Source organism: Macaca nemestrina, chromosome 10, assembly GCF_043159975.1.
Source record: "Macaca nemestrina isolate mMacNem1 chromosome 10, mMacNem.hap1, whole genome shotgun sequence".
NCBI lineage: Eukaryota > Metazoa > Chordata > Mammalia > Primates > Cercopithecidae > Macaca > Macaca nemestrina.
Genome location: NC_092134.1, coordinates 12,192,318 through 12,453,054, shown reverse-complemented (window position 1 = coordinate 12,453,054; position 260,737 = coordinate 12,192,318). Strand labels below are relative to the sequence as shown.

General features: G+C 44.8%; 3 protein-coding genes, 1 long non-coding RNA gene and 1 pseudogene across 10 annotated transcripts; 3 read left to right on the top strand and 2 right to left on the bottom strand.

Moving 5' to 3' along the window:
• Positions 1-6,617: 6,617 nt before the first annotated feature.
• LOC105494671 (uncharacterized) lies at positions 6,618-9,034 on the bottom strand. 2 transcript variants are annotated; one of them, XR_011608745.1, is made up of 4 exons: positions 8,897-9,034; positions 8,531-8,608; positions 7,916-8,093; positions 6,618-6,781 (listed from the first exon to the last, which is right to left on the bottom strand). It is a non-coding gene; the product is annotated as an uncharacterized lncRNA (long non-coding RNA). The 2 variants fall into 2 exon arrangements; XR_011608744.1 differs by lacking the exon at positions 8,897-9,034 and having other exon boundaries at positions 6,622-6,781; positions 8,531-8,841.
• LOC105494675 (unc-119 lipid binding chaperone B) lies at positions 8,906-22,394 on the top strand. The gene is made up of 5 exons (XM_011763336.2): positions 8,906-9,178; positions 11,743-11,856; positions 15,120-15,231; positions 15,362-15,534; positions 18,651-22,394. Exons 1-5 carry the CDS (start codon positions 8,935-8,937, stop codon positions 18,761-18,763), a joined length of 756 nt encoding a protein of 251 aa, XP_011761638.1. The 5' UTR covers positions 8,906-8,934; the 3' UTR covers positions 18,764-22,394.
• Positions 22,395-24,458: 2,064 nt separating this feature from the next.
• Positions 24,459-38,074, top strand: LOC105494664 (acyl-CoA dehydrogenase short chain). Of its 4 annotated transcripts, none has more exons than XM_011763315.2 (10): positions 24,459-24,605; positions 25,719-25,882; positions 35,048-35,197; positions 35,420-35,531; positions 36,116-36,255; positions 36,346-36,516; positions 36,599-36,736; positions 36,882-36,977; positions 37,201-37,257; positions 37,357-38,074. In XM_011763315.2, the coding sequence occupies exons 1-10, from the start codon at positions 24,560-24,562 to the stop codon at positions 37,507-37,509; spliced, it is 1,227 nt and encodes a 408-aa protein (XP_011761617.2). In that variant the 5' UTR covers positions 24,459-24,559; the 3' UTR covers positions 37,510-38,074. The 4 variants fall into 4 exon arrangements, with proteins under 4 accessions (XP_011761617.2, XP_011761608.2, XP_024652672.2 ...); XM_011763306.2 differs by lacking the exon at positions 36,116-36,255 and adding an exon at positions 35,905-36,056; XM_071070959.1 differs by lacking the exons at positions 24,459-24,605; positions 36,116-36,255 and adding exons at positions 24,802-25,042; positions 35,905-36,056.
• A 29,208-nt stretch (positions 38,075-67,282) lies between these two features.
• LOC105494651 (signal peptide peptidase like 3) lies at positions 67,283-210,702 on the bottom strand. Of its 3 annotated transcripts, none has more exons than XM_011763288.3 (11): positions 210,191-210,702; positions 113,826-113,903; positions 95,457-95,545; positions 88,654-88,773; positions 87,834-87,912; positions 86,808-86,920; positions 71,712-71,818; positions 71,089-71,252; positions 70,165-70,364; positions 69,039-69,148; positions 67,283-67,892 (listed from the first exon to the last, which is right to left on the bottom strand). In XM_011763288.3, exons 1-11 carry the CDS (start codon positions 210,211-210,213, stop codon positions 67,821-67,823), a joined length of 1,155 nt encoding a protein of 384 aa, XP_011761590.1. In that variant the 5' UTR covers positions 210,214-210,702; the 3' UTR covers positions 67,283-67,820. The 3 variants fall into 3 exon arrangements, with proteins under 3 accessions (XP_011761590.1, XP_011761581.1, XP_011761600.1); XM_011763279.3 differs by lacking the exon at positions 210,191-210,702 and adding an exon at positions 209,924-209,981; XM_011763298.3 differs by lacking the exon at positions 210,191-210,702 and adding an exon at positions 129,616-129,671.
• An 8,781-nt stretch (positions 210,703-219,483) lies between these two features.
• On the top strand, positions 219,484-220,095 carry LOC105494645 (chloride intracellular channel protein 1 pseudogene; annotated as a pseudogene).
• The last annotated feature ends 40,642 nt before the right edge of the window (positions 220,096-260,737 follow it).

The window sequence follows — 260,737 nt, the reverse complement described above, 5'->3', positions numbered from 1 at the left end:
AGGACAAAAAATTTGTTTTCATTTTCATTGGAACAACTAGGCACGGACTGCCCCACTCTGAAGGCACACTGGGCCCGCTGCTGCCTCTCCTCTCCATTCCCTTAGCCTCTGTGATAACCCACGGACAAGCTAGCTCACCTAAGCCATAGGAGATTTTTCTCTGCTTCCTCCTTTTCTGGTGTTTTGTCATTGTTGACTACACATTAGGAAGAGCAGAATGGAGGAGGGATTTTTTTTCCTATAATTTATAAGCCACGTTTTACAGGTGAGGAATGTTAAGCCATGCGTGGTGGCTTACGCCTGTTATCCTAGCACTTTGGGAGGCTGAGGACGGCAGATTGCTTGAGCCCAGGAGTTCAAGACCAGCCTGGGCAACATGGCGAAACCCTGTCTCTACTAAAAATACAAAAATTAGCTGAGCATGGTGGTGCATGCGTGTGGTCCCAGCTACTCAGGAGGCTGAGGTGGGAGGATCACTTGAGCCCAGGAGGTCAGTGCTGCAGTGAGCTGAGATTTCGCCACTGCACTCCAGCCTGGGTGACAGAGAGCCTCTCTCACACACACAAAAGGAAACACTGAAGCTCAGAAAAGTTCAGTAACATACCCCAGACTAATTTAGTAAATGGTCAAGCCTGGGTTCAAGTCCAGTCTGTCTGCCATCAAAGCCCAAGCTCTTTAAAGCTGTGAAGATAATTACAGCTGTCCATTATTGAGTTCTTGGAATGGGCTGGGCACAATGCCCAGCATTTGTTACAGATGTTGTCTCTTATCTTCAGCAAACCAGTTGGTACTCCCCTTTAAGAGACGAAGTGACTTGCACGAGGTAGCACAACCAACAAAAGGTGGAGCTGGGGTTTTAAACCAGGACTCCTGCCCTTAATCATTACCCTCTGCTGCCATCCATTTCTTCATGGTACTGGGTGGCATGGCTCCAGAGCCTACTTGTGGGATTTCTCCGAGTGGGAATGGAGACTGCTGGCTTGCAGGGCTGGGGAGGCGTGGAGGTGGAGGGACAGGAGTTTGGCCTACTTCTGTCGGTTATCCCGTGAAGGGCAGAATTCAGTGTACAGCTCCAAGAGTGAGGCCAGTGTTGATGGAGTCTGTTCTCAGGGCCCAAACAAGCCAGGAGGCCCACAGAGCCTCTTTCTTAGGCTGAGCGCCCCCATAACTGGAGTTCTTTCCTAATTCAGATTTCATTGTTACTATTTCAAGTAGCTTTGCATGAGCTGCCAAATGGGGAAGAGACCTGAAGAATTCCCGCTCTAGGGAGTTGCAGGGAGGGAAATTGTCTGACAGAAGATCTTGGGCCAAGTACCGGGGTTGGGTTGGACCACTCTGTGGGTCCAGATCTTAATCTTACTAAGGAAATCAGGCTCCCGGTTGGCTGGAGCCGGTGAGACCTTTCTCCGTACTTAGTACCCCCCATCCCCCATAAAGGAAGAGAGATGAGTTTTTCCAGTACTTACTGGAAAGCTCATTGCTATCACAGTGGTGAGGGGTCAAGGCAGAAAGGAGGCGGAGCATGGAGGTCCTGGAGCGCACTTGCCTCTGCTCTCCAACAGCCTAAGGCCACAGGCATCTCGCTGCAGCGCTCTGGCCCAAGAGTCTCAGTTTTGTTTGTTCCTCACCACTTAACATTAGTATGAAATAACTCCACTTGCTTTCTCACTACACTCTTCCACCTGGCTCCACGGGCTTCTCCCTGCCCCGTGCGCCTGCCCTGCGTGCCTGCCCTCAACAGAGGGGGCCTGGAGAAAGAGGCCACTTGTATATATTGCTATAGCGACCATTCATGGGACACTCTTCCTGGCACCAGCATAGTGCTTTTTGGTGCCATTTTGTGTCTCCTCTTCATAACAATGCTAGGAAAGACCTGTGACTAGCCTGACTTGTAAATGAAGACACAAAGGCCTCAGGAGAGAAACGACCTGGCCAGAGTCACATAGCTGGTAAGTGGTAGAGCAAAGACTGGAACCCAATGCTGTTTGACCCCAAAATCTGTGCTTTTAGTGCCATGATGTATTAGTTTTAAAGAGGAACCTTTTGAGTATTGATAACTGATGAATCTATGTTTACATGGAGGTTTCATTATTTCTCCGAAAAAGTAACTTTTAAGACTTGGTGATATAAAGATCTATAAATATATACAGAAATAAATTTTTAAAAAAAGTGGAGTGTAAAACGTGAAAAATCATTTTCTTTTCTTTCTTTTTTTTTTTTTTTGAGGCAGGGTTTTGCTCTGTCTCCCAGGCTGGTGTGCAGTGGCAAGATCTTGGCTCACTACAGCCTTGACCTCCCAGGCTCAAGCAATCCTCCCACCTCAGCCTCCTGAGCAGCTGGAACTAGTACAGGTGTATAGCCACCACACCCAGCTAATTTTTATATTTTTGGTAAAGACAGGGTTTTGCCATGTTGCCCAGGCTGGTCTCAAACTCTTGGGCTCAAGTGGTCCGCCCACCTCGGCCTCCCGGAGTGCTGGGATCAGAGGTGTGAGCCACCGTACCAGGCCTGAAAAATCATTTTCTTCCCTATCCTCTAATCCCTAAAGGATAATACAGAGGACAGTCTGGTGTGTATCTTTTATTTTAAATATATTTACATATATATATACGTATATACACACACACACAGTCTTTTTAAAGAAGTGGGAGTATACTATACATACCATTCAGTGCCTTTTTTTTACTTAATATGTCTTAGTTCATATAGATGGGTCAGTACATAGAGATTTTTCTCACTCTCAAGGGCTGTACAGTATCTTATGGTTATATTGTGATTGATTTTACCAGTCCCCTGTAGATGAACATTAAGATACTGCCCATTTTTTGCCAGTACAAACTGCTGCAGTGAACATGCTTATGCATACATCTTTGTGCATATGTGCAGGTGTTTCTTTAGGGAATTCCTTTAAGCAATTACTGGATCAAACAATGTATGCATTTAAAATTTTGAAGGTACTGCCCTCCATGAGGCTATATGAATTTTTACTCACCAATCTTATGCTGTGACTTTGGAATATGCCAGCAATCTCTTGTGGAAAGAGGTAGGATATAAATAATAAATAATGCTTTTTAAAAACAGCCCCCTGGCTGGGCGCAGCAGCTCACACCTATAATCCCAGCACTTTGGAAGGCTGAGGCAAGCGGATCACGTGAGGTCAGGAGTTTGAGATCAGCCTGGCCAACGTAGTGAAACCTCATCCCTACTAAAAATATAAAATTAGCCAGGTGTGGTAGTGCACACCTGTAATCCTAGCTATTCAGGAGGCTGAGGCTGGAGAATCACTTGAACCTGGGAGGCAGAGGTTGCAGTGAGCCAAGATCATGCCATTGCACTCCACCCTGGCAACAGAGCAAGACTCCATCTTTAAAAAAAAAACAGCCCTCATCCAGATAGTGGAGTCACTTGGTACTAAAGAAATTACTAGTTCTTAGTCCCAGACCACAAGGCATACCTGCAATCCCAGCCATGACTTGCTAATTCAATGCATGCCATCTCTAGGGAGGCAGCAGAAAGCAGGACTGAACTTTCAGTCTTGGCAGAAAAATGCCAGCTGATGATGTCTTGCTTACCTTGGTTACACCAGCTCTGGGCCCCACCTGCCTGGCCTGATTTGAAGGCAAACTGCCTGGCTACTCTGGGACTGCCCTGGAAAACAGCCACTGTCACACCTCTTACGGGGAGGAAAACAGCCAGCTGGAGGGAGTCAGCTCTGAGCTGGGGGGAAAGGAAGGCTGGCCCTTCTGCTTTTGGTGTCGGGATTACTATTTAATGCTGTAGTCCTCTGTTTTCCTTCTTCCCCCAAATAAAGTGTGAGTATATGTAATTTTCAAAAGACATTTTACAAGAGCCTTTCCCCACACCTCAAAAAATTTGATGTGGAAAGACAGATTGGAGGTTACACCCCTAATTTTTCCTACCCCTTTAAAAAAATGAAATTATAGGCCGGGCGCGGTGGCTCAAGCCTGTAATCCCAGCACTTTGGGAGGCCGAGGCGGGCAGATCACGAGGTCAGGAGATCGAGACCATCCTGGCTAACACGGTGAAACTCCGTCTCTACTAAAAATACAAAAAATTAGCCGGGCGAGGTGGCGGGTGCCTGTAGTCCCAGCTACTCGGGAGGCTGAGGCAGGAGAATGGCGTAAACCTGGGAGGTGGAGCTTGCAGTGAGCCGAGATCGCACCACTGCACTCCAGCCTGGGAGACTGAGCGAGACTCCGTCTCAAAAAAAAAAAAAAAAAATTATATATATTTCCTTCCCTTTACCTTTCCTTTCTTTATTTCCTTCTTCTCTTGTTTCTTTCCTTTCCCCGCACCGCCCCTCCCCCTTCCCCCCACCCCCCGCCCCCACCCCCCCGCTTTCTTCCAGTCTCACTCTGTCACCCCTCGAACTCCTGGCCTCAAGCGATCCTCTGACCTTGGCCTCCCAAAGTGTTGGTATTACAGGTATGAGCCACTGTGCCCAGCCCATCTATTCCTTTTAACCAAAATTCATAGGTAGCACCCAGAGAGAGTACAAGTTCTGACTCATGTGGCAGTATTTAATTTAAAAAAAAAAAAAAAAAGCCAGGCGTGGTAGTTCACGCCTGTAATCCCAGCACTTTGGGAGGCTGAGGCAGGTGGATCACCTGAGGTCAGGAGTTCGAGGCAAGCCTGACCAACATGGTGAAACCCCGTCTCTGCTAAAAATACAAAAATTAGCTAGGTGTGCTGGCAGGCACCTGTAATCCCAGCTACTCGGGAGGCTGAGGCAGGAGAATCGCTTAAACCTGGGAGGTGGAGGTTGCTGTGAGCCAAGATTGTGCCACTGTACTCCAGCCTGGGTGACAGAGTGAGACTCTGTCTCAAATAAATAAATAAATAAATAAATAAATAAATAATAAAATTAAATTAAAAAAAAAAAAAAGGCCAAGTGCGGCCAACACTTTGGGAGGCCAAGGCAGGTGGATCACAAGGTCAGAAGATTGAGACCAGCCTGTCCAACATGGTGAAACCCTGTCTCTACTAAAAATACAAAAATGAGCTGGGTATAGTGGCACATGCCTGTAATCCCAGCTACTTGGGATGAAGAGGCAGGAGAATCGCTTGAACCCAGGAGGTGGAGGTTGCAGTAAGCTAAGATTGCGCCACCGCACTCCAGTGCGGGCGACAGAGTGAGACCCGTCAGAAAAAAAAAAAAAAAAAAAATTTGATTAAGTTTGAGGTTGCTTTTAAATTTTAAAAGGAAGTAAGACAACTTTGGCATAGAGTTTGCCTTCCAGACACAGATCCAAAGGTATTTTCTTTTTTCTTTCTTTCTTTTTTGTTCTTTTTGAGACAGAGTCTTGCTCTGTTGCCAGGCTGGAGTGCAGTGGCGTGATCTCAGCTTACTGCAACCTCCGTCTCCCAGGTTCAAGCAATTCTCCTGCCTCAGCCTCCCGAGTAGCCAGGACTACAGGCGTGTGCCACCACGCCTGGCTAATTTTTGTATTTTTAGTAGAGGCGGGGTTTCACCATATTGGTCAGGCTGGTATCGAACTACTGATCTTGTGATCTGCCCGCCTCGGCCTCCCAAAGTGCTGGGATTACAGCCGTGAGCCACTGCACCTGGCCGGTATTTTCTTTTTAAAAAAGTATACAAGGCCAGGCGCGGTGGTTCATGCCTGTAATCCTAGCACTTTGGGAGGCCTAGGCAGGTGGATCACGAGGTCAGGAGATCGAGACCATCCTGGCTAACACGGTGAAACCCCGTCTCTACTAAAAATAGAAAAAATGAGCCGGGCATGGTGGCGGGTGCCTATAGTCCTGGCTACTTGGGAGGCTGAGGCAGGAGAATGGTGTGAACCTGGGAGGTGGAGCTTGCAGTGAGCCGATTGCGCCACTGCACTCTAGCCTAGGCGACAGAGTGAGACTCCGTCTCAAAAAAAAAAAAGAAAAAGTATACAAGCAGCCCATGATTATATGCTTGAGATAAAACAGTACAGAAAAAAACAGTACAGAAGTAGTTCTAAAATGTCAAAAGTGAATATATTTCCTTTAGCCTCTTCTGATACTCTCCTCCCCAGAGGTAATCAAGGTTATTGTTTTAATGTATATCCAGACCTCTTCCTTTACAATTACAAATACATATTTATATCTATATTTATGTCTGTCTGTCTAGTTTTTTTTTTTTTTTAGATGGTCTCACTCCCATGGCCCAGGCTAAAGTACAGTGGTATGATCACAGCTCACACAGCCTTGACTTCCTGGGCTCTGGTGATTCTCCCACCTCAGCCTCCTGAGTAGCTGGGACTACTGGCATGCACCACCACGCCCAGCTAATTTTTGTATTTTTAGTAGTGACGGGGTTTTGCCATGTTGCCCAGGCTGGTCTCGAACTCCTGGGCTCAAGCAATCTGCTCACCTTGGCCTCCCAAAGTGCTGGGATTACAGGCATGAGCCACCACACTCAGCCCACATCTAAATATTTATATACTTTCCATGTTAAATAAATGGGATTCTCATCTGGATGCGGTGAGCTGTGATTGTGCCACTGCACTCCAGCCTGGGTGACAAGAGTGAGACCCTGTCTTAAATAAATAAATAAATAAATAGGATTCTGTGCCTTGCTTTTTGCCCCACTTAGTATATGTTTGAGATCTTTCCATATATATCTCATTTTAAAAAAACAGTTCTATGTAACATGAATGGATACAAATGTAATATATTGAAATTTTTCAATATTATAAATCTCTGTGCATACATGTAGGGTATATTCCTGGATGTGGAATTGCAGGTGAGGAGGTTACATTTGCCATCATCCCTAGAAAGAGAAAAGCCAGGGTCCAAGTAACTAATCTTGGTGCTATGAGAACAAAGTTTCCGTAAACAAGTATATGAGAAATGGCCACATGCTAAACCACCCTCTTGGCCATTCACAATCAAGTAGCATATTAAAAGTTCTGGAAATTCTTCAGTAACCACTCTGTTGAGTGGTTTAACAAGAGTTGTTTGCAAAAGGAAAGACTTTAATTCTTTGTACACATTTATTAAAGTCTCCCTGAACAGTTAGTTAAATGCCACCATATGCTAATCTCTCAAAGACAGTACAGCATTTGGGTAGGAACTTGGCCACACACTGTACCACCCAGTTGGGCAGCTGGGGTGGGGTCAAGTGTGGACTTTGTCCAGGAACAAAGAGATGCCTGTCTTGGTGGCTTTGGTGAGAGGGACTCAGCAAGGAAGGCCTGGCAAGAATGTCAGGAGGCTCTAGGGGAGGGTTGCAATTTTACTCTAGCCTGGCTGAGAGGTGACGTCAGACCTAGCAGACATACTGCATCAATCAGGCCCAGGCCTCCAACACAGAGCAGCACAGATCTAGAATCCCTAGAGAAGGAGCCCCTTGGGATGGAAAAGGGTAGACCATATCCCCCTGTTGACCCACTTCTGGCCAACTGGTGAGGTCATGGCTAACTTTCAAAACTCAGTGTGGATGTTGCCTCTGTGAAATCTTCCCAAGCCCTCAGGCTGTTACAGCCCGGTCAGTATAAACCACTCCTGTGTGTTCTCCTAGCACCTTTGCTGCATCTCTTAGTGCAGTCAGTGAGTCTAGTTTGTCTTCCAGTTCATACTAACCTGCCTTGTGAAGAGGAAGGGTCACATAATGAATTGTGTGCTTCACAGTCTTCTCTAACAAAAGTGGGAGCTCCTCCACAGTGGGATACTGTCCAGGCTCTCATTCAGTCATTACTGAGCACCTACCACTTGTCAGGCATTAGCTGAACTGCTGGGAATTCAGGGGTGAGGCAGACCCAATCCCTGCCCTCACTCTTACATCTCCTGTAGCCTAGCCCAATGTCTAGCCTAGGGCCTGGCACAGTGGGGCTTACAGATGGCAATCTCATTGGAAAGTTTGTTTTGAAACTGCCTTTGCAAAACAAGCAGTGCTTTAACTTACCTTCTATGCTAAATGTATTTAGAAACATTTTCTCAAGATGCATTGTCCACTAATAGTTTAGTGTTGAAGAACAGGCCTTGGGTCAGATGGACCTGGATTCAAATCCTTGTTCCCTGCTCTTACTGCTTGAGGGACTCTGGACATATTACTTGACTTCTCTGAACTTGAGCTTCCTGATCTGTAAAATGGAGACAGTAACACTTCACAGAGTTGTTGTGAGGGGAGGAGCCTGCCCTATAGCAAGTGTCCTGCCACATAGCAAGTGAGCAGTAAACACTGGCCATTCTTCTTGTTGGTGTGATTACTGGGAATTGGTTGCCATTGTGATGTTGGGACTGGTGATGGAACTCTTGGATTGAGAATGCCGAGACGGTGCACTGAAGATTCTGTGTGCTCTTTCAGACCAGGAGGAGGATGAGGAGGAGGAAAGTTTATATGACGTAAATTCATTTGACCGTAACATATATATTTAAACATCGTGGACGACCTTGGGGGCCTGATGGGGAGTGGGGATGCTAAGGCTCCAGCCACCCCTAGGCCCTCCACCTGGCAGGACCAAAGTTGGGGCAGTACCCGCAGCACCGCCCCCCGGGCCCCGCAGGAGCGTGCAGTCACCTTGTTAGGCCTATGTTGGCTGGCCCATCACTCCTGGCCTGCAGTCTCCCAACCCTGTGGCGGCAGCAGCAGCATTCCCTGAATGGAAAGGCTGCCTTGGTGTCGTCTGCTGAGTTGCTATAGGAGTCAGCCCAGGGCTGCTCACGTGCACCTCAGGTTGCTGATGGCAGCTCTAGTTATTTGGCGATGGAAGTTTGGGAGGCGTGGGCCTTGGTCCATTCTGTGCGAAAGGGAATTCCACCGCCCACCGGGCCCCCGCTCCCGCCCCCGGCCCCGCCCCGCTCAGCCCCGGGCCCCGCCCCCTCCCCGCCCGGCCCCGGGCCCCGGGCCCCGGCCCCGGGCCCCGCCCCCGCTCTCCATAGTTACCGCGCTGTGGAGGCGGCGGCCATCTTGGCTGCGGAGCGATGAGCGGGTCTAACCCGAAGGCTGCGGCCGCGGCTTCGGCGGCTGGACCCGGGGGGCTGGTGGCTGGCAAGGAGGAGAAGAAGAAGGCGGGCGGCGGCGTCCTGAACCGTCTGAAGGCGCGGCGGCAGGCGCCCCACCACGCGGCCGACGACGGCGTCGGGGCAGCGGTCACGGAGCAGGAGCTGCTGGCGCTGGACACCATCCGGCCCGAGCACGTCCTGCGCCTCAGCCGAGTCACCGAGAGTGAGTGCCGCGCGGGCCGCGCCCTCCCCTCGCGCCGTGCCCCGGCTCCCGGAGCCTTCAGCGGACCCGGCCACTCGACCAGCTCGCGGGTCCCCCCAGACCCCCTCGGCCGGCCGGGCTGCACTTCCCGCTGCCCCGCCGGCCGGGCTCTGCCCCCGCCACGCTCACGTTGCTCTGGTGGGGAAGGACTCTCCTGGGCTTGACCTCATTCCTGTGAGTCCGGCCACGCTAGGATGCCCCTCGGCCGGTCGGCTCCCTAGTTCTGCCGGACCTGTTTGCGTAGAGGGCCCCGTTCAGCTGAACTGAACCCTCCTGAGCCGGCCGGGGGCCGAGGTCCCCTCATAAATGGGCCCTTGGACCCTCAGCCTGGAACCCCCGGCCATCCGTGAAGTTAGCGCTCAGCCAGGCGCCCCAGCCCTCTGGCAGGCCAGAAGCCTTACCTGCTTCCTCCGCCGGCCCCATTGCAGCCCTCCCCCATTGCAGCCTGCCGGGCCTCCCTCCCGCTCTGGGTCCGGAGCGTTGCCCCTTAGTGTGCAGGTGGGTTCTTCCTCAGACACATAGCCGTGGCATTTCCTGCTCATTTAAAACTGTGCCACATTAAAACAAAAATAAAGTTTCAGTTTGTGTACAAACTCCGACGTGTGAATCCTGCTTTTGACATTCTCGTGAATTAAGAATGATTTCAGGGTTTCAGAAATGCGTTTCCTGCACAAAAGGCAACCATCCTAAGCTTTTTCGTTGATAGGAGGATGGGTGGGAAGAAAAATGTTGCCCAGTCCCTGCCCTGGGTGATCTGGTGATCTCCCTTTTTCTGTTCTCTGCCAAGCCAGTCCCCGAGTTGACGTCTTTTCTCTTGCTGCTGTTTTCCCTGCAGGAGTGTGCACTCACCTGGTTAGGCCCATCTTGGCCTGCCCATCACTCCTGGCTTGCAGTCTCCTAACCCTGTGGCAGCAGCAGCATTCCCTGGATGGATCGAAGGCTGCCATGGTGTCTGCTGAACTGCTATAGCAGGCAGCCCAGGGCTGTTCAGGTTCACCTCAGATTGCCGATGGCAGCTCTAGTAATTTGGGAATGGAAGTTTGTGGGGAGTGGGCCTTGGTCCACCCAGCGAAAGGGAATTCCCATCTCCTAAAAGAGTTTTAATTTGATTCTAGATATTTGGATGCCCCCATTTCCCAACACTGTTTGGGTTGGGACTGTCTTTAGCAGGCCTGAGCATATCTTTAGACATTCTTGCTATTTAGACATTCTTGCTAGTTTTATTGAAACAGTGAGTGTGAAAAAGCTTTTTTTCTGAACCAGTTTTCATTTGGGGCTCTGAAAGTACACACATGCTCAGCACCTGGTCTTGGTAACCTCATGCCCTCTCTTGTCACCCAAGTGAATTAGGGTTTTCTGTGCCTGGCCCTAAGCAGGATTCTCAGTGGGCACTCAGATCCTATCTGGGGGCTTGGGATTGTTGCTCATTGTCCAAACCCACCTGTGCAGCTTCTTAGAGAGAGCCTGGCAACCTCTTTGTTACTCTTCTTAACGTCTTGTTCATTCTATCCAGCAGATATTTGAGTACCCTCTAAGGGTCCAAAGCCGATGTTAGCCTTTTTAGCAGTTACAGAATAATCAGTAGTTGTCAAGTTTGCCATCTTACTAAAGAGACAACTTGTAAAACACGAAAACAACTAACTCAAGCAATAAAAGATCAAGTATCGAAATGAGTTGTGGAGAAGGTGCTATCCGGAATAATCCTAGAAAGAAATCAATGAAATTTGCTGTGATTAGAATTATTTGAATTTGCTGCTCAGGTTATAGTCGTTTGGGCCTAATGCCTTCACCGGCAGATGTATCCTCTTGCCTGGATATGTATAATATGTATGGTCTACTGTATGATTTTGTGTAACCCACAAACTAAGAATGGTTTGTACATTTTTAAATGGTTGAAAAAAACTTTAAAATCTTGAGACACGTGGTTATGTAAAATTCATATTTCAGTGTCCATAAATACAGTTTTACTGGAATATAGCCACATTCATTCATTTGCGTATTGTCTGGATGCTTTTGTGGCTACAATGATAGAGTTGAGTGGTTGTGACAGAGACCATGTGGCGGCAAAGCCTAAATTATTTCAAATCTGGCTCTTTACAGAAAAGTTTGCTGATCTCGGCTTTCTTACACTGACAGTTGGCAAACTAGCGTTGTATTATCCGCTAAGTCGGTTTAAATGTCTTAGATTGGAATTCTATAAAAAGTTCTCTGCCCTGTTGTGACATCCAACTTGATAGATAATGAAAGATTTTTAGGTGTTTCCAAAGAAATCCACCTTTTCTATCCTAGTTTCTAAGTTTTGTAATTTTTCATCCAAAGCAAGTCCTTGTTCTTTTTTTTCTTTGTTAGATCCCCTATTTCTGTCCATACAACTTCTGCTGGTGATAACACATGACAAAATTTTTGGGAGTATTTTAAGTGTATTGTGTAAGAAAAAAATCTGAGTTTGCTTCAAAACTTGAGAATTAAATAAATGGTAGTTTTGGAGGATTATTTAACAGTGTTGGTTTCTCTCTTGTTTTCAGATTATTTATGTAAACCCGAAGACAACATCTACAGTATTGATTTTACCCGCTTCAAAATTCGAGATTTGGAGACAGGGACAGTACTTTTTGAGATTGCCAAACCTTGCGTTTCAGGTAGGCCTCAATGTTGTAGTGACCAGTAGACAGTTTTGAGCCAAAGGTCTTTGAAACTCAAATCTTGGTGTGCCACTGCATCCTGTTTCTTGGACTCCAGTGTGTCCCTCTTCTGTGACTTCTTCCCGTAGCCTGGCCTGCCAGGCATGGTGGTTTGAAGCTGCGTTCAGAGGCTGATGTTTGTTGGATGTCTATTCTATGCTGGTCACTGTGTTCCACATCTTTATGCACATCAGTGTATGTAATCCTCACACCTCTGTGAGGAATTACTGTTATCTTCATTTTACAGTGAAGGATCTGAGGCCTAGAATTCCCAAGCGACACTTTCCTAAGGCCCTGTGCTGGTTCATCTTATGTTGCTTCCAGTTGGGAAAGGAATCCTTGAAATTAAACTATGATGAGGAAAACTCACCTGAGCTTGGAGCCCTCTTGGAGGATGATAGGGAGGATTCTGGTCCAGACATGAGGCAGTTTGAGCCATCTTCTCACTCTCCTTTACGTAGTGCCTTGGATTTCCCAGACCTGGTTTAGATTTTAATCTCAACCATTTTCTGGAAGAACAGACCCAGGAGCTCAACTGCTTGGGGTTCCTTAAATTAGCCTCTGATAACTGCTTCCTGTGCTTGTGATAAAAAGTGCAGGGGTTATTCATTCCGACCAGGAGACCACAGAAGCCTTTGGAGCACCTCACTGGAGGTTTAGCGCCCCCTGGAGTTAGTCATTTGTTAGAATACTGGTACAGATACTCATAGTATCAGTGTGGTTTCTAAACTTACTTTGCAGTGTTTCTCATCTGATTTGCTACTTAGAGCCTGCAAATTTGATAAGGCCCCGATTTCACCCCTACCTGGTGGTATTTATGCTATCATAATCTAATACCAAGGCACCTAAATGCTCAAGTTCATGGGTAGTTTTTGTTGTTGTTGTTGTTGTTGTTTTGTGGGTTCTTTTGTTGTTGTTGTTTGTTTTGAGACAGATTCTTTCTCTATCACCCAGGCTGGAGTGCAGTGGCATGATCTCGGCTCACTGCAACCTCCACCTCCTGGGTTCAAAAGATTCTCCTGCCTCACCCTTCCAAGTAGCTGAGATTACAGGTGCCTGCCACCACGCCTAGCTACTTTTTGTATTTTTAGTAGAGACAAGATTTCACCATGTTGGTCAGGCTGGTATCGAACCCCTGACCTTGTGATTCACCTGCTTTGGTCTCCCAAAGTGCTGGGATTATAGGCTTGAGCCACTGCGCCTGGTTGCTCATGGGTGGTTTTTTATTGGGATGGTCACATCAAGACTAGCTAGCTTCCTGGGTCTATGGTGTTCTTATCCCTAAGCCACATATCACAGTACCTGGGACATTTCAAGGACTCCAGGCCTACTACAGGTATGTGGTTTTGGATTAGACTCAGAGTTGTCATTTCAGTATAAGACAGAACTGTTTCAAGAAGGTCAGCTAAAGATACTGTAAAGTATCTTGGTTTTCAGTCTTTCTAGTTTTTACATTTAAGGATCTTGATTCACTTGGAATATTTCCCACATTGAGGCTGGGTGTGGTGGATCACACCTGTAATCCCAGCACTTCAGCAGGCTGAGGCAGGCGGATCACTTGAGCCCCAGGAGTTTGAGACCAGCCTGGGCAACATGGTGAAACCCCATCTGTACAAAGTACAAAAGAATTAGCCAGGTGTGGTGGCACATGCCTGTGGTCCCAGCTACTCAGGAGGCTGAGGTGGAAGGATGGCTTGAGCCTGGGAGATCAAGGCTGCAGTGAGCTGTGATCACTCCATTGCACTCCAGCGAAGGTGACAGAGTGAGACCCTGTCTCAAAATAAAGCAGTAAATATAAACAATAGAATATCCTCACACTGAATCAGTACCTTTCTGCAGCACTTGTTCTGATGAATTTGAATCCCCAAGATTTGCTCTAACTCTCTCTGAATCACATTGTTGGAGCCAGGGTTTTAGAGTCTCTGGGGTTGAACCCCTACTCAGCCTGGTTGCCCAGTCGCTCTTGGGCTTGTCAAAGGCAGAGATGTTTGATGCTGAAAAAGACTTCTCTTATGTTGTACCCATGTACGGCTTAGACCTGGAGAAAATGTCCTCACTGGACACTGGGGGGTACTAACTCCTGTTCACATTAGAATTAGAATGCTTATTCTCTGATTCTTTTTTTTTTTGAGACGCAGTTTCACTCTTGTTGCCCAGGTTAGGGTGCAATGGCGCAATCTCGGCTCACTGCAACCTCTGTCTCACGGATTCAAGCGATTCTCCTGCCTCAGCCTTCCGAGTAGCTGGGATTACAGGCATGCGCCACCACGCCCGGCTAATTTTGTATTTTTAGTAGAGACAGGGTTTCTCCTTGTTGGTCAGGCTGGTCTCAAACTTCTGACCTCAGGGGATCCACCCGCCTTGGCCTCTGAAAGTGCTGGGATTACAGGTGTGAGCCACTGCGCCCAGCCCTCTGATTAATTTTACAAATCTTTCATCTCCTGGGTTCAGGAGTGGACTAGACCGGAGACCAGCATTAACCATGTAGAGTCAGAGGCCCCCACATCTGCTTCACCCTTTCCCAGGTGGTCAAAGGGTTAGGCCTGGTATGACCTAGAAACAGACATCAATTAAGGAACTATAGTATCCCAAGGCTGTAGGTCAATGTCTCCTATTTAAATAACAAAAGTATTTTTAGTGGTTTATCTTTGCAGCCTGTCAGAAATTTTTGTATTCATTGAAATAACTTTCTTGATAAGTGTCAACTTTTGTAGCCTCATTCTTTTAGGTTGGTGCTAGCGCTTCAACTTGATTAGCTGCAGACCTAGGCTGTATCATATAGACCGTGTCAGGGGCCCATTTCCCAGCTTGTGTTTCAGGCTTCACCCTTAGGATATGGCGTAAGCTCTCAAACTATTAAAAAAGGCTAATCGCTTAGTGTTGAAGAATAGGCCTTGAGTCAGAGGGACCTGGATTCAAATCCCTGTCCCCCCCTCTTACTGTTGGAGGGACTTTGGACATGTTACCTGACTTCTCTGAGCTTGAGCTTCCTGATCTGTAAAATGGAGACAGTAACACCTCACAGGGTTGTTGTGAGGGGAGGAGCCTGCCCTATAGCAAGTGTCCTGCCATATATAGCAAGTGAGCAGTAAACACTGGCCATTCTTCTTGTTGGTATGATTACTGGGAATTGGTTGCCATTGTGATGTTGGGATTGGTGATGGAACTCTTGGATTGAGAATGCCGAGATGGTGCACTGAAGATTTTGTGTGCTCTTTCAGACCAGGAGGAGGATGAGGAGGAGGGAGGTGGAGACGTGGACATCAGCGCAGGACGTTTTGTCCGCTATCAGTTCACACCGGCATTTCTCCGCCTCCGGACAGTCGGGGCTACGTGAGTACCATTACTACTTGAGGGGAGAACGTTCTGTTTGTTCACAGAGAAGAGTGTTTTCTGTTGGGTTTTGGGGTGGCTTTAGAGGAGGGAGGAGGCAAAGTCAGGCTTACAGAGATTTATTTTCCAGGGTGGAGTTCACAGTGGGAGACAAACCTGTGTCAAACTTCCGGATGATCGAACGGCACTATTTCCGGGAACACTTGCTGAAAAACTTTGACTTTGATTTTGGCTTCTGCATCCCCAGCAGTAGGAACACTTGTGAACATATCTATGAGTTTCCCCAGCTTTCGGAGGATGTCAGTATGTATCCCCTGACTCTTACAGCACTCTAGATTCTGAGGGCTACGAGGAACAAACCTTGAAACCCATCTGGTTCAGCGCCCTGGCTTTGTCTCATGGCAGTGCTGACATGATGCGTATCTAGTCATTTGACCTCAGGCTTCTCATTTCCTATTGCTCCTGGCTCCTGTTCCAAACTCTGACTCGGCCCCATATGGGAGCAGTGAAAGGTTTGTTCGTTTTTGTTTTTTTCTTCCCCCGAGACAGAGTCTTGCTCTGTCTGTCGCCCAGGCTGGAGTACAGTGGCATAATCTCGGCTCACTGCAACCTCCGTCTCCCGGGTTCAAGCGATTCTCCTGCCTCAGCCTCCTGAGTAGCTGGGATTACACCACGCCTGGCTAGTTTTTGTATTTTCAGTAGAGACGGGTTTTCACCATGTTGGCCAGGCTGGTCTCAAACTCTTTTTTTTTTTTTTTTTTTTTGAGACGGAGTCTCGCTCTGTCACCCAGGCTGGAGTGCGGTGGCCGGATCTCAGCTCACTGCAAGCTCCGCCTCCCGGGTTCACGCCATTCTCCTGCCTCAGCCTCCTGAGTAGCTGGGACTATAGGCGCCCGCCACCTCGCCCGGCTAGTTTTTTGTATTTTTTAGTAGAGACGGGGTTTCACCGTGTTAGCCAGGATGGTCTCGATCTCCTGACCTCGTGATCCGCCCGTCTCGGCCTCCCAAAGTGCTGGGATTACAGGCGTGAGCCACCGCGCCCGGCCTGGTCTCAAACTCTTGACCTCGTGATCCACCCGCCTCGGCCTCCCAAAATGCTGGGATTACAGGTATGAGCCACCGCCCCCTTGCCCTATCGCCCAGGCTGGAGTGCAGTGGTGCGGTCTTGGCTCACTACATCCTCTGCCTCCTGGGTTCAGGTGATTTTCTTGCTTCAGCCTCTCGAGTAGCTGAGATTACAGGTGCCTGCCACCATGCCCGGCTAATTTTTTGTAGAGACGGGGTTTCACCATGTTAGCCAGGCTGGTCTCGAACTCCTGACCTCGTGATCCGCCTGCCTCGGCCTCCCAAAGTTCTGGGGATTACAGGCGTGAGCCACTGTGCTAGGCCTGAAGGTTTTTCTTTTTTTTTTTTTTTTGAAATGGAGTCTTGATCTTGACGCCCAGGCTGGAGTGCAGTGGCGCAATCTCGGCTCACTGTAAGCTCTGCGTCCTGGGTTCATGCCATTCTCCTGCCTCAGCCTCCTGAGTAGCTGGGACTACAGGTGCCCACCACCATGCCCAGCTAATTTTTTGTATTTTTAGTAGAGACGGGGTTTCACCGTGTTAGCCAGGATGGTCCCAATCTCCTGACCTCGTGATCCACCCGCCTTGGCCTCCCAAAGTGCTGGGATTACAGGCTTGAGCCACTGCCTGCGCCTGGCCAGCCTGAAGGTTTTAATAATACAGGCCATCCTTTTAGATGCCTCCTGTGGGAAGACAGTGCCTAAGGGAGATAAAAGGAGGCCTGTGACCATCCCTGGGACTCTGATCAGATAAAGCACCTCTCCTGTGCACTGTTAGTCATGGTTTTCCATTGTTTTAGTCATTGGCCCTTTACTTTTTTCTTAATCACAGCTAGATGTGAAACTGCAGGCTAAATAGAATCAAGGCCCGAGGACTTCTTTTCCATTCCCTGCAGGATAGACAGTTGATTGGATAAAGTTTTGAGATAGATCCAGCAGGAAGGAATGGGGCTATTGCAGATTTTGGGGCAGGAGTGAGGTGGTGGAAGTACTGTCTGAGGAAGAGTGGCCTAGACCTGGGGAGAGCACCAGAGGGAGAAGGCTGCTGCCATGTAGCCTCGGCAAGGGAAGATGGGGACCAAACGAGAGAAAGAACAGGCCTTGTCAGTTTCTGTGACTTTGGCCTACCCACCTCAGGATCACATCCTTTGTGAACACATAGGGAAAATTCAAGGCATTTATGAGGGTGTGAATGGAATCCCGTGACTAATGATGCCTTAAGTTGCTTTGTCGGCATCACTGATTGTTCCTCTCAGAATCCCAGGTCATTAGGAATTGTCATATTCTGAAAATCAGATACCCTTTACTCGTGTGGCAGTGCAGTTCCCAGGTAAAATGAGGATTGCTGAGATGTGGGGCAGGGTGTTGACGACAGCATCTGATTCAGACTTGAACCCCTCCTCCCAAGCTGGCTGGAATATGTAGATACTTGCAAGAAAAGATGATGTATAGTGATTTTTTACCCATGAAGCCAAATCAGCCTGGAGGGCAATATTCTGCATATAAACCGAGTAGTTTTGGCATTGGTGGGTTCAAAGAACTTTAAAAAATCAGTTTCGCTTTTTGAGAACTGTGGTGAGCAACAGCACTTCCTCCAGGGGACTCCGAATGGCATGTAATCATTAACTCACAACTGATCAGAGGTAGTATTATCTTTACTCTCCAGTATGGTTATGGCATGTAATCATTAACTCACAACTGGTCAGAGGTAGTGACTGTTAATTATCTTTCCAGTATGGTTAAAGAGGTCTGGGCAGTTGCTTGAACAAACAAGACTTTAGATCCCAAGACAAGCAGACCTATTGCTGGATCATTTGCAAGTTAATACCCAAAAGGTGTACGGAGAAGGCTCCCTGCCCTGTGTTCCTTGCACTCATTCCCACGTAGGATTCCTTGGGGTGTCAGGGGTGTGTGTGGAGGTGGGCACAGTGAGGCTCAGATTTCTGAATTTGGACTGGAATGTCTAGAGGTGGTCCACTGACCAGAGGCCAGGGCTGACTTTGGTCAGCTGAGAGCACTGAGTAAATAGGTTGGTGGGGTCCATGTTGGGAAGAGGGTGAACACATTTCCCTGGTATCTTGGCTGAAGAACTAGGCTGGAGATGACAGACGAGGCCATGGGGGAGAGTTGATTGCATCCTTACGCTGAAATGGAGATCATGTTCAGTTTGGGGGCCTCTGTGGTCTCCCCAGCTGTCAAGGACTGCCTCCTTGTGTTCTGATCTCATTATTTTGGCAGAGTATACTCTGAAGCGCTGGCTTATTTTGGAGGGGATACAAAGTTTTCTCCCACCTACCCTGTGGGGCAGACTCAAACATAATTCTTTGCTTTTTTTCCCCCTTTGCCTGACTTGCAGTTCGTCTGATGATTGAAAATCCTTACGAGACCCGCTCTGACAGCTTCTACTTTGTTGACAACAAGCTGATAATGCACAACAAGGCTGATTATGCCTATAATGGAGGCCAGTAAGTGCTGCAGTAGTAGATAGGGGAGGTGCTTTGCCGCGGCCACAAGATCTGGCACATGGAGGCGATTGAAGCTGCAATTTGTCAACACACATCTGGAACCTGGCCCCAGGAAGCCAAGGCTGGGGTGGCAGTTTCCTGTGCGCCAAAGGAGCTGCCAAACTGTGCTGTGTTTTCTTCCCCAGTATTTTTTCTTCCCTTTTTTTTTTTTCCTGCCCCTTAGGTTGCAGAGGTACTATAGTAAAGTAAAAGGTTAGGATAAGGCTCCTGGAATCCAGACAAAAAAGTTTATTTTCCTGTGGTCTGGCTGCCTGTTGGTTGTCTTGACAAGCCTTTGTGTCTCCAGGCATAGCTGTGCCTGGTGAGAAGGCTCCGGCCAGGCCCACCAGCAGTTCAGCAGCTTTTAAGGTTCCTGGGTGCTCTGGGAAGTGGAAAGGTAGGCCTCTTCCAGGTAGCTCCTCCTCTCACCTCTGGCATTGCCATCAGTGCAGTCTGCCCTCGGTCTGTGTGAAGTCTTAAACCAACTGGAAGAAACTTGAAAGGGTGGGGAGGGAGGGAAGGTGCCAAGAGTGGAGGCACCAAGGAATGGGTGATGCTCCCAAGCTGAAGGGTCTACTTTGTGGAGACGCTGCTGCTCTGTCTGACTTCCAGGGTCTCAGCCAGCCCCTCTGGGAATAGACCAAGGTTTCAGCCTGGCAGTACCTTCTATTCTCATTTTGGAGGACGGACAAGCTTGCTCTGCCTCTCCTGGCTCCTCCCTTCTGAGTCTCATGAAATAGAATGTGTCAGCTCTGCTCACGCAGCAGTAGTATCTCTTGAGGCCAGAGCAGGTCTTGTATTTTGGTTTTTTATTTCCAGACTTCTTTTAGGGAGGTTTTATAAAATGACAGTGGTGTTCCCAGCATATGTGATACGCGGTTAGACTTCTGATAGTATTAATCAGCTTCCTGGGGCTAATCTGGCTTACGTTGGGAGGATATGCTTACGAATCAGCAGCAGCTTTCTAAGGAAGAGATGTGACTTTTCTCTGCACTGTGCAGCCTGGAGGATCGGCTTTTGATGGGGATTTGACTCCGAAGCTCTTTGTAGATTTCTTTTTTAGGAGGGTTTTCCTATCTACCTTTCTACTGAAGTAGTTTCTGGAATTATCCTGATGGATCAGAGTTAAGTAATGCAGTCTGATCCTTCAAACTGCTAGTTCGAATTGTTTTAGGTGTTCAGGAAGGGTAAAATAGGCTGAGGTGGCCTGTCAGAGTGATGTGTTCTCAAAAAAGTTTACCTGCCTATCTGTGGGCTGCTTTTGTGCTCAGACTAGCTTAGTGGACAGACTCCACAAACCCTCTGATGAGATGATTGATGTGGCCAGGGTCCGGTAAGCATCAGTAGAAGGATGTCACTAGGAAGGGACCAGGTATCTGGTAAGTGACTGTGAGGTGTCACAGTACCTGTGACAGGAGAGTGTCCCGAAGTGCTTGGGAGAAAGGCTGTATGGGGGCCAGGGACAGAAAAGACAGTATGTGGCCACAGAAGTTCCTGTGCATCCACCACCAGTGCTGCCCCCTGTGTGGGCTCTAGAGAAAGTGGCCCCGAACCTTGGCCCAGTGCTTTGTACCAGGCCAGAGTCTTGGTGATGCCATGTGCTGGCAGCTTTCTCACTGAGAAGGTCCTAGCTTACCCCTGTGTGCTGGCCTTGGATTCAGCCCTGAGGGAGGGAAGAGACCATGCCTCCTGTGGAGTGGGTTCCTTATCACCAGACTGGCCACTCTCAGAACTGGCGTCCACTGTAAATCCAGGTGCCTTACGTGTGGCTCTGTCCCTTATGCTGCTGGGGAAAGCTGCATTGCCATTGTTCCCACCTCCTCATTGGCAGATAGATGCCAGCACTGTTAGCACTGTCTCCTCACCTTTTGTTTCTCATTGTGGCTCCTCAAATGGGATTTGCATGTTCCTGTCAAGCTTAACAACAATCCCTTCTCTCTTTGACAGAGGCCCACGTGGGAGAGTTTCTACTATTTGATATTTGAGTATTATCTGGGATGTGGTTCTAGAGCTGCCCAGAGCTGTGCTCAGTAGAGCGTGTCTTGGAACGTGCGCCTGGGCAGACTGTATCTAGTACACTGGTGGGCTATCTATTATCTGCGGTGTTTGCTTTTGCTAGGAAGAGGATGTGGAGGAAGGAGGAGGTGGGCAGTCTGGCTTGAGTTGTGCTGTATCCTCTACCTTGTTAGCTTGCCTTAGTCTCACTGGAGACCATTTGCGGATAGCGCTTGGTCCATGCCCAGCAGGACAGGGCTTTGCTGCTTTTGAAAGTCTGGTGTTCTGTATCTGGGGCTGTGGATTCCTGTGTCTAGCTGCTCAGGAAATCTTGAGAAGCATTCCACTCTGGGGTGTTAACCCGTATGAGTTTGAAATTCAAGCCTTTGTACCTGAGTTGGGGAGAGAATTGCAAGGTATACTTTCTCTGAAAGTAACAGAACCAGTCAGGCTGCCATGTTATTAAGGAATCTGAACTGTTTATAGCAGTTACCTTGTGGGTGATACAATGGGAGGGGGCAAAAAAACTACCTGCATAGGGGACCCTGCCCTCTATCAAGAGCTGGGAGCACATTTCATCAGAGTAGCAGGCCCACCTGGTGCCACAGGGCCTGCCCTTCCTGCTTCTATTCCTTTGCCTTGCAATCTCCTGGAGAGAGCCTCTCTTCCTGTACAGCCTTTGGGCCAAAATGCCCTTCTAGCTTCTCCAAAGAAGATCCTAGTTTATTTCATTCTATGTTTTAAAAGGTAAACAGGACATAACAAGTAAAAGAAGTTTTGGGCTAAAGTAGGGTATGTCTCCTTATGTATTAGCCCAATACTGTTTTGCAGAGAAAACATTTTTCAAGCATGTGCTTCCTGAAGACACGTCAGTCTTTGGGCCATTTGATTTCCAATACATAGGGTGGAAGAATGTGATTTGGGGCTGACCATAAACTGGAAATTTGTGAAATGGCAGTGATTGGGCAATCTTCAGTTTAGTTTTTCAGTTGAACTGGAACTCATTTCTGGAATGGATTTAATAGGCCATGTCTAATGTACAAACTGGGTGAGTCCTGCCTTAGTGTGTCCTGCCCCACCAGTACGTGTCCAGGATACTCTTTTTTTCCCCTCTGTAAAGTCACTTTCTTCTGATGGCCATTGTCACTATGATGTCAGGTTTGGGGATGAGGACAGTGTGTCCTGAAATTCACAGGACTGACTCCTCACCCCAGTGCACGAGGATTCCTGTGGCATAAGGTGCTGCTGTACCTAATGTAGGAGCCTAATCATTGAACCATTGTGTTACATTCCATGTCACAGAACATCTCAGCCTCAAGAAGGATTTGGTGGAGGTGGATTTACCCCTTGTTTTACAAAGGACCGTGTAAAGTCATTGAAGTTGTGAAAGTCTATTTTTTTTTTCTGTAAATCTATTTTTTACAGAATATAAGAAACATCAGTGACCTGATCTGTCCTTCCTCCTCCTTCCCGCTTCCCCCAAAATCACATTCCAGTTTTTATTGTCTTTGTGTCCAAAGTAAACTAGGTGACTTATTTGTATAAAATGTTATTTTGCCACAAGAGACAGTAATAAAGATTTTCACAGTACGTCTCCCTCATCCTGTCTCCTGATTGTTGGGGCACTTGTGTTGCTGAGGGGGAGCAGGGGCGGGTGGGGCCTCCAGGTTTCTCTTACTTTGGCTATTATGTGGCCCTTCTGTAAGTAGTTTAACTAGAGTATAGCTGGCTTCTAGGGTGATTGAGGAATTGTACTGGACTTTAGGCTTAATATTTTTGCTTTGTATTTTTCCAGGGTGAGTGGCTTTGTAAAATGAAAGTTTACATGCACATTTTAAAGGTAGGCTTTTTTTTTTTTTTTTTTTGAGATGGTATTTCACTCTTTTTGCCCAGGCTGGAGTGCGATGGCACGATGGTGGCATCGCACTCCAGCCTGGGCAAAAAGAGTGCAGTGGTGGCTTACTGCACCCTTTGCCTCCCGGATTCAAGTTATTCTCCTGCCTCAGCATCCCAAGTAGCTGGGATTACAGGCATGTGCCACCACACCCGGCTAATTCTGTATTTTTGGTAGTGACAGGGTTTCCCCATGTTGGCCAGGCTGGTTTTGAACTCCTGACCTCAGGTGACCAACCTGCCTCGGCCTCCCAAAGTGCTGGGATTACAGGTGTGAGCCACTGTACCTGGCCGTAAAAGTAGGCTTATAAGGAATACTTTACAGTAAAATTTACCTCACTTAAGAGTACCAATGCATTTTGACAAATGAATAGTCTTATTACCCATCACAATCATGATATAGGACATTTCCATTGTGCCCACTTAGAAAGTTGCTGAGTTCCTTGTGTTTGCGGCCAGGTGCCTTCTCCCACCTTAGCCTCTTGCAACCACTATCTGATTCTGTCTCTATTGGAAAACTTGGATGCTTTTAAAATGAAATTTCACATTCATATTTACAGTCACAATTCTCAAGAGTCTCATTTAGATGCTCTGTGGCAACTGAAGCAATTATTGGCCTCTGCTCACAAACACAACTCACTCATTTCTCCCTTTTCTCCTGCTTTTTCATAGTTTCTTCCACCCAGGGCTGGTGCCCAGGTGGGATGACTGAAAGGTGAGGAAGCCCTTAGAGCATTTGCCAATGGGAGCCATTCATTTGACTTTAAAGTACTGAGAATTTAGAGGCGTTCTTTTAAATGCATTATTTAAAAAGAAAGGTAACACATTAAGGACTTTGCTGCATCTTTTGATTGGCTTTCCTCTAGGAAGTAGTGACCGAGGTTTCCACTTTCCTCCAAGAGGAAGAGACAGAATTTTTGGCAAATAGGTCAATGCTGGGAATATCCTGACTGGCTGAGTGCTGGGAAAGAAAGGCAGTTGGAGGGATATTTGGGTTCCTGGGAAGGCGTGGGTGGTGCCCAGGAGGCTATGGGAGTCAGAATCACACTTGCACAGGAGAAGACCCTTATGGGACAAGTAAAATCAGTGTAGTTTCTTGGGCGGGGCAAAGGCGTCCTGATGAGGATACTAGGGGTCAAATGTGTGGCTGGGCTCTGCCCCAATCAGGAGTGAGACAGGACTAAAGTGGAAACAGAGGGGTAGCAGCAAGACACAGGACAAGGTCCTTGAGCTTCTTGGAGCGAGTGGGGGAAGCAGATAATTTCAGATGCAAAGTGCCTTGAGTAAACAGAACGAAAGATAGCCAGTGGGGGAGAAATGGCCTGGTGTGTTCAGGACAGGCCTCCATGAGACCTGAATGAAGAGGGGGGCATTCCAGACAAAGGGAACGGTGATCACAGAGGCCCTGAGTCAGGAACCAGCTAAGGGTCTTAGAGAAGAGCTGCCTCGTAAAGCTGAGCAACAATAACCAGGGAACAGTGGGCATGGGCCCTGATAGCCAAGGCAGGTCTTGGCTTTTTAAGCCATAGAATTGGATTTTAGGAGGGATGGGCCCGCCGACAAAGCCAACAAAGTTTTAAGCCGAAGATCGCTATCTTATTTATGCTTTAAAAAGACCTCTGGCCTTTCTGCGAAGCTCTATCCTTAGCTTTGTCTTGTTCGCATTTTGATTAACAAATGAGGGCACGAACAGCCAGCTGACCAACCACGCGCGCAGTCGAGCGTCGGTTCATTGCCTTGGGAGGGACCCACTGGAGGCCCCGCCCCCGAGGCCCTACTGGCGTGGCCTCTGCCGCGGGTCCCGCCCCCCAGCCGTCCGGAACAGCGCGCACGCCGCGGGAGGTCGTGAAGCCTGAGGCCGTGTTTGCCGCCCATGGCCGCCGCGCTGCTCGCCCGGGCCTCTGGCCCTGTCCGCAGAGGTGAGTGCGCTCGGACTCCGTACGGCGGGGCTGCGGCCCGCGCCTGGCCCAGCGGGCGGAGGTCCTGGTGGCCGGCTCTATCCGAGCCGCTGGCAGGCGGAGCCCCGCTCCGGGAGCGTTCACGGCCTTTGCCCCAGTTCTGCTGCTCCTCGCGCCGGACCAGCCCGGCCCTTTAGGCGTCCCCGGTTCCTGCGCAGACCCCTAGCCCCCTGATTGACCCCAGCCGCCAGCCCAGTTCTCAGGGCTGCATCCATATCTCCCTCCCCTCATTTCACCCCCACTAGAGGTTCAGGGTGCGCCCTTCCGGAGCCAGGCCCGGGATTGAACCAGACCTGCATCTGTGACCTTGGGCAAGACAGCCCCTCTCAGCCTCAGTTGGCCCTTGTGTAAAATGCCCACAGAGAATATCAGAGTTGTTGGGAGGATTAAATCACAGGGTATGTAAAGTACTTCATGCCTGGCGTCTAACAGGTGCTCCACAAATGCTCGTTCTTGCTGGTTAATACAGTACCTTTCCCATCTTACACGTCTCCAGCTGTAGCAGCCGTGACACATATAGCCAGAGCTTCCTTTGCCTGGCGTGAATTACAAGACGAACGCTACTGAGAACTGTATTAAGTGCTAGTTAGGCTTTCTTTAATCTTTGCACTCCCAGGAGCGGAATACTATTTTCCTCCACTTGTTATAGAAACGAAGGCTCAGTGACGTTTAAAACCCTTGCCTAAGGTCACAGAGCTGAGGTCTTATTACTATTGGTGTTATACTGAGGACTGAAGGATGTCGTGTATGGAAATGTCTAGTGAGTATACTAAGCATTCAGTTAGTAGGGGGTTTTCAGTGGCAGCCATGGACATTTTGGGCTGACAGTTCTTTGTTGTGGGGGCTGTCCTCTGCCTTGTAGGATGTTCAGCAGGGATCCCAGGCCCCTATCCACTGGGTCCCAATAGCATTCCCCTCCTCTAGGTGAGACTACTAAAACTGGCTCCAGACATTGCCAGATGTCCCTTGGAGGGCACAACCCTCCCTGGTGGAGAACCACTGAGTTAGTGGGTCACTAGGATTCTTTGAGACCTCCTGCCTCCTCCTTCCACTCACTTCTGCCCTTGCTGGCAGCTCTGTGTCCTAGGGCCTGGCGGCAGTTACACACCATCTACCAGTCTGTGGAACTGCCTGAGACACACCAGATGTTGCTCCAGACATGCCGGGACTTTGCAGAGAAGGAGTTGTTTCCCATTGCAGCCCAGGTGGATAAGGAACAGCTCTTCCCAGCCGCTCAGGTGAAAATGCAACCTCAGCAGCCTATCATGGCGGTCTGCCTCTGTTCCTGGATGAGTGGTGGCAGTGGCAGTGACAGCGGCACTTGGACTCCGGTAGAGGAACCCCAAAGCAGGGCCTGGAACCCAGAAAATGCTCTGGAAGTTTCCCTTGTCCAGCCTGTGGCCAGTAGCCAGTACTTAACTTCTGGAACAACAGTCATATGTGGTGGATGGTCAGTTGCTTGCCGTGTGCCAGCCACTGTGCTCATTCTAATAGTGCTTTTAGGGTGCTTGGCATGCGCTAGGCCCTGTTCTTGAGATGGGTTATCCCATCTGTTCCTCACAACAGTCCTGTGAGGTGAAGGTACTATTCTTATTTATTTATTTTTTTGAGATGGAGTTTCACTCTTGTGGCTCAGGCTGGAGTGCAATGGTGCGACCTCGCCTCACTGCAGCCTCCGCCTCCCGAGTTCAGTGATTCTTCTGCCTCAGCCTCCAAGTAGCTGGGATGTACCACTATGCCCAGCTAATTTTGTATTTTTAGTAGAGACGGGATTTCACCATGTTGGCCAGGCTCCTGACCTCAGGTGGTCTGCCTGCCTCGGCCTCCCAAGGTGCTGGGATTACAGGTGTGAGACACCATGCCCGGCCAAAGGTACTATTATTATATACCCCATGGACTCAGATTGGTGAACAAGGTAAATAATGTACCCAAGGTCATGGAGCTCATCAGCTGCAGTCTGCTTGATTTATTTTCTTTTTTATTTACTTATTATTTATTTATTTATTTTGAGACGGACTCTTACTCTGTTGCCCAGGCTGGAGGTCAGTGACGCAATCTCGGCTCACTGCACCCTCTGCCAGGATCTTGAGTTCAAGTGATTCCCCTGCCTCAGCCCCCAGTAGCTGGGATTAGGCGGCTGCACCACACCCAGCTAGTTTTTGTACTTTTATTAGAGATGGGGTTTCTCCATGTTGGCCAGGCTGGTCTTGAACTCCTGACCTTAGGTGATCTGCCTGCCTTGGCTTCCCGAAGTGCTGGGATTACAGGCGTGAGCCACCGCGCCAAGGCTGCTTGAACTGTTTTTTGCCCTGAGCGCACTCCCTCCCGTGCCATTGTGTTCTTCCATTTGCATTCAGTCTGTCTGCAGCTACGCATTGAAGATGTTACTGCCGTACACTCTGGCCTAGTAAGATATCCAGCACCTGGTGTAAACCTCAGTAGTAGATAGCTGTTTAGTTAATGTTTTGTGAAAAGTCAGACCTCTCTGGCCTCTTCTCCTTGTCTTTTTTTTTTTTTTTTTAATTTTAATTTTAATTTATTTTTTATTTAAACTTTTTTTTTTTTTGAGACGGAGTCTCGCTCTGCCGCCCAGGCTGGAGTGCAGTGGCCGGATCTCAGCTCACTGCAAGCTCCGCCTCCCGGGTTCACGCCATTCTCCTGCCTCAGCCTCCCGAGTAGCTGGGACTACAGGCGCCCGCCACCTCGCCCGGCTAGTTTTTTTGTAGTTTTTAGTAGAGACGGGGTTTCACCGTGTTAGCCAGGATGGTCTCGATCTCCTGACCTCGTGATCCGCCCGTCTCGGCCTCCAAAGTGCTGGGATTACAGGCTTGAGCCACCGCGCCCGGCCTATTTAAACATTTTTTTGAGACACAGTCTTGCTCTGTTGCCAGATTGGAGTGCAGTGGCGCGATCTTGGCTCACCGCAGACTCCACCTCCTGGGTTCAAGCAATTCTCCTGCCTCAGCCTCCTGAGTAGCATGCTGCCACGCCCGGCTAATTTTTGTATTTCGGTAGAGATGGGGTTTCACCATGTTGCCCAGGCTAGTCTCAAACTCCTGAGCTCAGGCAATCTGCCCGCCTCGGCCTCCCAAAGTGCTGGGATTACAGGTGTGAGCTACCGCGCCCGGCCTTGAAAATGAGTTTTAAAAGGGACTTAAAACATTGTTTTTATATGAGGAACCCACTAACTGTTTCCCAGATACGAAGGCAGCAGGTGCTGCAGGCTTGCTTTGTCTGTCACTGCTGGGAAAGGGGTCTTATACCCTTTCTTACGGTTTCTCTTGGGAGTCTGGAGACCACCAGGCTCAGCCTCGTCAGTGCTGCTGCCTCTTCTCAGGGTGCAGGTCTGGGTTGCTGGGTCACAGACACTAGGAACCAAGAGTGACCATTGCAGGGGGCTCTAGGAGGCCACCCCTTGATATAGCTCTGAAAGTCAGGCCTCCCTCTGTAGAAAATACTAAAATATTGGGACTGGGGTGAGCCTGGCTGCTGTTAGTCAATTACTATCAATTTACATAGGTCAGAAATGACGGACAAACTTGAACCCATTTTTTTTTTTCCCTGGGCTGCTTTTCCTCCCCTCCCCTCCCCTCCCCTCCCCTCCCCTCCCCTCCCCTCCCCTCCCCTCCCCTCCCCTCCCCTCCCCTCCCCTCCCCTCCCCTCCCCTCCCTCCCCTCCCCTCCCCTCCCCTCCCCTCCCCTCCCCTCCCCTCCCCTCCCCTCCCCTCCCCTCCCCTCCCCTCCCCTCCCCTCCCCTCCCCTCCCCTCCCCTCCCCTCCCCTCCCCTCCCCTCCCCTCCCCTCCCCTCCCCTCCCCTCCCCTCCCCTCCCCTCCCCTCCCCTCTCCTCTCCTTGTCTCACTCTGTTCCCCAGGCTGGAGTGCAGTGGTGTAATCTTGCCTCACTGCAGCCTCTGTCTCCTAGGTTCAAGCTCTTCTCCTGCCTCAACCTGTCAGGTAGCTGGGACTATAGGCGCCCGCCACCACGCCCCGCTAATTTTTGTATTTTTAGTAGAGGCTGGGTTCCACCATGTTGGCCAGGCTGGTCTTGAACTCCTGACCTCAGGTGACCTGGCTGCCTTGGCCTCCCAAAGTGCTGGGATTACAGGCGTGAGCCACCGCTTAATTATATTTTGGGTTTCTTCTTTTTGCCTATCTCGTCTCTTCCATCTCCTGCCACCGCTTTTTCCTTCCCTCAGTGCTGGTCTCCCTGTCTCTTTTTCAGGAGGCCCTTTAACGAGTGCACATTACCACAGTTATTGATTTGTCCCCAGTTTTTTTTCTAGAATGTTGCTGTGACTGGCCACAGTATGTTGCCTGAAATCTAGAGATGAATTTCATAGTGAGAAAGCCTGGGAAACAGCCCCTGTCACCGCTGATAAAATGGGGTGAGGTGACTGTGTCCAGGCTCTGGGATGGGGTAGAGAAGGCTGTGCTCTCATGTGCTGCCCCAGAGTGGCGCTCCTCTCTTTTGAAATTTGCTGTCTCAACACCAGAGTGGGAGTGAGCAGAACTGCCATGTCTTTCACAGACAGAGGTAGATGCTTTATTTTTTTAATTATTTTTTTGTGTGTGTGACGGAGTCTCGCTCTGTCCCCAGGCTGGAGTACAGTGGAGTACAGTGGTGTTCACTGCAGCCTCCTCTGCCTCCCGGGTTCAAGCAATTCTCCTGCCTCAGCGTCCCAAGTAGCTGGGATTACAGGCACACACCACCATACCCAACTAATTTTTGTATTTTTAGTAGAGACGGGGTTTCACCATGTTGGCCAGGCTGGTCTCGAACTCTTGACTTTGTGATTCGCGCGCCTGGGCCTCCCAAAGTTCTGGGATTATAGGTGTGAGCCACCAGTCCCAGCTGGTAGATGCTGTAAAAGAAAATGCTGATGGTGAGAAAGGAGGGAGGACAGGAGCTGGGTGAAAATTGAGGGTGACAGTATACGCTAGTGAGGTCCTTTGGGGGCGGGAATTATGAATTCTTACAACTTTTGATTCTAGCTCGTTGAGAAGTGTTGCATTAGCCAGAGGGAGGCGGTGCTGTGTAGAAAGGAGGAGGCTGGGGTTCTGTCTTGCCTCCTGGTGGCCTAGACCTGGCCACTGATGCCACACACCCTTTCTGTGTGAATTCCCTCATTTGTAAGAGGAATATGGGGTCATCCTCACTTTGCTACCTGTCAGGATGTGTGACCAAGCATTTTAGGTGAGTATGAGGAACTGAACGCACCTAGGAGAGTTTCATCCTTTTACTCTCTTTCTGGGAATTTGGGTTCCCACTGTGTTTCTGGGGATGAGATGGAGTTACGAAGCTATTGGCTCATGCACCATTTATTCCAGGGTTTTATACCAACAAGCTCTGGGGTGAAAAGGAGGGCGTGTCTCTGTGTCCGGGGAGATCTGAAGGTTCTTGGAGGGTGGGGCGGCTTGAGCTCGTTTAGCCTCATTCTGTCTCGCTGGCGGGCTAGAGAAAGAGGCTTTCGGTAAGGTTCATGCGCAGGCCTGACCGTGAGTCTTGGACACCTGCATATTCATTTTGGTTTTTTTTTTTTTTTTTTTTTTGAGACGGAGTCTCGCTCTGTCGCCCAGGCTGGAGTGCAGTGGCGCGATCTCGGCTCACTGCAAGCTCCGCCTCCCGGGTTCACGCCATTCTCCTGCCTCAGCCTCCCGAGTAGCTGGGACTATAGGCGCCCACAACCGCGCCCGGCTAATTTTTTGTATTTTTAGTAGAGACGGGGTTTCACCGTGGTCTCGATCTCCTGACCTTGTGATCCGCCCGCCTCGGCTCCCAAAGTGCTGGGATTACAGGCGTGAGCCACCGCGCCCGGCCTTGTTTTTGTTTTTTTTGAGACAGGGCCTCACTGTCACCCAGGCTGGAGTGCAGTGACACAAACACGGCTCACTGCAACCTCGACCTCCTGGGCTCAAGCGATCCTCATGCCTCAGCTCCTGCAGTAGCTGGGACCACAGGTGTCCACCACCATGCCTGGCTCATTTATTTTTATTTTTATTAACTTTTTGTGGAGATGGGGTCTTGCCATGTTGGTGAGGCTGGTCTCAAACGCCCGGACTCAGGTGATCCTCCTACCTCTGTCTCCCAAAGTGCTGGGATTACAGGCCTGAGCTACCACACCCTTTAAAAAATTTTTTTTAATTAAAAAATTTTCTTTTAGAAACAGGTGTATCACCATGTTGGCCAGGCTGGATTTGAACGCCTGGGCTCAAGTGATTCTCCTGCCCCATCCGCCTCCTGAGTCACTGGAGACCTGCGTATTTCTAGCACTTAGAGTATTGTCCGGCAGCAGAGTTGTTCCTTAATAAAATAGTTGTTTTTTTTGGGTTTTTTTTTTGTTTTTTTTTTTTGAGGCGGAGTCTTGCTCTGTTGCCCAGGCTGGAGTACAGTGGCATGATCTCGGCTCACTGCAATCTCTGCCTTCTGGGTTCAAACGATTCTCCTACCTCAGCCTCCCAAGTAGCTGGGATTACAGGCGCCCACCACCACGCCTGGCTAATTTTTGTATTTTTAGTAGAGATGGGGTTTTACCATGTTGGCCAGGCTGGTCTCGAACTTCTGACCTCGTGATCTGCTCGCCTTGGCCTCCCAAAGTGCTGGGATTAAAGGCATGAGCCACTGCACCCAGCCTTTTTTTTTTTTTTTTTGAGACAGTCTCCCTCTGTTGCCCAGGCTGGAGTGCACTGTGCGATCTCAGCTCACTGCAACGTCTGCCTCCCAGATTCAAGTGATTCCCCTGCCTTAGCCTCCCAAGTAGCTGGGATTATAGGCATCCACCACTACGCTGAGCTAATGTTTTGTATTTTTAGTAGAGACGGGGTTTTGCCATGTTGGCCAGGCTGGTCTCGAACTCCTGACCTCAGGTGATCCACCCGCCTCAGCTCCCAAAGTGCTGGGAATACAACCATGAGCCACCGCGCCTGGCAAAGTACTCTGAAGTGTGGGCTAGAAAAGTGTTCTGTTCAGAGGCCACGTTTGTGCTGCCGCAGGTCTGCGTCTCCAGGTCCTCTTCCCAGTGAAATGCAGCAGAAAGCACTCTCTCCCTTGGACTTCCCCCTTCCCTAGTTGTTTCCTGCCTGCTGAAATGGTGCCTATTCTGAGCAGCGCCCCCCCTCCCCAGGTGTGTGGTGGCCACAGAATGATCTTCTTTTTAGTAATTCTCAAAATGATACCTCCCTGGAAGCTCTGAGTTCCCGTTTGTCACTGTGGATGAGTTTCCTATTGCTGCTGTAACAAATGACCACAAACCCTGTGGCTTAAAGCAATACAGATATATTCTCTGACAGTTCAAGACCAGCCTGGGCAACATAGCAAGACCCCATCTCTATCAAAAATAAAATGGAAAAAACAAACAAAATCATGGCAGCCACTTGATGATAAATGCCGTTCACCAGTTACTCAACCTGAGTCAGGAATCCAGTGTGGGTCCCACAGTGCTAAATCAAGGCATTGGCAGGACTGAGTTCCTTCTGGAGGCTCTGGGGTAATCCGCTCCTGTCTTTTCCAGTTCTAGAGGCTGCCTGCATTCCTTCCTGCCAGAGTTCCTGGCTCTGCTTCCGTCGTCACCTCTCCTTCTCTGAGTCTGTGTCTGTCTTTCCCTTACAAAGACCCTGTGATGACACTGGGCTACTCTGATCATCCAGAATAACCCTCACATCTCCAGATGCTTCACTTACGTGTGGAAAGTCCTTGTTGCCACAGAAGGGAACGTACTCACGGGGCCTGGGATTGGGATGGGGACATCTTGGGGGGTTGCTGTCCTGCTGCCTTCCACACACTGGCCTCCTTCCCAGCTTCTCTGCCCTCTGACTGCAGCACAGCATCTACCTGGGGGCCACAGAGCTTGATGTGCACTTGCGGGGGTCATAGCTCAAGCCTCTCAGCATACACGTTTATGCCCCACATGGGGTATGCGTGGGAGACTCAGAGATGAGGACGGCCTGCCCCGTGCTTAGAGTCTCACAAGCGAGTTTCCCTTGGGGACAGTTCAAGGAGGAATCAAGCAGTTTTACAGAGGGACACACGGATTGTCACGGAAGTGCTGCAGGCTCCTAGGTGCCCCCTCTTTTCCATATGTTATTATCAAAGTAAGAACCAGGCTTGGTGTGGTGGTTCGTGCCTCTAATAGCATGAGGGAGGCTGAGGCAGGAGGATCACTTGAGCCAGGATTTCGATACCAGCTTGGGCAACATAGTGAGACCCTGTCTCTAAAAAACAATAATTTTTTTTTTTTTTTTGAGACGGTCTCGCTGTGTCACCTAGGCTGGAGTGCAGTGGCTGCTATCAGCTCACTGCAACCTCTTCCTCCCAGGTTCAAGCAATTCTCCTGCCTCAGCCTCCTGAGTAGCTGGGATTACAGGCGCCTGCCACGATGCCTGGCTAATTTTTATATTTTTTGTAGAGACATGGTTTTCACCACGTTGGCCAGGCTGTTCTCGAACTCCTGGCTTCAAATGATCTACCCATCTTGGCTTTCCAAAGTGCTGAGATTCTTTGGGAGGCTGAGGCAGGTGAATCACCTGAGGTCAGGAGTTCGAGAACAGCCTGGCTAACGTGGTGAAACCCAGTCTCTACCAAAAATATAAAAACTAGCCGGGCATGGTGGCGGGTGCCTGTAATCCCAGCTACTTGGGAGGCTGAGGCAGGAGAATTGCTTGAACCCAGGAGGTGGAGGTTGCAGTGAGCTGAGATCGCGCCACTGCACTCCAGCCTGGGTGACAAAGCGAGACCGTCTCAAAAAAAAAAAAAAAAAAACAAAACAAGGTGCTGGGATTACAGGTGTAATCTACCGCGCTCAGTCCTAAAAAAAAAAAAAAAAAAAAAGGAACTTGGCAGCCACTTGATGCTAAATGCTGTCCACCAATAACTCAGCCTGGGCCAGGTATATTATCTACATTTCATGTATATTATCTCAATCAGGCCTCAGAACAGTCCTTTGAGGTAAGTACCGTTTTGGGGAAGGAGAAGGTAAAACTTTTATATTCACAGGAGTAACATTTATTATAGAAAAACAAGAACATATTAGCAAACATTCTGATTTATGTAAGTCACTGTAGTACAAGAACATGGTTGAGGCCAGGTGTGGTGGCTCAAGCCTGTAATCCCAGCACTTTGGGAGGCCGAGGTGGGTGGATCACGAGGTCAGGAGTTCAAGACCAGACTACCCAAGATAGTGAAAACCTGTCTCTACTAAAAATACAAAAATTAGCTGGGCGTGGTGCTGGGCATCTGTAATCCCAGCTACTCGGGAGGCTGAGGCAGAGAATTGCTTGAACCTGGGAGGAAGAGGTTGCAGTGAGCTGAGATCACACCATTGCACTCCAGCCTGGGCAACAGAGCGAGACTCTGTCACAAAAATAAAATAAAATATAAAATAAAATAAAATGAAATAACATGGTTGCAGGAGTAAAATTGTATAAAAGGGCTGGTGAAAAGCAACGGTTCCCCTCCCTGTCCCCGTCCCTCTCCCTGCTCTCCCAGAGGTAAGTGGTTTTCCTTGTTCCTTTTTGAAGTTAGGTAGATTCTGTTATGGTCCACATTTCCCATATTACTCACCTGAGAGTAATAATACTATTTTGTTTTTGGTAGAGATGGGGTCTTGCTATGTTGCCCAGACTGGTCTTGAACTCCTGGCCTCAAGCAATCCCCTCACCTTGGCCTCCCAAAGTGCTGGGATTACAGGTGTGATCACTGCTCCTGGCCCGCTCTTAATATTATTATTCCTCAGAATTCAGAGTCCCAAGCTCTTAGCCTCCATTCATTCTCTCACTGGCCTTGGGCATGTAGCAGTGAGCCAGAGTGTACACAGTCTCTGCCCTCGTGGTGAGGGCAAAAGACCTTAATCCAGAGAAGCACGTTCATCCCTGAGAAATTCCAGCCACAGAGGTGCTGTGGGAGAGGGACTGAAGGATTTGACTCAGCGAGGCTGGGGGTGGCAGCCCAAAGCAATGAGGCCTGAGCTGCGATCAGGAGAGGAGGGGCGATGGCCAGCTGATGGATAGGAGGCGGCATGTGCAGAGGCCCTGTGGTGGGGAGGGTGTGTGTGTGTGGATGTGCAGAGGGGGCTGGATGAAGGTCAGTGTGGCTTACACTGTCCTGCTCCTTACCTCTGAGTTCCCTGAAAGCATCCTGTGCCTTCTGCCTGCTTGCTGCCATGGCTGTGGACGGAGCGGGGAACAGGCGTGGAGGCAGGGGCAGGACAGCTCGAATGAGTAGTGCCGTCATACAGACCTCAGTGGGAATGGGTCTTCAGCGTCTGGACTTGGCGATCCCCTGTGGATGGCTGGGGTCACATGGCCTGAATTTCTGCAGGCACTGCCTGGGGGGCAGGAGGATTTGGGCTTGGGGAGGGTGGACTCACCCCCAGCAGCTGCCCATGCCGTGCTGTCCTTCCCTGTGCCCAGGTGAAGAAGATGGGCGGGCTCGGGCTTCTGGCCATGGATGTGCCCGAGGAGCTTGGCGGTGCCGGCCTTGATTACCTGGCCTACGCCATCGCCATGGAGGAGATCAGCCGCGGCTGCGCCTCCACTGGAGTCATCATGAGTGTCAACAATGTGAGCCCCCCCGCCCCAGGCCCCTGGGACACATGGGTGGAGGGAGGCTCCTGTGAGCGGGCAGACTCTGGCCTCGGCTCCCAGGCCTGATCTCTCTGGAGACGTCACAGGCCTTGGTCCTACTGGATAGGCCCTGGAGAGAACAGGCCCTGAGTGCAGCCCGCAGGTGGGCAGGATGCATCTGGGCCTGGGGCCTCCAACCGCTCCCCGCTCTCCCCCTAGTCTCTCTACCTGGGGCCCATCTTGAAGTTTGGCTCCAAGGAGCAGAAGCAGAAGTGGGTCACGCCTTTCACCAGTGGTGATAAAATTGGCTGCTTTGCCCTCAGCGAACCAGGTACCTGCCCTGTCCTCTCACTCTGTCCTTAGGGTGACAGGACCAGAGGGGGAGGAGAGGAAGGTGCTGGGCCAACTGCCCACTGCTTCAGAGGCCAGAGGGGAGGCTCCCCGTGTGGTTGGTGGGGTGAGCACTTTTTTTGCCACCACGGCGCTGGGAGGAAAATTGCCTTCGGGTCCCCTGGTTTAAGATGCCCAATTCCTGCACACCCCCTTTGCCCTCTGGGCCCGTCACTGAGAGCTTTGGGACCCTCATCTTTGGAGCCCGAGTCATAGGGTTTCATGCCCACCAGCAGAGGGTGTGGAGCGAGTGAGGCTGGTGCCCTCAGGTTGTGTGGGGTGGGGCCTGCGCTGAGCCCTGAGTCTGTGGGCAGGAAACGGTAGCGATGCAGGAGCCGCGTCCACCACCGCCCGGGCCGAGGGCGACTCGTGGGTCCTGAATGGCACCAAAGCCTGGATCACCAATGCCTGGGAGGCCTCGGCTGCCGTGGTCTTTGCCAGCACAGACAGAGCCCTGCAAAACAAGGTGGGCATCCCAGAGAGGGGTTCAGCCAGATCCTGGGCTGCTGTCATTTCAGTTTCTAGAGCCTTCTCTCCGTGGCCCGACTGGGCCTATTTTTGCTCTAGGGCAAGTGGGCTGTCCCTGTCCCTCCCCAGCTGCCACTGAAGTCTACACCTTCCCCAGAAGCTGGCAGAGGGTGTCAGGGCTTGAGCTTCCGAGGGAGGTTGGGAGGGGACCGGGTTGGTGTTGGATGTGCTGGTGCAAGGCTGTGGCTGAGGGGCAGCTCTGAGAAAACCACCGCCTCTCCATTCAGGGCATCAGTGCCTTCCTGGTCCCCATGCCAACGCCTGGGCTCACGTTGGGGAAGAAGGAAGACAAGCTGGGCATCCGGGGCTCATCCACGGCCAACCTCATCTTTGAGGACTGTCGCATCCCCAAGGACAGCATCCTGGGGGAGCCGGGGATGGGCTTCAAGATAGCCATGGTGAGCCCGGCGGTGGGGGTGGCACCTTGGGGCCAGGCCTGCCCCCCGGCTGGCGGACCACTGACCAGGGCAGTCCCCACAGCAAACCCTGGACATGGGCCGCATCGGCATCGCCTCCCAGGCCCTGGGCATTGCCCAGACCGCCCTCGATTGTGCTGCGAACTATGCTGAGAATCGCATGGCCTTCGGGGCACCCCTCACCAAGCTCCAGGTCATCCAGGTAATGGCAGTTTTAGGAACTGGGCCTGGAGGCTGGGCAGTGGGCGGGAAGTGTGGCCTCCTGACTGCTCTCTGTCCTCCTTCCCCTCCCTCCTGTCCCTGGAGGGGCAGCTGCTGACCTGTGGTGTGGGGTGGGGCTGTTGCAGTTCAAGTTGGCAGACATGGCCCTGGCCCTGGAGAGTGCCCGGCTGCTGACCTGGCGCGCTGCCATGCTGAAGGATAACAAGAAGCCTTTCATCAAGGTGCCCACAGGGGTCCCCGAGCCATGGCCCAGAATGTGGTGGGCCCAGGGACAGGGGAGAGGTTGGGGCGGATCTCTGCCCCTCGGCCCTGTGGGTTAGAGGTGTGGGCCTGGGGTTTACTGCCCCATGGGGAGGCTCTACAGGCCTCCCGTGCTGAGGTGCTGTGAGCAGGGGTTGGGGGGGTCCCCTCAAGGGAAGGCTCTGACTGTACCCCCATGTTTAGGAGGCAGCCATGGCCAAGCTGGCCGCCTCGGAGGCTGCGACCGCCATCAGCCACCAGGTGAGTGTCTGCGGTGAGCCCTGAGGGGGCCGGCTGCCCCTTCTCCAGCTTTCCCCAAGCCGGGTTCTTCTCCCTCCTGAGCCCCTGTTCTTGTCTCAGGCCATCCAGATCCTGGGCGGCATGGGCTATGTGACAGAGATGCCAGCAGAACGGCACTACCGCGATGCCCGTATCACTGAGATCTACGAGGGCACCAGCGAAATCCAGCGGCTGGTGATTGCCGGGCACCTGCTCAGGAGCTACCGGAGCTGAGCCCGTGGCGGGCTGCCCGAGGACTGCGGGAAGGGGTGGGAGCCGGGGCCTCCACCCTGACCCCGGCTCAGAGACTGGGCGGCCCGGCGGGGGCTCCCTGGGGCCCCGGCCCCCTGGACTGGCCGGACGGGCTCAGTGCTGCCACCTGGATCAGACCGCAAGGGAGTGAGGCCCTCCGACCACTGGCAGCTCCGCCTCTGGGCCTTTCTGCCTCCTCACCACTGTGCCTCATGTTCCTCACCTGAGTGGCCCTGGCCTCCTGGGGGCGGGGTTGTGGGGGGAGCTGAGTGACACTCAGGGACACCTCAGTTGTGCTCCCGGGGGCCCTGGTGCCCCGGCATGAAGACCCAGTGGGACAGGCCCTTGGTGGGGTCTGGCTTTTCCTTGAGGTCAGAGGTCAGGAGCAGGGCTGGGGTCAGAATGACGAGGCCCAGGGTCCTGGCGTTGGGCAGGCGGTGGGGCTGGGCCACGGAGGCCCCTCAGCCCTTCGTAAAGTCTGCTGAAGGCAGGGGTGGTGATTCATGTCGTGTGACTGACTGTGGGTAATAAACACACCTGTCCCCCAGTCTGTGTCCTCACCTTCTTCTGGGTGCTCCGGGGAGGCATGGTGGTCTCTCGTCTGCACAGAGGCCCACTCTGACAGCCTCACCCTATGAGTGTTGGGGGTCTTGGGGAGGGGCCTGGCCACCTGGGAGGTTCCCGAGTTCCAGCAGGAGGCCAGGTTGGCCAAGGAGGCAGTTCAGGAATAGGAACTGGGTCCTGCAGGCCTCAGGGAGTGACCCCTGGGCAGGGAGGGTGGGCCAGGCAGGGCCAGCAGGCTAGAAGGGGTTCTCTAGGCAGGACGGCCTCCAGGCAGGAGGAAGGAAGGCCCCAGATTGCCAGAGTCGGGGGGCAAAGCTGTGGAGACCCCGAGCCCCAGGCAGGAGAACATAGAACCTTGAAGAGCAGCCATTTTGCTCACTAGCGCGCCGAGGGTGGCCCTGGCCAGCCAGTGCGGGGGCTTGCCCTGGTCCTGGGGCCTGCGGGGCTGGTTCTGGGCAGAGGTGCCCCTGAAGCCGAGGTCCAAGCTCTTAACCCTTTGGGCCAGTGTCGATCTAAGCAGCTGGAAGAGAAAACAGTGAGCAAAGAAAGATTTCAAAGGAGGTGGGGACAGCCCTCCGCCGGGCAGGCAGGGCAGAGAGTCAAACTGGCATTGCTAGGAGGTCTCTGGAGGGAAACGGGAGGGAGACAGGTGACTTTAGGAGCTGTCATCAAAGGGGCACCCAGGAAACCAGAGCCCCTGCTGCGGGTGGAATTTTTTTTTTTTTTTTTTTTTAAGAGAATCTCACTCTGTCACCCAGGCGGGAGTGCAGTGGCACGACCACAGCTCATCAAAACCTCAACCTCCCAGGCTCAAGTGATCCTCCTGTCTCAGCCTCCCAGGTAACTGGGACTACAGGTGCACACCACCATGGCCAGCTAATTTTTAAGTTTTTTTGTAGAGCTGGGGTCTTGCTTTGTTGCCCAGGCTGGTCTTGAACTCCTGGGCTCAAGTGATCCTTCCAGCTCGGCCTCCCAAGTGGGGTTTCTGTGCCAGGCACTGATGCCCCACAGCCGAAGGATGCCTCGCTCTGCAGGGCAGCTCTGCCCTTGACCCTGCCCTGACCTGGGTCTGGTCCAGGGCCCTGGTGAATGGGAGTGCGCTTCCTTGACCGAATTTAGGTCCTGATTTACCCCATGGGCGGGGCGTGCGCAGGGCCCACGGGTACTGTGTTTCTGCTAACGAGGCACACCTGTGGCTTCTGGGAAGCACGTGCTCCCGGGCTCCCGAGGTCAGCGGCGTCCTGCGCAGCCCGCAGAAGTTTGGGTCCCCTGGGCTTTCCTCCTGGCTCCAGGTAAGTGCCGCAGGGGCTTGGCTCCTGGCTCGCACTCTCGGGGTCTCCTGGGTCTGCTCCTGTGCCTGCCCTGGGCTCAGGGGTAAGCCAAAGGTATCAGAGCAGAGGGGACCCAGGACGCCTCCAGAAGCAGCGCGTTTGAGCCCTTCCACCTGGGGGCAGATGAAGGCCTGTCATTGCCTGTCCCCACGAGCCGGGGAACAGTGGGGAGGGGGTGTTTGGAGGTTCTGTGCTCCCCCCCAGCGAGGCAGCCCTGCTCCTGGCACAGATGTGGCGCGGGGTTGAGCTTGTCTTTGGGCCCTTCCTCTAGCTGATGGGAGAGAGGAACGCAAACAGCATTCATCCCAGGCTGCGGACCCGGCGTCTTGGCTGAGGACTTTGTCCCCACCCAGCTTGGAGTTCAGGCCCCTCAGATCCCCTGCCCTACCCGCTGAGAAGGGTCTGGGCCCTGGAGGGTCAAAGGCTGCCGACTGGAGTCACACTGCTCCCAGCAGGGCGGAGGGCTGGAGTCAGCACAGGCCAAGAAACCGGCCTGCGCACGAGGAGCCTTTCCAGGCAGCGCAGCCTCGGAGGCCTGGGGTCCTCCCTGTCAGATGAAGCAATCCAGGCTCTGAACCAAGAGCCAGTCTGTGCACTCGCGGGCTTCGAGGTGCCGTCGTGGGTCTGGGGTCTTCCCTTCAGTGAGGGAGAGTCGGCACAAACCCTTGGCTTTGACACGGTGCTGCCCGTTCGTGGAAGCTCCTCCTAGCCTGGAACTGAATTTGGACTCTGCCCCCAGGAGCACCGGAGCCTGAACTGTCCTAGAGCCCATGCCCCTTTGGATATGAATTTCTCCGTGTGGATTTCCTAAGGTCAAGGACGTTCACTTACATAACGACAGGACCGTTTCCCAGTTGGGACACTGAACCCTAGTCAACTTTCACATCTCCACACTCCACTCGGATTGTGCCGGCCGTCTCCGTGTCTGCGAGATCAGCTCTTCTCGAGGCGCAGGGGCCTGCGTTGCATGTAGCTGAGAGGCCACGTGTTCCTTCCCGCTAGCCCTCTGGGACACGTTCTCCTTCCTTTGGTTCTTTTTTTTTTTTTTTTTTTTTTTTTGGAGATGGAGTCTCGCTCTGTTGCCAGGCTGGAGTGCAGTGGCACAACCTCGGCTCACTGCAACCTCCACATCCCGGTTTCAAGCCATCAAGCGATTCTCCTGCCTCAGTCTCCCAAGTAGCTGAGATGACAGGTATGTGCCACCATGCCTGGCTAATTTTTGTATTTTTAGTAGAGGCAGGCTTTCACCCTGTTAGCCAGACTGGTCTTGAACTCCTGACCTCAGGTGATCCGCCCACCTCACCCTCCCAAAGTGCTGGGATTCCAGGCATGGGCCACCGCGCCTGGCCTGAAATCATACATTTCTAAGTGTGGCTTTTGCTTCATCTGATACATTTTAATGTCATATTTTCCTTATTAGTCAGTTTTCTGAAGCCCATTGTGCTTTCTATTTTGATTTATCAATTATTTAGAAGAGTAGTAGTATTTTTTGAAATAGGGTCTCATCGCTTGGGCTGGAGTGTAGTGGTATAATCACAGCTCACCACAGCTTTGACCTCCCAGGCTCAGGTGATCCTCCTACCTCAGCCTCCCAAGTAGATGGGACTACAGGCGCCACCACACCTAGCCATTTTTTGTATTTTTCGTAGAGATGGGGTTTCCCCATCTCTACTAAAGATGTGACCAGCCCAGGCTGGTCTCAAACTCTTGGGGTCAAGTGATCTGCCCACCTCGGCCTCCCAGAGTGCTGGGATTACAGGTGTGAGTCACAGTGCCTGGCCAGAGAGTATTATTTTATTAATACGGGGTTTTCTGAAGTATTTTTTGTTAATGATTTTTAATAACTGTGATGCAGTTTACAGTTTTAGCCATTTTAAAGTGTACACTCAGTGGCATTTAGGACATTCATAATGTTATGCAACCATCACCACCATCTAGTTCCAGAACATTCTCGTCACCCCATCAACAGGGAGCTCCATACCTACTGTTGTTGGTTTATACCTTAATTGCATTGTGGTCTCAGCACATTTTCTGCATTATTTAAATTTTTTGAAATCTGTTGAGATGTGCTTTACGGCACTAAGTTACTTTTTATAAAGATTGAATATGAGCAATTTGGTTTTTCCATGTTCATTAGTGAAGTTCTAGCTCATTTATTTGGATTGCTGCTGCGTGGTGTCCTGTGGGATAAACTATACTGGGGTAGTTTCCTGCTTTTTACTCTTATAAACCATGATGCAGCGGACATTCTGGCACGTGTGTCCTTGTTCTAGTGTGAGAACTTGTGAGCATTTAAATCGAAGTGGGCTTGCTCGGCCTTAAGGCTGTTTATTTCTTCAGCTCCACTAGATATTGCCAAATGGCCCTCCAGCCGTGGGATCAGTGGTCGGATCCCCCTCTGTGCGTACGCGAGGGTCGATGACGCGCATTCTTCCTGTTCCTTGGCACCCACAGATTTTACAAATGTTCTTCAATATGGTTGTGATTTTAACTTGCATCTCCCTGGTTGCCTGAGAAACTGCACATCTTTTCACACGGCGCTTGGTCGTTCTGGTTTCCGCTGTGAATCGCCATTGTCTGTTTCTTCTGGGTTGTAATTGATTTGTAATTATCCCATGTGTTTATTCTTGCTACTAATCATTTGTCAGATATCTGGTTGCAAAAGGACTCATACAGTGTGCGGTTTTCCCTCTATTTAGTTATTTACTATTTATTTATTTATTTTTTGAGACAGAGTCTCGCTCTGTCGCCCAGGCTGGAGTGCAGTGGGGCAATCTCAGCTCACTGCAAGCTCCGCCTCCTGGGTTCACGCCATTCTCCTGCCTCAGCCTCCCCAGCAGCTGGGACTATAGGCGCCCGCCACCTCGCCCGGCTAATTTTTTGTATTTTTAATAGAGACGGGGTCTCACCATGTTAGCCAGGATGGTCTCCATCTCCTGACCTTGTGATTCGCCCGCCTCAGCCTCCCAAAGTGCTGGGGTTACAGGCGTGAACCACCGCGCCCAGCCCTCCCTTTTTAAAAATGGGTGCAGCCAAGTGTGGTGGCTCACGCTTATAATCCCAGCTCCCACTTTGGGAGGCTGAGGCGGGTGGATCACCTGAGGTCAGAAGTTCGAGAACAGCCTGGCCAACATGGCAAAAACCCATCTCTACTAAAAAATACAAAAATTAGCCAGACGTGGTGGCGTGTGCCTGTGGTCCTAGCTGCTTGGGAGGCTGAGGCAGAGGAACTTGAATCTGGGAGGCAGAGGTTGCAGTGAGCCGAGATTGCGCCATTGCACTCCATCCTGGGCAACAGAGCAAGACTCCATCTCAAAAAAAAAAAAAAAAAAAAAAAAAGGCTGCAACTTGGATATGCAGTATCTCGTTGACTTTGGGCACTTTCCTGGGACATGGAATTTAACAGCCAAACCGCAAACCCAGGAGATGGAGCAAACTTACTGCTCAGTTAGCTGTTAGAAGCTTGGAAAAGGCCCGGTGTGGTGGCTCAGGCCCGTAATCCCAGCACTTAGGGAGGCCAAGGCGGGCGGATCACTTGAGGCTAGGAGTTTGAGACCAGCCTGGCCAACATGATGAAATCCCATCTCTTCTAAAAATACAAAAAAAAAAAAATGAGCCAGGTGTGGTGGCAGGTGCCTGTAATCCCAGCTACTCAGGAGGCTAAGGCAGGAGAATGGCTTGAACCTGGGAGGTGGAGGTTGCAGTGAGACGAGATCACGCCCCCTGCACTCCAGCCTGGGCGACAGAAGGAGACTCCATCTCAAGAAAAAGTCTGGAAAAAGTAATACCCACTTATCAGTGGAGTTGAAATGATTGAGTTGAAGACTAAAGACAGTAAGTGAAGGGGGCACGCTGGAATGAACGTGCTGTGTGAGGTAGAAGGCCCATCAGAGGAGTCCCCCTCCACTGGCGCCATCAGCAAGGCCGGTGAGAGAGGCAAGCCTTGCTAAGCAGGTCGGTGGTGACTCCCCTCTGCAGGCCAGAGCTGACAACAGGGGAGGCAGTCACAGAGCTGGATTCATTACCAGTCATGTATTCCAAGTGACAGCACTTCATTGCAAGAAGCCAGGAGACCACAATTACTGGAAAGACCAACGAGGCTGGAGGGAGGCTCCCAGGGAGCTTGAGGGTTGTAGAGATGGTTAAGGAATGTGATCGATTGTTTTTCTACTTCTGCTACAACAAACCACCACAAATGTAGTGGCACTAAAAAGTACAAATGGGCCGGGTGCAGTGGCTCATGCCTATAATCCCAGCACTTTGGGAGGCTGAAGTGGGCAGATCACTTGAAGTTGGGAGTTGGAGACCAGCCTGACCCACGTGGTGAAACCCCGTCTCTACTAAAAATACAAAACTTAGCCAGGCATGGTGGTTCATGTTTGTAATCCCAGCTACTTGGGAGGCTTGAGGCAGAAGAATCGCTTGAACTTGGGAGATGGAGGCTGTAGTGAACTGAGATGGCACCACTGTACTCCAGCCTGGGCAACAAAGTGAGACTCCATCTCAGCAAATAAATAAAAAGTACAAATGTATGATCTCACGGTCCTGCAGTTCAGAAGTGGGACACTGGTCTCACTGGCTCAAAGCTTGGGGTCGGGAGGCCTGCATTCCTTTCCAGAGCTCTTGGGGAGAAGCCATTTCCTCACTTCTTCTAAGTTCTAGAGGCTGCTCACATTCCTTGGCTCATGGCTCCCTCCTCCAGTTTCAAAGCCATCAGTGTTGCAACTCTGACCATTCTCCCATGGGCACCTTTCTCTCTCTGACTACAGCCTGGAAAGGTCCTCTACTTTTATTTTTTTTGAGACAGTGTCTTATTCTGTCATCCAGGCTGGGGTACAGTGGTGTGATCATGGCTCACAGCTGCCTCAGCCTCCTGGGCTCAAGCAATCCTCCTGCTTCAGCCTTCTGAATAGTTGGGACTACAGGCACATGCCACCATCCAGCTAATGTTTTGTAAAGATGGGATTTTGCCATGTTGCCCAAGTTGGTGTCCAACTCCTGGCCTCAAGCAATCCACCTGCCTCGGCCTCCCAAAGTGCTGAGATTACAAGCATGAGCCACCGTGCCCGGCCAAGACACATGACTTTTGATTGAAACAAGGGGTGAAAACAGGAGTGGCCCCGCTTGCCATCTTGTGCTTCCTGTGCCACAGCTCTGGGCTCCACACGGTTGGATGTCCTGGTCACCAAAGGGGATCTGCAAGAATCCTACTGAACTACAATTCCAGCTGCTGCCAGGCCAGCAGGAGGAAAAAGGAATCAGCACGTTGGCAGAGGTCACTGATGAGCAGAAGGTGGGGCTGCTTTTCCCACAGTGGGGACGGGAGCAGCATCTCCAGCCCTGCGTGATCACTGGGATGCCTTCGGGAACTCCCCTCCCCCACTGTATCTGTGCACAGGCATCTGCAGCAACCCCAGACTGAGAAGGGGGTGCCCATCTGTAAGTGCTCAGACCCTTCAGAAACGAAGGTGTGGGTCACTCCACCAGGCAGCCTGATGACACCTGCCAGGAATTGCTGGGGGAGAGGAATTTAGAATGGATGCTGGAGGAGGGGGAAGATGAGTACAGTCTGCGATCACAAGGGTTTTGGTTTCTGTTTTGAGACAGGGTCTCACTCTGTCGCCCAGGCTGGAGTGCAGTGACATGATCATGGCTCACTGCAGCCTTGACCTCCCAGGCTCAAGACATCCTCCGTCCTCATCCTCCAGAGTAACTGGGAACACAGGTGCCTCATTTTTTTTTTTTTTTTGAGACGGAGTCTCTCTCTGTCGCCCAGGCTGGAGTGCAGTGGCCGGATCTCAGCTCACTGCAAGCTCCGCCTCCCGGGTTTACGCCATTCTCCTGCCTCAGCCTCCCGAGTAGCTGGGACTACAGGCGCCCGCCACCTCGCCCGGCTAGTTTTTTTGTATTTTTAGTAGAGACGGGGTTTCACCATGTTAGCCAGGATGGTCTCGATCTCCTGACCTTGTGATCCGCCCGTCTCGGCCTCCCAAAGTGCTGGGATTACAGGCTTGAGCCACCGCGCCTGGCTTTTTTTTTTTTTTAATAGAGATGGGAGTCTCGATATGTTGCCCAGCCTGGTCTTGAACTCCCGACCTCCAACCAACCTCCTGCCTTGGCCTCCCCAAATGCTGGGATTACAGGTTTGAGCCACTGCACCCGGCCTAATCCCAGGGTCAACACCGGCGAAGGAGGCTGCATTTCACCTCACTGCCTCCTCCCTCCCAGTTCCCCGAGGAAGCAAGACCCGCGGAAATCCCAGAATTGCTGTTTCCGCAATAGGTGTGGAGAAATAGGTGTGACGATGTCTCTCGCAGACCTCCAATGGCAAGGAGCATGACTGACCAGGTGTCCACGCTGCTGAGCTTTGAAATCCACCTTGCAGGCCGGGTGTGGTGGCTCATGCTTATAATCCTAGCACTTTGGGAGGCCGAGGCAGGCGGATCACCTGAGGTCAGGAGTTCGAGACCAGCCCGACCAACGTGGAGAAGAAACCCCATCTCTACTAAAAAAAAAAAAACACAAAAATGAGCCAGGCGTGGTGGCACGTGCCTGTAATCCCAGCTACTCAGGAGGCTGAGGCAGGAGAATTGCTTGAACCCGGAGGCAGAGGTTGTGGTGAGCCAAGTTCACGCCATTGCACTCCAGCCTGGGCAGCAAGAGCAAAACTCCATCTCAAAAAAAAAGAAAAAAAGAGAAATCCACCTTGCGTTTGTGCTGAGGCCACACCTCCAGCAGGGCCCTCCCCACCAAGGAGGCAGCACAGCAAAAACAGGAAGGCAGGTCTCATAGCCAGTGCTGGCCGGGGGGTTCCCTGACAGCTCTGTGTTTTTTTTTTTGGTTTTGTTTTTGTTTTTGAGACAGAGTCTCACTCTGTCCCCCAGACTGGAGTGCAGTGGCGTGATCTCGGCTCGCTGCCTCCCAGGTTTAAGTGACTCGGCCTCAGCCTCCTGAGTAGCTGGGATTACAGGCGCCCACCACCATGCCTGGCTAAGTTTTATATTTTTAGTAGAGACAGTTTCACTATGTTAGCCAGGCTGGTCTTGAACTCCTGACCTCAAGCGATCTGCCTGCCTTGGCTTCCCAAAGTGCTGGGATTACAGACATAAGCCATATTTATATATATTTTTTGAGATGGAGTTTCGCTCCTGTTGCCCAGGCTGGAGTGCAATGTCGTGATCTCGGCTCACTGCAACCTCCGCCTCCCGGGTTCAATCAATCCTCCTGCCTCAGCATTCCGAATAGCTGGGATTACAGGCATGCACCACCACACCCGGCTAATTTTGTACTTTTAGTAGAGACAGGGTTTCTCCATGTTGGTCAGGCTTGTCTCGAACTCCTGACCTCAGGCGATCTGCCAGCCTTGACCTCCCAAAGTGCTGGGATTACAGGTGTGAGCCACTGCGCCCTGCCTCAAATTCATGTATTTTAAAAAAGCATAAATGGGCTAGGCATGGTGGCTCACACCTGTAATCCTAGCACTTTGGGAGGTTGAGGTCAGTGTATCACTTGAGGCCAGGAGTTCACCAGCCTGCGCAACATAGCAAGACCCCATCTTAAAAAAATAAAAATAAACATATAAATACTTGTTATTTATAACAAGTGAGTCACCCTGACAAGGGAGTCAAGGGACTCATGTTTTTGGTACAAGATTTTAATACAATTTGATTTTTGTGTATTTTATATTTAATACACAAAATGAAAACATGGCATATCAAATCCTATCACACCCGGCCAGGCGTGGGGCTCATGTCTGTAGTTCCAGCACTTTGAGAGGCTGAGGTGGGAGGATCACAAGGTCAAGAGATTGAGAGCATCCTGGCCAACATGGTGAAACACCATCTCTACTAAAAACACAAAAATTAGCCGGGCGTGGTGGTGTGCACCTGTAGGCTCAGCTACTCAGGAGGCTGAGGCAGGAGAATCTCTTGAACCCGGGAGGCAGAGGTGGCAGTGAGCCGAGATCATACCACTCCACTCCAGCCTGTGTGACAGAGCAAGACTCCATCTCAAAAACAACAACAAAACTATCATACTCGTGCTGATGAAATTTAAAATCTACGTAAATGATTTATCTTCCAGGAAAACAAATATACAGAATTGATTCTAGAGAAGGCAGAAAAACAAAACAAAGCAAAAAAACAAAAAACAAACAAAAAAACAAACAAAAAAACCCAGAAGAGACCAGTAAAACTAGAACAAATTGAAAAGGAGTTAAAAGTTTGCCCTCCCAAAAGGCATCTCCTAACAGTGTCAGTGGAAATGTAACTAAGCTGGAATTGCCTCTCAGAGCAGGCGGAAGGGTAAATCGGTACAATTATTGAGGAGAAACACTGTACTCCAACAATGAGTATACATACAACTCTAAAAAAGAATGAACTACTGACCATAAATTGCTAACATGGCTGAATCTTACAAATGTAACATTAAGCAAAAAAGGTTAGGCTCAAAGCTGGGCACAGTGGCATGCACCTATAACCCTAGCTACTTGGAGGCTGAGGTAGGAGGATCACTTGAGGATGCTCTAGCAGTTGGAGACCAACCTGGGAAACATAAGGAGACCCCCATCTCAAAACAAGCAAAAAAAGTTAAATTTAAAAATAGGTAGGCCAGATGCAGTGGCTCACGCCTGTAATCCCGGCACTTTGGGAGGCCGAGGCAGGTAGATCATGAGGTCAGGAGATCGAGACCATCCTGGCGAACACAGTGAAACCCTGTCTCTACTAAAAATACAAAAATTAGCTGGGTGTGGTGGCACGTGCCTGTAATCCCAGCTACTCAGGAGGCTGAGTCAGAAGAATCGCTTGAACCCGGGAGGCAGAGGTTGCAGTAAGCTGAGATTGCGCCACTGCACTCCAGCCTGGGTGACAGAGTGAGACTGTTTCAAAAAAAAAAAAAAAAAAAAAAAGGGAAAAAAAGGTAATACTCAGGGTGGGGAATACAGGCTCATGCTTGTAATGCAGCGCTTTGGGAGGCCGAGGCAGGTGAATCACTTGAGGCTAGGAGTTTGAGACCAGCCTGGCCAAACTGGTGAAACCCCATCTCTACTAAAAATACAAAAATCAGCTGGGCGTGGTGGCGTGTGCGTGTAATCCCAGCTACTCAGGAGGAGACTCACTTGAACCCAGGAGGTGGAGGTTGCAGTGGGCCGAGATTGCACCACTGCACTCCAGCCTGGGGGACAGAGTGAGACTCTGTCTCAAAAAAGTTTATACTCAAGACTTCATAATGTATTCAGTGTATTACATGAATTTCAAATGCAAGCAAAACTAATCTGTGGTGATTGAAATTAGAACAGTGATTACCTTGGGGGCCACTGACAAGAGGCACAAGAGAAGCTTGCTGGGTGCTGGAAAGGTTTGATACTCTGATCCGGGTGGTGGTGGTTCAGGCATAGTCATATGGAAAGATTCACGAAGGCTGTACACTTAAAATAGGTGAACATTACTGGTTCTAGCTCAGTATTTTTTTTTTTTTAAATGAAAAAACAACAACAACAACAAAAACACCACAGTATCTGGTCCAGATGGCTTTATTGAGAGTTCTAAAAGAGGCAAGAGGAAAGGCCCCGGGTTTCCACAGTCTGCGTTTCTGTTGCGAGCAGGCCTGGCTTACTCAGTCTTTGCTGGTCTCTGGGAGTGCCTGGAGCTATGGCACTGACCTGGGACGAGCTGAAACTCTTGGAATGTGCATGTAGTTACTGACGAATGTTAATCTGTAGTCCTGGGGCACTGAGGCAGGATGAGCAGCCTGTCAGATGTCAGAATGTTTAACATCAAGACTTAGGATGTGCGTCTGGCATCTGTTTTGGAGTGCTGTGTTTTGGTTACTCTGGCTGGTCATGTGGCAGGAAAGTGCCTATGTGACCATCTTCTTAGAACAGTGGATTTCGAGAGCTGGGTGAGCTTCCCTGGGCAGAGACATCTCACATCTCTGTGGTTCACGCCTGGAAAGAAAATACACCGTGCAACCTGCTCTTGGCCTCCCTGGACTTCGTCTATGTGTATCTTTCTCTCTGGTCCCGTGTTGTATCCTTTGCTTAGTCAGCCTTAGCTGTGGTATAACCTCATCAGGTCATGTGAATCCTTCTAGTTAATAAGTGAAGTAGGCAAGGGGTCCTGATTCATCCGCCATAGCCCCCAGCTCTGCCCCACTCTGGACTGCTGCGCTCCCCTCTACATTTACTCACAACCGCCTTCTCTCCCTAGAATTTTCTTCTGATCTTTAGTTCCTTGAATCGATATGCTTTCCTTTAATCTCTTTAGCACTCAGGGTTTGGCTAAGGAAGGAAGCCAACAACCTGTATGCTAGCTCACCATCCTAGGGCAAACCAGAAGTCACCCACTATTAAGAAAAATTGTTTATTTCTGACATATTTTGTTTTTATTTCTGTGTTTATCTGGTTATGTTGAAGAATTTCATTAGTTCTTTCAACAGATTATCCACTCAGGCCGGGCGCAGTGGCTCACGCCTGTAATCCCAGCACTTTGGGAGGCCCAGGTGGGTAGATTATCTGAGGTCAGGAGTTCAAGACCAGTCTGGCCAACATGGTGAAACGCTGTCTCTACTAAAAATACAAAAATTAGCCAGGCACAGTGACTCATGCCTGTAATCCCAGCACTTTGGGAGGCCAAGGCGGGTGGATCACCTGAGGTCGGGAATTTGAGACCAGCCTGACCAACATGGAGAAACCCTGTCTCTACTAAAAATACAAAATTAGCCGGGCGTGGTGGTGCATGCCTGTGATCCCAGCTACTCGGGAAGCTGAGGCAGGAGAATCGCTTGAACTTGGGAGGCGAAGGTTGCAGTGAGTCGAGATCGCGCCATTGCACTCCAGCCTGGGCAACAAGAGTGAAACTCCGTCTCAAAAAAAAGTTCACTTGGAAAAACAAAAACAATTGTCCCTGCACATAACCCTTAGGCATTGCTCTTCGCTCTCCACCACATTGTTCTAGGTGGATGGTGAGCTGCCCGTTACCACTGAAGGACAGAGAAATAAAGGACACAACTGATCGGTTTTCCTTGGAGTGAAGTTAACAGGGAGATCATAGACCAGGTGAAGACGCCTCCAATGTCTAAAACCAACAGGAATTATCAAAATGTAGACTATAAGAATCTTCTGCTAGCCAACAAGACAGGAAACTCAGGTGGGTGCGGTGGCTCATGCCTGTTATCCCAGCCCTTTGGGAGGCCAAGGCAGGTGGATCACTTGAGGTCAGGAGTTTGAGACCAGCCTGGCCAACATGGTGAAACCCTGACTCTACTAAAACTACAAAAATTAGCCAGGCGTGGTGGTGGGCGCCTGTAATCCCAGCTACTTGGGAGTCTGAGGCTGGAGAATCGCTTGAACCTGGGAGGTGGAGGTTGCAGTGGAATGGTGCGACGCCACTGCACTCCAGCCTGGGCGACAGCAAGACTCTGTCTCAAAAAAAAAAAAAAAAAAAAAAAAAAATCCTTTTTTTACACTCTGCAATACCAAGGCTCTCTGGCGCTCACACTTAGCCGTGAACTGCTTGTTCACAGTTCTTAGTTTCTCACTTGCTGCAGACAGAGCATCAGGACAATTTAGCAGTGAGAAGCCAGCTCGGCAGTTTCCCTGGCATTGTCCCACCTCCACCCTGGATGGTCTTCAAATTCTGCATCATCACAGCTGCCGCAGCATTCCCTCCTCCAGGACATTCCCCAGGTCACCACTGATCAGGTCTTTAGCAATGGAGCCACCACGTTGGACTGGGATCTATTTATGCCACCTACTGACCAGGACTGTGTCCTCTTCCCACATTGGGCAGTCGGTGAGACCATTCCAATCCCTATCTTACCCCCCATTTCCTCAGACCACTCCTGGTTCCACTTGCAGTAGTCCGGGTCTTTGGAGAGACAGACACCAAGATGAAATGAACACATAAGAATGTAGGAGACATGCTTCTGGGAGAAACCACAGGGAGGAGCTAGAGGAGGCCTGGGGAGCATCAGACCCCAAGTGAAGGAGAGAGGGTTGGGTGGAACATCCTGGACTGACAGTGTGAGGAGGGTCCAGCAAAGGCATGGAGAGTCTCCAGCCAAATTCAGCCATCAGAGGAGTCCCAGGCACGGCTCTCCCTTAGGATCCTTGTTGTACTTGGTCACTAACCCAGAGCAACTTGTGGGAGGGATGTCCTTGGTTCAAACTTGAGCATGGGTTTTAGAGGATAGCAGCTGAGGTCCTTGGCCAAGTATGGTTCCCTCTGCTTGGAGATCTGAGATCTGAGAGGTGCATTTTCATGGCTACTATACTTACATCTTTTTTTGTTTTGTTTTGTTTTGAGAGGGAGTCTCACTGTTGCCCAGGCTGGAGTTCAGTGGGGCGATCTCAGTTCACTGCAACCTCCACCTCCCAGGTTTAAGCGATTCTCCTGCGTCAGCCTCCTGAGTAGCTGGGATTACAGGCGCCCACCACCATGCCCAGCTAATTTTTGTATTTTTAGTAGAGACAGGGTTTTGCCATGTTGGCCAGGCTGGTCTCGAACTCTTGACCTCAAGTGATCCACCTGCCTTGGCCTCCCAAAGTGTGGGGATTACAGGTGTGAGCCACTGCACCTGGCCCATACTTAATCTTCATACCAATCTGGACTCACTACACTGGCTTAGACCCAGTGTCATTCTGGACCTTTCCATCTTTCCCGTGTTATAGTCCTTGAATCAATCCTGGATCTTTTTTGTCTTATTACCTAGTTTTGGTGGAGTATTTCGTTTAGTGGCTTTCTGAGAAAAGGTGCATGGAAGGCAATTTAAAAAAGATACTGCATATCTTAAATATTTTTAGTCTAATTTTTATCAGGTCCTTAATAGTCTGTCACAGTGAAGAATTCTAGTTTGGAAATTCTATTTCTTCAGAGTTTTGAAGGCATCAATTGTCTTTTAGTGTCCAGTGTTGCTCTTTAGAAGTCTAAAGCTATTCTGATTCTTGAGTCTTTGCAGGTGATCTGAATTTTCTCTCTGAAGGTGGTAGCATCCTCTCCTTGTCTCTGGTGTTCTGAGGTTTCAAGGTTATGTGCCTTGATATGGGTCATGTTTCATTCATTTAGCTGGGCACCTGGTGGGTCTCTCCATCTAGAGTCATGTTTTTTCCTCCATGTTCTTTAGTTCTTGGAAATATCACATTATTTCTTTGATAATTTGATTCACTTTTTTTTTTTTTTTTTTTTTGAGATGGGGTCTCGCTCTGTTGTGGTACAATTATGGCTCACTGCAGCCTCAGGCTCCTGGGCTCAAGCAATCCTCCCACCTCAGCCTCCTGAGTAGCTGGGATTACAGGCATTTGCCACCAGACCTGGCTAATTTTTTTATTTTTAGTAGAAACGGGGTCTTGCTATGTTGCCAGGCTGGTCTCAAACTCCTGGGCTCAAGTGATCCTCCCATCTTGGCCTCCTAAAGTGCAGGGATTGTGGGTGTGAGCCACTGTACCCAGCTTGATTCACTCTTTTTTTGGTTTGCTTTCTAAATTCCTAGAAGTCTAATGTTGTACCTTCTTGGTAGAACCTCTGATTTTCTTTTCTCTCCTATTTTCCTTCTTTGTCACTCCTATGTTTGAGCAGGTCATCAATTTTATTTTTCTGTTCCTATTTGTTTGTTCAAAAATGTGTATTGAGCACCTATTGTAGGTGCTGGAGATATACCAGAGAAAAAGACAAAGCCCTTGTTTTTTTTTTTTTTTTTTTGAGATGAGGCCTTGCTCTGTCACCCAGGCTGGAGTGCAGTGGCATGATCATAGCTCGCTGAAGCCTCAAAGTGCTGGACTCAAGGGATCCTCTGCCTCAGCCTCCCACATAGCTGGGACTACAGGTGCACACCACCACAGCCAGCTAATTTTGTTTTAATTTAATTTTTTTTTAAGATGGAGGTTTTTGTTGTTGTTGTTGTTGTTTTGTTTTTGAGATCGAGTCTCACTCTGCTGCCTAGAGTGCAGTGGCATGATCTTGGCTCACTGCAAGCTCCACCTCCCAGGTTCACGCCATTCTCCTGCCTCAGCCTCCCGAGTAGCTGGGACTACAGGCATCTGCTACCATGCCCAGCTAATTTTTTGTATTTTTAGTAGATATGGGGTTTCACTATGTTGGCCAGGTTGGTCTCAAACTCCTGACCTCAGACAATCCACCCGCCTCAGCCTCCCAAAGTGCTGGGATTACAGGCGTGAGTCACTGTGCCTGGCCTTTTAAAAAATTTTAGTAGAGATGAAGGTCTTTACTATGTTGCCCAGGCTGATCTCAAACTCCTGAGCTCAAGTGATCCTCCTGTAATCCCGAAGTGTTGGGGTTATAGGGATGAGCCACTATGCCTGAACCCTTGTTGATTTTGGATTCCAGGTTTTTTTGTTTGTTTTTTCTTCTTCTTTAAGCAATGGGGTCTCACTCTATCATCGAGGCTGGAGTGTAGTGACGTGACCGTTGCTCACTGTAGCCTCCAGTTCCTGGGCTCAAGATCCTCCTGCCTCAGCCTCTCTGTAGCTACAGGTGGTGCCATCGTGACCCGCTTATTTATTTTGTAGAGACAGGGTCTTTCTATGTTGCCCAAGCTGGTCTCAAACTCCTAGCCTCAAGAGATCCTCCCCACTTGGCCTCCCAGATACTGAGATGATAGGCGTGGGCCACTGCACCTGGCGGTTCCTTGTTTTCATAATTCTTTCCAGTCACGTTGTGTGGTAGTGAGAGAAGGTGGTCAGTTGTTTTCGCTTTTCTGAATACGAGGCCTTGTGAGAATCGAATACATGGTCCATTTCCATCAAGAGTCTATGAGAACTGAAAAGGTTATGTTTTGTATGATGGTAGAGATTAGTAAAACTGAACTAATGCTGATAATTTGATTCTGATTCATTCATTCATATCATATTGCAGCAGCTACTGTATCTAAGATACTGTGCAAGCCATTGGCAGAAATAGTGGATAAGCAGAAACAATTCCTTTTTTCACAGTCCTTGCAGGCAAGCTAGTGGTGGTGGTGCTAGTGGCAGACACTAATCCCATCGCAGTCTCAGTGGGATGCGTGCAACGCAGGAGAGGAGCAGAGTTCTAGGAGAGACTGAAATAGAGGAACCTGAGCCGGAATGCTGGGTCACAAAAGGCTTCCCTGGCCAGGTGACAGCTGAGCTGAGATCTGAGGGATGAGTTGGCATGAATGAGACAAAGAGCCTAGAGATGGACAGCCCAGGCCTGGGAAATGGCTTGTGCAGATGCCCTGTGGTGGGAGAGAGCATGGTCTTTAAGGAACGGAAGAATGGCTAGAGGACAGAGTGGGAACATGGAACACGGCTTGAGATGAGCTGGGGAGGTGGACAGCCGTATCGGGCACAGTCCCATGGGTCACATAGATTTCTGCCTTGCCCTGGAAGTGACAGAAAGCCTTCGGCCCACTTGACTCAGAGAGATGGTGTACAAATGTTTTTGTTTGTTTTTACAGAGTCTTGCTCTGTCACCCAAGCTAGAATGTAGTGGCACAATCATAGCTCTCCACAACCTCAAACTCCTGGCCTCAAGTAATCCTCCCGTCTCAGCCTCCCAAAGCACTGGGATTACAGGCACGAGCCACCATACCTGGTCTGAAAATGTTTTGAGGCCAGGTGCAGTGGCCTGTAATCCCAGCACTTTAGGAGGCCAAGGCGGGTGGGTCATCTGAGGTCAGGAGTTTGAGACCAGCCTGGCCAATGTGGTGAAAACATGGCCTCTACTAAAATACAAAAAATTAGCCGGGTGTGGTGGCACATGCCTGTAGTCCCAGCTACTCGGGAGGTTGAGGCAGGAAAATCACTTGAACTCGGGAGGCGGAGGTTGCAGTGAGCTGAGACTGCACCATTGCACTCCAGCCTGGGCGACAAGTGAAACTCCATCTCAAAAAAAAAAAAAAAAGTTTTGAAAAGATCCCTCTGGCTGTGGTGTGCAGAGCAGTGAGGAGGTGTGGAAAGAGGTTGGTCAGAGTGGTGAGTTAGGAGGCTCCTGTAATGATCCAAGAGGGAGATGATGATACCTTGGATCTCTGGATGGAGACAGAGGAGATGGACAGAAATGGATGGATCCCTGGAATGGCAGGCAGGTTAAACGGACAAGAGTCAGTGACGCATTTCCTGGTCATGGGGATGGAGGGAGAAGGGCTCTGACCTGTCCAGCTGGATGGCTGGTGGTATCACTCCGGAAGAAAAGGGAGAACTTCATTAGTGGTGCTGGTGCTGGGGAGAACAGATGATCGATCTGTCTTAGGCACTATGAGCTTTTTCTCTCTATACACATTCTTTTTCTCCTTGCATTGTAAGAGACTGAAAGGAATTGTGTTATTCTTCAATTACTTTTTTATTTCTATTGATTTCTTGTGTTGCAGTTTTGCTTATGTAGTTTGATATGTTTGACGGTAAGGGTTTATAACAATGTTACATTTTGAAGATTTTAATTTTTAATTATTGAATGAAAATATTGTTACGCATTCAAAATTATAGGCAGCCTCTATGACTCCCAATTCCCTCTCCAAAGGTAACCCTGGTTTCTAGCTTAGGATGGATAAGAAAATATGCAGTATGGGCTATGGTCCTCATCTTTATTCATTTTATTCCTGAATAATATTCTATATACATACACATTTTGTTCATCAGTTAATGACAATTTTGGTTGTTTCTTCTTTTTGATTATTAATACTGCTATGCACATGTATGTATAAATTTTTAATAGATATAGATTTTTTTTTTTTTTTTTTTTTGAGATGGAGTCTCGCTCTGTGGCCCAGGCTGGAGTGCTGTGGCCGGATTTCAGCTCACTGCAAGCTCCGCCTCCCGGGTTTATGCCATTCTCCTGCCTCAGCCTCCCGAGTAGCTGGGACTACAGGCGCCCACCATCTCGCCCGGCTAGTTTTTTGTATTTTTTTTTTTAGTAGAGACGGGGTTTCACCGGGTTAGCCAGGATCGTCTCGATCTCCTGACCTCGTGATCCGCCCGTCTCGGCCTCCCAAAGTGCTGGGATTACAGGCTTGAGCCACCGCGCCCGGCCAATAGATTTTCAATTCTTGTAAACTATATGAATGAAACTGCTAGATCATACGGTAACTATGGTACCTTTGGTGGAACTGTGGAGCCATTTTCCAAAGCAGCTGCATCATTTTGTAATCCCACCAGCAACGGTGTTTTTTTTTTTTTTTTGAGACGGAGTCTGGCTCTGTCACCCAGGCTGGAGTGTGGTGGCGCGATCTTGGCTCACTGCAACTTCCACTTCCCCGGTTCAAGCGAGTCTCATGCCTCAGCCTCCCTAGAAGCTGGGATTACAGGTGCCCGCCACCACTCCTGGCTAATGTTTGTATTTTTAGTAGAGATGGGGTTTCACCATGTTGGCCAGGCTGCTCTCGAACTCCTGGTCTCAAGTGATCTGCCCAGCTGGCTTCCCAAAGTGCTGGGATTACAGGTGTGAGCCACCCTGCCTGACCCCAATGATGTTATGAGGGATCCGTTTTCTGTACATCTTTGCTAACTCTTGTTACTGTCTTTAAAAAGTTGTTGTCATCCTAGTGGGTGTGAAGTGATAGCTCACTGTGGTTTTGATTTGTATTTCTCTGACTAATGGTGCTGAGCATCCATTTCATGTGCTTATTGGTCATTTGTGTGTGTGTGTGTGTGCGTGTATAAATATATATATATATAAAATATATATATATAAAATATATATATATATAAAATATATATATATATGAAATATATATATATATATATATATTTGAGATGCATTCTGGCTCTGTTGCCAGGCTGGCGTGCTGTGACGCCATCTCAGCTTAGTGCAACCTCTGACTCCCTGGTTCAAGCGATTCTCCTGCCTCAGCCTCCCGAGTAGCTGGGATTACAGGCACGCACCACTTCGTCCAGCTAATTTTTGTATTTTTAGTAGAGACTGGGTTTCACCAGGTTGGCCAGGATGGTCTCGATCTCCTGACCTCGTGATCTCCCTGCCTCAGCTTCCCAAAGTGCTGGGATCACAGGCATGAGCCACCGTGCCAGGCCCATTTGTATATCTTTTTTGGATAAATTTCTATTCATATCTTTTGCCCACTTAAATAATTGGATTGTCTTTTTTATTGTTGAGCTGTAAGAATTCTTGATATATTCTGAATACTAAATCCTTAGCAGATATTATTTACAAATACTTCCTCCCATTTTTGGGCTTTTTTTTTTTTTTTAGACAGTCTTGCTGTCGCCTAGCCTGGATTGCAGTGGTGACTGTAGTTCACTGCACTCTCAAACCCCTGGGCTCAAGCCATCCTCCCACCTCAGCCTCTCAAGTAGCTAGGACTACAGGTGCATGCCTCCATACTTGGCTTTTTTGTAGTTTTTGTAGAGATCGGTTCTCACTATGTTGCCCAGGCTGGTCTTAAACTCCTGAGCTCAAGCAATCCTCCTGCCCTGGTCTCCCAAAGTGTTGGGATTACAGCCATGAGCCACTGCACCTGGCCTTCACTTTCTTTTTTTTTTTTTTTTTTTTTTTTTTTGAGACGGAGTCTCACTCTGTCACCCAGGCTGGAGTGCAGGGGCGCGATCTCGGCTCACTGCAAGCTCCGCCTCCCGGGTTCACGCCATTCTCCTGCCTCAGCCTCCGAGTAGCTGGGACTACAGGCGCCCGTCACCGCGCCCGGCTAGTTTTTTGTATTTTTAGTAGAGACAGGGTTTCACCATGTTAGCCAGGATGGTCTCGTTCTCCTGACCTCGTGATCCACCCGCCTCGGCCTCCCAAAGTGCTGGGATTACAGGCTTGAGCCACCGCGCCCGGCCCACTTTCATTCTTGAGGATATTGTCACTGGATATAGAATTCTGGGTTGACACATTGTACTTTTTATGTTTTTAAAGGTGTCATTCCATTGTCCTATAGTCTCCACGATTTCTGATGAGAATTTTGCTGAAATTCATGTAAATCTATTGTTGTTCCCCTATGCAGTATGTCATTTTATTTCTCGTTGCTTTCAAGACTTTCTATATTTAGTTTTAGATTATAAAGTCCCGGGTGTGATGTTCCTTTATTTTGCTTGGGATTTGCCATGTTTCTTGACTCTTTCCCCAAATTTGGCCATTTTTTTTTTTTTTTAAAAAAACCTTTCTGACTCATTCTCTCTTCCCTCATTCTGTGACTCCAACATATATATGTTAGACTGCTTGACACTGTTCACAGATAACTGAGGCTCTGACCATTTTTTCTGTATCTTTTCTGTTTTTTAGATCGGATATTTCAGGGTTTGGGAAACTGGTCACAGGTGGAATGTTTATTCTCATGTACAGTGGCTGCTTGTTTTCACACTATGATGGCAGAAATGAGTAGTTATAAAGGTGATTTTTGACCCACAAAGCTAAAAATATTATCTGACCCTTCACAGAAGAGGTTTACTAATCATGGTTCTATTGCAAGTTTGATTCTTTAATCTGTCAATGTGCCGTTAATCCTATCTAGTGAATTTACTTCATATGTTGTATTTTAAGTTCTAGAATTTTTATTTGGTTCTTTTTGTCACGGTTTATCTGCTGACAATTTCTGTTTGCTCATTCTGAGCATATTTTCCTTTACGTCCTGGAGCATGGTTATAATTACTTTAAACATCTTGAATGTTAATTCCAACATGTCAGTCATATCAGTCAGTTTCTGTCAATTGCTTCTTGAGCATGGCTCACATTTTCTTGTTCATGTGTATAGCAGTTTTGAATTATATAATTGCAGAAATTCTGTTGAAGAATTTTTTTTTTTTAAAGCAGGCAATTAACGGTTGAATTCAAGATTTAAAACTTTGATTCCAGTCAGGGACAGTGGCTCATGCCTGTAATCCTAGCACTTTGGGAGGCCAAGGCGAGAGGATGGCTTGAGGCCAGTCTGGGCAACATAGCAAGACCCCATCTCTACAAATAAAAACCTCCCAAGTAGTTGGTGTGTGCCTGTAGTCTCAGCTATTAATACTTGGGACGCTGAGTTGAGGATTGCTTGAGCTTAGGAGAGCAAGGCTGCAGTGAGCTATGATTGTACCACTGCACTGCAGCATGGGAGACGGACACAGACCTTGTCTCAAATTTAAGAAAAAGGAAGGCAAAACACAAGCAAAAAAACTCTTTGATCGTCCCCTGGTGGGCAGTAGCTGAAATTTGTCTTTCTTTCTTTTGGCCTTAGCTGGGCTGTTTAGAGTCTGCCCTCTATGTATTTCAGAAATCAGATTTAGGCAGGGCTTGTACATGGTCTTTTCTGGATTTCATGTGTGTAGTTTAAAGTTGTTTGTAGCCAGAGGATTGGTTTGAATAACCGCCCAGTATTACTGGGGATCAGAACAGCAGCTGACAGTTGTTTTTATGTTTTTATGGCTTGTTTTAATGTCAGCAATGGGTTGGGTGTGGTGGCTCTTGCCTGTAATCTCAGCACTTTGGGAGGCAATAGGATTGCTTGAGCTCGAGTTGGAGGTTGCAGTAAGCTATGGCTGCACAAGTGCATTCCAGCCTAGGCAACACAGTAAGACCCTGCCTGAAACAAAACAAAACAATCTGCAATATGGCAGTCCTAATTTTAACAGTGAAATTCAGTTGCTTTGAATGCCTCAAAGATTCTAGTTTGACCCTGGCTCGCTAGGAGGCGTGCATCCTGGTCCCCTCCTCCTAGGGACTCCTGGTTTGTGTGAGGTGATACCCTCTTCTGAGTAATGGTCAACACTGCTGCAGCAGTATTGGAGAGGAAGGTGTTGGCAGGCCCCCTCTGGACAGCAGCTGGGTCAGCCTGGGGCTAGGCAGCCAAAACCCCAGCTCTTTCCTGCCACCTACCAGGGTTGGTGGATCTCCATCTCCAATACAATGCTGTTTGCATGGTCCTTCCCCGTTTACAGAAACCCCCCCAGTCTAGTGTGTATGCCAAGCAAGTCGTGTCTACGAAACCTGGCTGTGATTATCTCGCCATCATCTGGGCAATGAGCTCAGTCTCTGGAAGCAGGAAAATCTGGGGCAAATTAGCTGCCTTTGAAACTTTGGGTACATAAAATGGATGATAAAATCTGCCGTTATATAATGAGACTGAAGAGCTGAGATGACCGGCCACCACTCTGGCCCGCAGTATGAACACACTCTGCAGTTAGGGAGACCCAGGCAGAGGCTGTTGCAAGAATCTTTATTTGCTACAGGCAGTGGATGGATTTAAACTTATTTGGAACTAAGAGTAGGCCCTGGAGCCATCAGTGTTTATGCCTTACCTGTATTTTCTGGTATGGAGATCGTTTCTAATCTTGGGATGAGGATGGAACATAATGGTTAGGGACAGTGTTCAGGGCTTATTCTGCCACTTACCAACTGGTGATCTTGGGGTCTTGGCGAGTTCTTTTGTGACAGTGGTGACAGTAATGGCACCTGCCTTAAAGGGCTCTTGGGAGGCAGGACTGACACCCGGTGTGTGGCCATCATTGGCTGGGGCTCTCTCTATCATCTCTCCCCAGATCTGCTTTGACACCCCAGGCCTCTGAGCTTTCTTTCGGTCATGAGTATGTCCCTTCTCCTTGCTTCATGTCCTCCTCAAATGAAGCCTGGCAACTGTGTCCCTGGCCAAATGATCAAGAGGGATGTGGGGCAGGGCTGAGGACAAAGCGCAGGCCCATCCCTTCACGGTAGCGTCAGCTCCTTCGTCAGCTCGTTTTGGGGAGGGTCATGGGTCATCCCACCAGTTATTCATCTGCTTCATCAGATGGTGCCTCAGTCCTGACTCCTTCACTGTGTCCTGGAAGACTGAGAATTTTCCAAATGCGTGGCTGGAATCTCCTCTTAAACTCTCTTTAGTCTGGCTACTGTCCCTCCCCTATTCAGTGGACTGACTTGAGCCAAGTGGCTTAGAATGACACTGTGTTTTATTTTAACACAGGATAGGAGTTTGGCCCATGAGTCTTTTTTTTTTTTTTTGAGACAGAGTCTCGCTCTGTTACCCAGGCTGGAGTGCAGTGGTGCAATCTCGGCTCACTGCAAGCTCCACCTCCCGGGTTCAAGCGATTCTCCTGCCTCAGCCTCCCGAGTAGCTGGGACTACAGCCATGCACCACCACACCCAGCTAATTTTGTATTTTTAGTAGAGACGGGGATTCTCCATGTTGGTCAGGCTGGTCTTGAACTCCCGACCTCAGGTGATCCATCTGCCCCGGCCTCCCAAAGTGCTGGGATTACAGGTGTGAGCCACCGAGCCTGGCCCTGACCCATGAGTCTTCTGTTCCAAGGGTGTTCAAGAAAAACCTAAAGATTTATGAACGACTAATGCAGGCCCACAAAAGACTGACAGAATGGGAGCGTCACAGTGTAGTAAACTTTCCCTCAAAACAAGCAGTTAAGACTTTAAAGTACACTGAAGTCAAAGAGGGCACATGTAGTGTTTATTATGGAGAAAAAACAGTATAGAAAAATAAAACGTCAACACTGGTTTGTGTGCAGAATGTGGGTAGAGGTTGATCTTCTTGGCCTTAAGAAGCGAAAATGAGGAACTGCATGGGCAGGGTCACCCACTCTCCCCCTCTGAGTATGGAGCTTTGTGCCAAGCCTTTCATTGTGCAGAAGAAAATATCGAGACCCTGGGTGGGGGATCACCCCTCAGCAGTGGGGAGAGAAGGAGTACTCCTAACAATGAACCGGGAGCTGTGGTGGTTTGAATAATGACAGCATACCGATCTAATGATTTTAACTGTATTCCAACTCCGTGAGCACTGTGTGTGCAATACATGAGAACACAGTAAACCAGAAGAGTTCCTCCTATGAAGAGCGCCTCATATTTACTCAATACTTTCTATGAGGCACCTTCATCCCCATTTCAGATGAAGCAGCTCAGACTCGGGGCTCTGTCCCTAACCACAGCCCCATGGTGGCTGTGTGGGGGATGTGCGCTGACAAACGCCTTCACACTTTGAGCTCCACGGAGTCCCCTTCCTCCTGCCTCTCACTGTCTAGGTCATCTCGCATACTCTGCAAGGCTTTACATCACTGAAGACTCTGGGGCCTTTTTTTTTTTTTTGGCTTTAGTGCTCTGCTGCCTAGAACAACCCTTCTCCAATTTCTTCTGTATCTGTTTCGGCAATTAGTTGTTCGGGTTAAGAAGTGTAGAGTCCCCACCCGCTGCATCCAATCTGGTAGCAAGTTCTGTTCTTCGCATCACCCTGGTCCAGGTCATGGCCTCTCTCACAGCGACTGCCCCAGGCAGAATGCCTGCACTCAACAGGGGAGAGCCGCAGGAAGTGCCAAGCAGGCACGAGGGAAGGAGGAAAGGTGGGGCCGGGGCTCCTGGTCGGATGGCGGTCTTAGGGAGGGTGGCACTGCAATCTACCCGCCGTCAGGCCGGCAAGGCTACGACTCATCCGTGCGATGCTTCGTTATCTTAGTTCCTCCCTGCACTACCAAGCCCTCGGCCTTTTTTTTTGAAATTGGTTTCTGCCTTCCCTAGGAAGCTGGCACAGGATGTGTTACTGTCTACCTGGGGATAAAAACCCCGTCAAGGCACGACAGCAACTGAAAGTGTGAGGAAATTCAATCTCCAATGGCAAAGGCTCAAACACAAAAGCTAGAAGCTCACTTGGTGGCTACACTCCAGCAGCTCCAGGTGGGCGGAGTGAAAGGTGGCAGTGGAAGGCTGACAGGTGGCTGCCTGGAGCGGGACTCTCTGGTGAGACAGAGCAACTGGTGTCGGGATCCCGGGGCTGGATCGCTTGTCTTCCGACATTTGGTTGAATGCAGTGGCCGTCGTGCTGCCCCCCTCCATCTCTGTCCTATGGACACCCACTTCCTGTCTTCCATTCCTCACAAGCGCAGGCCTGCCGCCCACTGCCTGGCGGCTTCCCCACTCCCAGTCTCTCAAGTCTTGTCTCCTCTGCCTAACTGGTTCCCATTCCTCTGTCATCTTTGGATCTGGTGAGAATCCCAGGACTCCACTGGGGCTGGAGACAGCTCGTGGGCTCAGCTATTTTGGAACCTTCAGGGCCTCTGTTCGCCTGTAGACAGGTGGCATGTTTTACAGGTTCTACTCAACAGGAAAAAGATTTCTTGGAACTTAAGAGAAAAACTGATTAGGCAGACTCCAAATGAAAGGAACCATAAGTAAAGCGGAGTCTGCTGCATGAATTCTTAAGAACTCAGGTATCTAGGCGCTCTACAGCACACTCAAGTGCTCCTCCGTAAGTGCTGCAGAGTTAGAAACTTCACAGCCTCCCTGCAGGATGTTTGTATCAAGCGCCTGCTAACCACTGGCTCCGTGTGGTAAGACTTTCAAAACCTGTAGTGATGAAAGATCAGTGCGCTTGGGGCTGTAGAAGGCTTTCGCGTTCTTCAGACATGCGGTTGAATGCAGGCTCGTGTCCACCAGGAGCACTGGGCTTCTCCTGTGCCAATCTGCTTTTCAGTCTTCTCTTCATTGGCACATCCAGTCCAGTGATACAGGATCCCCAGCCCAAGCCTTTGCTATTTACAGCAAGGCCCAGAGTTACGGACAGAAGGCTACGGATTCTACTTTTGAATGCACTGTGGCATCCCTGTGTGACCTTGTGTGGGGATGACTGCCACACCCCCTCCCCACAAGTCAAGCTTGCTAAAGCCAGCCCTGCACAGACCGCAGGAGTAGGGGGTCAGGATGTCTGGTTTTGTTCACTGGCAGGCCCAGTGCCTCAAACTTTACTGAAGCATGACTGATTGCCTCTAATGGACAGGAAAGGGCTCTGGATTCCAAGGGAAAGGCTGAGGAGGAAACAGATGATGGCTGAAGCAGTCAAAGAAAGGAGAGGGAAGAGTTTTGTGATGGGAGAGGCTCTGCACATGAGACAGCTGGAATCTGAACTTGCAGAAATTTGAGTTTAGAGTTTTGCAGATAGAAAGCACCCTATACATTGCAGGAAATAGGAATAATTTCTGGATTAAAAAGTCTTACCTGGTTTATACCTTCCAGAAAGAGGAAGAAGCTTGAGTTGGATGACTCGATCTGCAGTGCTTCAGCTGACACGTGTTAGCAGCCATTGTTCTAGAAATGATTTCACTGTTGGAAACTGCTGAAGAAATGTGATTCGGTGAAGTGGGGCAGGCTGTCCCAGCCACTGTGCACTGAAGACCAGAAGGAAACCGAGATGGCTTCCTTCTGAGCCTGTACCGCTGACACAGCTCTGTAGAGAACGGGGTTGCACAGACGATGTCCCTAAGGCATGTACTCCAGGCACTCTGACGTAAACGCTAGGCTTTACAAAACAGAAACGTACACACAACATGGGATCTGGTGAGCAGTAATGTGAGAGCTGCTAAGCAGACACAGCAGGTTCTATTTTTAACACTTGACTGGCAAAATGGAACTCCCTTCCCCTCCGTCCTCACAGAGAACGAGTGCTTCTGTTTTTCTTGTGGGTGACCTAACTTACCTGTTTACTGAAGGCCTGTGAGCCTGCTACAAAAGTAATTCAGACAGTAGCTTAGTCCCAAGCCGCTTTGGTTGGAACCATTCCTAGGCAGGGAGCTGTCACTGTCACATTCAGAGAGGGTATGCACTGTAATGACAGCAATGGAACACACTAGGCTTTGGACAGCCTTTACTGTCATATCTTCATTAGCTCAATCTAGAAAAAAGTTATTAAAAAGTGGGAGTTCTAATAACATAGTCTCTTTGTGAGGAAAAAGGACTTCAGATCAGTGAGGAAATTTCATAAACATGCGCACCTAATGCAGCAGACTTCAGGCAGCAGGGAGCACAGGGAGGCTGGAAGGGAAGTCCAATGTGTGCTTTAACTGCAGCCCACCCAGCCAACCTCCAACAAAAGGGCACAACTTCCAGAACTGGGAGGGATTCCAGCGTGTCTACTGTGGGGAACTCAAGACAAGCAGAGCATTTGCTGTTTCTCTGCCAGAGTTTTAAGGGCTTTGAAGATTAGGAACTGGAATCCAGGGTGCATTCACAGCTCTGTGTGGGTATTTCCCCCCAAAACCTGCACAGAAGTGAGAATGACAAAATCATGATGTTCCTTCTGTCTGGAATTTAATTTTCTTATGAAAACAAAGACAGAAAAATTAAAATGACCCACTGCCAGGATAACATTTTGCACCGTCGCCCAGGCTGGAGTGCCATGGCATGATCTCTGCTCACTATAACCTCTGCCTTCCGAGTTCAAGCGATTCTCCTGGCTCAGCCTCCCAAAAAGCTGGGATTATAGGCGCCTGCCACCACACCCGGCTAATTTTTGTATTTTTAGTAGAGACGGGGTTTCACCATGTTGGCCAGGATAGTCTCGATCTCCTGACCTTGTGATTCGCCCTCCTCGGCCTCCCAAAGTGCTGGGATTACAGGCGTGAAGGATAACGTTATTTCTACCCATCACTGGCACTTGTCCTTAATGCGAGTCATTTTGGAGCCCCTCCCTGTCCCTGGGCCTGTTTAATTAGCTATTTGCATCCTTGATGGCTGTGAAGGAAGGAAGGGAGAGTCCGCGAGTGGATTTTTAGTCTTCACCCAATGCAGAGGCAGTTTTGAGTTTTGTGGACAGCAAAAGCTTCAGTTCTTTGATGTATCTATGACTGGGCCAGAGGTGCAGGTGACCGGGTCTGGGGACAGACAGGGACTTTCCATCAGTCTTCTAGAACAGGGAGATGGCTGGGAGCTCTGTTTGGTACCAACAACCAAAGTGAAGATTATGTGACAAAGGCTACAAAGGAGTCATTTATTAAAAACAAAACCCCAGAAACCCCTCAGCAGGATTTGATGACAACAACAGAGGAATCCAACACCCTGAGTGCTTCAGGCTCTGTTGACAGCAGGATGGGTGCCCCCTGTGAGCTCGATCCACAGTGACTTCAGGCCACAGTGACACAGCACACCAGTTCATTACACAGGTCAAGACAGAGGCAGCCACTGGGGCGGGGACCCCTGGGAAGAGGCTGGGACTCAGGGCCCTTCTCCAGCCTTTGTTGTCAGGCATCCTCATGCCAACTGCAGGCTGCTCTCTGCCTCCGAACAATGGGTGCCTTCTTACCAGGCAGGGGCTGCTTAGGTAAAGGCCAGCAGACCTAACACTAGTTACTCCCAGAACTCTGGGCTTGCAGCAGAGACCACAGCACAGGGCCAGGCTCTCAGGACAGAGCAGCTGGTTCTTTCCCCAGTTCCTGGAATTTAGGGCCCACCTCAGCGGGGCATTTGACATGTATCCCCAACACCCATCTGTCACCACAGATAAACCAAGACTATAATCACAACAGCAAGGACAGGATCGTGTTGCTTTTTTCCTTTTTTTTTTTTTTCTTAAAGGAGTGAGGGCATGGAAAATATACAGCACACCAATGAAACAAAATGTCAAAAAAAAAATACAAAAAAATAGAAAATAGAAAAATGTATTTACAAGTAGTACATTACTATGATGAGAAAGCACAAAGACACCTGCTGCTATAATACATGCATTGGCTCGAGAAGAAACTACGGAACACCCTGCAAGGGAGAAGCCTAGAAAAGAAAGAAAGGGCCGAAAGGTTTGAACTCTTCATCCCTAATTTGCTACACTGATCAAAACCAAGTTAGGTCTCCTAAAGTCCATGAGTCTATCAGCACAAATGCTATACTGGTTTGTAACTGCGGAGTCGGTCGTGAAGGGGAAGGACAGCAGCTTATCCATATACAAGGAAGCCACAGTAAACTGCTCGACATGCTCAAAACGACAGCAAGCCCCTGTCAGCTACACAGCGTGATCTTAGCAGGATTTCATTTGTTTATTCATATATATCTATGTGTGTGTATATATATATGTACGTATGTATAAAAACCGTGCCCTTGTTCACTGCCAACACAACATCTGGGTGGACATGAACTCATTACAACAAATTCTTATGTGGATGTTGTAAGAAGTCACTCAATGTCTGTGGATTTAATAAGTCACTTCACACCACAGAAAATATTTAATAAATCCAAAAAAAGGAAAGAAGAATATAACGACAGAAGAGCTTCTGTCTCAGTTCTCTGAAACTGAGTCCCCCATAGGAAACTGGTCCCAAAGTTCTCGAGGGGTCATTGAAGAAACTTCGGTTTGCTAATTTTTTCCATCCTTTTAGTGTTCAAAAGTTCTAGAAAGACTCCTCGCTGTTTTCAGTTTTTAAACAGTCAAATCTCCATCTCCCCCACAAGGTAACAGTCTGGTGCAGATCCATAAAAACGTGGGAGGAAGGAGCGCCGGGGAGAGGCCTGTCTCTTGGAAGGGGCCCCACCTCTACATCCGCAGGAAGAGAAGGAACCAAACAGGGCTCCAGCACCTCTCTCCTGCAAACAAGCTCCCTTTAAATGCCAAATCCAGTCACACGGCAGTTCCTTAAACACAGGTACATTTCTGAGTACCAGGCCAGCTCTAAGAGGAAACAAACCATGAGTTGAGAGAAAAGGACTATGATGGCCATCTGGTCACTTTCTACGTGATCCATCATACTTCCAGGAATCGGGAGCTGCTGGACTTGGAGTGGAAAGGCTCAGACCACATCCGCCGGAGGTCGCCCTGAGAAACAAGGGACTTTCTAAGTTACAGATTTAAACACAAGGCACACACAGCTGTCTTTTCTGATTCTTTAAAAAAAAAAAATTTTTTTTTAAAGATATGAAGTCTTCCTATATTGGCCAGGCTGGTCTCAAACTCCTGGGCTCAGGCAACTCTCCTGCCTTGACCTTCCAAAGTGCTCGGATTACAGGCATGAGCCACTGCGCTTGGCCTCGTTCTGAGTTTTTTTGGATGGGTTCTCGCTCTGTCACCTAGGCTGGAGTGCAGTGGTGAGATCTCAGCTCACTGCAATCTCCGACTCCTGGGTTCAAGCACTTCTCTTGCCTCAGCTTCCCAAGTAGTTGGGATTACAGGCGCTCACCACCATGCCTGGCTCATTTTTGTGTTTTTAGTAGAGACAGGGTTTTACCATGTTGGCCAGGCTAGTCCTGAACTCGTGACCTGCCTGCCTCAGCCTCCCAAAGTGCTGGGGTTACAGGCGTGAGCCACCGTGTGCCCTGCCCCGTTTCTGATGCTTGATCTAAGATCAGATTGCTTCTGCGGAAAATCAGAGCATTTAAATCTTACCCATTTAAAAATAACCCACTATTTTTAGGAGGACTCCCTAGAAGGGGTGCTTTTAGGCTCCTTGAGCAAGAAAAGGGCTTTTAGCAACTCTCTAGAGGTCGTGAGTCAGGTGACTTGGGCAAGTAAGTTGACCTCTGTAACCTGCTTCCTCATCTGTAAAACGGGGGACAGACACCTGGGAAGTAACACGCTCTCTAATTCTGGTTTTATCATATGCTGCCTCAACACTATTCAATTTTAATTATTCCCAAACTTTAACGTAGCGTGAAGCTGTTAGGTGGCAGGAGGGCACTGCTTTGAACAGAAGCAGAAAGTTCCCTCAGCTGGGCTCTAGGGCTTTCAATTAGTTATTCCTCGCCCAGGTGGTGTAGTGGCCTAGCTCATGAGCATTTTCTGATAGTGGCTGCATGAATCTGGAAGCGTTTGCTAATGCCAGGGTAGCGCACACACACAAAATAGCAGAGATCAAAAGCTCACTCAGGGACTTAAGCAGAATCACCTCCAGCGAGGAGAGTGCAAACCCAGGCACGGGGCCAATCCAAGTTATTGCTTTCACAGGTTTATAACTGCTGCTCTCACCTTTAGATAGGCCATCGTGAGGAGTGGCAATAAGGTAAATGGCACCAAATAGAGAAGGGCGGGCTGGGCGGCCCGGTGAATGCGAGACGCCACAGTAGCAGTGAGCAGGCCTGTGAGGAGAGAGAAGCATCTGTGAGACCGGAGAGGGAACCCGTGTCACCCGGCTGCTGCTTGGCAAAGTCCTGCGACTGTACAGATCTAATGTGCTGTCGTCCATTCTATGGGGTGTGAAATGCCCAGCTTGGGCAGCTGAAGAAATGTGGATCAGCATAGCTTTAAAAAACACCTACAACTCCAAGGACACATGACTGACCCAGGTCTAATTCCTTGCTCTGGTTCCTGGGTTCAAACCCTCCCTCGAGCCCCAAGTGTGCCTCTGTCTCCTGTGATGCTGGATTTGGGAGGCAGAAGACCTGGGTTCAAGTTTCAACTCTGCTACTCACAATAGCTAACATAACCATAGTTCAGACCTTCCACCTCTCCGAGCCTCAGCCTGCTCATCTGTCTAATGGGGATAATGCCACTTGCCTTGCCCCTCTGAGTTTGTGGTCTGAAATGAACCCATGTGAATGAACTGCTCTGGGACGAGGACAGTGCTGGGTTTGAGGAGGAGGCACGGAGTGCAAGAGACGCTCCTTTCCAGTCACTATGCAGGAGCAGTTGCATGTGCAGGCAGGTTACTACTTTTCCCAGCCCCATCACAACCATCTCCTGTCTGCCTACACGAGCTGGCTACAAAACTTAGCCTAGGTCAGAGTGGTAGAAATATAGAACTAATGAATGTAAGTATCTGTTGAATAAAGTAAGAAATAAATACAACAATCATTCAACTCTAGAGGAAGATTTAAGCACAGACTAATCCACTGCACTGTGTGCTGTGTGTCCTTGGCTTTGAAGACTGACATGCTTTTCCTACAATATTCTTCAGATACACTGCTGGAGAGGGAACTGGCCTATATCCAGTACACAGAACACTTAGCATCTCACAGGCCAGGTTGTCTATTACAGCACTCAGAATTCCCGCTCTCCTTCCATCCAGTATCTGTAGCTAGAAGACCTGATTTAATTTCAAGGGTTGGAGGTCAGCCAGAGCGAGGATCATCTGCAGTCTCTCTGGTTCTCTTACCTACAAAGTATCCGATGAGGGTGCAGTGAAAGTAGGAGACCTTCTGCATGCGCCCGGAGATGTTGGCAGGTCCAGGGGCCCCACAGGAGTCCCCACTGGCTTGTTTTTTGTAGTTGTCATAGCGAAGGACAAAGCATAGTAGGAGACCAGGCATCACGATGTCTCCGATGCCCAACATGGAGAAGTGGCTGCCAGTGGAGCTGGAATGCAGTTTCACAGGTTAGCAACATCACACTCTACACAATCCAGTTTCTATTCCTTTTGTGCAAAGTTTGTTAGCTTTTTAAGGAGTCAAAGAGCTTATCTGCAGAGTAGATGGAAATCTCTTCTGATGGAACATCAGTTTTAAGAGTGTAGAGAGAAAAAGCTGCAACAGTACTGGCACTAGAGGTCTCCACCTGGCCCCCCCGTGTTTCAGGAGAGCCCCTTGGAAGTGACTGCTGAAGTGATTTGCATAAGTGCTGCTTCCTCTAGAAATGTCAAACGATTCATCATTTGTGACACATTCACTGTTGAAACTTCAAATAAGCACTTGGCTACTATTACAGGTGGAAGATTAAAGCAGTACATTCATTCTGCCAAGATTATATTACCAGGAGCTGTATAATTCTACCATTAGAACCTATTTTTACAAATATCTTACAAATTAAAAGGATCCAGATTCTCCTAACTCCCTCTAGCCAACTCAAAACAGTGGAAACAGCAGTAAGGCATGGCTGTTTGCTGACATTAATCAATAATAAAAGGCAGCGCCTGGATCACTTAGTGGTCGTTCTTGGCAAGCCAAGAATCTCATCCTCTTCTGCAGCATGGAGATAATGACCCCAGGTTGGGATCAGAATGCTGATGACATAAGAGACTGACCAAGGCCGGGAACAGACAGGCACAGGAAGAGTGTGGTCCTGTCATAGCATGAGGTCCTACCTTGGGAAGACCAGTTTTCCAGGCAGAGACAGGCGAGGAACATCACGCCCAACATTGGGCCCCAGGTGGAGCTTCCGGGATAGAACGTCAAGGGGATTGTCAGCCGGCTGAGTGGCCACCTTCACCATGACGTTGCTATTGAAGATGTAGGCTGAGAAAAATACCTGCCGAGTTGGAGAGATGCCTTTAACAGAGGGAGCTGGAAGCAACCTGCTTTCAGCATCAGTCCTCCTTGCTCTTAAGAGCAGAGTCTCAGAATGCTGTGACTGCAATGCCTTCTTTGTATGATCTGAGAAAATCTTTACTCTTCCTGTGTACTTGCCAATTTCTGCACTCTCCACACCCCGAGATTACTCCGTGACAGGGTGGCCCTCACTGCAGCGAATCTTGTTACCTCTTCTATCCTAGGAGTCACACACACACACACTACCTACTGTACAACAACTCAGCAAACAAAAGGATCAGACTGCACACCCATGAACAACTACAGTTAAGGACTCTGGAGAGACAGTGATTGGCGGCCCGGCAAGACCAACTTTGGATACTTCTAGTTAATAGTTTTCGGGAGTGAATGCTTCACTTCAACAAAGAAAGGGAGGGGCTCCAAGGACATAAACGCTTACCCAAAATACATCATAGATTAGAAGCCCTGAGAGAAGCAAGCAGGAGACCTTGAGGCTCGGCAGGCGGACAAAGGCGATCATGGCGACACAGAGGCCCATGGCCAGTGCTGGGGAGGAGACAAGATACAGCAGATAGCAGTCAGTGTGGACTCCAGGCTCATCCTCTTTCCACAAGCTATGCCCCTTCACAGAGTTTGCAATTCCCTCAGAAATCAGGCAGCCCTAAGCTCCAGCTTCAGAAACTTACATGCAATTTATGCAAAGCACCCATTTCTTCAGCCCGTTTGGACTTGTGGAATTTGGGGTGATTGCTTTCCTCCTGCTAGACACAGTGCTTGGCTGTTGGAGACCCAGGAAACCAGTCCGAGACCTCCCAGCTGTCTTTTCCTGCCTTCCCTCCAATGTTGTGGATGTGTTGTTCTTGCTCCCTGCTTTAAAGTGAACTCACACCCTAGATAACACCCCCTCCCTTTCATTCACTTGGAGGCATCATCCCAGCAATTCATTAACTGCATTATAGAAAACCAGAGAATACAGTAAAGCAAAATAAAAAAATTACATTGCCACTTTTCAGAGATTACTACTGTTAAACATCTTCCTAGAATTTTTTTTTTTTTGAGATGGAAAAATCACCCAGGCTGGAGTGTAATGGCACAATCTCGATTCACTGCAACCTCTGCCTCCTGAGTTCATGTTTGTATTTTTAGTAGAGACAGGGTTTCACCATGTTGCCCAGGCTGGTCTCGAATTCTTTTTTGTTTTGCTTTGTTTTGTTTTTTTGAGATGGAGTCTTGCTCTGTCGCCCCAGCTGAAGTGCAGTGGTGCGATCTCGGCTCACTGCAAGCTCCGCCTCCTGGGTTCACGCCATTCTCCTGCCTCAGCCTCCCGAGTAGCTGGGACTACAGGCGCCCACGCCTGGCTAATTTTTTTGTATTTTTAGTAGAGATGGGGTTTCACCATGTTAGCCAGGATGATCTCAATCTCCTGACCTTATGATCCGCCCACCTTGGCCTCCCAAAGTGCTGGGATTACAGGCGTGAGCCACTGCGCCCGGCTTGGTCTCGAATTCTTGACCTGTGGTTACCCAGGCCACCATTTACACCATTTGCAATCATGTTTTTTTTTTTTTTTTTTTTTTGAGACAGGGTCTTGCTCTGTCGCCCAGGCTGGAGTGCAGTCATACGATCTTGGCTCACTGCAGCCTCTATTTCCTGGGCTCAAGCAATACTTAGCCTCCTGAGTAGCTGGGACCACCAGCACATGCCACCACACCCGGCAAAGTTTTGTATTTTTTGTAGAGATGAGGTCTTGCTATGTGGCCCAGGCTAATCTCAAGCAATAATCTTACCCTGGTCTCCCAAAGTGCCCAAAGTGATGACAGGGATGCCACCATGCCCAGCCTACGGTCCTTTTTTTAATGACTTGCTGAAAGTGGAGTCATCTGGAATTTTCTGGTGCTTCCCTATTGGGGTGGTTGGCTTTTCCTCTATCCCATATATTTACCATCAATTAGATGTTATCATCTGAGCTCTTGATCACTTCCAGCAGGGGTTTCATCCCTGCTACTCCACTGACACTGCTCCTGGGGGCTTGGCAAGCATCCCCTCATTGCTAGCCATAGTAATCGACTTCTGTCCTCCTCTTACCCGACCTTTGGGCAGCAACCTGCCCAGCTGATGGCTCCCTCCTCCTCCCTTGGTTCTCAGGACAATGTGCTCTCCTGCTCCTCCCCTCACTGGCCACTCCTTTTCAGGCTTCTCTGTAGCTCCTCCTCAATTCCCAGAATTCCATGGTCCTTTCCTCAGATCTTTTCCTCTCTCTGTGATCTCGTCCAATCTCAAGGCTCTTGAGACTATATGTCATCAACTCACACATTTTTATTTCCAGCCTGAATCTCTTCTTGGAGCTCAAGACTCATACATCCTATGGCCTAAGAGACATATATACTTGGCTGTCTAATTGGCTTTTCAAATCTAACATGTCCAAACTCAGCTCTTAACAGTGTAGTCTTCTGTCTCCAAGCATTTACTCTTTGCTTCCAATTGTGCAGATGGAAATCTGTGATGTTGTTTTTGACCTCTCTCTCTTTCTTTTACACCCTGCCTGGCATAAGCCGCCAGCCTCTCCTGGCGTGCATTGCTGCAATGACCTCCTGCCTGGCCTCTCTGCCTCCAACTTAACCCCTGACAAGTCTCTTCATCACAGGGCAGACAGAAGCAGCTTCTTAAACCGTAAGACAGGTTTTGTGGGTCCCCTGGCTCAAAACTCTTAACTTCCCACAGATAGAAGCCACAGCCTTCACACTGGCTGACAAGGTCCTGCTGTGACTGTGACCCTTCAGGTCACCTCCTGCTACTTCCTGTGCCAGCCACAGCAGCCTCCTCACTCTGCCCCCCATGCCGCCGCTTCAGTGCTCTGCATTTACTGTGCCCTCTGCCTGGAACAATCTCCTCCCAGAACCCAGCTGGCTCCCCTCCTCGTCTTTCCCAGTTCTTCACTCGAGTACTAGCTTCTCAATGACAGGTGGACTTTCTTACAATTATATTTAAGATTATTACACTTCCTGCCCTTGCCTTATTTTTCTTTTCATCTCTCAACATGTGATATAAAAAATTTCTTGTTTTTTTTAAACATTCTCACTCCCCTCAACTCCAGTGAAGGTTCCCCGAGAGCATGGCTCACTGCTCACCCCTGTAGTCTAGGCCGGGGCCTGGCAGGTGCAAGGTGTCTCCCTTCCTTCAGCTCTCTTCCTCCACTGTTCTGCAAACACAGGTTTGATGAGGACACAGAGCCGTCGAGGAATTCTTCATGGGGTCTTGTGGTGGGATGACTGTCAAACTCTCTGGCCAGGGAGGACACTCTCCACCGTATAGCCCAAGCCCTCAACACGCATTCCTGTGGCTCTGTTTTCTAGCCAGTTCAACACAATTCCCCCCTCTCCACACATACTGTGTTTTTTCACACTCTAGACAGAAGGTCCTGCCCTGGCTCCTTCATCTGGAAAATCCATCCTCATTCTTAAAGAGCCACGTCAGGAGCCCTTTCTCAGAGTCTTTCCTGATCCAACCAGTCAGTTGCTGCTGCTTTTTTGTTTTTTTTGAGATGGAGCTTTGCTCTTATTGCCCAGGTGCAGTACAATGGCGCAATCTCAGCTTACTGCAGCTTCCACCTCCTGGGATCAAGTGATTCTCCTGCCTCAGCTGGGATTACAGGCGTATGCCACCACGCCCAGGTAATTTTTGCATTTTTAGTAGAGATGGGGTTTTACCATGTTGGTCAGGCTGGTCTGAAACTCCTGACCTCAGGTGATCCACCTGCCCCGGCCTCCCAAAGTGCTGGAATTACAGGCATGAGCCACCATACCCGGCCCAGTTGCTTCTTCTAGGTGATGTGCCATAGAACGTTGAATGTGTCTCAACTCACTCGTCCATTCTATGACCGTGTGAATATTTATACACTGGTGAATTTATTTCCTATGCTAACTGACCACATGCTCCTCGGAAACAGAAACCATGTCTGATTCTTTCTGTGGATTCCTAGCACTTGACAGAGTAGACATTCAATAAATACTTGCTGAATGAATGCAAAACTGTTCTATTAACTTCAAATTTCCACTTATTCTAAGGAAAGTAAAAAGCCACACGAGCAGATATATTTCATTTTCATAGAACTGGTGGTAAACTGTCAATATATGTAATCAAGTGGGTAAATACAGCAGCTTGGCAGACTCTGGACACATCAACTAAATTACTATATCATGGGTTCCTACTGTGTGGACGGTGCTATCTAAACACAGAGGAGAAAAAGCTGCTTCATCCCTACAACTCAGAATCTGAGTTGGAAACACAGTAGTCAACCCAGGAAGAGCAAACTATGTATCTTCATCTCCACTGTCATCACTGTTATCAAGCCCTCACTGAGCTACAGGGTGAGCTGCAGTGTGAGCTCTGGAGAGAAGGGGTCAAGACCTAATTCCTGACTTTATAATCATATAGGATGTTTATTATACTAGGGTCTCCTTTAATTTTTAAATACATTCATAAAACAACCCGGTAAAATGTATACAAATGCATGTCATTTGAAATGAACCCAATGAAATGTATTAGTCAGTGAGGCTTGACAAAGCTCAGAGCATTCAGAGCTGCAAAGGGATGACTGAAGCATGATGTTTAGGGCACTGAGAGACGTACCCAGAGCCCCTGCTCTAATCAACTCACACGCATATCTGAAAGGACAGGCCCTCCCATGGTCATCATCTTCAGGAAACAAAGATTTGGTTGTGTCATGAGTCAATCAACAGGACATTTTCAGGGAGCAGCTCAGAAGGCTGGAGGAACAACAGCAGTCAGCAGTAGGTGGGAAGCGCATCGCGCCAGAGCACAGGTAAAACACAGGTTTGTGTATAGATACTGGCTAGGGTGATCTGTTCATGGACTTACAGGTGAATACATGGAATGCAAGGCATCAAGGGCACGAAGAAAGTAACAGAAGGCCTAGGATGGACAGATGAGAGACAGGAGTCTGTGGGGAGTGAGGGTCAGAGGACTGAATGATGCAGCTCACCAGTAACCAAAGGAGGGGCGGGCAAACAGACTGGACAGAGAAGCAAGAGGCCAGGCTCCTCGGGGTAAGTTTATTTGCCTCTGTGACACATGCAGACGACCTGTCCCTTCCTGACCTTTTCTTTTTTTGGAGATGGAGTCTTGCTCTGTCGCCCAGGCTGGACTGCAGTGGCACGATCTTGGCTCACTACAACCTGTGCCTCCCAGGTTCAAGCAATTCTGTCTCAGCCTCCCAAGTAGCTGGGAATACCGGGGCCCACCACCACGCCCAACAAATTTTTGTATTTTTAGTAGAGATGGGGTTTCATCATATTGGTCAGGCTGGTCTTGAACTACTGACTTCAGGTGATCTGCCTGCCTCAGCCTCCCAAAGTGCTGGGATTATAGGCATGGACCACTGCATCTGGCCCATCCTGGCCTTTTCTACTCAATTTACCATAGAATCACTTCATCCTAACAGCGCAGGAGCCACTTGCTGCTTTGTCATTCAACTCATGCTAATCCTCCTCTAGCTGGGTCTAAACTAAATATGGAACAGACTGCTCAGTGAGACTGCCCAGTGACTGGGTTTTCCATGACTCTAGATAGTGTCATTCTATCCTAACCTTCCAAATAAAGTCTGGGTTCATCTTCAACACATCACAGTCTCTCATCATGCACATGAAATCTGCAGCCATTCTGGCCATTCTGAGGTGTTACCCTTTACTGTTACTGCAGACCTTGCTCAACACTCCGCCTACTTCCTACTTTGCTGTGTCTCCTTACCCTCCCTCCCTCTTACTCTTTCCCATGTACTGTTCACTGCCACTGTCAAACATCTGTTCACATAATTTCCTGCCTTCAGGTCACCAGGTTCCCTTCTCTGTGACGAATCAAGTCTAATTATAAAGTGCATAAACTCAGGAGGCACAACCTCCACAGAACGGAGCTGAGCACCACGCTGGCTCTGCCTTGGCGTCTGTCTGAATGGGTTCCTCCTATTCCTCAGCCTATCCCTTCTCTCCATCTGTGTTAAGTTGAACACCCTCTTTCTAATTAGACCATCTAGGTCCTCCTCACTCTAGTCTAAGTTCTGTATATGAAGACGCAGAAGGCATCCCTTTGTCTCAGAGAAAGAAGGCTCCTAGAGGTATGTGGAATTAATACCACTCTGACCAGCGAATACTGCCACAAGTGATGTCATATTCCCAGAACATGTTCTCAATCAGTCATCTAGTTTGCCTGCCTTTCATTCTGTCATTCAAGTAACCCTTAAAAAATCTTACCTTCTCCTCAGAGCTTTTCAAGGTTAAAGTGAAGGGAGGTGCTCTCTTTCCCTTGTGGCTTTAGACACTCCCGAGACTCTCTTATAGGTTCACCAACATGCTTAACTTTTGGTTAAATGCATATTAACCAAAAGTGTTGGGGGAAGTAAATGATTAATTTTAGCCATTTAGCTACAGTTATTTTCAATTTATCACTGATATCTCTGTATCACACGGTCTTCTACAACCAGTGGGCCAGGGACAAAGACAGTGAGACCAAACGGAGCTCAAATGTTCTCTACGAGGATGACATAACCTGCAAGGTTTCTAAGCAGTGCTCCCGTTCTCGATACAGGTTCTCTAGATATCTATGCCCTGTGTGGACTCAGCGCACCAAGAGTGTACCATTTTATTTATTTATTTATTTAGAGACAGAGTCTCACTCTGTTGCCCAGGCTGGAGTGCAGTGGTGCAATCTCAGCTCACTGCAACCCCTGCCTTCCAGGTTCAAGTGATTCTCCTGCCTCAGCCTCCCGAGTAGCTGGGACTACAGGCGCATGCCACCGTGCCCTGGTAATTTTTGTATTTTTACTACAGATGGGGTTGCACTGTGTTGGCCAGGCTGGTCTCCAACTCCTGACCTCAGGTGATCTGCCTGCCTCAGCCTCCCAAAGAGCTGGGATTACAGGCGTGAGCCACCGCCTGTGTAGCATTTTAAAACAAAATATCAATTGTTAGATTTCTGGCCCTAAACATGTTCTAATCATAGGTTAGCAGCAACTGCTATAAAACGAGGGGACTGAATCAGACATCTGTCAAGACTCTGTTAGTCCCTGAACTAGGCAGCGGATAGACTGTAATTCAGGTTCTATGATCCTTGATCACTAGGGGTGCGTGCTCAATATTCATCAGCTTTTAGCTCACATGCCATCACCCATAGGTCGAACTCTTTCAAGTCTTCCCAAATCTGAAAAGTTAATTTGCCAGATGAAACTGAGAGTAGACAAAACAGCCCTGGACTTAAGTTTGGGAAAATCCTGAAGTCCATTCTTTTTTTTTTTTTTTTTTTTTGAGACAGAGTCTCGCTCTGTCGCCCAGGCTGGAGTGCAGTGGCCAGATCTCAGCTCACTGCAAGCTCCGCCTCCCGGGTTTATGCCATTCTCCTGCCTCAGCCTCCCGAGTAGCTGGGACTACAGGCGCCCGCCACCTCGCCCGGCTAGTTTTTTTTTTATTTATTTTTTTATTTTTTATTTTTATTTATTTATTTTTTTTTGAGACAGAGTCTCGCTCTGTCGCCCAGGCTGGAGTGCAGTGGCCAGATCTCAGCTCACTACAAGCTCCGCCTCCCGGGTTTACGCCATTCTCCTGCCTCAGCCTCCCGAGTAGCTGGGACTACAGGCGCCCGCCACCTCGCCCGGCTGGTTTTTTGTACTTTTTAGTAGAGACGGGGTTTCACCGGGTTAGCCAGGATGGTCTCGATCTCCTGACCTCGTGATCCGCCCGTCTCGGCCTCCCAAAGTGCTGGGATTACAGGCTTGAGCCACCGCGCCTGGCCAAGTCCATTCTTAATGTTAATACTTCTTAGTGTAGCCCTGAAAATAATTTATCATCCTGTTTTCACTCTAAATTAACTTCAAAGAACAGACTTTAATTAAGAAACACTAATTTTAAAAAACCTAGCCACCAAATATCGTATCACTGCTTACAAGATGATTTCAGATTCTGCAGAAGTCTGAAAGATAATATTCATGGCAGAGAGCAACACATTTCAGTGTATTACACAGTATAGCTAGAAAGCTAGACTACTGTGACAGCAGAAAACAAGTCAAACACAAGAAACAAATGAAAAGCTCAAAGGCTCTCTTTGAGAAAAAATTCCATCCTTGGTCACAAGGGCGTTTCAACCAGTGCAAACTGGGAGGAAGAAGAGATCCGTGGATAATATTGGGAAACTGCAGTAATGATAGAAAACATGGTAAAATTCTAATTAGGGTTTAGGGGAGCCTCACTGAACACTCAGCAAAACGTTTCAACTATGAAGTGAATTTTCCAATGGAAATGTACTTCTGATAGTGGCCACTGGAAACAAAAAGTTTGTCCTTTATGGCCAATTTTCTATCAACTGTACAGTCTAGAGGAAGAGACTCGCATAGTAAAACAGACCCTTTACTATGTCTTACAGAGGTGCTCACCCCATTCCTCCCTTAGTGAGTCTGATAAACCTGTCCCAGACCTGTCTGCAGAAGAACAATGAAGAAAATTCTCCCGACTTGCTCTAAAGTGTGTGTTTCCAATGGCTGTGAAAAGAATGTCACTTTCCACCAAGCTAAACTTTTTTTTTGGTAACATACTATTAGTAAACAGGCATTTTTTTCTGTTCTCTGCAATGCTAAGGTAGGCCAGAGCTGAGGGTAGAAAGACCACACTGCTTATTGTTTGAGAGACAGCTCATCTTTTTTGGGTCAGCAGCTTAGTAAGCACTTTAAACCCTCAGCAAAACATGTAAATAGTATCATGTGTGTCTGGACACAAGAATAAAGAGATTCAAGAAAGGAGAGCCATCAAAAAGTTAGCAGTGGGATTACCGAGAAACTCAGACCACATGGCAGACTGAGACTTCAAGGCAGTTAAAATTTCATTTGTCATAATATGGGCTTTGCGTCTGCTAGCACTGAGACTAATCATCCTGCTTAGGTGATTACTGCTTTACATTACTTTAAACCAGCAGCATCTGGTGCTTTCAGCGTCTCATTCCACATTTGTTTAGGTGGATTTAAGTGCATCGTTATGGGGGTGGTCTCTCAATCTGTCATTTAAAGACACCATCATAAAACAGTTCCTCTTGGGAATATGTGGTTCACAGTCATCCAAACAGCCAACTTACATGCACTGAAAAAATGTGGTTTAGATTCTAACCAACTAACCGGAGTTTCTAAATAGTTACTGTTCAGACGTAACAGTAAGAGAGACATCTGCCTGTTTCCTCCTCAGGAAGCCACTGGACTAGGTAAGATTTAAGGGATATAATCATAAAAGATATGAGATTGATTTGGACTAAAATTTATACTCTGTGCTCCAATAATTATCATGATCTAGACTCCTTTTTTTTTGTTTGTTTTTTTTTTGAGACGGAGTCTCGCTCTGTCGCCCAGGCTGGAGTGCAGTGGCCGGATCTCAGCTCACTGCAAGCTCCGCCTCCCGGGTTCATGCCATTCTCCTGCCTCAGCCTCCTGAGTAGCTGGGACAACAGGTGCCCGCCACCGCGCCCGGCTAGTTTTTTGTATTTTTTAGTAGAGACGGGGTTTCACTGTGTTCGCCTCGATGGTCTCGATCTCCTGACCTCGTGATCCGCCCGTCTCAGCCTCCCAAAGTGCTGGGATTACAGGCTTGAGCCACCGTGCCCGGCCAATGATCTAGATTCCTTAATATTGTATAATATATATTTTTATTTTTATTTATTTATTTATTTATTTATTTTTTTGAGACGGAGTCTTGCTCTGTCACCCAGGCTGGAGTGCAGTGGCCGGATCTCAGCTCACTGCAGCCTCCGCCTCCCGGGTTCACGCCATTCTCCTGCCTCAGCCTCCCGAGTAGCTGGGACTACAGGCGCCCGCCACCTCGCCCGGCTAGTTTTCTGTATTTTTTAGTAGAGACGGGGTTTCACCGTGTTAGCCTGGATGGTCTCGATCTCCTGACCTTGTGATCCGCCCGCCTCGGCCTCCCAAAGTGCTGGGATTACAGGCTTGAGCCACCGCGCCCGGCAATATATATTTTTAAAAGATTAGGTTTTACTAAAGTTTTTCAGAATCCCCTTCATGCTCAGTTTATACATGAATCACTTCTTCCCTACTTTAAATTAACAAATCATTGTTTGCAGAATTCAACAAGTGCTACTCTCAGGAAAAGTCTAATGCACACAGCTGTCACTTTATCACTCTTAATAATAACTAGTCCTTATAGAATCAGCACTTAGCCAGCCTTTTACCATAAGCTTGGCAAGCAACTTGTTGTATTACTTTGAATGTAATTTCATCAACTTCCAGAAGCACTGAAGTATCGTAACATAAATCACAAGCTACTGAAACCACTAATTAATACTTGATTTGGGAAATCAGGTTTGATAGCCACTTAAAAATTGTAGCCATTGCACTTCAGACTGCTTATATGCATAGTGGGTTCTCTAGTACTGAAGCAAACAATCACAGCACATGTTTATATAAGGGGATACAAGATGCTAAACAAACGACCAAACCTGTCAAAATCAGCAAAGGTGAATTACTACACAGACGGGCATGGATGATTTTGACTTTGCCTTCCCTGTCTGTGTCATCAAAGGTCTGTATAGTCTAGAGGGTAACTTGGTCTGCAAACTCAAGGAACTGTTTTAATAGCTTGGTATATGGTAGACACTCAAAAAAAAAAGCACTGAATAACTACTATGAAAATATTTACATATTTATAAAAAAACAAAAATATATTTAACATTTTATTTCTAAAATGACCGAACAGTAAATTTTTTTTTTTTTTTTTTTTTTTTTTAGACGGAGTCTTACTCCGTCGCCCAGGCTGGAGTGCAGTGGTGTGATCTCGGCTGACTGCAACCTCCACCTCCTGGGTTGAAGCGATTCTCCTGTCTCACCGTTCTGAGTAGCTGGGATTATAGGTGCACAATACCACGCCCGGCTAATTTTTGAACTTTTAGTAGAGACGAGGTTTCACCATGTTGGCCAGGCTGGTCTTGAACTCCTGACCTCAGGTGATGTGCCCACCTTGGCCTCCCAAAGTGCTGGGATTACAGGCATGAGCCACCGCACCCGGCCTGAACAGTAACATTGACAGTTTCTCTTTAGATGTAGCAGTTCTACGAAAGTTCCCACATGTGTTGACAGAGTCACCACCATGCTCAGCATAGAGAATGGTCACATCATCCACCAAAACCCATGTGTTTTTTCTTTATAGTCACCCCACTCCTCCACACAAACCCTGCCAACCACTGAGCTGTTTTCCATCACTATAATCTTGTTTTTTTTGAACAAATGTATTTTAAAATTGTAAGTATAACTTATATTTGTATGTTTTACAATTTGCAATACCATTGCTAGTTTGTTTCCACAGAATACTGTTTCTTATGGCATTTTACTAACTTGACACACAGACATTTCAAATCATTGTACTGGTCAAAGTCACTTACGAGGAAAAAAATTCCTAGGTGCAGAAGGACAAGTTTTTTGTTTTCCTTAAAGTTTAAAATTTCTTTCTGATTCTGATTCTGATTCTGGATCCAGAAAAAAAAAAGTTGACAATCCTTTTTGTCAAATTCTAGCCAAATTGACCATTAACAGAACATCCTTGGTTTTGAGTTAATTCATATATTTGATGCAAATATCTTCTAAAAAAAAAATCCAAACAATTACTTGAGCCCAGGAGCTTGAGGTCACAGTGAGTTAGGATCATGTCACCATATTGCAGCCTGGACAAAAGAGCAAGAACCTTTCTCTAAAACAAATTAAAAATAAAAACCCCAAACAATGGACCAAATACTATGCAGCAAACTTAACATCAGTCATACCAAGTATATATAGCCTATAAGATCAGTACTTAGAAACTGTTTGACTAACTTAGCTACTCCGAACTTGAGGCAGTGACAGTAAGCATCACTCTGGGTGGCTTTGGGTTCAGACAATGATGAACATCAACCCCATTATCTCTGAGCCAGCACAGCCCCAGAGCTGCAGGGAAACACTGCCTAGTGGAGTGCAGAGGAGCCTCCCAGACCTGGCACTGGTTCCGAAGAGCTTTGTCTCCAAAGTCTGGAGTAGCTTTATGGTTATTTGGAGTAGGTAACAGGAATAGATGCAATCCATACCTGTACTCCAGATTTTCAAATTCTTCCCTTAAAAATTCTTCAGAATTACGAGTAGTATAAAATTGACTGTCTTTATATTTTAACCTTCTTCCCTTTGGAACCACCAAAGGAAAGGAAAAGGGGACAGTTTACAATCCCTTTTAAAGGATTTTACTTTGTGGGGCAGAGCAGTTAGATAAAAATTTTCTGAGATTATGAAAGTGAACTGTGGAAATGTAAGGAATGTATATAAAGGAAGTGGAGGCTGGGTGCAGTGGGCTCACGCCTGTAATCCCAGCACCTTGGAAGGCTGAGGCGGGTGGATCACCTGAGCTCAGGAGTTCAAGACCAGCCTGGCCAACATGGCAAAACCTCGTCTCTACTAAAAATACCAAAAAAAAAAAAAAAAAAAAAATTAGCAAGGTGTGGTGGCGGGCACCTATAATCCCAGCTACTCAGGAGGCTGAGGCAGGAGAATCACTTGAACCTAGGAGGCAGAGGTTGCAGTAAGCCGAGATCACACCAGTGCACTCCAGCCTGGGCAACAGAGAGAGACTCCATCTCAAAAAAGAAAAAAGGTGGAAACAGAATGATACAGTTTAAAAGAAAAGTTTAAGAACATCTCAAGGGGCTGGGCCTCGGGGCTCATGCTTGTAATCCCAGTGCTTTGTAGAGATGCAGTCTCACTATATTGCCCAGGCTGGTCTTTAACTCCTGGCCTCAAGCGATCCTGCCATCTGGCCTCTCAAAGTGCGGGGATCACAGGCTTGAGCCAATGCACTGGCCCAATCCCAGCACTTTGGGAGGACTGCTTGAGGCCAGGAGTTCAAGACCAGCCTGGGTAACATAGTGAGACCCATCTTTATAAAATAATAATAAAAAAATGGGCTGGGTATGGTGGCTTGTGCCTGGAGTCTCACCTACTTGAGAGGCAGAGGTGTGAAACTGCTTGAGCTCAAGAGTTGGGTAAGCAGTGACCATGCACTGCGCTCCAGCCTGAGCAGCAGAGTAAGGTCCTGTCTCAAAACCAAACCAAACCAAACAAAAAGCTGGGGGAGGCCAGGCACAGTGGCTCATGCCTGTGTACGTTGGGAGGCCGAGGTGGGAGGATCTCCTGGGTCCAGGAGTTCAAGACCAGCCTGGGCAACATAAGACCCCATCTCTATTAAAAAAAAAAAAAAAAGGCTGGGTGTGGTGGCTCACGCCTGTAATCCCAGCACTTTGGGAGGCCGAGGCAGGTGGATCACCTGAGGTCAGGGACTTGAGACCAGCTTGACCAACACGGTGAAAACCCAACTCTACTAAAAAATACAAAAACTAAAAACTAAAAAAAAAAAAAAAAAAATTAGCTGGGCGTGGTGGCATGTGCCTGCAATCCCAGCTACTTGGGAGGCTGAGGCAGGAGAATAGCTTGAATCCAGGAGACGAAGGTTGCAGTGAGCCAAGATCACACCATTGCACTCCAGCTTGGGCAACAAAGCGAAACTCCCTGCCCAAAAAAAAGGTTTTAAGGGAAAGACTAGGAAAATTATGGGTGATTTTCAGAAACAGCCTCCATGATGGTAAGTATGAATTCTACATAACGGGTCTGTGGCTGGGATGAGCCACTTCTCTGAACCTTTGTTTACTCTTTTGAAGTGGGAACAAACAGCAGTACCTACTTCAAAGAGTTGTTCTGAGGATTAAAAGAGATAATCCATGTAAAACACCTAGCAGACTGTCTAATCCATAAAAGGCACTTAATTCATCCGAGGTCTTACTGTCATTATTATTTCATCCTTATCATCAACAAAGAGAAATTCTCATATGCTACAGGTTGGAGCATAACTACTATAGCCTATCTGAAACGCAGTATAATAATTAGGTATAGATTTTTTAAATGCAAGAATTCTGTTCCAGGAATTTCATGTCTAGGTATTCATCCTTAATACATATCTACATAATTACATAAAAGTATGATGTATATCATATACATAATGCAGATTATATATAGTATATGTAATATAACGTGATATATGTAGAGCATAATATGATACATTGTATTACAATCTAATCCCATTTCCTTACTATTACTTTTTTTTTTTTTTTGAGATGGAGTCTCGCTCTGTCGCCCAGGCTGGAGTGCAGTGGTGCGATCTTGGCTCTGCCTCCCGGGTTCATGCCATTCTCCTGCCTCAGCCTCCCAAGGAGCTGAGACTACAGGCACCCGCCACCACGCCTGGCTAATTTTTTGTATTTTTAGTAGAGACGGGGTCTCATCATGTTAACCAGGATGGTCTCGATCTCCTGACCTCATGATCCACCTGCCTCAGCCTCCCAAAGTGCTGGGATTACAGGTATGAGCCACCGGGCCCGGCCCTTACTGTTACTTTTTATATTTTTATTTTTTATTTTTTTTTTGAGACCGAGTCTCGCTCTGTGGCCCAGTCTGGAGTGCAGTGGCCGGATCTCAGCTCACTGCAAGCTCCGCCTCCTGGGTTCACGCCATTCTCCTGCCTCAGCCTCCCGAGTAGCTGGGACTACAGGCGCCCACCACCTCGCCCAGCTATTTTTTTGTATTTTTTTGGTAGAGACGGGGTTTCACCGTGTTAGCCAGGATGGTCTCGATCTCCTGACCTCGTGATCCACCCGTTTCGGCCTCCCAAAGTGCTGGGATTACAGGCTTGAGCCACCGCACCCGGCCTACTGTTACTTTTTAAAGAGACAGGGTCTCACTCTGTTGCTGAGCCCGGAGTGCAGTAGCATGATCATAGCTCACTGTAATCTTGAACTCCTGGGCTCAAGGGATCCTCCCACCTCAGCCTCCCAAGTAGCTGGGACTATAGGTGCACCATGCCCAGATGATTTTTATTTTTGTAGAAATGGGATCCTGCTATGTTGTCCAGACTGGTCTTGGTCTCAAGTGATACTCCTGCCTCAGACTCCCAATGTGCTGGGATTACAGGCATTAGCCACTGGGCCAAGCCTCCATTTATATAAGAAAGCACAGTCTGCACATTGTACATTAATATTCAAAGAGGCATCATTCATAATAGCCTAAAAAGTGGAAATAATCAGTAAATGAATAAATAAAATTAGTGTATCCATATAATGGAACAGTATTCAGCCATAAAAAGTGCTGATACAGGTTACAGCATAGATGAGCCTTGAAAACAAGCTAAGTGAAACAAGTCAGACACAAAAGGTCACATAATGTATGATTCCATTTATGGAAAATGTCCAGAATGGAGAAATCCATAGAAACAAAGTAGAGACTAGTGGATACCTGGGGCTGGGGTGGGGTGGTGGGTAAGGGGAATGACTGCTCATTGGTTTTGGCGGGGGTGGGTGTGAAAATGCTCTAAAAGTTGATTGTAGTGACAGCTGTACATATCTGTGAATATCCTCAAGTATCTATAAAACTCTATAAAGGAAAATTACAATTTGTCGCAAATTAGTCACTTACCATCCATGAGAAGCCAATGGCCAGTGAGAACCCAGATGAGGACGAGCATGACAGACAGAGAGAATGACAGCAACTCAGCAGCAGTGAAACGTCCACAGCAACCAAAGGAAATCCTGGAAAACACACAACGCTTATTGGACAGTGGGCACACTTTATTCAATAACCAAACTCTCCTTTGGTATTTCATGATCAGAGTTCATGATGGCTGGATTAGAATAGCAGACAATACCAAGACAGTTTGAAATCCAAAATACTCGATCCTTTTTTGGAGAAACTTATGGAAAACTCACAGGAATATACCTCTGCACCATCTGAAAATGTCTTTTTGGGACCAATTATCAACAGTGGCATTTAGAAGTTTGAAGTGACAATATCGACCTCTGGAAAAGCTAGTAAGTATGGAGGAAATTCTATTCTTATGAGGAAAACAAAATGAAGAAATGCCAACAATTCAACGCATTTACCAAAGATAGTATTACTCTATTTAGAAGATGGTAAATCTTTTTGTTATCACTAATTCCTGGGAACATCAGCTGCCACCAGTGACTGGTTTCCTAAGTGCGTTCAGCATCTCCATTAGCACAGAATTTTGTTTCTGCGCAGCAATGAGTTTGAGTTAAAGTGTGAATACTAGGATTAAATGCAAGTAGGTAGCATATATCCAGGCCACCTAAGACCAAAGGCAAAGAAGAATGTTTGAGTTTAACCACTATTCTCATATTTCATCAACTTACAGTAAAGGAATGAAAGCACTGTTTCAAAAAAAAAAAACTGCTCATCTTTCAAAGATCTAAGTAGGAAGCACATTCAGACTTCCTAAGTTTTGTTTGTATTTCCTCTGACATGAGAAGGTACAAAAGGAAGTACTAGCTTCTGGTTTTAAAGATCAAATGTCTCACTTCCCGGTCTTCTGGCATTTCTGTGCTCCAGCCAATACCAGAAATTGAGACTCCTAATAATGCTATCAAATATGACAGAAAAATATATACAAGTTTATAATTTAAGAGGAAAGTCCCAATTCCTTACTTGTTCTGAGGTGAGCAGGGTCTTGTTAAATACTGGCACATCGGGAGAAGAAGAAAAGCAAAAGCTATCGTTGCAAGAACTAGAGAAAGAAAAGGTATAATTTTTTTAAACAACTAGAAGAAAAATGGCATGACTTATAGAAATTTCATTCCCCAAAACACTAGACAAGTGGATACAGTTAATTGACTAGAGAAGAAAAATATCTTCCCCTTTAATACTGAACAAAAAACCTCTTCAATAAAAAAAGTACCTGATTTGAAGTAGGGGAAAGCATAGGTAAGTTTTCTAAAAGATAAACAGCAGCAGGCCATGGGATGACCTCCTAACAAGTCTTGTAGAATTTTGCTGATGATTTTTTTTTTTTAAACATTTCCATCAATGCTTAGCTTGAAAACACATCAAAGAGCTGACAGTCCAATCACTTTGATTAGCTATCCATGTTTCTACCTGCAAGAACGTGGGTAGAGGCTGACAATGACCTCTATGCCAAGCTCAACCGTCTGGTAAACTACTAGTAATCTAGAAAAGGCGCCACAGCCAAAGCAGAGCAATATTGCTCTGGTGTGATAAAATCCCTGCATTTTCACATCTCCAGCCTTTCTTTGAAATTGTGTGGGCAGGTCTCAACAGATGATGTGGATAAAGTGGTTCAAGAAGGAGTTGGGGAAGGGCGGCATGGTTGAGAGGGAAGAGATGAAGCCAAGATTTATGAAGAAAAACTTACATGACATGGTATATAAATCTTAATTTTTGAACAGTGATAAAGGTGAAAAATTTTCCTTTTAGTATGTTAAGACTAGACAGAGAAACTCATATTTACCTGCCGTACATATTGTAAAAACTACTTGAACTGAGTCAAAGAAGAAGAACATTACTAAAAGAGAGACAGATGCTCCAATCGGAAGGAACAGAGCCTGGGTAGAGTCAATTGTTTGGATGCCTGAAAGAGAAAAACAGACAGATTAATAACTTATTATGCAACAGGCACTGTGCCTATGTACTTCATATACATTAACTTGCAAAAATGCAGACAGTTCTAGGGATTATATGTAAAACATGGATTATCCAGGCCCTACGAGTCTTTCTTTCCTAATGAGATTATGAGCTCCTTGTTCTCTTCATGGTGCTTTCATTACAGTAGACGCTCAAGAATATTTGTTGAAGTGAACTACTACCTCCTGGTGTTAACCATCTGGATGACAGGATCCAAACCACCACCAAGAACAAAAAAGAGGTAGTAAAAACCCAGATTAGTCAATTTGAGTAAATCTGTGGTCTTGCACATAGGTTTGGTAAAAGAGGTGGTTTAAACCCATTGACTAAAAGGACTTCTCATCACCGGTGGGTTTAATGTACTCATTTTCACGCTTTCCAATTGTTGCTAATAGTTGAGAACTGACTTGGCTGATAGGGGGAGAGGAGGACAAGAAGCCATAGCTGAAAACAGCAAATGAGAAAAATTTTATTTGGCCAGATGTGGTAGCTTAAGCCTGTAATCCCAGGATTTTGGGAGGCTGAAGTGGAAGGATGGCTTGGGACCAGGAGTTCAAGACCAGCCTGGGCAACACAGTGAGACCCCCGTATCTATTCAATATTTACAAAAAAAAAAAATATTTTATGGGAACATTTTAAGGTACCAGAATAGGAGATGAATGGGGGAAAATAATCTCTTAGGCTAGAGTAGGATTTAGCAAAGGGGTTCTCAAATTCTTGGCTTCCCATTAGAGTTTTTAAAAAATTACAGGCCGGGCGCGATGGCTCACGCCTGTAATCCTAGCACTTTCGGAGGCCCGAGGCAGGCAGATCACGGGGTCAGGAGATTAAGACCAGCCTGTGAATGGTGAAACCCCGTCTCTACTAAAAATACAAAAAATTAGCTGGGCGTGGTGATGGGTGCCTGTAGTCCCAGCTACTTGGGAGGCTGAGGTGGGAGAATGGCGTGAACCTGGGAGATGGAGCTTGCAGTGAGCCGAGATCACGCCACTGCACTCCAGCCTAGATGACAGAGTGAGACTCTGTCTCCAGGAGAAAAAAAAAAAAAAAAAAGTCCAAACCCAGACAAATTAAATGAAATCACAGGGGTTAGGCCCAGCTAAAAACTCCTCACAAAACTGTATTTTGCATCTAGAATTGAGAACCATTAATAAAGAAAAGTGCACAAAAGGAATCAAAGAAATCTTCATATGATCTATAATAATGAAATAATAGAAGAAAAAGGCTGGGTGCAGTGGCTCATGCCTGTAATCCCAGTACTTTGAGAGGCTAAGGCAGGAGGATCACTTGAGGCCAGGAGTTCAAGACCAGCCTGGTCAAAATAAGGAGACCCTATCTCTACAGAAAATTAAAAAAAAAAAAAAAAATTAGGCATGGTATCTTGAGCCTGTAGTTCCAACTACTTGGGAGGCTGAAGTGGGAGGCTCACTTGAGCTCAGGAGTCAAAGGCAAAAAGAAAAAAAAAAAAAGTCTCTTCATTATATTAAGGCTACAAATAAAATATGTAACCAGGATAAACATAGCAAGACACAAAGGGTTGCAATGATCAACAAAATTTCTCTTAGGTATTTAAATTTGCCTGTCCCCAAAAGAGCTATTTAGGGTTTTTGATTAACTATATCTATAAAACAAAATTGCTTCTCAGGGACTAGGTAGATGAGTGAAGTAATTCACTTAGGAATAGGGCAGTTCAATTTAGGAAAAGTCAACTATGTGCCATGACAAACACAAATTATCTTGGAAGCAGTCTGTCCTGCCTCTAGCCAAATCCATCCAGTTTGGCCCATGGATCACTTTGGGAAGTGTATCCATTAGACAAAACTCTATGAAATCTCTAACTACATTTTACCTAAATAGTTTTTAAATGTAAGTGCTCTACAGTAGTTCAAAGAACTGCTTGAGGAAGATTTTCAGTGCCTTTCACTACATAAAATAATGGTTTCTCAAATAAATAACTGTTTATCATAGCAACAAAGCATCGTACAGTCTACAGATCATACTGGTTCAAAGTATGATCAGAAAATTAAATGACTAGCTACAATAAAGCCTGCAGTGGTGAGGTATCTAAGAGATGCATTTGTTTATAATAAAGCTAAATTTTAAAAGTTCAGTCTGCAATTAAATGCAAAATTGAATACAAAGGACCTTTCTGGAATATTAGAATGCACAGATTTTTTTTTTTTTTTTTAAACCACAGATTTTTGAACCAGGAGGCAATGTCACAGGGCAAGCAAAGTACCTTTAGTTCCTGACAATATGCTACCTAAAACAATGTCCATGACTTTAGTACTGCATCTCCTAAAGTTCTGGAGATAAAGGTCTTGAAGGGGAAGGAGGTAATTAATTAGAAATTTTAGCCAAACTCCAGTGACCTAAAAACAAAGCAAAACTGAGCAAAGCAAAAACAGAGTAGCCACAATTGGGAGGACATACGCAAGTGCAATTGCATTATCTTTAAGGCAAAAATCAACATAGGAAATAGGCTTGGTAATGGAATTAAAAATTTTGTACAGCAACATTATTTTTAACATTCAATGAACATGGCTACAGGCTAAATGCATGTCTGGTATGAAATAGACACTGAGCAATAAACCAGTAACTGTTAAGAAAATTACTGATTTTGCACCTCCCTGTAAGAAGGATGCTTTTGACTATTTGCTGAACACTTATTATATATATAGTAAGCAACAGGAGGGATTAAAAGTCATTTCCAGATCTCATGAAGTTTACAATCTAAGCAGGGAGATTAAAATGTGTATCTCTGCTAAAGATGAGAATCCCAACTATAAATCTCCATCAATCTCTATAACTCAAATAAATTATAACTGCAGTTTAGTAAAAGACTTGAAGATGTCAGATAATTGGGCAGGGGTGTTCATGGCTTCTTTTTAAAATTACACTTAATACTACTTAAATGAAGGACTGATGTGCCACGGGAAAATAAGCTTCTATATTGGCTTCTTGGGGGCAGATACAGAAGTCAGAACAAGGTCAGGGGAAAACAGAGGACCTGGAGGGAACTCCTGCCCTCCACCCCCATTCCTGTCACTCTCTTTCTAACCTTTTTTATTGTGAAGCATCACACACAGAAAAGCACAAAAATGTAGAGTTCAGTGAATTATTACATATTTAATACAATTCAAGTCAAGAAACAAACCAACCCTAGAAATCTTCCTTTGTGTCCCTCTCAATCACTTCTCTCTCTCTCTCTCTCTCTCTCTCATTCTCCTGAAGGGAACTGCTATCCTGAATTATGACACGTTTTCCACCCAAGCATGCAATTCCTTAAATACTATTTTGCTTGTTTCCTAAATTTTATATACACTGAGTTATGTAGTTAATTTTTTGTGTCTGGCTTCTTTCACTCAATGTTATTTGTGAGAATCATCCATGCTGTTTTATGTAGCTATAGAAGTTCACTTGTTTTCACTGTATGAATACAGTAAAATTTATTTATCCGTTCTATGGCTGACATGTGGATTGTTTCCAATTTTTTGGTTATTACAAATAATGCTGCTCTAGGCACTCTTGCACATGACTTGACGCACATGTGATTGTATTTGTTGCATATATAACTAGGAGTGACACTGCGGGGTCCAAGAGTGTTTACATTGTCACCTTTAGTAGGTAACATCAAACTGCCTTCCAAAGTGACCATACTAACGCGTGCTCTCCAATAATGCGAGAGGGTTCTTTGTTGTTGCTGTGCATCCTCATCGACACTGGGAATAGTCAAGGTTTTTAATTTTAGCTATTCTGGTGGTGGGCACGTAGTGCTCTTTCATTACTGTCTTCACTTTTTCACTTTTACTTTTCTGCTTTCTAATGAGTTGAGTGCCATAGTTCCTGGCAGGCCTGATCAACTCTTCGTCTTACTTCCATGTGTTTCCAGTTGCCCAGATAGGTGGAACATTATTATAATCCGAAGTAATAATTACCCAGTCTTTTGGTCAAATACCCTAGGGCACCCTGCAGGGAGAAACATTCAATTACAAAGAGATTTCTCCATTTTTAAGTTCTGATTTTTTGGGGCATGAGTCACATGGCCCATCTAACCCTCTGTCGAGTCTCACTTAATGCTTCTCCTTCTTCTAGCTCCTATTATAATTAAGGACAGTAGAATCATTTCTGACATATTCAAAGCATGTAATCATAGAGTAACCCTTCACCCCTATACCCCACCAATGATGCTGGCTACACCTACAACTTTTCCTACTCTCCTGTCTCTACAAATTCCTTGTTTCTTATTATTTTGGGAGTTGGCAGCTACAGTCTTTTTAAAACTTCTATCTGATTACTGTCTCCTTCTATCAGTCTGAAACACTCTTGACAAAAATCTTAACAGTAAATTTATACTTTCTTTTTCTTAAAACCTTCTCCCCAATTGTTCTACACTGTTAATCATTCAGGACTTCCATTCCCTTAGCAACTACAAACTCTCTGTTTCTCTGTCCATCTTTCTATTATTTATTTGATGCTTGATAAATGCAGCCTGTTTTCCATGCCGTCCTTTCGATCTGTAATAATATTATATTCCATAATCAAGTACTGGTCGGCCATCTTTGTAATGGCTTCTTCATTATGTTCTTCTTTGAGGAAGTGAATTTTGCATTCTATGGTAATCTGTCCTTATCCCATTGGTATCTACTGCTCAGAGCAGGCACTGAAGAAATGTTGTCAAGGATAATTTAATACAACATAGCTGGCAGAGTTAAGAAAAAGACCATTTAGGTTGGGTGCAGTGGCTCATGCCTGTAATCCCAGCACGTTGGGAGGCCAAGGTAGGCGGATCATTTGAGATCAGGAGTTCGAGACCAGTCTGGCTAACACTGCGAAACCCCATCTCTACTAAGAATACAAAAAGTAGCCAGGCATGGTGGCAGGCGCCTGTAATCCCAGCTACTCGGGGGCTGAGGCTGAAGAATTGCTTGAACCCAGGTGGCAGAGGTTGCAGTGAGCTGAGATTGCGTCGTTGCACTCCAGCCTGAATGACAGAGCAAGACTCCATCTTAAAAAAAAAAAAAAGGAGCTATATTACCAGGTAACTTCTTTCCAGTGTACAGACTGATACAACCACTTCTTGTTTTTGGGATTAAACTTAGACGTAATAATACAGGTAGATTTTCTGTGATGCAACCTACAGCAGATTTATATCTGGTTTAATAACATCACTTGCATATGTGCTATATAATACGGGACTTTTAAAAAGAGTTTCAGGAGTATAAAGTGATTTGGCTTAACACGTTGATAGAAGGTAAGCTGCTATGTAATAATTTAATCTAAAAATCAGATTTTGCACCAGGTTTTATGTGGTTCCTAGCACTGGTAATAACTACTGGTATGGAATTTTATATCATACAAGGATCCATGTCATAAATTTAAGAAAAGACTCATTATATTTAAATGATTCTACTTACCATCTTTATCATGCCCACTTTGGCACTGCCCGGGACAATGAAACACATGTGACTCGGCCTGTGCCCGGTGAAAACTGGGCAAATACAACTTGGTTGACAGTGCACTATAGTAACTACAGAAACTAAGATACATAATAAATGATCTCTTTTCAATTTAACATCCATGGTCCTCCAATCAATATTTGATCTACCTTTTTATTAGATCTCTAGCATTTCCTCTCTCTTAGGTGGCGCCCTTACCCTGTCCTACAGGTCGTGATCTCTGTGCCTGTTATTATATGCTCCTCTAACCTGAAAAGACGACTTCTCCACCTATCCACATTCACTAAGTCAAATCCACCTTCTGTTGTAAAGAAACCTTATCTGACCTGTTGCTGCTCACCTGACTTGCCCATCTCTTCATTCTCCTTCTACATGGATGTCAAAATGATTTCATCTGTAGAGCTTCCTCTGATAACAGCTGTATGTGGGGGATTCTGAGGCTATGGTAAGGGTCACTGAAAAAAGGTACTTGCCCCATATATAGGAAGTGAAGAGGTATTTGCCATCTCTATCTTGGCACTTTTTTTTTTTTTTGAGATGGAGTTTCGCTCTTGTTGCCCATGCTGGAGTGCAATGGCACAATGTCGACTCACTGCAACCTCTGCCTCCCGGGTTCAAGCAATTCTCCTGCCTCAGCCTCAGAAGTAGCTGGAATTAGAGGCATGAGCCACCACACCCGGCTGATTTTGTATTTTTGAGACGAGGTTTCTTCATGTTGGTCAGGCTGATCTTGAACTCCCAACCTCAAGTGATCCGCCTGCCTTGGCCTCCCAAAGTGCTGGGATTACAGGCGTGAAACACTGTGCCTGGATATCTTGGCACTTTTTAAAAAACATATTGGCAATAATTTCTCTTATACTTTTGCATCTTTCAAAAGATCTAACAGAATGTCAAGTACATGGCAGATCTCAATCTCAATACAAATGTATTAATATTATCAAATCAAGTCACTTCAAATTCAAATCTTTCCATAATAAACATCAAACATTTTTATTAATACTATTGAGGTACAATTACATACCATAAAATTCACTCATTTTAGGTATAATTCGATGATTTTTTTATACCAATCATAAATCCTTGAACCCAGTAAATTATTAACTGGAGGTACAGAAATAGCCAAATTAAGAAAACTACATGCACAGAAGTTAATTGACGTAAAATATCTTACTATTATTGGTGCTGTTGCCATTGAAAGACCCAGAAGAACTATTACTGTCTTTCTCCTTATCTTGATTTTCAAAGTCCATATTAAGGGACCTGTGGAAAAAAATTTTGTAGTTAAGTTGTAGTTTTGCTTACAAAAGAAGCAGGTCAGAAAAGTCATAATATGACAATATTTTTAAATGCCAAGGAATTAGGAAAGAAAAGAAGGTCTCTTTTGAACAACTCTGAAAAAGAGCTCTTGACACATTTTAAAAAACAATCTTCAGTCCTTCCAATGTGTCAGTTCAAGAGTTTTCCTGACTGCAGATGAAAGCATTCCAAGGCAGCTGAACCTTCCACTCCTATCTCTGAGCATATAATATCCTTAATTACTTACTTATGATAAAAACCTAGAAGGAGAAATGTCAAAGGGCAAGCACATTTTGAGACTTTTACATACCACACAACTGTCTGCAAAAAGGCTGCATCAATTTACTCTCTCATCAGTGTATGAGAGCCCTCATTTCCCTATACCCTGTCAGCTGCAATTCAACAACAAAACAAATTTGAGCTGTTCTAGGTACTGGAGGGACAATAAATAGCAAACACATGACTGGATCTTATATTCAAGGGGGGAGACATAATAGACCAGAAAAATAAGTTCAATACATAGTGTGTTAATGGCAGGTGCTAAGGAGGAAAAGTAGGAAATGCAGGACTTAGGGTTTGAAACTTTAGACAGGATGGACAGGAAGGCCTCAGCGACAATGACTTCAGAGTCGAGACCTGAAGGAAGTAGTCACTGTCAATCTGGGGAACTAAAAATGGCATGTCACATTGTTCCTTAACCAGTGAACAATGTTGTGTACAAAAGCTTGCTCATTTATTTCTTTTTTTGTGAACTATCTATCCAAGTCCTTAGCTAATTTTCCACTAGTGTTTTCCTGTAAAGAGGGGGTTTGTGGGCCGGGCGCAGTGGCTCATGCCTCTAATCCCACCACTTTGGGAGCCTGAGGTGGGTGGATCACAAGTTCAGAAGATAGAGACCATCCTGGCCAACATGGTCTCTACTAAAAATACATAAATTAGCTGGGCATGGTGGTGCACACCTGTAGTTCCAGCTACTTGGGAGGCTGAGGCAGGAGAATTGCTTGACCCTGGAAGGCAGAGGTTGCAGTGTGCCGAGATTGTGCCACTGCACTCTAGCCTGGCGACAGAGCGAGACTCTGTCTCAAAAAAAAAGGCGAGGGAGGGGTTGTGTTTGTTTGTCCAAAAGAACTTTCTGTTATGATGGTCTTTATCTGCACTGACAAGTGCTGTGGACATTAGCCACATTATGTGCTCACTGAAATGTGGCTGGTAGGACAGAGGAACTGACTTCTAAAACTACACAACTTTTAGATAAAAACACATGGTCAATCTTTGTGACCTTGGATTTGGAGTGGATTCTTAGATATGCCAAAAACACGAGTAAAAAACAGAGAAAAACTTAAAAACTTATGTGCTTCAAAGGATACTATCAAAAAAGTCAAAAGACAACCCATAGGATGGGAGAAAATCTTTGCAAATCATATATATGATAAAGGACTTGTGTCTAGGATATATAAAGAACTCTTACACCTCAATAATAAGAAGGACAACCTGATTTTAAAATGAACAAAGGATCTGAAGAGACATTTCTTCAAAGAAGACACACAAATAGCCAATGAGGCCATGAAAAGATGTTCAACACCGTCAGTCATCAGGGAAATACAAATCAAAACCATGAGAAACTGGCTGGGAGCAGTGTGCTCATCATGCCTGGAATCCCAGCACTTTGCGGCTGAGGCAAGAAGAGGATCACTTGAGACCCCTGTGGGCAACACAGTGAGACCTTATCTCTATAAAAAATAAAAGAATTAGCTGAGTGTGGTGGCATGTGCCTACAGTCTCAGCTACTCAGGATCCTGAGGTAGGAGATCACTCGAGCCCAGGAGGTGAAGGCTGATGGCGGCACTGCACTCCAGCCTGAGCAACAAAGTGAGACACTGTCTCCTGAAAACAAACAAAACAAAACAAAACAAAACAAAAAAACTACCATGAGAAACCACTTCCCACATAGCAAGATGGCTATAGTAAAAAAGTCAGATAACTAACTGTTGGCAAGGACACAAGGATGTAAAACTGGAACCTTCATACACTACTAGTGGGAACGTGAACTGGTGCAGATACTCTGGAAAACAGAATCTAACCACGTTGACACCCTGACCTAAGAATTCCAATCTCCAGAACTCTGAAAAAACACATTTGTTGTTTAAGCCCCAGTCTATGGGTATTTCATGGCAGCCTGGGCTAATGCAGATCAGATTTCATACTTGAATCCTTTTACATGTATTGAGATTTGTTTCAAGTCCCCATATATGGTCTGTATTAGTAAATATTCCACATACACTTGAGAACAGCATGTGTTCTGTTGTTGGATGAAATGTTCTATAAATGCCAATTAGGTCAAATTGATTAAGAGTATTGTTGAAATCCACTGTATCTTTGATTTTCTGCCTACTTATTCTATCAATTATTGAGAGTGGTACCGAAATCTTCAGCTATATTTGTGGATTTATTTCTCCTTGGAGTTCTCTCAGTTTTTGCTTCATGTATTTTGAAGATCTTTTATTAGATATATAAACATTTATGATTGTTATATTCTCTTAATTGACCTCTGTCATTACCAAATAACCTTCTTGTCTGTGGCAGTATTCTTTACTCTGAAAGCTGCTTTGTCTTATATTAATACAGCCATTCCAGCTTTCTGTAGATGAGTATAAGCAGTGTGTATCTTTTCCCAACCTTTTACTTAAAAAAATTTTTTTTAAAAAATTTTAACCACTAGACAACAGAGATTAACCTTTTTTGGCTTTATATTTATAGTGTGCTTCTTGTAAGCAGCATATATTTGGGTCTTGCTTTTTTATTCAATCTCACAATTGCTGTTTTACTTATTTTTACTTTTTTTAGACAGAGTCTCACTCTGTCACCCAGGCTGGAGTGCAATGGCATAGTCTTGGCTCACTGCAAGCTCCGCCTCCCGGGTTCAAGCAATTCTCCTGCCTCAGCCTCCCAAGTAGCTGGGACTACAGGCGCATGCCACCATACCCCACTAATTTTTATATTTTTAGTAGAGACGGGGTCTCACTATGTTCGCCAGGCTGGTCTTGAACTCCTGACCTCATGATTCGCCTGCCTTGGCCTCCCAAAGTGCTGGGATTAGAGGTGTGAGCCACCACACCTGGACAACTGCTGTTTTAAAGAGGTGTGTAGACCAATTTCATTGAATGTGATTAGTGATACAATTAGGTTTGAGACTATCATTTTCAAACCTCAAAATAGTTTGAGACTGTTTCCTACTTGTCTTATTTCCTTATTTTTTCATTAAGCTTTTTGAATCTGCAGATTATAGTTATCATCAAATTTAGAAAAAACCTGGCCATTATTTCTTCATGTATTATTCTGTCCCTCCCTTTCTTCTCCTCCTTCAGGGACTCAATAGTAGGCCACTGGAGGTTTCTCTCTAATGTTCAGTGATTTCTCCATTATGCTCTTTTCATGTTTAAAACATTATTCTTTTCTGTACTTCATTTTGGATAATTTCTACTGCTGTGCCTTCAAGTTCACTAATCTTTTCTTCTGCAATGTCTAATTGCTGTTATTCCCATCCAGTGTATTTTTCATCTCAGACATTGCTGTCTTGATTTCTGAAAGTTTGATTTGGTTCTTCTTTATAATTTCCACGTATTGGCCAGGCACAGTGGTTCATGACTGTAATCCCAGCACTTTGGGAGGCTGAGGTGGGTGGATCTCTCAAGGCCAGGAGTTCGAAACCAGCCTGGCCAACATGGTGAAACCCCATCTCTACTGAAAATACAAAAATTAGCCAGGCGTGGTGGCCCACACCCATAGTCCCAGCTACTTGGGAGGCCGGAGAATCGCTTGAACCCAGGAGGTGGAGGTTGCAGTGAGATCACGCCACTGCACTCCAGCCTGGATGACAGAGCAACTCTGTCTCAAAAAATAAAATAAAATAAAAATAACCTCCATGTATCTAACTTTTTGTATATATGGAATACCAGTATATCTGTTTTGATGTTATGCTAACATCTGTGTCAGTTCTGGGCCAGTTTTGATTGACGGATTATTTTCCTTATCCTGGGTCATGTTTTCCTTCTTTTTTGCCTGTCTGATCATCTCTGCATGCATGCTAGGCATTGTGAATTTTACCTTATCTAAATATTTTTTATTCCTATTAATTTTGAGCTTTGATCAGGGATGCTGTTAGATACCTGGCTTTAATTGATTTTTGTTTCCATGATTTGTTAGGAGGGTCTGAAGCAGTGCTCAGTCTAGGGTAATTATTCTCTATCACTGAGGCAAGATCTCAGTACTCTACCCAATGCCAAATGAATTGTAAGTTTTTCCAATCAGGCTTTTGGAAACAGGTACTCTCCCTTCTAATCCTTTCACATTATTCTTTCCTCCACCTTAGGTGATTTCCACATATGCATATACTAATTAATACTGTGATGAGGCTGAGTGCGGTGGTTCATGCCTGTAATCCCAGCACTTTGAGAGGCCGAGGCGGGCAAATCACGAGGTCAGGAGTTCGAGACCAGCCTGGCCAACATGGTGAAACCCTGTCTCTACTAAAAATACAAAAATTAGCCAGGTGTGATGGTGGGTACCTGTAATCCTAGCTACTCGGGAGGCTGAGGCAGGAGAACTGCTTGAACCTGGGAGGCGGAGGTTGCAGTGAGGCAAGATTGTGCCACTGCACTCCAGCCTGGGTGACACAGTGAGACTCCAACTCAAAACAAACAAACAAAAAAACTGTGATGAATGTTCAAGGAGTCTGTGTAGATCTCTGTGTTTTCTCATTTTGCAGCTCACTTTTCTTTTGTACTCTGTTCTATTACCTCTAGCTGCCTCTAGCCATCTCTTGGACTCTCAGTTCCCTCTCTTCAACTTAGGAAATCTTTCTCTCTGCACCATGACTGGAAACTATCTTAAGACAGTATGATAGGAAAACTATTCCTCAACTCTCAGGAATACTGTCCTTTGCTGTCTGATGAAAAATATCTTGAAAACTGCTGTGTCATGAGGTTTACATGTTTTTTATTGTTTTTAAAGTTGCTTCAGGTGGGATGGTAATTCAGTCTCTGTTCCTCTATCTTGGCTGGAAGTACAAGTGGCTCTAGGTAGTTCTTTTAAATAGGTCCTGAACTGGGCAGATTTTTAAGTGAAGGAAAAGGCCTTTTAAAATTTGTTCATGTCTTTAAAAGTCCCTGGGGGTACGAAACATTGATGAATTTTATCCCTTTCTTTAGGAAAGGAGAGGATCCTAGAATGAAGAGGTAGGTCATAATTCTTCCTGGAAGAAACTTAACCAAACGATTGGGCTCAGGTCACACTGATCACGCTCTTAACTTTGTAGTTTCCCACGTCTATGACTCAAAACTTCTTGCTGGATTCGAAAGACTTGCCCCTCTACTAACAGCCTGACTCAAGCTGCCACTCTTGTTTCCTGTACTTTCAGGCACTGTCTAAAACTCCCTTATCTGTTACTGGTACTGAGGAAGCCTCAATTAAAATGGGAGGTCTGGGTAGGATAATCTATGGAGTAGGGACTGGTTAGTTACATGTCACCCTGTGACATATAAATTTGGCCAACGAACTGTTTAACAAACTGTTCCACTGGAGGGCAGCCCCAGTGGGTGACAGTTCCCCAGCAGGACCAAAACACGATGACTTTTAGATGTGGTGGACTCCCTGAAACATGGTTAAGACTCCTTCTGAAATATGGTCAGGGGTCTGACATGTTGGCTTTCCTTTGGGTTTATTTTTAAAAAGCCTTGGATTTTAGATGATTCATATATAGTATTTGAGACATTATATTTATTAGCAGAGATTAAAACATACACTTACTGCTCATACCTCAGTCACCCTTAGAGGAATAGCTATGGCAACTGGCTCCTGAAAAACTTTTTCCTATTAATTTTAATTAGTTCCACAACAAACTAGATGTAATATTTTGCATGTATTTCCCCTGCCAAGGCACCTGTGGTAGTTTCTAGTACATGGTTTCACTTCTATGATCTTTTAAGCTTTAATTCATGTTTTCGCACAGCAGAGCTAACAATGTGCAGGGACCTAAACTCTAGGATTGGTGATGCATTTAATGGGAACGTCTCTGCAGTCAATGGAACGTGAAGACTGCTCCTTCCCTGTGGGCATGCTTTGGAAAGAATGTATTAATTTAAACTAAGTTTTTCAAATTCACTTATGAATGGAGTAACAATAACTACACTTGTTATGTTCTGTTTCACAGAATCTGGTGACAGCAGGTTAAATTTGCAGGAATTTTTATCTACATCTCTACTCTTGGGGCTATACAGACTGCCAGCTTCTCTTACTTTTTCTGTTGGCAGTATATCACTATTCTGGATTGGAAGGTTGCCAGTCATCTCTTTGGTTTAACCCTAGGCACAGCTGCTACAGAGCCTCTCCCATGAGACTGGATGAGTGAGAATAGGTGCTGAGAACCCCCCGCGGGACAGGATGAAGGGTTATAATAACTCTATTTCAATTTGTTATTAATTGAGAACTATTTATAACTCCATCCTGGATGTTTTAAGGCAAGATTTCCCCGTTTTTTCAAATACAGCTGCTCCCTGACTTACGATGGGGTTATATCCCAATGAACCCAGGCAAGCTGAAAATCTCGAGTTCAAAATGCATTTAATATTCATACATCTAACCTACTGAACATCATAGGTCAGCCCAGCCTACCTTAAACGTGCTCAGAACACATACATTAGCGTACAGTTGGGCAAAATCATCTAACACAAAGGCCTGTTTTGTAATATAGTGCTGAATATTTCCAGTTACTTACTGAATACTGTACACTGAGAGTGAAAAACAGAATGGTTGTATGTGTACTTGAAGTACGGTTTCTACTGAAATCATACTGCCTTTGTACCATCATAACGTGGAAAAATCTTAAGTCTAACCATCATTAAGTCAAACCATTGGTAAGTTGGGGACCTTCTGTAGCAGAAAGTAGTGGTCAACTTCGAACCAGTTTTAGCTGGTCCATTTTTTTAGCATCTAACTGACAAGAACTGTAGCAGGGGCAGGAAAGCCTTAGGCAGGAATGAGGTACTATCAGATGGTGGGGGAGGGTGGAGGAGTGGTAGGGAGAGCAAGCATTCTTCTTAGTTCTCTGTGTAATCAGAAAACCTTGAATTTCTTGCTGCCTCAAATAAGCTTAGCTAAAATCAAGCCTTGTTTGGTTGTTAGAAGCAGACCATGGGTCACCACTGCACAAAACAGAAATGGGGCTAAATGAATTAGTAGGGCCTTACCTATTAGCTCAAGCTGGGAAGATTAATATCTTCCAGTTTTATAAAACAAGATTAAAGGGCCTGGGCTCAGCAGATCCCATGCCACTATGACTGGGGTCTGGTAATGTTACTCACACTGCACAGCTGACAGCAAACTTAAGCTATTTAAATAAAGTCTTTGCAGAAGACTCTGCTTCCAGAGCTATCCAGGACTATTTTCAATTACAGACCTTTAACTTAGCTTATTTGGTAATTTAATAAGTGCATAGACATCAGATTGCTAGGCTGGACCGAGAACAGTTTGTTACATCTTCATAGAAGACTACTCTTCATTCTCTTCCACCCTGACCTGCCTTCACAATCTTGTTATTGCTATACAGTAACATATAATATGATGTTAATATAATGTTATAAATATACACTCCATCCAAATTGTATCCTGGATATTTGCAAGTCTAGGTACTGAAATCAACGTTTACGTCAGGTGCGGTGGCTCATGCCTGTAATCCTAGCACTTTAGAAGGCTGAGGTTGGTGGATCACCTGAGGTTAGAAGTTCGAGACCAGCCTGGCCAACATGGCGAAACCCTGTCTCTACTAAAAATACAAAAGTTAGCTGGGCCTGGTGGCGCACACCTGTAATCCCAGCTACTCAGGAGGCTGAGGCAAGAGAACTGCTTGAACCTGGGAGGTGGAGGTTGCAGTAAGCTGAGATCACACCACTTCACTCCAGCCTGGGCAAAAGAACGAAACTTGGTCTCAAAACAAAAAACAAAACAAAAAAAAGAAATCAATGATTAAATGATCAGCAGGACTTGAGCTATGGCTTTTTCATCAGAGACAACCATTTACCATCACAGAAAAAAAATCCATCTAAATTATAGCATATTATATGCTTTTTTTTTTTGTCTTTTCATCAACTATGACTCAACAGGAGGTAGTTATGGGTCAAGGTGTAGGAGGTAAACAAATGTCCAATTATTGATACTTACATAGAACCTACACTAAGAAAGACAGACTAAGAATCTGGGGAGGAAGAGACAGTCTCGGACTCAGCAGCTGACAGTCCAGAGGGTTAAAGTGATAATAGTTGAGCTTGATTGAGCTCATACCGTCAGGCATTATGTTAGGTGCTTTACAGGCAAGGTTTCTTTTGATTCATAGAAAAACTCCATGAGTGGGGTGACCACAAATCCCAACTTATGCCTGCTGCCCTGGCAAAATTATGAAGGAAACAAAAATATTTCACCCAAAAATATACTTCTTTGACATATTTCAGATGGCTTTCACAAGGGCTGGAAATACAAGAATAGCTGAGAGAAGCTGTGTGGGGCACATTTGCATCTGTAGAGAAAACATACACCGATGCGACTGAGGCATTTATCTGAGGCCCTACCTTGTCCAGACATAGGAAAGATTGAGAGTCTGACACCTTAGAAGGTCAGAAAGAAACATATTCCATCTATTCTCTCTCAGGGCTGTGACCTGTGAGGTTGCATCTAGATACATGACAGGACCACCTGTGCTTGCTGGGCCTCCTCTTCTCTCTCCCATAACCTGTCTCACCACCATAACCTGATTGACCACCATAATCTGTCTTGCCACACTCGAAGCCCTCATTCTTGCTGTAACCTCAAGGTGGTATAAAAGCATCAGCCATCTGGCCATTTTTTTGTTTTGAGATCTTACATTTTGTAAGACTTTTGTGCACATTAACAAATCTGTGTGCCTCTTCTATTAATCTGCTATTTGTCAGTTGATTTTTCAGCAAGGATTCAGAGGGCACACAGGAAGTTTTCCCTTGGCCCTGTTACACAACTAATGGGCTCACTGCTTGATGCGCTACACCTTTCCACATCAGTACATACTGCTTTTTCCATAAAAACAAACCAAAAAACCTATTTCTCCCCAAGTAAACTTGATCTGGTATCATTTTTAGATGAGCTGCACATATGCCATCTTACTACAGAGAAATATTAAGACCAAGAGCCTTTACAGGTGAATGATACGGTTTAGCCTTGAACTGGGTAAGGTCCAGATGGCCACTGACCCTGTCAGCTAATTAGTGTCAGATAGAATGACAACTCATCAACATTCTTCAACTTTCAATTGGGTGTAAGTATAAATTCCAGTTTGGTGTTTTGGTCACTTTGATGTACATTTCACATGAAGTTTATTACAGACACTTTATCAAGAAGTAGGTTAATACTCTGTGAGTGCCTTAATAAGGTTTTAGTGTGGCTGAGGTAGAGATCTGGTTATATTTGACGTAAATTTGTTTCAGGGTGGAATTCAGTTGCAAAGAACAGAACTTTAGGAAATCAGCTACTCATTTCTTTATGTCCTAGAGTGGATTAAAAAGGATTTTCTGAGGAAGATTCTAGGCCTGCCCTTGGGAACTTCTACCGCCTGCCTCAGGACAAGGGGAAACATGGGCTTCTATTTAGGTATTGTTAGGTTCCTTGGTTCTGATAAAAATATGAATGCACCATGAGTGCTGTTAAGACAACTAGGTCTGTATTTAGCTGGCAACAGAGTACATTTCTGGGCTGCTGCTGCGTGTGTGTGTGTGTGTGTGTGCGTGCGCGCGCGCGCGTGCGTGCGTGCGTGCGTGTGTGTGTGTGTGTGTATATATATATATATATATTTTGAGATGTAGTCTCACTCAGTTTGTGGCCCAGGTTGGAGTGCAGTGGCGCAATCTCGGCTCACTGCAACCTTTGCCTCCCAGTTCAAGCGATTCTCCTGCCTCAGCCTCCTGAGTAGCTGGGATTACAGGCATGCACCAACACGCCTGGCTAATTTTTGTATTTTGGGTACAGATAGAGTTTCACCATGTTGGCCAGGCTGGTCTTGAACTCCAGATCTCACATGATCCTCCCACCTTGGCCTCCAAAAGTGCTGGGATTACAGGCGTGAGCCACTGTGCCTGGTCTGCTACCAATATTTATTAACAGATCAACATTCAAGAATAATCAGTTTAAGAATTAACAGCCCATTCACTTCTCCAGAAATCCCAGAATATAACCTTAGATCACACTTAGCAATAAGCTGGTTATCCAAACCACAACATCCTGTTGCCCACTGTGCACCTTCAATTTTGGCAAAACTGCTTTTGCTAAAACACATTTTCATGCAACACCACCAATTTATATTGAAGGTACTATAATTCATTCAACATTTATTTGAATGCCTACTGTGAAATGAATGAAACTTAACGTTATATCCTCTTTACGAAGGTCTTTAGGATAAAAGTCTGTCTGATCTTAAGGCCAAGAACAGTTGCAATTCACCTGAACAACTGGGTTCTTCTGATTGAAGGAAGCTGAGAGAGTTTTACATTCTTTCTTTTTAAAGCTGGCTGCTACAAACCTTATGGTGGTCTTTGTGAACCACTAGTAACAAGGGTGCTGGCATTATGGTATGCATTTTTACATTTCTTTTTTGGCTCTATTTTGTCTCCACTCATACTTTTACTTTTCTTTGGCCCCATTTTAATTTCCCTTGAAATAACTTGCAAAAGTTAGTACATGCTCTGAAATCTTTGAAATAGGGCAGTGCAGAGCACAAATAAACAATTGTAGGAAGCAAAATGGAGGTGGGAGCATATCAGTTTATTGAAAGCTATACTTGTTCATCCATTTGCATTCCGATACCTGAGGACACCATGAATACTGGAGGAGAAAAGCAAATGGAAATTTTTACCCTTCATATTTTAGGAATATTTTTTTCTCAGCTCCAGAATAGAGTGAAAATAAGAAAAAAAAAATTTAATTTATAAAAAATTTTGAAAAGAATGTGTTTTTTGATAATCCTACTATTGGAAGTGAAGAGGGGACTCACTGATTCAAGGTAAACATTACATGGTTAAACTTAGGTTAAGTTAAATATGTGTTCCTAGAAAACTTAACAGTGGTTTTATAAATTGAACATTTAATAGTGAATTGATGAAATTCTTAAATATATAAAAAATACTTGTCTACATATGCTGCAATGGACAAAATCATTCCCTACATCATCTAAAAAGTTCAGGCTTCTGTGTATGATGGAATGACAAAAAAGGTAGCTCAAAAGATAAACACATTACACACAACTAGAACATCATGACACTTGTGAACCACAGTGACACTTGTTCTAGTGAACCAGGTCTAACTACAATTATATGCACTTAGAATGAAAGGCATCACAATCCTATCAAGTATAGTTCTTAGTAAAGAACTCAGTCAGTATCCCTGCAGGCTTATTAACCTGATGTTGTCTTCCTAGAGTACGCTTGGGTATAAGCAAAGAACTCAGTATCTCTGCAGGCTTATTAACCTGATGTTGTCTTCCTAGAGTAGGTTTGGTTATAAGTAAATGAACTGCTCTCACTACCTAAGAAAGCATTGGTAGGTGCTTGCCTTTATAAAAAAGGAAATAGTTATGCTAGAGTTATAAAACAAATGACCAAAACTAACTCAAGAAAATCTAAATAGCCTCTTTTGAACACTGTTAAGACAGAAACTGTTACTAAAGAGGAATATTTTATAAAAGTCAGTACCTCAAGAAATAGATAACAATTATAAACATACAGAAAGTGAAAAGACAAACCCAGAGGCACTTATAAAAAACCCATTTTCACAATAAAGAAAGAACTCTCAAAATTCAACAAGAAGAAAATCCAATTTAAAAATGGGCAAAAGAGTTGAAAAGACACCAAAGAAGAAGAGACATAGATGGCAAATGGGCACATGAAAAGATGCTCAACATCAGTATGCATTAAGAATTAAATGCAAACCAAAATTATAGAGAGATACCACTTCATACCCACCAGAACAGCAGAATAGCTATAATCATAAAGACAGACAATAACAAGTGTTGGTGAAGAAGTGGAGAAATTGGAACCTTCATACATTGCTAGTGGGAATGTAAAACAGCATAGCTGCGTTGGAAAACAGAAGCATTTCTTAAAATGTTAAGACTAAGAATTACCATTAGACTCAGCAATTCCGCTAGTAGGTATCTGCTTGAGGGCAATAAATATGTTATGTCCACACAAACTTGTACACAAATGTTCACAGTAACATTACTCATAAAAGCCAAAAAAGGGCAACAACCCAAATGTCCATCAACCAATGAATGGAAAAACAAAAGAGAATACTATTCAGCAATAAAAAGGAATGAAATACTGATAACATGCCACAACATGGATGAACTTCAAAAACACTATGCTAAGTGAAAGAAGCTAGTAACAAAAGGTCACATACTGTATGAATCCACTTATACGAGAGGTCCAGAATAGGCAAATCTATAGAGATAAAAGCTAGATTCATGGTTGCCTAGGGCTGGTGGGTAGGGAAAGAGGAATGGGAATGACTGCTAACTGGTACAAATTTTCTTTTGGGATAATGTGCTAAAATTGGATTACAGTGATGGCTGCATAATTTTGTAAATATACTAAAACCCACTTAATTGTATACTTTAAGTGACCAAACTTTATGGTATTTATATCTCAATAAAGCTGTTAAAACATACTATATTAACAGAATGGACAAAAACCACAGGATCATCTCAATAGAGGCATAAAAACACATGATAAAATCCAATACCCATTGATAATAAAACTCTCCACAAACTAGAAATAAAAGAAATTTCCTCAACCTGATAAAGGGCATTTACGAAAAATGTACAACTAACTACATACTTAATGGGAAATGCTTTCCCTGAAGATTAGGAAAAGGGCAAGGATGGATGTGTGCCTTTGACACTTCTATTCAACACTGTACAAGAAGGGAGAAAAAGGTAAAAAGACAAAGTCTTTCAGAATTGAAACAAGTAGCAAAACTGTCTTTATTTGCAGACCACATCATCCTATGTGCAGAAAATTCTAAGGAATCATAGACAAAAAACTACCAGCACTAATAAATGAGTTCAGCAAAGCTACAGTATTTGAGGTGAATACACATCAGTTGTAGTTCTATATACTTAGCAATGAACAATCCAAAATGAAGAAAAAAATTCATCAAAAATAACATCAAAAAGTAAAAAAATACTTACGAATAAATTTAACAAAATAGTGGAAGCCTTGCACACTGAAAATTACAAAACACTATTAATAGAAATTAAAGAATATCTAAAGTATCTAAATTAAAGAATATCAAAACGGAGACACATTCCACATCCATGGATAGGAAGTGATCATCATTAAGACAGCAATTTTCCTCAAACTGATCTACAGATTCACAATGCCTACTGAAATCCCTGCAGGCCTTTTTTTTTTGCGGGGGGGGGGGGGGGGGGGAGAAACTGACCAGCTGAACCTAAAATTTATATGGAAATGTAAAGGATCCAGAGTAGTCAGACAAATTTGTAAAAGAACAACACTTACTTTAAAGGCTACAACAATCAAGACATTGGCACTGGCATAAGAGGAGACATACAGACCAGACCTAGTAACTATCTTTACTTTTATGGTCGACTTTTTTTTTTTTTTTTTTAAAGAGACAGAGTCTTGCTATGTTACCCTGGCTTGAGTGCAGTGGTGCGATCATAGTTCACTGTAACCCCAAACACCTGGGACTCAGGTGATCCTCCCACCTGAGCACCCGAGCCGCTGGGGTTACAGGTGCATGCCACCATGTCAACAACGCATTTCTGACAATGGTGCCAAGGTAATTCAATGGGTAAGTATAGTCTTTTCAACAAATGGTACTGGGACAACTGGATAACCACATTTATAAAGATGAAATTAAATTTGTACCTCATGTCATACACAAAACTCGAAGTGAATCATAAATGTAAGAAGCAAAACTATAAAACTTCTTAAAGAAAACGGAGGAGAGCTGGGCGCGGTGGCTCACGCCTGCAATCCCAGCATTTTGGGAGGCCAAGGCGGGTGGATCACGAGGTCAGGAGATCAAGACCATCCTGGCTAACAGGGTGAAAACCCGTGTCTACTAAAAATTACAAAAAATTAGCCGGGCATGGTGGCAGGTGCCTGTAGTTCCAGCTACTTGGGAGGCCGAGGCAGGAGAATGGCGTGAACCTGGGAGGTGGAGCTCGCAGTGAGCCGAGATCACACCATCTTTAAAAAAAAAAGGAAGAAAAAAGAAAAAAAAGGAAAATGTAGGAGAAAATCCTTGTACCCATGTGCCAATTTACCAGTTTCACATTTTATGAATCATGCTTTTGGCACATCACCAAAAGCACGATCCATAAAATGTGAAATTGGTAAACTGGCTTCAACAAAATTAAAATGTTTATATTCCAACGGACACTATGAAGAAAATGAGACGGCAAGCCAGAGAACAGGAAAAATTTAAGAGTTGCAAATCATATGACTGAGAGAGAATTTTTTTTCTTTTTTTTTTTTTGAGACGGAGTCTGGCTCTGTCACCCAGGCTGGAGTGCAGTGGCCAGATCTCAGCTCACTGCAAGCTCCGCCTCCTGGGTTTATGCCATTCTCCTGCCTCAGCCTCCCGAGTAGCTGGGACTACAGGCAATCGCCACCTCGCCCGGCTAGTTTTTTGTATTTTTTAGTAGAGACGGGGTTTCACCGTGTTAGCCAGGATGGTCTCCATCTCCTGACCTCATGATCTGCCCGTCTCAGCCTCCCAAAGTGCTGGGATTACAGGCTTGAGCCACCGCGCCCGGCCGAGAGAGAATTTTTGACTAGACATTTCACCAAAGAAGATAAACAGATGGTTAATAAGCACAGGAACACATGCTCATCAACTTTTCAACACCCTAATATCAGGGAAATAATACAATCCAAACCACTATGAGATACCACTTCACGCCTTACTAGAATGGCTATAATAAAAAGACAACGTGTTTCAGAAAGCCCTTACCTGTGTACTGAAGGGTACACTAAAAATGGTTTAAATGGTACATTTTGTGTTATATATACTTTACCATAATAAAAAAATAGCCCTTACCGATTAAAAAGAAAAAGGGAGGCTGGGCTCGCTCGGTGGCTCATGCCTGGAATTCCAGCACTTTGGGAGGCCGAGGCGGGCAGATCATGAGGTCAGGAGTTCGAGACCACCCTGACCAACATGGAGAAACACCGTCTCTACTAAACACACAAAAATCAGCCGGGCATGGTGGCACATACCTGTAATCCCAACTACTCAGGAGGCTGAGGCAGAAGAATCGCTTGAATCTGGGAGGCAGAGGTTGCGCTGAGCCGAGATGGCTCCACTGCACTCCAGCCTGGGCAACAAGAGCGAAACTCCGACTCAAAAAAAAAAAAAAAAAAGGAAAAGAAAAAGGGAAAGGTGGTGAACTCAGCAGGAGAAAAAAAAAAACCCCAAAAAAATCTTCCCACAAAGAGAAGCCCAGCTTTAGATGGCTTCACTGGTGAATCCTATCAAACACTTAAAGACAAAATTACATAAATCTCTTCCATAAAACACCAACTTATTCAATGAGTTCAATTTAAATGTATAATTAAAGGCATCATGATTTACTTTTTGCAGAAATGCCTTATTAAAGTATAAAAGATAAAAGGTTCTGAGTTAGAGGTCCTGAAAACTGTTTCAATCCAGACTTGTTACCAACTGATTGTGTAATCTTTGTCAAGTTACATCAACATTTTCACTTTGGGCTTCGGTTTCTTAGTTTCTTTTGTTGTTGTTGTTGTTGTTGTTGCCAGGGTCTCACTCCGTTACCCAGGCTGGAGTGCAGTGGTATGATCACCGCTCACTGCAACCTCCGCCTCCTGGGCTCAAGCATTCCTCCCAGCCTCCTGGGTAAGTAGGATGACAGGCACGTGCCACTACGCCCAGCTAATTTTTGCATATTTAGTAGACGGGGTTTCACCATGTTACCCAGCCTGGTCTTGAACTCCTGGGCTCAGAGCATCTGCCTGCTTCAGCCTCCCAAAGTGCTGGATTACAGGTGTGAGGGACCACGCCTGGCCAGTTTCCTCATCTGTAAACAGGGAGGTTCACCAGATAAATCCGTTCTTCCTATATAATTCTACGATACACTTACTACATAAAATTTGGTTTAAAACTTGCTCAATCCTAAAATGATACAGCCCTTCAGAAAACAATAATATGTAGTAAGAGGCATTTCATGCTCTGTTGAAGTATTTCCACTTCTGGATATTTATCCTGGTGATATAATTCAATAAAAGCAAATAATTCATAAAGCTATCATCACTGTAAGAGCCCACTTGTCCAACAAGAGTGGAATAAGATGAGTAACACAAAGAAATGCCAAATTACTAAAACAGTATGAAGATAATTTGTAGAAAATATTTGTCTGGTGCAAATAATCAGAATATAAATGATTTCAACTATGAAAATGTATACAGTATATAAACATATGCCAAATGGAAGGTAGTCTGCACGACTCAAAGTAGTATTAGGGTTGTGAGTCTAAACATGGCTTCTTCTGTGTTTAATTGCAAAGTCTTTTGAAATGTTAATGCATTATGTACTCAAAGGGGAAAAAATCAGATACTTGTCCACAGGGTAGAGATGAAAAATATCAAGAGCACATTGATAAGGTTCTAAGTTTCTCTGGTTTGATTAATGCTTCCTGAGAGTGGTTATGAATCCGGAGTTCTCAGTAGACATCTCAGTGATTAAAACTTCGGTCGGTGTATACTGAAATTACCCACAATATTTTACTTGTTTTACTCAGTATTGAGGTAAAGACTGCAAGTCTGTGATTTTATAAAGTAGCTATTAAAATTCAGACACAATACTGCATAGTTCAAAATCTTTATGCCTGGGTATTTCACTTATCCCTATTACTACCTTTGAAGTTCTCAACTTATAATTCCTCAAGCAGCATTTTTTGGTAGGTTCATCAACCACTAACCTATTTGAGTTATACAACCATTAAAGCTCCTCTCGACTGAAAATAGTGGAAAAGGGGAGTGTGTATCTAGTGTCTATATTTTCCCTCCTATTCCTATGGCTGCCTGCTGGGATGAGAACCTCAGCAGGATCTAGTCTCAGCATCTCCAAGGTTATCAGAGAGAATACCTGGTAATGCTACAACACACAACCCTAATAATTGTAAGATGAACCATATGAAATTGTTTCTGTGGGCCAAAATATTAATAGTCAACCATCAGCAATTTTGTATGGCTTAACCTTGGATGTCAAGCCTTTGGATTAAGAAAAACATGATGTAAATTTCCATAAGGACATAATCTACTTACAAGCATTTTAGGACAATTTTTTTTTTTTTTTTTTTGAGACATAGTCTGGCACCGTTGCCCAGGCTGGAGTGCAGCAGTGTGATCATAACTCATTGTATCCTCAATCTCCAGAAGAAGGAGAAGTGCTGCTCCTTCTGCCGCAGGCTCCTGAGTAGCTGGGACCACAGGCACTACTACCACGCCTGATTAATTTCTTTAAAAAATATTTTTTGTAGAGACGGGTCTTGCTATGTAGCCCAGGCTAGTTTTGAACTCCTGGGCTCAAGCAATCCTCCTGTCTCAGCTTCCCAAAGTGCTGGATATAGGAATATGGCACTGTGCCCGGCCAAAGATTAAGAACTTTATTAGCATCCTGGGTATAGTTTTACTTCGGTTTCCCTGGTCTTCGTAAGCCTACCACAGGTTTGCAACTATACTTTGATTTTTGGTTAGAAAAACAAAAAAAAAAAACATGAAATGTTCTCTTTGTCATTTTATTACATGGATATTCAGTAATTTTTTTCATATTTCGTATTTCATCATCCTTCCATTTAAACTCTTTGTTCCCTTTGAGATTCTAGAATCATTGTCAAAGACTCTCTCCTTAACCTTCTCAATGAAGAGTGCATTAGGTGATTAATTTCAGAACCAGCATTTTAAGCAATTAGTTTTTACATGTTAGCATTAACATGCTAAACTCATAAGCACAACCAAGAAGTGTTTAACAGCAGCCAATTAAAAAACAAATAGCAGAACTCTCTATTCTGAGTCAATTCCTGCCGAAGTCCTGTTTTTCTTCACAAAGTTTTGGTACCAGCACTTCCAGAGCAATGGCTCCTTCTTCCACCTCCAACTTAAATCAACCCCATTTGAGAACATCTTACCTGAAACTACCATAGACTATAAGAAGAATGGAAATCAGAAATGTAGACACTTGACTGGAATCCACCAGGGAATAGGCCCTAGAGAAATAAGAGGAAAAAAATTTAAATCACATGCAGTGAGTCCTAATGGAGCTTACAGTCTAATGAGTTCTATACACCCCACTAAGCTTTGTTTTTATCTTAAGAAGGAAAAAAGGTGTAAATTAGCACTAACAAAATAACACAATTAAAATGAGATTTGCTAGTTTAACATGAAGAATAAATGGATAGGTTTACAGCTATTATTAGTTAATATTTACAGCATGTAAAATGACATCAACGTAAAAATCCCATCTCTGTATATGTTTACAATATCCACTCCCAATTTTAAAAGTATCAAAATATCTACCAAATCTGTGCCAATGGCAAAAGTCTCAATGATCAGACTTTTGTCCAATCACATTTGAATCACTAATAGTATTTTACTGGTTTTACTCAGTGATGAAGTAAAAAGCCTGCATCTCATGAATTCCCCGTTTCCATTTTTCTAACTGCTTACTGATTTTCTCCATCTAGATGGCCTACAGGAGGTTCTTCAAAGTCAACAAGTCCACCACAAATATTCTCTCCATCTTAGCTGATCCTCTCAAGGAATGGTATCACCATCCCCTCAGCTGCCAAAGTTAAAAATCTGTCGCATTCTTGACAGCCCTTTCTTTCTCTTACTTCCACATCCCCAACTACCCTACTTCTCCTAATCCCACTGCCAATTTGTTAGCTCCCTTCTATGGCTTGGCTATTGGAAATCTTGTTTTAAAGGCTGTCTCCATGAGTTCACCCTCCACATTACCCATTCTTATATGTCAGGGATTTTCCTAAAACAAATCTTTGCGGAATTTTTGTTGTTGTTGTTTAATTTCCATTCAGCAAAGTATTTAATACTGCCTACGTGCCAGGCACTCTGCTAGCCACTGGGATATACAGTAATAAATAAGAACGCCTTGATCTCTGCCTAAATGTCTTTTCTAAAGAAATGAACAATTTCACTCTAAAGAAATAAAAAAAATGAACATAACTGAATGAATATAATCATGAAGAATGTTACGAAGGAGAGAAAGTAGTACAGGGTACTATGATAATGTATATTAGGTGGATGCAGTCCAAGAACAGGGGAGCTTTCCTTAGGGAGGAAGATAATTTAGAGACATACAGGACACAATAAATAGGACCCGGTGATCGTTTATGGCAGCCAAGAGAGGGAAGAATTGCAGTGATCCCTAGGTTTCTGCTTAGCTGGGTTTGTACCATTTAGGGGGTACCACCACGACTGGCTCCCAATTTTTGTATTTTTAGTAGAGATGGGGTTTTACCATGTTGGTCAGGCTGGTCTCAAACTCCTGACTTCAAGCAATCCACCCACCTTGGCCTCCCAAAGTGTTGGGATTACAGGCGTGAGCCACTGCGCCTGGCCGGAGGAACAGATTATAAGCTAAGGTTTGAATGTACTGAGGAGACAGCTGGATACTGAAACCGTTCTGAGCCGAAGGTGTATATATACTGAGAGCTCATCACCTTCCACATGGTAACTGAAGCCATAGGTGCGTGTGAATGCCTCACAGCAGTGAAAAGAGGACCTAGGATCAAGGCCTGGGAAATCTCCAAATGTAAAGATCAGGTAGAAGAAGGAACTGCAAAGAAAACCAAGATGAAACAGAGACAGATAAGGAAAACCCAGAATAGCAGATTATTTCAGAAAGGCAGCAGAATTGAATGCGGCCTGAATTTAATCCCTTGCTCTACCACTTACTAGTAGTTAAGCCAGTTACTTAGCCTCTCTAAGCTTCAGCTTTTCATCTGTAAAATGGGGATAATGACAACTTCAAAGAGTTGTTAAAGGATTAAATGAGGAATTCATATAAAGAATATTACACATTAAATACTCAATTCATACTCACTGCATTAGGAGGGAGACGTTGCCAACCATGAATGCTGCTGAGAGGCCAAGAAAGACAACTGCAGAGACCACTGGGTAAAGTGGTGAGGATGGAGTCAGACTGAAATTGGCTGAGAAATTAAAGCTAAGGAAATGAAGACAGTATTTTGAAAAGTGCAGGGAAAAGAATGGCAGCTGGAGGGTAAATATAAGGATAAGGGAGATCTAAAACATTTTTCTTTTTTTAAGGTGAGAGATGCTCAACCTTTTCTGATGCTGACTGGAAATGAACCCAGTGAGGAGAGAAAGACTGATGCATACAGAGGAGGACGTTACATTTCCTTTAATCGTTGTAAAAAATAAGACATATAATAAACTTTCATAATACACTGCTGTGGTCTATAATGGCATGCTTTTGGTTTCTTAGTTTTCTTTTCTTTTTGGAGATGGAGTTTTACTCTTGTTGCCCAGGCTGGGGTGCAATGGCATGATCTCGGCTCACTGCAACCTCCACCTACTGGGTTCAAGCGATTCTCCTGTTTCAGCCTCCCGAGAAGCTGAGGTTACAGGCACCTGCCACCACGCCAGCTAATTTTTTTTGTATTTTTAGTAGAGATGGGGTTTCATCATGTTGGCCACACTGGTCTCAAACTCCTGACCTCAGGTGATCCACCTGCCTCGACCTCCCAAAGTGCTGGGATTACAGGCTAAAGATCCACTGCACCTGGCATGGATCCTTAGTTACTACAGATACATCCTGAAATATTTATGGGTATGTTTAAAAAAAAAAATGAACTGGGGAGTCCATTAGGCTGAAATGGCTCCAGTGTCTTGGGTTCCTAAGGAAGCCAACTGAAATCCAACTCATCCCATCAGAAACTGCCAACCAAACCTAACCAGGGGCTTTACCAATCAGAAACTGCCGATCAATCTCTACTAGAGACTTTCTCCTTTAACCAATCAAGTATTGCCTTTCTTTTGCTTCTGCAAAAGCCTTATAAAAGTTTTGCCCTCAGGCACCATCCATGGAGCTGAGATCCACTTGTGATCTGGTGCTGCCTGATTCATGACATACTGCTCAAAAAAAAAAAAAAAAAAAAAACTCTCCAAAAGTTAAACAAGTTTATCTTTTAACAGGTCAAATAACATGATTTAAGATTTGCTTTAAAATACTCTAAGAAAATAAAACATGGGAGGGATACACCAAAGAAAAGGCAAATTTTTTCAAATTATGAAGCTGGAATGATAGGTACATTGTATTCTTCTCTCTTCCCCCCACACCAGTCTTTGAGATGGTACAACAATTTGAACACAATTAAAACTACTAGAGGCAGATGAATACAAGAATTTACGTTTTGGATCATGAATTCTGTTTCACCGCACCTCACAGGGGTGCTACCTTTTCCTAAATTTCAGTCAGCCGGGGAGTGGAGAAAGGGAAGGTAGGAGACATGAGGGCCACTCGAGCCTCTCTGTTGGGTCCCATCCAGCAATGACGCAGCTGTGGCTGTCCAGGGTCCTCTTTTGAACAACCAGATTATGTAGACAAGGCTCACACATCAAGAGATATCTAAGCTATCACGTATCATGTATTAGGAAAATGAACTTCATCAATTTCTCTTTATTCTAAACTTATGTTTCTTGCTGTATGACATAATCTTTGCACACATCTTTCAAAATTCCAAAATCAAGAAGGAACATTTTCTTAAAATTAAAAAAAATTATGACTAGGTTATATAGTCATACAAAAATCAAAAGTATATTAAAAAGTACATACAGAGAGGTCTTATGCCCATCTAGCCATCCCCCAACCCCCACCCTCTCAGTCATTTTTAGATAACTTTTAAATAACCATATTTTTTCGTTTCTTATCTAGCCTTTTGGAGTAAATATACAATATAAGAACATTATTTCTCACCACTTCTTATGAAACAGGTGGAATATTAAATATACTGCTCAGTATCTCCCTCTACCCCCCTTTTACAATATAGCTTAGAAATCTTTCTGTATCAGGATGTGGAGAACTTCCTTTTTAAAATTTTCTTTTAAACAGCAGCATGGTATTCCACTGTGTAGATGCACCACAGTTTTTTTTTTTTTTTTTTTTTTTTTAGAACAAGTCCTTTACAGGTGGACACTAGGGTTGTTTCCAAAAACTCTGCTGTTAACAAGTAATTTTGTAATAACAGCCTTTGTAAATTATACCTGCATTGAACACACATGAAATGACATATTTATATAACATTCCTCAAAGTCAGATTGCTGGCTCAAAGAGGAAATGCACTTGCAATCTGACAGATGTTGCCAATGCGCCCTACAGAGAGTAAGTTATACCATTTCACACTCTCATCAGTAATGAACTAGATGTTCCTACTTTCCAAAGTGAGTATTGTCTAACTTTTGAATTTTACCCATCTGAGAGATGATAACCGGTATCTCAGTATGGTTTTTATTTGTATTAATTAAAATTGTAATTCAAATTTAAAAATTAAAGTGAGATTGAGCAGCTTTTTTGTATGATTAAAGGCTGGTAGGTATTTTTAAAAGGCAATTTAAAGTTTTCTCCAGACTCCAGAGCTATAAAAAAACAAGGGCAGCTATCTTTTGAGGAACTTTTCTTCTGATGGTGTCTTACTTGGATGACTTTTTTTTTGTATCCTTTGTATTTTGAAGCATATTGTCACTATCCTCAAGGCAGATTAAATATCGACACTTCCCAAATTCACTGCCTGAAAGTCTGATACTATTGTTTAATTGTTTTGCTACATCTCTCAAATCAATGGAGACTCTCTAGAAACTCTTAACCTCAGACTTCCGGAAGTCTGGATTTTTTTTTTTTTTTTTCTGTTGCCCAGTTTGGAGTGCAATGGTGCGATCTCGGCTCACTTTAACCTCCGCCTCCTGGGTTCAATCAATTCTCCTGCCTCAGCCTCCCAAGTAGCTGGGATCACAGGAGTCTGCCACCATGCCCGGCTAATTTTTGGTATTTTTATTAGAAACGGGGTTTTGTCATGTTGCCCAGGCTGGTCTCAAACTCCTGACCTCAGGTGATCCACCCATATCAGCCTCCCAAAGTGCCAGGATTACAGGCGTGAGCCACCACACCTGGCCTGGATTAAATTTTCAAAAACCAGCTCCTCCTCTCTGACAGATCTTCTGTGCTGTGCTCTAGCCTCTGAGTAGCCATAGTTACTGACTTTCTTCATAGTCTGTTTTTCTAGATGAAAGTCTGACCTTGGCCGGGCGCGGTGGCTCAAGCCTGTAATCCCAGCACTTTGGGAGGCCGAGGCGGGTGGATCACGAGGTCAGGAGATCGAGACTATCCTGGCTAACATGGTGAAACCCCGTCTCTACTAAAAATACAAAAAACTAGCCGGGCGTGGTGGCGGGCGCCTGTAGTCTCAGCTACTTGGGAGGCTGAGGCGGGAGAATGGCGTGAACCCGGGAGGCGGAGCTTGCAGATCACGCCACTGCACTCCAGCCGGGGAGACACAGCGAGACTCCGTCTCAAAAAAAAAAAAAAAAAAAAAAAAAAAAGAAAGTCTGACCACATGCAAAATATAAGAGTGTGACTAAGGTTGCCAGATCTCACCTCCATATCCTGGCAGTCAGCATGTCCCCCACTGCAGAACTAAATGCCTGATTTCAAAAAAGTGTTCAGATGTTTAATGGTTTCTTCTAACTTAAGTTTTGTTTTAGCTTTCAAATAAACCTATACAAGAAAATCTGATTAAAGTTCACCCCTAATATTGTACATGGTATTTTATAATTTATACTAAGATCTTAAAAAGTTCTAACAATTTTGCAAACCATACCAGATATCATGTAACTAGAAGTTATAGCTTATTTTATGATGTTATTTGAAATTTCATATACTATTTTCAATTCAAACTATCATTATAAAAGTTTTTGTTGTTGTTGTTTCTTTTTGGAGACAGGGTTTCACCTGTTGCTTAAGCTGGAGTGCAGTGGCACGGTCTTGGCTCAGTGAAACTTCCACCTCCTGGACTCAAGCAATCCTCCCACTTCAGCCTCCCAAGTAGCTAGGCCTGCAGGTGTGTGCCACCACAGCCAGCTAATTTTTGTATTTTTTGTAGAGACGGGGTTTCACCATGTTGCCCACAGCTGGTCTTGAACTCCTGGGCTCAAGCAATCCACCCGCCTCAGCCTCCAAAAGTGCTGGGATTACAGGCATGAGCCACTATGTGCCTGGCGTTATAAAAGTTTTACAAAAAGCCTTTTAACAAAAAAGCTTTTAACAAAAAGATTTTATTATAAAATACAGAAAATGGATTTAAATAAATTATAGCCAATTTGCATTTTTAGAACTATCAATTTTCTTTTTCAAAATTACAAAAATTCATGTTCATTGTGAAAACTCAAAAATGGGTAAGTATATAAAGCAAAAAGCACAAGTGCCTCCTCCTTCCTCTCTGTACTTCCATTCCCTAGGAGGAGACATTGTTTACAATTTGGTATGTGTATCCTTCCATACAAATTGTGTACAGAATGTATACACATTACAAAAACAGGAAGCATACATGTTCTTTTAAAACTTGCTCTTTTTAAAAATTCAACTATGTACCCAGGAGCTACTCTTTCCTGCTGCCTTCCCTTACTGGCCTTGTACTGCAAAATTAAAACGTGAAAACTTCACAAGTACAGAAAGCACTCTCTTTTAAAATAAACAGAAAACTTCCAGGTTCAATGAGCACAACTTTTAACTACTAATTGTCTCAGCATTCTCATTTTGAGTCCTTAACAAAAGCAGTATCTCAATGTTTCACATGTTTTCATCTTATGTAACCTGAATTAGTAAATTAGATTGTTGTTTCTAACCTCAGTAGAAACAAATGGATGCCTTGGCGCATGCCTCTCTGCCTCTCTCTCTCTCTTTTGTTTTTTTGAGACGCAGTCTAGCTCTGTCCCCAAGTTGGAGTGTGTTGGCGCAATCTCGGCTCACTGCAACCTCCGCCTCCCAGGTTCAAGCGATTCTCCTGCCTCAGCCTCCCGAGTAGCTGGGATTACAGGCACACACCACCACACCCAGCTAATTTTTGTATTTTTAGTAGAGACAGGGTTTCACCATGTTGGCCAGGATGGTCTCGATTTCCTGACCTCGTGATCCGCCCATCTCAGCATCCCAAAGTGCTGGGATTACAGGCATCAGCCACCGTGCCGACTTGCCTGTTTTTTTTTTTTTTTTTTTTGAGACGGAGTCTTGCTCTATCGTCAGTGGCACTATCTTGGCTCACTGCAAGCTCCGCCTCCTGGGTTCATGCCATTCTCCCACCTCAGCCTCCCGAGTAGCTGGGACTACAGGCGTCCGCCACCACACCCAGCTAATTTTTTTGTATTTTTTAGTAGAGATGGGGTTTCACCATGTTGGCCAGGATGGTCTCGATATCCTGACCTCATAGTCCACCTGCCTCGGCCTCCCAAAGTGTTGGTATTACAGGCGTGAGCCACCACGCCGGCCTGTTTTCTTTTTTCTTTTTTTTTAAGAGACTTCTGTCTCCCATGCTGGAGCCCAGCTGCGCGATCACAGCTCACCGCAGCCTTGAACTCCTAGTTTAAGCAAACCTCCCACTTCAGCCTCCCCAGTAGCTGAGACTACAGGTGTGTATCATCATGCCTAGCTAATTTTTTTAATTTTTAAATTTCATAGAGACAAGGGGCTCACTACGTTGCCCAGACTAGTCTTGAACTCCTGGCTTCAAGTGATCCTCCAGGCTTGTCCTCCCAAAGTGCTAGGATTACAGGTGTGAACCATGGCACACGGCTCTATGCCTCTCTTTTTAGTCAATTTAATATTTAATGAAGATAGGGACATTTCTAACAACCTTTTATCAAAGGCAAAACCATGGAATCCAACAGGTAAAGATAATATAGACATCATGCTAGTGAACATTCAAATCTCTTGTGAAAATAATATTAGAAAAAAATGCATCTTGTACTTTAGCAGATGTGCCCTAACAACTCCTATCTAGTCTAGAGGAATTACAAAAACACTCATATTGCACATAATATTACATTTTAGATGTATACAGAAATCACTTTTGGAAAATAACATTTGTTTAACAAATGTGAACATGTTAGCAGAAACATTTTGCTATCCTACAACAACTTTATAATGAAGTTCTCTTTTTCCCTATTTACCAGGGAAATTTCTGCCACTTGAATTCCCTAAGGCTAGGGACTTCTTAGCATAGATGGATTATATTTTATTAATCACCCAAGTTGAGGTCATTAGAGGTTGCCTTAGTGAAGTTCAAGTAGAAATACATACTCTTTACTATAAAGTCTTTAAAAAGCCCTGGAGACAGAAGGAAATATCAACTGATGCTAAGCCTAGGATGTACTTAGAAACAAGTTCTTGTGGCCAGGCATGGTGGCTCATGCCTGTAATCCCAGTACTTTGGAGGCAGGTGGATCACTCCAGGTCAGGAGTTCGGAGACCAGTCTCGCCAACATGGTGAAACCCCGTTTCTACAAAAAATTACAATACAAAATTACAAAATACAAAAAAATTAGCTGGGGTGTGGTGGTACGTACATACCTGTAAACCCAGCTACTAGGGAGGCTGAAACAGGAGAATCACTTGAACCCAGGAGGCTGACGTTGCAGTGAGCCGAGATCGTGCCATTGCACTCCAGCCTGGGCGACAGACCAAGACTTCCATCAAAAAAAAAAAAAAAAAAAGAAAGAAAGAAAAGAAAGAAAGAAAGAAAGAAAGAAAGAAAGAAAGAAAGAAAGAAAGAAAGAAAGAAAGAAAGAAAGAAAGAAAGAAAAGAAAGAAAGAAAAAAAGAAAGAAAGAAAGAAAGAAAGAAAGAAAGAAAGAAAGAAAGAAAGAAAGAAAGAAAGAAAGAAAGAAAGAAAGAAAGAAAGAAAGAAAGAAAGAAAGAAAGAAAGAAAGAAAGAAAGAAAGAAAGAAAGAAAGAAAGAAAGAAACCAGTTCTTGCTCTCTTACTGTTAATAGCTGTCTTGGCTAATAATCTGCTGGGTCCGCACTGTATTCTTAATCAGTAGAAGGAGATGATTACAAAGACAGCAAAACTAAAGTTTGAATGGAACATGAACTCGAATTACACAGAGCTGTGCTGTTCAATACAGCAGCCACTAGCCACATGTGGCTATTTAAATTTACATATAATTAAAATTTCTTAAGTTGCATTAGTTGCATTTCCAAGTGTTCTATAGCTAGTGGCTACTGTATTGGATGGCCAGATAAAGAACATTTGTATCATCGTGAAAAGTTCTAGTGGACTGCAATGACATGCATCTCTATAGAAAAATACGTTAATAGGGCCGGGCGTGGTGGCTCACGCCTGTAATCCCAGCACTTTGGGAGGCGGAGACAGGCGGATTATGAGATCAGGAGATGGAGACCATCCTGACTAACACGGTGAAACGCTGTCTCTACTAAAAATACAAAAAATTAGCCAGGCGTGGTGGCAGGCGGCTGTAGTCCCAGTCCTACTTGGGAGGCTGAGGCAGGAGAATGGTGTGAACCCAGGAGGCAGAGCTTGCAGTGAGCCGAGATTGCGCCACTGCACTCCAGCCTGGGCAACAGAGCGAGACTCTGTCTCAAAAAAAAAAAAAAAAGAAAGATACGTTATATTTCAAAACTAGGGTTCTGGACTTTTATTAGTGGTAAGAGCAACAACATCTAACACTTTAAATTCTCACATCACTCTACAAGTACTACATGTCTAGAAGTCCTTATCCAAAAAAATGCCTCGACAACAAATTGATTCAGAATTTTTTGGAGTTTTACAAAGAAAACACCCCCATTACTGCAGTCTGGGGCAGTAATCTGTAATCAAATACTAATATTTCTGTAGTGAAACAGGAATATTCACATGAAACAGCATAAAGGTTATAAATAGCTTCCTATCAATTTAGGTCAGGTTTTGCTGCCAAACGAATCAGAGAAAACTTCTGGGTTTTCATTTTGGGGTTTGGAGAACTGTGAATCTCTGTGATTATTAGGGTTTTTTAAGATCAAGAGCCAGATGCACTTCTGATCTTAGGTGGCCTAATTCCAGAGTCTCCCAAATTGACTTCAGTATCTGCCCAAAACTGGATGACAAACTGAAGTTTCTATCTGTAATTATACAGTAATTAGCTACGTAATCCTCCCTGGGCAATCCTTTATATCTTTCTATTATCTATAAAATCCTCTTTGGGCCCAGATAAACTTGAAAGCCCAATTAATTTTTATTTTTCAAGGGTCTAGGTTTTGGCTGGGTGTGTGGCTCATGCCTGCAATTCTGACACTCTGAGAGTCCGAGGTAGGAGGACTGCTTGAGCCCAGGATTTCAAGACCAGCCTGGGCAACAAAATTAGATGTGACTCTATGAAAAATTAAAATAAAAAATTATCCAGGCATGGTGGGGCACGCCTGTACTTTCAGCTACTTGGGAGGCTGAGGTAGGAGGATCCCTTGAGCCCACAAGCTTGAGGTTGCAATGAGCTATGAGCATGCCACTGCACTTTCACCTGGGTGACAGAGCGAAATCCTGTCTCAAAAAAATTTAAAGTCTGTATTTATATTGTTTTGCTTTCAAAAAACAGAAATATTACCTGAAATACTCTTTCCATCTTTCATTTTGCCCATCATTGACAGAGGTAAATCAGCACTGCCAAAGATGACCCTGTTTCCAGGTGACTAAAACTGGTATTTTCCTCTTTTAATCACCCAATATTTACAGATTTAAAAATGGCTTAATATAAATCTTACCTTACTCCAGTAGATATATATGAAGGTAAGCCATCATCTTACCTTGGGTAGCAACTCTGGTTCGTTTATTCAACCCATGGGAAATTCTTCTCTAGGGTCTTTTTAAAAAATGTGGCCAGCCCTAAGGCTAACTTACAAACTCTTCATTTTCCCTCGGCTAGACTGCTTTTTCCAATATTTGTTTATGCCCTTGGTCTCCTGAAGTAGGCTCAATTTTCACCTACTCTACAAGCTCATAAAAATGAGCACAGAGCGGTTTCAAAAATGTCTAAAGGTTTTCACTGCTGGTAATGACAGGGAGGAATAGGGCCCCTCCTGTATCATCCTCTGTTCTGCTCTTTGCCCACACAAAGAATGAAAGCCTTCATCAGCATTTCAGAAACAGACACAGATTTTACTACAGCAACTGCAGTTTGGGGAACTGGGGTACGACTATGACAAAAGGAGCAGGCAGGGAAGAAAAGGTATTCCAAGGAAAAAGGGTGGGTAAGTCTGGCCAATAATAGGAAATCAAAACTCACAATCTTATTTCACAGTCTCTCCCTATCCTACATTTCAGACTCTACCAAAGCATCAACAGAAATGTGTCATTCTTCAGGCCCTCCTACTGAGGTGTCTGTTCCCAGAGGTTCTGGACAGACATGAAAGACAGGAACTATTCTATTCTGAGATAAAGGAATTCTTACTGAAACACAGAAAGAAACTAAATACATGCATTTGAGACATGCCGAAATCAGGTTAGCCAAATGTATTGAAAACAGTCTTGAAGACTTTGTCAACTGACGTATCAATATAGGCCAGCTGTTCAGTTGAAATATTTTATATATTCATTATGAAGACCACTAATTCTTTAACTACATTCCAAGCCTTTACCTTAATAGACAAAGAGTTACCAGAAATGTCTCTCATATACAAGACTAAACTCTAAACCCTAAGATTTTTAGAGCCATGCTGGATTTTAGTAACTGCTCTATGGTCAAAAATCTATTTCTAGCTGCTTTACCAGCAAGTGCTTATAACACATATCCTGCTAAAAATCATGCCAAACTGAGACACAGAGAGTACTGTTCTATAACGTGTTCTATGTGTCAGCCTTCCAGCTATAAATGAAAGCATTCTTGTCCACCCCAAAACCAAGCAACTACTATTCTAACACTGCACAGACATTGCCTTAGACCAGCACTTCTCAAACTTTGTGGTTGCAGAACAATTTACACTCTTAAAATTGAGGACTCCCAAAGAGCTTTAGTACATGTGGGTTAGTAGTATTTACTGTATTAGAAATTAAAGCTGAGAAAAAGATAAAGTATTAATTTATTTATACATAATAAAACCATTACATGTTAACATAAATAGCATTTTTAAAGGGCAAATATCTATTTTCCAAAACAGAACAAAAAAATTAAGCGAGACAAGGGACATTCTTCACATGTTTGCAAACTTCTTTAATGTCTAGCTTAAATGGAAGATAGTTGGATTCTCATATCGGCTTCTGCATTCCAACTACTGCCATATGTTGTTTGAACTGAACTCTATGGGGGAAAAAAATCCAGCTTTACACAGATAGTTGGAAAAGAAGGAGTACTTAATAGCCTTTTCAGATAACTATCAATATTCTTCTTTGATACTACACTAAAATTCAACAAGTAGTAATTTCTTATAGGTTTACTGCAATGTTGAATTTGAAACTATCTCAGTGGAATTTTTTGGATTTTACTATATTACATTAAAATCCACTGGACTATCCTGAACTTTGTGTGAACCTTTTTACCCATGGATGATTTTGTAACATCATGCATTGGTAATCTGGAAGACACTGATTCGCTGAGTTATGCTGCTCTTCCAGATGTTGTCTCTTTTCATTATACAATATCTGAAAAATCATATTTGTTAGTATCATTCTTGGGGCTCATGGTAGCATATACAAATTTTCAAAAATTCTATTTTCACTTGGAAGCTCAAATTTTATCATTGATAAAAACACTTTTTTTCCCTTTAAGTGACAGGCTCACTTGATCTGTTTTTGAGAAACTATCTGCCAACTATGCACATCAGTCATTCTTTCAAGAAAAAAATGCTATTTCAATTTTAAACAAATCTAGTTCAGTTAGCATCTCAAATGACTGCACAAGCAGTTTCCTCAAGATAACCAACGGTACTTTGGTATATAGCAGAAGTGCTTTGTGGAAATTTTCCATTTTATCATTGAAAATTTCCATTTTATCACTTAGTGTATTCAAGGGTTGAAATTTAACAAAAGAAACTTACTGCTTCATCAAGAACATTCTAAGTGTAAATGGCATTTCAGAAGATAACCCGTGTGCCTGGTGGTGGAGAATACGATGATTACCAGTATTGCCTGGTGCCACCGCCTTGATTCAGGTGAGGGTGCACCAGAGGCTTTACCCACCATTGCTTCGCCACCATGAGAAAAAAGGTGCAAAAATGAAAAAGACAAGTAATGTTAGTAGTATTATGAAAACACTTTGATCCTATGGACCCCCATGATAGGGTCTCAGGAATCTCCCATGGTCCATGAGCCACATTTCGGGAATTGCCCACAAGTTCTGGCTATGCAAACTGCCAACACTTTCTCACATGTAATTGTTACAGATCACAAAACACCAAAAGTTGTTACGATTTTTTTGCTATCCAAAATTTCAAATTTAAAAATTATATGCAAAAAATGACTTGTATTCCATACCTAAAGAAATGTTCATTTTTCCCTTTATGGAAATATGCTGAAATAGGACTTAATTTGTATCTTTATCTAAAAATATTAGTCTAACATAATGTTGGAAATAATTCTTTTCCACATTTCCCCATATTTTAAAGGAAAAAACCAAATATGTATTATAAGCTTAATAACAGAATAGGTATCTTATCAAATAAAAATTTATTAAATTTAACCATTTACGTGCAAGGTACAAGTAGTAAATAAAACAGTTACTTAAGGCTGGGCGCAGTGGCTCATGCGTGTAATCCCAACACTTTGGGAGGCTGAGGCAGGAGGAGTGCATGAGCCTAGTAGTTTAAGACCAACCTGAAAAACATAGGGAGACCCCCATCTTTGCAAAAGTATCAAAATATTATCCCTGCATTATCACAAAATATTTCATGGAAAGACATATATGAAATATACTATATGTTGATATTTTATATTTTACCAAGACTAGTACAATGAAAAAATGATTACTTCCATCGGAGATACAAAATCTGCTGACTGAGCAAATTCATATGAAAGAAAGGTATTACTCTTCAAGGCAGTCAAGATGATCTGGAGTAATTTTGTTTTCAAATATATCTTATTGCCTAGGATAGATAAGAAAGGATTTATTGCGGGGGCAGGGGTGAAACAGAAAGAAGACCCTACATTAAAGGCTTCGATGGCAATATGCTTCAACTTTTTCCTATGAATTATCCTCTAAGACACGGGTCCTCACATCATAGTTTCAAAAGCATGTGCATTTTATCGTGATTTCAGCATACAACCAGCAACACACTGCAGTTTCTGCGTTCAACACTGCAGCCAGAAACAGCCCTGTACTGGCTGTAGCAAACATAAGGCAAGGGAAAAAAATTAGGCAACTGGTTTCCTCAGACAATGCCAATAGGTACAAGCTGGATAAAGCAGTTTTGCATTTTTATTTGGCCAAGGGACTCGTTTACAGAAAAAAAAATTATAATGCAGCTTTTGAAGGTATCTTTGTATCACAATCCAAGACTGCTTTAGAACTTGTACAAAATAAATCTCCTTAAAAACTCGCAAAAATCTGTGTTAACAAGCTGGTCGAAATTACTATTTCATAAGAAAAATGCTACTGAATATCTAAATATCCTCTCAGGATATGTGCTCGTAAAACTTAATGAAGCCTAAGTATTTGCCCCAAATAATTGAAAGCAGGGACTCAAACAGATACTCGTACACCAATTTTCACAATGGCTTGGCTGTGAATAATGGGTTGGGTTGGGTGGAAGTAGCCCAAGTGTCTACCGGTGAAGGAATGGATAAACAAAATGTGGTACGGCCATCCAATCAAATATTATTCAGCCTTACAAAAGAAGAAAATTCTGATACATGCTACAACATAAATCAACTTCAAAAACATGATGCTATGTGAAATACACCAGAAACAAAAAGACAAATATTGTTATGATTCACCTCATATGACAGACCTAGATTAGGCAAATTCATACAAAGAGAAAGCAGAATAGCGGATACCAGGACTGGAGAGAAGGGGAATGGGGAGTTTTTGTTTGATGCATACAGAGTTTCTCTTTGGGATGATGAAAAAGGTCTGGAAATGGATAGCGGTGACTGTTGCACAAAACGTAAGTGAATGTACTTAATGCCACTGAACTGTACACTTAGAAACAGTTCAATGGTAAATTTTAAATTGTATGTTACGTATATTTTACAATAACAACTTTCATAAAACTTTAGGAAATTTTAAAAAACTGGTCTTAACCTCTAAAGGAACTGGTTTTTTACTGTATCAGTTTCATTAAAAGATTATTCCCTGCCATTTAATGCTGATAATAGTCTTAGAAATGATTCTAGAAACGAAGTCTTAAAAGCATCTATACAATTCCAAAATATAGACTTCAAGAAGAAAATTTCCAATGACTTATAAAAATGAATGCTACAGATTGACATTTAGTTATTTCCTAGGGGCTAACCTCTCCTAGTGACAAATTCTGTGGACAAGCAAACAGGAGCCTAAGAGTTTAAATCACAGTTCATCCATTACTTCTATCAGGACAAACTAGAGTTTCTATCTGGGATGATGAAAAAGTTGAAGAAGAAGAGTCTCCTGGGTCCCAGAGCAAGGAGGGATTTCTAAGACAGACTGAATTTCAGTAGCAAATCTCCTCTTCTACCTGCATATACCGCGGTCACCTCAAATTCAACATATCTAAAAGTCAAACCAAATCTATCCAACAACTTGCAGTATCTCATATCTGCTGCAAGCTTCAACTAGAATAAATGCCTGTGGTCACTGTTCCGTCCTATCTTATGTATCACCACATGCATGGTACTCTGCGAGGTACTGGCACTCCATGATGAAGACTCAGCCCCTACCACCCACCAAGAATTGCCTAATAGGGAGATAAAAAGAAGTAAACAGGTTACCAAATCATGCCATGGCACAGACAGGTGTAGGAACTCAGCATGGAGGCCCATGTGACAGTGTGACCTGCTGGGAGATCACAAAGCAGTCAAGCAGTTCAGTTGGGCTAGAAAGGAGAGAGCAAGAATGAGTGATCATGCGTGCAAGAGACAGAAAGAAAAAGCAAGAGCTAGAGCATATTCCCACAAAGGTGCCTGTGAGAGATGGAGAGTATGTGTGTGGTAGGGGGGAGTGGGGAGGACAGGCAATGAAAGGAAGAAACGCCAGTTCACATAGGGCTACCAAACCTAGGGATCTGGCTGTATTTGCTGTCTTCGCTGGTATCTTCTTGTTATACTGTGCCTTCCATCCCCAGCACTTTATGGAATTTGCTCTCCCCAAGATCATCAACAATCTTGTTGTTACTTAATCTAGTAACACTTCAGTCAGTATCTTACCTGATATCCTCCCTCCCCTTGCAGGATCTGACAACAGTAGTCACTTCCTTTTCTTGAAACAATTTTATCCCAGCTCCCACGACATCCTACTGGATTTATTCCCCACTCTCTGGCTGCTCCTTACTTTCTCCTTCTCCTCTGCCCATCAGGGCTCTGTTATCGGTTCTCTTTACTTCTTCCTCCACACCTCATCTCTGGGTGGTACTGGCTACTCTCGTGCCTTTGGTAATCATCTGTATATGCTGACGATTCCCTTTTCCAAGTAGTAACAGCAATCTTTTACTGAGTCATGTGCCCAGAACTGTCCTAAGTGCTTCCCATTATGATCCCCATTTTGTACAGATGAAAAACCTGACACAGTGGGGTGAATTAGCCTGTTGGTTTTACTACAGTCATTGTGTTTTGTATAATTCACTCTATCACAGAGAAATTTTGTTTGTTTTTGAGACGGAGTCTCATTCTGTCGCCCAGGCTGGAGTGCAGTGGCGCAATCTCGGCTCACTGCAAGCTCCGCCTCCCAAGTTCACGCCATTCTCCTGCCTCAGCCTCCCGAGTAGCTGGGACTATAGGAGCCACGCCCAGCTAATTTTTTGTATTTTTAGTAAAGACAGGGTTTTACCATGGTAGCCAGGATGGTCTCGATCTCCTGACCTCGTGATCCGCCTGCCTCAGCCTCCCAAACTGCTGGGATTACAGGCGTGAACTACCGCACCCAGCCCACAAAGAAATTTAAAAGAATGGCATGAAGAATTGTTAGGAAGAAGCAAGCTGAAGACCTATGTATTACATAAAACCACTTTTATTAAAAATGGGACTACTTCACATTTCTGTGTGACTTGAGTTTTTAAAATAACAGTAAATTTTTTTTTAATGGAACACAGGATTCTGGTGGACACGTTAGCAAAAAAGACAAAGAAGTGTTAGTGATGTCTGATTTGGCTGTATTTTTCACTTATACTAAATACTAAAAGCTTGTGTTCTTCAGTCGGATATAGAATTTAACAAGTAATACTACAGAGTAAGTTCTATAGAATTTAATTTTCAAAGAGCCCAATTTAAATACAACGGTTTTCTTAAACTTTTTTTCCCCCCCACCGAGACAGGGTCTCACTTTGTCACCCAGGCTGGAGAGCAGTGGCATGATCGTGGCTCACTGCAGCCTTGACCTCCTTGGGCTCAAGTGATCCTCCCACCTCAGCCTCCCAATTAGCTGAGGCCACAGGCGCATGCCACCACACCAGGCTAATTTTTTTTTGTTTGCAATTTTTGTAGAGATGGGGTTTCTGCATATTGCCCAGGTTGGTCTTGAACTCCTAGGCTCAAGTGATCCTTCAGCCTTGGCCTCCCAACATTCTGGGATTACAAGCATGAACCATGCCTGGGGCCTTCTTAAACTTTTGACATTGTTTTTCACACAGGAAACAGAAACAAGCTTCCATGCGCTATTCACTTGAAAAGACAATTTAATTAAGTAGCTACTGTAACAATACATTTCTAGAAAGCTTAATTGCAGATGGAATGGAACAAATGTTAAAGGGTAAACATGCCCCCACCCCCAGTCCCATTCTCAAAGTGCGCCCTTCCCTATATGACACTACCTTAAGTCTACTGGATAGTCATTATATTTACAACAGAAATGGAATCTTAATTACTAACACCTTAAACTCATTTTTAAAAAAGGACAGATCCAAACTTATGTAACGTCAGTTTGATCCAGAACAATGTTCACAAATTTTAATTCATTAAATCCAAAATAATAAAGTTTTACTAAATTAATAATTGAAAAACTACATAATCTAATTTAGTTTGAAAAAACAAGCCTAACACACTAAAAAGGAAATTATGGCAAAAGCAGCCCCAGTTCGTTAACTGAATTTGTTATCAAACAGACCTAATGTATTCAGAGAAAAATTTTTCTGGTGAGTTATGAAACACTAAAGAGCATCTGTTTATTGAGCACCTCAAAGGAGTTTGGCTTGGTAGACAGAAAATAGAGTGGAGGCGAGAAAACAAATCCCAAAAGAATAAAGGTCATGACCTTAACCCTCTAGTAACAGGGAACAGGTACACAGGAATATCATCAACAGGAGCAAGTATCGCTTGTCTTACAGAAGAGTGGAATTCCAGAGAGACTCACTGCAAGGTCAGCTTCTGTTTACAGAGGGGTTAAATTATGGTGTACTTGAAGCCAAGGTTTGTTAGCAGGATTTTAGCTGCTGGAGTTTTAACGTTATCTGAAAACATTACTTTTATTCAACTAGTAGAGTAAAAATCTTAAGACTGTATAATAATATTTTTGGAAAATTAATCAGGCAGAAATATTCAGTATAGATAAACTGGGCAGAATAGACTAGAATCAAGGAGACCAAGTAAGGTTCTTATGATAATCTAGGCACAAGGTGACCAAGTCTAGGTTAGTAAGAAGTGGAAAGAGGAGGTGCTATAGTCACAAACTATATTTTGAAAGAAGAACTAATGGGACCTTTCTTTGTCTAGTGGACAAAGAGAATGAAAGCAAGGCAAGAGTTAGGCCGGGCACGGTGGCTCATGCCTGTAATCCCAGCACTCTGGTAGGCCGAGACAGGCAGATTACCTGAGGTTGGGAGTTTGACACCAGCCTGACCAACATGGAGAAACCCTGTCTCTACTAAAAATACAAAATTAGCTGGGTGTGGTGGCGCATGCCTGTAATCCCAGCTACTTGGGAGGCTGAGGCAGGAGAATCGCTTGAACCCGGGAGGCAGAGGTTGCGGTGAGTCGAAATCGCACCATTGCACTGCAGCCTGGGCAACAAGAGTGAAACTCCATCTCAAAAAAAGAAAAGAAAAAAAAAAAGAAATCATGGCAAGAGTCAAAATTTCCATGGGTTATGACAAACTCAAACCTAGACCTACCTACCTACCTTGCCTACTAACAGTGGTAGATATCTGACTATGCACTAAAATCCCAATTTAGGCACTCATGTATGTAGCAGAGACAGTGAGAGGTCACAACTTAAGGCAGAAACCTTGACGTGGATCACCTCCACCTGGCCTAAAGTTTACCTAACAATAAGCCCAAACAGCACCACCTATCAGCAACATCCAGACACTCTAGCTTCCTAATAATAACGGAACTGAGGTCTCTGCCTTCTTTTGACTTTAAAAGACCTATCCCATTTTTCCTCCCTCAAACCTCATCTCCCAGAGCCTCCACTCTATGCTAGATTGGGATCTCTCTTTGATAGTAAAACGTTTCCTCTCAGCACTCAATCTTCGGTTTCATTTTCCTCAACAGCTGCCTCAATGGAAATTAGGAGTTACTACAAGGAGAGATGACAGCTGAGAAAAGATCATTCTGGGATACAACAAGAAAGAGTTAAATGCTGAGTACATGTGCTGAGCAAACTGGGGCAGCAACATACAAGAAAACTGCCCAAGGTTAAATGGACAGAAAGTGACAGAAACAGAATGTGAAGAGTCAGTATGGCTCCAACAGTCCATGCTTGTATTACACCACATTACCCCTCTTAACATCAGCAGAAGAGCATAAGGGTTAAGAGTAGGCTATTTGAAACAGAGATTATTACACGTTTTAATAGAGATTATTGCACGTGATCTTCTACAGCAGTTTCAATAGAATTGTGGGGAAAGAGAAAGTGGGAATAGTGAGTTTATGTCATTTTCTATAGAAGTTGAGCAGTAGAAGATAGGAGAGAAATTGAATGGCAATGTGAAAGGTCAATAGAGTGGCTTTGTTTATGGGTTTTTAAGGATGGCAGGGGGTACCTGTGCCATTCCGAAGACAGAAAAAATAGATGCTCTTAGAGAGCAAAAGATTAATGATAACCAAATGAGGGAAATGACTATGCGGGCAAGATTCTAGAGAAAACAAGAAAGAAAGGATTAGCTTTAGGAAAGAGAAACAACACCTTCTCTACTGAGACCAGAAAGGTCAGATAAGCAATAACAAGCTGAAGCAGAGATGAGACTTTATGAAAGTACTCATGCCAGCAGGTCTCAATCACCTCCATGTAACAAGCTGCAGGGTTAGTTATTCAGCATGACGTAAAGAAGCTACGTGCAGCAGGTTCAAAGAAAATGCAAGATTGGAAAGTACCCTAAGCTGAAATGTCCTTAAATTCAAGAATTGGTTTCATAAAATAATCACCTACTTTAAATAAAATTCATAAGGTAGAAATTCTCTATATTGAGTTAACATATAAAAAGACACACCTAAGGCCAGGTGCAGTGGCTCATGCCTGTAATCCTAGCACTTTGGGATCCGCCGAGGCAGGCGGATCACTTGAGGTCAGGAGTTTGAAACCAGCCTGGCCAACATGGTGAAACCCGGTCTCTACCAAAAATACCAAAAAAATTAGCCAGGCATGGTGGCAGGCATGTGTAATCCCAGTTACTCAGAAGGCTGAGGCAGGAGAATTGCTTGAACCTGGGAGGCAGAGGTTGTAGTGAGCTGAGATTGTGGCCATTGCCATCTCGGCTGGGCAACAAGAACGAAATCTTGAGCCTGGGCAACAAGAATGAAACTCTGTCTCAAAAGAGAGAGAAAAAGAGAGAGAGAGAGAGACCTAAATTCCTTTCAAAGAATAATGACTATCTAAGCACTGTGGAAACGAGTCACGATGCCAAAGAAAGACATCAAGAGTTAGGCAAGGTAAACCACAGAAGGTTTCTCAGAAGATTGGTTGAAAAAAAAGGGTGTATTTTAAGCACAAGAAATGGCACATATAATAGTAAGAAGCTGGAAATGCCCCAAATTGGCTCAGCTTGAGAGGGAGCAACACCTAAGGCAATAATGAGAACAGGGCTAATGAAGAAACATGCAGAGCAGACAGAGAAGTGCCTTGTGATACAGAACAGTTAAGATCACAGCCTCTGTAGCAGATGGCCTGGGTCCAAATCCTGACTCTGTCCTTTGCAAATCATGTGACCTTGGGCAAGTTAGCCTCTCTAGTCTTCAATGTTCTTACCTATAAAATGAGGGTGATGATATGTATCTTACAGAGTTAAGCTCTCAATGAACGTTTCCCTTTTTTTGAGATGGAGTCTCGCTCTATTGCCCAGGGTAGAGTGCACTGGCGCAATCTTGGCTCAATGCAACCACCGCCTCCCTGGTTCAAGCAATTCTCCTGCCCCAGCCTTCCGAGTAGCTGCGATTACAAGTACCTGCCACCACACCTGGTTAATTACTTTTAGTAGAGATGGGGTTTCACCATGTTGGCCAGGTTGGTCTTGAACTCCTGACCTCAAGTGATCCGCCCGCCTCAGCCTCCCAAAGTGCTGGGATTACAGGTGTGAGCCACCCCACCCAGCCTCAATGAACGTTATCTGGTAGGCAGAGTGTTAGTAACAAGTAACGTTACTATGGTCAAGGGAATCACTATAAATTCTTCAACTGAGGAATGATTAAATAAGAAGAGTAAAGAAAATTATTTTAATTCTATAGGGGAGACTGACTTCAGAATCTGTACACTATTCTAGTTATAGTGTGTTAGACATGGCCGCCACTCATCGCCTCAATATAAAAGGCAATTTACCTTTTATATCGTGCAGCGGTCATGTAATACAAGTGCCCCGACCCCCTGAAAAAAACGTTGTTGCTGTTTTTCCCTAATGTTATAAATACATGTTTACACTAAGGTCATATCTAAATTCCAAGTTCCCCCTTGCTCTCATCCATCCTCATTTGTAAAGCAGGCCAACTTCTTTAAAGGAGGCCAGCCTTAAAGTGCTTTGGTTACACTAAGGATTTAGTGACTCAGAGGGAAGAAAAGGTTAAGACAAAGGAAGTCATGGCTGGGCTAATGCCTTAAAGCAAACATAAAGGTGCCAATAGGCAAACATCTAGAAAACTTTAATATTGATGAAAAATTCTTAGTGTTTCCCAAGCAGATTCTATGGAACAAAAGTGTCCTCAAGAACTTAACTGATTTACATGACTAAAAGCAGTGATGGACAAGTAGGTCTGTTAAGTGCTTAGCTAAGCACAATGCATTTCACTACTTGACTTTTTTCTGGCCTTAAGTAGAGAGCCTCATGAAGCTCATAAAACATTTTCCCACAAAATTTATCCTTTCCTCCTCTTTTTTCTTAGAGCAGGTAACAGGTCTTATGTCCCATAGCACATACTTTGGAGTCGTGCTCTGTTGCCCAGGCTGGAGTGCAATGGCACAATCGCAGTTCACTGCCACCTCTGTCTCCCGGGTTCAACAGATTCTCCTGCCTCAACCTCCGGAGTAGCTGGGATTACAGGCATGCGTCACCACGCCCAGCTGATTTTTTTTTGTATTTTTAATAGAAACGGGGTTTCACCATGTTGGCCAGGCTGGTCTCAAACTCATGACCTCAAGTAATCTGCCCACCTTGGCCTCCCAAAGTGTTGGGATTACAGGCGTTAGCCACATGCCAGGCCTGAAGCTCTGTTCTAAAAGAAGGGATCGGCCGGGCGCAGTGGCTCACACCTGTAATCCCAGCACTTTGGGAGGCTAAGGCGGGCGGACACGAGGTCAGGTGATCAAGGCCATCCTGGCTAACATGGTGAAATCCCATCTCTACTAAAAACACAAAGAATTAGCCAGGCGTGGTGGCAGGCGCCTGTAGTCCCAGCTACTCTGGAGGCTGAGGCAGGAGAATGGTGTGAACTAGGGAGGCGGAACTTGCAGTGAGCCGGGATTGTGCCACTGCACTCCGCCTGGGCGAGACAGCAAGACTATATCTTAAAAAAAAAAAAAAGAAAGGATCTTGTTTGAAAACAAAATCAATGAAAAACCTGGTCATTAACTGTTGATTCAAAAACTAAATGTAAATAACAACAACCACAATCATAACAGCAAATAATATTTGTTAAACATTTATTATGTGCCAAGTGCCATTATATGGAACTTTATCAACCTCTCAGATAGTTAACTTTTATTATCCCTAGTTTACATATGAGGAAATAAATGAACGAGACAGGGGAAACTTATTCAGGGTTACACAGCCTAGTAAGTGATAAAAGTCTCCATAAAATCTCTCCAAAGAGCAGACACTCAGCTGTCTCTGGCCTTAGCAACAAGAAGAATATTTAATACCCTTGTTTTTCAGAAGTATATACAAAGGATCAATGACTAAGGTCTTTGATCTTTAGCTTCTCTAAAGAGATTAACATCAAATAATGTCTTGGAGTTTTCACCTAAGTTTACACCTGGAGTTCTGCTGTCCAGAACTCCAGGAGGGAAAAAACACCAATACAATCTACTGTTTGAAACCGAAATAAAAATGAGATACCCTGGGTGATTTTATTTATGAATTTTCTAATTAATCCTGACAAAATTGAGACATTCGTAAAATGAGTGTCAAAATTTAAATGTCATACACTGGAAAAGGTTATTTTTATTTGGTAGTTATAAAGGGTGCTGGACTCTGTTCTCCAGTTGGTGATTTCTGCCAACCCTGAGAATGTTTTCAGAGGAAACTTGACTTAGCACGAGTCAAACTCTTGGCTAGAGTTTAAATCACAGTATTTTGAAAATGTAGGTTTTAAAGATTTTTCCAAACTCTGTTTTCCTGTATATAGGGGGACCACAAACACCCAAACAAAAGCTGACTGAACTTCTTTATATAATAAACATGAGAAATACCCTTAACAGGGAAATAATTGTTTAAAAACTATCCAAGTAGCCAGACAAAGCTTATTTGAAAGGCCTATGAGACCAAGAAATATAACTGCTGCTATAATAATAGGAACAACAATAATAATAGCAGCTAATACTTTGGGGGCTCTTACTGCATTGCTAGACATTGTACAAGCTGTTTACATTTTCCTCATTTCATCTTTTCAACATCTCCCTGAGGAACATACTTCCACTATCAGCTCTAGAGATGAGGATACTGAAGCGGAGAGATTAATTTGTCCAAGGTCAAACAGCTTCATAGCTTCAAGGAAGAAGAACTAGCAGTCCCACCCAGGCAGCCTGGTTCTAGATCCAGAGGTCATGCTTTAAACCATTTTACAACACTCCCTAGCTCAACCTGGCTTGTGCCCCCCAGCCTCAGCTGGGATCATTAAGTTGTATCATGAATCAAAACGCACCCTCCAAGAGCTAATGGTAAACACCATACGTGGACCATTTTCCAGACTGGCCAATAAAAACAAGTCTCAAAGAATTTTTTTTTTTTTTTTTTTTTTTTTGAGACAAGTCTCACTCTGTTACCCAGGCTGGAGTGCAGTGGTGCCATCTTGGCTCACTGCACTCGCCGCCTCTCGGGTTCAAGTGATTCTCCTGCCTCAGCCTCCCAAGGAGCTGGGACTTCAGTGCACACCACCAAACCTAGCTAATTTTTGTATTTTTAGTAGAGATGGGGTTTTGCCATGTTGGCCAGGCTGGTCTCAAACTCCTGACCTCAAGTGATCTGCCCGTCTCAGCCTCCCAAAGTGTTGGGATTACAAGCATGAGCCACTAAGTCTCAAAGAATTTAAAAGGACTGATATTATACAAAACATGCTCTCCAACTACAGTGGAATTAAATTAGAAATCACCCAAAGCAAAATCTGTGAAATCCCCAAATATGTGGAAATGAAACACACTTCTAAATAACCCATGGGTCAAATAAGAGATCATATGGAAAATTAGAAAATGTCTTGAACTGAATGAGGATGAAAACAAAACATATCAAAATATGTGGAAGGCAGCTAAAGCAATGTTTATAGAGGCAAATCTACAGCATTAAGTGATTATATTGGAAAATTAAAAAAAGTTTAAAAATCAATGATTTAAGTTTTCACCTTAAAAAAAAAAAACTAGAAAAAAAGGCAAATTAAACTCAAAGTAAACAGAAGGAAGGAAGTAATACAGAGCAGAAATCAATGAGACTGAAAACGACAAAATTCCTTTCTGTAGACATCAATCAGCTAGTTCTAAAATTTGTATGAAAGCAAAGGAAGGAGAATAGCCAAAACAATTTTGGGGAAAAAAAGTTGGAGGATTCACATTAACTGATTTAAAGACTTACTATAAAACTACAGTATTTATAGTGTGAATTGGTGAGGAATACACGTAGTGTTCACTGGAACAAAGATTCCAGAAATTCACAAATTTATAACCAATGAATTTCTAACAAAAGTGCTAAGAGGAAAGAAATAGTCTTTTTTGTTTTAGAGATAGAGTCTTGCTCTGTTGCCTTGGCTGGGGTGCAGTGGCGTGATCACAGCTCACTGCAGCTTCGAACTCCTGGGTTCAAGAGATCCTCTGCCTCAGCTTCCTGAGTTGTTGGGACTACAGGTATGTGCCACCACTCCTAGCTCAAGTTTTTTATTTTTTGTAGACATAGGGGTCTCCCTATGTTGCCCAAGCTGGTCTTGACCTCCTGGGCTCAAGTGATCCTCCTGCCTCAAGCCTCCCAAAGTTCTGGGATTAGAGGCATAAACTACTGGGTCCAGACTAGGAATAGTCTTTTCAACAAATAGTGTTTGAACAACTGGATATAAATATGCAAAACAAACAAAAAACCTCACACTGTATGCAAAAACAGACCATAAGCTTAAGTGTGAAACTGAAATCCATAAAGCTTCATTATTACTACCCATAATAAAAACAGGACACCTTAGAGATAAGAAGCAACATTTAGGTTGTGTACTGTGGAGTATGACAATTAATCCCCCCAAGAATTATGAGAGATTGGTTTTGCCTTATATTATTATTTTCTGACTCTAATATTAAAAAAGAGAAAGGAAAATACAGGTGTGCCACCTCTTAAAGAAAATGAGCCATTTGGGGTCGGGCATGGTGGCTCACACCTGTAATCCAAGCACTTCGGGAGGCCGAGGCAGGCGATCACCTGAGGTCGGGAGTTCAAGACCAGCCTGACCAACATGGAGAAACCCCATCTCTACTAAAAATACAAAAAATTAGCCAGGCGGCCGGGCGCGGTGGCTCAAGCCTGTAATCCCAGCACTTTGGGAGGCCGAGGCGGGCGGATCACAAGGTCAGGAGATCGAGACCACAGTGAAACCCCGTCTCTACTAAAAATACAAAAAAAAATTAGCCGGGCACGGTGGCGGGCGCCTGTAGTCCCAGCTACTCAGGAGGCTGAGGCAGGAGAATGGCGGGAACCCAGGAGGCGGAGCTTGCAGTGAGCCGAGATCGCGCCACTGCACTCCAGCCTGGGCAACAGCGTGAGACTCCGTCTCAAAAAAAAAAAAAAAAATTAGCCAGGCATAGTGGCGCACACCTGTAATCCCAGCTACTCAGGAGGCTGAGGCAGGAGAATTGCTTGAACCCGGGAGACAGAGGTTGCAGTGAGCTGAGATCACACCATTGCACTCCAGCCTGGGCAACAAGAGCAAAACTCCGTCTGAAAAACGACGACGACAACAACAACAACAACAACAAAACGCTATTTGGAAATGAAAGTGAAATTCTTCTTATTTTACTTGGAAATCCTTATATCCAAGGAAGAAACACAAGGTTGCCCTCACAGCAGGTCCAAAGCTGACTATACCATACAGGAGGCCTGTTTCCATACTGTAGTTTAATATCAGAGATTTGAGTTGCACAGGAAGACTCTTTAAAAACAGCCAGTGTGTTTTACTGAGCACTTCCAAAGTATAAGAGACTATTTTAGGCACCACATCAGCATTAAGGGGATCTGGTGATAACTCACTGCTTCTGAGTCAAGATTACAATCTAAGTAATAAGATGTGCATAAAATAACTTTAAATGCACTACAAAGAAATCTAAATTTCAATAAAGGAACATAAGAGCTATAGGAGTTCAAAGGAAGAAGAGATTGCTTACAACAGTAAAGGTCAAATTAGCCCCTTCTGAAGAGGTAAAATTCAAATTACTCTTGAAGAATAAGTAGGATCTGAAAATGTGAGATCGTTCAGGGAGAATAAGATTCAGAAGCAAAGGGTACAATATGAACTATGGCATAAGGGCAAAGAAGTGTGGGGCATGTGTTAAGTACTTGGCGCTTACTTGGAGCATGGGTACCAGAAAGGGAACAGAGGAAAACACGGTTGTCCAGAGAGGTTAAATGTCTGTGGCAGGCCTTAAAAAGGAGACAGCCTAGATAGGAAACTAATATAATGTTCTAGGAAGAATGTCTGAATCAAGGCAGATACCAGAAACATTTTAACAAGCAGGATGGACAACATTTGGGAATGACTTAGTATGAGGAGCAAGAGACATGTAAGAATGAAGCTGGGTAAATGAGAGGATGGAAGCAGGGTAATAAAAACATGAAACAAGCCAGACGCAGTGGCTCATGCCTATAATTCCAGCCCTCTGGGAAGCTGAAGTGGGAGGATCACGTGAGGCCAGGAGTTGGAGACCAGCCTGGGCAACACAGTGAGACTCCATCTCTCCAAAAAAAAAAAAAAAGGAAAAATAGAAAGAAAGGAGGAAAAACAGATGCATACAAGTAGGGAGCAAAAACGAGTGTTGTTGAGTTTTAAAGTGTGTGTGTGTTGAGTTTCAAGTGACAGAGGAATATTTAAGTGGTGAGATCCATTTTTAATTTACATAACTGAAGTAGGCTGCAAATGTGGCGCTACAGCTCAAAACTGAGATATCATCTTGACATACACACGTGAAGCTGACTGTGAGTCTGTGCAGTACTGACCTTTGAGAATAAGTATGCATACAGGGTGACACACTTTCATATGTGCGCTACTTTAATCCTTATGAAGCAACTTTGTGAGAGAAATAGTATCATGTCTTGAAATTACATTATTTGGCCTGTAAGTTCTTCCTAGCCAACGAGTTCACAGTTAGAACTAGTTTTATGTTAACCACCTCTGCTGAATACAGAAAAAAGGAAACCACCACAGATGGAATTATAAGTATTCAGTTTATAACAGACAACTAAGATAGAATGAGAATCTTTCAGTTCATTTTCACTCCTTGTAGCTGCCTGACCCTGCAGCACAATCACGTGCTAACCAGTTCCAAGCAAACCATGCCCCTGGCTAACAAATGGGCGATGGAGTGGTGAAGTGCGATCAGTGGTCCATGAAGTCTGTTTGGTTGTCTCCAACAGGGGTTGGAGTGGGCTCTGAGTAGGGGTGGTTGATGGGGACTCTGCCCTCTGAAGTACCCTTTGAGAGACTGCCCAGAAGAGAGACAGGCCATGAACAGGTTCCATGTAAACACCTTCATATTCGGGAGGTGGGAAGCAGAGGAGAACCATGGGTGCTGCCAACCAAGGAGATGTTACAAGTCTTTGCTAAAACAAAGGAAGGCATTTCCTTTCCCTTCACAGTAATACTCCTTCTGCAGTCTTACACTCATTCTCCTTTTCTTTCTTAGTGAACAGAGATCAGCTGTGCTATTTTCACCATTAGTATGAAAACCAGTAAATGAAGGTCCTATACTACTCTAGTTTAACCAGAGCTAAAAGTAACCTTTTGTGTTTCCGTTTCTGTATCTTTTCATTAACAATAATAAAACAAGTGTTTATAACTATGTGCACATAGTAGGTAAAATGTGCCAAAACTATACAATAATTAATCTTTCAAATCATCACATGGAATCTGATACATCTTATAAAAACTAACCCTCCAACTAATAATTGAAACATACATTTCCGAACTATTAATACTTTAGAGATGGAAGAAAAACAGTACAAATCTATTTTATAGGGGTGAAAAATGTGGTTCAGGAAGCTTAGTTTGTTGTAACATTCTTGCCTCATTTTGAAACTCTTCTGTTAATCACCTTGGTATTATATTAGCTCTCTGCATACATCTTATTTGTCCTGTTAGACCACAGTCTCCCAGAAAATAGGGACCCTGTTCTAACTTCCTTTTAATGATATCTAACAATATGCTCCACAGATCGACAGTGCATACTAAATGTCTGTAAAATCAGTTATCACTCAGAAAGGAAGGCAGGAAGGAAGCTTAGCCAAATAACATATAATTCTAAACTCAGAGTGAAAAATGCATTTTATTTTTGAAACCACACCTACCCTTAACCATCCTCATGATTTATGAAATACTCTCTAAGCATGTAGCCCTTGCTAAGCAATAGTTCTTCAGTTATCTCTCCTTCCAGAAATCTAGGCAAGCTTATTCGTTAGTCATAGATGTTATATATCTATGTATGATGTTATACATAGAGTTATAGATGATCAAGAATTCTAACAATGAAATCTAAGATCTATCCTCTGACCCACTTACAACAAAACGAAGGAAGTTTAACATTTTATAGTCAGAAAAATCCTGAGAAAATGTTTTACTGGTTTCATTTCTTTGGTTGAAAAACTCTTCTCCCTCTTAAAATATCTCTTCTATGTTAATAGTATCTTGAAAAACAATATCCTTACGCCTTGATGTAAAAAGCTTAATGTAAAGACAGAAATCTGTGTGGTCTCTCCAAGTCAGTATTACAGAATTCTGGCACTATGTATACAAGCCCCTGCTATTTTAGGATCACAAGAAACAGCTAGCCTGGGAAAACGAGAGAGAGGTGAACCATTCCTAACATCTTAACAGCCACTTCAAGCAACCACTTGTTCTACAAATACCACAGGCCTCTTGGGAATCCTTAGATTTGGTTGATAACTTAAATTCTGGCAACTTTCCTTGCAACAGAACTGTTCTATCTGAAATGGGCATTAGCAACAGAAAACTATGTAACCATATCACATTCTCCTTTGTACTTTTTATGGAATTCAAATGAATTCACATTTCAAAATTGAAGTAAGGTAGCATTTACAACAAATCCAAGCAGATCCATGTGCCATCATTTCTGTAACTTTGGAGTGTGCACCACATTGTCTGTAAAGCTGGCCACCAAGAATGCCTCTCATCTCTGCATACATCTGCTACTCTTCCCACCAAGAAGGGGAGTCTATTTCCCCTCCCCTTGAATCTGGTCTATCCTTGCAACTTTCGCCAACCAAAAGACTGCTACAGGAAGCAGGCTGTGCCAGTTTTAGGCCTAGATTGAAAAGAGATCTAGCAGGATCCACTTTTGACTTCTTGGCACCTGAAGCTGGCATGTAAGGAAGTCCAGGCTCTCCTGTTGGAAAGAGGCCATACAGAGAAAGAAGCCCAGCAGAAGACAACTACATGAGAGAAGTTGTGGGGAGGAGCACTTAGACACCTTAACCAAAAGCCAGTACCAAGGCTCTAAGAATGTGAATGAGACCATCCTGAATCCTTCAGTGCTGGTAGAGTCCGGCAGACACCACACGGGACAAAGACAAATCATCCCAACTGAGCCCTGCCCAAATGCAGATCCGAAGAATCATGAGCAAATATAACATTTCTGGATGGACAAAACTTTAAAATGGTAAACAGATTAGTGGCTGCCAGGGGTCAGGGACCAGAGTGAGAATGGAGGGTTAGCACCGGGAAGGTGTGGGATATGCTTACAAAAGGGCAACCCAAGGGATACTTTCAGTGTTAGTTCCCTTCACCATCTTGACTGTGGTGGTGCACACAGAAACACAGGCAGGTGATAAAACTGTACACACCTTAACATGCACAAATGTGTGCATGCACACGTGCATATATGAGCTCAAGTGCTGAATAAGATAAATGAGTTGTATCAATGCCAATATCCCGGTTGTGTTGTTAAGAGTTTTACAAAATGCTGCCCATTGGGAGAAACTAGGCAAAGAGAACATGAGATCTCTCTGCATTGTTTTTATTTTTAATAACTGCATGTGAATCTATAATTATGTCAATAAAAATTTCAAAATGGTGACATTAAGCTACTAGGTTTTGAGGCAGTCTGTTTTATAGCAATAGATAATATATAACTGATACAGAGCAGTAATATTTTAATGTAACTTGTTAGCTCAGATTTATAAGGAAAGACTAACTGGCTGTATAGCTGATGTTAATAAGTGCTAACGATATTTTTAATATGGTGTATTATTTTTGCCTAGTTTATCTGCATTTGACCAAACAGTTCTCAATCACAAGCAGTAACTGTCCCTTCAACTGGCTAGAGAGAAATGTGAAGAGACAAAAGGCAGACATGAAAAAGGTTAATACTGTCAAAGACGTACTTTCCTCACATTTTAACAACTCTGAAATTGGAGCGCATTTTATAACTGGCAGCATTTTTTTTATTGGTGGTACAAAAATAATGTTAAATCAACAGTCTTCAATTAGCTGAAATACATGATATTAAAATCTTAGTTCTTCCTGAATCCAAATTGGTATTTAGCTGCATTTGAAGGCATTGAAGATTTCTGAATTTTCTATAATGCTTTTTAGCACTGTATTTGTACTTACTCTTTACATCATACAGCAACCTTCCATTTATTATCAGAAGGGAATGTGATTCCTGTAAGTCAATAGATAACTTCAACTACCACAATTTAATAGGCAATTAAAAACACCCACCTAAAAAGGAAAAAACAAAAACTATAATATGGCAGAGACTGCAAACTTACTTCCAACATTTATTCCCTCCCTCCTTTTTGGTAAAATAATCCTGATTTTTAAAATAATGCATTTCCTACCTTTCCTGCAGCTGTTACATATATATATACACACACACATGACTAGTGCCTAAATTCTGACAATATCAAAATGGTATAGTCTCTACTATCCCAGGGTGTTGATAGGTGCCTGTAATCCCAGCTACTGGGAGGCTGAGGCAGAAGAGTCACTTGAACCCAGGAGGCGGAGGTTGCAGTGAAACGAGATCACACCACTGCACTCCAGCCTGGGCGACTGAGCAAGACTTCTCTCAAAAAATAAAATAAAAAATAAAATAAAATAAAAATAAAATAACATCATAAAATAACATAAAATAACATGAAATGAAATGAAATAAAATAAAATAGGGCCGGGCGCGGTGGCTCAAGCCTGTAATCCCAGCACTTTGGGAGGCCGAGACGGGTGGATCACAAGGTCAGGAGATCGAGACCATCCTGGCTAACACAGTGAAACCCCGTCTCTACTAAAAAATACAAAAAACTAGCCGGGCGAGCTGGCGGGCGCCTGTGGTCCCAGCTACTCGGGAGGCTGAGGCAGGAGAATGGCGTGAACCCGGGAGGCGGAGCTTGCAGTGAGCTGAGATCAGGCCACTGCACTCCAGCCTGGGCGACAGAGCGAGACTCCGTCTCAAAAAAAAAATAAAAAAAAATAAAATAAAATAAAATAAAATTCAGACACAGTGATTATAAACACAGCCCACATTTACTACTTAAAACAAAGGAACTGTCTTAAACAAAACTATAATAAGGTTTACCAAACAAGAAAGAATAAAAGGACGTAGACATATAAAGGATCCTTAGGAAAGGTTAGAAAAAGAATTGGTCTGCTGAAAGATAGGCTATCTGAATTCAGTAGCTTATCAGATACAGGCTGAGTGCAGGGAATGTGTGTGTATTTATTATTTCCTTATCAGCTCTACAGGAGAGGTGTGACTCTGTAGTATACCCCTGTTGGATACTTCTCCAGCATACATTCTTCCTTCCTCTCCTAGGAGAACCCTGATTTGGATTATATTCACTCCCAGCTCCAGCTTACTGTGACCAGAAACAAGCACACAGCCAAGGCAGATCAATCAGGGCCAAGATTTGGTTCGGGGACTTCCATTTAAGCCTCCCGGGAACGCTGTCCTAGTCAGTGTGGAGGATCAAGTCTTGGCTGAAGCCAGTTTTACCTGGATTTTTCAGTTACTGTATTGGAAAAACTAATTTATCGCTTAAGCCATTTGGGCTCTCTGTTCTGTTATTTGCGTCCAAACATTCAACAGATAAAATTTTTAGAGTGAACAAGGAGCATATGTAAAGTCAGAATTAGAGGTATTGCCAAGGTACCTATTGGTATCTATAATAGTTACCATTCCAAGAGAGTGACCAGACTCAAAAAACCTCATGAGCTTTCCTGAACTCATCTTAAATTTAAGTCTTTTTCTTTAAATAACCAAAGGTGGGAAATAGCATACTAAAATTCCTAACTCTGCGGCTAAATGACTTTTTCTGTATGGATGTATATGTGACAACACATTCTTTCACTGGACTAGTCAACAACTATATTAAGAAACAATAAGATACAGACTGTAAAACAGTGCAGTCACTTTGGAAAACAGTTCAGCTCCTCAAATTGTTAAACACACAGTTACCATATGACCCAGCAATCCCACTCCTAGGTATACAATCAAGAGAACTGAAAACACATGTACACATCTACAAAAAAAATGAAACAAATGTTCAAAGCAGCAGTACTCATAACCCAAAGGCAGAAATAACCCAAATGTCTACCACTGAGAAATAAACCAATTGTGCTATATATCCATGCAATGGAATATTTTGGGCCATAAAAAAGGAGTAAAATATGGCCGAGCGTGGTGGCTCACGAGGTCAGGAATTCAAGATCAGCCTGGCCAAGATGGTGGAATCCCGTCTCTACTAAAAATACAAAAATTATCCAGGCTCTGTGGCAGCGCCTGTAATCCCAGCTACTTGGGAGGCTGAAGCAGAAGAACTGCTTGAACCCAGTGGGGGAGGTTGCAGTGAGCCAAGATAGCGCCACTGGACTCCAGCCTGGGTGACAGAGACTCTGTCTCAAAAAAAAAAAAAAAAAAAAAAAAAAAAAAAAAAAAGAAAAGCAGTAAAATACTAATACTTGCTTGGCATGGATGAACTCTGAAAACATGAAAGCTAAGTGAAAGAAGTCAGATACAAAAGGCCATATATATTGGATGATTCCATTTATATGAAATGTCCAGAACAGGCAAGAAGATTAACAGTTACATAGGGCTGGGGTGGGGAAATAGGGGAATAGAAAATAAATGTTCATATGTACAGGTTTCTCTTTGAGGGGGATAAAAATTAGTGATGATGATTACACAACTAAAAACCACAGAATTGTGGCCAGATGCGGTGGCAGCACTTTGGGAGCCCGAGGCAGGTGGATCGCTTGAGCTCAGGAGTTCAAGACCAGCCTGGGCAATATGGGAAAAACCCATCTCTACAAAAAATACAAAAATAGCTGGGCGGGGTGGTGAGCACCTGTAGTCCCAAGCTACTTGGTGGGCTGAGGCGGAAGGATGGCTTGAGCCTGGGAAGCGGAGGTTGCAGTGAGGTGAGATTGTGCTACTACACCCCAGCCTGGGCAACAGAGTGAGAACCAGTCTGAAAAAATAAAATAAAAATAAAAACATCACTTGAACCCAGGGGGTTGCAGTGAGCTGAGATTGTGCCACTGCACTCCACCTGGGCAACAGAGTGAGATTCCATCTCATTCATTCATTCATTCATTTACAAACAAATAAATAAATTAACAAATCATAGAATTCTATATTATGAAGGGATGAATCTTATGGTCTGTTAAAAACTTACTAAAAAAAGAAACAGGCCAGCCACAGTGGCTCATGGCCTATAATCCCACCTCTTTGGGAGGCTGAGACAGGCAGATGACCTGAGGTCGGGAGTTTGAGACCAGCCTGACCAACATGGAGAAAACCTGTCTCTACTAAAAATACAAAATTAGCCAGGTGTGGTGGTGCATGCATGTAATCCCAGCTGCTCAGGAGGCTGAGGCAGGAGAATGGCTTGAACCCGGGAGGTGGAGGCTGCTGTGAGCCATGTCGTGGCATTGCACTCCAGCCTGGGCAACAGCATTAGACTCCGTCTCAAAAAAAAAAAAAAAAAAAAAAAAAAAGAGATACACAATACTTTGAACTATTAAAATCTTTATTATTCATCAGTTTTCTTTGCTAGTGTACTTTTAAGTGGAAAAAAAAGTTTTTTATATATATGCGCAAAACATCTAGATAGTCTCCCCATCCCAACTGACATTTTCATTATAGATTCCTGAAACCTTCATGTTATGGAAGTATGATAAATAAAAGGCCAAGTTATAATTATTTTCTGTAAAAGGGTGGAAAGAGAAATTGCCTCAGTTTGTTCATTCATGTGAATTATGTTAAAATTACTTGACTGTGTAAGTCAGAAGTTCTGGAATATGAAACAAAATGTATTAATTGGGCAAGTCCCAGTCTGTGCTTTATACAATTAGCCCAATGTTACAAAAACAAGTATCCCTTGTTATCCAAATCTATTCGGTTTCTGAGTTTGGAAAGTGAAAGGTCAAACACAGAGTGATAACTGAATTTCTTTTGGTTAGAGAGGCTCAATATCTGACAAGCTAGCAATTACTTCTTTCTTTACAGCAAAATAAGCATCAATATAACATAGCTTTCTGCTTTCACCACTGATCAATAGCGTGAGTCATAGGATTATTGGCTTGTATATTTAAGTGTGCACCTGTACTATTAGGCATTTAAGGCAAAATTTGATACTAAATAAACTATTACATCTAAAACTTCCATCATGCCCCAATATTTCTCGATATCTGGAATAGTAAATTTGAGGATCTGCAGGCTGAATTATTTTAATCACCAATATAGACTGTGTACAGTATTCCAGATAGAAAATAAATGGTTTAAAATTGTGATAGCAAGAAGAAGGGCTCAAAATCTGAAATTGTGGCCCAGAATCACACATAGAAACCTGGTATTTTTTAGGTAGATAAGAAGAGGGAACAAGGTTATAAACATCCCCTGAAGGTGTACTTGATTCATAAAAGTTATAATGACAACTAGCACCACAAAGTTAAAGACATCTACAGACAAGTATTAAAAACTTGTTCCTCGACCTAAGATAACAGCAGAACATTATACTATACACTAAGAGGCTACAGATATGGAGAAGAGTTTACTCACTTAAATATTTTAAGTGACTGAATAATTGAAAAGTAGGGACATTCCAAGAGTATCAATAAAATAATTTTCTAACTTCATAAATTCATTTCAAATACATGCACAGTAATGACATATTTGTTTAGCAAGGCAATTTTGTCAAAGATATATGCTGGGCTCTTTAAATAGATTTTCAATTATATTAAAAACAATGGAACTTTATTGTTTTAAATTGACAAAATAACCGACAGTGTCTGGTTTACTTGCATAGCTGCTAGTATTTCCATTTAAAATAGTTACCTAAGAATTTTAAAGCCTGAGCATGTTTTATTCTATAAAAGCTATGGAGAGTAAAACAGTAAGCTATGGTTGATCTGCTTACTTAGTGTATGTTATCTAAGAATGGAAAGAGAAGTCTCAAAATTGGAGTTTTAGAAACAACAAATTAGATAAAATTTCTTAAGAATAACAAAGCTCCACAAAAATCACTTTTTTAAAATAAAAAAAAATGGTTTGGAGAAAGCTGGCAAAATGGAATGGAAGTAGTCATGTTTTGAGCATTTAGTTGAGCCATTTATAAAGTTTCTAAACTGGTTTCATGGAAATTCTTGGAACTGATTCCGTATTTTTGTTTGCCAGATAGAGGGCAGGAAGAAAACACTCAACAGAGCTCATGTGGGTGGGAGTGCGGACGCTTCTCTCAGGCCCTCATCTGGGTGTTTATATTGTGACAGCAAACTCTGTGGTTAAGCTTGTGCAGTAATTAAGTAGTATGTTTATTATAACTAAATCTCAATAGACTTTTCTAAGATTTCCCCTCAGGCTCAGGGAGAAGTAAAATAGGATTCTGACTTATAAACACAGATAAACGAAGTTTTATGTTACTGAATACCTGCAACAATAGCCTCAAACTTCATTATGCATAAAACCAAACATAAGGAAAAGAGAAAAATAAATTCAAACAAAAAACCAGAAGAAAGGGAGATGTAACATCAATTTCAACACTAGAGAGGAAAAAAAAGGAGAAGATTTTAGCGTCTCTTTGGGGAAGGTGGAAATATGAATTCAGTTTATTTTTTATTTATTTTTCTTATTTGTTTATTTTTTTTATTTTTTTGTTTTTGCTTTTGTTTTTGAGACGGAGTCTCGCTCTGTCGCCCAGGCTGGAGTGCCGTGGCCGGATCTCGGCTCACTGCAAGCTCCGCCTCCCGGGTTTAAGCCATTTTCCTGCCTCAGCCTCCCAAGTAGCTGGGACTACAGGCGCCCACCACCTCGCCCGACTAGTTTTTTTTGTATTTTTTTAGTACAGACGGGGTTTCACCATGTTAGCCAGGATGGTCTTGATCTCCTGACCTCGTGATCCGCCCGTCTTGGCCTCCCAAAGTACTGGGATTACAGGCTTGAGCCACCGTGCCGGGCCTATTTGTTTATTTTTTAAGACAGGGTCTCACTCTGTCACCCTGGCTGCAGTGCAGTGGTATGATCTTGTCTTACTGCAACCTCTGCCTCCTGGGTTCAAGCAATTCTCCAGCCTCAGCCTCCCAAGTAGCTGGGACCACAGTGTACCACCACACCTGGCTAATTTTTGTATCTTTTGTAGAGATGGGGTTTCACCATGTTGCCTAAACTGGTCTAGAACTCCCGAGCTCAAAGCGATCTTCCTGCCTTGGCCTCCCAAAGTGCTGGGATTACAGGCGTGAGTCACCACATCTGGCCTTATTTTTTATTTTTTTAAGTAGAGGCGGGGTCTCACTCTGTTGCCCAGGATGGTTTCAAACTCCTGAGCTCAAATGATCCTCCCGCCTTGGCCTCCCAAAGTGCTAGGATTACAGGTGTGAGCCACCACACCTGGCCCTGGTTTAAGGTAACCACTGAACTGCCTTTGAATCTAGTAAAAAGAGAGCTAATGTTTATAATTAATATTCCATAGCAGAGAACTGTCCTTCTGTTCTCCTGTACCTGGGTACCATCATCACCCTGGGTGTGTCCCCTGGCTTTCAAAACGCCACACTGAATCTGAACTGTGTTCATTTTAACTACTGAGATAAAGGAGATAATCACAAGTTTGGGAGAGAGTAATTTTTGTAAGTGGCTGAATGTCTGGTGACAGAAAAAGGGAAGCCAGGCATTACATAAAACTTCAAATCTAGTCTTATTGTTCCTCATGTCTGGTGACAGAAAAAGGGAAGCCAGGCATTACGTAAAACTTCAAATCTAGTCTTATTGTTCATCACACTGGCGTGAGGTAAGAAGGTGGTGGTGCACGTGCACAAGTAAGAGCAGATTCTGACCTGCACTACTTACCAGCTTATGATGAACTGGGCAGCAGAATCTATTAAAGGGAGAGGAAATTCACTAGCACTGCCCTGAAGGAATCTCAAGGCTGCTCTAATTGGCACTATAAGCAAAGTTGTACTTGCAGTGTTGTTCTCCAACAGCCACTTTCTAATGTACCAGGATCGGGACATATCTCAAGGAGTTGGAAGAAAGCCCAAACCGCAGCTGTAAAATCGCACTGAGGACTACGGGTACGCCATGGGTCTAGAGTTATTCTCACAATCACAGAGCTAAGACCTCAAGTTAAAGTGCTTGAACATGGCAGGGAGCCCGAGAGGGGTGGAATACCAAAACTGCTATTTCTTGTCCAATCTAATGACTGAGAATAGTGGTATCATTAACAGAATGGCAAGGGTTTACTTTAACTAACTTACTTGCCCCCTCCACACCCCAGAAAGTGCTAGTCTAGCTAACAAGCATTATTTTAGAATTGCTGTATTATTTTAGTCATCTGCATATTTTCCATGGACTTGTAAATTAATCTATATATTTAACACAAGCCAAATTTATAATTTTCGTAACTACTACTGATTGTTCTATTTCTCAAAAATCACAATTAAATCCAAAAGGTTACATAGGGAAAGGTCAGATTTCTCACAGGTGCTTTAAATTACTGCTCTTTTACCATAGCTCATTATATCTAATGTGTAAGAAAATAGTAAGGAAAAAAAATTCCTTAGAAATTTGTGAACAAACTACTTTCTATCACTTTAGTGTAATAACATTAATGATCAATGAGCAAGCTACAGGTGACTTGTGTAACATTCAATTTTTTGGTTTTTTTTTTAGGCCATCTTTCAAGGCCCAGGATGCAATACAAACTTCATTACTATGTAAATATCCGTCTCCACAAAAAATTTAAAAATTAGTTGGGCATGGTGGCGCATGTCTATATTCTTAGACATGCTCAAGGAGGCTGAGACGGGAGGATTGCGTGAGCCCAGGAATTTAAGGCTGCAGTGAGCTACAGTCAACGCCCCTGAATTCCAGCCTGAGCAACAGATATCCTCTAAAACCAGAAAAAGAAAACAACAATAATAAAAAGTAAAACTAAACCTAAACTTTACCTGATACTCTCTTTTCCCTCTAACAAAGTTACTAGAGATGGGCTCAACTCTAACAAGCATCTAAATCAGTACTCTAAAGGTAAAACATAATTTCAGGTAATTGGTACCAACTTCTACAAAGTTGTAGCCAACTGGAAGCACAATTTCCGAAGATATTCTATTGTTTAAGTAGATACGAATAGATCAATGAGCCACCACAGAGGCAAGTGAAACAGGATGATCTGTCTACACTAGCAATGGCTTCTGGTTGCCAATATATAGCAAATACAGGTAAAATCATGAATTTTACTTAAAAATCCAAATAGCTCTAAAAAACAGATCAATATATACTCTGTATGAAGTGATTTTTGCATGTAGCATCTGAGAATATGTCCAAGAAAATTTCTAGCTTCTATCAGGCATACTAGTTAGCTATGAGGAAGCTTGACTAGTGGACAATGCATGCAGTCTTTACCTTTCGGGACCAGAAAAATCCTATTCATCCGAGACTCCTGAAAACCACTCTTGGTTACAGGTTTTGGATCTTCTCACACATACCCTCCCCCCTACAATTCTCATGTCCTCAGGCCTTACCACTTCTTTGTGACAGCTGCTGCTTTATAAAAACATAATTCTAGTGTGAAGTATTTCTACTGGAAAATCTGGGATTGACAGGATGTTGACAAGGACTCAGTAAAAATATCCATTCCTAACAGAGCATGTAGATACAAACAGGCAGTCACTGGGCAGAAGCTTTCCTCAGCTGAGTCACCGGGCCATGGAAAACCCCAAGTTTGCACCTGAGAGCCTCTGAAATACTACCCTCTGGAGTGCAAATATAAAACACACAAGGCTCGGAGAAACTGTTCCAAAGGAACTTGTTGGACCAGCTAGAATTAGAAATATAATGGATGGTTGGTAAAGGGTAACTCTAGGGGCTGCCAAGAGAACTCAGTTCCAAAAACCCTTCCCATAAAATTAGGCTTTCCAGAGACACTCATCTTAGATGTTCCAGAGGTTTATGAGTCCTCTCTGCTGCCCCTTTCAAATCTAAATACTTAAGAGTCTCTAGAGCTTTCTGTTAAGGCCAAAGGAAATCTTCTCAACATGTCTACACCACAGAAGTTTATGCCACATTGTAAGGAAGTCTAAAAAGCCAAATGAATGCACAGCTACTTGGGAGGCTGAAATGGGAGGATTGCTTGAGCCCAAGAGTTCAAGACCGGCCTGGACAACATAGTGAGACCAGCCTTTTTTTTTTTTAAAAAAAAAAAAAAAAAAAAGGCCAAATGCTGCTATTCTGGACTTCGTACTGTGAAAAAGAAAGAAAGAATGTTAGGTCTTTGACAGTGGACTTTAGGGTTTCTCAAACACTTTCCCTTTTTAAATGTGAGTAACACACACACACTATATTGGTTTCCTACTGCTGCTGTAGAAATTATCACAAATACTGACTTTACACAAGCTTATTCTCATAGTTCCGGAGGTCATGAATCTGAAATCGGTTTTACAGGGTTGGTTCCCTGTGAGGGCTCTGAGGGCAGAATGTGTCCTTGCCTTTTTCATCTTCTAGAGGACCACCTGCATTCCTTGGCTCACATTCCCTTCATCGATCACTACAACCTCTTGTTTCCATCGTCAAATCTGCTACCACTCACTCTGGTCTGCCTACCTCCTCCAAGGACCTGTGTGATTACATTGGGCCAACACAGATAATCCAGGATAATCTCCTCATCTCAAAATTCTTAATTTTATGCCATCTGCAAAGTCTCCTTTCCTATATTCATAGGTTCTAGAGATCAGGACATGGACATCTTTTAGGGGTCATTATTCAGCCTACCACAAACTTCTCAGATTTGAAATTCTATGAAGTACTCTTACCTACAGCACCTCGTTTAGATACGAAGTGTTATCATTCCTAATGAATGAAAATGCAGGTCTAGAAACTTCATTGCTTAGCCACAGTGATGTAGTCAAAGAACTAAAACTCAAACTAGAGCATATGGCCCTAGAGACCATGAAGCAGCAGCACACACCACTTCTACTCCACCAGGCTGCCTGTAAATCACTGGCCTTTGGCCTCTCATTTTCTTATACAGCCTTTTTTTTTTTTTTTTTTTTAAATCATACTCATAGTCCAAACTGCAATCTACCAAAAAAAGTAACCCACATCAGAGATTCCTCAAATGTTCTCAGGTCATGGCTCCCTTAAAATCTCAGTCATTTTTTTATGGCATGGCTGAGGCCAAAAAAATGCCCAATACCTCTGTTCAGTCGAAGTAATATTTACGTCCTAACAGCTTCAGAGCTTCTGGGCACTCCACCACTTCTCAAATCTTAGAATCAGATGGGACACTGCCACTCTCATTTCCTGTATCACATTCTTTTTTGTTTGTTTTTTTGAGACAGCCTGTCACCCAGGCTGGAGTGCAGTGGCGCAAATACGACTGACTGGAGCCTTGACCTTCCCGGCTCAGGTGATACTCCCAGCTCATCCTCCTGAGTAGCTGGGACTACAGGTGAGCGCAACCACACCTGGCTATCTTTTGTAGAGACAGGGTTTTGCCAAGGCTGGACTTGAACTCCTGGGCTCAAGCAATCTGCCTGCCTCAGCCTCCCAAAGTGGTGGGATTATGGGCGTGAGCCACCGTACCTGGCCCGTTTCACACTGATTTTCATACAGTACTGCTTTTATTTCACAGCAATGGCCAAAATCCCAGCTTTGCAAAGATATGGCATCATCAAAAGGAATTTGGTGATTTAATGCTGAATTGTGAACTACCTTAAGCTACCAGTTTGTATGATATCTAACAGATGTCATTGTGTTTCACTGAAGGTTAAAAATACTCTACAATACCCATGTGAGTTTGAACCTGCAGGTCTGTGCTCCTCACATTACTGCTTGTACACACCTGTTTTGACAAAAGTGTGCTCTCTGTTATACAAAATGCATAGCTGAAGCTCCAGATAATGGGCTCAGACAAATAATGTAGGAAACTCCCAGTTTGTCGTCACACATATTTACATGTCAATTTGGCATTTTCTATTAAAGATATATATCTTTAATATTTATATATATTAATTTATATATGTAACGTGTGTGTGTGTGTATATATATATATGTATCTTTTTTTTAAGACGGAGTTTCACTCTTGTTGCCCAGGCAGGAGCGCAATGGCACGTTCTCGGCTCACTACAACCTCCACCTCTTGGGTTCAAGCAATTCTCCTGCCTCAGTCTCCCAAGTAGATGGGATTACAGGTGCCCGCTAACACGCCTGGCTAGTTTTTTTGTATTTTTAGTAGAGACAGGGTTTGACCATGTTGGCCAGGCTGGTCTTCAACTCCTGACCTTAGGTGATGTGCCCACCTCAGCCTCCCAAAGTGCTGCGATTACAGGCATAAGCCATCACATCCGGCCTAAAGACATATTCTTTATCATCATCTTATTTGCTCTTCCACTTTTTTCCTAAGGCAAGCAAATGAAGGAAAATGTCTGTATATGGTAAATATTTGATTTCTAAGTCTACAGAACTATATTACATCTACAAGCAGAGAATTCCTGTTAGACAAATAAAGTACGCTGACATTTTTATCTGCCCAAAGGAATTGCAGTTACTCATTCAAATGTCACATGGACAAACATCTGACACCAAACATAAAATTTTTTCCGTAGTAACTTCTATAAATGTACACAATAGTAGCAAAACAAGAAGCTGTAACAAACTGTCATATTTCCTAATTCTTTCGACATAAATTTAAGACGAAAAAGAAGATATGATGTGCACCAAAGCACACAGAAAGTTTCAGCATTGCTTCAAAATGATGTAAATTCATGGATCTTCTAGATGAGTGGTTCTCAAAACTGATGGTGCATCCAAACAACCTGGAAGATTTGTTAAAACTCAGATTGCTGTCCCTACCCCAGAGTTTCTGGTTCAGCAAATCCGGGGCAGAGCCAAGCATTCATAAATTTCTAAAAAGCTCCCAGGCAATATAGATGCTACTACTAGTCGAAAGACCATACCTTAAAAATCAGTTTTAGATAAAATTCACATTTTCACAGCAATTCAGAAAAATTGCTGAATATATTATGAAAGCAGGTGAGATGAATGTTTATTTGGAATAGCAAAAACAAACAAAAAAAAACCCAACCCCCAAAACCATCGCGTGAAAACAAACACCACCACCACACACATGCACACATACACACACACACACACACACACACACACACACACACACACACACACAGGGGAAAACAAAGGCCAGAAGGAGGAGAAAAGCCCATAGTGACAGTAAGTTCCCGAGACAGGATAAACCTAGCTACTCGAACTGAATTACTCATGATTGTGCAAGTTATCAATGTACCCTTTATTGACTGCTCTTCAAGGAGTAAATGTGAGAACATACGTAGCAGCCTCTTGTGAGGTGGGCAGAGGAAACAACGGTCGGAAAAGCCAAGGATTCACCATGAAGCACCAGAAAAATTCTCCACTTTCAGTGGGAGGTAAACACGGTCCACCCCTAAACAATTTTAGAATGCTGAAGAAACCAAGTTTTGGTGATATATGTCGAATTATACTCTAGTAGTCTGATGTTAAGTAAATCTAGCCTTGCCAACATACAATAGAGAAGTAAGCAAGCTCACAGCACAGGTTTTTTTTTTTTTCTTTTTAAGTCATGGCAGCTATGTGGTGTGTGACCACCTTCCTTTTGCAACAGTTACACCTATACATCACTAAAACAATAATTGATGGGCAAGAGCCTGAGGTGCTATCAAAGCCAAATACATGTTAAATTATATATTCTGTATATTTTATTAAGGCAAGAAACCATTTTAACAATACTAAAAAGATTTTCTAAAAGACTCAAGCAAAAATGACTGTCAATTGGGTCTATCTAAAATTCAGTCAGCCTGTATGCCCCAAAGTCTAAGGAAGCATCACGAAGTTACAAACCCTTGCAAAGGTCAACAATGAGAAGTTAACTTCCTACTATTCCTACTCCTTTTAAATAACAGTCATTACCAAGTGTTTCCAAAGCGGGGCATTTGTTTTGTTATAATCAAAACCCGCTCAACTGAGGAAAAACAGTGCAATAAGAATATTCTCGGCCGGGCACGGTGGCTCAAGCCTGTAATCCCAGCACTTTGGGAGGCCGAGACGGGCGGATCACGAGGTCAGGAGATCGAGACCATCCTGCCTAACACGGTGAAACCCCGTCTCTACTAAAAAAATACAAAAAACTAGCCGGGCGATGTGGCAGACGCCTGTAGTCCCAGCTACTCGGGAGGCTGAGGCAGGAGACTGGCGTGAACCCGGGAGGCGGAGCTTGCAGTGAGCTGAGATCCGGCCACTGCACTCCAGCCTGGGCGACAGAGCGAGACTCCGTCTCAAAAAAAGAAAAAAAAAAAAAAAAAAAGAATATTCTCATATTTATGACATTCAAGATCACTATCTGGACCTAAGAGCACATCAGGATTTTTATAGCACCTGCATGTAACTGTTTCATGATGACCCTCCACAAGGGGCAGGGAAGGGAGAGGGAAGGAGGAAGCATGCAGGGCTTGCCTGACCCTACTTCTAGTGTGTAGCAAAGAGGAGAGGGAACTCAGTATCCCTCCAGCCACCATTTCTTCTCTTTGGATGGATGGATCACTGGATCCCACAGAGTGCAAGAATTACGAGAGAAGGGACTATTAGTGATTAATCCTTGTACTAATAAAGTACACCCCCTCAGTATAAGAGATTCCATACAGCATAATAAATGAACAGAAATAACAGTTTTCTGGCATTTTCCAACTAACCAATTAGAAACTGACAAATGTATAAAAAACATATAGGCCCCGGCTATTTAGTACTACGACCTCAAAGCTTAATCTTCAAATAAAAATCCTGGTTTCAAGAAAAACATGCCAGGCGCTATGGCTCCCGCCTATAATCTTAACACTTTGGGAGGCCGAGGCGGGCGGGTCACATGAGGTCACGAGTTCAAGACCAGCCTGGCCAATATGGTGAAACCCTGTATCTACTAAAATACAAAAATTAGCCAGGCATGACGGCAGGTGCCTGTAATCCCAGCTACTTGAGAGGCTGAGACAGGAGAATCACTTGAACCCGGGAGACAGTGGTTGCAGTGAGCTGAGATCGTACCACTGTACCACCGTACTCCAGCCTGGGCAGCTGAACGAGACGCCATCTCAAAAAACAGAAAAAAGAAAAGAAAAACAGTACTTATTTCAGAAATGTGTTCAGTACTTTTTCTGGCAGTAAAACAACCTTATTGTTTCTCCTACAGAGAGAAATTATTACACTCATGCAAACGAATGGGGGTGTACCTGAAGCCCCAGAGCCAGAGGGGTGGTCTCATTGTCAGATTCTGTGGCTGTTCACCATGTATATGCTTTCTGGCAGGCACCTGAGAAAATCCCAAGACTGAATGCAATTCTGAAAAGGCCCAGGGAGTGAATCGTGATTAATGTAAGCCAGCACTGTTCAACAGAACTCTGTGATCATGAAAACATTCTAGTAATATTACTGCACTGTCCAATCAGGTAGCCGCTAGCCACATGGGACTACTGAGCACTCGAAATGTGGTGAGTGCAACCAAGGAACTTAATCTGTAGTTGTACTTAATTTTAATGAACTTAAATTCAAATAGCCCCATGTGGCTAGTGGCTATCTTACTGGACAGCACAAACCTAAATGCAGATTCCATTCCCTTTGTGGCTTACTTAGGCTTACGATGGCAATTCTCGCCAATGAGACAAAAGGAGATTTCCCTTGATCCGAAAAAAGAAAAAAAACAAAAGAAACACAAGGAAGAGAAGGTTTTTTTTTTGGGGTCTTGAGGATGTGATGTCTTGGAAATGTTGCAGGCAGCGCAGTAAGCCTACAGGTGAGGTTAACATACTGGAGAGCAGAGCAGAAGAATGCACAGAACATGGACCCTTGCTACTCACTGAGCCACCCGGCCACTGGGGTGGAAATGAACAATTTTCATCTATCATTTTTTTTTTTTTTTTTTTTTTTAAGAGACAGAGTCTTGCTCTGTCGCCCAGGCTGGAGTGCAGTGGCGCGATCTTGGCTCACTGCAAGCTCTGCCTCCCAGGTTCACGCCATTCTCCTGCCTCAGCTTCCTGAGTAGCTGGGACTATAGGCACCCACCACCATTCCTGGCTAATTTTTGTATTTTTAGTAGAGACGGGGTTTCACCGTGTTAGCCAGGATGGTCTCAATCTCCTGATCTTGTGATCCGCCCACCTCGGCCTCTCAAAGTGCTGGGATTACAGGTGTGAGCCTGTAATTCTTGATATTTCAGATATTTTTGCTTATTCAAATATGTCCTAAGCACCGACTGAGGATACAGCAACAAGCACAACAGATGAAACTCTGTGTCCACATGAATTAAACAAGTTCTTATTAAGTCAGTCAAATCAGGATTTTGTTACTTGCAGCTAAAAAAGATGCTAATTTGTAAGATAAACAAAGTAAAAGCAAATTAAGCAAGCGGTTTTTCTTAGAACACAACTGAAATGAATGTAGGCATTTAAAGATCAGATTTGATATCAATTCCAAAGGATGTACTTACAGAACAAATGTATTCTAATAATGGGTCATAAGTACTTAGCTAAATATCATTTTATTAGCACATATTAAGGCCAGACTACTAAGAAAAATAAATATGGTTTATAGTAAAATAACTACCTGTACACTACCCAAGGATTCATTTAAAGATATCGTTATTAAGGTACAGGTACAAACATACATTTTTTTCCTGTATCTCCTCCATTTATCTCTCTCTCTACTGCTTTAAACTAAACAAAATACATCTTAAAAAAATTATTGGCCAGATGCGGTGGCTCACACCTGTAATCCCAGCACTTTGGGAGGCTGAGGCCAGTGAATCACAAGCTCAGGAGATTGAGACCATTCCAGCTAACATGGTAAAACCCCGCCTCCATTAAAAATACAAAAAAAAATTAGCTGAGCGTGGTGGCGGGCGCCTGTAGTCCCAGCTACTTGGGAGGCTGAGGCAGGGGAATGTCGTGAACCCGGGAGGCAGAGCATGCAGTGAGCCGAGATCGTGGCACTATACTCCAGCCTGGGTGACAGAGTGAGACTCCGTCTCAAACAACAACAACAAAATTTTAACTATGGGACAAGATTCTGGAACGATCGCAGCATCCAGGGCATAGTTGGTTTGAATCCTTCTGAATTTTCCCATAAAAACAGATTGAGCAATCTGGGTGCAAAACTGAAAATCTGCACCTACAACAAAGCTAAAAGGTAGCCTCTCAAAACCCAAAAGACAAGCAGATGTGGACAAACTACTGACTGCTAAAGACTGGGGTGCAATTGCCATTTGTGTGAGAAGCAGCAAAGGGAAGCAACAGGGTATCTGATGAATCCGAAATTAGGAAAACCCCAAATGAGACAACAGGTACTGGCAAGCACAGTGAGCTGAACTAGGAATAGCAGTTGAACCTTAAAAGGAGCTCTGTACATTCCAACTTATGGCCTGTGGTTGTCTCAAGGGGATAGAGTGATAGGGACCCTCTAAACTAAAAGCTAACCATCTGAAGCTCTCTGTCAGGGCAAAGTCTTGTACTGAGGAGAAACGACTGGGAACAGAATCCAGTAGAAGAGAAGATGGCCCAAATAAAGAACCAGGAAGAGTAATGACCAGATGTCTGAAAGTGCTAGGCTTCCCTCCTCCCCTCCATCAGAAAAGTCAAAAGAGGGAGCTCTAGAGCCAGAAAGCTAAAGTTATCCCTGCCCACTTCTCTCTCAGTTCATGAAAATTAATCTCCTGCAAATCAAAACCACAATGTGATACCTTCTCACGCCAGTCAGAATGGCGATTATTAAAAAGTCAAGAAACAACAGATGCTGGCGAGGCTGTGGAGAAATAAAAATGCTTTTACACTACTGGTGGGAATGTAAATTAGTTCAACCATTGTGGAAGACAGTGTGGTGATTCCTCAAGGATCTAGAAGCAGAAATACCATTTGACCCAGCAATCCCATTACTGGGTACGTATCCAAAGGAATATAAATCATTCTATTATAAAGAAACCTGCATGTGTATGTTTATTGCAGCACTATTCATAATAGCAAAGACATGGAACCAACCCAAACGCCCATCAATGCTAGACTGGATAAAGAAAATGTGGCACATATACACTACTATGCAGCCATAAAAAGAAATTAGATCATGTCCTTTGCAGGGGCATGGACGGAGCTGGAAGCCATCATCCTCAGCAAACTAATACAGGAACAAAAAACCAAATACCACATGTTCTCACTCATAAGCGGGAGGAGAACAATGAGAACACATGGACACAGGGAGGGGAACAACACACACCAGGGCCTGTCACGGGGGTCAGTGGAAGGAGAGCATCAGGATAAATAGCTAATGCATGCGGGGCTTAATACCTAGGTGATGGGTCGACAGGTGTAGCAAACCACCATGGCACATGTTTACCTATGTAGCAAACCTGCATGTCCTGCACATGTATCCTGGAACTTAATATATATTTTAAAAGAAAGAAAATTACTTTTCATTAAAAATGAGCAACAGGAAAGCACTGTGGTTTTATCTCAAAGTCATTATTTTAAAGAGAGAAAAGGGGCAGATAGCATCTGTAAAAATAATGAAAACATACCAGAAAAAAATGTGCCTTTAAAACAGGTAAAAACTGTAACACAGTATTATTTTGAAATTTTAAAAATTTTAAGAAAATGACATCATGGGCCGGGTGCGGTGGCTCAAGCCTGTAATCCCAGCACTTTGGGAGGCCGAGATGGGCGGATCACGAGGTCAGGAGATCAAGGCTAACACGGTGAAACCCCATGTCTACTAAAAATACAAAAAAATTAGCCGGGCATGGTGGCGGGCGCCTGTAGTCCCAGCTACTCGGGAGGCTGAGGCAGGAGAATGGCGTGAACCCGGGAGACAGAGCTTGCAGTGAGCTGAGATCCGGCCACTGTACTCCAGCCTGGGTGACAGAGCGAGACTCCGTCTCAAAAAAAAAAAAAAAGAAAAAAGAAAATGACATCATGGCTAGGCACGGTGGCTCACGCATGAATCCCAGCACTTTGGGAAGCTGAGGTGGTCACAAGTTCAATATCAGCCCGGCCAACATGGTGAAACCCAATCTCTACTAAAAATACAAACATTAGCCAGGTGTGATGGCGGGCAACTGAAATCCCAGCTACTCAGGAGTCTGAGGCAGGAGAATCGCTTGAACCCGGTAAGCCGAGGTTGCAGTGAGCCGAGATCACACCACTGCACTCCAGCCTGGGTAACAAGAACAAGACTCCGTCTCAACAACAACAACAAAAAAGAAAATGACATCATATGAAGAAGGAACATAAATCTGAATCTGAACAACTCAACATGGGTGATAAAGCTCAGAAATTTCAGAAATGAACACTAAACTAAAAGAAACACAAGAATGAACCACCAACAGGTAACAGATAATGCCTTAAGGAAACTAGTAAATAGGAGGGAAAACTTAAGAGAGGGATAAAAAGATTAGGGAGCAGCAATCTATAGAAAAACAGGCAAAGAAGATCCAAAATGTATATAATAGGAGTCCCCAACGAAGAAAATCAAAGCAAGGAAGCCTAACAAAAACTAAAAACAGTAACTTAAGAAAATATCATTAGTCTCTGACAGCAACGCTCTATGGAAAAACATAATAAGAGAAAATGAAATGAGAATTTATAAGCAGCCAAACTATGAAGTGAAACTGCATGGTCATATGGTAAATTTGTTTCATTTTATAATCTATTAGTATTTACTTATTTAGTCACTCTAGGTTCCGTATAAGAGATGGTTATGTTTTCTATTTTTATTCTGCCTCATTGTGTTTCTTTTTCTTTTTTTTTTTTTGAGACGGAGTCTTGCTCTGTCACCCAGGCTGGAGTGCAGTGGCCGGATCTCAGCTCACTGCAAGCTCCGCCTCCCGGGTTTACGCCATTCTCCTGCCTCAGCCTCCGGAGTAGCTGGGACTACAGGCGCCCGCCACCTCGCCCGGCTAGTTTTTTGTATTTTTAGTAGAGACAGGGTTTCGCCGTGTTAGCCAGGATGGTCTCGATCTCCTGACCTCATGATCCGCCCGCCTCGGCCTCCCAAAGTGCTGGGATTACAGGTTTGAGCCACCGCGCCCGGCCCTCATTGTGTTTCTTGAAGGCATAGTAAGAAAATCCTTCTATGGGTAAATTTTAATTTTTTTTCTATAAAGAAAACATACAGATTAAGTATTCTTCATCCAAAATGCTTGAGACCAGAAGTGTTTCAGATCTCCCTCTTTTTTTGGGGGGGGGTTCAGAATATCTGCATTATACTTACTGGTTGAGCACTGCAAATCCAAAAATCAAAAATCAAAAATGCTACAATGATCATTTCCTTCCATCATGTTGGAGCTCAAAAAGTTCTGCATTTTGGATAATTTTGGATTTTGGGATATGGTATGCTCAACCTGTAGTGTGCTGTAAGAGAAACAATTAAAAATGCTTACATGCCTTCCTTAATAAGATAAAGATGACCAAATCTATGTAAATAGTCTTTTCAAGCAATAACTGAGGTAAGAATTGAGACAGTAGGTAGCAGTGTGCATTATTACTTTGACAAAAAAAGTTTCGTTTTTTCAAACAGTACTTGAAACACAAATCCTATGGAAACCACTGATATCAAAGAATTCTTTTCGAAACGTATCTCTACAGCCATTATCATCCCTATTAAAAAGGAAGCAACACTACACCTAAACACAACAGAAAACATACAGACTCAAAAAGTCTAGCTGGGGCGGGCGCGGTGGCTCCCAGCACTTTGGGAGGTAGAGGCGGGTGGATCACATGAGGTCAGGAGTTCAAAGCCAACCTGGCCAACATGGTGAAACCCCGTGTCTATTAAAAATACAAAAATTAGCTGGGGATGGTGGTGCACACCTGCACTCTCAGCTCCTCAGGAGGCTGAGGCAGGAGAACTGCTTGAACCTGGGAGGCAGAGGTTGCAGTGAGCCAAGATCACACCACTGCACTCCAGCCCAAGCGACAGAGCAAGACACCACCTCAAACAAACAAAAAGTCTAGCTGGGTGCAGAGGCTCATGCCTGTAACCCCAGCACTTTGCGAGGCCCAGGCGAAGGGACTGCTTGAGGCTAACAGTTCAAGAAGAGCTTAGGCAACATAATGAGACCCCATCTCTAAAAATAATAAAAAATAAAAAATCAGCTGGGTGTGAGGAACACTTGAGCCCAGGAAATCAAGGCTGCAGTGAGCCATGATCATGCCAGTGCACTTCTAGCCTGGGTGACACAGCAAGACCCTGCCTCAAAAATAAAGTCTACTCAGTCACTGAACAGGGTCTTTAAGGCAATAAAGATTATATCACATTATCCAGAAAGGGCTTGGCTCGCCAATGGAGGTCCATCTACATCACTTTCAGTGTATATCATTGCCTATACAGCATACTCAACCAGAAATGTATGTATAATATACTCAGTCAATAAAAATACTTACAGGAAAGAAGTAAATAAGTTGTATGAATATAAAAGTTGTCCAGTAACAGACTACAAGAACAAGACTGTTTAAATTGTGGGTTTAGCACTGGTATTGCTTCATGAACTGTTAGTAACGGATCCATATCAAGGTAAGTGCAAAAATTGAGGATGTTTAAACCTCATTATAGCAATTTGGTAATTTTCTGTCTGTTGACTCTAATAATGAAAAATCTGGGCATGCATTTTGTAAGTTTTTGTTCTTTTTTCTGGTAATTTGTGTATACTGTATTTTACACACACAAAAGTTTGTTCATGACAAACTGGAGGGAGGGAGGAAGGAGAAACTAGTCTTGTACCTTGCTAGAAATAGGATGAGAAGTAGAGGCGGCAAACTTTTTCTGTAAAAGAGTAAATATTTCAGGCACTGTAAGTAATATGGTCTCTATTGCAATTACAGTCCTCCCTCAGTATCTTTGGGGGACTGGTTCCAGGACAACTCCCTACTACCCTTGCATACACTAAAACCCTTGGATGCTCTAGTCCCTTATAAAACAGTGTAGTATTTACATACAACCTACACACATCCACCTGTATACTTTTTTCCCCCTCCCATTTCAGGGCTCCACAGGACTCCCATATACTTTAAATCATCGCTACATTACTCATGATACATAGTACAATGAAAACACTATATAAATACTTGTTTTACCATATTGTTTTCATTTGTATTACTTTTGTTTTTTTCTCTCAAGTATTTTTTATCTGAGGTTGATTAAATCATGAATGTGGAACCCACAGAAATAGAGCCAACTGTACTCAAATCAACTCTGCCATTCTAGCATGAAAGCAGCCATAGATGATATGTAAACAAATGGGCATGGCTGTGTTACGATAAAGCTTTATTTACAAAAACAGGTTGCAAGTCAGATTTGGCTTGCAGGCCACAGTTTGCTTATTCTTATATAACTTGCTACAAAAACAGAAAAAGGAGGGAGACAAAGTATAAAAATTCTCCAAAGGGACAGACCCTTGAAAAGGGTGTTGGCAATAAATAACAGGAATGGGAAAAGAATAAGATTTTTTTTTTTTTTTTTTTTTTTTAAGACAGAGTCTTGCTTTTTATCAGTGTGGTCTATATTTCATCTAGCTATTCCAGCAGCCACATTTCTAGTCATATTTTAACCAGGTTGTGGTAGATCCCTGCATTATTACTGTCAACTACAATGCCCTGAAGAGATACTACACAGGTCAGATGTCTTCACTGAAATGCATTCTAGCAGTGGACTGAGTCCTGTTTTTTCTGGGAGGGGAGTACACTGACTGATATTACACTCAGTATACAATCACCTGTCTGGCAGATTTAAAAATCATATGCTTGAAATCGTAACATATAAAAACCAATCCAATCTTCTAACAGATTATCGTATTCCTTGTTACTTGTATTATGAAATGATTTCTGATACCCAAGATTTCTGAGATACCAAAAGGAGAGAACAGAAGGGCTGTGAGGGAGTTAGGGGTAAGTGAGGGACTGGGAACTCAAAGGACTGGGAATATCACTTTGGGCTGCAGTGCGCAACATCTTCATGTCTTCAACTCTAGAATTTTGAGCCACATACTTGAAGCAATTACGATTCCGAAACAATAGTAACTAAGTCAACATGAATTACAATGTAGGCAGTACTACAGAATATAATGTCCACAGTGTCTAGGGAAGTAGTTTTCAAACTTTTTGGTTCAGGACTCTTGTTGAGGACCCCAAAGTCATTTGTTTATATAGATTATACTTTCTGGTATTTACCATATTAGACATTGAAACTGTGAATACGAAAAATATTTACTCATTAAAAAAAACTCACGGCCGGGCGCGGTGGCTCAAGCCTGTAATCCCAGCACTTTGGGAGGCCGAGACGGGTGGATCACGAGGTCAGGAGATCGAGACCATCCTGGCTAACACGGCGAAACCCCGTCTCTACTAAAAAACACAAAAAATTAGCCGGGCGAGGTGGCGGCGCCTGTGGTCCCAGCTACTCGGGAGGCTGAGGCAGGAGAATGGCGGGAACCCGGGAGGCGGAGCTTGCAGTGAGCTGAGATCTGGCCACTGCACTCCAGCCTGGGTGACAGAGCGAGACTCCGTCTCAAAAAATAAAAAAATAAAAAAATAAAATAAATAAATAAATAAATAAATAAACCTCACTATACATTAACATAAATTACACATATTTCTATGATCTGTTTCTACTCTTAACACTTCTGACACCAAATGTGTGGGTTTTTTCTATGTCAATAATCAATTTTCCAACAATAATTGGATGTTCATCAATTCAATTCTGACACTATTACTCAGAGGTGGCACAGGCCCTGCACGTTAAGGGGTAGGTCTCATGCCTCTACTTCAGGTGCGAATCTCAAGTCCAGGTCACCCGTACTTCTGACTGATCAGCTACGAAGCTGGGGGTTTCCACAATCCCTTTCTCAGGTTTGATCATTTGCTGGGATGGCTCACTGAATTCAGGAAAACTATTTACTTATTATTGCTGGTTTATTATAAAAGATACAACTTAGGAGCAGAAAAATAAAAGACATGTACAGGGCAAGGTATGGAGGGTGGAGAGGAGTGTGCAAAGTTTCCATGCCCTCTGTGGGTGCACTGTCCTCCCAGCACCAGTTCACAAGTCTGGAAGCTCTCGGAACTCAAAATTTGAAGGATTTTTTGGAGGTTCCATTACACAGGCATGATTGATTAAGTCATTGGTCATTCGTGGCTGAGCTCAATCTCCAGCCCCTTTCCCCTCTGCAGAGGTTGAGGGAAGGGTTGTATTTCCAACCCTCTATTGGTTCTTGTGGCAACCAGTCATGATCCAGAAGCTATTGAGGGGCCCATCAACACTCAGTTCATTAGCATAAACTCAGGTAGGGTTGAAAGGGACTTCTCATTTATAACAAAAGATGCTCCTCTCTCCTCTATCAGGAAATTCTAAGGGCTTTATCATAAAAGCTATTATGCCAGGAACCTGGGATGAAGACCTAATACATATTTCTTATTATATCACAATATCTAGGTCAGGCACAGTGGCACATACCTGTAATCCCAGCACTTTGGGAGGCCGAGGTGGGTGGATCACCTGAGGTCAGGAGACCAGCCTGGCCAACATGGTGAAACCCCGTCTCTACTAAAAATACAAAAATTAGCTGAGTGTGGTGGTGCATGCTTGTAATCCCAGCTACTCAGGAGGCTGAGCCAGGAGAATCACTTGAACCCGGGAGGCAGAGGTTGCAGTGAGCTGAGATCACACCACTGCACTCCAGCCTGGGTGACAGTGAGACTCCACCTCAAAAAAAAAAAAACAAAAACAAAAACAAAAAAACTAAACATGTTTTAATGAAAAACAACTCTTTTGAAAATAAAAATTAGTGAGAGGAATGGCACCGTTTTACATTTCTGCAAATATCTTTAATGTCTGGCTTAATCGAAGTCAGCAGTATTCTCGTATCTGTTTCTGCATTTAATCTGTATTGTGATACACAGTTTGATTCAAGTATATGAAGAAAATTCAACTGCATGTATATCTATAGTTTAAAATGTGAGGAGTATTTTAAGAGCCTTTCAGATAATCGTAGACCTTATTCTTCAATACTGAAATGAAATTCTACGGACAGTAGATTTTTTTTTTTTCTTTTTGAAATGTATTCTCGCTTTATTGCTCAGGCTGAAGTGATCACAGCTGACTATAGCCTCGAACTCCTGGGCTGAAGCTATCCTCCTGCTTCAACCTCCCAAGTAGCTAGGCCTACAGGGTCAAGCCACCACACTTAGCTTTTTAAATTTATTTTTATTTTTTCTTGCAGAGATGGAGCCTTGCTTGTTGCCCAGGCTGGTTTTGAACTCCTGGCCTCCAACAATCCTCCCACCTTGGCCTCCCCAAGTGCTGGGATCCTGGGCATGAGCCACCACACCCAGCCTAGATAGTAGTTTCCTAAAGGTTACCTCCAATGTAAAATCTAACACCCTATCAATGAACTTTCCGTACTCTGTTACATTAAAATCCATGTCTGCCTTCACTTTGAATGGATCTTTACCCATGCATAATTCTGTACATCATGCATTGGTAAGTTAATAGATATTTGTTTCCTGAGTTGTGAGCTCTTCAAAATGCTTATGTATTTCATTATCCAATACTAAAAATTCCATTTGTTACTATTACCACTGATCTCAGCACAGAAGTCTTTAAATACTGGGAAGTTGTAGGCCAAGCCTGGTGGCTCATGCCTGTGTGGCTCAGCACTTTGGGAGGCTGAGGCAGGTGGATCACCTGAGGTCAGGAGTTCAAGACCAGACTGGTCAACATGGTGAAGCCCTGTCTCTACTAAAAATAAGAAAATTAGCCTGGCGTGGTGGCATACGCCTGTAATCCCAGCTACTTGGGAGGCTGAGGCAGGAGAATTGCTTGAACCTGGGAGGTGGAGGTTGCAGTGAGCCGAGATCATGCTATTGCACTCCAGTCCAGACAACAAGAATGAAAACCCGTCTCAAAAAACAAAAACAAATACTGGGAGGTCGTCAAGCCCAAAAATCTTATCACTGGCAACAAATATTATCAGTCCTTTCATTTTTGACAAAATCTGCCAAATACTCAAATCTGAATAACTATAGTTTATCAGTTATTCTTACAAGTAAAAATGTTGTCCAGAAAAAAGATGCAGTCAACCCTACAGGTGCTTTTCCTTAAAACCACCACGGTACTTCAACATGCAGCAGAAGTGCCTTGTGTGACCTTCCCATTACATCACACAAAGCATTAAAAAGATGTGCAATCTAGTGTTAAGAGTTAATCAAAGGAGTATTTTTTTACTGCTTCATTAAGGGCATTCTTAAGTGAAACTGGATTAAAAAAACAAAACAAAACGAAACTGTAGAGTGTGTGGAAATACAATGTCTATGAGCACACTTTGGTGCCACTGCCTTAATTCATGCTTAGGTACCAGCAGTACCATCAATACAAATGTTAACACAAAGAAAAAGATAACTTCTCAGAAATACTACATAAAGGTTTGACCTTGAGGATCCCATGAGTGATTTTCAGGGATTTCCAGGGAAATAGGGGCCACGCTTTGAGAAGTGCTCATCTAGAGAAGCATCAACAGTTATCCAGTTGATCGCTTTGTGGCCCTTCAAGATTGGTTACTGTTTTAATAGAAGTGCTGACTGCTCTGACGCCCTCCCACACGAAACTGCCGCTGTTTCATGTCTTACTATATCTGTTACCTCAGACTCTTAGTGAACTGTACACTGCTCTACAATGCACTGCACAATCAGCACAGCTCAGCATCTGATCTGCAACAGCCAGTACAGTGTGGTTTAAGAGCACAGGCTCTAAAGTCAGTTTGCTTGGGTTCCAATCCTGGGTCTACCACTGACTAGCTAAAGGCCTTTACAGATTATTTAACCTTATTTGCAAAATGAGGATAATAGTATCTATCCATGAAAGTTGTGAGGATTCAGCAACCTATTCAGTGTTTGGCATGGGTCCTTACACACAGTAAGTGCTCACAACCTGTTACCAATATTCTAAACATTACTGTATTTATTAGTTTATATTATATTACTATAATCCTGGGATAGATGTATTCTACATTGTAGCAAAGCAATTTCATACAGTAGTCAAGACTAGGCAGGATCCCTAGGAAGGAGCCTACGCTCTACAGCAGTATTTCCCAAGCTAGCCTGGAAAAATCACCTAAGGCAGGGGTTCCCAACCCCCAGGCCACAGACTGCCAGCAGTTAGTGGCCTGTTAGAAACTGGGCCGCACTGCAGGAGGAGACAGGCAGGCAAGTGAGCAAAATCAGCAAGTGAGCAAAATCATCTGTATTTACAGCCGCTCCCCATGGCTCGCATTAACGCCTGAGCTCCACCTCCTGTTAGATCAGCAGTGGCATTAGATTCTCATAGGAGTGAGAACCCTATTGTGAACTGCATGCGAGGGATCTAGGTTGCATGCTCCTTATGAGAATCTAATGCCTGATGATCTGTCACTGATTCCCATCACCCTCAGATGGGACTGTCTAGTTGCAGGAAAACAAGCTCGGGGCTCCCACTGATTCTACATTATGGTGAGCTCTATAATTATATTTCATTATATATTACAATATAATAACAGAAACAAAATGCAACATAAAGTAATGTGCTTGAATCATCCCCAAAACATCCTCCCCCTCATCCCCATTCATAGAAAAACTGTCTTCCACAAAACCACTCCCTGGTGCCAAAAACATTGGAGGCCTGTGACCTAAAGTACCTCCACCAACTCTCGATTACTGGGTTCCACCCTAGACTATACATCATAAACTTAAGGGAAAGAGCCTGCGAATCCATGAAACAACATGTTAGGAAATTCCTATTATTATGCAAGGTTGGGACATACACCTCTAGAGACAACATTATATTTGAGGAATTTACAACTATTAAAAGATAATCAATCATCAAAAGTCACTTTCTGAATTAACTGAAATAGTAAGGCATAATTTACCTTGAAAAGACATCTGGCAAAGTTTATCCTGAAAAAGGCATGTTCAAAAAAATGAAAGAATTTAAAACAGAGAAATAATGCATTTCTTCTAAGACACAATGGATTGCAAAATAATAGCATACATTTCTCAAAAACAATTACATACCACTTTCCTCTTCAGAAACTGATCAAAGTTTGAACTGAAACTTTCTTCACATTCAAAGTCTAATGATTTTTCTGAACTTTTGGCCATCGCCAGTTATGCAACAGTATCAAACATGTCACTTCTCAAAAGTCAGAATTCTGCTCTTTTAACATCTTTGGGACTGACAGCATAATTCTGAGGCAAATAAAAGAACATCTGAGAATCCCCTGAATTTTGTATTTAAACTCAGTTTCATCTTTCTTCAATAAACGTCCCTAGAAATTAAGCAGTTTCTCTTAAAAATAAGGAACTTTTTTAAAAAAATTAGTGCTTCAGTGATAATCCATCCCAAGTCACGAATCAGTCACAGGTAACCGCCATTAACTCTCAAACTCTACAATGTACTCCTAAGATTTAGCAATTTCCATTGCTTTTAACTGTATTCTTTATCTTGGCACAGGCTATTTCCTATATATATATAAATAATCCTCGTACCATACTCTTTTTAAGAAAGATATAGAATAATTACATATCTAAATTTAACTTAAAATTCAGTCATGTGTAATGTTGTCGGTGCAAATAACTTTAATCTGATAATAAATGGTTGAAAAGACACCTCCATGCATGGCAAAGTTTATATATATGCAGGCAATGACATCTGCAACAGCACTTGGTGAATTTCTTTTCACATTAAGAACTACAAAGGACCATCAAAAATATTTAACGGTGTAGCCAGGTGCAGTGGCTCATGCCTGTAATCCCAGCACTCTGGAAGGCCGAGGTGGGTAGATTACAAGGTCAGGAGATCGAGACCATCCTGGCTAACATGGGGACACCCCATCTCTATTAAAATACAAAAAACTAGCTGAGTGTGGTGGTGTATGCCTGTAGTCCCAGCTATTTGGGAGGCTGAGGCAGGGGAATTGCTTGAACCCAGGAGGCGGAAGCTGTAGTGAGCCGAGATCGTGCTACTGCACTCCAGCCTGGCTGTAGAGCAAGACTCTGTCAACAATTATGGTATTAGACAATTCATGTATTAAAAAAAAAAACAAACACTTTTTTTCAGATGGACTCTCGCTCTGTTGCCCAGGCTAAAGTGCAGAGAGGCATGATCTCAGCTCACCGCAACCTCCGCCTCCTGGGTTCAAGTGAAACTCCTGCCTCAGCCTCCCGAGTAGCTGGGATTACAGGCACCCGCCACCGCACCCAGCTAAATTTGTATTTTTTGTAGAGACGGGGTCTCACCATGTTGACCAGGTTGGTCTCGAACTCCTAATCTCAAGTGATCCGCACGCCTTGGCCTCCCAAATCACTGGGATTACAGGAACGGGCCACCGTACCCAGCCTATGTATAAAAATTATAATTCAGCCCAGGCAACACAGTAAGACCTCATCTTCACAAAAAATAAATTAGGCATGGTAGTGTGTACCTATAATCCCAGCCACTCAGGAGGATGAGGCAGGAGGATCCCTTAAGCCTGGGAGGTCATGGGTGCAGTGAGCCATGGTCATGCCACTGCACTCCAGCCTGAGTGACAGAGCGAGACCCTGGCACTGTAAAAGAAAAAAAAAATGTTAGGGAAAAAATGGTATCTGATAAAGTGGAGTATGGAGCAAATTCAGTAATTGAGGACAACAAGGTTAATACAAAAGAAAGACAGGATATATGGTACTGCTTTTCAAAGTGTAGTCCACGCACCACCAGTATCACCCAATCACTCATCAAGTGGTCAACAGACACATGGGGTGGTAATTTCCTTTTTTTCTTTTCTTTTTTTTTGAGACGGATTCTCACTCTGTCGCCAGGCTAGAGTACAGTGGCGCGATCTTGACTCACTGCAACCTCCACCTCCCGGGTTCAAGTGATTCTCCTGCCTCAGCCTCCCGAGTAGCTGGGACTAGAGGCGCCCACCACCATGCCCAGCTAATTTTCTTATTTTTAGTAGAAATGGGGTTTCACCAAGTTGGCTAGGATGGTTTCGATCTCTTGACCTCGTCATCTGCCCACTCAGACTCCCAAAGTGCTGGGATTACAGGGGTGAGCCACCATGGCCGGCCGACGGTGTGGTAATTTCTAAGGAAAATCAATAAAATAATATTTTCATATACATCTGAAGTGTAATACTAGTAACTTTTCACAGAAATACTGAAGTAATCTTAAAGGCTGTGGATGTGCCATAGGGACTGCTATAATTCAGTCAATTCAGGGGCTCCCAAGTTTATCACACCTAACATCTCCTGTTCATAATGAAAAATTTTAAGTCTCTTCATATATTGAAATTATATTAATAGCCTACATAACTTAAAAAATCATTACAATGTCCTAACTATAATATGGAGAATAAAGAAAAGGAAGTTAATTCATAATAAAACACTATTTAATATATTAAAACTCAAGCATCAATATACTAGGAAATAACATGATATAATAAGATGCTTGTATCAACATGAAACATCACCATGAATGTGACAGCAACAAATGCAAACTGAATCAGGTGTGTCGAATGGTGACTACGATACCATGAGTACTGCTGTAGGTGATACATTTTACCAAAATGGCAAACTCTTGGTAAAGCCTTAAATGAAAAAACATTACTCACTCCTTGATTTACACAGCAGTGCCTTTCATAGAAAATGTAGTGTACCATGTAAAAAATGATTTGTGTTTGTATGTAAAATATTTTAGATGTGAGTAAAGGAACTTCAAACACCATATGAGACAGAATAGTTATTCGTTGTATAGCACTTTCCTGCACACTCCAAGACATCTAGCAGACCTAAACACTGTCCATTAAATGCCTGTAATGACCTCTATTATGGTGCCAAACAAAAATGTTCTCACGAATTTCAAAAACGCATCCCAGAGAATGGTATTACCACAGCTGAAAACTACTGAGCTAAATGGGTATATATGACTAGGTTGGATATTTTTAAAATCCTTTGCTTACTACTATTTACTTCTTATGTTAGCATTTTCGCTACTACCCAGCATGACTTTGTAGCTGCAATTCACCATAATGGATCGACAGAAAAGTAGTTATGAAAATAGAAACTACTACATCTAAGCATACTACAAATATGTGATTAAACATGACTCAAGTACAAACAAGAATGAGAACATATATGTTCTGGAACAAACGAATTTCGAATGTGATGATTTCAAATATGCAGCTGAGAATCCAAAAATAGGAAAACCCGAAAACTGGATTTCACTGGACCAGAAACTACTCACACTAGCATGTTGTCCAAAATGAAAATTTGTCAGTGACATAAAGTCACTGAATCTTTCATACTGTTTTCAACAACTGTAACCAAAAATGTTTACCTTGCTGTAAAGGATGTAGACTGTAAAAGAAACGTTTACATTTTAAATTATTGTATTGTCGATATGGAAAAAAGGACGTATCTTCAGATTCAGAATAAAAGCAAAGTAATAAAGAAAGGGCCGGGTGTGGTGGCTGATGTCTGTAATCCCAGCACTATGGGAGGCTGAGGCAGGTGGATCACCTGAGGTTGGGAGTTCGAGACCAGCCTGACCAACATGGAGAAACTCTACCAAAAATACGAAATTAGCTGGGCGTGGTGGCGCATGCCTGTAATACCAGCTACTCGGGAGGCTGAGGAAGGAGAATAGCTTGAACCCGGGAGGCGGAGGTTGCAGTGAGCCGAGATTGCACCATTGCACTCCAGCCTGGGCAACAAGAGTGAAACTCGGTCTCAAAAAACAAAAAAAAGAAAGAAAAAAGAAAAAAAGATACAAAGATAAATGTAAAAATCAAGCTGGGAAGAAAAGAAAGCAGAGTCTTGAAGAGATGTCTGTACAGCAATGTTCACAGCAGCATTATTCACAACAGCCAAAGGGTGGAAGCAACCCATGCCCAGCGATGAAAGAATGGGCAACAAAAATGTGGCCTATCTACACATTCAAGTATTATTCAGCTTTTTTAAAAAAAAAGGTTAATTCATAAATTCTGATACATGCTACAACAGGGATGAACCTTCAAGACATGCTAAGCGAAGTATGCCAGTCACAAAAGGACAAATATAGGATTCCATTTATGTGACATACCTAGAGCAGTCAAATTCATAGACAGTTGAATGGTGGCTGCCAGGGGCTCAGGGAGAGGAAAATGGGGGCTGCTGTTTAATAAGTACAGAGTTTCAATTTAAGAAGATGAACTTTGGGAGGCAGAGGCGGGCAGATTGCCTGAGCTCAGGAGTTCAAGACCAGCCTGGGCAATATGGTGAAACCCTATCTCTACCAAAAAAAAAAAAAAAAAAAAAAAAAAAAGCCGGGCATAGCACCGGGGGCCTATAGTCCCAGTAACTCAGGAGGCTGAGACAGGAGAATCGCTTGAACCCAGGAGGTGAGCTGAGATCATGCCACTGCACTCCAGCCTGGGCGACAAAGCAAGACTCGTCTCCAAAAAAAAAAAAAAAAAAAAAAAAGAGAGAATGAAAAAGTTCTGGAGGTAAACAGTGATGATGACTACACAACAATGTGAATGTACATAATACTACAAGATGGTACGTTTAAAAATGATTAAAATGGCAAATTTTATGTTATATATACATTTTACCACAGTTTTTAAAAAAGAGTAAAAAGAAAAAAAGCTGGCAAAGCAGAAAGTAGAACTGACATAAAATCTGTTGGCAAATGAAACTGATAAATCACTGAAAGTATAATCATCCCTTGGTATCCTGGTATCCATGGGGGACTGATTCCAGGATCCCCCTCAGATAACAAAATCCACATATGCTGAAGTCCTTTATATAAAATGGCCAGGTGCAGTGGCTCACAGCTGTAATCCCAGCACTTTGGGAGGCTGAGATGGGTGGATCATTTGAGGTAGGAGTTCGAGACAAGCCAGGCCAACATGGTGAAACCCTGTCTCTACTAAAAATACAAAAATTAGCTGGGCATGGTGGTGCATGCCTGTAATCCCAGCTACTCGGCAGGCTAAGGCAGGAGAATCGCTTGAACCTGCGAGGCGGAGGTTGCAGTGAGCCAAGACTGTGCCACTGCACTCCAGCCTGGGTGACAAGAGTGAAACTCCATCTCAGGGGGGAAGAAAAGGGCACAGTATTTGCATATAACCTACATACATCCTTCCATATACTTTAAATCATCTCTACATTATTTATAATAGCTAATACAATGTAAATGCCGTATTAATATAGTTGAATATTCCTTATCTGAAATGCTTGAGACCAGAAGTGTTTGGATTTCAGATTTTCCAGATTTTGGAATATTTGCATTACATATTTACTGGTTCAACATCCCTAATCTGAAAATCTGAAATGCTCAAATGAGTATGTCCTTTGAGCATCATGGTACTGAAAAAGTTTTGGAATTTAGAGCACTTCAGATTTCTGGATTAGGGATACTCAACCTGTTGTTGTTATGCCGTATTTTTAAAGAATGTGTGTTGTTTTATCATTGTATTGTTATTATTTTCTTTTCCAAATATTCTGATCCAAGGTTGGCTGAATCCAACAATGAGGAACCCACAGATACAGAGGGCTGACTGTATTAACAAAACTTAAACAGGAGGACTCCCAATTCGGAACATTTCGTTGTAACTGGTACAAGAACTGTCCTCCCACTATAAACAGCTAGAAAACCAGACAACACACATGAAGTAACAGGTTTTAGACACAGGGCAAAAAGTAGCACAAGACTGTGATCCTCCTCCAGGGAAAGGAAACAAGAAAGTAAATTTTATGATTAACCAAACTTACAGCCTGGAGTCAACTCCTAGGCTTCACTTCAGGGACAGAACACTGAAATCAAATCCAAGGGTCTCAGTGCACTGAGGAGTCAACAGAGCTGGGGGAAGCTGAGGCAGCTACAATTTGCAGGACCCAGTACTGGAGAAGCGGGGGCTGCATGCAGAGGGCTCTGGAGGTCTGGCAGAAGGGTTACTTTTGGTCTTGGATTTCCAAGTGCCTGAGAGGAAGTCTCCCCAAGTTCAGGGAACAATCTACCGGAAAGTAACAGGCCCAACACTTCCCAGAGCTCCCACAGGGCTGGTCACTCTGACCATGAAAAAAACATGGGGTCCCTAGAAGGATCAACACCTTAGTAGAGGGGGGCTAAGTTAGTCCAAGGATAAAGGCTGCTATGACTAGCCACAAAAACCTTAAAAGTAAGCTTCACAAGGATCAAACTGAGCCAAACATTACTTATCTGTGTGACCAAATACAATCTGACAGTCTTTAGAGGACTATAACAAATCCAGTGTCCAGCAATATAAAATTCACAATGGCCAAGCATACAAAGAAATGAAAAAGATGACCCATATCCCAGATGAAAAATTAATTGAAATAAATCTACAAATGATAGAAATAATGGAATCAGAACACAAGGACATTAAAACAAACAATATATAGTTCATATGAATTTGATGTGGAAAGGAGAGAAATAGTTTTTCTGACCCAAATGGAAATTGTAAAGATTTTAAAAGTACAGTATCTCAAATGAAAAACACATTGGCTGAGAATAACAGCAGATGAGACCCTGCAGAAGGAAAGATGGTTTAACTTGAAGGCACAGCAATAAAAAGTACCTACAGTGAAAAGACTGAAAAAATATTAACAAAGCCTCGGTAACCTATGGAACACAATCAAGTGGTCTAACACAGCTGAACTAGAATACAGGAAGGGCAAAAGGGAAAGCAGAAAAAAAATTTGAAGAAATAACGGCTGCAAATTTCATACATATGATGAAAACCATAAACTCACAGATCTAAGAAACTCAAAAAGCCCCAAACAAAACACACATACATAAAACCACATCAAGGCACATTATAACCAAAGTGCTAAAAATCAGTGGTAAAACGAAAAACTTCAAGCATCAGAAGGAAAAGGCTGTATTATTCACAGAAAAACAAAAATAAAAATGAGGCCGGGCACAGTGGCTCACGCCTGTAATCCCAGCACTTTGGGAGCCTGAGGTGGGTGGATCACAAGGTCAGGAGTTCGAGACCAGCCTGACCAACATGTGAAACCCTCTCTCTACTAAAAATACAAAAATTAGCCAGGCGTGGTGGCACGTGCCTATAATCCCAGTTACTGAGGAGGCTGAGGCAGAAGAATCACTTGAACCCAGGAGGCGGAGGCTGCAGTGAGCCAAGATCATGCCACTGCACTCCAGCCTGGGCGACAGAGCTAGACTCCATCTCAAAAAAAATAATTAATTAAAATATGAAACTAGAAATCATGCAACAAGAAGAAAATGGGAGAGCTTTAAAGTACTGAAGAAAAAAAGTCAATATAAATTTCTACACCCACTGATACATAGTTTTCAAATATGGAGACAAAATACTTTAGACCAACAAAAGCTGAGATAATTCATTATCAGCGGAACCCCACTACAACTAATGTTAAAGGAATTTCTCCACACAGAAGAAAACTACTAGATGGAAATGTGGATCTACAAAAAGAAATGAAGAGTGAAAGAAATGGTACATATGGCCAGGTGTGGTGGCTCATGCCTGTAATCCTAGCACTTACGAAGACCGAGGAAGGTGAATCATCTGAGGCCAGGCATTCAAGACCAACCTGGCCAACATGGTGAAACCCCGTCTCTACTAAAAATATAAAAATTAGCTGGGTGTGGAGGTGGGCGCCTGTAATCCCAGCTACTCAGGAGGCTGAGGCAGGAGAATCACTTGAACCTGGGAGGCGGAGGTTACAGAGAGCCAAGATTGCGCCACTGCACTCCAGCCTGGATGACAGAGCGAGAACCTGTCGCCAAAAAAAAAAAAAAGAAAAGAAATGGTAAATAAGTGAGTAAATGTAAAATACATGTTTAAAACAAAAATAATAATGTATTGTCTAACATAACATACAAAGAATTAAAATGCCTGAAAACAGCAGCACAAAGGCAGCAGTGTGGTAGACTGTATTTTCCAAAGACTGCCCCCTATTCCAGCCCACATGCCCTGCTTCCAATAGGACATCAATATTCCTGTCAATGTCACATTGGAAGCAGAGCATGAGTTGGGATACGAGAGGGTGTTTGTGATGTGAGGGAGAGTTTGGGATAGGAGGGGTGTGTGTGTGTGTGTGTTGGTGGGGTAGGAGGTGGTTATGCACCTTCTCCTTGAATTCAGGCAAACCTCTGTAACTGCCTCTACCTAAAAAATATAGCAGAAGTGACACCAGTCAAGGTTGGGTCACAACAGCCAATATAGTTTCTTTTTGGTTCTCTTCTCTTAGGACATTTGCCTTTGGAACCCAATTACCAGATTATAAGAAAATTTAGGCCACATAAAAAGGTCATGTGTATGGGTTCCGGTCAACAGACTAAGTTAAGGTCTGAGCCAGCATCAACTGCTTGACATGCAAGTGGGTAAACCTTCAGATAATCCCAGCCCCCAGTTTTGAGCTGCCTCTGCAGAGGACACAGACATCATGAAGCAGAGACGGAACTTTTCTGCTGTGCTCCATCCAAATGCCTAACCCACAGACTAAGTTGGCTATAGTGTTGTTTGAAGGCACTAATTACCGGTGGCCTTTTATGCCATTAAAATAACTAAAACAGAAAAAAATAAAAATAGAAAAAATTTTAAATTTTTAAAATTATGTTTAAGTTACAGGTGAAATAGTGTAACATTATTTCAACATAGATGGTGATAAAGATGCATATTGTACACCCTGTATCAACCACTAAAAATATAAAACAAAGATGTGAAGCTAGTATATCAAGAATAGACCAGCCTGGCCAACATGGTGAAACCCCATCTCTACTAAAAATGCAAAAAATTAGCCAAGCATGGTGGCGGGCACCTGTAATCCCAACTACTTTGGAGGTTGAGGCAGGAGAATTGTTTGAACCCGGGAGGCAAAGGTTGCAGTGAGTCGAGACTGTGCCACTGTCCTCTAGCCTGGGCGACAGAGTGAGACTCCATCTCAAAAAAAAAAAAAAAAAAAAAAAAGAGATAAAATGGAATCACAAAAATACTCTATGTTTTAAAAAGGCAGGAAAACATGGAAAAGGAGAAAATATATGAAAAATAAATTCCAAGAAGGAAAAAACTTTTAACATAAGCATATCAATAATTACATCAAATGTAAATGATATACCTAATCTAAAAGGCAAAGATTGTCAAATTGAACAAAAAAGCAAGATCCAGCCACGTGCTATGTATAAGAAATGTAGTTTAAATATAAATACACAGATTAAAAGGATTAAAGAAAGGCTGGGTGCAGTGGCTCAAGCCTGTAATCCCAGCACTTTGGGAGGCCGAGACGGGCAGATCACGAGGTCAGGAGATCAAGACCATCCCGGCGAACACGGTGAAACCCCGTCTCTACTAAAAAATACAAAAAACTAGCTGGGCGAAGTGGTGGGCGCCTGTAGTCCCAGCTATACAGGAGGCTGAGGCAGGAGAATGGTGTAAACCTGGGAGGCGGAGCTTGCAGTGAGCTGAGATCCGGCCACTGCACTCCAGCCTGGGCGACAGAGTAAGACTCCATCTCAAAAAAAAAAAAAAAAAAAGGATAAAGAAATTACCTACACCATACAGCCACGAAGCTGGAGTGGTGTATATATCAACAAAGTAGACTTTGGAACAAGGAATATTAGGAGGGATATTACAAAATGATTAGTGACTGGCAAAACAAACAGACCCCCCACCAAAATCACCAAGGACTACTGACCAACTTGTCTTCATAGATACTTATACAATATTTCACCCAGTAACTGCAGAATATACATTATTTTCAAGTGTACTTTAAACATTCACCGACACGGATCATATTCTTGACCACCAAAAAAAAAAAAAAACACACAACACCTATCCCTCAATTTAAAAAGACTAAAATAATACAAAGCATATTCTCTAACTACAGGAGAATTAAAACAGAAATTAGTAGAAGAAAAAACACTTCTAAATAACTCATGGGTCAAAGGAAATAATAAGGGAAATTAGAAAATATTTTGACTTGAATGGGCCGGGGGCAGTGGCTCACACCTGTAATTCCAGCACTTTGGGAGGCCCAGGCGGGCAGATCACAAAGTCAGGAGATTGAGACCATCCTGGCTAATACAAAAAATTAGCCGGGCATGGTGGCGGGCACCTGTAGTCCCAGCTACTCAGGAGGCTGAGGCAGGAGAATGGCATGAACCCGGGAGGCAGAGCCTGCAGTGAGCCGAGATCGCGCCACTGCACTCCAGCCTGGGCAACAGAGCAAGACTCCATCTCAAAAAAAAAAAAAAAAAAAGGAAAGAAAATATTTTGACTTGAATGAAAATCAAGCAAACCAAAATTTATGGTATGCAGCTAAAAGTGCTTAGAGGGAAACGTATAATTTTCAATATTTATACTGGAAAAGAAGACAGTTTTCATATTAATGATCTAAGCTTCTACCTTGAGAAATACATACACGCACACAAAAAAACAAATTAAATGCAAAGAAAGGAGGACATAATAAATATGAGTGCAGACATAAATAAAATAGAAAAACACTAGAGAAAAAGCAATGAAACTAAAAGCAATTCTTTGAAAAGATAAAATCATCTAGCTAAAGTGATCAGGAGAAAGGGAGAAGTACAAATTACTAATATCAGGAATGAAAGAAAGAACATCACAACAGATGTTACAAACATTGAAAAGGTAAAAAAAAAAAGAAAACTTATACAAACAACAAACTTATACAAACAAATTAGACTATATAGATGAAATGGAAAGAGACGAACTACCAATTTCAACATAAATTTTGATAAAGGTACATTCTATACACCCTAAATTAATATATAGCCTAAACAGGCTAATATCTGTTAACAAAATTGAAATTGTAACTTAAAATCCTCCCATAAAGAAAACTTCAAGCCCAGATGACTTCACTGGTGATCTACCAACCATTTAAAGAAAGAAATATCAATTCTACACAATCTTCCAGAAGAGGACAGAAAACACTTCCCAACTCATTCTATAAGGCCAGCATTACCCTGATACCAAAACCAAAGACATAAAAAAATCATAGACCAATGTATCTCATGAATAGAGACATGAAAATCTGTAACAAAATGTTAGCAAACCAAACCCTGCCATATAGAAAAAGCGTAACACACGGCTGGGTGCAGTGGCTCATGCCTGTAATCCCAGCACTTTGGGAGGCCGAGACGGGTGGCTCACCCAAGGTCAGGAGTTCAAGACCAGCCTGGACAACATGGCGAGACCCTGTCTCTACTAAAAATGCAAAAATTAGCTGGGCATGGTGGCAGGCGCCTGTAATCCCAGCTAGTCGGGAGGCTGAGGCAGGAGAATCACCTGAACCCGGGAGGCGGAGGCTGCAGTGAGCTGAGATCGTGCCATTGCACTCCAGCCTGGGCAACAAGAGCAAAACTCCATCTTAAAAAAAAAAAAAAAAAAAAAAAGGCATAACACGTTATGATTTCAGGAATTCTGGGCTGGTTTAACATTTGAAAAGCAATCAGTGTAGGCCAGGCATGGTGGCTGCAGTGAGCCAAGATTGCACCACTGCACTCCAGCCTGGGCGACAGAGGGAAAACTCTGTCTTAAAAAGAAAAAAAAAAAAAAAAAAATTTAATTAAACAGAAAAATAGGGCGGGCACGGTGGCTCACGCCTGTAATCCCAGCACTTTGGGAGGCCGAGGCAAGCAGATCACGAGGTCAGGAGATCCACACCATCCTGGCGAACATGGTGAAATGCCGTCTGCACTAAAAATTAAAAAATAATAAAAAATTAGATGGCCGGGCGCGGTGGCTCAAGCCTGTAATCCCAGCACTTTGGGAGGCCGAGGCGGGTGGATCATGAGGTCAGGAGATCGAGACCATCCTGGCTAACACAGTGAAACCCCGTCTCTACTAAAAAATACAAAAAACTAGCCGGGCGAGGTGGCGGGCGCCTGTAGTCCCAGCTACTCGGGAGGCTGAGGCAGGAGAATGGCGTAGACCCGGGAGGCGGAGCTTGCAGTGAGCTGAGATCCGGCCACTGCACTCCAGCCTGGGTGACAGAGCGAGACTCCGTCTCCAAAAAAAAAAAAAATAAATAAATAAATAAATAAATAAATAAATAAATAAAAATTAGCTGTGCAGTGGTGGGCGCCTGTAGTCCCAGCTACTGAGGAGGCTGAGGCAGGAGAATGGTGTGAACCCAGGAGACGGAGCTTGCAGTGAGCTGAGATCACGCCACTGCACTCCAGCCTGGGCGACAGAGCAAGACTCCGTCTCAAAAAAACAAACGAAAAAACAGGAAAATAAAAATCTCAGAGTGAGAAATCAGAAAGGAATCGTAAAGGCCAAAATAAAATGTATTTCTACATATCAGTAATGACCAGCTAGGAAAAAAATGAAGAAATATCTTCACTAAAACAACAAAAAGTATACAATATTTGGTAATTAATGTAGTACTAAAAAAACCAAAAACTTGGTCAGTTGCAGAGAAGGAATACACCAGAATATCATGAAGATTTTGTCCCAGTTAAATAACAGCTGTAACATACTTCCAATGAAATCATTAACAAGATACTTTACAGAACTTGGGAAAGCTTGGAAATATAGGTGGGCAAAAATATCAAAGAATATTCTGTAAAAACATAAAGATAGGATTAGCCCCACTGAACACTAAAAGCAATGCCTAATCAAGGGACTGGGTCTCAATTCAGCTGATAAATGACTTTCTCTTACAAGCTAAATGCTAATGGGCTGCTGATTCGTTCATTTGCTGACCATCTCCGACACAAGTTTCTGTTCAATATTTAAATAACACACCCATAATAGAGACAATCTTTCATTTCCTAAATCACAGCTTATGTTTATCAGTGGCAGAGCTAAAATGAACAATTCATGACCAAGATAAAATCCTTAACTCGAAGCCCATATGTAAGAAGTATTGCTGGTCAAAAATTATTTTTTCTTAAGTATCTAAGTCTTAAATCCTTCTGTGGTGTTATTTTACCATATCATACACACTGAAATAAAGCTACAACATTGCATTCCTTGTAGGGTTAAGAATAAGATGATAGGCCGGGCGCGGTGGCTCAAGCCTGTAATCCCAGCACTTTGGGAGGCCGAGACGGGCAGATCACGAGGTCAGGAGATCGAGACCATCCTGGCTAACATGGTGAAACCCCGTCTCTACTAAAAAATACAAAAAACTAGCCAGGCGAGGTGGCGGGCGCCTGTAGTCCCGGCTAGTCAGGAGTCTGAGGCAGGAGAATGGCCTAAACCCGGGAGGCGGAGCTTGCAGTGAGCTGAGATCCGGCCACTGCACCCCAGCCTGGGTGACAGAGCGAAATTCTGTCTAAAAAAAAAAAAAAAAAAAAAAAAGAATAAGATGATAAAACTAAAATAAATAAAGCTACAGCTTAATACCTGTGATGTGGACAAGGGAAGCTGTAGTCACATGCAATTTACCTCTGCAAAAGCACATTACTTTTGAGTTACATCGCAGTAGACTTTGAAGCATAAACTGATCTCCCCACTCCAAAAGCTGCACACCTGGTCCATGTTAGAGAATTCTACGGACTGATTCTCTTCTTCACGTAGTTAGGAATTTTTTTTTTTTTTTTTTTTGAGACGGAGTCTCACGCTGTTGCCCAGGCTGGAGTGCAGTGGCGCGATCTCGGCTCACTGCAAGCTCCGCCTCCTGGGTTCACGCCATTCTCCTGCCTCAGTCTCCTGAGTAGCTAGGACTACAGGCGCCCGCCACCGCGCCCGGCTAATTTTTTGTATTTTTAGTAGAGACGGGGTTTCACTGTGGTCTCGATCACCTGACCTTGTGATCCGCCCGCCTCGGCCTCCCAAAGTGCTGGGATTACAGGCTCGAACCACCGCGCCCGGCCTACGTAGTTAGGATTTAACTTACTGTCCTTTGATTTGATACAAGAAAATAGAATGGTGAGTGTGAGTGGTACTTCCCAAAATAATGTTAAGGGAGAACTGTTCCAGGTATTGTTAAGATGCTGAGCAAACTCTTCCCTTGAGCAAGTGAGCGTCTTAACATTTAAAGCAAATTAAACAGGGTTTTTTCCTGCCCAATGTCTCAGAGCTCATAATATGCTAAGTCAGACCAAATTCCCAAGAGAGGGATTTAATATGCAACCTTTTTCAAGCTTACTTGATTAAAGGTTCTCACTATCACAGAGAACCATCAACTGCAGAGTCAAAAACACCTGTGTTCAAATGCTACATGTGCCACTCAATAACTATAAAATCTTGGGTAAGTAATCAGTTTTTCATCTGTAAAATGGGAAAAAAAATACCTACATTTCAGGGGACTGATTTAAAGATGAAAGTTATATATATACACATATGTAATCAAATGTGATTTTTAAAAAGGCATATATATATATATGTATATACACATATATATGTATATATATATGTGTATATACATGTATATGTATATATACACATGTATATGTATATATATATGTATATATATATATGTGTATATATATATATATATATATATACACACCAAGCTTAATAATGTGCCTCACAAATTTTCAATAAAGTTGCAATTTGCCCTAAAAGAAGTTGGTGATACTTGGAATTCCCATACTCTCCACCTCTCTTCCCTGCTTTTGTCTTTTTTTTCTTCACTTTTCATTCCTAGGTTTAACAATCCTACTTGATTTTCTTTTAATTTCAACTGTTAGTGAAGGGAGCCATGTTCAAAAGCTTTCCTACATATTGACTCACACCACTCAACAGGATACTGGAGGACAGGATGAAAAGAAAACACGGGGGTTGAGACATGTTATTGAGTGAAAAAAGCCAGATAACGAATCTCAGCGTATATGGTACACTACTACCCTATTAAAAATGAATTACACAAAAGAATGAAGTTGGACCCTTATTATTACACAAAAATTGTCTCAAAAATGGATCAAAGACATACAAATAAGAGCTAAAACTAAAAACCCTTAGAAGAAAAAGGAGAAGGGCTTCATGACATTGGATTTAGCAGATTTCACGAATGTGACACCAGAGCACATACAAGAAAAGACAGAAAAATTGAACCTCATCAAAAGTAAAAACCTGTGTACCAAAGGCTACTATGAACAAAATCAAAATACTAACAAAATCAAAAGACAACCCATATTATGGGAGAAATCATTTGCAAATCGGCCGAGTGTGGTGGCTCATGCCTATAATCCCAGCACTTTGGGAGGCTGAGGCTGGCGGATCACGAGGTCAAGACCATCCTGGCTAACACAGTGAAACCCCGACTCTACTAAAAATACAAAAATTAGCCAAGTGTGGTGGCACATGCCTGTAGTCCCAGCTACTACGGAGGCTGAGGCAGGAGAATCACTTGAACCTGGGAGGCAGAGGTTGCAGTGAAGCAAAATTGTGCCACTGCACTCTAGCCTGGGTGACAGAGAGAGACTCTGTCTCGGGGGAAAAAAAAAGTATTTGCAAATTATATAACTGATAAGGGATTGATATCCAGAATATACCCAGAACTACAGCTCAACATCAACCAACCTAGCCAAAAAAATGGACAAAGGACTTGAATAAACACTACTCCAAAGATACATGAATGGTCAATAAACATGTGAACAGAGGCTCAGCATCACTAATCATTAGGGAAATATAAATAAAAACCACAATGAGATACCACTTCATATCCACTAGGATAGCTATTGAAAGAAAACACACACACACAAAATTCAACTAGTGTTGGCAAGGATGTGGAAAAACTGAAAACCTTATGCACTGCTGGTGGGAATGTAAAACATTGCAGTCACTATGGAAAATGGTAACAGTGGATCCTCAAAAAATTAAAACGTTGGCCAAACATGGCGACTCCCACCTGTAATCCCAGCACTTTGGGAGGCTGAGGCGGGAGGATTATCTGAGGTCAGGAATTCAAGACTAGCCTAACCAACATGGTGAAACCCTGTTTCTACTAAAAATACAAAAATTAGCCGGGTGTGTTAGTATGTGCCTGTAATCCTAGCTACTTGGGAGGCTGAGGCACGAGAATCGCTTGAACCAGGAGGCAGAGGTTGCAGTGAACCAAGATGGCACCACAGAACAGCCTGGGCAAAAGAGTGAGACTCTGTCTCAAAAAAAAAAAAAAAAAGGGAGAGGAGAGGGGAAGGGAGGGGAGAGGAATGAAGGAAAAAAATTAAACGTTGAATTGCCATACGACTGAGCAATCCCACTTCTAGGTTTATATCCAAAAGAACTGAAAGCAGGATCTCGAACAGATATTTGTACACCAATATTCACTGCATTACTTGTAGTAACTACAAGGTGGAAGCAACTACTGCCCATCAACAAATGAACAGATACACAAAATGTGGTCTTACCCATACAGTGAAGTATCATCCAGCCTTTAAAAGGAAGAAAATTCTGACACACCCTAAATATAGATTAACCTTGCAGGGCATTACTCTAATTGAAAAAGCCAATAACAACAACAACAACAACAAAATATATATATATAGATTCCATTTAGATGAGGTACCTAGCATAATCAAATTCACAGAGACAGACAGGAGAACAAAGGTTGCCAAGGTGTGGGGAGAGGAGAATGAGGAGTTAACCATGTAATGGGTACAGTAGCTCCCATTAAACTTATCTATGGTTTCGCCTTCCGCGCAGTCAACCATGGTCTGAAAATATTAAATGGAAATTTCCAGGAAATAGTAATTCATAAGTTTTAAACTGTGGACCATTCTGAGCAGTATGATGAAGTCTCATGTCGTCCTGCTCCCTCCTGCCTGGAACGTGACTCATCCCTTTGTCCAGCATCTTCATGCTTTATTTATACACTACCCCTACCCACCAGTTAAGACATTTGGTACCACCTTGGTTATCAGATTGAATAAACAGTATATACAGGGTTCAGTACTATCTGCGGTTTCAAGGTATCCACTGGGAGTCTTGGGATGTGGATAAGAGGGGACTACTGTATACAGTGTCAATCTGAGAAGATTAAAAAGTTCTGGAAATGGATGGTGGTGATGGTTGCACAACAACGTGCATGTACTTAATGCCATTGAGTTCAATGACACTTAAAAATGTTCAGTTTTATGCTATGTATATTCTACCGCAATGTAACAGGGTGACTGCATAGGACTTTGTATACACATGTGTTTTCATGCACACATTTCTAGAAAGATAGAAAGAAAACCGGTTACAAGCTTTCTTGGAGAGGGAGACTGGAAGATCAGGAATGAAAGTGATGTAATAAAAACCAGAGGGATTGAATACAGTGGTCTCCTACGTATTCACAAAAACTGATTACATATTAAATGGTATCAAAAGACATTCAAGATACATTAAATTTTTAAAAGCATATAACAAAACACTATTTATCATTTTAACATTACTTTCAGACACACACATACAAAAACAATCTCCACCTGGGCACAGGAGCTCACATCTGTAAACCCAGTGCTGTGGGAGGCCAAGGCAAAGGACTGTTTGAGGCTAGGAGTTCAAGGTTACAGTGAACTACAAATGGCACCACTGCACTCCAGCCTGGGCAACAGAGCTAGACCCTGGCTCTTTAAAACCAATCACAGAGGTAATGCTACAGATTGCTGAGGATAGAAGGGACTATTTTATCAACATATAGTTCTGGGACAACTGGATTCCTAACTAATCCATATATAGATTATATAAAACTTAATTATAGATGGATTAAAAACCTCTATGTGAAAAGCAAAGCTTGAACCCTAACACTAACCTATTCCTATTTAGAGGAATAAATAGGAGACTATCTTCAAGACTTCAGGCTAGAAGAATTTCTTAGGACACAAAAAGCACTCACCATAAAAGAGAATGGTAGATTCTACTCCCAGGCATACAAACCCGAGGAAAACTCTGAAACATGAATACCAGGAAAATATATAAGAACGTTCACAAGACTCCTCTGAAATAGCCTCAAACTGGAAACCTAAATATTCATCAGCAAGAGAAGAGATAAATAATGTGATTATATATTCATAGGATGGAACATTATATAGCACTGGAAAGGAGTGCAACAACTGGGACAAATCTTAGAAAAAATACTGACTGAAAAAAACATTATAAAAGACAACATATATCATCTTTATAAACTTATTTAAAAAAGCAAAACTAAACATGTTGTATAGTAAAACATTAAAATGTAGATGTACGCCAGGAGCGGTGGCTCACGCCTGTAATCCCAACACTTTGGGAGGCCAAGGTGGGCGGATTACCTGAGGTCGGGAGTTCAAGACCAGCCTGACCAACATGGACAAACCCCATCTCTACTAAATATACAAAATTAGCTAGGCGTGGTGGCACATGCCTGTAATCCCAGCTACTCAGGAGGCTGAAGCAGGAGAATCGCTTGAACCCGGGAGGCGGAGGTTGCGATGAGCTGAGAGCGCGCTGTTGCACTCCAGCCTGAGACACAAGACCAGAACTATGTCTCAGAAAAAAAAAAAAAAAAAAAAAAAGCAGACGTAAATCTAGTTTTTCTAAAAAGCAAAGGGATGGTAAACAAAAATCACGACAGTGGTTACACCTAAACGGGGCAGGGGACAGAGGCAGGAGGAAGGACAAAGGAGAGTACACGGGGGGCTTCCAGAACATCGGTAATCCTACAGTTTAACTGGTGAAGTTCATGAGCATTCATTATGCTACACATACAAAACATACATTCTTCTGTAGATATTAAATATCACATAAAAATGAAAACACAGTATAAACCTGTTCCTACTTTTGTGTAAAAAATGATCTATAGTTTTTATATGTAATTCCCAAAAGGGTAACATGAAATGTGTTACCATAAATTTTCTAAGTTAAATATTAGGTAATTATAATTTTTCTTTTTTTACTTCTATTTGGGATTTCTGGGTTTCAATAACTTGTTTTGTGTAATTAAAAAAAAACTGTCACAATATATGCATTTTTTTTTAAACTGAAAGATGTGCAACAAATGTAATGAAAGATCTCTCTGTGTTGGTAGAATTGTGGGTAGTCTTTCTATTCTTTTTGTGTTTTTCTGCACTTTTCAATATTTTCACCAACAAAACATGGTATTACAATTCTGTAATTCCTTATCTGACACCCTTATGGCTGGAGATGTTTCAAAATTCTGATTTTCTCTCTCTTTTTTGGCTTTCAGAAAGGTAACAATGGTGTGTAAAGTGGGCGACAAGTCACACATATTCAATAAATAGACACTATAAATAACTTCAGTTAAGGTCTCCTTTTGTTACCAAAGAGGTCTAAACCAGATTTTATCCCCTAAAGGAATGGAATTATTTAGTGTAAGTAAGGCTTCCAATTCTGCCCCTAATGGCCCAACTAAGTTGGAGCTTAATCACTGCAGACTGCACTCAGTTAGGAACAAATAAAAAACCCTTACATTAATATTTTGTAATACCAACAAATCAAAGCATTTCAAACTCAACTAAAAGGTATTTCTTTCTTAGTAAGGGTAAGGCTTTCAAACACATTTCAAAAATGAAGTTAATGAATAAGTGTCAAAGTATAAAATATTTGGAAATTATCAAAATAAAATGTATACAAAAACTCAACATAACCATCAAATAAACTGGCAATTAAAAAGATAATACCACTTACAGTGTTTTTTAATTCCGTAATTGTGCACTGGACCTACAACACGTAAGTATTTCACACGGCCTTCAAATTCAAACAAATCAGTGAACTCACAAATGGGCCCTGGGTCCATACTATCACAAATGCCAGAATATAGCATGTAAATTAAGTCATGATCCTTGTTCTCTTGGTCAGAATACCATTCACAGACTCCAACTCAAAAGCATGTGAATACCACTTAGAATAACTACATGTCCTTAAGGCATCCAATAGTCAGTAATACTTAATGCAATGGTCAAATCCTGTGAAAGTATCTGTATATAAACATGCAAATGCCCGTAACAAAGTTGTTTTTTTAATCCTCTGTCACTGGAGCACTGATCAGGTATCCCTCTCTCCAACCATCCTTCAGGCAAACACCTGCAACTATGCTAAGTGATCACAACTCAATTGCCTCCAGAAGCTGGGTAAACAGCATAAATTAGTGAGGTAGACATTCAGTGTACAACAACAGAAAGTGACGGGGACTGAGGCAAATTAGAAAATGTAAGCTGTGAGTAAAGCCATTCAAATATTAAAACTTTTTTTTTTTGAGACAGAGTTTTGCTCTTGTTGCCCAGGCTGGAGTGCAATGGCGCCATCTCAGCTCACTGCAACCTCCACCTCCCAGGTTCAAGCGATTCTCCTGCCTCAGCCTCCTGAGTAGCTGGGATTACAGGCATGTGCCACTACACCCAGCTAATTTTGTATTTTTAGTAGAGACGGAGTTTGTCCATGTTGGTCAGGCGGGTCCTGAACTCCTGACCTCAGGTGATCCACCCACCTCAGCCTCTCCATGTGCTGGGATTACAGGCGTGAGCCACTATGCCCGGCCAAAAAAAAAAAAATTTTTTTCCCCCAAATTCAGTCCTTCTAGTAATCAACTGACTGACTGGGAGACACAATCTATACAATGGCCCACTCTGAAATCTCCTTGTCTCTAAATTGTCTTAATTACACCTGCTGGCATTTGACACCCAGTCTCTAACAACACTATATAAACTTCTGATGAAAGAGGATCTGCTTTATTCTATTTTAGTTACTATAGCAGAGCCCCAAAAGGCATAAAGTCATTCATTATATACAGAGATTAAATTCATAACCTTATTCTGTCTAACCAAGTGAGCTGTGTGGTTAGGCAGTACAAGTAGTATATAACTGATACACAACAGGCCAAAGCAGACCTTGAACATCTAGAACAATTAGAACAAGGACCAAACAATAAAAGTTTCAACAGATTTACCAGCTGAGAACTACAGAATCTGGTACATCTCTAATGAGGAGGGAGGCAATTTTCTTCCTCCTGCGAATTTATCTGCTCGCAACCAAAAATCTGAGCTATGAGGAGCTTCCTCTCTGCAACCCTCTAAACAACCTCTTCCACACTGAAATAAACCTGGCAGTAACAATATAAAATTAAAGAACTAGAAATACAGACTGATCACACTCATCTATTTTTCCTAAAGATACATAGATCACACATGTGAGCAAGAATCTAGATCGTAAGTATTTACCACCTTTAGAATCGCACTGTTAAATACAGGAGCTGCTAGCCACACGTAGCTACTGAGCACCTGAAATGTGGCTAGTCTGAATTGAGAAGAATGTCTCATTAATTTGTATACTGATTACATACCATCAGTGATATAATAATTTTTTTTTTTTTTTGAGACTGAGTCTTACTCTGTCACCCAGGCTGGAGTGCAGTGGCACGATCTCGGCTCACTGCAACCTCTGCCTCCCAGGTTCAAGCGATTCTCCTCCCTCACCCTCCCGAATAGCTGGGACTACAGGCGTGTGCCACCACGCCCAGCTAATTTTTATATTTTTAGTAGAGATGGGGTTTTACCATATTGGCCAGGCTGGTCTTGAACTCCTGACCTCGTGATCCACCCGTCTCGGTCTCTTAAAGTGCTGGGATTACAGGTGTGAAATAAATAATTTTATGTAAATTAGTATCACCATTTTAAAAAACTTTTTAATGTGGCTACTAGAAAACTTTACATTACATATGTACCATATATTATACTTCTATTGGGCAGTGCTGCTCTAGAAAAGGTAGTATTTTACAACTAACTCCTTCGGTGATTACCTTCCTGGCAAAGAACTGACACACCCCCACTTCCACCCACCAAACCTTCAGTCATTAAACCAGTCCCAGGCTTACTGATGATGCAGCAGGTTGCCAGAGTAATCACTTAACCAAAAGGAAGAAACTAATTTAACAATTATCTGAAGCTAATTTCTTCCTAAATGATTCTAGCATGCAAAAGAAATAAGTAGTAGCTTGAAGAAAAATCTGTGAACCAAAGGTCTATTAAATTTTTGTTCTTGATACAAGATTTTTAGTTAACTAAAACAGATGTTCAACTTTGGTACTACATGTCTAAAAACAATGAGACCTAACATTTTAAACTACTGCTTTTTCCCTCTGCAAACCCTTAATTAAATATAAACACTACACAAATAAAACCACAATGAGGTATTACTTTACACTCACTAGGATGGCTATAATTTAAAAGACAGTAACAAGTATTGGTGAAGATGTGGAGAAATTAGTATCTCACACATCGCTGGTGGTAATGTAAAATCATGCAGTTGTTTTGGAAAGCTGTTTGGCAGTTTATCAAAATGTTAAAAACAGAGAAACTATGAGCTGGCAACTTTCCTCCAAAGTATTCACCCAAGAGAAATAAAAACATACATCTGCACAAAAACTTGTATACGCATGTTCATCGCATTACTATTATTATTATTTGTTGTTGTTTTTAGACAAAGTCTTGCTCTGTTGCCCAGGCTGGAGTGCAGTGGCACCACCTCTGCTCACTGCAACCTCCGCCTCTTGCGTTCAAGCGATTCTCCTACCTCAGCCTCCCGAGTAGCTGGGGTTACAGGCACCCGCCACCGTGCCCAGTTAATTTTTGTATTTTTAGTAGAGATGGGGTTTCACCATGTTGGGCAAGATGGTCTCAAACTCCTGATCTCAGGTGATCCACCTGCCTCAGCCTCTCAAAGCGCTGGGATTACAGGCATGAGCCACCACACCCGGCCCCACATTATCCATAGTAGCCAAAATGTGGAAACTACCCAAATGCCTGTCAACTAATGAATGCATAAGCTGAATGTGGTTTAAACAAAGGAAAATGATTTGGCAATAAAGAGAATGAAGCACTGACACATGCTACAATATGGATGAGCCTTAAAAACATTGTGCTAAGTGCAAGAAGCCAGAAACAAAACAAAAGCTATGTATTATTCAATTAACAGAAAAATAGCAAATCCATAGAGGCCAAAAGCAGACTAGTGGCTGCCAAGGGCTGGGGAGAAGGGTAATGAGCAGTAACTGCTAATATGTACAGTTTGTTTTGGGATGAAGAAAATGTTGTAAAAATGATGGTGGTGATGACTGCCCAACTCTGCAGATATAATAAAAACCACTGAATTGTACAGTATGTGAATTATATCTTATATTTTATTTTTTGAGACTGGGTCTTGCTTTGTCAACCAGGGCCGAGTAGAGTGGGTACAATCTCAGCTCACTGCAACCTCAACCTCCTGGGCTCAGGTGATTCTCCTGCCTCAGCCTTCCGAGTAAATAGCTGGGATTACAGGTTCACACCACCTCACCTGGCTAATTTTTGCATTTTTAGTAGAGATGGGGTTTCGCCATGTTGGCCAGGCTGGTCTTGAACCCCTGACCTCGGGTGAACTGCCCACCTCGGCCTCCCAAAGTGCTGAGATTACAGGTATGAGCCACCGCACCCGGTCCGTGAATTATATCTTTCAAAAGCTATTTATAAAATATAAACATTAGAATGAAAAACAGAATGCCATAGAAAGGACTTCTATGAAATGAGCCTATATGAAATGCTTCATTTTAGAAGAGAATGAAAAAGCGATAACTAGCCCTATTGAAACAGAAGAGGAAACTTAACCTGTGGTAGATTGCATTACGGCCCCTAATTCCTCATCCTTCCCAGGATCTACTCCTTAGCCATATGATTTTGCAGTTCTTCCCACTCACGTGGGTAAGATTTATTTTTCTGGCTCCTTGACTTTGGTTTCAACCATATGAGTTGCTTTGGCGAAAAGAATGGAGCAGAAATGGCAGTGCGCCAGTTATAAGCCTAAACCTTAAGAGGTCTTGCAGGTTTCCACTTGCCCTCTTGTGCCCCTGGCACTGCCTAGAGAAGAGCTTCCCCTATGTGGCTGCTGCCCATTCACTCTGGGTCTAAACTGAACGCACTTGAAGCAGAGTCATCTCAACCAACTTACAGATCGGAAGAAGCAGAGTTGCACCAGCCAATCTGTAGATGCATAAGAATATCGTATTGTTATTTTAATCCACTGAGTTTTGGTATAATTTGTCATGCACTGTTATTGTGGCAATAACTAACTGATATAGTCACCAATTCTCCCACTGTGTTATGAAGAGGTCCTATAAATTAAACAGTGATTATCAAGGTAGGTCCAGCCTAACACCTTGAATAATAGTTTTTCACTTAACATAAGACAAGCATAATAAATTATGTTTGATGCCTGCCCTTTAAGCTCTTAACTGAGGACTGATAGCAATTTATCAAATACTCTTCCACTTTACCTTAAAAAAAAAAAAATTGCCAGGCGTGGTGGCTCACGCCTGTAATCCCAGCACTTTGGGAGGCCAATGTGGGTGGATTACCTGAGGTTGAGACTTCGAGACCAGCCTAAGCAACATGGAGAAACCCTGTCTCTACCAAAAATACAAAAAAATTAGCTGGGTGTGGTGGTGCCAACTACTGGGGAAGGCTGAGGCAGGAGAGTCGCTTGAACCTGGGAGGCAGAGGTTGTGGTGAGCCAAGATCGCGCCACTGCACTCCAGCCTAGACAACAAAAGCGAAATTCCTTCTCAAAAAAATAAAATAAACAATTTTACTTTTTCAGGGTATTTTTAAAAAATCAAATCCAGGGCTGGGCGTGGTGGCTCATGCCTGTAATCCCAGCACTTTGGGAGGTCAAGGCGGGCGGATCATGAGGTCAGGAGATCAAAATCCTCCTGACCAAAATGGTGAAATCCCATCTCTACTAAAAATACAAAAAATTAGCTGAGCATGGTGGCGGGCGCCTGTAGTCCCAGCTACTCGGGAGGCTGAGGCAGGAGAATCGCTTGAACCCAGGAGGCGAAGGTTGCAGTGAGGTGAGATCGCACCATTGCACTCCAGCCTGGGCAACAGAGCCAGACTCCGTCTCAAAAAAAAAAAAAAAAAATTAAATCCAGGATAATCTTCACTTTAATAAACTATGTGCCAGACCACTGACAATAAACACATGAACATTATTCATGTCCTCAAAACTTTAAGGGAACAAAGGGAAGGGTCATCTTGGAACAAAAATTTAGGGGGAGAGGAAGCAAATTTAAAATATTTTGAATAATATTCTACATATACACACAAACACAGAGCAAAAAGTCAATAGGCCTTACTGACTTACTTGATGAGAATCAAGAATGTCTCCGAGGTCTCTAGCTGTGAAGCCTAAACCTGATGCTCTCAACAGCTAACAGGACAAGCTAAGACTATCTACCCTATCACTAAAGGTTGACTCATTATCAACTTGGTAAATCTAACCTGAACACAAAGGTGATTTCCAGAGATGTCTTGGGCCATTTGTACCTTTGCTACACAATGACTCTGGTTTAGCTGCCTACTTTTTGGTAGCTGCCTCCTTTTTCCACTTCTTCTCTAACCTTCACCTCTGCTTCTATTGCTCAATCACATTTGCCCTGAACACTTCTTCCCTACTTCTACTTGTTATTCCCTTTTTCCTAAGCTGGTTGATAACATGTGCCCATGGTTTTATGACCTTTGCTATCCAGGAATCCAGCCTAATACATCAGCCTTAGGCCTGTGAGTTTTCACCACTGCAAAGCATACAAAGGTTCAAAAACAAAACTAACTCTTAATCTCCCAAATGTCTGGTTTATTCCAGATGACGGTGTTATTTCATTCTGACCTAAGATTGAGGCACTGCTGTATCTATTAACTTTAAAATATGCACACATCAGGCCAAGAGATTTTTTTCAATTGCCCTTTCCGAGTATAAAACAAAGGACAAGAAATGAGCTGAAAAAGAAAAGACTTTTAGAAAAAGGAGAAAAAAATGGTAAAACAAGATTCTATTAAAAACTTTTTTTAGCTTTTTACACAACAGCGTAATATGAAGACTATGAATTCCAGAAATAGTAGCAAAAGAGAGAAATATTACATTGTTCAAAAGCTAGTTTACATACAGCTTATAGTTACTCGTATCTCAAGAGATGTTTCCTGCAAAATACCTTCACATGAGCATGTTATTGAAATTTTTTTCCCTAAGACTGTTTTGCAAATTCTAAAAAAAAAAAAAAAAAAAAAAAAAGGAGAGCATCTCCACTTTAGAAAACAAGTTAATATATGCCACATACTTAACAAGTGGCTGTCTGGGAAATACAAAGTATAAATAAACTTATATTTTACTTACACTTTCATAAGTGAGTCAGTGGTCAAGTTCAAGAAGACTGAGCTAAATGAAGATGACACTCTAAAGGGCTTGTGGCCCTTTGTAAATGTCTCTCATAGCTGTGCCCCTTTCTTTCTCTAGATGTTGTCAGGATATTAGGAAGTTAGACAAATCTGGCCATAACACTTGAACGAACTTGACGGTAACCGTTTTATTTCTGTATTCCTTTCAAAGAGCAGTAAGATGTTCTCTCCTCTCTTCCATGTGCCTTGTCACCATATTTTTAGGGAGACATTCTATTCTAGAATCCAGCATCTAACAAATTTCACCCCTAAAATATTCACTCCTTTACAAAGAGAATCTGACTACAAAAACTATCTGTAGGTTTTTGCACCATGAAATTAACGGTTTTGAACCTACCCTTACAGAGTTAATCGTCAAAATGGGAAGATGGTCATATTAAATACATTCAATACAAGGTCAGAAAATCCTGAGTGCTGCCCATATGATAGAAAAGAGCTATAGGCATCAGAAGAACATTTCTCCTGGGCCAATCGGAAGGCTCCATAGCAAAGGGAAAGCATTGCAGCTGGATCTTGAAAAATGGGTAGGAGTCAAAATGTTTAGAGACTTGGAAGAAGGGCAAACGCGGCAGAAGAGTCACCTTACATAAAAGAGGAAACAGAAGTAACCCAGTTTGGCTGAAGTAACAAGTAATATTTAAAGGAAATATAGGGAAGCAGGGTTATAAGAACAGATTGTTTTGAAAGTCAGACTGAAGAGGCTGGATTTTATATTCCAGCAATAAAAAACCCAAATGCTATTAAAATACAATACAACCCAAAATTTAGTGGACAACATACAAACCAAGAAAGACAAAAACTAAATGTACACACTAAGGACTCCTCTGAAATTCTCTTTACAACTCCTAACTGAAATCCATAACAATTTTTTAAAAGGTAGAAATCTCTACACTGAAACTACAGTAAAAAATATATATATATTGGGCCGGGCACGGTGGCTCATGCCTGTAATCCCAGCACTTTGGGAGGCCGAGGCAGGCAGATCACGAGGTCAGGAGATCGAGATCATCCTGACTAACTGGTTTCACCCTGTCTCTACTAAAAATACAAAAAATTAGCTGGGCGTGGCGGCGGGCACGTGTAGTCCCAGCTACTTGGGAAGCTGAGGCAGGAGAATGGCGTGAAAAAATACGTATATATTTTTTCCGAGATCAATTTTCTCTCCCTGCCTGCAAATATACAATTATCTCCCTTATTTATTAAAAACAAAAACAAAAGACCTTTATGACCCTGCTGTTTATACCATTCTCTTTCCTCAAATCTTTCACATCTTCTCAAATGGCCAGTACCCAGAAGATGCCTTTATTTCTTTATGACCTACCCCTGATTGGGCTTCCACCCCACTATTCTGATCTTTATTAGTGCACTCTCAATAATGACTTCCTTTACAAATTCAATAGCCTGCTTTTCTTCATTCTCTCTGAATCCTGCATTTTAAAATGCAGAGAGAATCCTGCATTCTCTCTGCATTTTACACTCCTGCCCCTAAAAATCATCTTGTGCCTTTTCATTGCCACTGCACTTTCCTAATTATCCTACCTCTGATGGAGCCTCTTCTGACTCCTCTTCTTCCTGTCATTTCTTAATTGTGAGTTTCCCAAGTCTCAATTTCTGTTCTTCCATTCTTTCCTCTACATACTCTTACCTTTTGGTTAATTGTTCTTACCTCAAATCTTCAACTAGTTCTAGCCAGCCTAGCCACAGTCCCAGGTGGCATTTCTAGAAACATTTGCACTAATGAATGGCAAAGGTATTTGTTTTTCACAACTAATCTTTACTTCTAAAAGTAGTATTTTTGCAAGTAGGGGGCTGAGTCATGCCTGTCTGTAAACCCAGCACTTTGGGAGGGCGAGGCACGCAGATCACCCGGAGGTCGGGAGTTCACGACCAGCCTGACCAACATGGAGAAACCCCGTCTCTACTAAAAATACAAAATTAGCTGGGCGTGGTGGTCCATGCCTGTAATCCCAGCTACTCGGGAAGCTAAGGCAGAAGAATCGCTTGAACCCAGAAGGCGGAGGTTGCAGTGAGCCAAGATGGTGCCACTGCACTCCAGCCTGGGCAACAAGAGCAAAACTCTGTCTCAACAACAACAACAACAAAAAAACACAAAACAAAAAAAAGAAATGAGTGTAAATTTCAAAAGTTTATAAAGTCAGAGTATATAGTCAAAGGCTATCAGGCAAAGCTTGAAGATTTAGTCAAATTTGGAAGGTCAAGCTAAACAAGGTCTAGACAAAACTTAAACAACAAAACAAAGTCAGGCACTGTACGTAGGTCACAATGACTGTACAAGTAGCTTGAAGAAACAATGAGCAAAACTTTATTTGCTACACCTGCCCTATCTAGGTCAAGAGTGAAGCCCAAGCCTGAGGCCTCAGATGAAGGGAAGTGGGTGTGCTTGTCAGGCATGGTGTGGGATAAGGAAAACAGATAAACTGCTGGCCAGGCGCAGTGGCTCACGCCTGTAATCCCAGCACTTTGGGAGGCAGAGGTGGGTGGATCACCTGAGGTCGCAAGTTCAAGACCGGCCTGACTAAGAACCAGCCTGACTAATATGGAGAAAACCTGTCTCTACCAAAAATATAAAAACTTAGCCAGGTGTGGTGGCACATGCCTGTAATCTCAGCTACTAGTGGGGCTGAGGCATGAGGATCCCTTGAACCTGGGAGGCGGAGGTTGCAGTGAGCTGAGATGGTGCCACAGTACTCCAGCCCAGGCAGCAGAGCGAGAACCCCTCTTTTTTTTTTTTTTTGAGACGGAGTCTCGCTCTGTCGCCCAGGCTGGAGTGCAGTGGCGCGATCTCGGCTCACTGCAAGCTCCGCCTCCCGGGTTCACGCCATTCTCCTGCCTCAGCCTCCCGAGTAGCTGGGACTACAGGCGCCCACAACCGCGCCCGGCTAATTTTTTGTATTTTTAGTAGAGACGGTGTTTCACCGTGGTCTCGATCTCCTGACCTTGTGATCTGCCCGCCTCGGCCTCCCAAAGTGCTGGGATTACAGGCGTGAGCCACCGCGCCCGGCGAGAACCCCTCTTAAAAAAAAAAAAAAAAAGGCCGAGCGCAGTGGCTCACGCCTGTAATCCCAGCACTTTGGGAGACCGAGGCGGACGGATCACAAGGTCAGGAGATCGAGACCACGGTGAAACCCCGTCTCTACTAAAAATACAAAAAATTAGGCAGGCGCGGTGGCGAGCGCCTGTAGTCCCAGCTACTCGGGAGGCTGAGGAACCCGGGAGGCGGAGCTTGCAGTGAGCCGAGATCGCGCCACTACACTCCAGCTTGGGGGACAGAGCGAGACTCCGTCTCAAAAAAAAAAAAAACAAAAAAACAACAACAAAAAAAACCTGCTAACAGCTCCTCCTCAGGCATTTTAGAAGGGTAGAAAACCCCCCAAAAAAAAAAAAAAAAAAAAAAAGGTAGAAAACCGTACCATGCATTCAAAAGAAAAGCAGGGAAAGATGAGAATTATCCACTCTACTGTTCTTTCTTCATTTAAGCAGATTATGAAGGAAAATGTCTTCAAAATCAAGATAAAACTAACATGAAAAAACAGGTCGGGCGTGGTGGCTCACACATGTAATCCCAGCACTTTGGGAGGCAGAGGTGGGTGGATCACCTGAGATCAGGAGTTTGAGATCAGCCTGGCCAACATGGTGAAACTGTCTCTACGAAAAATGCAGAAATTGCCGAGTGTGTTGGCGCGCAGCTATAATCCCAGCTACTCAGGAGGCTGAGGCAGGAGAATCGCTTGAACCCAGGAGGTGGAGGTTGCAGTAAGCCAAGATCGTGCCACTGTACTCCAGCCTGGGTGACAAGAGCAAAACTCCATCTCAAAAAGAAACATAGCTTTATTCCTTATCTTTCTTCTTGTGGAACGTAGCCATGGACTATGAAACTTATAAATCAGTGACAATTTGGAGACTATTACTTCTTTTTATATAACATTATGTGACATTCTCAATACAAAGGACTTCTCAAAGTTTAAGTGCTGGCTAACCTGTGAAACAAGAAAAGTCATTTCTATAGTGAGGAACTCTATCTGGAACCTATCTGGCTCTAACAAATAATGTACAGAACAAACAGCATGCTTTCAGGGAGCACTTTGCAATGTACGAAGCATTTGTATGTACATCATCTCACTAAATCCTCACGACGACCCTGTGGAGTACAACAGGTGTAACTATCGTACCAAATACACCACCAGGACTAAGACATGGCTAGCTCACAGTGAACTAGAGATGAAAACCACCCTCACATTAAACATTTCCCGATTCAAAGAAACCATAACAGAATGAGGTGCTCATATCTCAAGATTTCAAATGAAAATTTAATGAGTGGCATAACACAACTGAATACTTTTTGAATAATCACTTACACTCGATACAATTCAAAATATGTAAAAACAACTAGGACACACCTCCACTTCAGGGCACTTAAAAAACAAATCCTTTGGTGGTTCCTCACTATACATGCTGGAACTCCAAAACAGAGATAATTAAGTTTTCCTACCAGGTTAAGGAAAACCCTACAAACCAAGAAATGGGATTTTCCATAAGGTCTCCATTAGGCTAAGGCATATTCCTTGGTCTAATATCTTAAAGATACCTACAAAAACTTTTTCTTAGGGGCTCAACCTAATCGTACCACAACAATGAAGTGGGACTGTTTCATTTTAAGCTGTGGCCCTAGTTTGACTTATTAATAAAATCTGAGAAGTAACAATTCATTGAGAGGATCGTAGGGACTAACTGTAGATTTTTCCCTGTAAAACTGAACTTGATCATTTGGAGCCCCTCTGAGCTCCTCAGAGGTTAAAATTCCAGAAGACAAATATTCTGCCTCTAACTCTTTAAGTCAGGATAAGAAAATACATTACAGAAAGTGAAAGTTAGCTGGGCGTGGTGCCTCATGCCTGTAATCCCAACACTTTGGGAGGTTGAGGCAGGCAACATGAGGTCAGGAGTTCGAGACCAGCCTGACCAACATGGTGAAACCCCGTCTCTACTAAAGATACATTAAAAAAAAAAATTAGCCAGGCGAGGTGGTGCGCACCTGTAATCCCAGCTACTTGGGAGGCCGAAGCAGGAGAATTGCTTGAACCTGGGAGGTGGAGGTTGCAGTGAGCCGAGATCACACGACTGCACTCCAGCCTGGGTGACAGGGTGAGACTCCGTCTCAAAAAAAAAAAAAAAAAAAAAGAAAGTGAAAGTTGCAGGCACTTAATTTATACATACATCACATACAATCAGCATTTTATTTGAATTCCTAAGAAGGAACCATTAAACTCTAGAAACATCAAAAATAGATTATTGAATTTCAAAAATCAAATTATACTTATGGCTTTACTGCCACGACAGCAGTCACAAAAAGTTTCAGATGCCAAAAGCAGCCAACTAAATAAAACGGCACTTGGTTATTAACACTCTCTCTTAAGACATCTCTAAATTTGGCCGGGCGCGGTGGCTCAAGCCTGTAATCCCAGCACTTTGGGAGGCCGAGACGGGCGGATCACGAGGTCAGGAGATCGAGACCATCCTGGCTAACACAGTGAAACCCCGCCTCTACTAAAATTACAAAAATTAGCCAGACATGGTGGCAGGTGCCTATAGTCCCAGCTACTTGCAAGGCTCAGGCAGCAGAATCGCTTGAACCCGAGAGGCGGAGGTTGCAATGAGCCAAGATTACGCCACTGCGCTCCAGCCTGGGCTACACAGTGAGACTCTGTCTCAAAAAATAATAATAATAATGAGCAAATCTTCTAAAGTCTATAATGCTAGATACGCATTTTCAACTACTTTCTCTCTGAAAAACTTCCATCAGCTACAGTCGGATATGATCATACCAGATACAATAATACACAACAGTAATCCAAAAGTAGAACTGACTTCTACTAGATACGGAGACCTGTGTTATTTGTCATTCTCAGGTTTAGTAATATTTGTAAATACCTGACATGTAATGTCCATTATCACAACAATACATCACCTCAATATAATACAGCCCTGAGATTAGAACTTAAAATTAGTAGCATGGGCCAGGCACAGTGGCTCATGCCTGTAATCCCAGCACTTTGGGAGGCCAAGGTGGGTGGATTGCTTGAGGTCAGGAGTTTGAGACCAACCTGGCCAATATGGCAAAACCTCATGTCTACAAAAAATTAGCTGGGCATGGTAGAGCGTGCCTGTAGTCCCATCTACTCCGGAGGCTGAGGCACGAGAATTGCTCAAACCTGGGAAGTGGAGGTTGCAGTGAGCCGAGATCGCACCACCACACTCCAGCTTGGACAGAGCAAGACTCTGTCTTTAAAAAAAAAAAAAAGAAAAAAAGATGGGCAGCATAGAGCAGCCACCTACTTGTATCTATTAAACGCCAAGCACTGGAGAGAGTACCAAGACAGAAAGGGTTTTATCCTTACGTAGCTTAATTTTTTTATTGTCTGTTATCCCTCAGAGACACATACGAGATCAGACCATGAAGAACCACACTAAAGAATCTAGATTTTATTCTAAGTGTGGCCAAAACCCATACTTTTAAGCAGAGAACTGCCAAGATTTGACTTAGGTTGTTAGAAGGCCAAGAAGGTACCAACAGGTAGATAATGCAACAAACCCAGCAAAGAGGCTAATACAGGAACTCAAGCAAAAGAGGGCTGGCTTACAGTAAAGACTGTGGAAACATTAAGTGGACAGATTCAATGTCAGAATTTTGGTGTCAGATAATCTTCACTTTGAGCCCTTTACCATTTACACCCTTGGGTAAGTTACTTATACACTTTGAGTCTCAATTTCCTTACTTAGCAATGCTTGTAAAACTCTATCACATAGAAAATACACAAGTTATTATGATAGTACTTTGGTAACAAAACTCACTTGAAGGAGTTCAAATAAATTGACTTCCTTTTCCCTCACACCAACATTAGTAATGTTTAGCAGGGCTCAATGGCAGTTATATATAAGCACCACATTTTGCTTCATCAAGAGACGAGTTCCTGTTTCTCACAGAACTTACACTAAAACTGCTCATAAGTATACAGGAAGCAAGGTGTTTTTCTCAAATTAATAAAAGTCTAGTTAGCACATTCAATCTGTGTTTTCACACACATTCTTTTACTTCCTCAATGCATGTGAGAAAAAAGGCTACACGCAGAATCTTGTAGTTAAATTGTGATAAAGATTCTGGTATTACTACCAATTATTTCAATTGTCAATAGCTTTTATTTAGGACTTTAATAAAGGATGGCATTCCTCATTCTTGCGGCAATGGTACATCAGGAAACCAAGTTACCAAAAGCCCTCTTTGATAAGTACATGGGTTATAAACACTTACCTTTCATTCAGTAGCATTCTCCTTATGTTTAATATTCTTTCAACAAAGGACGAAGTATCCTGAAATTCAGTGTCATATTTACCACTCGGTATTTACTAAGCAGGGGCTACGTGTACTACAATGTGCTAGGCACTATGGGAGAACCAAGGTTAGTATTACATGGTCCTTACACTCAAGGAGTTTACAATGTAGTTAGGAGATTAGGTATTTACATGAGATAAGGAAGGAATGATGCAGACAAAACTGTAAGTATTAAAAATAAAAAGATCGCTGGGAGCGGTGGGTCACGCCTATAATCCCAGCACTTTGGGAGGCTGAGGCCGGCGGATGACCTGAGGTCAGGAGATCAAGACCATCCTGGCTAACACGGTGAAACCTCTTCTCTACTAAACTACAAAAAATTAGCCAGGCGTGGTGGCAGGTGCCTGTAATCCCAGCTACTGGGGAGGCTGAGGCAGGAGAGTCACTTGAACCTGGGAGGCGGAGGTTGCAGTGAGCTGAGACGGCACCACTGCACTCCAGCCTGGGCAACAAAGCAAGACCCTGTCTCAAAAAATATATACATATATCATTTTCATATGGGGTGGTCAGAAAATGCTTCACAGCTAAGCAGAATTTGAGTTGAACCCTTGAGTACAGAATGTTGATGGAATTTGCTAGGAAGATAGCAAGCACACATGAACTTACATATAAGGGCTTTTTTGAAAAAACTTTTTATTCTGAAAAATTTAAACATGTAAAAGTCAACAGAATAATAAACCTCCATGTACTCATCACCCAGCTCCAGTGATGATCAATTCATTACTAATAATTTACATGTCTTATTATATGAGAATCCTAAAGGAGCCCATCTGCATATGCCTTTATATTCTTCACTGATTCCATCCTCAGACAAATCGATAGTGGCACAACAGTCTCCACAGTTTGGTTTTTCCAAAGGTCACATACAAATAAAAAGCACAAGTCTGTTTAAAAAAATAAAGCGGGGCCGGGCAGAGTTGCTCACGCCTATAATCCCAGCACTTTGGGAGGCCAAAGCAGGCAGATCACTTGGGCTGAGTTCAAGACCAGCAAGGGCAACATGGTGAAACAAAAAAATGCAATAATCAGCCGGGCGTGGTGGGGCACGCCTGTAGTTCCAGCTACTCAGGAAACCGAGGTAGGAGGATCGCTTAAGCCCTGGAGGCGCTGCTGTGACCTTGCCACTGCACTCCAGCCTGCATGACAAAGTGAGACCCTGTCTCAAAGGGAAAAAAAACAAAAGAGATCAATTGCCGGGCATGGAGGCTCACGCCTGTAATCCCAGCATTTTGGGAGGCCAAGGCAGGCAGACTGCTTGAGGTCAGGAGTTCAAGACCAGCCTAGAGAACATGGCAAAACCCTCCCTCTAGTAAAAATACTACAACAACAACTAGCAGATGTGGTTGCGCACACCTGTGGTCCCAGCCACCTGTGGGGGGCTGAGGCAGGAGGATCATCTGAACTTCGGAGGCAGAGGCTGCAGTGAGCAATGAGCTTAGATCGGGCCACTGCATTCCAGCCTGGGCAAAAGACTGAGACCCAGTCTCTCACACACACACAAAAAGTAATCAACTCTTGATTGTTTGCACAAGCCAACGGAAGAGAGACAAAGATAACTGCAAAATGACGGATAATCCAAAAATCAGTTTACACAGACTACTGGAATACCTTTTCCATACTTATATTTCAATAAGAATGAGTAAAATGATGGGAGAATTCATGTCAAACAAAATAGAGCATCACAAGTGAAGTACTTAAAACATATCACTTGGCCTCCCAAGCCTGTTTCTTCCTCTATAAAATAGGGAAGTATCACCTACCTCAGAAACTTGTGAGAATTAAATGTGTATATGTAATGCCATGTGTATAGCTCCTTATTTTATTAAATTATTAGTCAGCTGACTCAGGAACAACTATTAAATAGGAAGCTGCGGCCGGGCACGGTAGTTCACCCCTGCAATCCCAGCACTTTGAGAAGCCGAGGCGGAGAGATCACAGGGTGAGGAGTTCGAGACCAGCCTGGCCAACATGGTGAACCCTCATCTCTACTAAAAATACAAAAAAAGCTGGGTGTGGTGGCACGTGCCTGTAGTCCCAGCTACTCGAGGCGCTGAGGCACATGAATTGCTTGCACCTGGGAAGCTGAGGCTGCAGTGAGCCAAGATGGCGCCACTGCACTCCAGCCTGGGCGACAGAGTGAGACTCGGTCTCCAAAGAAAAAAAAAAAGAAAGGAAACTGCTCGGTTTCCCCAGTCTCCCCTTATATGCCTCTCAAAAACCTGCTAAAGGTGAGGGGCTAAGCTCCCTGATTTCAAGGAGTTTCTTTGCCTGTAAAGCAAACAGAGCGGACCCTGAAGGAAGTATTTTAGTAGAATAAATGTGTAAACTGTCAAACTTCACAAAGTAATCCCTCCTTAATAGAGCCAACTAATGTCAGAGAGAGGTAGTGTGCGTCCAACCTACCTAGTAAAACATTTTCATTTTCCCCATTTCTTGAGCACTGAGTTTTCTATTCTTTCAACCATCCATGGCCTTTGTACAGCACAGTAAAAACAGCAAAGCAGCCATCAGGACTCTCAGGGCCACAGGCATTAGGACCAGAGTATGAGAAGCTCAAGATGAGTAACCACAAGGCATGACAAAAACACCTTTACCTTCATTTCTTACTCTGTCCAGAAGGAAGCTGAAACTATAATCTTGTGTTCCCTATGACCTGCTACTGAAAGGCAGCTCTCTGTCACTCAAAACTATGAAATTAGCTTAAACCTCTTTTCAGAGCACGTGTTCACCAAGATTTTAATTCTTCCTTTAGGGTTACTTTGTCTCTCAGTTACCTTCTTCTTGAGATTGCACATACATCACTGAAGTTCCCTTAAGAATTATCATCTTCAATCCCCAACTCCCTTTCTCTATGTGAAGACACAATGAGTTACTGACTTATAACCTCTAACACTATAAATAATCCACTCAAACTCTTCTACCTAAAACCATTCCTTATTTTCAGGTATTACCCATTTCTTGGATGTTTCTCTAGGATAATTATAATTAATGTAGTAAGATCTGCGGTACTTCACAGTTTGCCAAGTGCTTTCTAAATGTACTCAATCCTTACAGGCTGCGGAAAAGGTAATTCCCTCTATTTTATAGGTAAGGAAAAAGGACCGAAGAACTCACAATCATGTCGTATCAACAAAGCAAGTTGATGGCAAACTGGACCTCCGAAATAGGTCTTCCAACTTCACATGCCATGCTCTTCCCATTCTATTATGCTCTTTTCTAAGAAGGGAATGTCTACAGTTCTGTCCCAAACCACACTTGCTTCAAGAGTAATTTCAAACCATTTCTCTAGATTGCAGCCAGGTCCCCCACTCCTACAATCACGCCATTTCTTGCTTCCTCTCTCCAGCTATGACTTCCTTCTCACTACCCGATTTCCACTCTTCATGGAATCTGCCATCATTCCTTCAACCCGTCATCCAAATATCCCACCTCTGCATGCTAAAGACCTCTTACGATCCTTCCCCCAAACCCTGGCACTCCCTTCTCCGGAAATGTAGGTTGTCAGCCCATAAACTACACAGTAGCTTCTTGCTTCTCGGCCCTTAATAAACTACAGAGTAGCTTCTCGCTTCTCGGCCCTTAACGAGCTACTTACTAACTTTAAAAGCCCCACAGAAATGAACTTAACTTGCAGGTCTTCCACCTCCACACTTGGCCCTGGGCGCCATTCCTCTTAAAATAATAGTACCAACCCTTACAAAGACTCTGCCCATGCCCCACTGTCACCAACGAATTCCTAAACAGGTTCTTCCAACAGGCTCCTCTTCCAACCTCTTCACCAGTGGCTCCCCTCCAAGGTTCGCGGACTCTCCCCGCGCAGTTTTCCTTCCCTCACTCCCGGGCCTCTGCCCACCTCACCAACTCTCCCTGCGCTCCCTGTCCCAGAGCTAAGCAGCGGCCCTGCGGCTGTGGCGGCTGTTCCACTCTCCCAACTTAGGAAGTTCTGCCTCTATCACCTGTTCTCAGTAGAGCTTCCTCTCATCCCAGCGGCCCACCTTTGCCCTGGCCTGCCTCTCTCCGCCCTTTCGAGTCCTCCTGCCCAGGAAACACCCCACGAGTCAGTTCCGGGGTGCCGGTCGGATTCAACTTCCCATCCGTGGGATTCCCACCCCCGGGGTCATGCTCCCCTTCTCCATCACCTGCTCCGCCCATAGCCAGATGACATCCGCCGCTGCTGCCGCTGCCTCCTCCTCCATCCCCCTTCTTGGACGCCGGGTCCCCGGCCACTCACCGCCTTCCGCGCGCGCCAGCCGCCCCCTCCGGTGGGGAAGAGGGGGGCGTGCACCCCAACCCGCGCCCCCCCCACGACACGCACCTGTTCCTCCTCCTCCTCCCCTCGGCGGGCCGCGCCGGCGCCCCGACCCCCACCCTCGCCGCGCCCCGGCCTCCTGGAGACCCGCACTCACCACGAGTAGGTCTGCTCCGCCATGGCGCTGCCTCTCGTGGGCTCCGCTGCAGGCTGTGGCCCGGCCGGCGGCGGCGGGTTCGCTCGGGCCGTAGCTGAAGGCGCGGCCGGGGTCCGGTGCTTGCTCGCTCGCTGGCTCGCTGGTTGCACGGCGGGCCGGGAAGGCGGCTGGCGGGGAGAGGCCGGGCTCCAAGGCGGCCCCGCTCCCTGGGCCCCGGGGCGGGGCGGGCTCCGCTCTCGGCCTCCCTCACCCGCGGCGGCGGCGGCGGCTCCGCTGCAGCTCCAAACCCAACATGGCGGCGGCGGCGGCGGCGGCGCGGAGAACAAGGGGGCCCCGGGGCGGGCGAACGGCAAGACGGGCCCGTGCTCACTGCGCGCCGGGCCGCGGGAGCGCCGCGCTCGGGCGGCGGCGGCGGCGGCCGGGGGACATGGCCGGCGGGCGGAGGCGGCGGCAGCTGAGGGGGGCGCTAGGCGATGAGGCGAGGCCACTCGATCACACCCGCCGAGGGGAGGAGGGGCGGAGGCGGGGGCGAGCCTTGGCCCCGCGCGGGTCACGTGCCCAAAACACGCTCACGTGACGCGCGCCCCGCCCCTCGAGCCGGGCCCATGCGCGGAGACTTCGGCTAGTGGGTTCTAGGCGGCTGCTGCTCTCGCAGCCCGAGCTGTTGGGCCGCCTCCCGCTGCCTGGTGCCGCCCCCCTCCCCACGCGGAGATGTCGCCTCGGGTACCCTCTTCCGCCCCTTTCCGAGGGGCTGCTGCACCAGCCAATCGGGAACCCCGAGGCGCGTCTGTTGGCTGCCACTCAGCTGTCAACCGTCAGTCAACAGTCTGCTGGCCACAGGCGCCCCAACTGTCAGTCAACCTGTCAGTCAGCAGGCAGAGGGCTGCATTCCTTCGTTCGTATGTTCCTTGGTTCATTCATTCAGGTAGCAAATATTCCAGGCAGCCAACCTTTATTGCACCCAAGCCCGGCACCAAGTCGGATACCCCACGCTTGCCTTAACTGAATCAATCAACAGATACTTGTTGGGTGTCAACCATGTGTCAACCCACTCTGCCTTCCTAGAGCTTACATTCTAGAGGAAGAGACATACATAGTCCAAGCCCACAAATAAAATAAGATAATTTCAGATGCTGCTAAGTTTTACGAAAACATGTTGTTTTTTTTTTGTTTTGTTTTGTTTTTTGTTTTTTGAGATGAAATCTCGCTCTGTTGCCCAGGCTGGAGTGCAGTGGCGCGATCTCGGCTCACTGCAAGCTCTGCCTCCCGGGTTCACGCCATTCTCCTTCCTCAGCCTCCCGAGTAGCTGGGACTACAGGCGCCCACCACCACACCCGGCTAATTTTTTGTATTTTTAGTAAAGACGGGGTTTCACCGTGTTAGCCAGGATGGTCTCGATCTCCTGACTTCGTAATCCGCCCGCCTCGGCCTCCCAAAGTGCTGGGATTACAGGCGTGAGCCACCACGCCCGGCTGAAAACACGTTTTATAACACAAGGTGAGGGGACAGAGAGTGAGTAGAAGTGTGGGTTACTTTAGATAGGGTGGTCAAGGAAGGCCTCGCTTAGGACGTGACATTTGAGCTGATATTAAATGATGACAGAGAGCTGGCCTTGCAAAGATCCACAGGAAAAGAGTTCCTGGCAGAGGGAACAGCAAGGGCAGAAAGCTCAGGAAACCGTCCATTTGGAGGACTGGAAGCAGGCACAGAAGTAAACACCATAGAGCTAGACCAGAGACCAACAGCGTGAATCTGGGACTTGGAGGGAGAGATTAATTGAGGCCCCAGGTACTGGGGAATGCTTCCCCAGGAGCGGTGAAGCCCTCTGAAAGGGTGAGAGGCTTATCAAAGAAAAGGCATTTTTTTGGCCGGGCGCACGGTCTCACACCTGTAATCCCAGCACTTTGGGAGGCCGAGGCGGGTGGATCATGAGGTCAGGAGATCGAGACCACCCTGGTTAACACAGTGAACCCAGTCTCTACTAAAAATACAAAAAATTAGCTGGGCGTGGTGGCGGGCACCTGTAATCCCAGCTACTCGGGAGGCTGAGGCAGAAGAATGGCTTGAACCCGGGAGGCGGAGCTTGCAGTGAGATCACGCCACTGCACTACAGCCTGGGCAACAGAGCGGGACTCCGTCTCAAAAGAAAAAAAAAGAAAGAAAGAAAAGGCATTCTAGGAAGATAGAATTGCATGAAGTAAGGCCCAATTCCAGGTGAGCTTGAATCCAAGAGTCGGATGGGTGATTTGTGCTGGAGTGTTGAGAGAAGATACTGAAAAGATGCACTGAGGCCAGACTTTGAGGGTCCAGCTAAGCCTCCCTGCCAGTTACTGTGTTCGTGAATAAAAATGATTAACCAGTGCAGCTTCAGAATCGAGAAACATGCCTGGGCAACAGATACACTAACCCTCCTGGACACCCCTCCACCCACACCCTTCACCCCCCAGTTTCTCTGCAGAAGGCGAAACTCACACACCTGAAACCAACGTACTCAAGCTTCTCTGCAGTTTGCCCAACTTTAGGCCAGAATTGAGCTCTGCTCCAGTTTCCCAGGGCCTGCCCAGGCATACAGGGAACACCACACCCTAAATCTATCTCCAAATGGATCAGCTGGCCATTGCCCATACATCTGCTGCTTGCTTGTTCCCCAAGGGAAATCCTTTAAAGAGAAAGCCAAGTACACTTGCCTTCAGAAGCAAGCGCTCCTTCCTTATTCCCCCACTGCCAGGTGCCAGGACCAGTTAGGTTCCAAGTGTTTCCTCCAGAGCTCTGTCAGAGAGCCCTGGGAAAAGGCTCACTGGTAAGATCAGGTCCAGGCCGGGCGCGATGGCTCACACCTGTAATCCCAGCTCTTTGGGAGGCCAAGGAGGGTGGATCATGAGGTCAAGAGATCGTGACTATCCTGGCCAACATGGTGAAACCCTGTCTCTACTAAAAATACAAACATTAGCTGGGCGTGGTGGCCCATGCCTATAGTCCCAGCTACTTGGCAGACCTGAGGCAGTAAAATCGCTTGAACCGGGGAGTGGAGGTTGCAGTGAGCCGAGATCGCGCCACTGCACTCCAACCTGGCGACAGAGTGAGACTGTATCTCAATAAAAAAAAAAAAAAAGATCAAGGTCCAGGGGAGGGTTTGAGGCAGGGCAACAAGAAAATATCAGATCATCAGGGACCGTTATTCTCGCTATTCACAGGAAGACACTGGCCTGCAAAGACCTGTCCAGCCATAAACCCACCAGATGTAGGGATATTAAGGGGAGATGAGAAGGCAAAGGAGCTAAATTCTTTTTAAAAATTTTTTTAAATTTAATTAGTTTTTTTGTTTGTTTGTTTTTGAGACAGAGACTTGCTCTGTCACTCAGGCAGGAGTGCAATGGTGTGATCTCCGCTCACTGCAAACTCTGCCTCCCAGGTTCGAGCGATTCTCCTGCCTCAGCCTCCTGAGTAGCAGGGATTATAAGTGTGCACTACCACATCTAACTAATTTTTTATTTTTAGTAGAGATGGGGTTTCACCCTGTTGGCTAAACTGATCTCGAACCCCTGGCCTCAAATGATCCGCCCACCTCAGCCATTATTTATTTATTTATTTTGAGATAGAGTCTCGCTCTGTTGCCCAGGCTAGAGTGCAATGGCACCATTTTGGTTCACTGCAACCTCCACCTCCCACATTTAAGTGATTCTCCTGCCTCCGCCTTCCGAGTAGCTGGGATTACAGGTGCGTGCCACTACGCCCAGCTAATTTTTATATTTTTGTAGAGACAGAGTTTCACTACGTTGGCCAGGCTGGTCTCAAACTCCTGACCTCAAGTGATCTGCCTCCTTGGCCTCCCAAAGTGCTGGGATTACAGGTGTAAGCCATTGCGCCCAGCCCAAGGCACATACTTTTTTTTTTTTTTTTTAGATAGAAAGAGTCTCACTCTATCACCCAGGCTGGAGTGCGGTGGCGTGATCTGGGCGCACTGCAACCTCTGCCTCCCAGGTTCAAGCAATTCTCCTGCTTCAGCTTCCTGAGTAGCTGGAACTACAGGCATGCGCCACCATGCCTGGCTAATTTTTTTGTGTGTTTTAGTAGAGGTGGGGTTTCACAGTGTTGCCCAGGCTGGTCTTGAACTCCTGAGCTCAGACAATCTAACTGCCTCAGCCTCCCAAACTGCTAGGTTTACAGACGTGAGCCACTGCGCCCAGCCGGCACACACTTTTTATTTATTTATTTATTTATTTGTTTATTTATTTATTTATTTTTTGAGATGGAGTCTCGCTCTGTCTCCCAGGCTGAAGTGCAGTGGCGCGATCTTGGCTCACTGCAAGCTCCGCCTCCCGGGTTCACGCCAGTCTCCTGCCTCAGCCTCCCGAGTACCGGTGACTACAGGCACCCGCCACGCCTGGCTAATTTTTTTTTTTTTTTTTTTTTTTTTTTTTTTTAGTAGAGACGGGGTTTCACCATGTTAGCCAGGATGGTCTCTATCTCCTGACCTCATGATCTACACGCTTCGGCCTCCCAAAGTGCTGGGATTACAGGCATGAGCCACCGCGCCTGGCTGGCACATACTTTAAATACAAACCCACACTGAGGTTGAGAGTAAAAGGTTGTAAAAATGCCCTAAAACAAAAACACACGTCATAAGAAAGCTATCTTAATATCAGATAAAGTAGACTTCAAAACTAAGAACATAAGAGAGGTGTTTCATAATGATAAAAGGGGCACTTCATTAAGAATATATAACAATTTTAAAGTCTCAACCTAATCATAGTTCCAAATACATAAAAGAAAAATGGATATAATTAAATGAAGAAGTAAACAAATTCATAATTAGAAATTTAATTATCTCTTAATAATTGAGCTGCTAGACAAAAAAATCAGTAAGGACATAGAATACCTGAACAACATTATCAGCCACCTTGAATTAGTTGACTATTATAGAACATCACACCCCAAAATAATAGAATTCTTCTAAAGTGCATCTGGAATAGTCACTAAAATAAACCATATGTTGGCTATAAACAAGTTTCAATAAGCTTCAGAAGACTGAAATCTTACAGAATATATTCTCTGACCACAACAGAATTAAATTAGACATCAATAACAAAGAAGATATCCAGGAAAGCCCCAAGTATTTGGAAATTAAACAAGATTCTTTCAAAAAATCCATAGTATCCATGGTATACCCAAATAAATTGAAAGCACGTCCACACAAAACCTACGCACAAATATTGAGAGCTGCTTTATTCATACTTGCCAAAAGTTGGAAGCAACCAAAGTGTCCTTCAATAGGTGAAGGGATAAACAAACTCTGGTACATTCATACAATGGAATATTATTCAGCAATAAAGAGAAATGAGCTATCAAAACACGAAAAGACATGGAAAAATATCAAAAGTACACTGCTAAGTGAAAAGCCTGCCTGAAAAGGCTACATGCTGTATGACTCCAATGATAGGACATTCTGAAATAGGCAAAACTATGAAGACAATAAAAAGATTCGTGGTTGCCAGAATTTGATGGGGAGGGAGGGATGAATGGGCAGAGGGTGGGAGATTTTTGGGGCCGTGAAACTATTCTGTATGACATTATAATGGTGGTTACATACCATAGTATATTTGTCAAAGCCCATAGACTGTACAACATGAAGAGTAAAACCTAATCTCATTATTGGCTCATCCACTGTAACAAATGTACTACACTAATATACCATGTGATTAATAGGGGAGATTTACTGGAGGGAGAGGCCTATATGGGAAGTCTCTGTACTTTCCCATCAATTTTTCTGTAAACCTGAAACTTCTCTAAAAAACGTTTTCTGAAAACCCATGTTCAAAGAACGCAAGTGACCCTGTGTCTAATATGCTCACCATATACCTCACTTCTGATCTGCCTTCCTGTATCTCTCTCCCCTTAAGAACTCTCACTCTTAGTCAAGGAGGGAGTGGCGGAGGACAGAAGTGGATGTTGAGTGTGACATCAGGCAAAACAAGTTGTTCTAGATCCTGGCTTGCTTTCCCCTTTGCTCAAACATTCATTCTACAGACATCGAGCTTCTATTTTGGGCTAACCTCTCTGCTGGGCACACAGGCTATAACTGGCAACAAGTTACAATCCCTTCCCAAGAAGCATTCGCGAGGAAAGGGAGAAACTGACAAGTAAACGGTCGTTGACAGTTCACTATGCCAAGTGTCATGTGGGTAAATTCAGAGGACGATGAGAATGCAGAGAAGTATCTAACCCAGCCCAGGTTCTGGTCAAGTAAGATTTCCTGGAGGATGTGACATTGCAGTCAAGCCCCCAAAACTATGAGCAGCAGTTCAGAGGCAATGGGAGGCCAGGCACCGTGGCTCACACCTGTAATTCCAGCACTTTGGGAGGCAAAGGCGGGTAGATCACTTGAGGTCTGCAGTTTGAGACCAGCCTGGGCAACATGGCCAAACCTGTCTCCACTAAAAATACAAAAAACAATTATCCGGGCATGGTGGTGGTGGGCAACTGTAATCCCAGCTACTTGGGAAGCTGAAGCAGGAGAATCACTTGAACCCAGGAGGCGAAAGTTGCAGTGAGCTTAGATGGCGCCACTGCACACCAGCCTCGGCGACAGAGTGAGACTTTGTCTTAAAACAAAACAAACAAACAAAAAAGAGCCAGTGGGAAACCTCCTGGACTTGATCAGAGGTTCGGAAGCAAAAAAGATAACAGCCCATGGGGAAGCTGCAAGCAGGTCATTACGGAATATAAATAAAGTGCACATGCATGTGTGTGGGGGCGAGGGGTGGATGACAGAGGGGAGAAATGGGCTGGAGGGACAGGTAGAGCCAGGTCAGACCTGAGCCTTGATGTTCTCAGAAACAATGCTTAGGCAGCCCAGACAGACCTGGTAATGCCAACTCCCTGGAGTCTGTGCCTAAGGCAGAGGACCCATCCTGGGGGAGACTCCCCAAGTCTCTTTTGAACACACTTGGTAGAAGAAGCTATCCTATAATTACTGTGTTGATAATTAGAGGCACCTCCATAGCCTCTTTCTTTCTTTTTGGTTTTTTGAGACGGAGTCTCGCTCAGTTGCCCAGGCTGCAGTGCAATGGCATGATCTCGGCCCACTGCAACCTCCGCCTCCCAGGTTCAAACGATTCTCCTGCCTCAGCCTCCCGAGCAGCTGGGATTACAGGCATGTGCCACTACCACTCGGCTAATTTTTGTATTTTTAGTAGGGACGGGTTTCTCCATGTTGGCCAGGCTGGTCTTGAACTCCCGACCTCAGGTGATCTGGCCGCCTAGGCCTCCCAAAGTGCTGGGATTACAGGCGTGAGCCACTGCACCAAGCCTCCATGGCTTCTTTTTTTTTTTTTTTTTTTTTTTTTGAGACAGAGTCTTGCTCTGTCGCCCAGGCTGGAGTGCAGTGGCCGGATCTCAGCTCACTGCAAGCTCCGCCTCCCAGGTTCCCGCCATTCTCCTGCCTCAGCCTCCCGAGTAGCTGGGACCACAGGCGCCGCCACCTCGCCCGGCTAATTTTTTGTGTTTTTAGTAGAGACGGGGTTTCGCCGTGTTAGCCAGGATGGTCTCGATCTCCTGACCTTGTGATCCGCCCGTCTCGGCCTCCCAAAATGCTGGGATTACAGGCTTGAGCCACCGCGCCCGGCCTCCATGGCTTCTTTTAACAAACACTGCACACGTTGTAGCGCTCTCACCTGCAGTGGGGTGCAGAGAGACAAAGCACCCCTCCTGGGGGGAGCCTAATGCCTGAGTCTCTTGCCAAGCACATCTGCCTAGCTGAGGCCCAGAGGTGCCACAGATACACCTGGGGCTGCTTCAGCTTGGAGCTGAGTGCTGCTGGCAGGGAGACTAAAAGTCACTCCCAGTCTGGCGCAGTGGCTCACGCCTATAATCCTAGCACTTTGGGAGACCGAGGCGGGCAGATTGCCTGAGCTCAGGAGTTTGAGACCAGCCTGGCCAACATGGTGAAACCCCGTCTCTACTAAAAATACAAAAAGTAGCTGGGCATGGTGATGGGTGCCTATAATCCCAGCTACTTGGGAGGCTGAGGCAGTAGAATGGCTTGAACCCGGGAGGTGGAGGTTTCAGTGAGCTGAGATTACGCCACTGCATTCCAACCCATATGACAGAGCAAGCCTCTGTCTCAAAATAAAATGCAAATTAAAAAAAATTAAAAAGTCTCTCCCCAGATGCCATAGTCTGGGCAGCTCACAGCCAAGCCACAGGCTTCGATTTATTCCAACCTTGCCCTCTGCGGTGACTTCAAACCTGTAGAGATGTTGGCTAGGATCTGGAGGTGCTGTCTACTAAGGCAACCTTAGCCTGAGATGCTCAAGCCATTAGTCTCTGGGCCCACACTTCATCTTCCTGGGACCACGTACACGGTGTTTCCATGGCCTGAACACCATCCCGGCCCTGGCAAGTGCTGTGTGGGTTCTTATAGGGTCTGTAGCCATACTTCCTCAAGAAGCACTTCGGAGGTCTCTGGTTCAGACAGAGAGAAGAAAACCTCTCCTCATTCACCATACCTTCACCAAACCCCTTCTCCCTCCTTTCTTCCACCAGATTTTTTCCCACTGAAAAGAATGGGCCCTTTGCTTCTGGGAAGGCCTCGACTTTCCTACTCCAGCAGCTCCCGTTTCATTCATCCAACACCAACTTTCCACTTGGCTTTGACTTCTGTGACTCACTGGGAACCAAAGCCCAAGTGAATCGCCCAGAGGCTCAGCGTGGCATTTTTATTTCTTTATTGTTCTTAGCTCTCCAAAGAAAAAGCTTCTGCATCACCCAAAGCTACTTCCAACGGCTCTGGCCTTTTCCATGGGACCTAAAGTCTCACTCTGTGCCCCTTCGAGACTCAGAATGACTGTGTGTGTTCAAGGACACAGTTGGCTTTCTGTAAAATCACTTGGCAATGCTGTAAGAGCTAAATGAATGTCAAGAATTTAGGCCCTGGCCGGGCGTGGTGGCTCACTATAGTGAGTGTGAATCTCATGCACTTTAACTTATCACAATCTACTTAAAATTATTATTATTATTATTATTATTATTATTATTATTATTATTATTATTTTTGAGAAGGAGTCTCACCCTGTCACCCAGGCTGGAGGGCAGTGGTTCCATCTTGGCTGACTGCAACCTCTGCCTCCCGGGTTCAAGTGATTCTTGTGCCTCAGGCTCCCGAGTAGCTGGGATTATAGGCGCGTACCACCACAACCGGGTAATTTTTGTATTTTTAGTAGAGATAGGGTTTCACCATGTGAGCCAGGCTGGTCTTGAACTCCTGACCTCAAGTGATCTCCCAGAGACTGTTCATGGTGCTGTGGGTCAAGGGAGTCACCTTCAATGTTACCACCATTGACACCAAGAGATGGACCGAGAGAGTGCAGAAGCTGTGCCCAGGAGGGCAGCTCCCATTCCTGCTGTATGGCACTGAAGTGCACACAGACACCAACAAGATGGAGGAATTTCCGGAGGCAGTGCTGTGCCCTCCCAGATACCCCAAGCTGGCAGCTCTGAACCCTGAGTCCAACACAGCCAGGCTGGACATATTTGCCAAATTTTCTGCCTACATCAAGAAGTCAAGCCCAGCACTCAATGATAATCTGGAGAAGGGACTCCTAGAAGCCCTGCAGGTTTTAGACAATTACTTAACATCCCCCCTCCCAGAAGAAGTGGATGAAACCAGTGCTGAAGATGAGGGCATCTCTCAGAGGAAGTTTCTGAATGGCAACGAACGCACCCTGGCTGACCTCAACCTGTTGCCAAAGCTGCACATAGTACAGGTGGTGTGTAAGAAGTACCGGGGATTTACCATCCCCGAGGCCTTCCCCGGAGTGCATAGGCACTTGAGCAATGCTTATGCGTGGGAAGAATCTGCCTCCACCTGCCCAGGTGGCGAGGAGATCAAGCTTGCCTATGATTAAGGGGCCAAGGCCCTCAAGTAAGCCCCTCCTGGGACTTCCTCAACGCCCTCCGTTTTCTCCACAAAGGCCTCAGTGGTTTCCACATTGCTACCCAATGGACACACTCCAAAATGGCCAGTGGGCAGGGCATCCGGGAGCCCTCGTTCTGGGAAGGTGTGGTGGAAGAGGGGATGAGGGAAAGAAATGGGGGAGCTGGGTGAGATTTTTATAGTGGGGTGGCATGGGCAGGACAACATATTTCAGTAATAAAACAGAGAAAAAAATGAAAAAATAAATAAACAGCCACATCTCTTAAAGAAATAAAGAAAAAATGTAAATACAATTTAAAAATATTTACTCACCTGTTTATCATCTCAAGTATTCAAGTATTTTTTATTCCTTTCTATATTTTTGAGTTTTTATCCGATATCATCTCCTTCAGCCAGATGAGCTTTCTTTGATGTTTCTTTTTTTTTTTTTCTGAGACAGAGTCTCACTCTGCTGCCCAGGCTGGAGTGTGGTGGCATGATCTCGGCTCACTGCAGCCTCCGCCTCCTTGGTTCAAGGGATTCTCCTTGCTCAGCCCCCCGAGTAGCTGGTTTGGTTTGGTTTTTGTTTTGAGATGGAGTTTTGCTCTTGTCACCCAGGCTAGAGTGCAATGGCACGATCTGAGCTCACTGCAACCTCTGCCTCCCAGGTTCAAGCGATCCTCCTGCCTCAGCCTCCTGAGTAGCTGGGAACACAGGCGTGCACCACCACGCCTGGGTAATTTCTGTATTTTTAATAGAGACAGGGGTTTCACCATGTTGACCAGGCTAGTCTTGAACTCCTGACCTCAGGTGATCCACCTGCTTCGGTCTCTTAAAGTGCTGGGATTTCAGGTATGAGCCACCGCGCCCGGCCAGGTTTTTTGTTGTTGTTGTTTTGTTTTTAAGAGACAGGATCTTGCTTTGTTGCCCAGGCTGGAGCACAGTGATGTGATCATAGCAAACTGCAGCCTTGAACTTCTGAGCTCAAGCAATCCTCCTGCCTCAGCCTCTCAAGTAGCTAGGACTACCAGTGCATATCACCATGCCTAACTAATTTTTTAAAAATCTATTTTGACAGAGATGGAGTCTTGCTATGTTGCCTAGGCTTGTCTTGAACTCCTGGCCTCAAGTGATCCTCTCACCTAAGTCTCCAAAGGTGCTAAGATTACAGGCATGAGCCACTGTACCTGGCCTTGTTTCAGTTTTTTTGTTTTTTTGGTTTTTTTTTGAGACAGACTCTTGCTCTGTCGCCCAGGCTGGAGTAGTGCAGTGGCGTGATCTCGGCCCACTGCAACCTCTACTTCCTAGGTTCAAGTGATTCTCCTGCCTCAGACTCCTGAGCAGCTGGGATGACAGGTGTGCACCACAAGCCTGGCTAATTTTTTGTGTATTTTTAGTAGAGATGGTGTTTCTTCATGTTGGCCAGGCTGGTCTCAAACTCCTGACCTCGAATTGTCTATCTTCCTCAGCCTCCCTAAGTGCTGGGATTACAGGCGTGAGCCACCATGCCTGGCCCTTGTTTCGGTTTTATAATTGTTATCTGAGGCTTGGTTATTCTCACCAAATTATTGTGCTATTACAACCCCCTTATATTTTTTAACTGTTTTATTCTTCAGAGCACCTCTTTAAGATTAGTATAATGATCCCCCCCCCTTTCTTTTCTTTTTTTTTTTTTTTTTTTTTTTTTTGGTGAGACGGAGATTTACTCTTGTTGCCCAGGCTGGAGTGCAATGGCGTGATCTCGGCTCACCGCATCCTCCTCCTCCCAGGTTCAAGTGATTCGCCTGCCTCAGTCTCCCGAGTAGCTGGGATTACAGGCATGTGTCGCCATACCCGGCTGATTTTGTATTTTCAGTAGAGACGGGGTTTCTCCATGTTGCCCAGGCTGATGTCAAACTCCTGACCTCAGGTGATCCGCCTGCCTCGGCCTCCCAAAGTGCTGGGATTACAGGCGTGAGCCTCTGTGCCCCGCCTATCCCCCATTTTGAAGCTGAGGAGACAGAGGCACTGCAAGGGAAACCATTTGCTGAAGGTCACACAGCTAGTTTGTGGAAGAACCAAGATGTAAAACTAGTCAGATCACATAATCCTATGCTTGCTCCACTTCACCACCATTCCTAAACACCTCAAGGTGATTTGGATTCCAGCCTAGAGCCCTCTGGAAAGTATTTGGGGCTGGCAGGAGGTAAAAGCCCTCAAAACTCCTATTCAGGCTAGGGCAGTAGCTTTCAACTCAGAGCGTCGGAGTCATTTGAGAAACTGTGAAAAATAGAGATGCTAGGCCCCATCTACTGAATCAGTAGCTCTAGTGGTAGAGACTGGGAATCTACCTTTTTTTTTTTTTTTTTTTTTTTTTTTTTTTTTTTTTGAGACAGAGCCTCGCTCTTTTGCCCAGGCTGGAGTGCAGTGGTGCAATCTTGGCTCCCTGCAACCTCTGCCTCCCAGGATCAAGCAATTCTCCTGCCTCAGCCTCCTGAGTAGCTGGGATTACAGGCATACACCACCAAGCCCAGCTAAGTTTTGCAGTTTTAGTAGAGACGAGGTTTCACCATGTTGGCCAGGTTGATCTTGAACTCTTGGCCTCAAGTGATCTGCCTGCCTCAGCCTCCCAAAGTGCTGGGATTACAAGCATGAGCCACTGTGCCTGGCCAACATTTTTTTGGAGGGGGGCAGAGGACAGAGTCTTGCTCTGTGGCCCAGGCTGGAACACAGTGGCACAGTCTTGGCTCACTGCAGCCTTGACCTCCTGGGCTCAAGCAATCTTCCCACCTCAGCCTCCTAAGTAGCTGGGACTAGAGGCATGTGTCACCACATCCAGCTAATCTTTCAGTTTTTTTGTAGAGACAGGGTCTCACTATGTTGCCCAGTCTGGTTTCAAACTCCTGGACTCAAGCAATCCTCCTGCTTTGGCCTCCCAAAGTGCTGGAGCACAGGTGTGAGCCACTGTATCCAGCCTTTTGTTTTTTTTTTTAGAGACAGGGTCTTGCTCTGTTGCCTAGGCTGGAGTGCAATGGCACAATCATAGGTCACTGCAGCCTCAATTCCTGTAATTAAGTGGCAGTCTGGTTTTTTTGTTTTGTTTTGTTTTTTTCCTGTTTCTCTGCTGATTCTAATGTCCAGTCAGGGTTGAGAACTTCTATGGTAAAGGCAAAGTATCTACATCGATATTCTTCTGTCTACTGTAGCTCAAGACTAACTTTCCCATCATGCCTAGCCTAGCTGGTGACACTGGTGCTGAAGTTAATGCTGTGGGTTCTGGAGTCACTCCATGTAGGTTCAAATTCTGCCTCTGTTGCTTGTTAGCTGTGTGACCTTGGGCAGGTGGCTCCACCTCTCTGACCCTCCTGTTTTCTTATCTTCTAACTGGAGATAATAACACCAGCCTCGGCCGGGCGCCGTGGCTCAAGCCTGTAATCCCAGCACTTTGGGAGGCCGAGACGGGCGGATCACGAGGTCAGGAGATCGAGACCATCCTGGCTAATACAGTGAAACCCCGTCTCTACTAAAAAATACAAAAAACTAGCCGGGCGAGGTGGCGGGCGCCTGTAGTCCCAGCTACTCGGGAGGCTGAGGCAGGAGAATGGCGTAAACCCGGGAGGCGGAGCTTGCAGTGAGCCGAGATCCGGCCACTGTGCTCCAGCCTGGGCGACAGAGCAAGACTCTGTCTCTCAAAAAAAAAAAAAAAAAAAAAAAAAAAAAAAAAAAAATAACACCAGCCTCACAGGGCTGTTCTTCGACTTCATGAGATAACGCATGTGAAGTGTTTAGCACAGTGCCTGGCACCTGATAAGCACTCAATAGATGGTAACTATTCATATTCTCTCTGTTTTTCTGCAGTCGTGAACTGTTATATGTCCTATTTAAATCCAGCTTCTAGAGTTAAACCATACTTAAGCCTTCTATTTTTTTTTTTCTTTTTTTCTTTTTTTTTTTTTTTTTGAGACAGAGTCTTTTCTGTCATCCAGACTGGAGTGCAGTGGCGCGATCTCAGCTCACTGCAACTTCCGCCTCCTGGGTTCAAGCGATCCTCCTGCCTTACCCTCCCAAGTAGCTGAGATTACAGGTGCCTGTATAATTTTTGTAATTTTAGTAGAGACGAAGTTTCACCACGTTAGCCATGGCTGGTCTCGAGCTCCAGACCTCAAGTGATCCACCCGCCTTGGCCTCCCAAAGTGCTGGGATTACAGGCATGAGACACCACACCCGGCCTAGGTCGTCTAAATTATTTCAGAATTCCCCTCTCCCAACCTCTATTCTTGCAGCGGATCCATCCCCTAGGCTGGGTCCCTCTTTCGTAAACAGGAAGCATTTTGGCCGGGCGCGGTGGCTCAAGCCTGTAATCCCAGCACTTTGGGAGGCCGAGACGGGCGGATCACGAGGCCAGGAGATCGAGACTATCCTGGCTAACACGGTGAAACCCCGTCTCTACTAAAAAATACAAAAAACTAGCCGGGCGCGGTGGCGGGTGCCTGTAGTCCCAACTACTCGGGAGGCTGAGGCAGGAGAATGGCGTGAACCCGGGAGGCGGAGCTTGCAGTGAGCTGAGATCCGGCCACTGCACTCCAGCCTGGGCGGCAGAGCGAGACTCCGTCTCAAAAAAAAAAAAAAAAAAAAAAAAAAAAAAACAGGAAGCATTTTAAATCTAGCCCAAAGCCTCAAAGAACCTCTTAGGAGTGGTTCAGATTTCCCCAGCCTCAGGCTCTACCCCTTCTTGCCTGTTAGAGGCCATACCTTCAGTGACACCCTGAGGGCAACTTTGAATACCAGAATGGGATATTAAAACCACAAAGCCGAAAGTGCCCACCTCTGTTCCCAAGACTTGGGCCTGAGAGAGGATTCTAAGGGAAACCAGGCTTAACTAAGAGGACCCGAGAAAGGCAAGTTCTTTTTTAATTTTTTTTTATTTTATTTTTTGTCTCACTCTGTCACCCAGGCTGGAGTGCAATGGCAGAGTCACGGCTCACTGCAGCCTTAACCTCCTGGGCTCAAGCCATCTTCCCACCTCAGCCTCCCAAGTAGCTGGGACTACAGGCACAGGCCACCATGCCTGGCTAATTTTTATATTTGTTGTAGACACAAGGTTTTGCCACGTTGCCCAGGCTAAGTCAAACTCTACTTTTTTTTTGTTTTTTTGAGACGGAGTCTTGCTCTGTCACCCAGGCTGAAGTGCAGTGGCTCAATCTCCACTCACTGTAAGCTCTGCCTCCCGGGTTCCTCAGCCTCCCAAGTAGCTGGGACTACAGGCGCTCACCACCACGCCCAGCTAATTTTTTGTATTTTAATAGAGACGGGGTTTCACCGTGTTAGCCAGGATGGTCTCGATCTCCTGACCTCGTGATCCGCCTGCCTCAGCCTCCCAAAGTGCTGGGATTACAGGCATGAGCCACCGTGCCCGGCCTTTTTTTTTTTTTTTTTTTAATAAAGATTGTTTTATTCATCATAGTGTAGTTGATTTTTCTTTTTATTTCTTTATTTTTTTTCGAGACAGAGTCTTGCTCTGTCGCCCAGGCTGGAGTGCAGTGGCATGATCTTGGCTCACTGCAACCTCCACCTCAAGTGATTCTCCTGCCTCAGCCTCCTGATTAGCTGGGACTATAGGACCTGCCACCACTCCCAGCTAATTTTTGTATTTTTACTAGAGACGGGGTTTTGCCATGTTGGCCAGGCTTGTCTTGAACTCCTGACCTCAAGTGATCCGCCTGCCTTGGCCTCTCAAACTGCTGGGATTACAAGCGTGAGCCACCGCCCCCAGCCTAAGTCAAACGCCCTATTTCTAGACGCTGGATGAGCAGGTTGATGGATAGAAGAGGACTCAGTCAACACCCTCGAAGCTTGTTCCCATCCTTCCATCTGGCAAATTTTTCTTCAGGACTCCTCCCCAGGGAAACCTTTCCTAAGTAGCACACACCAAGATGACTAGCACCTGGAACAGTCCTTGGGGCTCCTTTGCGCCCAGAAGTGTTCACTCAGCCTCCAGCACATGTCAGATCTGTAGGTTTCCATGGACAATGAAAACAATGGAGGGGCCTCAGAGCTGGGAAGGAAGAGAGGAGGACCCACCATTGATTGGGGGCCCCCTAGGTGACAGGTGCTATACATCCTTTATCTTACTTCATCACTGCAACAGTGTCTGCTTTCCTCATCACATCCCCAACATCTAGTAGAATAGATACTTGCTAACTATTTAATCATGGTAACAGTAAAACAGCTACCATTTATTGAGTGCTTACTGTCTGTCAGGGACTCTTCAAAGTGCCTCATATCTATTAACTCATATAATATTTGCTGGGTGAAAATTTTGGTAATAACCCTATACGGCTGGATTCTTTGTTTTGTTTTATTTTATTTTATTTTATTTTTTGAGACGGAGTCTTGCTCTGTCACCCAGGCTGGAGTGTGGTGGCACGATCTTGGCTCACTGCAACCTCTGCCTCCCGGGTTTAAGTAATTCTCCTGCCTCAGCCTCCTGAGTAGCTGGGATTGCAGATGCCCACCACCACCCCAGGCTAATTTTTCTTTTTTGAGACGGAGTCTCGCTCTGTCACCCAGGCTGGAGTGCAGTGGCGCGATCTCAGCTCACGGCAGCTCCACCTCCCAGGCTCATGCCATTCTCCTGCCTCAGCCTCCCTAGTTGCTGGGACTACAGGCGCTCGCCACCACGCCCGGCTAATTTTTTGTATTTTTAGTAGAGACCAGGTTTCACCGTGTTAGCCATGATGGTCTTGATCTCCTGACCTCATGATCCACCTGCCTCGGCCTCCCAAAGTGCTGGGATTACAGGCGTGAGCCACTGCACCCGGCCATTTTTTGTATTTTTAATAGAGACGGGGTTTTGCCGTGTTGGCCAGGCTGGTCTCAAACTCCTGACCTCAGGTGATCTGCCTGCCTCAGCCCTGCAAAGTGCTGGGATTACATGCATAAGCTTCTATGCCCGGCCTATTTTATTTTATTTTTTAAAAATAAAGATGAGGTCTCACCATGTTGCCCAGGCTGGTCTCGAACTCCTGAGCTCAAGCAGTCATTTCACCTTGGCCTCCCAAAGTGCTAGGATTATATGTGGGAGCCACCACACCCAGCTAAAGCTGGACTCTTTCTTCCTGTTTTATATAACATGAAATTAGACCAGGTGCAGTGGCTCATGCCTGGTAATCCCAGCACTTTGGGAGGCTGGGGTGGGCAGATCACTTAAGCTCAGGAGTTCGAGACCAGCCTGGGCAACATGGTGAAATCCTGTATCTACTAAAAAATACAAAAAATTAGCCAGGTGTGGTGGTGTGCGCCTGTAATCCCAGCAACTAGGGAGGCTGAGGCAGGAGAATGGCATGAGCCTGGGAGGTGGAGCTGCCGTGAGCTTGCACCTGAGAATTGCTTGCACCTGAGAGACAGAGGTTGCAGTGAGCCGAGATCGCGCCACTGCACTAGAGCCTGGGCGACAGAGTGAGACTCCGTCTCAAAAAACAAAAACAAAACAAAACAAAAACTTGAAATGGACACATAGAGAAGGTAAAGAGATGGTGGAAGGGCAGACAGGTCATAGGTGGATGGTGGGGTTAGGCTTTGAATCCAGGGTCATGTGGTACCCCAGGAAGTGGAAGGGTCTGGATTTGAGTGACTGAGATGGGAGCACAAAGAGAGGAACTGAGTGGGCATTGAAGGAGGTGATTCTAAGGAAGAAGGAACAAAGGGCAGCCAGGCACGGTGTCTCACACTTGTAATCCTAGCACTTTGGGAGGCCAAGGCAGGAGGATCGCTTGAGGCCAGGAGGTTGAGACAAGTTTGGGCACCGTAACAAGACCCCGTCTCTATCAAAAAACAAAACAAAACAAAACAAAAAACAGACGTGGTGGTGCACACCTGTAGTCTCATATAGTCCTAGCTACTTGGAAGGCTGAGGCAGGATGATCACTTGAAACTAGGAATTCAAGGCTGTAGTGAGCTATAATCATGCAACTGGGCAACATAGGCAGACCCTGTCTCTACAAAAAAATAAAAGTATTAGCTAGTGCCTTGATAAGGATATATATTTTTTAATTAGCCAGGCATGGTGGCACACACTGCAGTCCCACCTATGGGAAGGCTGAGGTGGGTGGGTCACTTGAGCCCAGGAGGTGAAGAATTTAGTGAGCTATGATTACACCACTGTACTCCAGCCTGGATGACAAAGTGAGACCCGGTCTCCAAACAAACAAACACACGGCTGGTGAGTATTTGGGGGGGATTCACTGCCCCGTAGCTGCCCCCTTGAGCCAGTGTCTCAGATGCTGCCTCTGAGGTCCAGCCACTCCCTAAGAAATACTGACATCAAGGTCCACACCTCCTTCCCACAGGAGGAGTTGGAAATGAATCTCAGATTTCACCAAGGTCCCTGCTGGGGGATGGGGGTGGAGGTTGTCCCAGTGATCACAAGTCCCTATTTTCATGAGCGTCTCTACTGAGATCCTGTCCCAGAGGCCTAGAACTAGGGTAGGCTTCCTAGCGTTGCCTGAGATGAGTCACAGGTAACGCCCTTGCCCTAGAGCCTGGGCCTACCTGGGCAGGTAGAAGCAAGTCTCAAACCCCTCTGGCCCCTGCCAGTGGTTCAGAGGATCCTGTCCTCTGAACAGCCTCATTCCGCAACTGAGAAACCCCTGGCATTGGCTTGCCAGGGGAAAAACAGAACTGATCTGCTATCCTGGGTCAGCTGTTGGGAGAACCTGACTTCTCAGGTGAGACAAGGACCCCAACAAGGCGAGGCCTGGGAATGCTACCCAAGAAAAGGAAACAGATGTGACCCTTCTGCTCCTAGCTCATTCCATGGTGACTCAAATAACCGAGTCTTCCCTGGCCGCTCAGCTCCAGCATCTTGGCCGTTCATGTATCACTAGTGAGTTTACCTTGACTCATCTGGTTACTTGGCTATTATCTTCCTTGCTACCCTAGAAGCTCTACCCTGTTGTTCCTCGCTGCCCACCTGACACGGAGCTTGGCACAGAGCTTGGCACAGAGCAGATGCAGAACAGGTATGGATGAGCTGTGACTATAAAGGGACCCAGTTTACTGGCTCATGCCTGCAATCCCAGCACTTCGGGAGGCCAAGGCACACAGATCGCTTGAGGCCAGGAATTTGAGACCAGCCTGGCCAACATGGTGAAACCCCATCTCTACTAAAAATACAAAAATTAGCCAGGTGTGGTGGCACATGCCTGTAATTCCAGCTACTTAGGAGGCTGAGGCAGGAGAATCACTTGAACCTGGGAGGCGGAGGTTGCAGTGAGCCAAGATCATGCTATTGTACTCCAGCCTGGGCAACAGAGCGAGACCCTGTTTCAAAAAAATTAAAAAAAAAATGTGTATATATATATATATATAGAGAGAGAGAGAGAGAGAGACCCTGTTTACAGCCACACCCTCCATCCTGATGCTCCAAGCTTCCACATCTAGGCCAGCAGGAAGGAAGTCCTGTCTTCCACACAGGTTCCTTTCACCAAGTATCCCAGGAATGCTCTGGGTTCCCACGGGGCTGTGGGTTCTCAGCAGGGCTCTCTCTAGGTCTGGAAGGAGGCGCTTCAGCTATGGCTAGAGCTGCTCTTTGCAGGCAGAAGGCCCTTTGCCTGCTGTCTGTGGGTTTCAGGCGCTGCACCACGGCCCACTTCCCTCCAGGGCCTGTGTTTCTCAGACGCTTTCTGCTGCCCCCTCTCTCCAGCCAGCCCCTGCAGTGCCCTCTGTTGGGCTCTGTAAAAGAGTGGATTGGGCCCCAAGTGAGCCCTCTTTGTCTCAGAGCAGTGAAGGCTATGGGAGGATGAGGAGGGGCTGAATCTGGGGGTTCAAACACAGCTTCAGATTGTTTCTGGAACCCCTCTTCTCTCCAATCTCCAGACTCAGCCCTCAGGTCAGGCAGGCCGGGTGTCTTCTTCCTGCAGTTTTCTCTTGGAGCCCCCCCACCCTCTCCTGCCCCCTGTAACTTCTGTCTGCACCTGCCAAGCCTGTTGGGCTGGTCTGGAGTTTTCGGAATCCCAGGTTCAGACACCGGACATGATGTCATTCCTTTTCCAAGAAGCCCGTGGGCTCCACGTAAATCGGGGGTGGCTGCACATATTCCACACGGTGTCGTGCCTACCCACTCATATTCCACCTCCACAGCTATCGGGGGCGTCTTTCCAGAGCCCGCAGGACCCCTCTGAAGGGCACTGTGGTGTGATGGCTCTGGCCCAACCAAAAGCAAAACAAAAACCCAAGAACTCTGCCCAACAATACAAAAAACAGGGGAAGAGGCCGGACGCGGTGGCTCATGCCTGTAATCCCAGCACTTTGGGAGGCCAAGGCGGGTGGATCACTTGAGGTCAGGAGTTCGAGACCAGCCTGGCCAACATGGTGAAACCCAGTCTCTACTAAAAATACAAACATTAACCGGGCTTGATGGCATGAACCTGTAGTTCCAGCTACTCGGGAGGTTAAGACAGGAGAATCGCTTGAACCTGGGAGACAGAGGTTGTAGTGAGCTGAGATGGTGCCACTGCACTCCAGCCCGGGCAACATAGTGAGACTGTCTCAAAAAAAAAAAAAAAAAAATTAGGGGAAGAGAATGAACATTTCTCAAGCACTCACTATGAGCCAAGCATCCCACTGGGCCCTTCCAACTGTAAGATCTCAGATCCCCTCTTTTACAAACTTTTAGCGAACACCTACTTTTCTGTATCATACTTTATGGACCTGATTGAATTTTTGCAGCATTCCTGTGACCTATTATTTCCATTTCAGAGTTGCAAAGACTGAGGCTTAGAGAGGTTGAAAGACTTATCCAGGGTTACACAGCTCGCCAGTGACTCTAGGGCCTGTGCTCATCTCACTTAGCCACATCCCATGCCCCGTTGTGGCCTCCAAAGACAGGCTCAAGGAAAATAAGGCATGACCCGCAGCATTCTACTCATCTAAACAAGAGGCGTGAACTCTTTTTTTTTTTTTTTTTTGAGCTAGAGTCTTGTTCTGTCGCCCAAGCTGGAGTGCAATGGAGCGATCTTGGCTCACTGCAGCCTCTGCCTCCCAGGTTGAAGCGATTTTCCTGCCTCAGCCTCCTGAGTAGCTGAGATTACAGGAACGCATCACCACGCCTGGCTAATTTTTGTGTTTTTTAGTAGAGATGGGGTTTCACCAAGTTGACCAGGTTGATCTCGAACTCCTGACCTCAAGTGATCCACCCGCCTCGTGTTGGGCTTGCAGGTGTGAGCCACCACGCCCAGTCAAGAGGTGCAAACTCAAATGCCTCCTGGACTCAAATAATTTAATTTAAAAATTTTATTTATTTATTTATTTGAGCCAGGGTCTCACTCTGTTGCCCAGGCTGGAGTACAGCGGTACAATCACAGCTCACTGTAGCCTTGAACTCCTGGGTTCAAGTGATCCTCCTGCCTCAGCCTCCTGAATAGCTAGGATTGCAGGTGTGATCCACTGCACCTGGCCCCAAATAGATTATTTAAATGAGTGAAGTGGTCACATCCCATCTAAAGGCGGTAGGTTCCACTCAACTTCAGCTGAATGTTGCTATGTGGGACTGTGGGGAGGTATGGCCAGATCTTCTTATTTTTCAGGAAAATCTAGCGATCTGAAACTTCAATGTATTTCCAGACAAAGCACATCCAATGCCAGCTCTATCAGGCTGCCAAGTTGACCCTCTGAACTTAAAGATCCTCCGTGATGTTTGGAAGGGTGCTGGGCCTATAAGCCAGCTGTTTTTGAGTTTTGTGCTGTGTTTAGACCCTCAAGATATCCCTGTTTCTGGAGAGAGAAGGTTGAGAGCAGAAGATTCACAAGACATACACAACCAAAAGGCATAACACACTTAAGGAAAGACGTGTGGCTCTATCATTCTATCACAGGACCCCTTGAAGGTCTGAGCTCATTAGGGGCTTCAGTTGCCAAAAATGGAATCTAATTCTGGGTAACTTAGCCAGAAAGGAATTTGTTAGAAGGATATCTGGAAGCTTAGAGAATTGGCAAGAGAAATAGGATCAGGAAATTGGCAGAAACCAAGGGGAGCTGAATGACTGCAACCGGCACTAAGGATTTTGCCAGAAAAAGCTGCTGCCACTGTGGGACATAGGAGACCACATGAATTCTAGACCATCCCTTTTTCTAGGTACCCCTCACCTTGTGTCTCTGGAGATTTCTTTTTTTCTTTTCTTTTTTTTTTTGAGATGGCACTCGCCCAGGCTGGAGTGCAGTGGTGCGATCTCAACTCACTGTAGCCTCCGCCTCCCAGGTTCAAGCAATTCTTGTGCCGTAGTCTCCTGAGTAGCTGGGATTACAGGCACCTGCCACCATGCCCGGCAAATTTTTTCTTGTATTTTTAGTAGAGACGGGGTTTCACCATGTTGGCCAGGCTGGTCTCAAATTCCTGTCCTCAAGTGATTCGCCTGCCTTGGCCTCCCAAAGTGCTGGGATTATAGGCGTGAGCCACCACACCAGGCCTAGAGATTTCATCTAAATGATCCAGCTTGGTGAGGACAAGTATCTGACCCTCTTGTCTTATAATATCAGAATGAAGAAACTGAGACTCAAAGCAGGCTCATGACTTGCCCAACATCACACAGAAAGCTTGTGGTCAAGACACATGTCAAATCCAGACCTCCTGACTCTGGTTTTCTAATCGAACTGTAAAGTGCTTCAGGACTCATGGGAAGGGAGAGGAATGTGAGGCATGGCGGCCAGGAATGAGGCACCTTGGTGGAAGTGGAGGGTGGAAGATGGAGGAACATCTTAAAGGATGGTTAAAGCCAGGAGAGGACACAGGGGAGAAATGAAAATAAAACAGTGCTATAAAGGGGCTGGCGCGGTGGCTCACGCCTGTAATCCCAGCACTTTGGGAGGCCAAAGAGGGCAGATTGCCTGAACTGAGGAGTTCAAGGCCAGCCTGGATAACATGATGAAAACCCTCCTCTACTAAAAACACAAAAAATTAGGCCAGGCTCGGCAGCTCATGCCTGTAATCCCAGCACTTTGGGAGGCCGAAGTGGGCGGATCACCTGAGGTCAGGAGTTTGAGACCAGCCTGACCAACATGGAGAAACCCTGTCTCTACTAAAAAAATACAAAATTAGCCAGGCATGGTGGCGCATGCCTGTAATCCCAGCTACTTGGGAGGCTGAGGCAGGAGAATCGCTTGAACCCGGAAGGCAGAGCTTTCGGTGAGCCGAGATGGTGCCATTGCACTCCAGCCTGGGCAACAAGAGCGAAACTCCACCTCAAAAAAATAAATAAATAAAAAATTAAAAAAAATAATTAGCCAAGTGTGGCAGCACGCGGCTGTAGTCCGAACTACTCAGGAGGCTGAGGCACAAGAATCACTTCAACCTGGGAGGTGGAGGTTGCAGTGAGCAGAGATCGTGCCACTGCACTCCAGCCTGGGCGACAGAGCGAGATTGTCTCAAAAAAAAAAAAAGAAAAAAAAGATGCAACAGAGGTGAAGTTACAGGGGAGAAAATGCTGTCCTAACTCAGGGCTGGGCAGTTCTTTTTAAAGCTGGGGTTGACTGGGCAGGGTCAGGTTTATGAGAGGATGCTGAAGCCACGCGTAGAAGAGGCGTATGGACTCTGTCAGCTGTCAGCATGCAAGGCTGTCACGACGCACTCAGGTTCCAACAATGCGCTGAGAATGCAGGAAAGGTAGCTCAGGGATTTACAGACTCACTGCCCCAAGTCCATCCAGAGGCCCAGAGAGGCCAAGCTACTCACCCAAGGACACACAGGCCTTGAAATCTGACACTTTCTGAATTCCAGCACTGCGTGGCTTTTGCGTTCTGTGAGTGGCTCACCCTGGGGAGCTGGTGCTGCCCTGACATGGGCTCCGTACTTGCTGCTCCTTCTGCTTTTCTTCCAGTGGCACATTTGAGGGACGCAGGGACTCACATAGGACCAATTCCTGCCCCACTGTGTCCCGTAAGTAACCCACGTCCAAAATATATCCCGAATTCAGCCATTTTCCTTCTTAGGCCAATTCATTCCTTCTCTCCCTCTCTTTCTCTCTCTCTCCTCCCTCTGTCAGAGAGACAGAGTCCTGCTCTGTCACCCAGGCTGGAGTGCAGTGGTGTGGTACAATCATAGCTCACTGCAGCCTTGAATTTCTGAGCTCAAGCAATCCTCTTGCCTCAGCCTCCCAACTGGTTGAACTACAGGCATGTGCCACTGCATCCAGCTAAGTTTTTTTGTTTTTGTTTTTAGTAGAGATGCAGTCTCGTCATGTTGCCCAGGCTGGTCTCAAACCCCTGGGGTCAAGCAATCCTCCTGCCTTGACCTCCCAAAGTGCTGGGATTACAGGCGTGAGCCATGGTGCCTGGCCTCTTCCTCCTCCTCCTCTTCCTCCTTGTCTTCCCCCTTCCTCCTTCCTCCCCTCCTTCTCCTCCTTCTCCTTCCTCCTCCTCCTCCCCCTCCTCCTCCTCCTTCTTTTTCTCCTTCTTCTTCTCCTTCTCCTTCCTTCTCCTTCCCTATTTCTCCTCCCCCTCCTTCTCCTCCTCCTCCTCCTCCTCCTCCTCCTCCTCCTCCTCCTCCTCCTCCTTCTTCTTCTTCTTCTTCTTCTTCTTCTTCTTCTTCTTCTTCTTCTTCTTCTTCTTTTTCTTCTTCTTCTTCCTCCTCCTCCTCTTCCTTCTCCTTCTCCTTCTTCTTCTTCCTCTTCCTCTTCTTCCTCTTCTTTTTTTTGAGTTGTATAAGAAAATGAGAGGTAAAAGGCCAGTGATTTACAGGCAGCCTGGTGGAGTAGAAGTGGTGCGTGGTGCTGTTACGTGGTCTCTAGGGCCATATGCTCTGGTTTGAGTTTCTAGTTCTTTGACTATATGACTGTGGCTAAGCAATTAAGTTTTCTAGACCTGCCCTCTCATTCATTAAATAGGAATGGTAACACCTCATACGTATCTAAATGAGATACTGTAGGTAAGTGTACTTCATAGAATTTTAAATCTGGTAAGTGTGTGGTAGGCTGAATAATGACCCCTAAAAGATGTCCAGGTCCTGCCGGGAGCTGTGGCTCACACCTGTAATCCCAGCACTTTGGGAAGCCAAGGTGGGCGGATCACCTGAGGTTGGGAGTTCAAGACCAGCCTGACCAACACAGAGAAACCTACTAAAAATACAAAATTACTAAAAATACAAAATTAACTGGACGTGGTGGCACATGCCTGTAATCCCAGCTACTCAGGAAGCTGAGGCAGGAGAATCGCTTGAACCCGTGAGGCGGAGGTTGCGTTGAGCCAAGATCGCGCCATTGCACTCCAGCCTGCGGGACAAGAGAGCAAAACTCTGTCTCAAAAAAAAAAAAAAAGTCCATGTCCTGATCTCTAGAACCTATGAATATAGGAAAGGAGACTTTGTAGATGCATCAAATTAAGATTTTTGAGATGAGGAGATTATCCTGGATTATCTGTGTTGGCCCAATGTAATCACACGGGTCCTTGGAGGAGGTAGGCAGACCAGAGTGAGTGGTAGCAGATTTGACGATGGAAACAAGAGGTTGTAGTGATCGATGAAGGGAATGTGAGCCGAGGAATGCAGGTGGTCCTCTAGAAGATGAAAAAGGCAAGGACACATTCTGCCCTCAGAGCCCTCACAGGGAACCAACCCTGTAAAACCGATTTCAGATTCATGACCTCCGGAACTATGAGAATAAGCTTGTGTAAAGTCAGTATTTGTGATAATTTCTACAGCAGCAGTAGGAAACTAATACAGGCCATTACTCAAATTTATTTATTTATTTATTTATTTTTGAGACAAAGACTTGCTCTGTTCAGGCTGGAGTGCAGTGGTGTGATCTCAGCTCACTGCAACCTCTCTCTCAGGTTCAAGTGATTCTTCTGCCCCAGCCTCCCGAGTAGCTGGGATTACAAGCGGGCACCACTACAGCTGGCTAATTTTTATATTTTTAGTAGAGATGGGGTTTCATTATGTTTCACTGTGTTGGTTTCACTAGGCTGGTCTTGAACTCTTGATCTCAAGTGATCCGCCTGCCTCGGCCTCCCAAAGTGCCAGGATCACAGGCATAAGCCACCGTGCCGGCCTCTTTTCTTCTTCCTTCTCCTCCTCCTTTTTTGAGATATAGTTCACATACTATAAAATTCACCCTTTTAAAGTGTGCAATTCAGTGGTTTTTAGTGTAGTTATCAACTTGCCCAACCACTTTCATAATCTACTTCCAAACCATTTTTATCTTCCCCAAAGAAACCCCACACCCATTTACCACCACTCCCCATTCTCTCACCACCCCCAACCTCAGGCCCTTGTCAACATCTAATCTAATTTCTATCTCTATGGAGATGCCTATTCTGGACATTGCATATAAATGGAATCATACGATTTACATTCTTTCTGTGTCTGGCTTCTTTCACTCTGCATAATGTTTTCAAGGTTCATCCATGTTGCAGTGTGTCAGTGTGTGTCAGTAATTCATTCCTCTTTTTTTTTTTTTTTTTTTGAGACAGACTCTCGCTCTGTTGCCCAGGCTGGAGTGCAGTGGCACGATCTCAGCTCACTGCCACCTCCGCCTCCTAGGCTTAAGCAATCCTCATGCTTCAGCCTTCCGAGTAGCTGGGATTACAGGCCTGTGCCACCACACCCGGCTAATTTTTGTATTTTTAGTAGAGATGGGATTTTACCAGGTTGGCCAGGCTGGTCTTGAACTCCTGGACTCAAGTGATCCACCCACATTGGCCTCCCAAAGTGCTGGGATTACAGGCGTGAGCCACTTTGCCCGGCTGCATTGCTTGTTACGGTCAGAATCATTCTGTTTTACAGATGAATGTTTCATTCTGTTTCATCAGTGGATGGACATTTGGTTTGTTTCCACTTTGGAACTACTATAACGCTGCTATGAGCTTTCACATCCAAGTTTTTGTTGAACATGGTTACTGTGTGCCTGGATGAGATCATCAACCTCCTCACTGGACTCTCAACCTCTGCCCTTAACCTGCAAGGGCCCATCCTCCTTACAGCAGCCAGAGGAGTCCTTTGAAAGTCAGGTCATGTCATTCCTGTGTTCTAAACTACCAGTGGCTCCGCAGTGCCTTGAGGATAAAGTTGAAGACCCAGCACAGTCTCTACCCGAGCTCCAGCCCCACTTCTCCCTCCCTGGCTGGCACTCAGTTCCTCAAATGAGCCATCCTCCTTCCTGCCTCCCTCCCTCTGCAAGTGGCAGCCTTCTGCTTGGAATGCTCCTCCGGCTCCTTATTCCCTTCCGCCTTTAACTCCTCTTCATCCTTCAGGTCTCCAGGGAAAATCAGGGTTCAGGGAGGCCTTCTTTCTTTCTCTCTATCTCTTTTTTTTTTTTTTTGAGACAGCATCTCACTCTGTCACCCAGGCTGTAGCGCAGTGGAGTGATCTCCGCTCACTGCAGCCTCAACCTCCAGGGCTCAGCCTCCTGAGTGACTGGGACCACAGGCACCCACCACCATGCCGGCGAATTATTTTTTTATTTATTTAGACGTAGTTTCACTCTTGTTGCCCAGGCTGGAGTGCAATGGCGCCATCTCAGCTCACCGCAACCTCCGCCTCCCAGCTTCAAGCGATTCTCCTGCCTCAGCCTCCCGAGTAGCTGGGATTACAGGCATGCGCCATCACACCCGGCTAATGTTGTATTTTTAGTAGAGATGGGGTTTGTCCATATTGGTCAGGCTGGTCTTGAACTCCTGACCTCAAGTGATCCACCCGCCTCGGCCTCCCAAAGTGCTGGGATTACAGGCGTGAGCCACCACACCTGGCCTGAATTTTTTAATTTTTTGTAGAGACGGGGTCTGGCTATGTCACCCAGCCTAGTAGGGAAGCCTTCGCTGATCTTTCCACTAAGAGGCGCTGGGGGTGGGTAATGAGGTTGGAAGGGCAGAGCGAGGGGGCTTGTCTTGGAGCTGCCTGTCGCTCACTGTAGAAGATGCTGTGATTGTCCTGCCCAGATCCTTTTTCTCAGCAGGTGCTCCCATTCCCCAGCTGCTAGGAGTGTTGGCTGCTCCCTTCTCCAGAGAACTGTTCACGCAAGGGGCCCTGCCACTCCTGGGAGGTTACGACGTCTCCGTTCCACTCCCCTGCCTAGCAGCCTGCAATGACATCAAACGGGTACAAAAGGCTGGCCTCAGCCAGGCTCAGTGGTTCATGCCTGTAATCCTAACACTTTGGGAGCTGAGGCAGGCAGATCACCTGAGGTCAGGAGTTCAAGACCAGCCTGGCCAACACGGTAAAACCCCGTCTCTACTAAAAACACAAAAATTAGCTGGGCGTGGTGCTGCATGCCTATAATCCCAGCTACTCCGGAGGCTGAGGCAGGAGAATCGCTTGAATCTGGGAAGCAGAGGTTGTGGTCAGCCAACATCATGCCACTGAACTGCAGTCTGAACTCCAGTCTGTGTGACAGAGCGAGACTCCGTCAAAAAAAAAAAAAAGGCTGGCCTCCTTGCCTCAAGGTGGGATGATTCTATGGCGCAGTTTAGACTCCAGAGCACACCCTCCCCATGGTGTGGGTCAGGCCAAGAATAGACTTTACCTGAGACTCAGCCCCTGATCCTCCCCATCCTGCTTCCTCTCCCTCACTCCTTAGTGAATCATGTATGCCTGTCTCAGACTCCACTTCTAGGGAATTCAGAAATGAGATAGTATCTTCCATTCCATGAGACTGACAAATTGTCCATGTCAATATCCAGCCTTCCCTCTCTCCACTCCTGCTGATGAAAATGAGAGGGAGATGGCCGGGCACAGTGGCTCAAGCCTGTAATCCCAGCACTTTGGGAGGCCGAGGCGGGTGGATCACGAGGTCAGGAGATCGAGACCATCCTGGCTAACATGGTGAAACCCTGTCTCTACTAAAAATACAAAAAACTAGCCAGGCGCAGTGGCGGGTGCCTGTAGTCCCAGCTACTCGGAGGCTGAGGCGGGAGAATGGCGTGAACCCGGGAGGCGGAGCTTGCAGTGAGCAGAGATCGCGCCACTGCACTCCAGCCTGGGTGACAGAGTGAGACTCCGTCTCAAAAAAAAAAAAAAAAAAAGAAAAGAAAATGAGAGGGAGGAAGGCTAAACCCACCCCCAACCCCTCTTTGGCACTGCCTCTGTGGTTCAGTACCCTGTGAGTGCTTCCCAGGGCATGACACACTTGCTGCCCCTACATTCTTCACTTGTTTTTGTGACTGTTTGTTTTTTTATAGACAGGGTCTCACTCTGTTGCCCAGGATGGGGTTCAGTGGCACAATCACAGCTCACTGCAGCCTCCACCTCCCAGGCTCAAGCCATCCTCCTGCCTCAGCCTCTGGAGTAGCTGGAACTACAGGTGTGTGCATCACCACGCCCAGCTTGCTTATTTATTTATTTATTTATTTTTTCACTTTTCATAGAGATGAGGTGTTACAGTGTTGCCCAGGCTGGTATTGAACTCCCAGGCTCAAGTGGTCCTCCCCACTTGGCCTCCCAAAGTGCCGGGGTTACAGATGTGAGCCACTGCAACCAGCCCTACTGTTGATGGCCTCTCCCCAACTTGATTTTAAGTTCTCTAAGTGCAGGAACCTCATCTGCCTCATTTTCTGCCTTATACTCGCTACCTGGCACCTTGGGGGATGCTAACAAATATCTGGTGAGGGATGTGCCTTGTCACCCTGTTTATAATACCAAGAGATGGAAAACAACCTAAATGTCCATGAAAGGAGAATGATTAAATAAATCATAGCATGGCTGTACAATGGAATACTATACACCCATTAAAAATGAACAGGGCTGGCACAGTGGCTCATGCTTGTAATCCCAGCACTTTGGAAGGCCGAGGCAAGAGGATCACTTGAGGCCAGGAGTTTGAGACCAGCCTGGGCAACACAGGGAGACCTCATCTCTACACAAAATAGAAAAGTTAGCCAGGCAGAGTGGTGCATGCCTATAGTCCCAGCGACTCAGGAGGCTGAGGCAGGAGGAAGATTTTAAAAATGAACAAAGTAGATGGATGTGCACTGATGTAGAACAATCTCCAAAGTATACAGCTAAGTGAGAAAAAGCTAGGTGTGGAATGGTATGTATAGTATGCTATTCTTTGTGTTTTAAAAAGTATGCATTTTCAAAGACAAAAGCTCCAGAGTATATATAGGATTACAAAAATACCCAACAAGGTAAAACTCACAGTTTCACAACCAGTCAAAAAAAAAAAAAGTATATGTACATTTTGGCTTGCTTATCCATAGGAGATTGGCGATCTCTACAGTGGGAACCTGCATGTCTACATGAGGTGAAAAGGGAACTTTTGTCTTCTGAATGTTTACTATATTCACAGCTTAGCTATTCAAGTAACACAAAATCTTTAATACATTTTTGAATGAATGAAGGGAGCTGGAAAAAGAAGCCCTTTTCACGCTCTCTATACAAAAATGGCTGAGTCCTGTCCAGCTTGGGCAACACAGTGAGATCCCTTCTCTACAAAACACAAAATAAAAAAAACTAGCCAGGTGTGGGTACCTGTAGTCCCAGCTACTAGGAGGCTGAAGCTGGAGGATCACTTGAACCCAGGAAATGGAGGCTGCAGTGAGCTATGATCATGCCACTGCACTCCAGCCTGGGCAACAGAGTGAGACTCTGTCTCCTAGAAAAAAAAAAAAAAAAAAGATAGCCTGTGGTCAGCTCGGCTTGCTTCCCCAGCAGACTTCTTCCTTGTTTGATTTCAAAGACCCACATGCAGCCAGTCAGCAGCTCTGGGTCCACTTCCCCAGTGTCCTACAGCTGAGGCCAGAGATGTCAAAGAAACCTCAAGGCACCTCCCAGTCATCAGCCAACCGCTTGGGAACCAGCATAGGGCAATAGAAAGGGCGTGGGATTTATTTGCTATATGCATTTCTGAAGTCTAAGAAAAAATATGTGCAAGCACTTTGACCCAGAAATTCCATTGCTAAGAATTTATCCTAAAGAAATAATGAAGGATCGTGCATAAATCTTTAGCTACAGGGATATTCATGGAATGATTGCTTATGACAGTGGGGGAAAAAATGGAAACAACCTGCAGGAATAGGCAACTGACTAAATGAATTAGGCTGCATTCGCGTGAAACATTGTACATATTCCTTATGCAGCTTATGGTATTTTTTTTGAGAGAGAGGGTTTCCGTATGTTTCCCAGATTGGAGTGCAGTTGCTATTCACAGGAGCAATCAAAGCACCCTACAACTTTGAACTCTTAGGCTTGAGTAATCTTCCTGCCTCAGTGTCCTGAGTAGCTGGAACTATAAGTACATGCCACTGTGCCAGCTTCTTGTTTTCTTTTTCTTTTTTCTTTTTTTGAGACGGAGTCTTGCTCTGTTGCCCAGGCTGGAGTGCAGTGGCGCCATCTAGGCTCACTGCAAGCTCTGCCTCCTGGGTTCACGCCATTTTCCTACCTCAGTCTTCCGAGTAGCTGGGACTACAGGTGCCCGCCACCACGCCCGGCTAATTTTTTGTATTTTTAGTAGAGACGGAGTTTCACCATGTTAGCCAGGATGGTCTCGATCTCCTGACCTCGTGATCCGCCTGCCTCGGCCTCCCAAAGTGCTGGGATTACAGGCATGAGCCACTGTGCCTGGCTACTGTGCCAGCTTCTTATGCAGTTTTTAAAAAGTTGTTTAGGCCAGGCATGGTGGCTCTAGTTGAGTAGATCACATCTCTACTAAAAATACAAAAATTACCTGGGCGTGGGTGCGTGCCTGTGGTCACAGCTGCTTGGGAGGCTGAAGCATGAGTATCACTGGAACCCAGGAAGGGGAGGCTGCAGTGAGGTGAGATTGCTCCCTGCACTCCGGTGAGATTGCACCATTGCACTCCAGCCTGGGTGACAGAGCGAGACTCTGTCTCAAGAAAAAAAAAAAAGAAAAAAGAAAAAAGAAAACAAATAAACAAACAACAACAACAAAAGAACCAATGAAAGGGATGTCTAGTGTTAGACAGAGCTTGGTTCAAATCCCTGTTGTACTACTTATGAGTAGTGTGAGCTTCATCTGCTGAGCCTCTGTTTTCCCATTCTGTGAAATGGGTCTATCAAATACCGTGTATTCATCAGGATTGGCTCACTACTGTAACAATGACAAATATCTCACTGCCTAAACACAATGAAGGTTTATTTCCCTCCCCTACAGAGTCTGATGCAGACGTTCCCGGGAAGGGAGCAGTCCTGGGCAGTCTTCTTCCAGCTGGTGGATGCTGGGATTGGGTTCCTTTGCATAATAAGGCTCCACCATCTTAAACTCTTTTGCCTTCATCCTTATGGACAGGAGACAGAGACAGAGCATGAAAGATCAGACTGAATGTTTTATGACCAGGCCTGGTGGGCGGGTACATCCCTTCTGCCCACTGACAGCGCAAAGTACATGTCCCTTTCTAACTGCAAGGGGGCTGGGAAATGTAACCCAGTCAGTGCTCAGGAAGAGGAAGTGGGTTTGGTGAGTCCTTTGCTTTGTCTCCGGCACATGCCTCATGGGGCTCCTCCTCCTCTGAATGAATGAATGAATGAATGAATGAATGAGTGAAATAATTTAAACACCATGGCACAGGACAAGTGCTTAAATGTGTCAGGCGTCAGCTGGGCCCAGTGGCTCACCCCTGTAATCCCAGGACTTTGGGAGGCCGAAGCAGGCAAATCACAAGGTCAGGAGATTGAGACCATCCTGGCTAACACGGTGAAACCCCATCTCTACTAAAAATAAAAAAATTAGCCAGGCGCAGTGGCGGGCACCTGTAGTCCCAGCTACTCAGGAGGCTGAGGCAGGAGAATGGCGTGAACCCGGGAGGCGGAGCTTGCAGTGAGCCGAGATGGCGCCACTGCACTCCAGCCTGGGCAACAGAGCAAGACTCCATCTCAAAAAAAAAAAAAAAATTTGTCAGTCGTCTTTTCCTCCATCCCTTCCCTTTAAGGTTGATTCTAGATAGGACCACCTTGAGTCTTTAAAATTTGATGCCCTCCTGAAGTTTTCCGTATGTTGAATCAAGATGTTTATGTGAGCTGGGCATTGTAGATGGGCTGGGCATGGTGTCTCATGCCTGTAATCCCAGCACTTTGGGAGGCTGAGACAGGAGGATTGCTTGAGGCCAGGAGTTCAAAGACCAGCCCGAACAACATAACAAGATTTCGTCTCTTAAAAAGAAAAAAAAGACGTTTATGCTGGTGGGGGAAGAGGGTGAGGTACACTAGAGGGCAAGGTCACCGTTTAAAGGAGGCCTAGAGAAGAGACCACCCATTCCACCACTCCACCCTCACCCCACCTCTCTTAGGCCATAGGTGTTGCCAAAGGAATACCTGAGACTGGGAACTTATAGCCAAACTCTATCTCAGAAAAAAAATATTAGCCAGGTGTGGTGGCGTGAGCCTGTAGTCCCATGGGAGGCCAAGGTGGGAGAATCAATTGAACCCAGGAGGTGGAGGTTGCAGTGAGCCAAGATACCACCACTGCACTCCAGCCTGGGTGACAGAGTGAGATTCTATCTCAAAGAGAAAGAGAGAAAAAGAAAGGAAAGGAAAAGAGGAGGGGAGAGGAGGGGAGGGGACATGGCTCATGCCTGTAAACCCAGCAGTTTGGGAGGCCGAAGTGGGCGGAGTTCGAGACCAGCCTGGCCAACATGGTGAAACCCTGTCTCTACTCAAAATACAAAAATTAGCTGGGCGTGGTGGTGGGCTCCTGTAATCCCAGCTACTTGGGAGGCTGAGGCAGGAGAATTGCTTGAACCCGGGAGGCAGAGGTTTCAGTGAGCTGAGATTGCACCATTGCACTCCAGCCTGGGGGACAAGAGCAAGATTTTGTCTCAAAAAAAAAAAAAAAAAAAAAAAAGAAGAAGAAGAAAAGAAAGAAAGAAAAGAAGAGACATAAAAAAGAGGTAAAGTGAGCACACAGCAAGAAGGTAGCTGTCTACAAGCCAAGAGAAGAGGCCTCAGAATAAAATCTACCTTGCCAACACCTTGATCTTGGACTTCCCAGCCTCCAGAACTATGAGAAATAAATGTCTTAGCCAGGCGCAGTGGCTCATATCTGTAATCCCAGCGCTTTGAGAGGCTGAGGTGGGCGAATCATTTGAGGTCAGGAGTTCAAGACGAGCCTGGCCAACATTGTGAAACCCCGTCTCTACTAAAAATACAAAAAAAAAATTAGCCAGTCATTGTGGCGCACACCTGTAATCCCAGCTACTCAGGAGACTGAGGCAGGAGAATCACTTGAACCTGGGAGGCAGAGGTTGCAGTGAGCCCAGATCGATCATTGCACTCCAGCCTAGGTGACAGCAAGTCTCTGTCTCAGAAAAAAAAAAAAAGAAAAGAAATAAATTTCTCAGTCTACAGTATTTTGCTATGGCTGACCAAGCAGATAAGACATAACAGAACCCACCTTAAATTATTGCTTTTTTTTTTGACATATCTTTGACAGATATTTGAATATCTGGAAAGCACTTGAAGCTGTGTCTGGCATGGTGTTAGCCCTACTCACTGTTTTTTTGTTTTGTTTTGTTTGTGTTTTGAGACAGAGTCTTGCTCTGTTGCCCAAGCTGGAGTGCAGTGGTGCCATCTCAGCTCACTGCAACCTCCACCTTTTGAGTTCAAGGGATTCTCTCACCTCAGCCTCCCAAGTAGCTGGGATTACAGGTGTGCGCCACCATGCCTGGCTAATATTTGTATTTTTAATAGAGACAAGGTTTCACCATGTTGGCCAGGCTGGTCTCGAACTCCTGGCCTCAAGTGATTTTCCTGCCTCGGCCTCCCAAAGTGCTGGAATTACAGACATGAGCCATCGTGCCCAGCCCCCACTCACTGTTAAGATTGTCACACAGCAGCTATATGTATTTATGGAATGAATAAACAAATCAAATCTATTTTTCAAAATAAGTTCTTAATAGTGGATCTCTTCAAGTGGATTTGCCTGTATTATTATCCCAGAATTCTCGGAGCGAGATGAACTTCTTTTTTGTTTGTTTGTTTGTTTTTTGAGACAGAGTCTCACTCTTGTCACCCAGGCTGGAGTGCAGTGGCGTGATCTCAGCTCACTGCCACCTCCGCCTCCCAGGTCCAAGTGATTCTCCTGCCCCAGCCTCCCAAGTTGCTGGGATTACAGGAGCACACCACCATGACCAGCTAATTTTTGTATTTTTAGTAGAGACGGGGTTTCACCATGTTGGCCAGACTGGTCTTGAACTCCTGACCTCAGGTGATCCACCCACCCTGGCCTCCCAAAATGCTGGGATTACAGGCATGCACCACTGTGCCCGGCCAGATGAACTTCTTTTTTTTTTTTTTTTTTTTTTGAGACGGAGTCTTGCTCTGTCGCCCAGGCTGGAGTGCAGTGGCCGGATCTCAGCTCACTGCAAGCTCCGCCTCCCGGGTTTACGCCATTCTCCTGCCTCAGCCTCCCGAGTAGCTGGGACTACAGGCGCCCACCACCGCGCCCGGCTAATTTTTTGTATTTTTTAGTAGAGACGGGGTTTCACCGTGTTAGCCAGGATGGTCTCGATCTCCTGACCTCGTGATCCGCCCGTCTCGGCCTCCCAAAGTGCTGGGATTACAGGCTTGAGCCACCGCGCCCGGCCCCAGATGAACTTCTTAAAAAGAGAACTTACCAAAAACAAAAATATCAACTTGAAATGGGCAGGTGGGTAGAAGAGGTGTGTGTCTCCAACCCTTAGAGTTCTGAGAGCATCCACCAGGGGGCTGTGTGCCCTCTCCTTCTTCCAAAACATCACTGGCCCCTGGAAGCAATCATTTCAGAAACGAAGAGAAAGTTGGGTTTTCTCCATGGGTTTACCCCATGGAAATAAACAAAGCCAAAGCCAATACAATCTAGGTGAGGCTGGGTGGAGAAAACAAAATAAAACAAAACTCAGGCTGGGGTAAGAAGTCTGGGTCTTTGTTTCACTGGCCCTGGAGAGGAGCCTAGGTGATATCTCTGAGCCTCAGTTTTCTCATCTGGAAAATGGAAATAATCCTATCTAGTGCACAGAGTTCTTGGGAGCACCAAATAAATGCATTTTCTTTTTTTTTTTTTTGAGACAGAGTCCCACTCTGTCACCCAGGCTGGGATGCAGTGGTGCAATCTAGGGTCACAGCAACCTCTGCCTCCCGGGTTCAAGTGATTCTCCTGCCTCAGCCTCCCAAGTAGCTGGGATTACAGGCGCCCACCACTACACCCAGTTAATTTTTTTCTTTTTTTTTTTTTTTTGAGACAGAGTCTCTGTTGCCCAGGCTGGAGTGCAATGGTGCAATCTTGGCTCACTGAAACCTCCGCCTCCTGGGTTCAAGGGATACTCCTGACTCAGCCTCCCAAGTAGCTGGGATTACAGGCATGCGCCACCACGCCCAATTAATTTTGTGTTTTTAATAGAGACAGGGTTTCTCCATGTTCATCAGGCTGGTCTTGAACCTCAGGTGATCCACCCTCGTCGGCCTCCCAAAGTGCTGGGATTACAGGCGTGAGCCACCACGCCCTGCCAATAAAAGCATTTTCTAAAAGATTAGCAGTTGCTATCTGACATAGTTGGGCTGTTTCCCCACCCAGATCTCATCTTGAATTGTAGCTCCCATAATTCCCATGTGTTGTGGGAGGGACCTGGTGGGAGATAATGGAATCATAGGGGCGATTTCCCCCATACTGTTCTCATGGCAGTGAATAAGCCTTACAAGATCCGATGGTTTTATAAGGGGTTCCCCCTTTCGCTTGGCTCTCATTCTGTCTTACCCGCTGCCGTGTAAAACATGCCTTTCGCCTTCTGCCGTGATTGTGAGGCCTCCCCAGCTGCGTGGAACTGTGAGTCCACCCTTTTACTTTATAAATTACCCAGTCTCCAGTATGTCTATCAGCATCGTGAAAATGAACTAATACACTATCATATCACTAAGTTACATGGACCCATTTTACGTGGAGTATCTACTTATGGGGAGAGTGAAGGCCCCCTGAGACCACACCCCAGGACTTGCCCAATTCAGGCCACCAATGTGTGTTGTTTGGCACTCAGCAACTAAATGCACTTAGATTGGACATAAATTCTTTTTGCCATAGTCTCTGCCATTACATGTTGTATATGCTTGTCTTGCTTTGCTTCACCTGCTTGGACCCTAAAGGCTTCTGAGTTTGCAACTTCTGGTCTAAATAGAGAGTTTTCCTCTGTGTCAGTCAGATGATATCTGGAGCGCTGCTATTTATTGAGGCAGGCACCAAGCTCTATGCGTAATATATGTAAGCCAAATATAACCAAGGCTTCTCATTGCCTCATCTCTGCATGGTGACTTATTTGGCAGAAAAACGTAATTGGAAGTAATTAAAATCTTTTCTCAGTCTCAAAAAATGCCAGAGTGAGTACATTTTTTAAAAAGAGTGTTTTGGAGGTATAGTTGACATACAATAAACTGTACACATTTAAAGCATGCGATTTTATAAATTCTGATATAAGCCTACACCTGTGAAACCATCACCATGATCACAATAATTGGCCAGGCACGGTGGCTCATGCCTATAATCCCAGCACTTTGGGAGGCCGAGGCGGGCAGATCACATGAGGACAGGAATTCGAGACCAGCCGGACCAAGATGGTGAAACCCTGTCCCTACTAAAAATACAAAAATTAGCCGGGTGTGGTGGTGTGTGCCTGTAATTCCAGCTACTCAAGAGGCTGAGGCAGGAGAATCCCTTGAGCCTGGGAGGTGGAGGTTGCAGTGAGCTGAGATCATGCCACTGTACTCTCCAGCCTGGGGAACAGAGCAAGACTCTGTCTCAAAAAATAAATAAATAAATAAATAAATAAGAACAAAATAATTAATGTAGTGATAACTCCTAGAAGTTTCCTCATGTCCTTTTTTGTTTTTGAGACAGAGTCTTGCTCTGTCGCCCAGGCTGGAGTACAGTGGCATGATCTCAGCTCACTGCAACCTCCACCTCCCAGGCTCAAACCATTCTCCTGCCTCAGCCTCTGGAGTAGCTGGGATTACAGGCATGTGCCACTGTTACTGGGGGTCCTTGCTCCCAGACCTCCCAAGATGGTGGTGGGCCGCTTCCAAAATGGCGGAGGGCCACTTCCAAGATGGTGGCAAGCCACGTGTTCTCTGACCTGGGGTTCTTGGCCTCAGGGATTCTAAGGAATGGAATCTTGGGCCATGTAGTGAGTGTTATAGCTCTATTAGAAGCCGTGGGTCAGGGAAGAGAACCGTGGAACCCAGTGACTAGTGTTCAGCTCGATTAGGACGAACCCAGGCACTTAGCCGTGCAGGAACAATGGCAAGCCTTAATATGCCGCGGGATCGGGAGCGGCAGTGGGCGCCTTGCTGGATCAGGAACATAGTGGACACCCTGCCCGATCCGGAGGGATGGAAGTCAGCGGCGGGTCTGCGATGATGGCAAACAGCAGTGGTGGACGGCGAGCGAAAGCTCAGCTCCAGCTGTAACAAACACAGACCAGAAGAGTGCAGTTGCAAGATTTAATAGAGCGAAATAGAGTGGAAACAGAGCTCCCAAACAAAGGGAGGGGACCCAAAAAGGGTAGCCGTTGCTGCTGGAATGCCTGGGTTTATATCCCCATCATTGTCCCCTCCCCCTGTGCTCTCAGGCAATAGATGACTGGCTATTCCTTTACCTCCTGTTTTTGTCTAATTAGCATTTTAGTGAGCTGTCTTTACTATCTGGTTGGTTGGATGTAAGCTAAGTTGCAAGCCCCGTGTTTAAAGGTGGATGCGGTCTCCTTCCCAGCTAGGCTTAGGGATTCTTAGTCGGCCTAGGAAATCCAGGTAGTCCTGTCTCTGACCACCATGCCCGGCTAATTTTTGTATTTTTGGTAGAGACGGGGTTTCACCATGTTGGCCAGGCTGGTCTTGAACTCCTGACCTCAAGTGATTTGCCCACCTCAGCCTCCCAAAGTGCTGGGATTACAGGTGTGAGCTGGCCCTCATGTCCTTTTGTGATCGCCTGGCCCAGACAGCCTCCATTGCTCCTCTCAGTCCCAATTTGCTCACTCAAGGGCCGAGTCCTGGAGGGAACATGTGACTGCCCTAGCCTGGATTATGTGCCCACCGTACGATTGCAGCTGGAGCAGACACGGGGAGAACTGGACGTTTGTACATCTGTGTAGGGGGCAGGGGTGTCACTCGCTCCCGTGACTGCTCACAAGGGAGGGTGGGTCTCCATAGGGAATGGAAGTGCTGCTGGCCACTGAATATCCCAAGCCCACAAATGGTCACTGCAGCTGCTACTATTTAAATCCAGGAAAGCACTAGTCGTGGTGGCTCATGCCTGTAATCCCAGCACTTTGGGAGGCTGAGGTGGGTGGATCATGAGGTCAAGAGATCGAGACCATCCTGGCCAACATGGTGAAACCCCATCTCTACTAAAAATACAAAAATTAGCTAGGCGTGGTGGTGAGTGCCTGTAGTCCCAGCTACTGGGGAGGCTGAGGCAGGAGAATCACTTGAACCCGGGAGGCAGAGGTTGCAGCGAGGCGAGATTGTACCACTGCACTCCAGCTTGGTGACAGAGTGAGACTCCATCTCCAAAAAAAAAAAAAAAAAAAAAAATCCAGGAGAGAAAGCACATGCTTCCCGATAAGACCAGGGCAGACTTAAGTGGCTTATTCTACCCTCCCTCGTTTCCCAAGTAATCACTAACCTCCCCTCCCCTCCCCTCCCTTCCCTTTTCTGTGTCTTGCTGTGTCACCCAGGCTGGAGTGCAGTGGTGTGATCTCGGCTCACTGCAACCTCCACCTCCTGGGTTCAATGAATTCTTGGCTGGGAGCGGTGGCTCACACCTGTAATCCCAGCACTTTGGGAGGCCAAGGTGGGCAGATCACGAGGTCAGGAGTTCACGACCACCCTGGCCGATATGGTGAAACTCTGTTTCTACTAAAAATACAAAAAATTAGCAGCGCAGGAGAATCACTTGAACCCGGCGTCACGAGCGTCCGTGTGAAGAGACCATCAAACAGGCTTTGTGTGAGCAACAAGGCTGTTTTTTTCACCTGGGTGCAGGCGGGTTGAGTCCGAAAAGAGAGTCAGCAAAGGGTGGTGGGATTATCATTAGTTCTTATAGATTTGGGATAGGCGTACAAAGTACATTCTTAAGGGTGGAGGAGAATATTACAAAGTATCTTCTTAAGGGCGGGGGTGAATATATGTATCAGTCAGGGTGGCACAGGAACAAATCACAATGGTAGAATGTCATCAGTTAAGGCTATTTTCACTTCTTTTGTGGATCTTCAGTTGCTTCAGGCCATCTGGATGTATACGTGTATGTCACAGGGGATATCATGGCTTAGCTTGGGTTCAGAGTCCTGACACTCGGGAGGCGGAGCTTGCAGTGAGCCGAGATTGCGCCACTGCACTCCAACCTGGGCGACAGAGTGACACTCACGTCTCACAAAAAAAAAACAGAAAAAAAATTCTCATGCCTCAGCCTCCCGAGTAGCCGGGACTACACACCACCACACCCAGCTAACTTTTGTGTTTTTGGTAGAGATGGGGTTTCACCATTTTTGCCGGGCTGGTCTCAAATTCTTGGCCTCAAGTGATCTGCCCACCTAGGCCTCCCCAAGTGCTGGGATTACAGGCGTGAGCCACTGTGCCCAGACTAATCTGCTTTCTTTCATGCAGATAAGTTTGTGTTTCTAGAATTTTATGTATATAAAATTGTACAGTATATACTCATTTTTGTCTGGCTTCTTTCACTCAGCATATTATTTTGAGGTCTGTCCATGTTGTGTGTATCAACAGTTCATTCTTTTTTGTTGCTGAGTAGCATTCAGTTATATGGATAGACCATATTCTATTTGTCCATTCACTGGTTGATGGGCATTTGGGTTGTTTCCAATCTTTGGCTGTGACAAATAAAGCTACTATGAACACGTGTGTACAAGTCTTTGTGTAGACATACACTTTCATTTCTCTCAGATAAGGAACCAAATGACTGGATCCCATGATAGTTACATATTTATCTTTTTTTTTTTTTTTTTTTTGAGATGGAGTCTCACTCTGTCACCCAGGCTGGAGTGCAGTGGCATGATCTCGGCTCACTGCAACCTCCGCCTCCCGGGTTCAAGAGATTCTCCTGCTTCAGCCTCCTGAGCAGCTGGGATTACAGGCACCCGCCACCACGCCCGGCTAATTTTTGTATTTTTAGTAGAGACAGGGTTTCACCATGTTGGCCAGGCTGGTCTAACTCCTGACCTCATGATCCACCCACCTCGGCCTCCCAAGGTGCTGGGATTACAGGCGTGAGCCACTGCGCCCGGCCTGTCCTCAGATATTTATTTCAAGGACTGTATTTGACCCGGCGCACATCATTTTTAAACCCTCCCTTCCTCTAAATCACAAAAATGTTTTCAGTATCAATCATGTAATCGTCGGCCGGGCGCGGTGGCTCAAGCCTGTAATCCCAGCACTTTGGGAGGCCGAGACGGGTGGATCACGAGGTCAGGAGATCGAGACCATCCTGGCTAACACGGTGAAACCCCATCTCTACTAAAAAATACAAAAAAAACTAGCCGGGCGAAGTGGCGGGCGCCTGTAGTCCCAGCTACTCGGGAGGCTGAGGCAGGAGAATGGCGTGAACCCGAGAGGAGGAGCTTGCAGTGAGCTGAGATCCGGCCACTGCACTCCAGCCTGGGTGACAGAGCAAGACTCCGTCTCAAAAAAAAAAAAAAAAAAAAAAAAAAATCATGTAATCATCAATGATCATCATTTTCTTAATTCATTCTTTCATTTCAAAACAATTAACAATTAGGAATGAAGAATACATTTCAATTTTAAAGGTTTTATTTAAATTCAGTAAACTATTTCACATGTGAACTTTACTAAGCAAAAGTATTACACCCTGTTGGCCAGGCGTGGTGGCTCATGCCTGTAATCCCAGCACTCTGGGATGCCGAGGCAGGTAGATCACCTGAGGTCAGGAATTCGAGACCAGCCTGACCAACATGCTGAAACCCCGTCTCTGCTAAAAATACAAAATTAGCCGGGCGTGGTGGCAGGTGCCTGCAATCCCAGCTACTCGGGAGGCTGAAGCAGGAGAATCGCTTGAACCCGGGAGGCAGAGGTTGCAGTGAGCCGAGATTGCACCATTGCACTCCAGCCTGGGCAACAAGAGCGAAACTCTGTCTCAAAAAAAAAAAAAAAAAAAAAATTAGTATTACACCCTGCTGTTCATACTCTCTCACTGTTTTATACTTTAAACACAAATAAAAACTCCAAATGGACTCCTAGAGTGACAAATTGAAATAGACCAAGTTCTGTTTTTTGTATTTACAATCACTGCACTATAATTTTTAAAAAATCTGTGATTTAAATGTGGGTATACATAGCACCATTGGGGCTGGAGTTATAAACTATGCCCAGTGATTTTGCATTATTATAGACTTCCTTAAAACCATCACGGCCATAACTGAATCCACAATGTGCCAGGGATGAGCTGCAGAAGTGGGAATTCTCTGAATTAACTTTCATGTATGTGACAACGTTTGTTAAAACATAAGTTATTAGCTGGATCCGAGGGCTCACACCCGTAATCCCAGCACTTTGGGAGGCTGAGATGGGTGAATCACTTGAGGTCAGGAGTTTGAGACCAGCCTGACGACCATGGCGAAATGCTGTCGTTAGTAAAAATAAAAAAATTAGCCTGGTGCAGTGGCGCATGCCTATAGTCCCAGCTACTCAGGAGGCTGAGGCAAGAGAATCGCTTGAACCTGAGAGATGCAGGTTGCGGTGAGCTGAGATTGTGCCACTGCACTCTAGCCTGGGTGACAGAGCAAGAGTCTGTCTCCAAAAAAAAAAAAAAAAAAAAACAGTTATTTTGTCTAGGTGCGGTGGCTCACGTCTGTAATCCCAGTGCTTTGGGAGGCTGAGGTGGGTGAATCACTTGAGGTCAGGAGTTCAAGACCAGCCTGGCCAATATGGTGAAATCCCATCACTACTAAAAATACAAAAATCAGCCGGGTATAGTGGCAAGTGCCTGTAATCCCAGCTACTCGGAAGGCTGAGGCAGGAGAATCACTTGAACCTGGGAGGTGGAAATTGCAGAGAGCCGAGATTGTGCTACTAGGCTGCAGCCTGGGTGACAGAGCAAGACTCTGTCTCAAAGAAAAAATTTAAAAAAGCTATTTTTAAATTTATGTTGTGTTACATTTTATATTTTATTTATATTGTAGTTATAGGATTATGTTATTTATATTACTAAAACTCAGCAGTAATTATGGCAAATATTTAGAATATATCAACTCAAGGAAGAGTATTTTATCACTGATATAGTTTAGAATTGCAATAGCATAGTGAGAATAAAAAGCAGACTGACTTTATTTGGTTTTATTCTTTTTTTTTTCAGATGGAGTCTCGCTGTTGCCCAGGCTAGAGTACAGCGGTGTGATCATAGCTCACTGTATCCTCAAACTCATGGGCTCATGCGATTCTCCTGCCTCAGCCTTCCAAGCAGCTGGGACTACAGGCTCATGTCGCTGCAACCAGCTATTTTTTTATTTTTATTTTTTTGTAGAGATGGGGATGGGGTCTTGCTGTGGTGTCTGGGCTGGTTTTGAACTCCTGGACTCAAGTGATCTTCCCACCCTGGCCTCCCAAAGTATTGGGATTATAGCTATGAGCCACCTCACCCAGCCTAGTTGGTTTTATTCTGGCTTTTACATTGTGTACACTAAATGCCCCCCTCTGATGCAAACTGCCCCACTGCCCCACCCTTGGCACGTCACTGGCAGAGAGACCGGACATCTCATCTGATATATGACATAGACGTTAGGAGTCAGACGCGGTGGATAACCATGTAGCCTTGACTTCTTTGCTTTTTTTTTTTTTTTTTTTGAGATGGGGTCTTGCTCTGTCTCCCAGGCTGGAGTGCAGTGGCGCGGCTCACTGCAACTTCTGCCTTTCGGGTTCAAGCAATTCTCCTGCCTCAGCCTCCCGAGTAGCCAGGATTACAGGCATGCACCATCCCACCTGGCTAATTTTTATTAGTAGTAGAGATGGGTTTCACCATGTTGGTCAGGGTGGTCTCGAACTCCTGATCTCAGGTGATCCGCCCACCTCAGCCTCCTAAAGTGCTGGGGTTACAGGCGTGAGCCACTGTGCTCGGCCCTCAACTTCTCTAAACCCCAGCTTCCTCATTGCTAAAATGGGAATTTATTTTTATTTATTTATTTTTGAGACAGAATCTCACTATGTTGCCCAGGCTGGAGTGCAGTGGCACGATCTTGGCTCACTGCAGGTTCTGCCTCCCAGGTTTAAGCAATTCTCCTGCCTCAGCCTCCCGAGTAGCTGGGATTACAGGCGTGTACCATCACGACCGGCTGATTTTTTTTTTTTTTTTTTTTTTTTTTTGAGACGGAGTCTTGCTCTGTCGCCGAGACTGGAGTGCAGTGGCCGGATCTCGGCTCACTGCAAGCTCCGCCTCCCGGGTTTACGCCATTCTCCTGCCTCAGCCTCCCGAGTAGCTGGGACTACAGGCACCCGCCACCTCGCCCGGCTATTTTTTTGTATTTTTTAGTAGAGACGGGGTTTCACCGGGTTAGCCAGGATGGTCTCGATCTCCTGACCTCGTGGTCCGCCCATCTCGGCCTCCCAAAGTGCTGGGATTACAGGCTTGAGCCACCGCGCCCGGTCGACCGGCTGATTTTTTGTATTTTTTGAATAGAGATGGGGTTTCACTATGTTGGCCAGGCTGGTCTTGAACTCCTGACCTCAGTGATCTGCCCACCTTGGCCTCCCAAAGTGCTGGAGTTACAGGCATCAGCCACTGCCCCAGCCTAAAATGGGAATTTAATAACATCTCTTTTAAAGGACAGCTATGAGATAAAAATGGGATAAGGTATGTGTAGACGCTCTCTTTTTCTGTCCAGTGGATTTCTGCCTTTCCTTTCGGGGATCATAGGGAGAGATTTCCCTTCCTGTCTCCAGCCGGACCAGGGATTGTAGATGGGGACTCCCGGGTCCACGCTGCCCCTGCGATGTCGTTGCCCACAGGATGATCTGTGGTACCCACTGAAGAGGCCACTCTTCCCCTCCCACACTCACAGCATCTCACCCACCCTCCTCCAAAGTCACCCTCATGCCTGGACCTTGAGGATGGTTAACAAAGCCTTCAATCAAGGCAGAAGTTCTTCAGTGGGAGCACAACTTAGAATTCCCTAGAGGGCTTGGGAAACAACTCCAGCTCACTGGGCCCCACCCCGAGTTTCTGATTCAGCAGGTTTGAGGTGAGGCTGGAGGATGTGCAGTTCTTTTTTTTTTTTTTGAGACAGAGTTTCACTCTTTTTGCCCAAGCTGGAGTGCAATGGCGCGATCTCAGCTCACCGCAACCTCCGCCTCCCGGGTTCAAGCGATTCTCCTGCCTCAGCCTCCCGAGTAGCTGGGATTACAGGCATGTGCCATCACCCCGGCTAATTTTGTATTTTTAGTAGAGACGGGGTTTCTCCATGTTGGTCAGGCTGGTCTTGAACTCCCAACCTTAGGTGATCCACCTGCCTCGGCCTCCCAAAGTGCTGGGATTACAAGCGTGAGCCACCGCGCCCGGCCGGATGTGCAGTTCTAACAAATTCCCAGGTGAGGCCAGTGCTGCTGGCCCTGGGACCACACTTTTGAGATCCACTGAGCTCAGTCAGTGCTGCTAATTCCATCCCCATTTGCCAGTGATTGACTGGGCCTGAGCCAGTGGGCCAATGAGATGCAAGGCAGGGCTTACTCTGGGCTGATGAGGGTGAGCAGCTCCTCCTTCTCCCCAGAGGAGACAGTGCCTCAGTGAGTGGTGGCAGCCACTTTGTGACCATGAGGAGAATCAGCCTTTACTGAAGCTGATGCTGCAGACTGAGAAAACCTAGACTCCTAATAACATATATCACCAAGCCCAACCAACTTTGGGATTTTTTTTTTTATTCTGGGGAAACTTCTATTTTTTTTTCCAGACCAACTGACTATGGGATATGAAAGAAAGTGAGGCATCAAGGATAAAGCCAGTATTTGACCCAAACAATGTACAGGATGTTTGTTTTCAGTGTACTTGAGGAAGGCTGTGGCAGGGGAGAAGGCTTAGGGGAGAAGACTGAGAATTTTTTTTTTCTTTTTTTTGAGACAGGGTCTCACTCTGCTGCTCAGGCTGGAGTGCAGTGGTGCCATCCTAGCTCACCATAGCCTCAACCTCCCAGGCTCAAAGAATCTTCCCACTTCTGCCTCCTGAGTAGCCAGGATTATAGGCAGGTGCCACCATGCCTGGCTAATTTTTTGATTTCCAGTAGAAATGAGATCTCACTATGTTGCCTGGGCTGGTCTCAAATTGCGCTCAAATGATCCTCCCACCTTAGCCTCCCAAAGTGCTGCGATTATAGGCATGAACCACCTCACCCAGTCAAAGATTAATTCTGATCAATGCTAAGGACTTTCCATTCTTTACAACTTTAACTTTGTTTTGGTTGTTTCAAGAGCTACCTTTGATTTGTTTTGTTTTGAGATGGAGTCTCACTCGGTCGTCCAGGCTGGAGGGCAGTGGTGCAATCTCACTGCAACCTCTGACCCCCGAGTTCAAGGAATTCTCCTGTCTCAGCCTCCCGAGTAGCTGGGATTACAGGCGCCTATCACCACCCCCGGCTAATTTTTATATTTTCAGTAGAGACGGGGTTTCACCATGCTGGCCAGGCTGGTCTCGAACTCCTGAACTCGGGTGATTTGTCCACCTCGGCCTCCCAAAGTGCTAGGATTACAGGCATGAGCCACTGGGCCCGCCGTTTTCATTAATTTTCATTTGAAAACATCCTGACACCTAACCAAAGCCTCATGACTTTGGGGGCTGAGAGGATAGGGTGGTGATGGATGTATAGTTGGCAGGGTGTGGTGGTGCACACCTGTATTCCCAGCTGCAGGAAGATTGCTTGAGCCCAGGAGGTCGAAGCTGCAGCAAGCCATGAGTGTGTCACTGAACTCCAGACCGGGCGACAGAATGAAACCCTGTCTCTTAAAAAAAAAAAAAAAAAAAAAAAAGTACTGTAGGAGGATTATCTTTACCCAAAGAGAGGTCCGGCTTTGCCTTCAGCTGCTGGGAGGTGATCTCTAGGCCCCTTAATGTCCTGTCTGATAGAAGTGCCTGTGTTTGCCTACGGCCTTTGGCCATCAGATAGTCTAACAATGTGATCTGTAATGAAGGCTTTGGAACACCTGTATCCGTTCCAACCTCCAGATGAGCTGGATACACAAGAGTTAGCTCAGGAGGGACTGGGGATGAAAGGTCAGCCACACAGGCAGTATGGGATCAAGCCCCACTAAAAAACGCTGGACACTGGCTGGCAGTGGCTTACGCCTGTAATCCCAGCACTTCGGGAGGCTAAGGCAGGCGGATCACCAGAGGTCAGGAGTTTGAGATCAGCCTGGCCAACATGGTGAAACCCTGTCTCTACCAAAAATACAAAATCAGCCGGGCATGGTGCATGCCTGTAATCCCAGCTACTTGTACTCTGGAGGCTGAGGCGGGAGAATCGCTTGAGCCCTGGAGGCGGAGTTTGCAGTTAGTTGAGATCACGCACAGCACTCCAGCCTGGGCGATGAGAGCGAGACTCCATCTCAAAAACAACAACAAAAACAAAACCCCAAAAAATGCTGGACACCAAAGCCTCCGGAGCTTCTCTGGTTAGTAATATTCTCTGGGTGTCATCACACATCATAGTTGGGAGGAGGTGACTGTCTGGAGAGAAGATAACTAGGAGCTTTGCACTTGAACCCCTTCCACGCCTCACCCTCTACGTCCTTTCTTGTGGCTGGTTCTGATCTGTATCTGTTTGCCATCATAAAAACTGTCGTTATGAGGCGGGGCACTTTCCTGAGTTCTGTGAGTCATTCTAGTGAATTATTGAACCAGAGAGGGTGGTGGGAACCCTCAAATTTGCAGCCAACTGGGAGAAGTGAGGGTGGCCCAGGAACCCCCAGTTGTACCTGGCATTTGAAACGAAGGCTGCCTTGTGGAGGGCATGTGTCCTTAGCCTTGAGTTTGACAAATTCATTGCCTTAGGGTCCTGTCATCTGCCTCTCACAGAATACCCTCATTTCCTTGCAATTTGGGACAGGTGTTAGGAGCCTCATTTTATTCTTCTGAAATCAAATTATCCCTGACTCAGACTTCAGGTAAGGTGGCATTCAAACGCAGCCGTGACTCAGGGCTCACTATTTCCATTCTTCTATAAAGGTTATGGGATTTTCCAAGGTGGAAAAGCTTGACTGGGCGCCTCCGGCCTTTGGTCTGCACACACTAGCCTGATACATGTCTCCTCCAGCAGCCTGTCAACCTCGTAAGGTCTCTGTTTTGTTCCTGACTAGAACAAGGCTTAGCACCTAGTGGGTGCTCATTAAACACACGAAGAATGAATCAGTGAGTGATTTCACATCTTGTCATCTCTGAAAAACCTGTTTGCTCACTTCTAGGACCAGGAAACTCCTGGCATTATCAATAATGTTATTCCAGCTTTGGTTGGTTCTGAAATAATAATAATGTTATCAGTCCAATATTAGGTTTAGCTGTATAGAACAGAAAACCCCAAGTGAAATGGCATAAACATATAAGAGATGATTCCTTCCAGAAGCAGGCAGTCTAGGACTGGTGTGGGCCTCCTCTGAAGGCTGACAAGACCACTATTTCCGTGCCAACGTTTGGCGCAGGGTTCTTTATTCAGACTGGCTACTCCGTACCCAAAATCCAGCCTCCCCGAGTTTTGCCTAGGTCACCAATCCTCAGGATCCCCCAAATCATATCTCCAGTCTTGGGGCATCTCCAACATCCCATGAATCATCACCCATCTCTGTAAAAATAAAAAAATCCCAGGCCGGGTGCGGTAGCTCATGCCTGTAATCCCAGCACTTTGGGAGGCCAAGGTGGGTGGATCACCTGAGGTCAGGAGTTGGAGAACAGCCTGGCCAACATGGCCAAACCTTGTCTTTATTAAAAATACAAAAATTAGCTGGGTGTGGTGGAGGGCGCCTGTAATCCTAACTACTCGGGAGGCTGAAGCAGGAGAATAGCTTGAACCTGCAGGTGGAGGTTGCAGTGAGTGGAGATCGCGCCACTGCCCTCCAGCCAGGGCGACAGAGCGAGACTCCGTCTCAAAAAAATAAAAGTAAAAAAATTTTCTTTTTTTTTTTTTTTTTTTTGAGACGGAGTCTCGCTCTGTCACCCAGGTTGGAGTGCAGTGGCCGGATCTCAGCTCACTGCAAGCTCCGCCTCCCGGGTTCACGCCATTCTCCTGCCTCAGCCTCCCGAGTAGCTGGGACTACAGGCGCCCGCCACCTCGCCCGGCTAGTTTTTTGTATTTTTTTTTTTTAGTAGAGACGGGGTTTCACCATGTTAACCAGGATGGTCTCGATCTCCTGACCTCGTGATCCGCCCGTCTCGGCCTCCCAAAGTGCTGGGATTACAGGCTTGAGCCACCGCACCCGGCCAAAAAAATTTTTCAAAAGTCCTAGAGCCCCTTTTTGTAAATTGCAAAGTACACAGTTCCCGAGTGTGCTGACTGTCTAAAGAGAGGAACAGGGGACTTTGGTCCTCTGTTCGATGTTTGTCGACTCCTTAGCAGGGAGGAAGGGGGCGTGGTCTCTGGTTCTCCAAGGCGCTGGCTGGAACAACAGGAGTTTCCACGCCAGGCTGTAGCTGGTTTTCTCTCAACATATTTAAAATTAAACATGTCTCAAACCATAAAGATCAATTTCCTTCTGAAGACATTCCCCTCTATCTTCTGAATGGGAAATTGATATTCCTCTGAGTTACAGCACTTTGATTTAATTCTATGAATCCTGATCTTATTATGCTAAGAGGACACTACCTCCTTCCTGCTCAGAGTCATATGACAAAGAGTTCGCATGTCAGTGTCCCCAGTGAAGGGGGCCAGGCCCAAGTGACTCCTGTGCGTGTGTATGCATGTGTGTATGTGTCCCTGGCTACCGAAGGGGCAGAGGGCAATCTTGTTTGACAAGGCCACATTATTTTATTTTTATTTTTATTTTTTTTGAGATGGAGTCTCACCCTGTTGCCCAGGCTGGAGTGCAGTGGCCGGATCTCAGCTCACTGTAAGCTCCGCCTCCTGGGTTTACGCCATTCTCCTGCCTCAGCCTCCCGAGCAGCTGGGACTACAGGCGCCCGCCACCTCGCCCGGCTAGTTTTTTGTATTTTTTAGTAGAGACGGGGTTTCACCGTGTTCGCCAGGATGGTCTCGATCTCCTGACCTCGTGATCCGCCTGCCTCAGCCTCCCAAAGTGCTGGGATTACAGGCTTGAGCCACCGCGCCCGGCCCAAGGCCACATTTATTAAGTACTTAGGACTCTTAGTAAGCGCTCAATAAATGGAGACGCCATGATGATTTGTAGCTAGTTACAAACCTAATATCCATTCTTCCTATTTTTTTCCTTAATAACAGATTCCAATCTTGCTGCCTGGAATGAAGACATTTCCCAGTCTGTCTTGCATTTTGGCGTGGCCCTATGACTACGCTATGTTCCATGGACCGTAGTAGGTAAAAGTATATGAGGCTTCCAGGAGCCTCAGCCTTGAGGTTCGCTGCTTTTGTCCTCTATTCTACCTCTTTTTGCTGCCTCATATTTGGATACAATGGCGAGAGTCCAGCAGCCATCTTGGACCATGAGGTAACCCTGAGTACAGAAGCCACCCACTGAAGATGGTACAGCAGGAAGGTCAAAGCTCTGCTGACATTGTGGAGCCCTCACACCA

Bases quoted from the DNA above. Each gene is read 5' to 3' on its own strand.
- LOC105494675 (XM_011763336.2), top strand. From the start codon at position 8,935: ATGAGCGGGTCTAACCCGAAGGCTGCGGCCGCGGCTTCGGCGGCTGGA. The intron at 11,857-15,119 runs GTAGGCCTCAAT...GTGCTCTTTCAG, and splicing joins TGCCAAACCTTGCGTTTCAG to ACCAGGAGGAGGATGAGGAG. The intron at 15,535-18,650 runs GTATGTATCCCC...CCTGACTTGCAG, and splicing joins CCAGCTTTCGGAGGATGTCA to TTCGTCTGATGATTGAAAAT.
- LOC105494664 (XM_011763306.2), top strand. From the start codon at position 24,560: ATGGCCGCCGCGCTGCTCGCCCGGGCCTCTGGCCCTGTCCGCAGAG. The intron at 25,883-35,047 runs GTGAAAATGCAA...CCCTGTGCCCAG, and splicing joins AGCTCTTCCCAGCCGCTCAG to GTGAAGAAGATGGGCGGGCT. The intron at 35,532-35,904 runs GTACCTGCCCTG...GTCTGTGGGCAG, and splicing joins CTTTGCCCTCAGCGAACCAG to GAAACGGTAGCGATGCAGGA.
- LOC105494651 (XM_011763298.3), bottom strand. From the start codon at position 129,656: ATGCTGAGTTCCTACACCTGTCTGTGCCATGGCATGATTTG. The intron at 70,365-71,088 runs GTAGGACCTCAT...ACTGCATTCCAG, and splicing joins GGAAAACTGGTCTTCCCAAG to CTCCACTGGCAGCCACTTCT. The intron at 67,893-69,038 runs GTGAGAGCAGCA...CTTGTTTCTCAG, and splicing joins TCACGATGGCCTATCTAAAG to GGCGACCTCCGGCGGATGTG.